The sequence below is a fragment of the Pristis pectinata genome, chromosome 25 (assembly GCF_009764475.1).
Source record: "Pristis pectinata isolate sPriPec2 chromosome 25, sPriPec2.1.pri, whole genome shotgun sequence".
Classification (NCBI taxonomy): Eukaryota; Metazoa; Chordata; class Chondrichthyes; order Rhinopristiformes; family Pristidae; genus Pristis; species Pristis pectinata.
This window is the reverse complement of record NC_067429.1, coordinates 17,942,694-18,164,688: the sequence shown is the minus strand read 5'-3', so window position 1 is coordinate 18,164,688 and position 221,995 is coordinate 17,942,694. Positions and strand designations below refer to the sequence as shown.

The window sequence follows — 221,995 nt, the reverse complement described above, 5'->3', positions numbered from 1 at the left end:
CTTTGACATCAGCAAAAACATTCTGAATGCAGTGATATATTAAATACAGAGTTAGAACTTAAGCTCACTGTGACTACACTGTAATCTTGAACTTAGAATAGTGATGCTTCAGTTCAGCTATTGTTGCACTTGTACTTTAGATTCCGTACAAAGTTTTCCAGAGTTAATCTATCATTTGTGCAATACTTAATCTTAAAGTAATGATAACCATATCACTACATCCCCCAGTTCCACTTCAGTTAAGTTTATTCTTTAAACTTATCGTGCTGACTGTGTGTCTGATCTACCTGCACGTAATTTCCTTGGGACAAACAAAGCTGCTGTCAGGGCATCCAACAGCTGTAGGAATACATGTTTGCACATGCAAAGGTTTCAGACTTGAGCATTGTACACTAATTACTTTAGTTAGGTGGCATACTTGCAAACAACATGCACTTCCTGCTAGCCACATTAGATGGTGGGCGAGGAAGCTATTTAAATTCTGAAAATTAGGTGCTGAACAATCATATTACTCAGCCAAAATATTAGATCCGAATTTAGGTCTTGACATTGCATATTGTTGCAGATAGAAAGATTTGTCAAGTGCCCTCCCAAATACAGACATGGCATTATAAATTCTTGTATGACTACTCCTTGGGATTAATTCCAGTTACTATTCAGCAAATTGCTCACTCAATCTGCATTTGTATTTTCCATTGTAAAGCAGACAATATCATGAGCAGCATAGATAGTGTACAAAAGTACCAAAGTGAAGAAAACACAACTAAATCGCTGATTGTGGGAAGAGTATTGGTGTAAGGGAAAGAGGAAGCAAGTATTAACCTGACTGCACTTATAATCTTATTATCACCAAAAATATTGAACCTAACCTTTTTTCAAACCCTAACTATAACACTTCAACCACCAGCCTTGATTGTAAAGCCCAGCTCAAAGCCTAAACCATTAACCCAAATGCCTTGCCCTAAGTCCCACCCCAATCCTTGCCCATGTCACAGAACATTGGGCAACTTCAAATGGCTGTGATGGAGAGGATGGGAACCACGGGAAAGGAGTGACTGGAGCAAGAAAAGTGGTGTCCTCCTCCTGAGGAGATTCTTGGAATATTTTATAACCAACTCTCTGTTTTGTCAAAGACAAAAACAAGACGTCATGGCTACACCCTTGATTATTGTCTGAGTGACAGACCACATGGATATCTGCATTACAAGTGTCATGACAGGTGACAATGTTTGCTGCATTGACAACTGCTTTATCTGTTGTGTTATTTCCATGAGCCTGGCCGCAGAACAACTGCAGAAATGTAAGTGCTATCGCAAAAGGACCAATGTTGAAAGTCTTGAGAACCCAGCAAAGAAAGCTCTTCCAAACATCCAAAGAGCAACTCCCATTGCAACCTGACAACTCTCTAACAACAAGGGCATGTGATGTCCACACTATCTAGATTGCCCTGAAGTCCACAGTAATTAGCACTTGTGAATTGTCTCTTTGGCTTCTCTCCCAGAAAAGACCGGGACTGGTTTGTTGAGAACAACCAGAGAGCCAGGAGCTAACTCTGCACAAATGCAAGGTGTTCTTGGATCAAAAATTCCACCATGTTTCAAGGGGAAAAAAAATCATCTCTAGAGGCACCACGATGCAGAGGTTCAACAAACAGCTCCTCACCTAAGGGAACAACCAATCTGTTAACCTAACATCAGTAGTAGCAAAAATGCTGAAATCTACAATAAAGGATATCAGAACAACTGAAAAGATAAAATACATTGAGCTGAATCAGCATGGACTTATGACAGGAAAATTATGTTTGACTAATCTTTTGGAGTTCTTTGTGGATGTGATTAGTAGAATAGATAAGGAAGGACTAGTAGATGTAGTGTATTTAGATATCAGAAACTTTCAATAAGATCCAACAATGGATGCATGTCAAAAAGGTTAGACAGGAGTCCATTGTTGGACCTTATTGAAAGTAAGGAGGTAAGGAATGGATCTTTCTCAGGCTGACAGACTGTGGTTATTGGAGTACAGCAGGGATTGGTGATTAACCTCCAGTCATTCAAATCTTTTGACTGCAGGGACCAAATGTGATATTTCCAAGTTTGCTGATCATTACAAAATTTAGTGAAATCAAGTAGGAAGGTGAATACAGAGTCTTCAAGGAGATATAGACAACTTAATTGAGTGAGTGAGAATGTTAATGTGGAATTAATGTGGAAAAATGTGAGGTGCATAAAACAGAAAAGCAGAGTTTTATTTAAAATATTAATTGATTAGGAAATTATGTTCAAAGCAACCTAATGGTAGAAGGTACATCACCTTCATCTCTTAATAATTTTAAGAAGAATGCAGGAAGCATCATCAAACACTAGACATGGCTTTTTGACTTTGTAAAAAAACTTTGACTTTAATAACCTCTTGACCAGATAATACCTACAATTTATCCCCACTGCAGTCCAGGCCTCACCCTTTTGTATGTTCCCTTACTCCTATCTTTCCCTCTTCCACCTTCTCTCCAACTTGTCTTCTCTCTTTCACAGTTCTGACTAAGGGTCTTCAGCCTTAACCCTTAACTCTATTTCTCTTTTCAGAGATGCTACTTGACCAACTCACTGTGACCAGCATCTTCTGTTGTTATTTCAGATTTCCACGATCAACAGTATTTCTTAAGATTCAGACTAGTTTATTGTCATATACAATGAAATTCCTTGCTCACATGAAGCTCGTAAACAGTATACATGGTATTAATAAGTAATAAATACAGCGACAAGCACAGCATAGCAGAATGGTGCAAAGAGTGTAGTGTAATCTGAAATGCTAAAGTGACAATAGCAGAATAACCATGAGAGGTAGAATAAAGAGTACAGGAATGAGGTGGCACCATTGGGAAGGGGATGTGAAAGGGGTGATTGGTTCAGAAGTCTGATAGCAGTGAGGAAGAAGCTGCCCTTAAATCTGGACTTTTAAGCTCCTGCATCTTCTCCCAGAAGGTAGAACAGAGAAAGGGAATGGCCAAGGTGTCAGGCATCCATTTACATTTTGCGTATCCTCAGCTCACCTTAAGCAATGATCCCTCTAATCCCTGTCCTGACATCCAACCACGAAAACCCAAATCATCCTAAAGACAACCTAACTCTAACCACTAGCCGTGCACCACATGGTATAAGCAGGGAAAGTCCAGGTGTCAATAGCCATGGGGAACTCTGCTGATATATATTGCCCACAGACATTCATTTCAGTAATTTCAGCTCAGCTCTGTTCTAATATTTACACATGGGAATAATCATATTTTTTCAAGATGTTGGCAAAATTTGCTACACCCTTCCATAAATGCAAATTCATATTTACACCGCTACCTTAAAAAAACTAGCCTATGTTCTAGATGCAAAAATAGGTTTTGCAGCCAAGTTCTCCGAGTTCAATCAGTCAGCATTGCCCAATAGCCCAAGATGTCAACAACAGCACCAGGAACAATTCGTGGGACGTTGACGACTCGACGCCATGACGCAGAGGGTGACGCTCCAGGACCGGGGAGCAGGGAGGCTGGCGATTGGCTGAGGCGCGGCCTGGTTGCTATGCGGATTGCAGGCTGGAGCCAGCAGCGGTCGCCGTGCTTTAATTTCAAATCGGTCCTGTTCAGGGTGGTCGGGGGCTGCGCGGCGGGATGAAGTTCGTTCGGTTCCTCATGAAGAACTCGGCCCTGTCCAACGTGCCCAAGCAGATCGACCATTTCTCCAAGTTCTCCCCCTCGCCGTTGTCCATTAAGCAGTTCTTGGACTTCGGTGAGTGAGTGAGCGAGGGGTCGGGTGCTTGCAGTCGGGCGCCCCCCTCCTCCCCTCTCTTCCTCTCTCCTCTCTCCCCCTCCCCCCTCCCCCTCCTCCCCTCCCCCTCCTCCCCTCCCCCCCTCCCCCCCTCCCCCTCCCCCCTCCCCCTCCCCCCCCTCCCCCCTCCCCCCCTCTCCTCCCCCTCTCTCCTCCCCCCTCCCCCCTCTCCTCCCCCTCCCCTCTCCTCCTCCTCCTCCCTCCCCCTCCTCCCTCCCCCTCCTCCCTCCCCCTCCTCTCCTCCCTCCCCTCCTCCCTCCCCTCTCCTTCCCTCCCTCCTCCCCTCTCCTTCCCTCCCTCCTCCCCTCTCCTCCCCTCCCTCCTCCCCCTCTCCTCCCCTCCCTCCTCCCCCTCTCCTCCCCTCCCTCCTCCCCCTCTCCTCCCTCCCTCCTCCCCCTCTCCTCCCTCCCTCCTCCCCCCTCTCTCCCCCCCCCTCTCTCCCCCCCCTCCCTCTCTTCCCCCCCTCTCTCCCCCCTCCCTCTCTTCCCCCCCCGCCCTCTCTCCCCCCCCTCCCTCTCTCCCCCCCTCCCTCTCTCCCCCCCTCCCTCTCTCCCCCCCCTCTCTCTCCCCCCCCTCTCTCCCCCCCTCCCCCTCCCCCCCTTCCTCCCCCTCCCCCCCTTCCTCCCCCTCCCCCCCTTCCTCCCCCTCCCCCCCTTCCTCCCCCTCCCCCCCTTCCTCCCCCCCCCCCCCCCTTCCTCCCCCCCCCTTCCTCCCCCCCTCGCTCGGGGGGAGGGTGGGGGTAGGTGACAGCACCCCTGGCGTTGTGCAGGCGGTGCACGGGAGGCCCTGCTCGGGGGTGTGGGGTGTGAGGGGAAATTATGTCCATGCACCACCGCATGCACGGTTGCATTGAAATGTATGCAAAGCCAACTCGACCTGCAGAGAGAAGTGGGAAGTTTGCAGGCCTTTGTGTCAGGGCGACAGTGAAGTGATGCCCTTCTCCCTTCATTACAGGCGCATTTCGTGTTATTGTTGTGAACTTCATGCATGGCCAAATGCCAAAAGGTGCATGTTTACGGAAGCTTGCTTGCTTGCTTGCTCTCTCTCTCTCTCTCTCTCTCTCGTGTGTCGTGTTCGGTTTCCAGTTAAGTTTGCCTTTGTGTTTCTTTTCAAATTTGACCCCGCTAGAAGAAGAAAATGCTGGAAACGCTCAGCAGGTCAGGTAGTATCCGTGCGAAAAGTCGATGACACCTCGACGTTAGCTCTGTTTCTCTTCCCACACTTGCTGCCAAACCTGCTGAGTGTTTCCAGCATTTTTTTAAATTTTTATCTCGCATTTCCAGAATATGCGTTTTTTTTGTATTCACTTATTATTCTTCACTTCTGTCTGCATCTATCATCGGTTGATAATCTGACATGCAAGAATCGGCTCTATTTCACGCGATTTTTGTAGAGGTTTCAATGTTAGAACCGCACGAATGGCTAAACCGTAACATACATTCGGAGTCACTTGCCCTCAAGAAGGGGGAACATTGCCTCAATATGTCAGTGCCGGCTGAAAAAGTGGTATTCTACGTCCCATTCGCGATCTATGGCCTTGCAAATTAGGACACTTCAGGTGATAGTGAAATGGCACTCGAGTGCTGACAATGCAGAGCTGCTAGCTTTTAACAATTGAGGTATCTTGCAAGAAATGGAGTCATTGCATCAGACTGCAGGAATTGAGCTGCAGTAGTTCCTTACAGTCCCGATTAGCCTGGAATTTTGCTGAAAATATGTACTGAAAAAGTAGCGCGTCTTGGTGCAGAAAGGTAGTAAATTCAGCTGCAAGTGAAATCGGGCTCCTGATTTCTGCTTATTTTATGCTCGTTCTTGTCTACAGGCCAATGTATTTTAGTAACATTTTCAGGATACTTCCTCATTTCCTTACTACGTAGAAGGAGGGCATCTATTCTATTTGGCTTGCTCTCCGAGCAATCTCATTCTCCCCCCTCATTCTCTTCTCCTCCCCCCCCCCACACACACCCCCACACACACACACACACTTTTCTGTAACCTATTCTCTCATACAACCCCAGGATTCTCCTAAAACTCACTTACACTAGGACAATTTACAGTAGCCTATTGACTTGCAACTACCAATGTTTGGGATGGGTGAAGAACCCAGGGCACCACTGTGAAATCTCAGATAGTCACAGGGAGAACATGCAAACTTCACACGACATACCGACGGTTAGTATTGAACCTGATTGTGTGGAACTGAGAGACAATGGACTAACACATATGGTTCCAGTTTGTCCACAGCTAGATCACCATTAGTTTTAGCATAACCAGTTATGGAAAATCTTTGCATTATATTAGGAACAGCAGCTAGTTTTATTGGCAACTTTTTCTATTTACTTGCACCTTTCCATTATCGGTTATCATGATCTTTATCATAAATTGGACACATCTTTCATTGCAACATCCCTAGAGCTCTCCTCCCCTACACCTTTAATCCTTCTGCCCTTCCCCCCTTATCTAGCAATAGTCAGTCTGCATGTCTAATGTTGTATTGAATGAGCAGAAACTTCTTCAACAAAGAATGAAAAGCCCTTGTCTTCAATCCCTACCACAAACTTCGTTCCCTGCTCATGGATTCCATTTGCTAGTAACTGAGACTAAGTATCACATAATTCACAATCTTGGTATCATGTACAATTCCAAAATAACTTCAGACCACATATCCCCACCTTTGCTAAGGCCATTTATTCTATGTATGTAGCATTGCCTAACTTCACACTTTGCCCCAGCTGATCTGTTAAAATCCTCAACCATGTATTTGTTACCTTTAGTCTTGATTATTCCAACACAGTACTGACTGAATTTCTAAATTCTAGTCTCTATAAATATGGTTATCCAAAACTCTACTTCCTGTCCTAGCTTTCAACAAATCCCATTCTGCAATCATACCCATGCTCATTGTCACCTATTAAAGCCACACTTCAGTTTTAATATTCTGCAACTTTTGCTTTCAAAGTCCTCTGTGACCTTGCTCTCCCCAATTTTGTAATTTCCTCCAGCTCTGAAATTGCATTTCTCCAGCTATATGTGGATCTTCAAATTTAATTATCTCAGCACTGTCAGTCTTGCTTTCAGCTTCCAGGGCCTTGGCTGTTCCATTTGTTTATACATCTCTCAGCTACTTCCCTTCTCTTTCCTTTAGATGTTTTGCAGAATCTGTTTCCATTGTGCTCTGATATGCCCTTTGTGGCTCAGCTTTAATTTTTGTTTGACCCCTATCTCGAGAATGCCTCAGAGATTTTCCTACTTTAAAGGTGCTACATAAATACAAATTGGTGTTATTTGTGTAAGCTCAACGGTCATACTTAACATGAATAGGGCAAACTGTAGTGATGAAGATACCGGAATCTTTAAGAAACAGTTGGATGTAAAATGGGGGAAATGTGATATTTCTGAATTGGTGCAGTAAGCTTTCTTGATTCAGTTAGGAAAGAAGACTATTCAGCCCATCATGCCTGTGATGGTTCCTTGAAGAAGCTATCCAATTCACCTCCTCCTCCTATTTCAACATAAGCCTTTTTTTTCTTTGATCATTTATCCATTTTCCTTTTGAAATTTTAAATGGTTATATCTCCAGTGCGATCAAAATGTTCAGTTAGGCTCCATTTGTATGATGAAAGATCTGATCATGTGAGATATCATGTTACAAAAGGTGTTCTTGATTTTCTGTGCAGTGGCACCACCTTCATCCTGTGGTATTGCTTATATTGATGTTGGGGCTTGCTTTGACAAAGTTAAAAAAAAATAAATAAATGACTATATGGATCATCTTGCATATAAACTGCAGCTGTGACATTGCATGGTGTAATTCTGTTCTAGCTAGCAAAACACTGGAGCAGTATCTAGAGATTTCCACTTTGATATAGTGGAATTCAAATTTATATCCCACTATAGTAAATGAGGAATTTAAATTTGGTTAACTACACAAATCTGGATGTGAAAAGCTAGTATTAGTATGATAATTAGTAAACCATTGGATGTTAACACACATCTATTTCAATTATGGCATTAGAGAAAATAATTTATTTGGCCTATGTGGGGCTCCAGGCCATCATTGTGGTTGACTTCACTGCACTTGATGGCATTTTAGAATGGACATTAAATGTTCTAGCGAATGGTAGCCATATCCTTTAAATAAATAGCCTTTCATTTTGAAAACAACCGTAGGGTAGGGTGCTTTCATGTTGCTTGAAACTGAAATATTTCTCATGAAAATAATGAACATGGCTGACGGGGAAAATTTGATCTGAAATATTAATAAGGTGTGGACAGAACTGATTTAGTAGACAAAATTTTAGTGATTAATATTATGATATTAACATACATCACTCAGTCTTTGTAATCCTGCCTCTGGTGATGAATTCATCAGTTTAGAACCTGGATTGTTGTTCCCTCAGGTTATGACTTAACCAGGCATTGTCTAGGACACTGCTAAATATTCTTCACAAGTCTGTTAGCCAATAATGTTTTTATGCATAGACTGTTGCAAGTGAGCCCATGTCATTGTTGGTTTGGTTAAAGTCATTGAAGACTGAACATTATCTGGGCCTTTTAATATTAATCAATTTACCCTTTGGTTAGGAGCTTCTGGACCTCCGCCTGGAGTTTAATCTGCTCAAACTATACTTAAGTTATGTGTCTATGCAAAACGGCTGGAATGAAAACCCATTGTTATAGCTTCACAGCATTTATCACTGGCCTGCAGAATCTATTCCAAGTGATTTGCATTTGTTCATTTGTGGAGTTAACCATCTCTGGGGTTATCAGGTTTGTCAAGGAACAATGTAACTTTTTCTGTGGTTACAGTAGCCACACTCTAAAACCATGTGACCTTGTGAATGTTTCCAGTTCTATCTCGTATTGCATATCTTTTGCCAAGAAGCAACAAAATGTAATAGAATGAAGTATGCAATCTTGTACATTTAGAAAATTCATTAAGGAAAATAACCCCCATCCAAGGAACCATTCTTAACTAATGCTTATTCCTTCCGTAGAGTACTTGGCGTCTTTTCAGTTCTTTCCATTAGTGACCAATTTACAGATGTTCACCCTGGGAATTGAGAAGATCTTGTGGAAATCCCATGTAGTTCTGATTCAGATACTGTATGTTGATAGTTTGAACAAGGTAAATTCAATACAGACTGAATGAACATAAAGGAGTACTCATCTGGAGCACATACCTGCCTCTTTGAAATCAAGGCTAGGATTTAACTTGCATGATTCCAAAATTCAAACCACTTGCTGATATTTCTATATGTGATAGCATGAAATCAGTTCCATGAAGGGACTAAAGCTGGAATAAAAATCTCTTCAGGCAGTAAAAAACAGCAAACACTGAGCACTTCCATGGTATTAAATATCATTGTCTCAAGACTGTTTGGGCATCAGATGAGGATGATGGTAATTTCACTGTGATGTTCCTCCTTGTCCTGCCTAGAATCACATACCTGGCATGTTACTTAAGACCTGGCATGTTACTTAAGACCTTCCAGCATTGTGGAATTGTATTGCAGTTTAATTCTCGCTGCTTTAAGGAGAGAAGAAAATTGAGTGGAAGGTATTGATACCTAGCATTTAAGTACAGTGTTGCATTCTTATTTACTTAGGCTCAACAAATGCCTGTGAGAAGACATCCTTTATGTTTCTGAGGCAAGAGCTGCCTGTGAGACTGTCTAATATTATGAAGGAAATCAACCTTCTCCCAGACCGGCTACTTGGCACACCTTCCGTTCAGTTAGTTCAAAGCTGGTGAGTAGCCACACAGAAGAAGTTCATGCACAACAAAGAATGGCCCCCTTCTGAATAAGTATGTGTCTCTTGTGTGTGGCTTCTTAAAAGTAGTACAATTTGAATGGAGTTTGAATAAAATTACGGTATGTTACTGGTATGTTTTCCATCCAGATTTTTAAAAAAATGTTGACTTTTGTGCACAAGAATATGACTAGTCATACTAGCCATCTGGTTAAATACATTTGCTAGTGATGCTTAAATTACACAGCTGGAGCTGTGTAAATTCTGCTGTGAACTTTATCCCACTTCGGTGCTCTGCCCCCCTCCTCCCCCCTGCAAGTCAGTGTGCACATGCCTTTCTGCTTATGTGGTGTTCTTGTTGATTGTAAAAGCCAGTTCAAAACAACTTTTTTAGTATATGATACAATACATGAAACGAATGTGTCTTTTTATCACTAAATAAGATCTAGATATAATTTAGAATTGCTTCAATAGATCTTGTTAAACACCTTCCCACAATTAAATATCCTACTTTGTTTCAGTACAGAAGTGGTACTAAGCAGCATTTTAAATAAAACAAGACCAAGCTAGAAATGTGTTCAGAGGGAACTCCAAAGCAGTGTGAGTTGTTTCCAGTCTCTGATCTCTATTGAAATTATTTTGAGGCAGTAGTCAAGAATACTTCTATAGAACCACGAGCATCTTTAGAATGTGATTGGCATTTGTCCTTTATAGGAGGCTTGGTTGTGAAATTTGAAATGGCATTAAAACCCTCCAAATAAATGGAACTCTGTCATATTCCTTATGAACATCTGTGCATTTCCTTTTGTACTTTTTGCTCTTGTATGTTTAGTATTTGCATCAAGTATTCTCATGACGTGTACTGCGCATAGAAGAATTTAAAATTCTACTTGAGCATCCATTATTACATCTGTGTATTATTTCCACATTTTGGGTGGGATGTTGAGTCATTCCAGATCATGTCAAACATAATATAAACATTTACTTGTTAGTTGTGTTGAGGGTGTCCAAAACTATTTTTGGCGATTGTTTAAAATTATTGAGAGGGATAAACTTGCATTTTCCTTTGGGTTGTATAGAGATATTGTGTTACAGAAGAACTTGCGAAAAAGACACTTTTTTTCTAAAGACCAAAATATCTCAACCCCTGTATTGGGAATATAGTCTCAGAAATGTTGTCTCTATTAAATTTGGCAATTTGCCACTTAAGAAATGTAGAACATGGTAGTTGCACTGCATTAGACATTGAGCATGTCCTATCTGCTATGCAAATGTGATCTGGAAATTTCCATTTTCAGTTTCTAGTGTATGCTGACCTCGCAGGTTATTTGCTAGAAAAGTGCCTTAATTAGATCAGCATGAACCAAAAGTGCATGCTCTTCGTGCTTGGACACTGTGCATTGTACACGTGTGGACATTGATCCTGACTGGGTTTAGTGTCCAGCCAATCAAGCAATAACATTCCACTCACCTCTATAGCCTTGCAGTTAGTCTGCATTTGCAAACCCAGTTAGTCTTGTATACATTCAGAAAACATTGGGAATTATTATTCATAGAGAATAACTGGTGTGTATATATTTTAAAAAAGATTTGTTGTAGGTGATTTAACCATTCAAGGAAGGTTGATTTTTAATTCTTATGGCTCAAAATCACAGTCGTTATTCTGGTAACAGAACCTAATACAACCAGGAATGTTTTCTCAGAAGGAACTCCCATGTTTGTTTTCCAAAAGACAAATGGTGGAATTGGACATAATTATAGTTATGCTAAAGGTGATCAAATGTTAATTTTATTTGCTGAGGTAAATATTAAAAATAATACCTTGGCTAATTATTCTTTGTACCCTTGCAGTTATTCTGCCTGAACTTTTCATCATTGATTTGCTTGTATTGGAGAAGATTGATTTTGCTAGGCACTGCAAGCTTCCACTGCTAGATCTAATCATTTGGCATTGAATCTCTTCACATTGAGCCCTTTGGGCTCTGAAACTGGCATGAATACTGATTTATTGCCAACACTTTAAAATAATTTATTTAAGTATGGCCAGTGTGCTGTTTTTCTAGAAAAAAAAATATGGTGATAAACTTCAGCATTTAGAAGACTTCTGCCTTTTTCTATCAAAGCATATGTGCTAAGAATTTATGAAACATTTGTCAAATTTGGAAAAAGACTGGACTTGATCCATCATCCAATTACCATCCAGCATTATGGCTGAAGTTACTCCTATTGACAGAGTTAAAGGGTTTGTAATGTTTTCAACAAATTGCCTGTGAATGTTTTAGTAAAAAAATTCACTGTTGTAGATGCATGGCCAACCTCCAATAAAATAGAACAGTTTAATTTCAAAATCAACTCTGTAATTGTGCTACAGAGATAGTGTGGACAGGTTTGTTCATTTTGATACTCCAATAAAAGTTAACCTATGGTCATGTGTAATCTTTCCCTTACGCCCTCTCCCCTGAACTTAACAACCAAAAGATCACAAATCAGTTTGAACTCTTGTATATCCTATTGAGATGATGGTCAAAATAGCAGTTGGCGCCCCTCAGGCAATGGATTTTCAGAGAATTGGATGTAAAACATTTCCTTTTTAGATCACATTTGGTAATCCATCTTAATTGTAACTAATAAATGCATGTGTGTTTTACAATCAATCAATGTTTTGTGTTGGAATCCATCAGAAAGGTCTGTCTTTATGTTGCAATTATTCTAATCATGTTTTTTTTCATTTAGGTATGTCCAAAGTCTCTTGGATATTCTTGAGTTTTATAATCGGAACCCTGACGATCACAGTGTTTTATCAGGGTGTGTTTTTTTTAAAATCCTCTAAGGCTTATGTTCATAGTTGTTGATTGCTTATCATTTTTTGTCAAAATATTCAGCTATTCACCCTTATCTAGTTAATTGGAGCCTTGTTTTATAAAGCTTTTGAATATTTGTGCACTTGGATTGTGAAACTAAAAGCTATAATTGTTAATTAGGTTCTTTAAAATTTGTGGCTGGAGATAACATTCTGAAATATGTAAAATGTGAATAGCAGGTGAAGTTAGTACTAGTTTTATTGGATAGTATTGAAACATAGTATATTAAAGACCCAAAATTCCTTTAACTAATGACTTGCTAATGAGATGGTGGTGTGTTGAAATGTGGATGTACAGTAAATTGTTAATTTTAGGAGTTCAGCTTTGAGCATTTTCACCACTTGAATGATTTACTGCAGTATGTTGCCACTTTTTCATCCTTACTGAATTTTAGTCCTACAATTATTCAACGTGCTGACTACATGTGTGATTTAGGGAACAAGATACTGCATAAAAATTCGGGCAACTATCTAGGTACACCACAGCCAACTAGTTTTATTGTTCTGCTAAAGCTGGCTTCCAAAGAATTGCTGCATATAATAAGGTCTAATCTGATGTAAAAGAACTGTGTTTAAGGGCATGGTTTTATATTTTATGTATATTCTTAGTTTCACAGATGCATTAATCACAATCAGGAATAGGCACAATGAAGTTGTTCCGACTATGGCCCAAGGTGTGATTGAGTACAAAGAATCATTTTGTGAAGACAGCATCACCAGTCAGAATGTGCAGTACTTTCTGGATCGATTCTACATGAGCCGTATTTCTATTCGAATGCTCATCAATCAACATAGTAAGTGTTATCAATTTCGAGAGGCCCTTGCTTTATAGAATTACTTTATGAAACACTGATTTGTAGTGGAACTGAACAGTTGGACATTCGTGAATTTATCTTGTTTGTCATATATGTTTTAACTGATCCTATTTGTGTCAGATAAATATGTATTTTCCTCTCTTCAGCATTAATTTTTGATGGCACAACAAATCCAGCTCACCCAAAGCATATAGGCAGTATTGATCCTGACTGTGAAGTTGTTGGTGTTGTTAGAGGTAAGTGATTTTCTTTTGCCCCAATTAGGGAATTTACTTTACTCTAAGAGTTGCAAATGACCACGTTGAGTGAAAGCCCACAAATGGGATCTCTATTTTTCTGTGTGTTTAAATTTCAGTGGAATGGTCTTGCAATAAAAAGGACTTGCATTAGTACATCTCCTTTAAGTTCCTTTCAAAATATTGCTAAGCACTTTCCAGGTATTTTTTTTTAAGAATAATATAGGAAATGCAATAGACAGCTTACTTGTGTAAGCTCCCATACACAGCAAAATGACATTAACTTGGGGATTTCTGGTTTTAAAATAGCTGATGAAGAGAAACATTGCCAGAACATCAGATTATTCTCCTACTCTCCATCAAAACTGTTTCTTTTTATTGTATGGTGAGGGTATCAACTAGTATGTTGATGGTCAGGTTTTGGTGTCAGGTTATGGCAGCCAATATGACAAAGTGAATGTTGGGTATGTGCCCTGCAGTAGCTCAATGGTTACAACCTTTGACAATGCATCCTATTTTTTGATATTTGTTGCTGTATTTTGCATACTGGAATTCAGTCTGAGTTTCCATTGGTTAAAGGTGCCCACGTATTCCCTATCTGGTTTGTATCCACTTCAAGGCTGACAGTATGTTATATGGGAAGATCTAGCCCAGATACAGATTCCATTGTGTTGGTGATGAGATCATTGTTGTGCTGCAACTTTCATTGTACTTCACTTTAAAGAACATGTTTGTTGGAATCTCACCCTTGGTGATTTTCTTCTTTCCAATTGCGGTGGATCAGTTATGACTGACTATGTCGCTGATCACCATGAAACAATGAAGGCTTCCCTTCTGATATTCAAATCTGGCACTGATACATAACTAAATTTGATATTTTGGAATGTGCAACTGTCAGCATTTGAATTTTGGATAATGGCATTTCTGTTAGTATTTGTCATCCTTGACCAAGCTGAACCTGAAGGCATTAGAATTCAGAAAAAATGAAAGATGATATTATTGAAACAAGTAATAGTCTGAGGGACCTCAATAGAGTAGGTGCTAAGAGGATGTTTGTCATCACAAAGAAGCTAGATTTTGTAGGCATAGCTTCAGAATAAGGCATTGCTTATTTAAGTTAAGGAGGAACTTCTCTCCAACTGTTATGAATCTTTGGAATCCTAGAGCCCATGGAGACTGAATCATTGAATATGTTCATAGCAAGGATAGATCGACTTTGGGTAAGTTAGGAGTTATGAGGAACAAACAGGAAAGTGGACCTGGGGCCAAGATCAGATCTGCCATGATACTGAATGACAGGGCAGGCTTGTGAGGCCTCGGAGCTTGCTCCTACACTTTGTGTTCTCAACTTGGCTGCCTGTACTAAACTATCTTTTAATAAGTAGGTATTGTAAATGTACAGACATTGAAAGTACAGTCATACTGGCTATCGCTGTCCTCAGATGGTTGTGTTTAGTGTATAAAACATATCATTCGCATTCAGTGGTTGTTACTTTGAGTCACATCAACTTTTTTAACATGACTGAGTTAAATCTCAGATTTTTCTGTTCTAACAAATCTGATTTAATTCAGTAAAGTAGAAGTGTCTTTTTCACTAAGTTGGTCAGTTCACCATTGACTACAGCCTAAAACTGGCAATCCTCCTGGAGGAAACTTCTTTTAAAAAAAACTGGAGGGATTCTTTGTGGTGATGCTCAGCACATTGTCAAAGGATGCTACATCACTTTGGCCACAAGCATCCCTTCTCATAAACTGAGAAGAAAACCCGGCAAGCAAGCAAGTTGTGTTTCTGGATTTAGACTGGTGAAAGTATTACATGGCATGAAGCCTTTTGGATGTTTCTGAGGTGTGCCATTTTAAAAGTTCAAAACTATTTAATAAACTTTAATGGATTTTTTGGCTTTTTCTCATTGTATTTTTTTCTTGAGGCTTTTTCAAATGTTCCTTTACGTTTAAATCTAAAAGAGAATGTCCTTTGTGCTTCAGATCTGTCATGGTGTTTTCCGACGAGTTGTAATTACCACAAGTTCCTAATCGTAAACTGACCTATAGGAAGAGCCTGTCATTGCACCACAGCATAGCAGCAACTCACTCACAGCTTTCAGCTTTCTGTGTTTGCATACTATACGGAAATCTGCATATTAATATCAATTAAATCAGATAATAGCAACATCCAGATTTATGCAAAAAAAAATTTACAGTTGTTGCTAGGCAAAATTCAGACTAATTTAATTAATATTTTTTTCTGAATTTTGTATTGCAGTTAGCACCAAGTTTTCTAAAAACAAATTCCTCATTTAGTACAACGAAAGTGATCACAGCAATGATTTAAATGGTTAAAAATGATTTTCCTTTCTCTTTCTATTACACAGTAGGGTTATTAACATCTGAACCTTCACCTGTGCTGATATTATAACAGTCAGTAAAAGTCGTGTAGATAGGGATTTTGTTGATTTAATCGGTGGCCTTCGTTTCAACATGCTTCCAGTTGGAAAGCACTTCTACTTGATGCTGCTTGTCTTTTTGTCTCCGTCGGGCCTGTAGTCAAAATGAGTATTCTAATGTGTTATTCATCTGTGGTGAAACTTCCATTTTGTGGTTTGCCACCAGTTATAAAGCACATGCATTTAACTAAAAGTGTAGAAGCTCTGCACAAAGCTAAATATTGGCAATTTCATTTTTCTGTAAAATAATTGTTATGACTTTAAAGCTTATTAATATTGGCTTGTATTGTTTGTAGATGCATATGAAACTGCCAAACTGCTTTGTGACCAATTTTATATGGACTCTCCGACACTGGAAAGTGGACCAACATAATGGTAAGGAATCATGAGTTATTTGACACCAGTTATTGGTGTTAAATTTATTGACCTTGTGGCATGTCAGGATTTTTTTCATGCAACTGTTCCTAAAAAAAAAATACATGCTCAGACTTCTTGAAATTAGTGTTTTGCTTATCCTGAGGTCTAATGCATAAATCAGTACTTCTCTCAACATTGCACAGATACAGAGTTATCCTATTTACACTTGCCATTTTTCCTCATCCCTACCCGTTGTTGATGCATGCCAATTGATTTTTTTGTGAGGCACTAATTGACTTTCTTGGAAAGGAAATTTGTAAATTGTAATTGTTATTCCAGCTGTGAGTGCTTCAGGACCAGTCCACATTGTTTATGTGCCATCACATCTCTACCACATGCTGTTTGAACTTTTCAGGTAAGAAACGAGGCTGTTGCATGAACAATTGAAATTACTATTGCAAAGCCTTTGTGTCTGATTATCTTTTGTATTTTAGCTCTTTTGAGAAAAAAACTGAACACTAAATTTCAGTAGAGGTGGTGCTCATTATGCATTGAGTGCAAAATACATTTGTTTCCTTATCGGGTGATCTTAAATTAAGGGTTTGACATTGTTGCCTATTTATCCAACTTTCCTCATCCACTTTGGTTTACACACAAGGAACAATGATAATCTGACATTAATTAACTGAGTAACTTAACAGTGCTGAACACTGTGATAAACACATGACACCTGGCAAACTTGTTTGCTCTCTGTAGTCTTCCAGTCACAAAATACTCCATTCTTGTGTGTGCAAAATAGTTTGTGGTACAATAGCTTGGAAACTCAGACATTTAATTAAATTCCTTTCATTGAAATTTAAACCACAGTAGGTAAGCAATGGCTATGTAATGGTGAGAGCCAAGATAGGATCTTGTACTGGATTGCTTCAAGAGCTAACAGACTTTCATTGACTTTTGTATCATGTGATTAATAAGTGGCAATAGAATACTGCACTGAAGATGTAACTTTCACTTGCAAAGTCAGCATAACTGGATTTGAGTTATAACTGCATTTTATTGCTGCAGTGGGAATTGTGTTGCTCATCAACTTTTGTTATACTAAGATTAATCCTGCATGTACAATAGTGAATAATCTATTCATTCTCAAGAAATACTGTTTTTCTGCATGTGCAATATTGTTACTATAAATTGTATTTTACATTTTGTAAATTTATGAAATAGTTTTTAAAAATTATTCTTCAGCTATAGTCCATCTTGTATCGTCAATAGGTTTTTAATAGTAACTACTTGGCATTGCTTTGGTGACTGTGCTGCACCTATTTGACAAATACATTCAGTGATATGCTGTCTTTTTATATTCAAGAATGCCATGAGAGCTACTGTGGAAATCACGAAATCTAGTCCTCGTCTTCCGCCCATTAAAGTAAGAATTTCACTGGGTGGAGAAGATGTCACAATTAAGGTGAAAGTATTTAAAGTCTTTTAACTTGATTTGTTTGTATGAGACAGTAAAGTATACAAATTTGATATTTCAACTTCTACTTCTAAACTATGTGCTAAGTCTTTTTTAAAAAAAGATAAATTTCCCTGAAGCTACACTCTTCTGATTCTGGAACCTTATTGCTTTCATAAATATGGAATTTTGATCACGTGTTAAGGTTTTGCAATATCATACAAAATAATTATTTTCCTTATTTTTTATTACATAGATGAGTGACAAAGGTGGTGGTGTCCCCTTGAGTAAGATAGACCGATTGTTCAGTACATGTACAGCACAGCTCCTACGCCACACTTGGGAAGTTCTGGAGGAGCACCACTGGTATGCATTTATTTACACACTGCCTTACCTAGATAATGTAGCAGGTAAAACATGTACTCTGATATATTTTAACTGCCATGAGTGAATCCTTCCGCTTATGATGTGGTTGTCTTATGCAATATTTTTTTTGCATATTAGGCTGGTTTGCTATGGGCTCCCTATTTCAAGACTTTATGCAAGTACTTTCAAGGGGACCTTCAACTCTATTCTATGGAGGGTTATGGAACAGATGCAGTCATTTACCTAAAGGTAAACGTCTACTCTTGGAAAATTGACTAAAGCATTCAGCTTTTTTCTATTATTTCAGAATGAAATGTAGCAAAACATTTTAAAATGGGGTTTGACGACAATTATTGTGGTTAAAAACCAGATCGGATAGGAAAAGATTTCTATTAATATAGCATATTTCAAAGGTTCTGGATGCTCCAAAGTACTTCACTAGGTGTACATATAGCATTATCCCACAAAAAGCAATGAGATGCTCAAATTATCTATTTTCACAATGTTGGTAATGAGTTGAATATTAGCCAGCAGAATTACTTATTTTCCTTCATATATGGTAACTATGGGATGCCTTGCATCTACCTAAGAGGGTAGTTTAGCTTCTGTGAGATAGCAGCTCCAGCAGTCCAGTTCTCCCTCAGTACTATACTGAGCTGTTAATCTGGATTATGTGCTCACAATCGCTGAAGTGGAGCTTGAAACTACAGCCTCTGGCTTAGATGCAAGTACAATATCTGAATCAAAGTGGCATTGATTGAAAGATATATAATAAAACTATTAATTGTTCAAAGACTTCACAAACACCATGTAATTATAGTCTTAAATATGAGTACTGCAAAATTTGATTTTTATCAATGGTGCTGTGGTCATGATGACAAATCTGCAAAATACTAATTTGTTGGTGTCATGTTTTTGACAGGGCAAATGAGAAAGTAATATTTGCCAGGAGACATGAGTCAATTTCAGAACTGTAGATTAGTCAGTAGCACTGTTTGACATGATGAAAAGAACAAAACAAGCTTTTGGAACCAAAAGGGGTGGCAGAAATAAATCCTCGGAAGTAAGGGCAATATTCTAAGTGTTGGAGAGAAGTAGCAAACTAAACAATTTGAGAGAAAGAAATTACAGATGATGGTAACAGAGTTAATATGCTTTTAAAGAATGTGGAGAAGGGTGGCATTTAGCAATGTACGGGGACGGGGGGAGTGGGGGTGTGCAAACTGGGATGCAATACTGATTCAGGTGAGAGGTTGAAGCATGGCCTTGAGAGCCGCACAGGAAGATGGTGTACAAAGATAACCAAGTTGATTGCAGAAATTGGGAATTCTTTGTGCATTAGTTGTGGATGGTGCTCAATTTAAGAATCCATATTGCTACTTAATTTAGTCTATGCTACGTTTGTGACTCTTCCTTAAGCTTTTGTGTTCAGTATGCAAACTGTCCTGCATTTCTCTGGAAAAATGACCCATGTCTCTTGACAGATATGGTTTTCACAGCTGAGTCTTGGTTTATAGCTATTTGGACACTGACCTAGCCAAGATGCTGTTCTGCTCAAAGTTAATATGATATGGATATGTGCTGCTAGAGTTAATAAGCCCTTAATCTGAGCATTTCTTTTACAATTGAAACATATTCCATAGAAAGTTGTCAGTTCTCTTTCTATACAGAGTTTAATTTCAGTAATTTAACTTGAATGCGTATCAATGTCATTTGATAATCTTCTGCCCTATGCAACATTCCTGAGGATGACCATCAAGAAAAACTTTGGTTAGGATTGTATGTTATATTTTAATTACAGTTTTTATTACTAAACTCATGAGTTGTGTAGATCTCAGCAGAAAATCACTCAGTTCAGTTTTCATTAACTATCTCATTAGATATATAGAACAGTAACAGGCCCTTCGGCCCACAATTTTATGCCAACATTTTATCCTGCTATCTAACCCTTCCCTCCCACATCACCCCCCCATCTCTCTATCATTCATGTGTCTATCTAAGAGTCTGTTAGATGGCCCCAAATGTGCCTGCCCCCACAACCTCTGCCGACGTGCGTTCCACACACCCACCACTGTGCTTTTTAAAAAAAAACTTACCCCTGACATCCCCCTTGTATCTTCCTCCAATCACCTTAAAATTATGTCCGCTTGTGTTAGCCACTGTAGCCCTGGGAAAAAGTCTGACTGTCCACTCGATCTATGCCTCTTATCATTTTGTACACCTCTATCAAGTCACCTCTCATCCTCCTCCTCTCCAAAGAGAAAAGCCCTAGCTCACTCATCCTATCCTCATAAGACATGCTCTCCAATCCAGGCAACATCCTGGTAAATCTCCTCTGCACCCTCTCTAAAGCTTCCATATCCTTCATATAATGAGGCAACCAGAATGGAACACAATGCTCCAAGTGTGGTCTAACCATAGATATATGTAAGTGTTATTTAGAAAATAATTTGCACACTATTTCTTAATCTATTGAAAGCTTGCTCGAGATTGTTTATTGGGGCAGATCTCTCTGTTGTCTATGCCCTGGATACCGCATTTTCTTCCATTGTTTTTGAGTTGTCCATGAGGCGAGCTTCATGATACTGGCAAGCAAGGGGTCCCTTCTGTCAAAGTGGCTTGCTCAAAATGACAAGAGCAGCAGTGAGACCCCAGCACAATGGTTGTGAAACCTTGCATTTGACATCACTCAATGTTAAAATTTGAAAAGTTAATAGAAACCTGTAGACTCTAAATTTAAATATTTTAATATTTAATAAGCAAGATTTTATCTGATTTTCATCCTGACATTGAAGTTCTTCCAGTTCATTTGATTGTGCCTGCATTTCCCTGCCTGAGCCAGATCAGTGAAGGTTTATGCTGTCCTGTTGTAGTGTGGATGTCGCCACTGCTTCTGCTTGGAATTACCAATCATGGACACAACTGCCGAGAGATCTGTTAAAGGTCTAGGGAACATTTCCCTTGGTACCGTAATAGCACTTCTGTCATCCCAGAAGAGGTTAGTTTGAAAAGTTAAATACATTAAAAAATCTGGAATTTTTGAGGTGTCTGAAATAATCTGATAAGACTTCAGAAGTTTGGGATTGAAGACTGATTTTGGGTTCTGAGCTGTTCTTTTTGTATTATGTTAACAATCTTTTCACAAGACATTGAACAATCAGAACTTACTTTCGGAAAGACCATAAGAATGTAACACAGGAGTGGAAATAAACCACTTGGCCCCTTGTGTCTGCTCTGCCATTCAGTAGGATCATGGCTCACCTTTTCCTCGGCACCACCTTCCCAACCTCATCCTTCATCCCTTGATTCTGTAAATATTTAAAAATCTGTCCCTATCTATCTTGAATATGCTCGGCAACTGAGCTTCCATGGTCCTCTTTGATTGTGATTTCTAAAAATTTACCACCCTTTAGGTGAAGAAATTTCAATGATTGATGTCTTGAATGTTTGAGTCCTTAATATAAGGCAGCGATCCTTGATTGTATATGTCGCAGCTAGGGGAAACATGAACTCTGGATCTACCCTGTCATGCCCTGTAAGAATTTTGTACTTTTTAATGAGATAATTTCTCATTCTTAATATGAGCCTAGCTTGCTCAATCTCTCTCCATTCAACATACCTGCCATCCCATGAATCAACTGGATGAACACTTCGTGCACATTCTTTTTGGAAAATATCCTTCCTTTGGTAGAGGCCAAACAAGGGTGTGATGCTATAGATGTTATCTCAACAGGGTACTGTGTAAATGGTGCAAGATGTTTTAATTCTTGGAATAAAACTGAGATGTAATAAAGGGCAGCTTACCTTTTGCTTCCCAATTCTTGCTGAACCTGGATACTAACTTTTAATGATTTTTGTCCAAGGGCATCCATGTCCCTCTGCACAGCAATGCCTTTCAGTCCATTGCTACTTAAAAAGTACTCTGCCTTTCTATTTTTCCAGCAAAGTGGATGACCTTGTGTGTCTCCAGACTACATTCAGATATGTTCCTTTACCCGTTCACTTAACAGTCTGTATTCCTCAAAGCTCCCCTGCATACTTTTTTGCAGATCCAGGGAATTTTATTGAATTCATTGGCCTCCATTTATTGTACTTGTAGCAAGACCAGGGTCGCCAAACTGGGAAAAGTCTGTACTAATTATTTCCATAGCACCCAGATCCTGAGTACTGAATTGGTATGGTGTTGGGTGAGGCATTCTGACAAAAATCTAATACATTCTTGTTGCTTGGATCTTGCATTCCAAATGATGAGCATCGTCTTCCTGCAGCCCAATAAACAAGTTCCAAAATAGAGTGAGGATTTACTTCTGTAATGTTTTTACTATGGCACCTTCTCTACAAAGAGCTAATCTTGTCAGGTCAAATGATTCCAACTCATTCTATTTATATTATGTTCAAGGAATATAATTGTCAGTCTAGTTAGTGTCAGTAACTAAATAACAGTTGACATACAGTTTACAGATAATAGGTGACCAGTGGCTGTACACTGATCTTTGAGCATTAAGTTAAGACTGGTGCCATTTTTAAAAACTCCAAACTCGGCAGACTGGGTGCATCCATGGAGAAAAACAGAATTTCTGTTTTGGTTCCATGGTTATTGGAACCAACTGTTCTGTCCAAAGGTCATTAACCTGAAATGTTAACTCTTGTTTGTCTCTAAAGATGCTGCCTACCCTGTTTATTTCCAGCATTTTCTGCTCTTTATTTCAGATTTCCAACACCTGAAGTATTATTCTTCCAGATTATTAATTACTGATATTTAGTTTGGATTGCAAGAAGTTTGGAAAGTCTTAAGGATTTGTTATGGCTAGTCAGTATTTGGTGGACTTGACCAGAGTCTTTAACACAAAATTCTGTGGAGAATAGATAGAGGTGCTTTGTTGGTTTTAGCTGGGAATAAACATGAGGAAAATGAGGGTTTAGGGAACCATTCTATCTCTAAGATAAGGAGCAAAGTCTTTTCAAATAACAAAAAAAAACTGATCTGCGTAGGATTGGGTCCCAGGTCTTCTGCAGACACTGACTCGGGGCTGGAACCACCTTGCTGACAGAAATTGAGTTGCCGTTTGGCCTTAATTTCTTTGCCTCGCCCCTTCCAAGCTGAAACTGTAAATGTGAACAGCATCTCCGAGCTGTTGTTGCACTACAGAGGTCAGTGAGGCTCTGTACTCGACAAGGTAAATTTTAGTTTTTCTTGAGATAGAGTAGCAGATGGTATATGCAAGGGAATTTGGAAGAGTTGCAGACTTCCCTATGGTGCAGCAACACATCAATTAAAAGCTCATTTGCAATGATAAAAAGAAAACCTTGCTGATAAGTTTGAGATATCTTTAGAGCAGCTATGACCTTGCATCCTGAAGCAATTGGTTTGTGGCAGACCAATGATGGCTGCTTTGGGACATGGACCAAACTTATTTGTGGCTACTGTGTTTTTTTTTTGTTTTTTTTTTACCTTTTACAGGCTTTGTATAGTTGGTAAGGCCAGTGTTTATTGCCTTCATTAAATTGCACTTGCCAAGATGTTTCAATTAATCGTCCGATACATTTATTCAAGGCAATTCGGATCTCCATCCTTATAGGAGATTACTATAACTGCTTCTATGGTATATTGATAGTGTCAGGCCATGTTTGGCTGATGTTCCTGCTATGGTTAAAGAGAGTTTATTTGTAGAAGCTTGTTTGAGGTTTGGAGTAGTGCAAGGGACTGATAGGGGAAAGGTGATTGTTGTGGTCACATTCTGTTAGATAAAGATTGTTGATAATTTAGTTGTGGTGACACAAGAGGTTCTGCAGATGCTGGAATCTGGAACAACACACACAAATGCTGGAGGAACTCAGGTCAGGTAGCATCTAAGGAGGGAAATAAACAGTCAACTGCATCTGGTGCAGCCTTTTCTATATCAGTGAGACCCGATGCAGATTGGGTGACCACTTCGTCAAGCACCTTCACTCTGTCCGCTGCAACACCCACTTCAATTCCATTTCCCATTTCCCATACTGACATGTCTATCCACGGCCTCCTCTACTGCCACTTTGGGGCCTGACACAGGTTGGAGGAGCAACACCTCGTATTCTGCATTGATAGTCTCTAACCTGACAGCATCAACATTGATTTAGAGTCATAGAACGCTGAGAGGTAATGTTGCAGCTCTATAAGACTCTGGTTAGACCACACTTGGAATATTGTGTTCAGTTCTGGTGGTCACATTATAGGAAGGGCATGGAAGCTTTGGAGTGGGTGCAGTGGAGATTTACAAGAATGTTACCTGGGTTGGAGAGCATGTCTTATGAGGAAAGGTTGAGCAAGTTAAGGGTTTTTGGAGTGACGGAGGATGAGAGAAGACTTGATAGAGTTATATAAGATTAAGAGGCATAGAGTGGACAGGCCAGCATTTTTTCCCAAGGTGGTAATGGCTAATACTGGAGGTCACCGGTTTAAGGTGTGTGGAGGAAGGTATAAAGGGGATGTCAGAGGTAAGTGTTTTTTTTACACTAAGAGTGGTGGGTGCATGGAACACACTGCAGGCAGAGTTGGGGGGAAGGTACATTAGGGACATTTGAGAGACTCTTAGATAGACACATGAATGATAGAAAAATTGAGGGCTATGTGGGAGGGAAGGGTTAGATAGATATCAGAGCAGGATAAAATGTCAGCATGACGTGGTGAGCCGAAGGGCCTGTACTGTGCTGTAATGTTCCCACGTATTCCCAGCTCCCTTTTGTTCTAAACCGCACACCCTAGAGCTCTACCATTCGCTGTGTAAGTCTTACCCTGGTTTGTCCTCCCCAAGTGTAACACCTCACACTTGTCTGCATTAAATTCCATCTGCCATTTTTCAGCCCATTTTCCTAGCTGGTCAAGATCACGCTGCAAGCTTTGATAGCCTTCCTCATTGTCCACTACACCCCCGATCGTGGTGTTATCTGCAAATTTGCTGATCCAGTTTACCACATCATCCAAATCATTAATATATGATAAACACAATGGACCCAGCGCCAATCCCTGTGGACCACCACTAGTCAGAGGCTTCCAGGCAGAGACAACCATCTACTACCACTCTCTGGCTTCTCCCACAAAGACAATGTTGAATCCAATTGGCTACTTTGTCCTGAATGACAAGCGACTTAACCTTCTGGACCAGCTTCCATGCGGGACTTTGTCAAAGGCCTTGCTAAAGTCCATGTAGACAATGTCCATGGCCTTTCCTTCATTAACTTTCTTGGTAACCTCCTCGAAAAACTCTATAAGATTGGTTAGACATGACCAACCATGCACAAAGCCATGTTGACTATCCCCAATCAAGTCCTGTCTATCCAAATACTTGTATATTCTGTCCCTTAGAATGCCTTCCAGTAACTTACCCACGACTGACATCAGAGTCACATCCGATTAATTTCCCAGCTTATTCTTGGAGCCTTTCTTGAATAACAGAACAACATTAGCTATCCTCCAGTCCCCCAACACCTCACCTGTGGCTAAGGATATTTTAAGTATCTCTGCCAGGGCCCCTGCAGTTTCTGTAATAGCCTCCCACAAGGTCCGGGTGACACCTTGTCAGGCCCTAGGGATTTATCCACCTTAATTTGCCTCAAGACAGCCAGCACCATCTCTTCCATAATCCGGACACGGTCCATGACTTCACTACTATTTTGCCTCAGTTTTATAGTCTCTGTGTCTGTCTCCAGACCAAATATGGATGCAAAAAAATTAATTTAAGGTCTTCCCCCCCATCTCTTTTGGCTCCATGCATAGATGACCATGCTGCTCTCAAGAGCACCAATTTTGTCCCTTACTACCCTTTTGCTCTTAATATAGCTATAGAAACCCTTGGGATTCTCTTGCACCTTGTCGTGCCAGAGCAACATCATGGCCTCTTTTTGCCCTCCTGATTTCTCTCGTGTTCTCTAACTTCCAGTAACCCTTCCTCTGTTTTCCCCTTACACCCCCTTGTTTTCCCACATCTCTTCCCCTCCCCTGCCCTCATGACCTGCCATCACCTCCTTCCTATTCCCCACCTCCTTCCCTTTATTCCATGGTCTACTGTCCTTTTCAGATTTCTCCTCCTTCAGCCCTTTGCCTTTTGCACCTATCACCTCCCAGCTTCTTGCATCATTCCCTTTTATCCCCTTCTCCCTCCCACCCCCCTACCTACCCCCCTCATCTGGACTCGCCTATCACCTGCCAGCTTGTGCTCCTCCCCCTACCTTTTTATTCTGGTTTTGGCCCCCTTCCTTTCCAGTCCTGTTGAAGGGTTTTGACCCGAAACGTCGACTGTTTATTTCCCTCCATGGATGCTGCCTGACCTGCTGAGTTCCTCCAGTCTTTTGTGTGAATTTAATGGCGATAGTTTTGCATTGAGATGTATTTAAGGTCAGTGATCTATTTGAAGAGAAGGGAAATAAAGATGCTTCGCACTCTGTCTTTAAAACTTTCACACTAAATTTAGGTCCTTAGGCCTTCAATCTTAAGGTTCGTTTTCACTGAAACCACCTTTTGTTGATAATTGGCTTTGTGTCATGCCACTTCTTGTGCCTGTGCACTTCCCACCCATATGGACAAAAGCCCCTCTGGTAGAGTATATATTGCAACTACTCCACAATGTCCATTTGTACCTCAAGTATCATGCATTGCATTCCTGATGCCAAGCAGTTTCACTCCCACTAACTTGCCTGATTTATCCTGTCATCTAGCATTTACTGCTTTAAAGCTCAAGAAAAATAGAACCATAGAACACTACAGCACAGGAAACAGGCCATTCGGCCCTTCTAGTCTGTGCTGAAACAGTATTCCACTAGTCCCATTTACCTGCACCCAAGTCCATAACCCTCCAGACCTCTCCCGTCCATGTATCTATCCAATTTATTCTTAGAACTCGAGTGAGCCCACATTTACTACGTCAGATGGCAGCCCGCTCCATACTCCCTCCACTCTGAGTGAAGAAGTTCCCCCTAAACTTTTCCCCTTTCACCCTAAAGCCGTGTCCTTTCGTACTTATCTCTCCTAATCTAGGTGGAAAGAGCCTACTTGCATTAACTCTGTCTATACCCCTCATAATTTTATAAACCTCTACCAAATCTCCCCTCATTCTTCTGCACTCCAAGGAATAAAGTCCTAACCTGTTCAATCTTTCCCTGTAATTCAACTCCTGAAGACCGGCAACATTGTAGTAAATCTCCTATGCACTCTTTCAATCTTACAAATATCCTTCCTATAGTTAGGTGACCAGAACTGCACACAATACTCCAAATTTGGCCTCACCAATGTCTCATACAACCTGACCATAACATCCCAACTCCTGTACTCAATACTTTGATTTAAGAATGTCAGGATGCCAAATGCCTTCTTTACAACCCTGTCTACTTGTGACGCCACTTTCAGGGAATTACGTATCTGAACTCCAGATCCCTTTGTTCCTCTGCACTCCTCAGTGACCTACCATTTACTGTGTATGTCCTACCTTGATTTGTCCTTCCAAAATGCAACACCTCACACTTGTCTGCATTAAATTCCATCTGATATTTTCTGGCCCATTCTTCCAGTTGGTTCAGATCCCTCTGCAAGCTTTGAAAGCCTTCCTCGCTGTCCACTACGCCTCCAGTCTTAGTATCATCAGCAAACTTGCTGATCCAATTTACCACATTATCATCTAGATCATTGATATATACAACAAACAACAATGGCCCCAGCACAGATCCCTGAGGCACACCACTAGTCACAGGACTCCAGTCTGAGAAACAATCATCCACTACCACTCTGTCTTCTCCCACACAGCCAATTTCGAATCCAGTTTACAACCTTTCCATGGATACCTAGTGTCTGAACCTTCTGAACTAAGCTCCCATGTGGGTCCTTGTCAAAGGCCTTACTAGAGTCCATGTAGGACAACATCCACAGCCTTTCCTTCATCTACTTTCTTGGTAACCTACTCAAAAAAAAAACTCTACAAGATTCATTAAACACAATCTACCATGCACAAAGCCATGCTGACTAGCCCTAATCAGCCCTTGGCTATCCAAATACTTGTAAATCCGATCTCTCAGAACACCTTCCAATAATTTACCCACACTGATATCAGGCTCACTGGCCTGTAATTACCTGGTTTACTTTTAGATCCTTTTGTAAACAATGGAACTACATGAGCTACCCCTCCAGTCTTCTGGCACCGCACCAATGGCTAAGGACACTTTAAATATATCTGCCAGGGCCCCTGCAATTTCTACACTAGTCTCTCTCAATGTCTGAGGGAAATATCTTATCAGGCCTGGGGATTTATCTACCTTTATTCACTGTAAGCAGCAAGCACCTCCTCCTCTTTAATCTCTATATGTTCCATGACACTATTGCCTGTTTCCCTTCCTTCCATATCCACGATGCCAGTTTCCTGAGTAAATACTGATGCAAAAAACTGTTTAAGATCTCCCCCATCTCCTGAGGCTCCACACATAGACGACCACTCTGATCTTCTAGGGGACCAATTTTGTCCCTTACTATCCTTTTATTCTCATATACTTATAGAAACCCTTCGGGTTTACCTAACATTATCTGCAAAAGCAACCTCATGTCTTTTTGCCTTCCTGATTTCCTTTTTTAGTATTTTCTTTCTTTCTTCTATATTCTTCAAGTACCATAGAACCATACAGCATAAAACAGGCCCTTCGGCCCACCATGTTTGTGCCGTCCGTTGTACCTCATTTGTTCCTAGTTGCCTATAGCTGCTATACACCTTTCTCTTTTTCTTAACCAGATTGCCAATATCCCTTGAAAACCAAGGTTCCCTATGCTTGTTAACTTTGCTTTAATCTTGGCAGGAACATGCAAACTCTGCGCACTCAAACTTTCGCCTTTGAAGGCCTTCCACTTACTGAGCACATCCTTGCCAGAAAACAACTTATCCCAATCCACTCTTCCTAGATCCTTTCTCATTTCCACAAAATTGGCCTTTCTCCAATTTAGAACCTCAACCCGAGGACCAGACCTGTCCTTATCCATGATTAACTTGAAACTAATGATATTATGGTCACTGGACCCAAATGCTCACCTACACATACTTCTGTCACCTGACCTGTCTGGTTCCCTAAAGGAGATCAAGTATTGCATTCTCTCTCGTTGGTACCTCTATATATTGATTTAGAAAACTTTCCTGAACACATTTGACAAATTCCAAGCCATCCAGCCCTTTCACAGTGTGGGAGTCCCAGTCACATGTGGAAAGTTAAAATCCCCTACTATTACAACTTTCTGTATCTTATATCGGTCTGCTATCTCACTACAGATTTGTTCCTCCAATTCCCTCTTGACTATTGGGTGGCCTATAATACAACCCTATTAGTGTGGCCACACCTTTCCTATTTCTCAGCTCCACCCATATGACCTCAGTAGACGAGCCCTCCGGCTGTCCTGTCGATGCACAGCTGTGATATTTTCCCTGACTAGTAATGCCACTCCTCTCCCTTTCCATCCCTCCCCCTCTATCACGTCTGAAACAACGGAACCCCGGAACATTAAGCTGCCAGTCCTGCTCTTCCTGCATCCAAGTCTCACTAATAGCAATAATGTCATAATTCCACATGCCAATCCATGCCCTAAACTCATCTGCCTTACCTACAATACTACTTGCATTGAAATCGATGCACCTGAGAACATTTCTATCACGTACAAACCTTTGATTTCTGTCGATACCTGCAGTCCTTGCATGACCTTTTTCCTCCTCCATCTCACTAGTCTGCTCTGACACTCTGGTTCCCCTCCCCCTGCAAAATCTAGTTTAAACCACCACCCCCCCCCCCCAGAGCAGCACTAGCAAACCTACTCTGCTTGCTTATAATCATGATTCCCTGCCAAAGGGAAACCACCAAGGCCAGTACATCATGATTTCTGTTGTGTTATCAAAATAGGGGTATTAGACTTTTGTAACAAAAAGAAAAATGCACAATTTTTTTCATTTCAGAGCTATTATCTCATTCAAATGTTTATTATATTTACATGCTCACTCTCAGTATTTGTTTTACAGGCTCTAACAAAAGACTCAGTAGAAAGGCTACCAGTATATAACAAATCTGCCTGGCGACACTACCAACATAATCATGAGGCTGACGATTGGTGTATACCTAGTAGTGATCCAAAGAACTTGGCTGTACACAAGATCCAGCATTGATGCACAAAGCCACCAGTTCAGTGATCTGAAAAAGAATAATGTAGTTCTATGCCCATTTGACATGACAGTCAAGCCACAGAATGTGATTTTTAGACACAGCATGGTTCTTTCAGTAGAATAGAGGGGATTTTTGAAGTATGATATCCTTAAGTGATCAACTTTGAGTTGACACTGTCCCTTTTTTCATAGAATGTTGCGACCCGTGTTGAGAGACTGCTTATGTAGGAAGAGGGGAGAAAGTTGGCACAATAAACAATGCATTCCAAGATTAACAAACCCAATTGCAAGGACTTCTGGTGCCATTAAAAATCTGGATTAATAAATAAGGAATGTGGTCATCTTAACAGTATTGCAGGAGAGACTGAACTTCCACTTAAAAACCACAGTCACATTTCAGATTCTTGTTCTAATACGCATTACAAAAAAGAAAAATCATATTTCAATCATCATGTTTTATGATACAAGTTCTCTATATGCTATTGGTCTAAATGACATTTCACAGGCCAGTAAAAATAGCTTTACCATATTAAGTTCTATATACGATTGCATTATTAAAGTCAACTTTTTTTTATTGTGTTGTATGGATTGTTGGTTCTGAAGCATGATCTTCAAAGGCTCTTGGCCTACATTGAGATGAGTTAGGAATAGATTCTGAAGCATAGGAACAAGTTTATGACATTCAGTCTGTCAAACTCGCTCTATTGTTTCTGTTAACAATACCAACATATTCATTCTAATTTATTTCTTTCATGTCTTTTTAATTTTACATAAATACTCATGCAGCAATGACACTTTGGCACATGATTCTCTGTCCTTCCAATTTCTTTTGTTTTGGGGGGGAGGGGTGGATTTACTTAGCTTTTCGTTACATTATTACACTTCCATGCTGTGCATTCTCCAGCAAGAAGACACCATCTTCCTTGTCAATTTCCTCCTCCATTTTGTTTTAAAGAGATGTCAGTTGAATGGCCTCAGCTGCCTTTCCCGGAAATACTACCAGTGTTTATTCTGCTTCCAGTACTGCCCCCACATCTCTCCATCGATAGGCTAGATCTAACGTGTTTATTTCCAAAACCAGGCAATCTTAACATGGGGAAAACCAAAAAGAATATTCATTATAATTAAAGTAGTAACTGCCTGCTTTTATATTCTGTCGTTTTATCAAGAAGATTCCCCCCACCCCCCTTCCCTACCTCCCCTCTCCCACCACTCTATTTCCACCTGCTGGGCAGGGATTTATGTTCTGGGTTATGCATCTGCAAGAAAGATCACTTAACACAATTGCATTAAACATGACAGTTTTCTATTTATCTATTTACCTGCTGTCTGGAAACCTTCTCTTTCTCGGCATAGTGTTAGTTGCAAACTTCTCTATCCTATATTCAAATTATTTTTAATATATTAGTAAAGTGCTACATGTTTATTTTTGTTTGTATATTAATTCTGTATGCACCTGTACATGTCCTTTATATAGAATGTGCCAAAGATCACATTGGTGTGGAAAGTGAATCATTGACCCTTCAAATTTTGAAAAGCATTTGCTGAGAGTGTTTTTGTTAATCTATCTTCTAAACTTTAAATGGTTAAGCATCAAGCTTGTTTGTGTCTCTTTTATAAACAAACTTTGACTTTGTAATACATGAGCACTAAACATTGTATGATTAGATGTGGTTCTGAATTCACAGTACTTTTGTCTATCTGTGTACATCGACATTGTAAATGGACTTGAAAGCAGAATTATGCTCAACATGATAAAATAAGAAGAACAATTGTTTTAACTTCTATTAAATCTTAAGATTGGTCAAATATGGTTCAAAAATGCACTATCAAAAATCAATTTTTAAATAAAATGGATAATTTTAAATGTATTTTGTTGTTTATTGGTTTGCAGGTACTTTTCATTCGCTCTAGGATTACATATGGAAAGATTTTGTAAGGCTTAAATTCAGTTTGTGTTTACCTTTTTGAGTGATAGTGACCGAAAAGCAACAGTGCAAAATATTTCAAATTGAATTTTCACCAACAAACTTTACTCCCCATCTGAATGGCACAGGTGCACAGTCAAATGTTGAATACTCAAGCTACTTCACTTTTCACATGCATGATATAAATGAAGCAGTAGCTCGCATAAATCCTGAGGCTTTCAACAAAATGACAAAGATTGCCTGTTGTAATCAAATACTAAATACCTTCTGCTGAAGGAGCTTCATCTTTCTCCCTTCCCATCCTCTTTTCCTGAATCTCCATTGCTCCTCTTAGATTGGCTCTTAAACCCTTTATTATCTGATTGATTTTAAAAACAAAACAAACTGCGCTCCAAACTTTGTGATCAAAAACTGATCCAGGGTCTAGAAACTCTCACCAGAAATTGATAATGCACTCCAAGTGCTGCAGAGCACTTCTGCAGGTACCACAATCATCACTCATTATGTTGTCAGTCCACAAAACAGGCCTGACTTGCTGCAAATCATAAAATGCAAACTGTATGAAATAGAATTGAATATTTTGTTCACCAATCTGTTCTTTACATCACCTATCACAATGTACAATCTTTGCTGCTTCATGTCAAGTAATAAAGACTGCTATGTAAGTTCAAAATGGCAAAGAAACTAACTTTGAATCATATTTCCTGCATGGGATTACAGGTCACCCCCGCCAACTGAGTTATGGCTGTTCGGGTAACTGAAACTTGCCCTTACAGAATTCAAAATCGCCACCCAAAGTCTGAGAAATGAAATAAAAAACTTTGCTCTCATGGTCAGGTAGTTTATATGTAGATGCAGTGTATGCAGTTTTGGTCTAATATTTATAATTTGTTGTTTTCTGTTATCAGCCTCTTTGAGACAAGACCTTAAGTCTCACTGTTGATTTTGGTGCATAATCCACACTTTGATGTACAACAAAAGCAACTAGCCTTGCTGATGTTGACAACAAATACACCAGATTGTCATAAAAAGACATTTAGTTCTCCAGTGCCATCAAGAGTGGAAAACTCCATCCTTCCTTGGTCAGGTTTATACATGACAGCCTATTCCAAATGCTTGACTCTGTTAAGGTCTAATACGCCACTCCGAATGTAGGTGGCTCACCACCATCTTCTCAAAGGGAAATCCAACATGGCCAATATATGCTAGACTTGTTAGTGATGCTAATATCTCAAAATGAATAAATGAAAATATTCAGTACTAAACTTTTCTTGATGAATCATTAGATCAAGATTCCTGTAAGAATTTGACACCATTTGAATTAATGAATCTGAGTTCTAGTGTTCTAGTCATCGTTTATCCTTCAACCAGTATCAACAAAACAGATTATATTGTCATTTATGGTACCACTAAGTCTTAGTGTGTCAAATTGTCTACTGCACTTGCCTGTATTTAAAATAAGGGTTCTGTTTCTGAAGTAATTAGTTGTGGAATGCTTTAATGTGCATTATAACTGCAAGTTGTTTTTCTTTAATCTACATGTGTGACCTATCAAAATCATCCAATTTGCCATTGATACTAAAATAAAAACAGCAATTGGGATGGAAGAAAATGAAGACTGCAGAAGGGTTTAATTTGGTAATACATTTATCATGGTTAAAACTTAATTTGTAATTTGAAACAAATTGCAGAACTATAAAGAGGTGGGCTGAGTTGGCAGTAACAGACCAGGAACGATGTTAACCCATGACAATAAGCATCTGCTAAGTGATATAGTAATTAAATTGAAGAACTTTGGCAATAACAATAGAATAATGTTTCTAGCACTTGTAATAGGGTATTGCAAAAACCTGTTCAGTCTGTTTTTGGAATACTTTATTCAATTTTTGAAACCATACCACAAGTTAAATTAACAAGAACGAGAAGAAACTATAAGTCCTAAGAATAACATGAATGCGAGTCCAGAGAAAAGATTTTAAAAAAGCACATGCTCTGCCAATATGGTTAAAAGTGATCACAAGATAAAATGTTAAACAGTAAAGATAAGCCCAGAATATTAGTTAAGATTAGCCAAAAAGTATGATCAAAGAGCATAGATTTAAGAACAAGGAAAAGGAATGAAGTCGGCCCTTCGAGCCTGTTTCTTTATTCCAATGGATTATGGATTTTGATTAAATGCTTATTAACCTTACACAGTCTTCTTGAGAGGTTCAGAAGTTCGCTACCCATTGCATAAAAATACTTAGTAATTTCACACTTAGCCTAGAACTAGTTTTATAATATATTCTCAAAGAAATAATTTTTCTGTCTACCTCGCTGAATTTCCTCATTTCATATCGATCACTGTTTGACATTCTGAACTCTGGACAATACACCCCAAGTTCATACAAATTCTTCTCAAATCATTCTGGTACAGTACTGAAAAGCAAATGCCAAATGTAATAACAACTCCTTCAATCAAATGTTTCAAACAGCTTGTAAGCAAAGTACTGTGGATGCCAGAATAGAAACACAATTCTGGAAGTATCTAGAAAAGTCAGAATATGGAGAGAGAAACAAAAGTAAATATTTCAGGATTGCTCGATCTTGACTTAAAATTGTTGGATGCATTGAAAGTTCAAACTAAATAGTTTTCAAGTTGAATAAAGAAATACGTTTTTTTCAAAATGAGGAATGTCATTGCCGTAGTTGGGTAGCTAAATCTTTCAATGTCACTGCAATGCTGGAATTGCAATGAGGTGAAGCCAGTTGTGCCTATTGTCATTGAGAATGATGGAATAATGGATGAATAAAGGACCTAGTGATAACTAGGAAGACAGAATAGAAGATCTTTGAATAATAAAACTAGAGTAGGAGAAGCAAATGAGATACCAAAACTTAGTAATTTATGATCTGAATTTTCCACTTTTAAAAAACATAGGTGTAAGCTAGCCATCAGGAATGATGACCATGCAGTAAATGAATCAACTTTATACAATTCTGAACTCACTGGATTGCACACCCTGGTGTATATTTTCTTTATTGATTTTCAATTTTACCATTTTTTTATTTTTCAGTGATCCTCCTTTTCAAGCAGCAATCTACTTATGCTGGTAAGTTTCTATAGATACTTAAGGTACTTCACCCAAATGGCTGGTAATGGATGTATTAAGTCTGAACGGTGAGTTTTAGTGGGACAATTAACAATGACGGGCATCACTGAGTTCCCACTGAAATGATTTTGAGGTAAATTCTCTGTTATCTGGCTTGTTGGCTTCTTGTTTTGCAAACACTGTAGAGAACTCCATGTATTGCTACAAATTTTGCAAGATATTAATTACATGGATCTGAATGGCAAATGAAAACCTCATAGCAATTCAAACAGAAAGCATTCTATCTTTGTCCAAGTGTTGCATAACATACTAGGCAGGCAATCTGCCAAGAAATTGTAAACCAATGTGCCGAGAACTGCAATGTTTGGATAAGAGATTAGTTCACATCAGTGTTTTCAGTGCAAATGGTCTAAAAAATAATGGCCTAGAAATTGTTGTGCGCCATTGTAAGAACATTATATGATTCAGATTCAGATTAGTTTATTGCCATATACACCAGAGTACAATGAAATTCCTTGCTCGCATATTGTATGTGGATTTGCTGGTGGATCTGTTGCTGTGAACCTCAATAATGCTGGAATGCCCAGATGAATGGTCTCGGCCAGAAACGAAAATTGTCCATTGCCTGACTTGCTGAGTTTCTCCTGCATTTTGTGTGTTGCTAGTAATCCCTAGGTGTTTTGGTAGTGAGCGATAATGGCGGGGGGGGGGGGGGGGGGGGGGGGGGGGTGGTTGTCACAGAACGTCACACACTAATTTCCCCAACAATTCTCCAAAAGGTGTGTTGTATGGGAAATTACATCACTTGATGCATGTTCGAAGCAGAAATCATGCCAGGTGCACAAATGCAACTCACAATGAGAAGAATCCAGTTGAATTTTGGAGAAACACAAAAGTCATCTTTTGTGACTTTTGGGAAGTGGTTATTATCACATTTCACAGAAGGAAAAATACAATTTCAGTCATGCAGCATTGAAATAAATAGCTCAGATTTCAAGACTACCCAGTCTACACCATTTATATAGTGGCTATTGTTACCTCACTTTTCCTAAATCTGAAAATAGCTAAGTTCTTCAGCTGGTGACTGTGTCTTATGATCAAAGTTGTATGAGCATTTCTTCTGTTCATTACTGGAGCTGCATTAACATATGTATGTGTGTCTATATATATATATATTGATATATATATATATATATATATGAAAGCTTCAGAATTTACGCTTCTAATTGTCTTTGTTTAATGGAGGTAACCTCCATACCTCCATTAAACAAAGGCAATTAGAAGCGTAAAGTTCTGAGGTTTTGCGTGCCATACCTCCTTATCTATCTGTACTGAAGTTAATATGATTATACTGACCAAATCCATTTTGGAGAAACCCACAAACTCCAACTTGCTGTTAAAACTAATTATATGTTCATAGTATATAACTAAATTACCAGATAGGATGAAATCCCACAATGAAAAGAAGCTTCAGGTTTATTTCTTTTCCCCATCATTTTACTAAGTATGTGCACACTTTAAGGATTCAGCTACCTGCTCCAGTAAAGATGGTGACACCCAGAGACATATTTAGTGAATTTAAGGATGAAATACAGGTGGAGTCACAATCTACCTCAGCGCAATGTAAAGGAGCCAGAGGAGAGGGTGAAATGCTTAAACTCTTACCTGCCTGACACCAGATTCCTGAAATCAGCACTTCACTCTGAGCTCCATCACAGGAAGCAATTTTCAAGGACAAAGATAAAGCTTCAAGTACATCCTCAGAGTTTCCTTGGGAAAAATACATTATCCCTACTGACTTGGGAATTCTTGGCCCAAGACTGTAGATTCTCCCTGTTGGTGGAACAGGACATACTATGAGATGATGGTGGAAGAGTCTGGGAGGTTGACTGAAAGATATTTATGCATATGAGAATGTCAGGTTGTTGCTTGATTGGTCTGTGAGATAACTTCCCTAATTGTGGCAGCTTTCTAAATTGTGAGGAGGACAGTTTGGTCATGTGGGTTTGATATGCCTTTGTCACATTTGAGATCTAAGTCAATGATTTTGTAGCATTGTGATATAACTGAGTGGGTTGCTTGACCATTTCAGATAGAATTCAACACATTACTGAGAACCTGGAGTCTTGTGTAGTCCAGGCCAGATAAGGACAACAAATATCCTTCTCTAAAAGAAGTTAATGAATCAAATAGGTTTTCAAGCACCCTGGTAGTTCTGTCTGTGGAAGAGTTTGCAGTTCCCACATCTTTAACCGCCTCAAACCCCACAAAACCGAAGTGGAAGCAAGTTTCCTTGATCCCAAGGGACTGCTGAAGAAGAGAAAGAGAGATATCATGATCACTATTGTTGATACTCACCTTTTATTCCAGATTTATTTAAGTAACTGATTTTAAATTCCCCAACTAGTGCAGTGGGCTTTCAACATGTATTTTCCAGATCATTTATCCAGGCCTCTAATTATCATCCAGGCAAGCTTAATCGTAGATAGTTCCAACACTGTTTTTCACCAGTTTAAAGAGGTGCTGTTTTTAAAACAACAAGAGCTTGCATTCATGCAGTGCTTTTTGCATGGTAAAACATCCCTAAAATGCTCATAAGAGTATTATCAAACAATATTTGACACTGATTTGCAAAAGGTGACTGATGGATCAGTGACCAAAATTTTTGCAGAGACTTAAGGAACTAAGAAGTGCTACCAGTGTTGGAATGATTAAAATTGATGATGCATAGCAGACCAGAATTGGAAGAGAGCAGAGATCCTAGAGCAGTTGTGGGAACTGTTAGAGAGATGGGGAAGTATCAAGGGCAGGAGTTATAGATTTGCTTTGATGAATGTACTTGGAGCAATTTAGGATAAGACTGTGGAGTTTTGGTGAGCTCAGATTTAATAATCTATCAGAAAGTTAATGTGTGAAAAACATTGTGGTTATGCAAAATATAATTTACTACTGTGATAGGATGAAGTGAGATCTAGGAATGAACTTGTATGAGTGAATGATCTTTGCACAGGATCACTATGCTCTCTCAGCTAACTCCATACTAATTATGCCATTCAGTCTTTCCTAGTTTCCACCCCATTACAGACATCCCCAATGTTGTCCCCACCCATTCCCCTTCTCTGCAACTTAAAGTGTGTTTCAGTTTCTAATTTTCCTCAGTCCTGATGAAAGATTGAACTGAAACTTTGATTCTGTTTCTCTTTCCACAGAAGCTGCTGAGGATTTCCAGCAATCTGCAGTTTTTCTGCTTTTTGATCTTTGCACTTGTTTGCCTTTGTTATATTTACTATACTTATTTGGAATCAGTACATCTAATTCATGACACTGTTACCACAATTATGGTTTTGTGAGGCTTCTTTTTTAAGATTAGTTGGCAAACAAACCAAGATTAACAGAATTAGTTCAGGATTTAAAGGAATTGCAGTCCTCCTTTACAATGAGTTTGTTTTTCTTTTGGTTTTGATGGGCCCAGAGACAGCCCAGACTGTTTTCAAAAGAGTAAATACTTCTGTGCAATTTGGAAGTAGGCCACTGTTGTGCAATATTTATACCTACAAAATAACTGTGGAGCCTGTCACACTGGACAACTGATCCTCCATTGATTGTCCAAATCATCTCCGTTGACTAGGAGCCAAAATATTAAAGAATGCTCATTAATTAGACCACACCAACTAGACATGCAACTGAAAAACAGCATGTAAGTGAAACTATTTGTACTCCTCACATCTGCAGTCCAATATCAACACAATATTGGATGTCCCAATTAAATCCTTGTTGCTTAAAGCAATATGTAAGTTTATCAGAGCAGAAGATCAAAGCTTTAATTCACCAATCAATGCCAAACTAGTATTGTGATTTAAATTTCTGACTGAGGGTGGCCCCTTTTCCCCAACGTGGTTTATCCCTGAGCATCTTCTTTCAGCCAAGAGCTTACGCCCAATGAATGGAACATAATATGAATTGTACTCATGGACTCATGAAAATTCCTAGTAGAGAAGGAACCCATTCGGCCCATCATATTCATACCAGCCAAAAATAGGATTACTTAGGCCGCTCCCACTTCCCAGTCCTTGGCCTATAGCCTTAGTCAGTTACAGCAAAGGGTTAAGGGTTATGGGGAGAAGGCAGGAGAATGGGGTTGAAAAAGAAAATCAGCCATGATTGAATGGCGGAGCAGACTTGATGGACCAAATGGCCTAATTCTGCTCCTATATATTATGGCCTAAGTACTCATCCCTTCCCCCTTTTGAATGTGATGGAGATTCTTGCCTTTAGCACCTTTTCAGGTAGTGAGTTCCAGATCCCCATTACTCTTTAATTGTTAAATAGTCGACTCCCCTCTAATTTTTCCACCAATTAACTTAAACTTAGCATTCTTGGTTATCAAACTTTCTACAATGGGGAATGGTCCATCCTATTTCCCCTGTCTAGGCCTCTCATAATTTTTTACACTTCAATTAAATCTCCCCTCAGCCTCCTTTGTTCCTACGAAAGCAATTCCAAAAATCTTCATAACCAGTTTTCCAACTGTCCTGTCACTTTAGGAAACTGAAGATGTGCACTTCAAGTTCACTGTGTTTCTATACAGTACTTGGTATCATAGCATTTATCATGCATTCACTTGTCTTGCCTACGCACCCCAGATTCATTACTTTTGTAGATTGTATTCCATTTGACATCTTTATGTTCACCTATAGAGCCTATTTATATCTTCCTGCTGTCTGGAACTTTTTCCTCATTGTCAACCATAGTTGTTCATTGTTTATTAAACTTTTCTCATTACACATTACCAGATCCAAAATAGCCTTTCCCCTGGTTTTGCTCTGGGAAGCTCTTCTAAGTGCACTCTATGAATTCATTCTCATGGATGCCGTATCCAATATGATTAGCCCAATCTACATGAAGATTGAAGTCACCTATTATTAACATGGTACCCTTCTTGCATCCACCCACCCCCCACCCCATTATTTATTGATTTATACTTTTTCCTGTGGTGTGGCCACTGTTTGAGGGCCTATGCATTACTTATATTTTCTTTCCCTTGCTGATTTTTTTTAACTTCACTCAAATGATCTCCACATCTTCTGAGCCAAGGTTGTCTGCAATGATTCTGATTATTTCACCTCTTACCAGCAGAGCCACTCACCTTTTCCTTCCTGCCTGTCCTTCCAAAAAGTCAAATGTTGCTGAATATTGAGTTCCCAGCTTTGTTCTCCTTATATCTCCATAATGGCTATCAGATCATTATCTTTGTTTGTGCTGTTGGTTTGTTTGTCTTGTTTCAGATGCTATGAACATTTTAACATTGAGCTCCTAAATGCAAACTTTGCTGAATTATACCTATCTACTGGGTCTATTGCATCTCAATTTGCTTCTTTCCACTGCTTTCATCATTTCCTTTCTTCTTACTGGGCTTTTTTTCATCTTTATTTCTCTCTCCTCTATCTCCTGTTCAGGTACCTGTCTCCCAACTGTACCAAGTCCTCCCCAACACCACCAGTGGACACACCAGCGAGGGCAGCAAGCTGTCAAAATGCAACCAAACAGTCCATTGACGGGATTTCAAGATCCACAATCTGAGTCTCGTCAACATTTGTATCATCCTCTACTTCTAGGGGGCGATTCATAGTGTGGTGGATGCTCATCCTGTACAGGGAATGGTGAGTGGGCACCCCGTGTGCTGAGTTCAGACAGAGAGCCGTGTCCAGGATGATCTGGCCAGTGTTAGGGTAGTTGAGATTCCCTACTGCCTTATTACTTTTGCACATATATTTGCTCTTCTATCTCTTTCTGACTATTCAGGGGCAATTTTACACTATCAGCACTATGACTGGTCATTTCCTATTCCTTACTTCATCAGCCTGGCCTCATCACAGGATCATAAGACAAGGGAGCGGAAGTGGGCCATTCGGCCCATCGAGTCTGCTCTATGAGCTGGAGGAAAAGAGAAAAAGGGAAAAAGGAAAAAGAAAATGAAATGGAAAAAAAACTATTCCTTTCTAGCCCCAATTTCCGGCCTTATCCCCATATCCCTTGATACCTTGACTAATTAGATACCTATCTATCTCCTCCTTAAACGCCTCCAATGATCGGGCCTCCACTGCTGTACGTGGCAAAGAATTCCATAAATTCACTACCTTCTGGCTAAAGAAATTTCTCCTCATCTCTGTTTTAAACCTGTACCCTCTAATTCTAAGATTGTGTCCTCTGGTCCTGGACTCACCCACCAAGGGAAACAGCTTAGCCACATTTACTCTGTCCAGTCCTTTCAACATTCTAAATGTTTCTATGAGGTCACCTCTCATTCTTCTGCACTCCAGTGAGTACAGTCCAAGAGCTGACAAACGCTCATCATATGTAAGCCCTTTCATTCTGGGAATCATCCTCGTAAATCTCTTCTGAAACCCTCACCAACATCAGCTACATCCTTCCTAAGATATGGAGGCCCAAAACTGCACACAGTATTCCAAATGAGGTCTCACCTAGTGCCCTGTAGAGCTCATCAATACTTCCCTACTTTTATACACTATACCTCTCGAAATGAAATGCCAACATAGCATTCGCTTTACCTTACTGCCGGAACCGACCTGGTGTTAACTTTAGGGTATCCTGCACGAGTAGCCCCAAGTCCCTTTGTACTTCTGTACTTTGAATTTTCTCCCCTTCTAGATAATAATATGCCTGTTTATTTCTTTTTCCAAAGTGTACAACGGCAACATTTCTCAACATTGAATCTCATCTGCCATTTCCGTGCCCATTCTCCTAACTATCTAGGTCTGCTCCTGCAACCTTCCTGTTCTTCAATACTCCCTACTCCTCCACCTATCTTGGTGTCGTCTGTAAACTTAGCCACAAAGCCATTTACTCCATCATCCAAATCGTTAATGTACAAAGTAAAAAGAAGTGGCCCCAACACTGACCCCTGCGGAACATTACTAGTAACCGGTAGCCAACCAGAACAAGATCCTTTTATTCCCACCCTTTGCTTTCTGCCAACCAGCCAATGCTCCACCCATTCTACTATCCTACCTGTAATTCCATGACCTCTCATCTTATTAATCAGCCTCTTGTGTGGCACCTTGTTGAAGGCCTTTTGAAAGTCTAAATACACAACATCCACAGCCTCTCCCTTATCCACCCTACCTGAGATTTCCTCAAAAAGCTCCAATAGGTTGGTCAGGCAGGATCTTCCCTTCACGAAACCATGCTGGCTTGGACCTATCTTGCCTTGCACCTCTAGGTATTCCATAACCTCATCCTTGAGGATCGATTCCAGTAACTTTCCCACCACCAATGTCAGACTAATAGGTCTGTAATTTCCTTTATGCTGCCTCCCACCTTTCTTATATAATGGAAATACATTTGCGACCCTCCAGTCCTCCGGAACCATGCTGGAGTCTATCAATTCCTGGAAAATTATCACCAGTTCCTCCGCAATCTCTAAAGCCACCTCCTTCAGAACCCAGGGATGCACTTCAACCAGTCCGGGAGACTTATCTGTCTTTAGTCCATTTAGCTTTCCTAGCATCTTCTCTCTAGTAATCTTAACTGAACTCAGTTCCATCCCTTGAGACCCCTGACTATCCAGTATATTGCTGATGTCCTCCACAGTGAAGACTGATGCAAAATACTCATTTAGTTCCTCTGCCATCTCTTTATCATCCATTAAAATCTCTCCTGCATCGTTTTCGATTGGTCCTATATCAACTCGTGTCTCTTACTCTTCATATATTTAAAAAAACTCTTCGTATCCTTTCAAATGTTATATGCCAACTTCCGTTCATAATTCATCTTTTCTTTCGTAATGACCTTCTTAGTTTCTTTCTGCAGGTTTTTAAAAGTTTCGCAGTCTTCTGTTTTCCCACTAATTCTTGCTTCCTTGTATGCCCTCCCTTTTGCTCTTATTTTAGCCTTAACCTCTCTCATTATCCACATTTGTGCCTTTTTTCCATTCAAAACCTTTTTTTCTTTTTCAATCTTTTTATTAATTTTCAAATTAATACAGATTATTACATATAACATTGGTAATTATACATGTAGTACAAAGAGATCGGGAGGACAATCATGACATGTATAGTCATAAAGAATAAAAAATATATTCTAGGCCCCATGGTTTCTTGGTAAATGAATATATTACAAAAAAAATTAAAACAAGAAAGAAAAAGATTTATTATATAAAACAAAACCCAAATCGAAAAAAAAATTGTACGTAATAAAACGAAACAAACTAAAAAAAAATTTCAAAAGAAAAAAAACTGGACTGATATTTCTCGATGAACAAAGAGCACTATTATGTCGTCAACTCCGCTCCTCTACATTCAAAGATTATTGAAAAGGGATCTATATCATATGGCACTATTGAATAAATGGACTCCAAACTTCCTCAAATTTAAGCGAAGAATCAACAGTGCCACTCCTAATTTTTTCTAAATTTAAATATGATGTAGTTTGAGAAAACAATTGAAAAGTGGTAAGACCTTTTTTCTTGGAATATACCTATCCTGCATTTTCCTTATTTTTTGTAGAAATTCTATCCATTTCTGCTCTGCCGTCCCTCCAGCTAGCTTACTCTTCCAATCAATTTGGGCCAGCTCCTCTCTCATGCCACTGTAATTTCCTTTGTTCCACTGAAATATCGATACACCAGTTACCAGCTTCTCCTTCTCAAATTTGAAACTGGATGCAATCATATTGTGATCACTAGTTCCTAATGGTTCCTTTACCTTTAGTTCCTTAATCACCTTTGGTTCGTTACAAAGCACCCAATCCAAAACAGCCAATTCCCTGGTGGGCTCATCAACAAGTTGCTCCAAAAAGCCGTTCCATAGACGTTCCACATCTCACTCTCCTGAGATCCACTGCCTTGCTGGATTTCCCAATCCACCTTCATGTTAAAATCCCCCATAATTATCTTAACGTTGTCTCTCTGACACGCTTTTTCTATTTCTAACTGTAATTTATAGTCCACATCCTGACTGTTGTTAGTGGGCCTATATTATAACTGCTATTATTTTCCTTTTACCCTTGCTATTTCTTAGCTCCACCCATAAGGATTCCACTTCTTCTGACCCAATGTCCTTCCTTTCTATTGATTTTGTATAATTACTAACCATCAGGGCCACACCACCCCCTCTGCCTACCCACCTATCCTTCCTATACACTGTGTACCCCTAGACATTCAGTTCCCAATCACATCCATCATAAAGCCATGACTCGGTGATTGCCACAATGTCGTATTTATTAATCTGTAGTTGTGTCACTAGGTCATCCACTTTGTTCCTAATGCTACGTGTATTTAAATATAGTACATTTAGGCCAGTATCTGCTACTGATTTTGTTGTACTTCTATTGTTCAGCAAATTATCCTGACTTTTCACCTGTCTGTCCTTCTTACCATCCTCACTGCACACTATCTTGGATTTGTTTCTATAAACCTCTTCCTCTATCCTAACATTCTGTATCCTAACATCCTGTTTTGTTGTACTTCTATTGTTCGGCAAATTATCATGACTTTTCACCTACCTGCCTGGCAGTAGTTTCTGAAGGGAAAGAGGCAGAATTAGAGGTGGAAGGTAGGTGCTTAAAAAACAAGCCTGGAAAGTAGAGGTGTGAGTTTGGACAGCAAAAGAAACAAAGGTTGGGAAAAAAAAATGTGCAGCAGTGTTTAGTTATACAAACAATAAAACTTAATATCATGGCCACAGAGTTTTCATATGTGATATCAGTGGGTGAAACAGGAGACAGTGTTGCAATTTTGGCTGTGGAAATAATGAGGGAGGATGAGGTGCTGGACAGGTTAGTTCCTTGGATTTGTTGTCACTGAGCCTGAGGTTGTTATTGTAGAACCATTTAACCAGATGTTATGTCTCACTCCTCTATGCTGACTCAGCACCACCTGTGATTTGGCCAACAATTCAATTAATCACCTTGGGAGGATTTTAGCCTGGGCCTTGTTGAGAGAAAACCCATCTAGCCTGTACAGGTGTGGTAATAGAGTGCAGAATGACAATGCTGCCAGAGCCTTGGGGATGCTGCTTTAAAATACTTTACAAATATTTAAATTCATTGCCTCTGACCTTTATCTGTGCAATTGATTCAGGACAGTTAATGCTAGGAAGCAGTCAACCTGCCCTCACTGCCTCTTCTTCTTAGGCTGTCCCTCAGGATGCAAGATGATTTACTTCCACTCAGATGGTTCTGAGACAGCTCGTAAGGTCAATGTGGAAACCACAAGACTTCCACAGATGGGGCAGTTAAGAGTTAGGGCATTGAAGGTGGGTAGATTATGAGATGGTGCATCCCTTCCACTGCCTATACAGAGCCAATCATGGGCTTGAGTTTCTCGACAACATACTGGATGTTCATTCACAATTGGAGTGATCATTAACCAAAGATTCCCAGGAATCACAGGGGATGTTGAATTTCTTCAAGGAAGTTTTGAGCACATCCTTGAATCTATTCCTTTGTTTTCCTGGTAGAGTCATAGAACAATATAGCATGGAAACAGGCCCTTCGGCCCAACTCATTCATACTGACCGAGATGCCCATCTAAGCTTGCCCATCTAGTCCCATTTGTCTGCAATTGGCCCATAATCTCTGATAATCTCTTTCCATAACAGAGCTCAGGGTGGAGAGTCTGTTTCGGAAGTCTGGTATCAGGCATGCAAATGACTTGCCTGCCAAGCATAGATGGCTGAGTTCAACTAGGGCCTCAATTCTGGGCACACTGACCTGGGAGATGAAGCTGATGTTGGTTCACTTGTCCTTCCTGAGGAGTTGGAAAGTTTGGCAGAGCAAGCTTTAGTGGTATTTTTCCAGTACCTTGACACACCTGCTTATGTAGTCCAGGTCTTAGAAGCATACAGGGGCAAGAATCACTGCTGCCCTGTGGACCATGAATTTTGTGCCAGATCTGAGGTTCTGATTTCCAGATACACTTTTCTTTTATCGACCAAAAGCTGTGCTGGCTCATTAAAGGCAATGCTGAATTTCATCATCTATATCTGCCTTCACCAAGAAGTGGCTCTTGAAATATGGGAAATTCTCCGTGTTTTCCAGGGTCTTGCCATGAACCTTTGTTGTTGGAGTGTAGTGTGGTGCATCAGGGGCAGGTAGAGGAGCTTTGTCTTGCAGGTGTTAAGCATAAGGTTCATTGGAGATCACTTGGAGATCAGCCTCTGATCACATGCATCATCTGTATGCTGCAGTTCGACTGCTAAGGTTGGGGTGACTATGATTCTGGAGTGCAGTCAACATAGGCTGATCAGCTTCCCATTAGTTCTGAAAATTGGTGTGGCTGGAGTGAGGGACCAGTGTAGCTGGGTGTGGACCAGGAGCTGAGGACTGGGAACATGGTTGGATGTACAGGTGGAACCAGGGTTTGTGGATTGCTGTGGTTAGGTCTTTGGCTGGATGAGGGATTGGGAACATGGTAAAGTGTGCAGCCAGAGCCCTGGATTGGGAATATGATTATGTGCACAGGCTGAACCAGGAACTGGGAATTTGGTTAGGTATCCAAGCAGATCCAGGGACCAGGAGCATGATGCGGGAAAATCAATAATGCCCTGAGGATTCTGGAGGTTCCTGAAATGAATAGGATTAAGTGTAAATTGAAACATGTTTGGGTGATTAGGGGTACGAGTGGAGCCAGGGATCAGGAACATAGTGAGGTGTGTGACCAGGTCAGGGATCAGGACTGGGAGACTGTGAACATGGTTAGGTGTCAGGACAGGATATGAGCAGGTTCTCAAATCAGCTGGCTTTTGGGGTGAAGTGTGTGTGCATGCATCCATTAACTCAAGTTAGATGTACTGTTTGTAGATCATTCTTGAGGACCCTGGTTTAAATACCTGCTCACACCTTGCCCACTGACCTTGTGCATGCCTCTGGTGGGTGGAATGACTGAGCCAACCCTGCAGGCTTCCACATTCACATTCAGCACTGGAGATTCCCAAGTGTTGCTGCCAGCTCGAAAGCCATCAAAGATAAGCAATAGTTTTTCCAAGACAAAATTGGGAAAAAATGAACTGGACAATGTCGGTCATTTGTGCATTTCCTGGTGTCTAGTTGTGTATTAGTGATGGGGGAAGCCTGGAACAGGTTGTTTTTCTCTGCTGGTGAAGGAATTTGAGCCACCTTAACATTGTAAAAATAAATTGCTTCTCATGGCTGGTTGCAAACAGCTTTTTGTCTAAATTAAAAATAGCTTCTACAGGTCCATTTTAAAAGGATATGGGAAATTGTTAAGCATACTTCTCCTATTTGCAGACACTCAATATTAGTAATAAAACCCACTGTTTAACTCTAAAGGTCATGCTCCTAATTGAAACAACTGTCATGTGTTTTGTCATAAAGCCAACATCAATGTAATAGCATCTGGGAGTAGAACACTCTTCCCTTTGCAAACAGCTTCACCCTCTCAGTGACCTTGACATAAGCTGCAGTTATTGTACAGTAAACAGACGAATCTCCAGCTTGTTTTTCAGAGCATGTTAGCCATGCTCTATTTTTAGTGCCCTACACTTCATTCATGATCTTAAATCAGATGTTAATTTTAACAATTGTTAAGATCAAATCAATTTATGAATGGAAAAAATACCAACATGTAAATCATTGCTAATGCATCACTGTTTGAAAAAAATAATATTCTTTGCAGATGCTATTTATAGATTGATAGGCAAGAGGCAATTGTAACTTGTTAGCATATGTTTCCAGTCGTGGCACGTGACCCAGGGATCAATGTTTAGCAGCTCTTGTTTGTAACATGTATTAGTTGCTTAGGTTCAAACTCCAAACACAAATATGAAGCAGCAAGCCAAAGACCTACAAGAAAACATAAGTTAAAATGGGTGAATGATTAAACTTTAACATTATAAGAAGGAAGGAAAAAAACACGAAATTTAATCCCAAAATAAATAAGGTTGGTTGAAGGATACCCAGGATCGCCAGACCAAGGCTCTCTCCATCATATTGAGTGCCTGAATGTTTCTTTGATAAATCATTGACCCATATTTGGACACAATACTCAAGCTGTAGTCTGAGTAGAGAATTTACCTTGTGCTTTCCAGTTTATAATCTTACATCATGGTTGCATAATTCAGTTTGCTTTGTTGAATGTTTCACTGTGATTGGATGAGGCACATTTTCCTCTTCTTTTTTGTACCTGAGAAAAGCAATTTCCAGATATAAGAAAAGAAAAATGGGATTGGAGCTCTCTGCCCCAAACTTTCTAACAGATATGGAATACCAGTCAGAGCTGATCCCCATGGTTGGCAGATTGGTGCCATCTTGCCTTTGGGATAACCCAACATATGCACCATTGCCTTTGTTTTAAAGGCACCTTCTGATTGCAGCATGTTTGTGACATGCTTATCCTTACTGCAGCCACAGGCTTACTCCTATTTATTTTGGGAATCTCCAGAAATCCCAGGCATTATTGTTTGGGCCACAGAGCTGCAATCCCATTTTTCTTATTTTTGGAAATTGTTTTCCTCAGGTACAGAAAAGGAAAATGTGTCTCATTCAATCACTGTGAAACGATCAACAAAGCCAATTGAATTATATATCATGATGAAAGATTAAAAGTGGGAGCACTCTGGGTAAACTTCTCCACTCAGACTACATCTTGAGTATTGTATCCATATATGGTCATTTAGATACCAAAGAAACATTCAAGCACTCAAAGTGATGGAGAGGACCTTGAGACTTGTTTCATGTATGAGGTATGGTTTAAATAGCTTAAGCTATACTGAATCTTAAAAGATGCCTCGGAGTTAATAAGCAGACAGCTGTATATAAAAGATAATTCTGAGAAAACTTTTGGAACAGAATAAGGACAATCTTTCTCTGTATCCTGAGAATACCTGAGCTGGAAAATGCTTAATACTGAATATGGGTCCTAAAAGGTTGATAAATATTCCATTAGCCTCTGCTAATAAAACAGTAAATGTTAGAAGCTCTCAGCAAATCTGGCAGCAGCCACCATCAGAGAAACAAGAGACGATGTTTCAGGTTGAAGACCTTGTTTTAGAACTGGTACCTCTGAGTCAGATCGGGATATTTAGTGGCCAGTTCTCCATCATCCCAAAGCCACACTGCCCTTTGGTCAAAATTACTTTTCTGCATGCCATCCTTGAAGAAACACATGTACTAGAGGAGACACTGATTTCAGCTGCAAGAAGTTTATGGATTCTTGGTGGTTGTCCTTTCTCCTGGTAAATGGTTAGCTGGAACATTGGGGCAAAGAATGGAGGCCAATCAAAGCATTCTTTGATCAACATTATTGTCACTGAAATATTTCAAATCAATCTTTTGTTCTCAAAACATTTTAATACTAAATCTGATGTAATTATATTTATTTTTTTTTGGCACATTTCTTTTGTAGAATAGCCAAAGCCATTATTTTGACTTTGTACAGCTTAAGAATCTCTTTGATTTTCAGACTGGGAAGCCATTTAGATCATCTTTTTGATGACATCAGTATATACAAGGAGATTAATGCCACCAATCACAATGACCTATCAATTAGCATCCACTGTGCAATGCATCTCATTACCCCACTTGGCATCTCTGGAGGCCACTAACAGGGTGGGTGGTGCAGACATTCGGGTGCAGGGCTTGTCACATCATAGAACAGAAGTGTCCACCCATCACTGCTCTGCTTTTCCCTCCTATATATTGGGCTCCCCCTTTTCCTATCTTTAATCCTGAAGAAGGGTCCCAACGTGAAATGTTGACCGCCTGCTTTTCTCCACGGATGCTGCCTGGCCTGCTGAGTTCCTCCAGTATCATCGTGTTTTTCATCTAGATTCCGGCATCTGCAGTCCTTTGTTTCTCTTTCCATAGAACAGAAGACATGGCTTGATAACTACAGAGGTCCAAATGCCAACTTTTTCACAAGATCTCCACCCATTTTAATAAAGTCTCAAAGATTTATTTGTTTATGGCAGTTTTTATTCATTATCCAGGTGTATAAAAACTAATTCTGAGAAAACTTTTGGAATAGTCTAAGGGTCGTCCTTCTCTGCAGCCTGAGAATACCTATGCTGGGCCTTGCAGTTCTGGTGCACCTAATTGGTGTGTGAGGTGGTTTAGGTAGAGGCAGGCTGATGAACTTTTCAGTCGTGGGCTCATTGCTACAAATTTCAAACAAGAGGTCTGATAGTGAAAGAGCATTATTTTATCATATTTGAAAATGTACCACATGGGACAGAGGTTGGATGTGAAAGAATGGGGTAAAGAGAGACCTGTGGATCTAGGATGAGTGACTGGGGTCAAGCCAGTAACTGACCTGAAGGGATGGGTTCTGAAAGAAAGATTGGTTAGGAAAGGATCTGACGGGAAAATTGATGGGGGATGGGGACGAGTGGAAAGTTGGTGTCAGGGTGGGTCTGAAAGAAAGGTTGGATTGGGGAAGGGGGACTGACAAAAATATTTGGTCTAATAGAGGGTTGAGTGGGCCATGTAACAAAAGTTCAAGGCTGGGGCCGGCAGTAGTTGGATTATGGATGGGGAGGAAGGGGAGGGGAGGATGGGTTTGGTTCCAGGGCACAGGGAGCTGGGTTGGGTTGATGCCATCAGTTTATCAGGGAAACAGTGCCCCACCTTTGTACATTCAAATGCCTCAGAAACACAATGGAAGTTCACTGTCTTTCATGGTGGAAATGAGCATTGTGAAACAAAGGAACACAGTTTCAATAGTAAATATGCTGCACCTCGATTGGTAATTGAGGTATTTGAAAATCCTAACAGTGTTATAACTCAATTCAATTAATAATTTTTCCTGTTAAAATATGTGATAGACTGTCAATTTCAACAGAAAGCACTTGAAATGGTTACATTGAACCAGAGATTAAACTTTCTTCATTTTATAAACCTATATAACATTTGATTAATTATGAAATTTGTAATTCAGTTGCTTAGTCATCATTGCAGCAGAATTATGATTAAAACTTTATGGCATGAAAAAACTCCTTTTGTAGCTGCATTACACCATCTGCTGGTTATCCTCATTCTTACTCCCCAATGTCTTTCCCCTTTGCCTTATTTTCAAGGCACATTGAAACAGAGTGATGTCTTTTGCAAATGTTGTGGATGTCATTAGAAACAAATGAAAATGTTTCTTTATTCCAGATTTGCAGCTGGAGGCATATGTACATTACTTCCTTTTTTATATGATGTCCTTAGTATGCATGGCCCATCATTCAGGGAAACCAATGTGGGTGTAATGGAGATGCAAACATTTACCTTTAAACTGCACTTTTTTAATCTAGAAACCAAAATATATTTACACAATTGGATGTCCAAATTACTCACCAAAGCCCAAAGCCTAAAACCTAACTAAGAGGTATTAAAAAGAGGTTGATTTCTTTGGACATTATAAGCAGAGAAACAGGCCCTCCATCCCACCAGAACCAGGCTAACCATCAAGCACCCATTCACACCAATCCTACACCACTTCCCATTTTATACCACTCCCTCTACACTGCACCCACCCTCCAGATTCTACCACTCACAGGGGCAAATTATAGTGGTCAATCATTCTAACAACCTGCACATCTTTGGGATGTGGGAAGAAACGTGAGCACCCAGAGGAAACCCACCCAGTCACAAGGAGGACATGCAAACACCACACAGACAGCACCAGAGGTCAGGATTGAAGAAGGGTCACTGGAGCTGTGAGGCAGTGGGTCTACCAGCTGTGCAACTGTGCAGCCCAGGTCAATGTAGTTGGGCCAGACAAGAAATTGTGGTGAATCTGTTCACAGGAAGTTTAAATTATAAACAGAGGAAAATATTTCATTCCACATACCATTTTCATTAAATTAATTTAAAGCTCATAAGTTGTGCTAGCCAGATCAATTGTTTGGAAGATTTGTGCATAGCAATGAACACTCTATGGTCAGCCACAACAAAGGTAGCATTCTGCCAATATTCCAGGGGAGGTCCAATTGCATCAAGGGATGCACAGAACTGCTGCTTGTATTTAGGGATCAGATTTAGGCTTTTAATGTATCATGTAGCTCTTTAAAAATGCATATGCTAGCCCATTATGTTTTGTCTTGCTCCATTTATATTTGGGGATTTACCATCTGTTGAATATCAATGGGGGGGGGGGGCCAAATCTATCTCTTTGGAGGGAACTGACCATATATTCCAAACATTTTTAGTTCCTTTTTTAATCCTTCATTTCATCCAATCAGAAACTTGGGATTCTCTTGAGAGCAAGAATCAGCATTGAATTAGGGCTTTTTTCCCCATTCTGGGATTATAACTCAAGAAATTAGATGCTGCTTTATTAAAAGCTCATAGCATCATGAAAGATTTATGATGCAGAAGGAGGCTATTCAACCCATTGTGTCTGTATAATTAATAAAGTTCTTCCAGCAGTTGGTCTGTGGCCCTCCAGGTCATTGTTCTTCCAGCAAACATCCAAGTACCTCTTCAATGAAATGAAGGTTTTGGCTTCTACCATCTTTCAAACAGTGAGTTCTAGATCCCTACCATTCTCATCCAGTAATACTGAAGTAGGAATAAAATAGATGTTAAATTGATTTTCTGTGGATAAAATGACTCTGCTTTGCTTCCAGATAGGTATTTGGCACCTTTAGTTTCCCAAGTTTTGACCCCATCCTTTCTAATGTTCTTCTGTTTATCATGAACTATGTGTTGTGAGCTTTTTGCTCTCTAATCCATGAAGCACAGTAAACAAAAAAAACAGTAAATAACAATGTGTAACTAAAAAGGTTTGAAAACACTAAATGTAGTTGGTCATCCTCAGAAGAACTCATCTTGAGTTTAACATCTGTACTAGAACTGATGTTTTTAAATACCGTTATAAGTATTGAAATGTGGCGTGTTTATTAGGCATGCCTCTTGCCCTACAGTTTGTTGGCAGAGAGGGCTGTGGCGATTATGAATCTTTTTTAACTGTGGCATTACCATTCCTCTGAAATATTTTTCTTCATGCAATATTCTTAGAAATGCAGGAGGCTTCCGAAGGGTTGCAAACTGACCTGTGGGGAGATGAAGTCCTCAGGGAGATCAGCTTGCACTGTCTGAGTTCAACACTTATAGAATCATAGAATCATATTCAACTGCAAAGTCAAACCTGGTTTAAGAAAATATCTGGTGGTAGTAAGGAGCTTAGAAAATCATCCCAAGTTGATTACTGGTAGAAACCCATTCTATTTGTGCACTATCAAAATACTTCATTATTATTGAAGGAAAAAATTACAGATGCTGGAAATCTAAAACAAAAACAGAAAATGCTGGAAACACTCAGCTGGTTAAACAACATCAATGAGGCGAGAAACAGAGTCAACATTTCATGTCAAGGACCCATTATCAGAGACGGAAAAGTAGGAAAACAAATGTGTTTAAGTTGCAGAGCAGGGGATAGGTTGAGAGAGCAGAGGGGTTGTCTGTGATAGAGTGCAGACCAAAGTTGTCAAGATAGCAATTAACTTTAAAAGCCTGCAGTTGGAGACAGAAAAGAAAAGAGAAAAAAACTGAAACATGGAGCTTCAGACAAATCTGTGGAGAGAGAGAAAAAAAAATTGAGTGGAAACTTGAAATTTTTAAATTTTAATTTATCAGATGGAAGATGAGGTGCTGTTCCTTGAGCTTACATTTCCTAAAGGCAGAGGTCAGAGTGGGAGTCGGGAGGAGAATCAAAGTGATAGGCAATCAGAAGCTCTAGGTTGCCTCAGTGGTCTGAACAGAGTTTTTCTGCAAAGCTGTCACCCAATCTGTAATTGGTTTTTCCGATATAGAGGAGACCACATTGTCAGCACTAAATGCAGTACACTAAATTAGAAATGTAAATGAATTGCTGCTTCACTTAGAAGAACTTTCAGGCGGTACAATGGCACAGCTAGTGGAGTTGTTGCCTTTCAGTTCTTGTAACCCAGGTTCAATCTTAATCTTTGATGCTGTCTGTGTGGAGTTTGCATGTGTAGATGGGTGGTAGAATTTGGGGAGAGGGGGAATTGATGGGAATATGGGGAAAATAAAATGGGTTTGGATAGGATTTGGGTAAAAAGGAGTACCTGGTAGTCAACATGGACTTGGTGAGCTGACAGGCCTGTTTCCACGTTGTATCTCCCTATGACTATGACTGTTTGGATCCCTGGATGGTGGGAAGAGAAGATGCATGAGGAGGGCTCTTAACTTGTAAGGTAGTAAAGAGCTCTACACATCATTCTACACACCTCTACTCAAAGATTCCTCCAGGAGAAACACATTCTCCTGATACATACTACTAATTTGAAATCCAGGTAGTGTCTATATCCACAAGGTTAACAAAAATGGAATCTCTGAAGTCAGCTTTGTCTCGAAAATATTTTTGTCATACAAAATGGTGGGAAATTTATAAATGTCTGGATCAAATAAGAATCTGAGCAAGGATGATCACATTTTTTCTTGACAATTGTTGAATGCAGAGACTGTGAAGGATGTTCACAATGAAATAAGGCATTAACGACCCAACCTATAAACTTAAACACTGCTAAATTAGTCATGAGCCTGTGCATTTCAACTTATCTCACTAATCTCCGGTTTTCATCTTCAGACCTGTCATTATGTTGTAATTTCTAATTGATAAATGTTTAAATTAGTAAGATTTCAGAGAAACATCTGACAAAGAAGACCAGAATAAAACTATTCCATCACCACAGTTTGTGAAAGGTGACCATAAGCAGCAAAGAGTCCCTACATGTGAAAACACATTCTTATAACAATGAGAGACAGGAAAAGTTGCATGTCCATTCAGCTTGTCCCACATATCTGCACTAGTTTAGCCATTATAAGATATCACTAGCCCACCCTATTGGAAACAATTTGTTCTCCTCGGGGACATGGGAAACACTAAATTCTGTAAGGTACTTCTCTGATTTCTTTAAATGATCAAAAATAATGCGCAAGATCATTCTGACTATCATCAATACACTTCACACCTTTCATTTGGGTGATTCAGTCCCAACCAGATTTGGATCCTAATCACTCTTGAAAGAATTTAACCAAGCATCCCTCACAATAAAGGCCTAATCAACCGCTTTAATGCTACTCGAATTAGAGAACCACCTTCTAATATCTAACTTGGGTCTAATTTTATGTAACTTAATACAGTAACACGATCTCTCATGGGTGGTTTCTGTAATCGATAGTGTTCAATCATTAATTCAAATTAATTGGACTGAAGATTTTTAGAATTGAATTGGAAAGTAACCATTCCACTTGTAAGAAAGGATTGAATGGCCTGCCAAATTACGTGATTTTGGAACAAAGGAATGGTAAATTTTCCTTTGAAAGATTTTCGGACACGGCCAATGAAGTAGATTACGGTTTGTTTTGAAGAATTGCAGAAACTCAATTCCAATTCACAAGTAAATTCAGCAACTATCTTTCAAAGTTAGATTAGATCAAAAGCAGAACATCTATTAGTTATATAATAATCATTCTAAAGAAACTTAGAAAGAAGCAGATGATGAACTGAATATACAGGCCCATTGTGAAGGAGTCAGCAAATAAATAGTTCTGTTGCCATAATCAGTATTTTTCAGGGAAAATCAAGTAGTCTGTACCTTGTGGAAGCAGTCACTTCCAATGGAGGTTCAAGGTTTTACCTGGTTAGGCTATTGCTTTGAATGTGAATAGAAAACATGTACTTACAGTACAGCTCATAACACCAAAGTCATATTAATCCTTATGAAAGTTGTACTGTTGTAATACTGCAAAGTTTTATCATTTTACAAGATATGGCTCTGTTGTAACTGCCTTGATTACCATGTAATTTCACATTTGTAGATTGCAGATTAGTCGTATTAAATCCACTGTGCTTTTGGACTAATCTTAATATTTTAGCTAATCCAAAATTTAAATGGTTTTGAACGCACACTGTACTTTGTTAGATCTGTTGACAGCACCATTCATCTATTTCATAGTCTTCTGTTACATTTAGAAAAGATAGAGAAAGTTATGTGCAACCTAATTTATTAACCCAAGAGACACAATGATTAGCAGGTGCTAATGACAGTGTATTATCTGAATAGTGATGTTCATGTTGCTTTGGACTGCAAATATGTATCAGTAACATATTGGAGGGTTTGTTTTAAAAGCACTTCAATATTAGAATGTTGATTTTAATGGTGCTTTGATGTTGGAATTTTTGTTCTAATTGCAATGTGAAATTGGAATATCTGCTTTAATTCTGGTTTATTAGAGGCAGTATCACTCTTGCATTATATACTGTTTATGCAAGCACAGAACACTAGCTGTTGTGGCTTGTGACCAAACTACATTATTGAAGCCCTGCTAGATTCCCTGCTGGTTCAGGAGATGGGTAGCTTTAGTACTTCTCTCTGATGATCAAACCTCATACTCTTGGGATTCAGTGCAGGAGCATGAATTAAATTTGGTTTGGTTTTATTTATTATTTTCATGACTTGCTGAGTATAGTAAAAATTCACAAAATTTTACAATGCTTTACTTGCAGGATTCCACTATTCATGATGTAGAAGATTTGGTATTTATTTACCGTTTTTCATTGCCATTGGTTCTATTCAAAGATCACAAGTACTTCTTGTTTGAACAGATAGACACATGAATGATAGAAAAATAAGGGGCTATGTGGGAGGGAAGGGTTAGCTAGATCTTAGAGCAGAATAAAATGTCGGCACAACATTGTGGGCCAAAGGGCCTGTACTGTGCTGTAGTGTTCTATGTTCTATTACTGACTGTAAAATCTTTCCACTTTGTGCTGTTTCTTTAATTTATTAATTCATCTCACTATAAAATCTATTGGTCCTTCATGATTCTAAAGTTGTCAGATACCCAAAGGTAAGAGTATTTTCAAAAAGTAGCCAAAAGCTAAATGATCAAACATCCTTTTTTATTCATTCATTTACAGGACACAGACATTCACCATTCCTAATTGCCCATGAACTAAAGATGCAGTTAGGAGTCAATCACATCGGTGGGTCTGGAGTCACATATACAGTAGGCAAAGTTGGTAGATGTCCTTCCCTGAAGGAGATTAATGAATTAGGTGAGTTTTTACAGCAATACTTTTATTCAATGGTTACTGATACTGAGTACAATTTTATTAAAATTTATGTTCCAGATTTGCTTACTCACTTGAATTTAAGTTTCCCATCTGCCATTGATTCAGCCATTTATCCCTGATCCAGCACTTTGTCCACTGGTCCAATAAGTTAACTAGAAGCCAATGTGCCCAGAGTGTCACTTGGTTAAATGTTCTGAGATTAAACAAAATAGGGTCAAATCTCCAGAAAAAGGTCAAACAAGCATTAGCTCTCAGCCTGTTCACTAGAGCAGGTCACTGGCAAACCATCCAATAACCCTTCAAGTAAGACCACTATTGCAGTGTAGGGTTGACACTATAGTTATTTAGAGCTGAGCAAGAGGAGTTCCAGCTTAGTAGTAGCAAATCTACGCCTTCAGAGATGATTAATGACAGAGGCTGGTCCATCCAGCTGTTATATCCTAGCCAACTCTTGTTCAGAAAGTACTTAAAAGATGGTGAGCATGTTTTTTGAACTTCTCCTAAAACTCCAAAGAATTTTGTTTGCTGATTCTGGCATTTCCTGATAATTAACCAAACATTTTTAAAATTTGGTACTTATACAATGCCCGTCCAAATTGTGTTGGAGGCTCTGTGCAATCATGACAATGAACTAAGTGCACTTTGTCTTGGATAGCATTGCACAAAAGTTGATTCATTCAGGAGTGAATTGCAGCTCTCCGAAGTCTTCCATATCTATTGTCCAACTTACACAGGAAGCCTGATGCTCTGCAAGACACTGGACAGCCGCCAAGCTATTTTAATAGAGCAAAAATGAACAATTCTGAGAAGGGAAGCGAGGGAAGTTGGCAAAACAAATGGGATGTATAAATTACAATAGATCTATTGACTTAATAATTATTGATAAAATGTAAAAAATATCCATTCCTTCACGACACTGCATGCTTTGCTACTCCCTTTCCTGTGAATAATAATGTATACTATTTCAGTTTGTGATTTTGATTCACCCAAATGTAATTCTTCGGATTTGAAATAATGCAAAAAAAAGTCCCTCTTGAACTTTTTTTTACTCAAACTATTGGATCATTGGCACATTTTCATTTAAAAATGACAGGGTTATCAGATGTAGACTTCCAGGCAATCTAACATCCCTGAAGCCCACAGAGTTGCTGGCAAAAGTTGTCATCCAAGAATCAATTATGATCTCGTTTGAGCCATTTAGTGAAATAACTCCCTCACAGAAAATGGCAGGCACGCTCACCTGATCAGAAAGCATCTTTAAAAAAAGGAAAAAAAGTAATATTTCAGATAAAACCCAAGTCACAGATGGACAGGAATTGATCCAGACTTTCATCCAGGCCTATCTGATCCAGAAAAAAAATGTTTACACACTTTTTATGATTAAAGGGCACTCACAAAAATTATGTAGTATTATACACTGAAGGAAATGCTCAATCTACTTCAGCTTTGACGTAGGTGGAATCAATAATTTAGGCAGTTTCGGCATTTCAAGCGTGTGAATTAGGAGAAGGTGAGAAATAGAGCTTCAGGGATGTTGAAGCAGTCTGGCAGTCTATACCTGTTAACTCAGTTAATTTTTACATAAAAAATATGAGTAATCCAATAATTTAAGTTAGACAATTTTAAATTAGTAATTGCAAGAGGAATTTTTTATTTGCATTATTTCAAATCCAAACAGAATTCAATCATTATGAGTTAAGGTTGAATTGAGATCACATACAGTTCCTTTGAGCTTTCTCCACCATTCAGTAAGGAAACAAGGTGCCAGAGGAAACTATAGAGGCGGGTACGATTACAACGTTTAAAAAACATTTGGGCAAGTACATGGATTGAAAAAGCCTAGAGGGATATGGGCCAAATGAGGCAAATGGGCCCAGCTCAGATTGACATTTTGGTTAGCATGGACAAGTTGGTCCAAAGAGCCTGTTACTATGCTGTATAACTCTATGACTCTAAGATCATGGCTGATCTATCTAATTAAATTGTCAAATGTAGGTCACTGTCATCTATGAGTCAAAAGGTTGTGAGTTCAAATCCCTGTCCAGAGGTAAGGTGAACGTTAAGATCTAGGCTGACACTCCAGCACTATACTAAAGGAGTGCTACACTGTTGGAGGTATTTGCTTTTGAATGTGATGTTAAACTGAGGCCCTGCCACAAGATGTAAAAAAAATCCAAAGTCAATATTTTGAGAAAGCGCAAGGGTGATATCCTTGGAAATATTTATCTTCATTCAGAATTACTAAAATAGAGTGGTTTGAAAACATTCATGCCTTGACGTCAGCCAGCCAAACCTCGATTGGGCTCTCAATATCTGGCTACCACTCCTCACCCCATCCAGAAGATGTAATAGGGCAATCCTTGAGCCCAGCCCTTAATCCCAGATCATATATTTTCCTTTCTGACTTTGGAGGTGAAATAATCCTCTGTTGCTGAAAATTGACTTCTACAAATGCGTAAGCTTATTGCATTGGAGTTTAATTGTTTTAGGAGATGTACAAAAAATCATTTTCTGATTTTTTTTTTCTGTTTCTCTCTTAATCCAATACATTTCCTCTATATTTTGTTTTCTGTATCTGGTTTGACATTGAATTAAACATTATAATTTGCAGTTCCTGTTTCATACAATGAATCTTGGTAACACTTCCTCAATGTGGTTGTTCCATGCGATGCAAAGTTACTTGCCCTTGTCACCCCCGATGTTCTGTAGAGGCCACCGTACGTTTTATCTCCCTAATTTACTCCAGTTAACTTGGTCCTCACTGTGGTTTCAGGTTGGAAACTGGTCTGTTTAGCTGGTTAGTTTGCCAATTCCTGAATTGGCCAGCTACAGCCCACCCACTCACCTGGTTGTGCTGTCAGGGGCTAGAATCTCCCAGTGCCCATATCAGCAAGTGACCCCTGCTTCTCAAGTGGTCCAAGTTTACCAGAATTTTCGGTACAAATGGACGGCTAGACAACAGGAGGTCTCTGTGTGAGCGAGCTGCCAGGGGCATGAGATCTCCTGCTCAGTGGGTGGATGGTATGGGGTGGGCCAAAGTGAATTTTGTGAACAAAGTTTACCGTATCATTGTTTTCCCAAAATACCAGCCAACAAGGCAGAGGAGCTCTGGACAAGTAGTTGAATGAAGACAGAAGCTGGCCCTAATATTTAAGAAAAATGTCCACATCCCCACATCCTCCCTGGAAAGCCAAGTGACATTTCTCAGCCGTGTCCTTTTCTTGTGTGGGGGTGGGGGGGGGGGGTGAGAGGAGTGGGTATGAGGCTGCTCCCCTCCCCCCAAAAGAAGGGCACAACCAACATCACCACGAACTTAAAGGTCACTCACTCCCTGTGGAATGAGAAAAGTTATGTTTTTGATGTGCACCAGGGCTGGTCACATGACCTCTCCCCACACTCTCGGAATCTACCACAGGTCATCCTGGTGACCTGATTCAGGAGTTCAGCAGGCCTGCCAGTGATCACTGAGCAACATACGTTGTGGCTTCCTCTTTATTTTCCTTTATTCTGTTTTGTTTTGCCCTTTAACTCCAGACATCCTCTTTAGCATTTTTAGTTTTAGAAGAAAACTTTATTAAACCATTGACAACTCTATTCCTTAAATAAAAATATAGTAGTGTTGCCCTCTGTGTCCAGAATGCACTCCAACCCTTATGGTGCCACCGGGCCTGGAAAACCTCGGTGAGTGTCTTGTGCTCCCTTCAAACCTGAAAGGCTCAGATGGACCTTCTCAACAGCACCATGCCTGCACCTGTGATTGGCTATCTTGGCCAGGTCCAGGAATAGACCAACAAGGTCCCCCAACTGATCTGTTCCCTCTGCATCTTATGCCCAAAAATCAGGAACATGGGGCTGAAATACAGCCAAAACTTGAGAAGCAGCTCTTTCAAATACTCCAAGAGGGGCTGCAGACTCACATATTCCATACAAATATAGAACATTTACTCCTCCAGGCTGCATAGATGACCTGGGAGTATGCAAACCTGCTCAAAATTCAGTTGCAGGGGGCAGCACTGTGCAACATTTTTGATTCCACGTCCCCAATGTAAGTGGGTGGATTCTGCTTAAAGCGACCTCCATTGGGAGCCTCCCTCACTGATGGTTAGCAGAATGAACCTCCATGGCATGTCCCAATGGCAGATGCAGGCAAAGAGAAGAGTGTTCAAGAGCTGCCTCTACAGGAAACTTTACTGTGCACTGTGGAATGGCACGCAGGGCATTTCTGAAAGGCGGATCAAGTTATGTGGGACCATCACCTCAGGAGGGTGTTGTGCCTGGGTCCAGTGAGCAATGTGACCAAGCAGGGATCAGCTCGGTTGGGATTGCTTCATGCTTGTGAGCCTATTTGACACCCCCAGTGGCAGAGCTGCTGGAGATTTGGCCATGAGCCCTGGTGTGGTGCGGCCCTCTACATCATCCAGTCCAAACCCAGGTCCACGTGTGTTGTCAGCCAGAGGCCCTGTCACCAGTGGGTGCACTCGGACTCAAGGTGACATTTTCCCAGACTTTGAAAAAGTCCCGGTAAAAGACAGACAACTCCTTCAGAGAGATGCGGCTAACAGTTGCCGAAGGGTGTTGCCTGTCTTCCTGAAGGCACTGTGGCCCAAGTAGAAAATATATGTTGCTGATACACACAATGCTCTACTTACAGGTATTTCTGCAATGTCCAAAGATGGAGAGTTCGAACCTGAGTACAGACATACACCAACGTCTAACCAACCACCTTAATCGGGAGACTCAGATCTGCAGCAAAGGCTCTGTGTTTCCTCCTGCTGTGGAAGAAATCCATGAGCTTGGTGGCAAGAGCAGAGGGTGAAATGAAAGTACCAACTGGTACCATAGCATGGAGGCCACCCGTTGGCCACCATAGTTCAGTCTGTACAGGAAACATTTGGAGCAGTGCTCTCCAGCACCATAACTGTGGGTTACTTTCACTTCCACTCTTGTAGTTTGCCTGCCAGTCTTCCTTGGCAGGACTCAGGTAGACTCTAAGTTAGAGGGGTGCATCTTGCCCCTCACAAATGATCTCTTGCAGGGTGCCTACTCGCTATTGACCTTCCAGCATTCTAGAAGATTCTTTGCCATTGATTCATGGAGGACACAGGGGAAGAATCCTACTGACATTTGCGAGGAGCACGTCATTGGCCTCAGCAAAGAGGGGGACCTCCAAGCCCAGCTCACATAGGGCCAAACCCATGCAATGGCTCCATGTAGATGGAATACAGTTGGCCAGATATGGGACATCCTTGACACACTCCACTGCCAAAGCAAAGGAGTACCATCAAAGATCAGTGCAAATGCAGGGTCTCGACCCAAAACGTCGACTGTCCACTTCCCTCCACAGATGCTGCCCGACCCGCTGAGTTCCTCCAACGCTTTTTGTCTTTCTCCGGATTCCAGCATCTGCAGAATCTGGTGTCTCCATCAAAGATCGGTTAAGTTCAGATACTTTGTGACAACAGACAGAAGTTGGACCTGGGCCACAAAATGTGTCCGAAAGTGCACAGGGTTCCAAACAGGGCCAAGTGATGGGCAGGGATCGGGTTGGACAGAGTTAGGGCACAACCCTAATCACTACAATTTAGCAACACTATGACCACTTTGATCAATATGCACTAAAATGGACTTTGTTTTTTTTGTTCTAATTGTGTTCTTTCTAGTATATGTTCTTTTGTGTATAATTTATGTTTAATTTATGTTTTTCATACGAATGCTGCTTATCTGATGCTATGTGCCTGTGATGCTGCTGCAAGTAGCTTTTCATTGTACTTGTGCATACAGGTACTTGTGCATGTGACCATAAACTCAATTTTTCACTTTTTTTTGATTCAATCCATTGGGTTTGTTGTAATTCTAGAAGGTAACACTTGGGGTCACTGTTACAGTTTACTGAGGCTATCAGCTACAAAGTATTTGCATTTCTGTATTATCTTCAGAGCACCATCTGTTGTATGTGTCGAAGTGAGAAAGATCACTGCACAGAACAGGTACTGGCTGAAACTGAAAAACACATGTCGAGAAAAGATCCCCAGGGAAGTTAGCAGCAGATTTTTGACAGCTTTAGCATGGATTATACTTGAGAGAATAAATAATTGTTGCCTAGGGAAAGTTAACAGTATCATTGGGATATTTATTGACATGATGCAGTGATGGGATTAGGATGTAAAATGGATGAATGTGGTAGGAGGGAATTGAAGGAAGCCAGCTGGGGAAGGATCACAGTAGCAGTGAAATGGAAAATATATATAACATAGGAAGATGGTGGCAGTGTTAAGAGAAATAGCAGAGGACTCCAACATGGTTATAGTTGCCTTTGGCATAAATGTGATGCTTGACAAAGACTAAAGGATGCATACAAGTCCACCACATCAATATTTCCAGTCATGGAGAAACTCTTGGAGCCTGTGGAATAAATTCGACATAAAACATTACAAGGAGCTATGTGAAAATTATGGAGCTCCCCTGGTATCCAAGCCATGTTTCTCCCTTGAGCAACATCGGCCAAGCAGCTTAGTTGATTATTCAGTCAGGAACACCGGGAAGTGCTTTGACTGGAAACCTCTTGTTATCTCCCACTTTGTTGGGAGCCAATATAGTTCTGTGTTTTGACAGCTTTTGAGGCCAAGGTTCATACTTGATCAAAGTTTTTACAAGTAGCAGTAAGTTCATAATTCATTAGTCAGTATTACACTTGAATTTGAAGATATGGGGCCGAATTGTGCTGATCCAGACCCTTCCACCCCACCCATCCCCTTCACAATCCCTGCCTGTGGCCCACCCCCTAACACAGGTACTAACCTGGCCCAGATGAAGAAGGACGATCTTACTTGCTTTCTGTATGCTGAATTCCAACTGCATGGACTGTATGCTTTCTGGGCCTGGGCAGTCTAAAGTGGCAGCCCATCCTCAAAACATCCTGACAGCCTTTGACAGCCAGAAGTACTGGGAATGAAGCTTCGTTGACTGTAAGTATTATCACTAGTGTAAATAGTTTCTGGATGGGTCTGACATTTATATGCTAAAACTGAAGTAAACAATAAAGATTTCTAATATTTCTACAAAAAATTAAAAACAAATAATTCATAACATTAAACTACAGCAAAATATTCTGCAAACAAGTAACTTAGCTTCCCTTTAGCCTCCCAATTATTTACTTCACAATCCTATTGAAACATCTTTTTTTGTTCTACCTGTGTTCTTTCTTGTAAAAATTGTGTATAATTTATGTTTAATTTATATCTTTCTTGTGAATGCTGCTTACCTGATGCTGTGTGCCTGTGATGATGCTGCAAGTAAGTTTTTCATTGCACCTGTGCATACATGTACTTGTGCATGTGACAATACACTCAACTTTGACTTTGATCTGAAAGGCTGTTTCCCAGAGTGGCAAATTTCAGCCAGAATTGGCCTTGCTAATGGGATCTGTATGATGTCCAATGCCAAGTGAACAGCCAGATTCTGCTCTCAGAATCTGTCAGAATTTGAAGTCCAGGGTCCATTTCACTTTCAATGGCCAAGCACCACCAGTTCAGAACCACCAGCCAAAGGCAGAACGATCCAGGCCAATAATAGTTAAGCTGCAAGAATGTTTGCCAACATATAGGCAGAGCAGCACACATGGGACTAAAATCTCATAACCTCAGAAGACAAATTACAGGGAATCTTAATAACATGAGCAATTTACCACGTCATTTTATTCATCTAGATCAGAAATGTTAGGTCAGCTAATAATTAAACTTTAATGCATGTTCTGTTTTGAATCCTTTGGTATGTTTTTGATTGCACAGGGATATATAAATGAAAAACAGGTCAACTGTGAAGGGAATAGTGCTAGGTTAGATTATATATTAAATACCATAAACTGTCAGAGCAAAAAGAATTACATTTTATTCTTCAAGCAACAAATTGGGTACAATGTGTGGAGCGATTCTGAAATGTTTGAGTAGGGGTACTTGCAAAGTGGTCAGCCGATCTGCATTTGACGCAGTGTGTTATGAATTGATCTGTATGAACGATATGCAAGTCAAGTTTTTCACTGTACCTCAGTACATGTGACAATATTAAATCAATTCCAAGAGACCACAATGTGACCTCCAAATGCAATACACTAGTTTTCCAACATTTTCTTTTATTTCAGGTTTCCAACAACTGCAGTGATTTTATCTCCGGTTTCCCCTCATTTATCCTCTGCCCTCCTTCATCTCCTTCTAGCTGCATCTCAGCACCCTCTCTCAACCAGCACCACCTCCTTTTGTGTTATTCAGTCTCTTTTGGACTTCACTCCATCATAGACAGTCACCTTGTTCCCTTCCTCTGTGCAACTTAAAACAGATTTGATTTCTAACTTTTCCTAGTTTTAATGAAAGGTCATGGATCTGAAATGTTCCCTCTGCTTCTCTCTCCACAGACCTGCTGGGTACTTCTCTTCTCAAGTTGCTATTGTTCTTATTATTAGTATGTTAAATGTGCAACCAGCTCATTGGTGATGAAGCAATGACAGCTTAGCTTTCAAATTCTTGAGCAGCAGAGATTCACAATATATCTTGATAGATGAAGTTGTCACTATGATCAATTTTCTTTGAGGTTGGGAGGTTTATTAACCATCAGTTCTCACCGTATAAACCCAATTGGTTTGGTCATAGTCCAGGCTGTGGGCTGCCTGGACTTACTAGTCTTTTCCTCTGTGATTTATTTTGTTCCGAAAAGCTAATGGTTTCCATACCTACCACAGCCACTCAAATCACAAAATATCATCTATCACAGCAAAACAGAATAATTACCTTGCAAAATACTAAAGCCTGTGAGATTTTATTGTGCTTCTTCAAACCATTAAGCTTTGTACCTGCTGGGAAGTGGTGCAGTTAACATAAAGCACGCCAAGCACATGAGCTACATGCTCCAGTTACCACATGTTGTTAAGGCAAACCAACACTGTAGAAAGGAATTATGATTAGTGGTTTGCAAATGATAGTGGATCATGATTGATGGAGTGGCAGGGTGAGCACAGCGATGAGTCTTTTGCTGAACAATAAGCAAAGAATCTGCAAAATCTTTCAAAGCAGAATTGATTTGTTTAACCAGAAGGCTGTTGTTGCTGTTTCAGGGACAGGAAAGTGATGACTCATTAATAAATAATGCATTATAGAACCTCAGCATGATAACACAACTTTACCCAACTTACTGTGGTAAATAAAAGTAACAAACATCACATATAATTGACAGATACCAGTTGTATTGAACTAATTTCTAAACTGAATAGAAGCTGCATAAAATAACTTAAAATTGATATCTTCAGAAAGCTTGCCTATATGGCCTTTATTTTGGAAGCATAGATTATACAGCACAGAAATAGGTCCTTTGGCCAACAAATCCACACCAACTATCAAGCACCCATTTACACCATCACACCAATCCCATTTTAGTCTCCTGGCATTCCTATCAACTCTACTCAGGTTCCACCATTCACCTATACACTGGGACAATTTACAATGGCAAATTAACCTACCTACCTGCACATTATTGGGATGTGGGAGAAAACCAGAGCATTTAGGAGAAACCCATGTGGTCACAGGGAGAACATGCAAACTCCACACAAACAGCACCAGAGGTCAGGATTGAACCCAGGTCACTGGAGCTGTGGGACAGCAGCTCAACCAGCTGCACCATTGTGCTTTGTTCAATGCAACTGTAAATCACATCCACCAATAGAGTTACATACAGTTTGTTTCTTAGTTGCTGTGGAAGCTAAACCATTTGAGTTTGAAGGCAAACATCAGTAAATGTTTTTTACTGTTCAATTAAGTGTAAGTTTATAATGCAAACAATGAAATGGCATTACAGCAGGTGCTGTGTGATGCAGGATGGCCTTCATTATGAAACAATACTGAATTGGATCATTTAAAGGGGTGAAGACTGGGCCATACAGCATGTGAAGGTTACAAGTTTAACCCACAGTCTATGCTGAGTTAGTTGGTCTCTGATAGGGCTACTTTACATGCTCAATAGCCGACCCATATAGCAAGCTTGGGAGGGTAAAGACAATTTGAGTTAATGCTCCTGATTGCAATTCGCAAGAGATACTATTAGTTAAGAGTGGATTAGAGTAAATTGTGATGGCCTCCATGTTGGGGATTACTCAACATTTACCACGCTGATTCCAGGAAATTTGACTTTTTCTTCTATTCTGGGCTTTGAGGCCTATTGTAATAGTTAATTTACTGCTTTATCCAATAACAACTAATGTTATAAATGGGCAATTGAACCTGGAGTTGTCTGGTCTGCAGACAAATGATGGCTTAATAAGATCTGTTCAATGAAGTTTTGCAAGTAAGATTTCTAACACTTATTTCTGTGTTTCAAGGAAAGCCATGAGTAAGCATTTTTACAAAAGCTGTTAATTTAAGAGAAAGGACATCTTCTTAAATAGAAAATCAAAAAGATGATGCTGTTAATCTAAACAAAACTAAAAATTCTGGAAGCACTCAGCAGGTCAGGCAATTCTCTAGAAAGAGAAACAGAGTTAACCTTTCATGTTAAAAACCCTTCCTCAGAACTATGAAGGAGAGAAAACAAGTCAGCTTTAAGTTGTAGGGAGGTTGAGGGAGAATGGATTAGAGAAAGAAAATATCTGAAAGAGCGAGACCAGGGTTGCCATGGGGATAAGCTGTAAATATTAAAGAGAAGCTATCCACTGAAATAAGCTGCTGAAGGAGAGGATGTAGTGGAGAATTAAAAGCACTTTGTTATCACAAGGAGCTGAAACGAAGTATCTTCTCCAAACTCACGGCATAAATTACTGAATACAAAGTTCACAACATCTGGGATATGGAAATAACATTGATTTTAAAATCCTACTAGAAAATTATAGTTTAGAAGACTTGTTTTATACTCATTTTTAATCATGGTGGATCAAATACTTGATGTCTTGCACAATTAATTGTATTCCTATATATTAACAACTATCAACATATGAATCATAGCAGAGCCCCACAGTTATTATATTTGCTACAAGGTCTTGCTGCTAAATAGACAAATAAATTAAAGAAAGTTAAAAATGATGCCTTACAGTGAGCTAAGCATTCTATAACCAACACACTGCATCAGCTTTACCAGTTAGGTTCATAAATGTAAACCAAATTACAAATGTTAAAATATTACAATAAAAATATCAAAGAATCGGATATTAGAAATACAAATACTACACATCAGTCTAGAAATTAGATTACTTAATGTGCCTAATGCTAATGTTCAATTGTTTTCCCTCCAAATGTCCAGAGGAGAACAGCCAAGATCCATTGACAATGTTGTGTATTCACTAAGGGACATCATCAATGTGTGGGGGCAACCCCAATGTGATCCACTGTCCTGACACAGTCCCATGCCATAAGTGACACCAAAAGCTACAAGACGATAGGTGAGACAGTGGACACAGTGTGAGGCACTGCAGTTAATGAAACAAAAAGGCTTGCAAACAATGATGAAGAGGGGACAATGATGGGGAAGATATTTTGACTGATGAAATATGAGCCTGTCAGTTGTTTCAATCGATTTGTTGACAATAGAATGGCAACTCATTGGGGATTTCAGCTGGATGAGCTCCTTGTTTCTTTTCGTGGCTGTTAAATGGAAGTTATAGTTGCATCTTTGAGCTAAAATTTATATAACTGTTGAAATGAATGTTGTATAATAATCATGTCATGAGGGATGTAAGTGATGCGGGGAAAATGCCAGGCCCACTCATGTGAATAACGCACAAAATACTGGGTCCAGTTTCATTATGGGTATAAATTCATTTACTTCTCTCTTCCCCAATTCTGATAAAGGATCCCAGACTTGAAATGTTAACTGTTTCTCCTTCCACAAATGCTGCCCGACCTGTTGAATTTTTGCAGTGTTTTCTGATTTTATTATCCTTAGAATTGATTGCCAGTATTACATAGTCCAGGTCCATTTGTTTTTATGCATGATTAGCGCATACTGGTTAGGAAGAAGGCAGCAGCATACATAAGGTGTAAGCAGCAAGGATCAGACAGGGCTCCTGAGGAATATAGAGTAGTAAGGATGGAACTTAAGAAGGGGCTGAGGAGAGCAAGAAGGGGACATGAAAAGGCTTTGGCGAGTAGGGTTAAGGAGAATCCCAAGGCTTTTTACTCATATGTGAAGAGCAGAAGGATGGCTAGAGTGAAGGTGGGTCCGATTAAAGACAAAGGTGGGAAGCTGTGCCTGGAAGCTGTGGAAGTGGGTGAGGTTCTCAATGAATACTTCTCTTCACTATTCACCAAGGAGAGGGGTCTTGATGACGCTGAGGACAGTGTTGGTAAGGGTAATGTTCTAGAGTGTGTAGATATCAAGAGAGAGGATGTATTGGAGCTGTTAGAAAATATTAGGACAGGTAAGTCCCCGGGTCCTGATGGAATGTTCCCCAGGCTGCTTCGTGAGGCGAGGGAGGAGATTGCTGAACCGTTGGCTAGGATCTTTGAGTCCTTGTTGTCAACGGGGATGGTACCGGAGGATTGGAGGGTGGCGAATGTTGTCCCCTTATTCAAAAAAGGGAGTAGGGATAGTCCAGGGAATTACAGATCAGTGAGCCTTACGTCTGTGGTGGGTAAGCTGCTAGAAAGGATTCTAAGAGATAGGATCTATGATCATTTAGAGAATCATGGACTGATTAGGGACAGCCAGCATGGATTTGTGAAGTGAAGATCTTGCCTCTCTAGCCTGATAGGGTTCTTTGAGGAGGTGACCAGGAAGATTGATGAAGGTAGTGCAGTAGATGTGGTCTACATGGATTTTAGTAAGGCATTTGACAAGGTTCCGCATGGTAGGCTTTTTCAGAAGGTCAGAGGCCAAGGGATCCAGGGAGGCTTGGCCGTGTGGACTCAGAATTGGCTTGCCTGCAGAAAGCAGAGGGTTGTGGTGGAGGGAGTGCATTCGGATTGGAGGGCTGTGACTAGTGGTGTCCCACAGGGATCGGTTCTGGGACCTCTATTTTTTGTGATATTTATTAATGACTTGGATGAGGGGGTGGAAGGGTGGGTTAGCAAGTTTGCAGATGACACAAAGATCGGTGGTGTTGTGGATAGTGTGGAGGGCTGTAGAAGCTTACAGAGGGATATTGATAGGATGCAGAGCTGGGCTGACAAGTGGCAGATGGATTTCAATCCAGAGAAGTGTGAGGTGGTACACTTTGGAAAGACAAACTCCAAGGTGGAGTACAAGGTAAATGGCAGGATTCTGAGCAATGTAGAGGAGCAGAGGGATCTGGGAGTTCATATCCACAGATCGCTAAAAGTTGCCACACAGGTGGATAGGGTAGTTAAGAAAGCTTATGGGATGTTAGCTTTCATAAGTCGTGGGATCGAGTTTAAGAGCAGCGAAGTAATGATGCAGCTTTACAAAACTCTGGTTAGACCACACTTAGAGTACTGTGTCCAGTTCTGATCATCTCATTATAGGGAGGATGTGGAGGCGTTGGAAAGGGTGCAGAGGAGATTTACCAGGATGCTGCCTGGATTAGATAGTATGGATTATGAGGAGAGACTAAAGGAGCTAGGGCTTTACTCATTGGAGAGAAGGAGGATGAGGGGAGACATGATAGAGGTATACAAAATATTAAGAAGAATAGATAGAGTGGACAGCCAGCGCCTCTTTCCCAGGGCACCAATGCTCAACACAAGAGGGCATGGCTTTAAGGTAATGGGTGGGAAGTTCAAGGGAGATATCAGAGGGAGGTTTTTCACCCAGAGAGTGGTTGGTGCATGGAATGCGCTGCCTGGGGGGGTGGTGGTGGAGGCTGATACGTTGGTCAAGTTCAAGAGATTGTTAGATAAGCATATGGAGGAATTTAAGTTAGAGGGATATGTGGGAGGAAAGGGTTAGGTGGTCTTGGGAGTGGTTTGAAGGTCGGCACAACATGGTGGGCCAAGGGCCTGTATTTTGCTGTATTGTTCTATGTTCTATACTAAATGGATGCTAATTCATCCAATTTTTAGGTTATTAGGTTTCTCATTGTGCAAGGGATGAAAGATTATGGTTGATTACGTATGGATTGAACTCAAAAACACAGAAACATTAAGAATGGGTAAAGGTATCCAGTCAAAATTCTTATTGTTCTGGAAGAACAAACAAACATAATATAAATAGTAAAAAAAAACAGAGATGCTAGTGCAAAGAAGTATGAATAATCCAATAATAAAAACATTCTGAACTTACTAGGACAAAACTAAAATAACTTGGCTGGGATTCATCTAACCAATGTCACGTAGACTTAGATACATGTCCATCCTCATGTTGTGCTTTACTAGACTGACAGTAGTCCAAGGTGTGAATTGTTCATGAAGCAATGACAATTGTACAATGGTCTCTGCTTCCTGACATAGGCTGTGTGATCCCTTTGTAAATTAAATGATGTTTTAATATTTTAGCATTCCTTTAGTTGTATTTAGGGAGAAAAATCAAGCGCATGTAACACCAGAAGAGGATATTTTCTTGGCTTTGTCACTTTATTTGATTTTATTTTATCTCTGTTCAGTCTGGAAGGAAAGGCCCTTTGACCTATCCAATTCTCATTGAGGGCCTTCTGTGACCTTGTCTCTGCAAATTCATTTTGTTTTCTAATCCACTTTAGCAACTCAGGAATAATTCCATAAAAACAAAAACAAGATGAAACATATGCCAATTGATAAGTGAAACAAGATATCTTAGGTTTTATATAACACTGAAACTTCAACAAATAAAATGTCATCAATAAAGTAATTCAATTTAACAAAACCACACCTGTACATTAAATCCATTTGCAAATAAACTCCTTGTTTTACAAAAGCAGTCACCATTATGTCATTTTTATTTAACCTTGGATAAACAGGTAGCTCAAAACACTTTTGAGTTTGAACTGTGGAATAAGTGAGTAATAAATTTTAAGTTAACTCCTTTGCTTTGCTAATTAAAATTCAGTGGTCAAATGTCCATCAGTGGTTAAAGCAACATTAACATCAAGATAACATTTGCTGACATAACATCAGTCGCAACCTATACCCGTAACATTTATCTTTTTGAGAAAGGATCAAATACATTTCTACACTCAAAATTTCAGCAAGTAGTTGAAATAGATTATGGTGTTTGTGTACACATAGCCAGGCTGTGAAATAACTGCTTTAAGATAGTAAGAGTGGGAGACAGTAATTTGTTAGATATCAAAGTCCATGCAGTCAATAGTTTGTGTTTTTTGTACAGGATGTTTAATCTGAGGGAACAATTTTCTGTCAGTTGAAGTTCATCTCTTTTACAACTTAAGAACCAAGCATTCAAAACTAACAACAGGCCAGAGTGAATTCCACTTGAACCAGCTGATAATTTGCAATTGCTTTGCTGCTTGTTTCCTTAAAGCCAATGTTTTTGCCAAAAGTTCCTAGATCCTGTTCATCTTAATCAGTATATTGCACCTTCTGTGTAAATATCAAAGCTGTAACTACATTTGCTCATCTTCCCAGTTACATATCACAATCTGTTTGGACCTTCACTAAATCTACGCAGCTCTCTTTAGATGTGAGAAACAATTCATTTTGTTCAAAGACTTGTGTAAAGGATTTTCACCAAGTACAAAGATTGTTCAGTGAATAAGACCATGTGCAAGTTGTTGGAATCTTTGAGGTGATGGGGTCAGTTGGAGATAGGGAATGAATGAGAAAGTAAGGCTGGATGTTTCCCAGAGGAGCGTAGGTTTGGGAAATAAGGAAAACAAGAACACATGAACACAAGAACATAATAGGAGCAGGAGCAGGCAACCAAGCCTGTCAAACCTGCCCCATCCTTTAATATAATCATGTTTAATCTATACTGGCCTCAAATCCTCTTCTGTACCAGTTCCCCATAACCCTTAGTTCCTTGATCTTTCAAATATTTATCTGTCTCCACCTTAAATATATCTAACAATCTGGCCTCTACCACCCTCTGGGGCAGAGAATTCCAGAGATTCACAACCCACCTCAGTTAAAAATGTTCAGCCCCTTATTTTGCACCTATCTCCCCTTGTTCAAGACACTCACAAAAGTGAACACAGCTCATTATCTACCCTGTCAAACCCCCTTACGATCTTATATGTTTGTATAAAAATCATCCCTCAATTTCCCAAACTCCAAGGAATACAGACCCAAACTGTCCAGCCTCTCTCGATAGGACAACTCTCTCAGTCAGGAATTAAAATTAACCTGGTGAATCTCCTTTGAACTGCCTCCTTGCTACTATATCCTTTTTAGGTAAGGGGAACAAAACTGTGCACAGTATTCCCGGTGTGGCCTCACCAACACCCTGTACAACTGTAACAAAATCTTCCTATTTTTAAACTCCAACCTCTTCACAATAAAGGCCTTCTTAACTACTTGTTGGACCTGCCTGCTAACTTTTTGTGATTCATGCACTAGAACATCTGGATCCTTCTGAACTTCAGTCATTTTGAATCTCTCTGTATTTAGATAACAATCTGCCTTTTGATTCCTCATCCCGTAGCTCATGACCTCGCACTTCCCCGTGTTAAACTCTATTTGCCAAGTTTTCACCTAATCCCTCGAACTATCTAATCCCACTGCAGAATTATAATGTCCTCATCACAATAGCCCTCCCACCTATTTTCGTATCATTGGCAAACTTGAAAATCTTTCATATCATTTCCTCCTCCTGGTCATTAATGTATATAGTAAACAATTGTGGGCCAAGAACCAATCCCTGAGGTACTTAACTACTTACATCCTTCCAACTTGAAAAGGATCCATTTTTTAGAGAAGAAAGAGTTTTGGATGACTTACTGGAAAAATTGATGATAATTGACTTCAATTTTCCTTTTCTTTGCTTCTTCTTGGAGAAGGAGAGTTTGGTCAATGGGGAAAAAAATCAGCCAAAGATTGGGGTGCTGGGCTGAGCATTTCTTTTATCCTGAGCAAAGGGAAGGTGAGGCCTACAGTTTATGAAAATGTCTGACAAGCTACAGGACTCAAAGAGGCCATGTTTTCCACAAGTCAATAACCCTGAGCTTTTGTGGTTCAATACACACACACACAATGCTGGAGGAACTCAGCAGGTCAGGCAGCATCTATGGAGGGAAATAAACAGTCAACATTTGTGGTTAATGCTTTCACTGACACAAAGTGGTGATCAGCTTTCAACAAAGTACTTCCTGCCAATGCATCAGTGTGCAGTAATTGATCACCTCTGCTTGTTCTGTGGAAGCACACACAAGTAAACAGTGTAATGATATAGGAGTGAGCAAAAGTGTAAGGTTCCGCTGAACGGATTTAATCAAAAGTAAGCTTTTTATCTAAGAAGTAAACAGCATTGATTTCAAACTCAAGTTGCATTATCACTATTAGCCAGTATAAGGGTTAAGACAATACTACTGTTTAAAAAAAATAAGAGGAAGAAGAAACGGCACTTTGTTTTGTTGCTTCTTAGTTGTCTTGCTTCTCACTGAACAGTAGTTCATTAAAATACAAATCTATTTCCAGGCTTCTTAGTTTGGCCATTAGGCAGTTCATTTCCACAGGCTAAAGTCAGCATGTTAAAAATAAATGTCAGGCAAAGCTCTGTATTTTGCTTACAGACGGGATAACATCTTTCCTTTTGTTGGAGCATTGTCGGAACACATTACAAACAACTGCTGGAGGAACCCAGTGGGTCAGGCAGCATTGGAGGCAGTGGGTTGGTTGACATTTTGGGTCGAGACCCTGCATCAGGACTGAACGTGCAGAGGGGAGAGAGCCAGTATAAAGAGGTGAGAGGGATGGGTGAGGCAGGAGCTGGCAGGTGATAGGGGAACCAGGTGAGGAGGGGGGTGATGGGCAGATGGAGCCAGGTGAGGAATGGGGAGGGGTGAAGTTGGCAGACCATGGTTGGTGGGTGACAGGGAAAGAGAGAGGAAAGATAAAGACATGAAGCCAGGTAGGGGAGGGGAGGGTGGAGGTAGAGACAGAGGCTGGAAGGTGATAAGTGGAGGCAAAAGAAGCTGCAGATGCTGGAATCTGATAGGTAAGGGAGGTGATAAATGGAACCAGATAAGGAAGGGATGATAGGCAGGTGGAAACAGTTCGGGAGGGGATAGGAGACCGACAAGGTGTGTTGGTGACAGGCAGATGGAACCAGGTGGGGGAGGGGAACAAAATTGGGCAACGGGGAGGTGTTGGGTAGGTGGAGGGGGGCAGTTGGGAGAACCTGGGTGAATCAGAAGGAGAGAGAAAGGAGCACTGGAGGTGCAGGTTACCTGAAACTGGAAAATTCAGTGTTCATACCATTGGGTTATAGACTACCCAGGTGAAAAAAAAGGTGTTTTTCTTCCACTTTGTGTTTGGCCTCACCTGGCAGTGGTGAAGGCTGTGGACAGGCAGGTCAGTATGGAAATGGTTAAGTAAAGGTATAATTTCTGGACTTTTATATTAATAATCAGTTCCATCACTAATAATGACATTTAATAATCTAATACATTTCATTTAATGCATTACCCTCATGGCATAAAATCAATAGTTCAAAATAGCAAAATTTCAGAAGAAATATAAACTTTTCTTATAATTTCAGTACAAATGTAGTTTCAAGATGGGTATCAATTCAAGTTACATGTAGGTTGGCAGCATTGTCAGTGGTAAGAAAGGAAGATCAACAAGTCCTTGCCAATTGCAGTGGAAGGCAGCTGTGCATCAGTTTGAAACCTGGGCTAGTGATCAACTTGTTACTAATAGCCATATAAGAGGAGCTATTGGTACAAAGGCTGCTTTCAAGCTGAAGAAAGGATCACCAAAGAGCAGCTGATTCACACAATGTGACATAAGAATATTCCTGTATGAACTGTGTAACCTTTCAAAATATTTTTGGCACTTGGGATGTTGACACAGTTGCTAAAACATGCTGTGACAGAATAAATCTTCCTGCCCTATTAAGCAAGTTAGATCTGGCTTGAGCTAGCAGGCTTGGCAATAAAAATATAAACACAAAAACAGTCCACTGGGAATGTTCTCTTCAAGATAACATTCTAAAACATGTCATATAGGACAATGCAGATGAAGAGATATAGGAAAAGCTTAATTGATTTGTTGGATGGAAAAGAGATAAAGATTCAAAATTTGTTTCCATAGCATTTAAACTCTGCAAAAATGCAAAGGGAGATAACAAGTTAGTGAACATGGAAGGTTACCAGAGAAAATTAATGGCAGCTCCATTGACTACAAATAACCTTTGGAATGATATGACATGGATTGATTTGTTGAATCAAATGAATGTTATGATCAGATACTTAGAAGGGGCAGGGGTCTCATCTCAAGTTGGACAAGAAATAATGTTTTATACATTGGTCAAGAAAATGCTCATCGATGATGACCTTAGAATTGGATGATATATAAGTTGGGATTGTTAGGTTATATTGGAAAAAATCTTTGACTTATTAGTACAGAAGGTGACTGAATTCCCCTAACAATTAACGTAGTTGGCAAGATTTGGTGGGCCCACTCCAAGGGTGGGACAATGTTCTCACAGATAATTATATTTGAAAAAATTCTCCAACAAGCATTCATATTAGACTAGAAGGGTGGGCAAAGAATGTGAGTTCAGTCAGAATCAAGAGGCTCAAGTGTGGTTAATCCACATAGTAAAGACCCTGAGAACTCCAGTTTGTAGAGGAATGGGGAGGGGAACCTTCACCTTTCCTATAAACATAGGAAAATGGTGGTGGAGGAAACAGAGAGAATGAAATAAAAGTTAGGGGAAACAAGGAGTGGATGACGGGACATCAGATGAGTGACCCCCATTCCAGGGTTAAAAGACTCCTTGAAGTGTTATGATTGTATTTTAAACAATGTTGTCTGTTTAACCTTTGAGAGAGAGTTGGAAGTGTTCATTTTTCTTGGACAATGATGCTAATTTTTTTTCTTTCCATTTGTAATTGTTTCCTCAGTTACCTGAGAGAAGAACAGCAACATGTTGCAATATACTTGATTTGTTTCCAAGCATGTGCTTTCTATCTTTCTGTGTCTACTTTTCTTTCTCTCTTCCGTGCCTCTTTAATGAGGATATTTATTTCAGAATCAGAATCAGGTTTATTATCACTGACATACTGTATGTCGTGAAATTTGTTGTTTTGTGGCAGCAGTACAGTGCAAGACATAAAAATTACTACAAGTTACCAAAAAATAAATAAATGAAATACTGATAAAGAGGTAGAGTTCATGGGTTCATGGACCGTTCAGAAATCTGATGGCAGAGAGGAAGGAGCTGTTCCTGAAACTTTGACTGTGGGTCTTAAGGCTCCTGTACCTTTTATCTCTGAACTGGTTTAAAGTGTATGGATGCTCTGCGTGTTTTCAAAATGTTGCATGAAACTCAGCAACTTTTGAGTTGCACGAGAAAGGCTTTTGGTGTTAAGTCTATGCTGAGGGAAATTTGAATTAATCCTACATACTGTTGAGAGTGAGAGCATGAGAGAGACAGAAAGCTGCTAGCAGTTTGTTAAGTAAAAGATAGTGTTTCTTTAAAAGGGTGTACAAATGTGAGAACTGTGTGAGGCTCCACCTGTCTGCAGAATTAGTCATAGAGTCATAAAGCGCATAGAAACAACATAGAAACAAGCCCTTCAACCCACCAGGCCTGTGCCAACTATCAAGCACCCATTATCACACTAATCCTACCCTTATCCATTCTAGTCTATGCACATCAACATCCTAACCCACCAACCCCCCACCCCAAGATTCTACCATTTATCAACACACTAAGGGCAATTTACAGTGGCCAATTAACCAACCAACTTAAATTTCTTTGGGATGTGGGAGGAAATGGGAGCGCTGAAGAGAAACCCGCGCGGGGAAAATGTGCAAACTCCACACAGACAGCACCCGAGGTCGGTAATGAACCAGTGTCGCTGGAGCGAGGCATCAGTTCTACTGGCTATGCCACTGTTCCATCCTGTTAGTCATAGTTATGCAGAAAGTTGTTAACCCTTTATAGTCTCTTTGTTGTTGGAAGTGTTCATTTCTCCTGTGCAAAGATATTAATCTTTTTTCTTTCCATTTGTAATTAAGTTTTCTCTGTACCTGAGAAAACTCAATGACTCCCGAAGAAAGAATAGCAACATGTTGTAACTTACTTGGCTTGTTTACAAGCATGTGCTCTCTGTCATTCTGTGTTTACCTTTCTTTCTATCTTTCATGCCACCTGAGTTAGAATGTTTATTTCCCTTATGTTAACAAAGATGTTAATAGTGGTTTTTGATGTCCTGTTTGATTTTGGATCCTTAAAGACACTAATTTAGATTGAAAAGGGATTTTGGGTCCTTAATAGAAATGTGCAATTTCTATCAGTCAAAAAGCAGTGTAAAAGCATGGGTTTAATGTAATTACGTTCATACTACGTAAATTGAAATGGTGCCAGAGCCTGAAGAGAGGTTAACACTTTCCACTGGCAGCTCTTTTGTTTAAATTGTTTAATTTTAAAAGTGAGAAATTAACCTCCTGGACTCTTAACCTGAACCACTCTGGATTCTGTTATTTTTAAATGGTTGACGATGGCTCTTAAACTGCAAGAGGTGTAGCAAGAAATCCAGCAGCTTCAAGGATTTAATCACTTGCACTATCATGACAATTCAGACTTAAGACTTTCCTGTCGGAGACTTGGAATTAATGTATTTCAGGGTTATTTGCTATTTTCTGCAACAAGGTAATCTAAATTTACCTTAAGTTTCAGGAAATGATCAAAGCTTGATTGCAGTTTAAAAAGAAAAGTGCCTCTGCTGCATATAAAGGAACAAAGTTTTAATTGTGGAAATAAAATGGAATTTTGACAAGACCTGTCAGTCCAACACTAAGTAGTTTATTCAGGAATGGGAAGAATAGGTCTCAGACATAGTCACTTAGCAACAGTATATAAATGGTTTATGTGGCTTAGAAGAGGAACCATCAAGGCACTGACACAAACCTAAGTGAGAAATTGATTTGAAGCACCTAAGTTAATCAAAATATATGCATATATTTAAAGCTAGGAGTTAAGAGGACTAATTTGAAAGAAGCACAGAAAAAAATGTTATGTCCAGTTTATGTCTGTTTGCATATTATTTATAACACAGTGGTCAGTTAATTCAAAATTTATGCTAACTGCAAAGAATGTGCTGAAACAGAATTATATTTAAACATGCAGGATGTGAAAGCCAAGGCACTAATTTAGATTGAAAAAAGGATGGTGATGATGTATTCAGCCATACAGATAGCCTGGTTCAAAACAACCATATTAAATCTACCAGGAATATGCTGACTAAGTATGGTACTTGAAACAAGTAGGGCCAGAACACTCATTATGAGATAAAATGAAAGAAGAGTTTAAATATCCAAAGGACTATGTTGCTGAAGTAAATTACATTTTTCACAGAATTCTGGATAATTAGTTTTAGGTTACCATTCAAGGAGCAGTTCAATCTGCAGAAGAGAGAATGGAGCAGGTAATAAATGAAACAATATATATTTTTAAAGGAGCGGGGTTAAGAAAGGTCTGGGAATTGGTAGTTAGCAGGTGAAGCGTAGATGCCTGTGAGTATCTTTACAGGATGCAACGTTCATTGAGGTTAAGGAGAAGTGGAAGCCAAATAGAGCAAAGAGTTTGATGAGGAACGCTCAGCATATGTGCAGAGTCAGATTATAAGATTGCATTTACGCAGGATGAAAATCTATTAGAGCTGATGGAAAGATATCAGAGTTACTGAATCAGATTCTGCAGTGCTGAGTGGCCTGGACACCATGATTATACAGCAGCAGTGCATAAAAATGGTTCAGGCTGGCTCAGTGACACAGACTACCGTGGAAGTCAGGTGCCAAATAAGTACCCTGACAAAAGGTAATGACCACCTCACCAGGCAGTTAGAGGGTTTAAGGGGAGTGTTTGTTAAGACAATCTCTCCAGTGTCACCAAAGATAAATAGGGCCAATATTAGTTCAGGATGTGCTTGGATTTCTGTGTGTCTAATCAATGTTATGAGGTGACTCTGTCAAAACTGGGAGCTCCTGAAACATTACCTTTCCATAGATACTGCCTGACCCACTGAGTGTTTCCGATATTTTCAGTTTTTATTGAAGATTTCTGCCATCTTCAGTTTTTTTTTGTTTTCACTTACTGATAGACCTTTCTATCAACTTTTCAATATAACCAATAATAACAAACGTGTACCACCAAATCCTATCCAACTCGATGATCTGTTGTCAATTATGTTAAATTAAAAGGAATCAAAATCTAGATTTCCACAACTTTAATTTGAAGCTATGAAATCATGGACTCCAAGTTCAAAAGCTTCAATGTGACCTTAAGTATTGGTCTGACAGATTAATCATGAAGTTCAGATGGTTAGTCAATTAGTAAAGCAAATGGTTTCTGGCTAATTCTTTTAAAAATACAACAAGATATAGAGGGCCATATTTTGCTGATGGCTGGTCGACGGTTCCGTACAGAAATGTGGCTAGCTGCAATATATTTGTGGGCGTGTTCCAGAATTTTGTGCCTGCGTTCTGCAGCATGGAGGTACAGAAGATGTGGCAGGGAAGGGATGGTGCATTGAACCTCCTACTTCAACCCTGGAGCCAGCTCGGAGTCATTTCCTCAATAAAAAGGACAGTGTTCAGTTCTCTTCATTTTAATTAATATTAATATTCTGACTAATTCACCAGTTGATTGTGTTTTAAAGGAAATATAATACATTTATTTTCTTAATTTTATTCAATAAGATTATACTTCCCCAATTATTTCCACTGTTTCTGAATGTCTCTGATCATTAGACGTATTTAGGGACAGTGGAGAAGCCTTTTGACTGCATGTGCTTGGGGCATGAGTTTCCATTGCCTCATTGTTTGTGGCCCACTCCATCCCTCAGAACAGCCACAGCAACAGCGTCTTGAAGTTGGTGGGAGCTGCATGTTGCAAAAGGCGATAGCAACTACATTGATTTCTTGGGAGGCAAAATGTGAAGCATGGGCTGAGTCAAGAATACCACAGTCCATTACTTTAAATCAGAAAAGCCCATGAACTACTTACTTTTTGGTATTCTGATCACTTTGACTTTTCCATGTTAAGTAAAGGATGAAACAATTAAACCATATTTGCAGATACCTTACAATGGGCATTGTGCACAATTTTGAAAGGTAAAAATTATTTACCACTAAAGATAAAATTTTATGACTGACCCAGAAATTATGGCTTCATATCAAGATTAATTCAGAATCTTACAGCTGTTCAAAGTGTTTGTATGATACTGTAGTTCAAACTAAACAGGGTATTAAAGTTATTATCATTGTCTTCAATACACTGAATCTTGAAACCAACAAGTTCTTTTGTTGGCATCCTTAAATTAGCAAAGCAGAGATAACTGCTTAATGGAATCACAGGATTTTGCTGCACAAAAGGAGGCAATTTGGCCCATTGAGTCTGTGCCAGCCTCAAGTAGATCAATCTTGTATATTCCTATTGCCCTACTCTTTCTCCATTGCCCTGTAGATCATTTTCTCTCAAACGTCAATGCAATTTCTTTTTGATTGATTCTGTTCCCACCATCCTTAAGACAGTGAATTCCAGATGATAGCCTCCCTCTCCATGTGGAAGTTTTTCCTCATGTCTTCCCTGAAATTTTTGCCCATCGCTCTAAATCTGTGTCCCCTGGTCCTCAAACAATCTGCTAATGGGAACTGTTTCCCACTACATACCATATCTATACTGGTCTTGCTCTTGTATACTACTAACAAATCTCTTCTCAACCTTTCTCACTCAAGTGAAATCAACACCAGTTTCTCCAGTTTACCTTTACAGCTGAAAGCCATCATGCCAGGAAACTTTTTCATAAACCTTTCTGCACCCTGTCTAGGACCTTCACAAGCCTTCTCAAACGTGAAATCTGATGAGGAATTGATGATAAAAGAAATAGATCTGCTGGCTGAACAATGAAATGAACCCAACTCAGAAAAGAGTTCTCCTTCAACCCTTTCCATCCCATTGTCTAAAACCCACAAAGAAACATTCTTTTTGGAGTGTTGGGGGTGAGTTGACAAAGGCAATGAAGTAATTCACAAGGTATGTTCACGTGTACATTTCTTAATTTGGATTCCAGAAATGTAATGGAAACATCTTTATGCAAACTTAATACCAGTGTTTTTCAGATTGTTTTAATAGTCATAAAATAAGTTAATATTTAACACTTAAAATGACACAATGGACAAAACACACATCCTTTGAGCTAGAGCATATTTGTTATTACCCATAGATTCTGCTCCAAGGAGCATAAAATCGACACCAGCTAAAACAGGCCCAAATTATTAAACTCAGTAATGGCCATAGCTACATGTTAGTATTCTGACTCCATTTATCACAGGCAGATAACATCCTGAACCCCTATGTTAATGAATCTTTTCAGGAATGATGTTTCTGTTATATTGATTAATATTTTTACTTATTATCTGAGCCAATACCCTGCATGAAGTGAGGTCACCAACCTTGCCATTACTTTCTATGTTAGCTCAGCATTAATGATTATTAACAGGTTGTAGATCTAGGCTGAAGCAAGTGATTTCGTTTCTGTGTAGGGACCTGAGGACTACTTATCTAGTATGTGTGCATCAGGAATAAAACACACAAGGACATCATTTTGCCAGACATACCACACCTTGTTTAACAGGTGTGGTAACACTTTGAAACAGAGTTTTTGAAGATGTGTAAATCATTCCTGTTAAAATGAACATTAGAATCAGTAGCTGTTATTGTCTGGGTTGTAACAGTAGTAGCTCCATTTGTGATAGTTCTAAACAATAATGGGGATATAAAGCAATAGTAACAATGTAATGAGCCAAATAATGTGCAGTGAACTATTTTGAGTGTCAAGTCCTCACATTATAAGGTGCTTATCCTTACTCAGCATAATAAATACTTTCACCAGCCACGGAGATCATCCATAATTTACAGATCCTTTGTAGTTTATTTATCAGAATTTATGCACATAACTGGCTTTCCCAATCTGAGAGTCCAATAATTTGTGTCAACTGCCAAACAATGTGATATTAAAATAACTCCAAGTCACAGGATAATTCCTTGAATGCGTTATTAACCAAGTACCCTAAAGTGTCTTTAATAAACTGAATATTTCTGTTCTAAGATGATTAGATTTGATAACCAATCTAAAGCTTAAGTTAATCTTTACCTGTGGTAAAGAAGCGAAAATTTCAAACAATTCATTCCAACAAACACCCTTCCTAAGTGCTTTGATCTATTCTTTGCTTTTTGGCAAACTCTAGCTTGTGACATTGGTGTGAAGGTGACTAATGTGATTGCATTTTCTTTCCGTGGTACATTCCTATCTTGGTTGTGGGAGGAGAGGGCAGTTGGATTATTTTGAATCATTTGTGCTTTTTCGCAGCTGTGTTAATATGATTCCACAGAATTGGGAAACTTTAAATAAAATCTGCATTTATGTTATTTGTAGTTCTGTGCAGATAAGCTATAATGATATCATATTTCCAAAAATGCATAGCAAGGATGGGGGACGGTGGCCACATGGAAGAGCAAACAAATGGTAGACAGGCCTTATTAACTTGCATTGTATAATTTACAAAAGCGGAGAGTCTTCATTAAAAATAAACCATTCCATCTTTCTTCTAAATCCCTGAAACAAAAATTAAAGCCACTTCCAAAATATTCTGCAATTGTCATTTGCAAGTTAGTATTTCAGGATGTTCAATAATTCACTTTAAATCAGAACTGTGATACTTGGCAAGACCAACCAAATGTTAGTGTTAGTGACTACATTTGCAACATGCAAAACATATCCACCCCAGCAATACTTCTTCCACCTGCAATGGGTTTTTACTTTTTAAAATGTAAGCTAGAAAATGGTTCTTTTTAAGGTCACATAACCGGTGCTATTATTACATCAGTGTGAACAATGTTCATCACTCCTAGATCTTTGGATAAATTTCAATCTTCAATCAACAAGCTCGTTTACAAGTCCTGAATATAGTGTGCAACTACATGCTCAGACTGAGAAGATAATAGGGTCTTCCCTGGTATTGTTACCACTTTAATCTCTCATGCACTCTCTGACATTTTATTACAAGAAGACATTACTCACACATGGCAAGTTATCAAGTGCATCCCATTACCTAGTCTCTTTACTTCAATCCCAATTCACATTTCACATTTACAGCATTCCATCCATACATTTATGCAATGTTCTTCTGCCATCACAGCACAATTGCTTGCAAACTCACTTCAGGACCCTGAACTCTTCATAACCTAGATTGTGGAAAAAAATAGGTTTGAGAAAACTGTGCATAAGCGCCTGTAATATTTCAAATGCAGGCATGATCAATCCCAAATTCACCCTTATCCTTCTGATTTAATTATTAGAAGATAATTTTCAACAGTTCTAAGATAAACAAAACATAGTTTATTTCAAAGATACTTACACATTCTTTCACCAAGTAAGCCCACAGATGCATTCAGTATTACTTTTACTAATGATGTAAAAATAATCAGGAAGATTTTATTCTTAAATGGTTACCATCCAATTTTTTAATGGATTATCTTGATGTAATATTCTTCCACTACATCTGATTCAGGATGAATTTGTTGATTAGTAAATGCAGAACGGTTTTCACAGTAAGCCACTGAGACCTAAAGATACATCTACCTGCATTGTGAAATATTACTTGTTTTTAAGACCAGAAGTTGCCATTACAGACCTGAACTGGCCATGTGTGAAGCTGAAGAACTTCACAAATCCCACAAACAGACCTGTCATGCAATGTCCAGTTAAATCCCTCCATTCCTTGCATTTCTTCCTGCTGCTTACATTTTAATCTCTGAAGAACAGGAGACAAATGTTCGATGCATTTTCACTCGTCATTCCACCTTTCTTAAGTCTTTTTCTGCAATTGTTCCTGTTCCTTTTTCTTTTGTTTCTCCTTCTGTTTTTCTAGCTTTTCCAGGGCTTTTCTTTCTTTTTCAACAGCTGTGTTCATATCTTTAATTTTCTTTTTGATAGTAGCACGATCCTGTGAATTGATGATCCCCAAAGCCTGTGCAGAGAAACAAAATAATCCTCAAAATAGTTTCTGGTACATTATGATCTTTTGAATTACTGCAGGCCTTTAAGTCCAGTAAAGCTGAGGACATACAGTAAAGCCAGTGATGAAATGAAGGCCCTGCAGCTAATCCTTCCATTACCATAACTCTTCATCACAGTATCTAAATGCATTTTAAAAGGCTCTAATCTCATTCAGAGTAGTGCCCCAGAGGAGAACTCCTCAATAGGACTAGCTAGAGGAATTAAAGTGCTTTTTTTTAGTGATTCTATAAATTCCTATTCCAAACATTTATCACTCTTTGCATAATAAGTTGTTATTTTGAATGTAATTCCTGGTTTTTTTTGCCTGCAGGCTTTCCTTGTTTGAATTAATTTAAAGTAATACTCCAATCTTACTCTGGAAATTCTATTCAATATTCTCGACTTCAGTAGGGTGCTTCCTTTAATTCCTTCAGCCCATGATAAAGGCTTTGACCTTTTCCAAACATTCTCATATCTCAGGCCTTTCAGACTTTGGATGAGAGCTGTGCACTCTTTCTGTTGCCAGTATGAGAGTATGTGAAGTTCAACACAATGAGATCAATTCCTCAAGTGGGCAACCCCAGTGAAGACAATGTTTGTAGCAAGCGCTAGCTTGCAAATAACACACTGAAATAACAGAATGGCTTTCAATAACCATTTGCTGAAGTGAATGGATGGAAACCTAGAGCTTGCTTTCCATAGATTAGAGGTAGAATCTGGGATGTGTGGGAAAATATAGTATGGGATTATTGTAGAATTAGTGTAAATGGGTGGTTGATGCTTGGCATAGACTTGGTGGGCCAAAGGGCCTGTTTTGGTGCTGTATCCCACTACCACTCAATTTGTACAATACAAGTGTCAGGCAACACTAACTTATAACAAAAGAGAATTATCATCTCCCCTAGATATTCAACTGGCAACATCCTGGGAAGTTACCATTGACTAGAAATTTAGATCCACCAGTCATATTAATAACTTGGCTATAAGAAGCTCATTATCAGTAGCAGCTGCCTTACTGCAAAGCCTTTCCAGTGTCTAAAAGGCACACGCCAGGGTTATGGTGGAATAATAAAGCAGCCTGCTGGACTGGTGCACAGTCCAATGGAGTAGCACAGTGACACAGCTACTGAAACTGCTGCCTCACAATTTCGGCAACACAGGTTCAATCCTGACCCCTGGTGCTGTCCGAGTGGAGTCTTCAAGATATCCATGTGACTACATGGGTTTCCTCCCACGTTCAAAAGATGATAAGGTCAATAAGACGATAAGGTTGATAAAGTCAATTTACAGTGGCCAGTTAACCTAATTTGAATTCAGTACTACCCCTTCAATCAATTCAGTCAACCCCTCATTTCAATACTGAGATACAATAAACAAATTTTACACATGAAATTGCAGTTACTTTTGGCCTCAATATTCTTAGGGAATGGGATTGCTTAGTGAGCTAGTGTAGGCTTGATGGGCTGAATGCCCTCCTTCTATGTCATATAGAAATAACTTACTTCACTACTAATGCATAGGATCAGCAGTGTGTGCTACCTGTGCAATACACTGCAGCAATTTACTAAGGCTTCTTCTACAGCATCTGCCAGATCTAGGACTAATACCCACATACAGGTGTACCATTACCTTCATGTTTTCCTCCTTCATTCACCATCCTGACTTATAAACAGTTCTTTCTTGGTGTTGGGTTGAAATCCACCAACAGGACTACGTTCACCACATGGACTCACCATCTCAAGGTCAGTGACAGGTAATTGCCAGTGTCATGAACATCCCACGGAGAATAAGAAAACTTTGAATTATCCTTAAATCCAGAAACTAGCTAAATACATATTGAGTCCAGAGCTATGTAATATTCACTGAGTAAAGAATGACTAAGGATTTTATTGGTGTCCCACTGCTTGGCAGAAGCCTGGAGTGGGATTGTTTACACAGTTATAAGAAAAATAGACAGAACCTATGTCACATGTATCTTAGCCCTTAGCAACTTCTGGCACAGGCTATCTTAGACATTTTCTTCCTCCATCAAACACAACAGATGGCAAGACCAATCATCTGAGAGAATGAAACCAAGAAGAGTCCTAAAAGGATGGATTTGGTGAGGCCTTCCGAAGGACGACACGTTTGTGGGTTCCTCTCTTCGAAATTCACCGTGGTTCTCATGCATTATTGAACAGTTTACACAAAGCAAGGTCTTGCCCTTGTTTACACTGTCAGAACAGAAAAGCCAATCAGATACACCCAGGTTTGGGGCTGGTTTTAGAGGTAAGGATTAAGGGGATAAGGAGATTTTTCCGCAATTACAAACTTCCTGCATATGAATTTAGTACCTTGTTAACAAGGGTAAACCTTCACCATTACACTCCAAGGCTTACCTTCAGTTTGCCTCCATCCAAGTGCAACAATTGTTCACCATCAATGTTACCAGCAGTGAATTCTGATACGTAGTGTTCCATGTTCAACCCAAGTAGCCAATGGCAGACTTGCTGTGTGGTCCAAGTTGAAACAAGGCAGTATGGCTGTCCTTCATCAAGGAGCTGGTGTATGAAATTCAGCTTAAATTAGAGCATCTTAAGTGACATTAGAATTATATTATACATCAATATCACTTAGAAATGGACTTTAAAAGCATATTGCAACAAATATTTCATTACTTCCTAATGAATTTTGTTTATGCAAGAAATATGTTTTGAAATTGAAGCAATTCTGAAATGCTGGTGAAATGCCTTTTTTTAACCAGTTTCACAGAAATATATAGCATTCATTGAGGAATATGACCGGATAAACAAATGTAGCCATCTCTGCAGGAAGAATGGCTAACCGTACTACATTTCTGTGAGGTAGGAACATCAGAAGTAGAAGCGGGAATAGGCCATTCAATTAGATCATGGCTGGTCTGTCATCTCAGCACTACATTCCTGTAATGACCCCATACCCCTTGATTCCCTTAATATCTGAAAATCTATCAAACTCTGTCATGAATATATTCAGAGATTGAGCCTTCACTCCCTTCTTAGATAGAGGATTCCAAAGATTCACTATGCCATGTGTGAAGAAGTTTTTTTTCATCTCAGTCCTGAATAGCTGATCCATTATTTTAAGACTCTTACCCTTAGTTCACCAGGAAAAACATCATCTCTGCATATACCCAATCAAGCACTGTAAAAATGGCTTATGTTTCAATGAGATCACCTGGCAACTTACTAAACACTACGGAGTATAGGCCCAATCTCCTTAACATCTACTCAGATGGCAAATCTGCATCCCAGGAATTGATCCGTTGAATCTTTGTTGCACTCCCTCTGTTGCAAGTGTATCCTTCTGGAGGTAGGGGGAACAAGTCTGTTGGGAGCAGCACACTGATACAGCTAGCAGAGCTGTTGCCACACAATTCCAATAACTGTGGTTCAGTCCTGATCTCCAGTCTTGTAAAGTTTGCAATTTTTCCCTGTAGCCATGTGGGTTTCCTCTGGATGCTCCGGTTTCCTCCCACATCACAATGATGTGCAGGTTAGTAGATTAATTGGCCACAATAAGTTATCCCCAGTGTGCATGCGAGTGGCAGAATCTAGGAGGAGTTGGTGGGAATGTGGGGAGAATAACTGAAAAGAGATTAGTGTAGAATTAGTGTAAATAGGTGCTTGATAATGTGGACTTGATGGGCTGAAGGTTCTGTTTCCCTGCTGTATGACCCTATTTCTCTATGATAGTATACCAGGTGTAGTCTATATAATTTCAGTAAGATGCCTCTACTCATGTCCTCAAATACCCTTGCAATTAAGGCCAATGTGCCATTAGCCTTCATCATCAGATGCTGCATTTGTTAACTTCCACTAATTTGTACAAGGACACCAATGTGCCTCTGAACACCTACACCTTCCAGTCTCTCACTGTTTACAAAATGCTCTGCTTCTCCAGACTTGTTTTTAACCAAATTAGGTGACCTCAGATTCTGCCACATTATATTCTGTGCATAATGTCTTTTTTTTCCATTCACTTAGTCTATTCATATCTCCACTGGAGCCTTTTCACATAAGGAATTGAAGATGAGACAGTATGGGGAAGATGTGCCAACAGATTGCAATTAAGTTGTATAAAAATGAAGAAAATTACATAGTTTAAGAAGCAAAACATTACTTTCCCAGCAATATGGCAGACAACCTGTTAGCCGGAGGTTCTTGTTAATGGTGTCAACTTAGCTTTCTCATAGGCTTTAAGCAACAACAGCCTTCCCAATTATGACATGCAAACCTTGCCATTAATCTCTGTATATCTGGAAGGCTGAAGAGATGACTTGAAAGGCTTCACATTAATCACACAGGTATCACAAGGCTTTCATGTTACATCATTCACTTAGTTAAACAAAAATTGTAAACATGTTTTATGTACACATTTCTAAAAAAAACAAATTGATATCAATATCACCCTATTTCCTGATGTCTCAGTGAAGAAATGTGGTCATCCATAATTGGCCCTGCTGGTCCCTGACCAGGGGAGCAGAAAAATCAGCCAGGACCCCTGTTCCTGAATACTAGTCCTGTTATATCCCTCCCTCTATTCCTCTCTAACACATACATAGACTGCAGATGGGGAGAGCTTTTAACTTAGTTTTAGTACCCTCATCTCACATTTGATAATTTTATCAATAGTCATTACTGGAGTCATGTTGGAAGAAGAGCCATGTGGCCACTGTTTCAGTAACTGTAACCAAGCCTAAATATTGCCCTCAGAAGGGGAGCCTATTGCTTTAATGTCTGCTGGAAGCTCACCAATGTCTATCCCAAGATAACAATGCAAGGTAAAAACAGGGCCTTGCTCAATTGGCCAGAATATTCATCAGTTATAATGAATCTTTGGCAGATAGCTGTGTCATGGTAGCTTAAGATTCATATAAAAGGGAACAAAAATATAAATGGAGTAGTAGGTCTCTTGCAGCTGAAAATAAACAATTCCATCAGGTGTGTAATAAATAGATGGATTTTCATTCTACAAACTATTAACCATGATTGCAAACTACAACAGCTTAGGGTCGCACCTCATTCTAGGTGGCCCTTGCTACTCTCAGCCTGAGTAGATGTTGATGTGCTTCTCTGTGCTAGGCTAAGAGAAAGGTCATCCATCCAAGGATAGTGGTCCTGATAATTTTCCAATGATCTCTGCTGGAACACACATTTTTGACTGTTAGCTGAAATCAGAATTAGTCTTAACTACAATGATGTTCTGCTGTTGAATGGCTGTCCACACTCAAGACTAAATTTCCCAATAGTTAACTTTTATGGTAAAAATAACACCAGTAGGAAACCTAAGGCTTGATTGGTTCAATGGTCCCTCAGAGCAGAGTTAGAGGGTGGAACCTAATGTAAATGAAGGGCAATGACAGCAAAAAAAAAGTCAGAATCAGGAGTATAAGAATGAAGTGATATACCAGTAACCATTGATATTACAAACACTTACTTCTTCAGAGGACAGAGACAATGTATGGGTGGTTGCAGCTCGTGAGACGGCAGTTGAGCTACCTAGAATTCTGGGGCTTCCACTTCGAGGGCTGGTGTCTTCACTCAGTGTTGACTCCTATGTGTACAGAGATGAATTTGAACGCTGTTTAATTCATAAGAATGGTTGCAGTAGAGGTTCAACTCCAATTTCATTATTGAGAGCAAATGAATACAAAGTATTATAAAATCATCTTGGATGTTATTGCATTGGTTTCTGTTACAACCAGCTCGATATTCATTTCTCGTAGAGTCACAGAGCACTAACAGAGGCCATTTGGCCCACCTGTCCATGCTGACCATCAAGTACCTATCTATACTAATCCCATTTACCAGTACTTGGTCTTCTATGCCTTGGTGATTCAAGTGCTTCTTTAGATAGTTCTTAAATATTGAGAGAGTACCTGTCTCTGCCATTCTCTCAGGCAGTGTGTTCCAGATTGCAACCACCCTCTGGGTGAAAATGTTCTTCCTCAGGTCCCTTCTAAATCATTTACTCCTTATCATAAATCTATATCTTCTAGTTGTAAATATGTCTGCTATGGGATAAACTTCTTAACTCCTGCCCTATCTATGTCCTTCATAATTTTGTATACCCCTGTCAAGCTTCCCCCCCCCCCCCCCACAACCTTTTCTGCTCCGAGGCAAGTGAACCTAGTCTATCCAATCTCTCCTTTTTCAATTGCAGTCAATGAGATTGAGTGTCATGTGATGCATATAGCAGGGTGACAGTCCTGTGAGTTTCTATGCTCAGAGCTTCACAATTATCAACATAGCAAGATGAACACAACAGTACAACTCTTGAGTACACATTACTTGACATCGATCAATTGATCACCTCAGAACAAGAAAAAAACTCCTTTACATTATCGTATAATTTATGGTTCAAAGATGGAACAAAGTTGCCATTTCGAATTACTTTTACTTCTAATATTGTTTGTTTGTCCTTGTCCCAGGAAAGCATTGTTTTCTTGTTGCAGATCTTCATATCACTGTCATCTTCCAGCACCCACCAAATTAGTTATTTGGGAGATTTGTAGAAGAATGTCATCAAACGAACCAGTTTTTGCAGCATAGAGTCACAGAGCACTAACAGAGGTTGAGGGAGGAGCAGTGGATGGAGGCATGAAATATATGCCTATTTACCTCGTCAGTTAATGTCATGGATAGTATTCAAAATAGGGCACCTTGTCTGGCCCCATAGAGATGACACACCACCACTGAAGACAGTAGCCTGGTCATTTTGGATCAATGAGATCTCATTGCTGGTTGCCCTAATGAGCCAGTATGGGTTTCACCAAATTGTTTAATACATTAATGTATTAACAGGACCAGGATCCCGAAAATTAAAACTGCAGCAAATGGCAGGCATGATCTAATTTATAACAGTGTGTGTTAATCTGAACAGGTAATGTGCTGTGCATGAAAGAGAAAAGAACAATGAAATGCATAACAATGAGAATGATGGCAAATAAACCAATAAAAAGTATAATATTTCACAGAGAAATATATATTAATTATACCTCAACACATATTATCTTACAATTTGTGTAAAAGGTTAGTAAGTTTTTTTTAAAAAGATCATATATCTTATTCTCTACTCCAACAATATATACTTCAGGTAATTAATGGAGAAATAGAGAAAGGAATAATGTGCAAATACAGAATATGAAGGCCTGGAAATAGTTAGGCAGATTTCCCCTTGAATGCTTGGTGGATGCCAGCAGTGGGAATCACTGTATTTGTCAGCTGATAGGCACCATGCTGTTGAAGGCAGGCAGCCAGAGGCATTGACTGCTGTGGACAGGACAGTTCAACAAAGGAGGACGAGGGACTTCCCTTTGCAACAAAAGACATGCAGGATGATTGCAGGTCCCGTTCACTGGAGGCATCCCTGACAGCAGGTCAGAGTGGAAAGGCCAATTAACTCCAATAAAGGCCTGCTTGTGTTTGACCACACCATTCCCCAAGCATGTCTTTACACCATAACACTGCAGCCGTGATGTCAAACATGGACTTAGTGCCTCTACTACATGTCCAGTGACCTCTCTGCACAAGCACGTTATATGTAAGGAGGGCCACATATAATTTACCACCACATACAATGGGTATACGAAGACGCCGATCACAATTAGCAATCAACTTAGAATAAAAAATAATGCATTTAGCACCTAAAAATTGATAACTCACCACAATATGTGATGAGATCTCAAGCCCAAAAACTTTAACGCTGATCTTGCCAAATTATATTTTGTCATGGTATTGACAAGAAAATGGCCACTGTGCATTAATGGTCTCTCAATATCCACTCAAATATTCTCCACGAGGTTAGAGTCTGGGCTGAGTGAAATCTTTATACTGTAATGATTGCAGATCGGCCTGAAGAACACTAAAGGAAACTGTATACCTACAATCCCAGTTTGCACGTTTTGCTGATTTTGACCAGTGTGGTGTGCAGGCTTACCGTACAAGCTTGCTCTGTCTCACTATTTCCATAAATATTGTTACTGCATAATACAAAACAGAACAATGCAGGGACATTTTCAACATCATGATAAACCTGGGACACTTGCCTGTTTGCACTTCCATTTTGTCTGTTGGAAACACCAACATGTCCTTTCTGGGGCTTTGTGCCTCTTTTGTTACCCACTCTGTGGATCTTCAAAAGCCACAGAAGATGGGCTGTTAGTTGCTCTCTGTGCAATTTTTATTCAAAGGCACATTTATTGAACTAATGTTGATTTCATGATCAGGCATTTCCCTGAAGTAATTTCATCGGTATAATGAATATGCTCGCCTCAATGAAGTTGTACTTTTTCAGATGCCATTGTAGCTCCTTGCCAATAGATCAGAGTCACTGGAATTAGTGATCTAAAAACTTATCTAGCTAGAATAACTTCAAGTTGCATATGACCCATTGCAACTTACTGTTGACAGTGAATAAAAGGTCATGGTCATTGCTTAATTGCATTGAACTGTTTGATCTATGTTCACAGTCAGAACTTTAAATATAATCTGCACATAACTGTGTTTAGGGCAAACTAGTTACATTTTTTGCTTTACTCACATCTTGCTAAATTGTTGCTCCGGTGAGCCTAAGTGTGAAACTGTCATGAGCTGAACCCCTGAGAAGTGTGCTGTAGCATCCAGTTTTTATGCCTGTTCTTTTGCTGCACTGTTTGAGATTACTCACACGCTTTCAAACCCGTTATTGTTTCCTGATAATGAACACCAAGAGCTCTCAATCTTCAAGTGGATTTGAACTGAGCTGCAAACAAGGAGCTGAATGACACATTTGGGATTTGATCGAATGGTATTTGTTGTGATTCAGCCCATCAAATACTGCCAGACCAATGTTTAGAAAGTCTAGAGCACCCTCAGGTTCCAGGGTCCTCTTGGACAGGAAAATCATGTGGTGTGCTCTGTAAGAATGTAACAATGACTAGAACACTCACTCTTCACCAGGATTTTGAAGACTAGCATGTATGTAGATTATATGTTCTGTCTTGCAAACAAGACATTACCTGAGGCCCAGTAACTTTTTTGGAGGCTAGGTTCAGGTTGGCTGGTGGCTACAGACCAAGTGTGCCCTGTGGAAGCTAAGGATGGCATTAGTATCCCGTAGTTTGGATATTGGGAGGAATCACAGGATTGGTCAGGAAATGGTAGATTCAATGATAAAGAGGAGGGGGAAGTCAGAGAACAGCAGATTCAATCTGGGAGAGTCAGAGATGAGCCCGTTCATTGAGGAGGATTGTGGGGATGAGGATATCAGATTAGATTGTGTTGTTGGAGGGTTAGAACTAAGCCTGGGAAATAATGGTGGGTTCAATGTAGTGCAGGGGGTGTGGAGGGGGCCTAAAGGATGAAAATTAGGTATATGATTTACTTACCTGGCAGATATCTGAATACAATACTCTGCTGGGAAGATCATATTGTCCTGGGAATGGCAAATGATGAGCAGTCCCGGGTCAGTTTGGTCCAAGTTCCCGACAATAACCAAATGGAGTGTTGTGTAGGGAATGCCCACACCAATTAGGTGCTGAGACTTTTGAAGGGAGTCTCTCAATCACGTTGCTATTGATAAGACTCTGGTCACTGTTGCAACATATCCTTTACACATGGACACACTTTGTGTGGAAGTATGCCATGGTCCTGTTGATCAAAAGGGTCTTGTGGTGTGTCTGCTTTGTAACAATGTAAAAATGACTAGAATACTCAGTCTTCACCAGGAGTTTAAAGTCTTGGTATGTATATACTGTAGATTAAGTGTTTTGTCTTGCAAATAAACCATTACTTTTTTGACTTATATCTACCATGCCTTAGTTCATGGAAGGTGTTGGTCTGAAGATCCTGTCATGTTTCTTGGCTGTATGCTCTCTTAGGGTGAGATGGGCACTTTTCCACATTACTCAGACCCTGCACAGTAAAACAGTCCAATAGCACAAGATGTTCAAGGCACAGCCCAGGGATCGCTCTAGATAACTGAGAAGAAAAGGAAATTTAAAAAAAAACATTCAATGTAGAAAGTATCCAAGGTGAAATCCGATCATTCTCTGCAGTTCTCTGTTCTGGTTAGAGAGAAGTTGCAGGATTAGCTGGTGATCGCTACATCGCAAACTTAACCTTTATACCAACACCACCTTGCAATGTCCCATAATGAGTCAAACATCCAGGGGTCACATTTGGCCAGATGCCTCCTACCAATCAGTAGCCCAGATATGCCAAAAAATCTCAGAGTTGCTTGCATCCACTGTAATGGAAGTTATCCATCAGTTCAAAGGTTGGGGACTTTCACCACACAGCAAAGGACCAGTTGAGCAGTGCACAGGGTGGTCAGAAGGTTGGAAGATAGGTGTTCGATGACCAAGGCATCCATCTTCCAACCCAAAAGGAAGTAAGTAGTAGAATCTCCTCCTGTAATTGCTAGTGGGAAGATCTGGCTCATTACTTCAATTTACTAAGGCTTAATTTAAATAGTTACACCCACCCAATGCTTGATAAACTGGATTTAGGTTGCCTAGCACAGTAGACTGCTTCCAATATGTAAGGCTTTTCAGCCAATTTACCAATTTGAATAAAATAATTCATCCAAAACTGGATTTTTCCCAATTGTGCAGCAAAAAACAGAAACCTTTCCAATACTAGAATCAAATTAATTCAACAAGGCTTTCTGCAAAGCTTTTAAAATGCTGTGTATTCCACAGAGGATGAAAAATCCACTGAAAAGAGTTGGTTAAAAGTGTTACTTGCAAACAATTGTTTAGATACAAATGGATGAGTTTCTTGGTTTACCCAGTTGCCAGTTTTAGGAATTGTTTCCCAAATTAGCTCAGTTTATTACTTCCAATTATTCTAAAATTTGATTGTGGCATTACTTGACAAAGATTTGCACAAATGTCACCTACATTGTCATGAGTAATGAAGTAATTGGGAGTGACTTTACAAACCCCCATTGCAGTGATTTTGGAGAATCATCCACCACTTCCCATTACATAATGCAGGTTTATTTGAATCTTTCAAATAAATTGGCGATGCATTGCCTGGAATAACTTGAGCAGTAGACACTGGAACTTCTAATATATACAGCCCAATGGGTGAGGTTCCCATGACTATTTCAATGAACAACATTATCATTATATCTCATCTAATCAAGATTTTGCAAACAACGCTCATGGCCAAGACCTTTCTTAGAAATGCTGAAAATAAGCTTTAGCACTATTACAGACAGAGGAATGGCAACCTTCAGGAACAATAGCTACAATGGCCTCCTCAATGTAGCATCCACCTTGGAAATTATGCAGCATCTCCTCCACCATTGAAAGGGTGGCAGTAATTACCTTGGGCATCCATTGGATGAAAATGGAGAGGAATAGGGCAAGGGATAGGCCAAGATCCCCGGAATGGCCTGGAGCTGAGCTGGTGAGACTATCACTAAAGGCAACGTCAAATATTTAATATAGCTCCAATTCTTGGAGACATGTTCTGGTTGAATAATTAGGTAATGGCTTTTAAAAGAGTTTTGAATGAACAGAGATTGCATTGTAAGTTTCACTTGTGCAATTGTAGACTTGTTCAAGACCTGGGAGGTACTTTGTCACATATGCCTCTGGTCCCGTCATTGGAATCTGACTGAATTTTTACAAATAAGCTTGAGCACAAAACCACAGGGTCTTTCCCCTGGGTCTGCCCAAAAAGAACCTGAATCACAGTTAGAAAACACTTGAATTTGTACAGTATATCACTTTTCATTACACTACAGTCTCCCAAAGTGCTTAATAGCCAATTAAATATTTTTGAAGTATAGTTACTGATGAAAACATCAAAAAAGGCCCCAAAACACGCGTATTAAATTTCAATAAAACGGTTTTTTGTGGCTAGAAGAAGCAGGATTGTAAATCTGGGTTCCACAGGGATACCTTAGGTTTCTTGGGCTCTTTAACATGGATCTATACTGATCATCAACCAGTCAGCCTTCCTCACCACCCCATCTGCTCTGACAGGGCAGGACATTGGTGTGTGGCATTTAAACACAGCTCAAAATTCAGGAACTCAGGCAACAGAGAAAAATGCATCTTTGTTGACTTGTGTCTCGAGGTTACTGATGATTTAAGTGGTTAATCTGTTCCCATAATCCTCTGTCTGTTGTTGAAAGCAGCCAATAATATTAAATGCCTTCTGTAATTTAGTGGGCAGAAAGCTTTTGTACAAATGTATTAAATGATTGTCTTCTAATTTGACAATCTTAATTTTTCTTAAAATGAATGAACAGCACTTCAACAGACAATTATTCTGAGGGCTAAATAAGGTGGTGATTATATAAGCTCTTGTTTCTAATTAAATTATGTTGCCTAATGCACAAATATTTATGAAAGCCAGAATGCAGCCTTGCTTTAAATTCCACCTGCAGGTTATTGCAATGCACAGTTTTATTGTACAACTTGTGTATCCCACATGCACAGCCTCTGCACCACTGTTAGTTCTCCATAAAATACTTGCTTCCTCCATTTCATTCCAAGTGTTGCAACAGATTTCTTGGCAAGTAGAAGGAAAAACACCTCTTGACTGTAATTGAATTTATTAAATTAGAAACAAATAATTTCAGCTTGATGCATCTATCTTTGTCAAAGTCAAAAATTGCATGATCTCTCTTTCTCTGTGATATATACGTGAGTAGCATTGAATAGATGTTGAGAACACTGATTAGGTGGGTTTTTTTCTGTATATTAACCTTTTCTTTCCTGAATCTTGTTCCAATAACCAGCCTTTATCTGATCAATTGATTGCTGGCTGTTGTGATTCCAAAGTTTTGGTGTTGTCCCTACAAAGAACAAGGATGCATGAACATTCTCATTCTCATTGCTGGTAGAAGCAAGCATGTTAGCTGCAAAAGATGTAACTCATTATGAAGGGTACTATGGATACTCTTTGCCCATTAATTGGTTAATTGCCCACTTCTATTCACAGCTGATGTATCAAAATTGTGGGGGTTTGAACTGACCAGATGGTTGTGGGATTGCTAATTCTTCTACCAATTATGTTAAATCTGTGTCCCCTGGTTCTTGACCCCTCTGTTTAGGGAAACAGCTCATTCCTTTTCACTCTGTGGTATCTCCAGCATATGCATCATATAGAATATTGGTTGCTAGCACTTTAGAATGGTAATATAACTAATTGCTATCTATATGTGGCAACAATATTTGATATAGAAGCTTTCAGAGAAGATGTTTGTGCAAAGCTGGATGGCAGGAAAACTGAGGGGTTCTCATGGGACGTGCGAGAGAAAAGTTCCTGGGGAAATAAGTGAGGGAATGGAATAGAAGGGATTGCTGTGAGAACTGGCATAGACTGGATGGGCTAAATGGTCTCCTATGTTGTAAGGAGATCTGAGTAAATTTTTGAAAAAGTTTTTAGATTGATTTCTTGTTGGTTTATCACTGAATACATTAATAGAGCAGGTCATTTAAAATGAAAAGCACTGAGAGTAATTGAAAGAACAGAATCCAGAAAATTACTGAATTTACAGACACTAAATGTGAATAACAATGCATTTAACCAAAGTTTACAGAACTGAGTTGCTGTGCTCACAGGCGAGTAGAGCAAGTTTAAATGCTGGATTACTTTTTGCAGTAAATGCAAGTGATATGAAATCCCATGAGGAGACCTGGGTCACTAAGTGTGTGCTGTTTGTTATTCGAGTACGGCAATCCTGCACAAAGAATCCCCACCCAGTCAAAATCGTGCTTCTGAGCTGCACATACTCTGTTTATGGTACTCAATAGATTCAAGTTTAATTATTCACTTCATATGCCTTGACACATCACTGACAGCTACAGACTGCCACACTGAACTATCTACCCACCAAGCTTTATTTCAATCCTTCGGCACAACTAGAAATGAAATTCAAAAATCTGAGGGAAAATTTCAAGCACTGAACTTTTATTGAATTCAATTCCCATTGTTAGTGGGATTGTGGTTGGGGGAGGCATTGTTGGAGAAACATGAAGCTAATCCACCTGGTGAGATACTGGTCCAAGCAGATTAACTGCCTGTTATATGTACTGTCTGGCTTTATATTTCATTGGTTCAAAGGAAAGTTAAATTATGCAGCATTTAAAAGGGTGGATGCCATGTTTGTGTCAAGTCCCTTTTCAAGAGGGTGAGGTTAAGCTGACTCCCAATGAGTCAAGATGGAGAACAAGATAATGAAGATAGAGCAGTAAAGACCATTGTTTGAATGTGATTTGTAAATACTGTACATTTGACACAACAGAGCTGATGACATCTGATCTCAGAACATCAAACTTCACTAGGTTTGTTCACCATCTCTGGGTTTTGGACTTCGAAACATCAAATGGCTTCTCTGACATCTTACTGCAAGAGTGAAAAATGCTTTTGAGGAGTCTCAACCATGGTGAAATATGTGACATCTTGCAGGACATCCTTTGGATGCTCTCTTCTGCTTTGTCTGTAGAGGTCAAGGTGACTGTGACTCTCAACTTTGTGTCCACAGGATCATTCCAGGCAACAGATCTTTCACACATCTCGCAATTTCCAGCTCCCTGCAGCATCAGCAAGGTCACAGCCTCTCTCCTACCAAAGAAATTCATCTTGATTTCAGTGCAGAGAAGGTGGCATCTTGGGCACTGGACATTGCCGGCATTGCTGGCTTCCCACCAGTGCCAGTAGCCATTGCCAGAGTTCCAACACTAATCCCAGACATTTTCAGCAGCAGATTCCACTCCTCGATGTACAGTTGGTTCTTGATCATGATAAGAATTTTTTGATGTTCAATGCCTTGTTTCCTGGCAGCATCCAGAAGTCCTTCACCCAGAGGGAGTCCACACTGCTGAACATTTTCAATGGCCAGTAGTTCCCAGAGGGATGGATCCTGGGGTGGTGGGGGGGGAGTGGGGGGGCGGGGGTGGGAGGCAAAGACTACCCTACCTTATTGACTCCTCGCACCACAACAGTGGAGCACTGATCCAACCAGATACATCAAAGCACAAGTATCATAATGGAAAACGCTAGTAGTCTCCTGAAGATGAGATTCTATTACCTGCATTAGAGCAGGTGGTACCTAGCAATATGCACCCTGCTGCATATGCCCAGTAGGTGCAGAGACTTCATCATGGTATGCTGTATGCCGCGCCACCTGCAGGCAGTGGTCGGTGCTGCAGCAAGAGCATCATGTGGACCCAGAGCCTGAGGCACGTGAGGCACAAGATGGAGGTTAGTAGAAGCAGGAGGATGAGGGAGGATACCAGGGGAGTCCTGGCTGAATATCAACAGCTTCCTCTCCCAAATGACAGGAAGAGAGAGGAGTTGCCTGCACAGTGTACAATGCAACTTGTCACAAAGAGATTATTTTCATAAAAAATGAAAAAAAACTGCAGATGCTGGAAATCTGAAACAAAACCAGAAGATGCTGTGAAAACTCAGCAGGTTTGCAGCCTTGATGAAGGCTGCAAACATTGACTATTTCTCTTTCTACAGATGCTGACTGACCTGCTGAGGTTTCCCAGTGTTTTCTTTTCTCCCCGTTTTCATTGTACCCAATGCAAATCAAGTGACCCTCGATATACTCAAATCCTTAACCATAAAGGAATACACCAATACAAGTGCTGTAATCAGCTGGGAATTCCCTCATGCCCTGTTCTAGAAGTCTTCACGGTTTGTAACACAAAAATGAATTCATTCCTCTTCCAATTATTGAAATGGCTTGTTACAATGTTCTTTTATTTCCTGCTGAATAGCAAGTTGCTAACACAGCTATGACCTTTGCACAAAACATACTTTCCTCTGAGCAGCTTCACCCCGTAGGTCAAAACATTGGTTGGGATGATAACACTTTTGGATGGCTGCTCAACATCATTGGTGGTCAGTCTGCACCATCAACAGTGCAGCTGAAAGTTGTGCACGTCATTATATATTGATTGGAATAATGTGCAGTGGGTAGAAAGATGCATTTAAGAGCTACAATTCCAAGCCAATGAATCCATACTCATTTAGCAATGAGAATTTGCTCATTAAAATCCAAGCAATTGCATAATTTTACCACCTCATGGTGCATGGGGCAGACTAATGATGCTACAGTGAAGAAGCACAACTTTTCACTCATAATAATTGGCTGTGCTTATAGAGTCGTGCTTTGTGCACACACAATATTTTGTGATTAATGGTGACACAAGACATAGCAGATGCTGTAATCAGGACCAAACCAAAACTGGTTGCAGAACTCTGGATCGGGTGCTGCCGGGCCTGCTGAGCACCTCCAGCAGTTTGTTTTCCACTTTCTGATTTCGACTCTCACACCTATTCCCGCTGTTTTTTTTAAGATCTTTATTAGTTACATCTACATTGAAACACACAGTGAAATACATCTTTTGCATATTGATTTTGGGGGGCAGCCCACAAGTGTCGCCACACTTCCAGCGCCAACATAGCATGCCCACAACTTCCTAACCCGTACATCTTTGGAATGTGGGAGGAAACCGGAGCACCCGGAGGAAACCCAAGCAGACACGGGGAGAACGTACAAACTCCTTGCAGACAGTGGCCAGATTTGAACCCGGGTCTCTGGCGTTGTAAAACATTATGCTAACCACTACGCTACTGTGCCTGCCTGTAAAGAGGGCTCTTAGAGAGAGAGAGCAACATGGAGCAGATATTTCATCTCATCACGCTGCTTGCTCATGTTTCTCAGCCTCTCCAAGGAGTCTCCCCAAAGATGTTGGCATGACTGGTATTGTACCAATAGAAGAAACAGGTGGGAAGAATCAGAAGACAGTAATCAACTTTGTATTGGATGTCGCACACAATCATTGTCAAAATAATGTGACAGTTATCATCAAGCAAATTTTTCACAATCATACACTTTGCTATCATTTTTAGTGGGAGAACTTTGCTCATTATCTTGTGACAATCAAGGATTTTCTGAAGCAAATTTACATCATGAACATGAGATGATTAACTTTCCAGTTGAGCCATGACAACGTAAGCATTGATACCAGCACCTGCCCCACCAACGTGAGTTATCCCAGCACCTTAACCTGAAGGAGCAAGCATCTGAATGTCACTAGTGCCTTGAGAATCACTTGTAACAAAGCAAAATCAAATCATAATAAATGAAAATTTACTTCTAAAGTTACACACACTCATGCCTTTCCCATGTAACCAATGTGGGAACCATGTAACCAACTGGTGCTTTGTCACAGTGTCTCCTGCCTAGCAGCAGTTTGGCTGCTGGAATGTTGCTCCCTTTTATTCTGACTCCACACAAACATCCTTTATAACACGTGAGAATCTCAAGCTCTAGATGTAGGCTTTGGACTGATGTCTACAGCCATTTGACTGAGCTATCTGGGACAGGAGACAGCAGAGCTATGTGGCGAGGTAAATCACTGTCCTTGTGAGGGAGGTTATTAGTATCCTAAACCTGTACATTGGACAGACTCCCAGGAACTGAATAGGCAATGCAACATAAACTGCTGTCATCCACTCCACACAATTGTAGTTTCAACCTCCAGATGTGGATCATACCCAGAACCATTGGGGTCAGGTCCTCCCTTCTTCACCCTCCTCAAACACAGCACTCTTTTCACAATCTCAACGGGATTTTGCTCACAATGGTGCACCTGTTGGGTGTGTGTGGGAGTAGGGTGGTGGGGGGTGCAGGTCTCTGTTCCTACAGCAAGGGCAAGTTCCTAGTGTGCCGTGCCTCTGCTTATAATGTAGTTGCACCACACATTGAAATGAAGGTGTCTCCTATTGATCAACTCAAATCAAATGTGTCACTTTGGAACAATATTAATGAATGTGTTTAAAGGCATTGGGCCAGACAACATCTTGGCTTTGGTACCAAAGACTTGTGCTCCAGTACCAGCCAATCTGTTGCAGTACAGTCACAGCACAGGCATCTGTCTGGCAATGTGGAAATTGCCCAAGTATGTCCTGTCCTGAAAAATCAGGACAAATCCAATCTGGCTAATTGCTACCCATGCAGTCTGCTGTTAGTCACCAGCAAAGTGATTGAAAACATTGTTGACAATGCTATCAAGCTGCATTTACCCAATAGCAGCCTGTTCACTGATGCCCAGTTTGGATTTTGTCAGGACCACCTAGCTATAGACCTTATCACAGCCTTGGTCCAAACTGGACCAAAGAGTTAAATTTCAGAGGTTTCAGTTATATCAGAGCTTCTACTTTCAGTCAGGGCAACAGTTGACTGATTGTGGCAGCCTTGATATAACTGAAAGTAAAAGGGAAAGCACTCCAGTGGTTAAAATCATACCTTACACAAAGGAAATTGGTTATGATTGTTGAAGGTCAATTATCCCCAAACCAGGACATCACTGCAGAAGGTTCATCAGGGCTGTTCCTAGGCCTAACCATCTTTAAATGATTCATTAATGAACTTCCTTCCACCATAAGATCAAAAATAGGGACGTTTGCTGATGATTGCACCATGTATAATTCCATTAGCAACTCCTCAGCAAATGTAGCGTGCTACATACAGCAATGCCTAGATAACATTTAGACATGGTTGATAAGTGACATGTAACATTTGTGCCACAAAAGTGCCAGACAATGAATATTTCCAACTGCAAAGAGTTTAACTACTTATTATTACAATTAACTACCTCCTAAACATTCATTCCCTCCATCACTGAAGCATTACCATTGCAGAGTCCCCTACAGTCATAATCCTGGGGGTCACCATTTTCCAAATACTGAAATGGTCCAGCCATAACACAGGTCAGTGGCTCAGCATGTTGTGGTAGGTGATTCACCTCCTGACATCCCAAAAATGTCCACAATCCACAAATCACAAGTCAGTAGTGATAGAATAATCTCTACTTGCCTGGATGAAAGCAGCTCAAACCACTCCCAAGAGGTTACATACCATCTAGGATAAAGCAGCCCGCTTAGTTGGTACCTCATCCGCCATCCTAAATATTCATTCCCTCCACCACTGAGATGCAAGGTATCTACAAAATGTACTGCAGTTACTGGCCTAGACTATTGCAACTCCTCTCAAACCCTCAACCTCTCCCACCAAGAAGGGCAAGAGCAGCACATAATAGGAATACCGCTCTCCAAGTCACACGCCACCCTGATTTGAAAACACATTGCCGCTGGGTCTACATCCTGGAACTTCCTATCCAATAGCACCATGGGAGTTCTTTCATCAGAAAGATTCAGCAGTTCAAGACAATGGCTCACCACCACCTTCTGAAGGGCAAATGGAGATGGACAATATATGCAGGTCTATCCCCAAAAAACTGGCAGATTCCTTATCACCTCTGGAGGAAAAGGCAGACCAAGCTGTTTTAGCCTAAGTGAAGGAAAAGAAGGGCATTGAATACCCATTTCATTATCCTACAGTAACAGTGCAGTCTTTTCAATAGTTTGTAGCTCACCTCCACATAACTTCTGAGGTCATGAAAATTCTTCCAGCAAAGCTCCATCGTGTGGAATGTCTCACGACATTGAAACGCCTATCCATTAAATCCCAGGAAAGCAGCATTACTGCTGTGTTGCCCTACATTTATTCTCACTCCTGCACCATCACTTGTCCTTTTATATTCTGATCCAACTGACTTTCCTTGTCTGTCATTATTCGTCATTGCCAGCTCAGTTCTCAGGCAATAGCTAAAAGGCATTGGCCTAGATCTTTCCAATCAGCCTTGTTCTGACATTAGCAGCTATTGTTTCTGCTATCATTAGAGTAATACTAATCGGTGCTAAGCAGGCTACCACCATGCAGAGCAGGATAACCTTAGGTCAGGAAGAAAAAATGTCAAATGCCTCGGGCTCCAAGAGCAATAGGCAGCTGCTTCTATGGCCACTGAGAAAATGAGTGACATTTGTAATTAATTTTAAATTTGGTCTCCCTGATTGATTGTGCTCACCTTTAATGTTTTTAAAATTGAACTAACACTATATTCTGAACAACACTGAATGTCAGAGAGGTCCAGCTTGCCAGCATATTAATGAAGCGTAATACATTGACATGATGCACTCTCTCATTAGCATGAAAGTTAAATACATCTGGCCAAATATCAATGAAGGGAAAATGCCAGAAGTGACAATGACTAGGAGAGGAGCACATCAGAGGCTAATTTTCCTCCCTTCTAAAATCATAGAGATCTTCTTCCCTTCTAAAATCATGAGGAGATACAGCATGGAAACAGGCCCTTCAACCCACCAAATCCATACTGACCATCAACCACCCATTAACACCAGTCCTACATTAATCTTTTTTTTAAACTCTACCCACATTCCCATCAACTCCTCATATTGTCCCACTCACCTACATACTTACAATGGCCAATCGTCCTACTTATCCACACGTCATTGGGATTGAACCTGGGTCTCTGGCACTGTGAGGTAACTGCTCTACTAGCTGGGCAACTGTGCCACCAACCTTGGAATGGATGGATGGGGAAGTCAAGTAAAACTTTGCCCAAAAAATGTTAGTAAATAGTCAACAATCTAACGCTTGTTCGGTAAGATAATAAATATAATGCTAAGATGGTGCTGTTAGATTGATTTTAATTATACTGCAACTAGTATGGAACCCAAATGTAAGGCAATCTATTTGAGAGACTTTCTTACTACTTGTCTCAATCCTAAATGCACTCAAATTTTAACCTTACACTAGAATGATCTGCAGTTTCCATATGAATGTGGTACAGTACTGGCCTACATCTAAAAATAAAACTGGCCCATTCCTTGTTCTCCAATCAGATGGAAAATCATAGAATCATAGAAAGTACAGCACAATACAGGCCCTTCGGCCCACAATGCTGTGCCGACCTTTAAGCCTCACCTAAAAAACTACCTAACCCCTTCCCCCCATATATCCCTCATTTTAAATTTCTCCATATGCTTATCCAGCAATCTCTTGAATTTGAATTTGAATCTCTTGAAATATAAAACAAAATAACAGAACTAGACAAATTTGAGTCTTATTCTCCATTAAATCTCAACAAGAACACTATGGAAACATAAATGAATCCCAGTTGAAAAAAAAATCATGAACAGTGAAAAAATTATAAGGAGGTGAAATGTATGATGATACTGATCATAGCTCTGAACTAACCAAATTGCATCCTTTTATTTGGTCAGACTATCAGTCATAATTTGACTGCTGGAACTGTCTTAACTGTTCCATCTCATACAATTACTCCTCATAAAGGACATGGCTGCAGCCAGCAGTTCCTGTAAAATGAGTAATCTGGTTCAAACCTGTAAAATGGCCTGTAACTCCCTTTAATGCCATAGGAGTGTTTGCTTTGATTATATCAAAAGAGAACACCAAATAGTTCAATAAACTTTAATGGATTTGTTTGCAGCAATCTTCCTCAAGCCTCCTAGTCTTGCAAGGTGATTAATTTGGACACAGATGTGAAGGTGGTTTCAGTTTGACGTAAGCAGCTTTTACAATATTAATCAAAGATTTTAGCATAGTTTCTCCTAGTCAGTACAACAACCTTAGCAGAAGAGCTGGTGTGAGCCATTTCTCTGGGATTTTCACTTAAGTTATGACGGCCAATTGGAAATACTCACAGAAATTCCAACCTAAGATTTTTCAGTTGCAAAAACAAAATATATCAGATGTTGAACATTTGAAATAAAATTGAAAATGTCATGAACATTTACCAGATCAGACAGCATTTGTCAAGAGAGAAACTAAGTTAGTGTTTTGGGTGGATAACATTCTTATTTGCAGGTTAGGTACACCAAATAGTTTAACTATGGTGTTAATTTTAAACTAAAAAAATGTGGATAAATTCAGTGCACAGAATTTTGCAGCACAGAAGCAGGCCATTCATCCTCAAAAAGTCTACATCAGGATCATTCTCCACTCCAGACTCTTCCCATCTTATTTCATTGCACTTGAATTGCATGTCTTTTTATTCCTTTTCCCATTCTGTACTGATCTCCCTTAAATCTAGGCCCAGAAAGGACCCAAAAATGTTTTGATTAAATATGGCTTGAATTTTCCAGAGAAGCATTTCCAAGTGGAATATCCATGGTTCCTTTCCAATATTGCCAGGAAATTTGGCATGCCTGCATGCTCTCAGAAGACCAAATCTCCTGAAAAGTATTTGTTGGGGAAATTATGACTTTATTTTAGTGTTGGACTCTGGTGAAGCACCAACTTTCCAGCAGTTACACCAAGAATTTTGTCTGCTAAATCATCACCAGATTAGACTTGGTACAGGTTACACATGGTGAGAAATGGCTCAGAGGAGAGAGGTTAGTGTTAGATAGTTCACCTTCTTTGAACTACTGAGTTAACTTAAATGCTTAACATGTGTTTAAGTGTTTTCTAGTGTAACTTTTGAATGCTTTTCAAAGTTGGAGACACTCACAAACATTCAAAACACTTAGACAGCTGGCTTAGCCTGGGGATGTGGCAGGACTTGTTCAGGCCATGTGATGTCTTTTAAAGACACAATGGTGTTGCCAACCAGTTTGTATATCAGCTTGAAGACTTGCACTAATTAAGTGCAGAGTCCGGGGAGGGGGGTGGAGTGATTCAGGCAGTGAGCATCAACAACTTGCCTCTCCAGGAAATTTGGGCATATATTTTCTTCATCGGACATGTTGATCAGAACAGATGGGCTGCTATAATCCCAGCAATAGCTGAGCCTGAATGTTAGTTGTTATGTTAGCTATTTCAGTTTAACAAAAACACTAAAAACTAAAAACCAAAGATCCAGATCTGGTGCTGTAACTACAAGCAAAGGAAAGTTCTCTTTCAAACAATGTCCTGCTCACCTCAAAGCATCTGTCATGCCCTCCCATTGATACAGAACCTTTCAAACCTCAAGACATACTGTCAATGCAGTTTCCTTTGAAATTCTAATGTAGGAAATGTAGCAGCCAATTTAAGCCAACGTACTGATCAACAATGATGAAATGATGATGAGTTATTGTTTTATTGATGCTGGTGGAGGAATAGTATCAGCATGGACTCTTGGCGAAAACTTAGATTTCCTTTTTCAATCTACCTGTAATGTCTTGTCATCTTTTACACTCAGCTGAGGGGGCAGTTAGACCTCAGTTATACTCTTCATCTGAAAGACAGGCAGTGCTGCACATCCTCACACTGAAATGGGAGTCTCGATGTCACTGGAGTGAGATTTCAACCCACAACCTCCTGACTCAGAGGTAGAGGCAAGGCTGACACAGAGTGGCAATGAGCTGCTGAAATTTTCCTGTGCCTTCACGGGATCAATGTCAGAAGCTGGAAGGGCAACTTCCCCCATTTATCTAAATGATTCTGTCTTCCAGTGTTGGGGACGGGGTCAATTCTGGGCATGAAGTCCCATCCTTTCCATAACTGTAGCTATGGAATTTGACTGGGGGAATTTCAAACTCTTCAGTTAGCTCAGAGGATATCAATTATGCAGTATTTTAAATAAACATGGGATAATATTTTTATTAAAAAATTGAAACAATGTATGTGAGCCAAATAAATTAGGCATCTTAATGTTTAACTATACATCAGAAAAACAAAAGAGCTGGTCATTGACTTCAGGAAAGGGGGCAGTGTACATGCACCTGTCTACATCAATGGTGCTGAGGTCGAGAGGGTTGAGAGCTTCAAGTTCCTGGGTGTGAACATCACCAACAGCCTGTCCTGGTCAAATCACGTAGATGCCACGGCCAAGAAAGCTCACCAGCGCCTCTACTTCCTCTGGAGGCTAAAGAAATTTGGTTTGTCCACTTTGACTCTCACCAACTTCTACCGATGCACCATAGAAAGCATCCTATCTGGATGTATCACGGCTTGGTATGGCAACTGCTCTGCCCAGGACCGCAAGAAGCTGCAGAGAGTTGTGGACACAGCCCAGCTCATCACGGACACCAGCCTCCCCTCCTTGGACTCTGTCTTTACCTCTTGTTGTTTAGGTGTAGCAACCAGCATAATCAAAGACCCCACCCACCCGGGACAGTCTCTCTTCTGTCCTCTTCCATCGGGTAGAAGATACAGGTGCCTGAGGGCATGTACCACCAGACTTAAGGACAGCTTCAACCCCACTGTGATAAGACTATTGAATGGTTCCCTTATACAATAAGATGGACTATGACCTCACGATCTACCTTGTTGTGACCTTGCACCTTATTGCACTGCACTTTCTCTGTAGCTGTGACACTTTACTTTGACTTGTTACTGTCTTTACCTGTACTGCATCAATGCACTTTGTACTAACTCAATGTAACTGCACTGTGTAATGAATTGACCTGTACAATCGGTTTCTAAGACAAGTTTTTCACTGTACCTCAGTACAAGTGACAATAATAAACCAATACCGATACCAATACCATCCCCAAGGAGGAAACTGTTAATTGCTTGTATGGGGAATGAGACAACAGTCTTACATAATTCAAAGGCTTTTCTTCAAAGGTTAGTGAGTACTACTTCTAAAAATGAGTAATCTACTGTTTTAATTTTTCCCTTATGTTCTTCCTCAGAGGCTGAAGACATTTGGCATATCCCCATTGACCCTCACCAATTTTTATTGATGCACCATAGAAAGCATCTGATCTGGATGCATCACGGCTTGGTATGGCAACTGGTCTGCCCGTGACCGCAAGAAACTGCAGAGAGTTGTGGACACCGCTCGGCACATCATGGAAACCTCTTCTCGCTGCCTTGGTAAAGTAGCCGACATAATCAGAGACTTCACCCACCCCTAACATTCTCTCTTCTACCCTCTCCTAACAGGCAGAAGATACGAAAGCCTGAAAGTACTTACCACCAGGGTCAAGGACAGTTTCTATCCTGCTGTTATAAGACTATTGAATGGTTCCCTAATACGATAAGATGGACTCTTGACCTCACAATCTATCTCATTATGACCTTGCACTTTATTGTCTAACTGCATTGCACTTTCTCTGTAGCTGTTGCACTTTATTCTGCATTCTGTTATTGTTTTACCTTGTACTACCTCAATACACTGTGTAATGAATTAATCTGCGTGAATGGTACGCAAGACAAGTTTTTCATTGTACTTCGGTAGATGTGACAATAATAAACCAATTCCAATTCCAATTCCTAGAAGGCAGTAGGGCCAACTGAGAGCTGCCAAGATGAAATCAATGCTATCCTCGTCACATTCCATTGCAGTTGTTCATTTGGGGGATGGGGAGAATACAGCGATGGTTCACAGAGCTCTCAGTGTGACTGACAGAGAACTGAAAACCTCTATCAAGTGCAGGAAGGAAAGGATCACATGGCTCTGTCAAAAGACAGTTTAAATGGTGAGCATTCTTCTTGCTTCACTGGTTTCAGAGCTGAGAGGAAATATGCTTCATTTAAAGAAAACCTTAAGTCTATAAAAGAGAGTCCTGAAGAAGTGCCAGCTTTCACATGAAGTCTGCTGCTTTGTGATCGGTTTAGCCAAGAACTGTCTGCACAATCTGCTAAATCATACCGAATCTGCCCCATATGCTCAGTTAGTTGGCCAGAGGTGACTGCCTAAATTATTCATGGTTGTAGTCTCAACTGAGGCAATAGCTCATCAACAATTGCATCAGGTTCTGCTTTCAGCTGCATTATAAGCCTAGGGCTGGTTTCAAGCTTGAGGCCCAAATATTGTGATAAAGACAAGCAGCATGGAAGATGCTCTCATTGAAGTCACAGAACACAGAACATACACTGCTGCTTTGTTTTTAATCTAGTTTTTGAACAAACCAGCCTAGAATTACAGCTGTGTTTCACTGTTTATTTCACAACTATGCACTTACCTAGAGTGAAATGTGAAAATAACCAGTTCTGGGGTTTTCATATTGATTCATTATTTTGCCTGGGCATTTCCCAGCATAGTTTGAAGTCTGACATGATTTCCCTATCAGTTGCACTCCAATGACTACTTCCCACGTAATGCTCATTTTTGGACTTTGCTTGGAAATTAAGTCATGTTGTATCAGGAAGTACCCATCACTGGTCAGTCCTGGAAGAACAATGCTTTCATTGCTCAGCATTGGACCAGGACCTCAATATGATAGGTCCCATTACTTACCTTCTATCCTTCAGGAACCACACTGCTATGGAACCAACCATCACCACCCCACCATCCATTCCCACACCTGACCTTCGGATTGGCCCTAAACTGCTGACTCTCTGATCCCTCCAATCACACGATCCCCCAAGCTTCTGATGATTCTTGTCCTCCCCTCCCCAATCGTCCCTGTCCCTGTCTTTGGCCCTGACTCCCTGTAACCACTCCAGGCCTTGACTCCTCAGTCATTCTCACCTTGTGAACTATCCTAGCTCCTTCTTCAGAATCATTCCGAGCCTCGACTCTTGGATTGCTTCTGGCCTTAACTCCAAAAGTACCCTGGACCTCTCCCTTCATTCAGTTTCATATGGCATGTTTTCCTTTGTGCGAGCAAAGAACATAATGCTGAAATGATCATGGGTGTACTAAGTACTGACCATTTAGCATGTATCTAATGGGACATGAAAATTTCTAGACTATACACTCTGTGGTGTATTGATGTATGTAGTATATAGATAAGTCATGCGATTATAGGACGTAATGATGCCATCTTACATCATAAGCAACACGTCTCAGTTGGGCCTTGCTGTTAATTCCTAGGAACGGGCACCTTCTTGATTTAAAGTTCTTATTTCAGAATCAGAGAATCAGGTTTATTATCACTGACATAGTCGTGAAATGTGTTGTTTTGCGGCAGCAGTACAGTGCAAGATAGAAAAATTACTATAAGTTACAAAATAAATAAATAGTGCAAAAGAGGAATAATGAGGTAGTGTTCATGGGTTCATGGACCATTCAGAAATCTGATGGCGGAGGGGAAGAAGCTGTTCCTGAAATGTTGAGTGTGGGTCTTCAGGCTCCTGTACCTCCCCCCCCGATGGTAGTAACGTGAAGAGGGCATGTCCTGGATGGCGAGGGTCCTTAATGATGGATGCCGCCTTCTTGAGGCACAGCCTCTTGATGTTCTATAATTATCGTGGTTCACTGAACTTAACGACATTACCAGCATAGTCCAAACCAAAATACGTTTTAACCGACCTTGAGGGTGGTCTTCAGTTCTGACAGGATTGGCACTGGCAGGAAGAGATGAAGATAAAAATTTTCTTTGCCCCTCCAAAGCATTACTAATTAATGATGTTCACAGTGAGACTCCAACAAAACTCTGAGGTTGCTTAATAAAGCAGAAGAAACAGAAGAACAGTCCAGGCTCAGGGAGTGCAGTTTCATGGGTACCAGCAGGTCAGCTAGGAGAAAGAGAGAGAGGGAGCAGCAATCACTTCTGAAGCTGCATCAACCACATTTAAAATAAATGTTAAAGCAAAGCAGACAATATTAGCCTGAAAGTTAGGGGATATGCAGTGAACTGAATACACACAGGAGGCTTGAGAACTGCACCACTGTCTTGATGGCAATTGAAAGAAAAAAGGTGGCAGTTCAAGACATGCAATCTTCACAGGCACCCCGGAGAAGTACAGTGACATTTGTGAATCACTCACCTCCTTTATCGAACAGATGAAAGTTTTATTCATGGCCAATTATATTCTTCAGGTGGAAGACCATATCAGGAATGCACAAGCATTTAATGTTGCAGTGAGGGAATGAAAGGAAGCAATTTTACTCAGAGAAATTGGTTCCAAAGCTTATCACATATTCACCATGTTATAACATAAATGCTGCCACCAGCCATATTATAGTTCAGGGTCTTTGCATCATTGTGCAAACACTTCTTGCACAAATAGAAAAGGCAGCACTTTGAGGTGAAGAACTTTCATCAGTTCACATTACAATGACCTGTTTTTCTTTGTTATGGATGCCAATTCTAGAAATGGTAGCTTCTAAGATGCAAAAATGGGCAATTATAGAACAGCATATTGTGCATCAAAGCAAAGCGTGATTGTTGATGCTCTGTCTAGGTTACATCATGAAGTTTCAGATTTAGTCAGTGAAAGCAAGATTTTCAAGCTGCAAGTTGTAGATGAAGATTTCCCAATCACTGCCACTGTTATTACTCAGCCAACAGCATGGTGTACTCTCAACAGTGTCCATGAACACATTCTGAAAGTATGGACCAGCCTGGTAAAGGCGTGGAGCCATTCCACAATAGGAGGTTTGAACTGTCAGCAGGTCAAGGTTGTCTGATATTGGGATATTTATTTGTTAGCCCAGGTGTTCTCAGAAGACGGGTCCTGGATGAACTGTATGAAGAAGATGGTGGCATTGTCAATGTAAGTCTGTTGCTGGGAGCATTGCAGATTGGTCACGTGTTGATAAGGATTTGGAAAAAGTAAAGTCAATGTGCACAATCTGCCAGAAGTGTATTACAATATCACCCGAGACTCCAGCAGCAGCATGAAAGTGGCTGACACATCCATTCCAACAAATCCATGTTGATTTTTCTCAAAAAGGAGCAATTCCCATGCTTTCATTGACACACACATGACGTAGTGTAGCAGCCAGCAAGGTAGTGTAGTGGTTAGCGTGACGCTATTACAGCACAAGTGACCCAGGTTCAATTCTGCCACTGTCCGTAAGGAGTCTGTATGTTCTCCCCGTTGTCTGCGTGGGTTTCCTCTGGGTGCTCTAGTTTCCTCCGGGTGCTCTAGTTTCCTCCCACATTCCAAAGACATATGAGTTAGGAGTTGTGGGCATGCTACATTGGCACCGGAAGAGTGGCGACACTTGCTGGCTGCCCCCAGCGTATTCTCAGTAACACAGAAAGATGCATTTCACTGTGTGTTTCGATGTACATGTGACTAATAAATAAATGAATAAGATGTGTTGATGTCAGACATGCAAGTACTCACACAGATCATAATATTGAAGAGTTGAGGTGGATCATTGCAATACATGAAGAATTAGTGTCTAACAATGGACCAGAATTGACTTCACATTTACTTGAGAGTTTTATGGAAAGTAATGACATCGGGTGTTCAGTTATTCCCCTGCGTCACCCTGCTTCAAATGGGGCTGCTGAGAGATCTGTACATTTCTAAAGGGAATCCTTGAAGAAGTAAACAGTCCAAAATTCTTCTAGGTTCATGATGATTCATCAGTTGTCTAACTTCTTACTTAAATACTCCACCAAACCAGACTCTACTGCAGGTTTTACCTGTGAAATTCTGTAAATGCATCACTGCCTTTATATGTATACACAAGAGAGACTGCAGATGCTGGAAATCTGGAGCAACACACACACAAAATGCTGGAGGAACTCAGCAGGTCGGGCAGCATCTATGGAGGGAAATGAACAGTCGATGTTTCAGGCCGACGACTTTCACTAGTCCTGATCTCGGCCCAAAATGTCGACTGTTCATTACCCTCCACAGATGCTGCCTGACCTGCTGAGTTCCTCCAGCGTTTTGTGTGTGTTACTGCCTTTATATATGATTGATCTTAGTACTGGCTAATTCAGAGGGGAGATAGAAATGCAGCAATGAATGCAAAAGACAGTGACAAAAGGCAAATAAAGTTAATTCTGACTAAGCCAGTAGGCAAGTATGAGACTCAACAATGGAAGTTTGATCAATTAGTCAATGTTTTTAGTCTGAAGAAGTGTATGGTACATATTTCAAATTAATTCAGAGGTATCCGTGCTGAAAAAAGAGATACATCTGAAGAGACTGAAGTGATATGAGATGATAAAACTATTCCTGTTGTTGACATATAATCAAAACTGAGTTAAGCTAAGATGTTGCAAGTACTAATGTTCAAGGAATGATTGCAATATCAGAGAAAACTACACAGCAGAGTAAGTAAGACAATAGACTAAATCTGTAATAGCTGGATATACATGTGAAAAGTGTTTACAGACATATTCTCAGAGAGGGAAGACAGTACAGTGTATTTAAGTATAATATGTAAATAAGTCATGTGGGTGGAGAACATAATGCTGTCATCATGAATATTTATGGTGTTAGTGTAACAGCATCTTCTCTCATTCAGTCACTAAGATACTGGAGGACAGACTAGCAATTTAAACATAAGTACACCAATAATGAAAGAATTTACATTGTGCAAAGCAGTATTTCTAACAATGGCTTTCTCTACAAAACACAATAATCACTGGAAATTTCTTCATTGAAATATTGCAGGTCACAGACAGCAATTGGTCTTATTATAGCTTTCTTAAAATGGTACCAACCAATATTACATATGTTACAGCAGTCACCTCATGTTGGTGTGCCTGGGGGTTAGTCCCTAACGAAATACACAACATGGGCTTGAAGCTCCTACTACGCTATGGATAGTATTGCAATTAGAATTTAGCAGCATTCCCAGCAGAGTCAAAATTCCACTTTATAAGTTAGCATTCCACACAATAAAACATTTTTAAAAAGATGCATCCAGGCTCACAGTAAAAACAGCACTAAAACCTTTTCTTTCTTGCTCCAAATTTAAAATTGTTCCTCTGTAGTCCAGCAAGCTGTCATCTGTTCCAAAACTAAGCCTAAAGAAGAATAAACTTCCTTTCCAAAGTAACAAGATTGTTCCTGCTAACATTGCAAAAGTTTACCCTTATATTCTGTTATTACAGCCAAATCTTTGCTGCAAATCCTCTGTGGGTGTTGTGTTTTACCAGTACAGGGTTTTTTTTACATGATTGAATTTATCTGGCAGAGAAATCGATTTTCTATATGGAACTCATAGTAGTTGTGGGTTGTATGCCCCAGGATGCAGTGAATCAAAGTTGTTGCCATCCTCTATGGCTCAGGAAGATTATTCTGTAGGTAACCACGCCACACACCTCAGCAGCATTTCAGCTTGAACTTCTTAGAAGCTGCTCAGATCAAACACATTCTTGAAAATTCTTTGGAATTTCTTTGGAATTCCCTTCTGCAGAGATTTGTGGTGGCTGGGCCATTAAATATTTTCATTAAGGTGGTGAACAGGGAAGCCAAGATCAGATCAGTCACACTCTTATTGAATGGTGAAGCTGGCTTGGTGGTCATCTGCTGTTATTTCTCATGGTCTTGAAGGCATGGAGATGAATTTAATCCAGAAGGATGAGCAAGGGGCTTAGTGAGAGGGAAATACACTCTCTGACCTGGACTGAGCTTGACCAATGCTTAGAGGGTCTTCTGGGAGGCTTATGGAAGGTTCAGTGGTAGAGAAGAAGGGGAAGAAGTCCAGAAAATGGGGTTCTCTGACCAATTTTGTAGCCTTTCTTGAGAATCACCACCAAGGCAATGGTTTACACTTATCTCTAGGATGTCGTCTCTCTGCAGAGTTGCTGTAGACCTAATTCTGCTCATTGCAAGGCAGCCTCCTTCCACAGACTCTGGTTAAATACCAGTGGAGTTCCCCTGAATCCTGATAATATTTAAGCTTGAGCATCATTCCTACATCACCCCATTAACTCCAGCTGCCTTACCAGGAGAAAGCAGAAAGGGTAACAAAACTGTTTAGTTTCAACTCCATTCCTACTTTCCAGGGAGAATGAAATTCCTCCTGTGACCTATCTTGAAGAATAAAATAGCAGACTGACATGAAGGTTGGTATATCAATAAAGGGAATTTGAAAAATACCTAGAAATTGATCAGCTGCCCTGAAGCTGCATGCAAGAAAAGTTTGAAGACCCCTGATGAGGTGGCAGATGGAAAATTTATTTTAATGCATTCACTCCACCATAGGTGGCCTTGTCTTCAGCTGTCGTGCCCCGAAGGTTTGGAATTCCCTGCTTAACTTGACTGACTACCATCCCACCTTTAAGATGCTCCTTAAAATCTCTTCATCCTGTCTTGTGTGGCTGGCACTTCACTTCATAAAGCTCCTGTTAAGCACTTCGTGGGAGGGAAGGGGATGCCTTTGCTGTATAAATGGAAGTTATTATTGTTAGTCATAGCATTCTCTTTTAAAAAATAAAACACAGGCATCTTCCTCTCCCTTTGGGATATTTAAAGTATTTGAAGAAGGACAACTTAAATCAGCCCTTGCTTAAAATATAAAAAGAACCTGCTCAGCATAATTTACCACTAATGGGAGCATTTAACTGAGATTTTTAAAAAATCAAAAGAATGCTAATGCCTCATAGAAATAATATTGGGTTGGCACAGTTGCACCATTAGATGTTATAATTTTATATAATTTGCACATATCATTCATATAGTTTTATATTGTATTAATTAAAATTGGTATTTTGTTTATGCATTGCAAATAAATTAGATGAACTTAATAGAAGGGTGGGAAATTTGTCTGAGTTTTATAATGCAGAAATGCAAAAACTGTAAGGATGTAAGATGAGTTTGAAGTTTCATTTATTCACAAGGAATAAATAATAATGTAATTTTAAATTTAAAAATAAATCTGGTTTATATTTCAAAAGAATGATCAGATATTTATATTACAAAAAGAAAGGATTCACCTTGGTTAAAGATCTGCATATTGAAATACTGTTAATTCAACTGTCCAAAAATAACCATGCGTAGTAGTTTGAATGAGAAGTCGGGCACTTTGGGAATTGTTGACAGTGCCAAGGCTGTTCAAAGCAACGCATGGCCGCATACACTGTTTTCAGTCAGACCTTGGGAAATATTAAATCAGAACTACCTATTGTAACGGGCATTGTTAATAGATGGGCTGGAGACTTATTTGAGTTTTATATTGCAGAATGTAAGGTCTGGATGATGAGTTTGAAGTTTCTTTTTAATATACAATCAAATAATATGCATAGAGAAAAAAGGACTGCAAATGCTGGAACCTAGATGAAAAAAACAAGATGCTGGAGGAACTCAGCAGGTCAGACAGCATCTGTGGAGAAATGCTGATGGTCAACGTTTCGGGTCAGGACCCTTCTTTAGGACTGATGTTGGGAAAAGGGGAATCCCAATATATAGGGGGAGAAACAGAGCAGTGATAGGTGGACAAAAGAAGGGAGGCAGGGTGGGCACAGGGTGGTGATAGGTAGATGCAGGTAAGAGATAGTGATAGGCAGGCGTGGGGGAGGAGGGGAAAGCAGATCCACCGGGGGATGGGTCAAAGGTATGGAGGCAGGTGGCCTGGGGGGAGGGCAGGGGAAAATAGGTGAAATAGGCGAGGAGAAATAGGAGATAGGCTAGGAAAGGGAAGAAAAGAAGTATGGTGGGGGGGGGGGGTTGGTTTACTTAAAGTGGGAGAATTTGATACTCATGCTGTTACACTGCAAGGTCCCAAGACAGAAGATGAGGTGCTGTTCTTCCAGTTTGCGCTTGGAATTCTCCTGGCAGTGGAGGAGGCTGAGGACTGACATATCTGTGGTAGTGCGGGAGGGGGAGTTGAAGTGACTGGCAACACAGAGATGCAGATCATGGTTACGGACAAGATGCAGGTGCTCTATGAAGTGGTCACCTAGTCTGCGTTTGGTCTTGCCAGTGTAGAGGAGACCACACTTGGAGAACCGAATGCAATGGATGATGTTAAGGGAGGCACAGGTCTCACCTATCACCACCCTGTGCCCACCCTGCCTCCCCTCTTTTGTCCACCCCTCACTGCTCTGTTTTGCCCCCTATATATTGGGATTCCCCTTTTCCTATCTTCAGTCCCGAAGAAGGGTCCTGACCCAAAACGTTGACTGTTTTTCTCCACAGATGCTGCCTGGCCTGCTGAGTTCCTCCAGCATCTTGTTGTTTTATCAAATAATATGCATTCCATGCTTTTCACAGACACAAAATGAGGAGGGCACAGTGGAGCATGAGATAAAGGAGTGCTTGTTTAGTATTAAAGGCCTATTATTGAACAAGGTCACCACAGTATCACCTTCCTTGCAATGCATCAATTATCTTTTAGTCCATCATCACCTGGATTAACAATATAGTTTTCATAGTTCAACCCAAGTCCCTATTTGTTAAGCATCAGAGCTATTTAAAAAAAAACACAATGTTTAGCTGCTTAATCTTACCACACATTAAATGCAGAGTCACCAAGGTAACATACTTCAGTTGTGAAATTAGCCTAGTGAAGTTAACAGACATTTCTGTGATGTATTTTGAGGACAGTATTAATACACTTAAAATAAATGCATGCAAGCAAGTGAATCACTCAACTGGTAATATCATCAACGTTAACTCTGAGGCTTCCAATGTTCTCCACTCAATGCTTCTGATACTACCTGGCACAGCCTGATCATTGGGCTACCCTGATTTCACCTCATTATCTTCAGATTCATTCTTTCCTACTTCTCACTTTCCTTTTCTTAGTGGGATGTCTTCCTGTATTGTTTTATCATGCTGGAGTTAAAACTGGACATCATGACATCTATTTTAGGAGCATAAAATAGTGCAAAGAAAGCCTGTTTCAGGGATTAGCAGACATGGATGGGGCCTCACAGCGGCTGACCCTTAAAGTTATTTTGGAAGCAGTCAGAGTGATCCACCAAGTTCCATTACAATCCCAAGGACCTGCAATCCTTCCTTTGTATCCTCCCCTTCATAGTCTCAATCACCTCCAGTGAGACACTGCACTTGGTCGATGTTTCTTATCTTATTGTATCTTATCTTATTGTTAATAAGGCCTAATTTTGAACAGAGGTCAGGCTTTAAGTGGAGCAGACACAATTGAGAGGCTTGGGCCTACTCAGACCCAACAGAGTTTCTACTCAATTAGACTTATAGTAAGTCTGGTTATCTTTCTAACCTTTATCATGCTTTCTTGTTTGCCTAAATTGGTTCTGACCCTTTTTTTCACCCTTGCAGGACATAGAAAACAGAATCACTGAGTAATCATCATGGATAAACCAGTCATCAGTCAGGAGGCACAGCTATCGACCTGCCTTCATGCTCTAGGAGCACAGAAAGATACACTGCTTCAGGCCTCGAGACAGGAACTAACATTGTTCAGCTCTCTAAGTCACTCGGCTCTATGGCTCATTTGCTGGAATCATCTAAAATAGAAGCAAGCATTCTCAATCCATCTTGAAAACAGAAAAAAGGTTTCTTGTGTTATTAAATTTTAACTCATTGAGTTCTATGCTCTCCTTAATGGGGTTTGGCAATCTTCGAATTCCGATGGATAAACATCCAGTCCTAACCCTCTCACGTCAAATGCAAGCCTTCTTATCCAGAGCCTACACATCCTTCCTTCCTCCTCTTCCTCCAACACATTACTATTTCCATTGTAGCATATATTCCTTTACAGCAGTTGATGTCCAATGGATATGAATTTGTTTCATGGTATAAACAATGCAATCATAAAATTGAACGTTTACAGCACAGAAGGAGGCACACTGATTATCTGCAAGAGCAATCCAGGCAGTTTCATTCCCCAGCTCCTTCTCCACAGCAAATGTACTTTTTCTTCCTCAGGTATCTCTCCTGCTCCCTTCTGAGAGAGATGATTGCACCTGCTTCCAGCACCTATTCAGGCTGTAAACTTCAGTTCATGACGACTTGCTGCAAGAAAAGCAAACTTCCTCATCAGTCCCTGATTCTTTTGTCAATTATTTCAAATCTACATCAGCTGGTCTTCAGCATTTCCAATACAGAGAGGTTAATGCAGTTTGCATTAACGTTAATGTAGTTTCAGGCCTGTAATTTTAAGAAGTGACAGCTTTTCCATGACCCATGAACTGCCTCTTACTCTTGCTCTCATCTAGAAAATTTCCTCCACAAGAAGCCAGTTGGGACATGTCCAATAAACGTCAGCTCAATGCAGGGCCCTTCCACATATAGCTGGCATTATGTGGTGAGACTGGAACGGGTCCAAGCCATTGTACTACTTCCTTAGCCAGCTGAGCTATGGCTCCAAGTTTACTGACTGTGCCAAAATTGTCACAGAGATTTGATCTTTGTGAATGTTTTTGCATGTGCAAAAGATCATATAATAAGGTTTAAGACACTGAACTGGAGACCAAAGTGGATATGTTAGGAGCAGAGGTGTCCAACGTTTCCATGTCTTGTGGGAAGGTTAAGTAATTCTGCCCTTTTAAACAAGCCTGGAAAAAGTGGCTCACTTTCAAAATAGCTACAACTCAATGGCATGAACATTGAATTCTCCAATTTCAGGTAACCTGCTCGCCCTCTGTTCTCTTTCTCTCTCCACCTTCACCCACTCCACCCCCTTCCCCAGCCCCCAATCACCCCTCCTCAACCCACTCCATTTGCCTGTCACAAACATACTCCTCCCACTGGGCCCCCTCCCCCTACTGTTCCCATCTGCTCATCCCACCTCCCTTATTTGGTTCTATGCTTCACCTTCCTTTCCTATCAGATTCCATCATCTCCAGCCCTTTGTTGCCTCCACCTATCGTCTTCCAGCCTCTGTCACTTTTCCACTTTTCCCTCCTCCATCTGCCAATCAACCCTGGATCCACCAGTCACTTGCCATCTCTTTCTCCAACCCTTCCCCTCCACCTTTTTGTACTGGCTATCCCCCCTCCTTCAGTCCAGATGAAGGGTCTTAACCTGAAATGTCAACTGTTCACTTCCCTTCACTGTCAAGTATTTATCCAGTTCCTATTTGAGAGTTATTATTGAATTTGCTTCAACCTCCCTTTTTCATGCAGTGGATTCTAGATCACAAATGGATTGCATTGAAAGAACATTTTTCATGCTCTGACTGTGTCAATCAATTCTTTATTCTCTGCTTACTGACACTTCTCTCACTGGAAACAGTTGATGATTTTGAACACTCCTGTCGTTCACCTTCCCTGCTTCTCCAGTCCCTCCAAAACTGACCTCCTTCGTCCCTAAAGCTTTGGCATCCTTCTTAAAGTATAGTACCCAAAATGGAGCAAAGGCCCAGCCAGGTGTCGAATTCAATTTACTAAACATATCAAGGATGACTAAGCAGTACTTATAACAATGTACCCGTGATAATTCAATAAAGTCGATTTGTAATGTCTCAAATGGTCCCCCAGGGAGGAGATTCCTTCCTCTTTCACACTTAATTGACTTGCCCGGGTTTATTTTTTGGCAAGTCACACACCTCGCAGCTTTGTTTCTAGCTACCTCTTCCATATTTGGATTCCACCATGTTTTAAGCAAAACCATACACATTCTCACAGGAACTTAACAAGTCTGACATAACCTTCTTTGTTTTTGTACCCTTTTCTTTTAACTGCCTTCTGCTTGAAGACCCCAGGTTTAAAAAAAAATATCTGGGTCATTCCCAGTAACTTCTGATGTGGTTCACTTTGTGAATTGATTAATCAATTGGGTCTTAAGTTAATACAAAAACAGAAAATGCTGGAAACACTCAACAAGTCGGGCAGCATCTGTTGACAGCGAAACCGAGTTATCATTTCTAGTTGAGGTTACTTCAATGAAACTGGGCAAGTGGGAAAACAAGTTAGTTTCAAGTTGCAGGGTGGGTGGAGGAGAGTTGGATAGGACAAAGAGAATATATCTGTTAGGGTGAGGCAGGATTACCGTAGAGAAACACAATTCATGGAGCTGTCTGGTTGATTAATGAGAGAGAAAGAGAGATGACAGAGGGACAACATTATAGCAGAATTAGTCGGTTCTGATACAGACAGGAAAACAGGTCCACTGCACTTTCCCCAGACAGAAGATCAGTTACTTTTCCCTAAACTTACATTGGACCTCATTGTGCAGGAGGATGCAGACAGATGGGTCAGAGTGGGTGTGGGATGGAGAATTAAAGAAATAGACAACTGTGTTGCCCTGCAGAGGGGCTCTGCAAAGTGGTTACCCAATCTGCATCTGGTCTACATTGATGGGAGATTACATCATGATCACCAAATGCAATACACTTAAGCCAAGCCAAATAGGAACATCAGTGGATGGGCTACTGCTTATACAGTTTTATCATTTACATTGGCGAGGAACTACTTTACAGTAATGCAATATTCTATAGAGTTTTCTTTTTAGGAAATATGGCACGTTCTTGAATATAGTTCCAGTGATTTATCCTTAGAAACACAAGGGGTAATTTTCACTCTGGTGGCTTGAGAGGGGAACTAACAGAGGGGATTTCCCCACCATTGTAGAATCTGTTCCTTCAGTGCTATAGCATGGGTTGGAATGGAACTGATTGTCTGAAATAGTGTTTCTTGCCAAAATCCAATATGCCATTTTAAACAGTATTTTAATACCCTACACATATCTTCAGTGAACTTGCACAAGTTTAAAGATTTGGCTTAAACAAAAGAATGATATGGATCAATGTACTCACCTGCACTCAAGAAAATAGTCAAGAATGTTAACATTTTCATTGGCTTTTATTAATCTTTCAAAATAAGTAATTTTAGCATATTCAACCAACAGTGCGGGGCCTCCATGTCACACTGTTACTAACAGTGGTTTAGACATTTGTAATTGATTGTTTGAAATTCTAGCATTTTAAATAGATTCTAAAGAAATTATATGTTCGTCTGTACAAAGGATCCCAGAACTGTGATGATTGCTTCAGCTACTTTAAATAGTTGATCTCTGTTATGAGCACCATTTTAAGTCTTGCTGTGAAGAAATTCCTCTGGCAATTTTTAAACTTTTGGCATTCTCAATATCAGAAACCACTTAATACTGAAACCTTTCCAGGTTTGTAAAACAGTTCTGATGCAAAGTCATAAATATCTGTAAAGCAAAATGCTCAGTCTGAGGTTGGTAGAAATCAGGTTCACATTTTTACTGTATTCCTCAAGAGCTGTGGGTGTTGTTGGCAAGGCCGCAATTATTGTCCAAATCTAATTGCCCTTGAGGAGGTGGTGAAGTGGTGCCTTATTGTTCCTACAGCTATTGTAGGCGCCTACACATTCTGTGTAGTGAAGGTACTTCCAGAGTGCTAGTAAACAGGGATTTCCAGATTTTAATCCAGCACTGATAATGGAGCAGTGATATTGGTTTATTATTGTCACTTGTACCGAGGTACAGTGAAAAACCTGTCTTGCATACCCTTCATACAGATCAATTCATTACACAGTGCATTGAGGTAGTACAAGGGAAAACAATAACAGCTTGCAAAATAAAGTGTAACAGTTACAGAGAAGGTGCAGTGCAGGCAGACAATAAGGTGCAAGGTCATAACAAGGTAGATTGTGAGGAGGTCAAGAGTCCATCTTATCGTACTAGGGCACCGTTCAAAGCGGGATAGAAGCTATCCTTGAGCCTGGTGGTACGTGCTTTCAGGCTTTTGTATCTTATGCCTGATGGGAGGGGGGAGAAGAGAGAATGACTGGGGGGGATAGGGTCTTTGATTATGTTGGCTGCTTTACCAAGGCAGCGAGAAGTGTAGACAGAGTCCATGGAGGGGATGCTGGTTTCAGCAGGGGGATGAATCTGCTGTTTGGCACAGGAATGGGATTGGTGGAAGGGACATTACTGAAGCTTTCTAGCTGAAGACCTATAACCTTTCCCATTCTCTGAAACCAGGTACCAGCAGGTAAAGACAGCACATGGCTTCAGTAGGATATACGTCCCCAGCAGGATGGGGTGTGACTCTGAGTGCAACTGGGCTTGGCATCCTCATCACTGGTCCAGGGTTTAGGCAGTACTGTTAAAGAAAGCTCAGTAAATTCCCAAACTATGTAGTTACAAGGTGCACCAGTGTTAAAGTGAGTGAATAGGGTGGCAATCATATGGAGACTTTGTTCCTCAGAGGTCAAGCTATCTGTACAATATTATGAAAAGGCTGCTAATATTGGGTACAGCAAAAGCAATGGAATCAGACAACAGCCCAGTTATAGTGGTGAATACCTGTACTCCTGAACTAGCTGCACCGCTATCCAAGGTGTGCTAGTACATGAAGTACACTGGCATCTACCCTACTATGTGGAAAATTGTCAGTGTTGTGTCCTACCCTGAAAAATCCAGTCCACTCTCAATCATCAGTAAAATCATGAAGATGTGTATGTGCCAATTGACAGTGCTTTTATTTGGCACTTCCTTGCCAATTAAATGTTCACTGACACCCATTTGGGTTTTGCTAGTGTCACTCATTTCCTGACCTCATCACAACCTGAGTCCAAACATGGACCAAGCTGTTGAATTCCAGAGGTGACTCCCTTTGACAAAGGAGCATTTCACCATGTGTGGCATCAAGGAATCTTGGCAAAACTGAAGTCAATGGGCATCAAGGAAAGGAAGTCCTGAGGTTGGAGTTGTACCGCATGCAAAGGAAGGTGGTTGTGGACATCGGAGGTCAATCATCCTAGGCCCATGAGATCACTGCAGGAGTTCCTCAGGCTGCTGTCCCAAGCCTAAATATCTTCAGTTATTTTCTCCATGATTTTCCATCCATCATGAGGTCAGAAGTGGAGTTGTTTACTGATGAGCGCGCAATGTTTAGTTCCATTCACAACTCCGGATCAAACAAAGCATTACATGTCTGCATGCTACAAGACCTAAATTACACTCAGCTATGGGCTGATGAGTGGCAAGTAATACATATATCATAAAAGTGCCAGGCAATGATGGTGTCCAACAAGGGGAAAGTAACCACCAAACCTAGACATTCAATACATTACTATCACTTAGTTCCCCACCACAACACATGGGGGAAGGGGCATAGACTCTCTATTCTATGCACGAGTCACACTACTGGGAGTGATGTTATGCACATCAAAATGACACAAAGCTTTCCCCAGTTATAATGAAGAAAGACTCAAACTCGATATCTACTTTTACGTTCATACTTGAATAAAATTACCAAATATGTCATCATTAATTGGTGCTGAAAGTGATACCATGCAGTTGAAAATCTTTGTTTCTGAATTTCTGTAACAATTAAATACCACATATTTATAATTTACAAAATGTTGTGCTGTGTTTCACTTGTTTCTTCCTATGGCTACCTCACAGTTAATAGCCCTTTCACCTCCTGAATCTAACCACAAACTTTCAGCACCAAAGCATTATAGCAAGAATATTAGATTCACCTTTGGTAGTTTTAAGGGAGGGACATCCTTTTGTAGAACGCTCAATAAATTTTGCATTTTGATCTGCCTGTAAACCTTTTGATAATTTCCAAACCAATTTTTAACAAAGACTGACAACAGCCCTACCTGGGAAGCAGACTTTTTCGGGGAAAGTCCATGGGAGGACATTCTTGGAGAGCAGGTTGGTGACATTGTACCACTGGAGGAGGTTGACCCTTTGCTGCTGTCTGTGAACCATGAGAAAGGCACAAACTGTGGCACTGCAGCCTTGGCAGAAGCCAGAATACTGATTGGGCTATCAAAAGACTCCCTACAAACAGGAAGAGGTGAGAGTCAGAACAAGGAGCATATTGAAAGCATAATCAATGACACAGAGGAGACTTTACAAATCAACTTAGAAAATTAGAAAAGGCTGATCAACCAATTCCAAATTCTGGATGAAGATAATTAGATTTATGGTGCAGTGGGATATGGACAGATAACTTAAGCTGCAGGTGTCCACAATATCCAAACCTTTTTTTTATTTTAAGGGCTGTAGAAATGGGAAGCTCTCTCTCCATAATGCTGTGAGTACCAGGGCAATCAGAGTTTTCAACTTTCTGAAAGAAAAAGATCAAAGACCTGATGCAACAGCCTACATTTTTCTGAAGAATATTGGCATTCCGTAACTCTGTAAACGTTTGGGGTTCTCACATAGTGTGCACAAAAGGCAGAACTTCTGAGTTTTCTCATAGATGGTCATCACCGTCACGCTCATTGGTCTCTGATGTAAAGACCAGCAGTGGAAAGCCAGCGCCCTACTGACACTGTGTCAGGTTGGACCTTGTGCAGATTCAACAATTCCATTCATTATAATGGAGAAAGACGGCCAATTGAGTGAGAGGTAAGTTTCAAGCATTATACAGATGCTTGGTTTAACTAAGTTAATTTAAATGCATTTAATTGTGTTTTTTTTGTATTTTTAATTTTATTTACTAGTGTTTGTAAATGCTTTCATATTTGTTAAATATTATTATTAAATTTTAAAATTTAAAATTAAAAAAAAATTTATTTACAGCGTGGTAACAGTCCCCTCCAGCCCAACGAGTCTGCACCACCCATTTTAAACCCCCAAATTAACTTACCCATACGTCTTTAGAATGTGGGAGGAAACCGGAGAACCCGGAGGAAACCAACGCAGACACGGGAGAACGCACAAACTCCTTACAGACAGCGACGGGGAATCGAACCCCGATCGCTGGTGCTGTAATAGCGTCATGCTAACCACTACGCTACCATACCGCCCCTAAATTAAATTATTTTTAATTTTTTAATAGCTATACTCATTTGAGAATGGATATTCACAAAGATTCAAGCTGTTTGACATACAGTTCAGCCTGAAGGCATGGCTTCATCAACTATTAAAGCATTTCTGTGGGATTTATAACATGAAGTCCCTGCACTGCACAAGGCATGCCACTCAGGTTGGAGTTTGCTTCATTCATAAGATTTACTGGGTTTAATGGTTAGAAAAGTGGTGATCTTAGTCAGTAAATTTTTCTTAGGCACTTCCAAGACATTAACTTTTTTTGCTCAGTCCAAAGATTGATTGTATAGAAGTTTCAAGCATTTTCTTATTTTATTAAGAATTGCCAGCAAGCCATGGTATTTTGCTTTAGTACATAAGCTTTTAATGGGCAAAGTTATTAAAGGAAAATTGGGCGGCACGGTAGCCTAGTGGTTAGCACAACGCTATTACAGCGCCAGCGATTGGGGTTCGATTCCCGTCGCTGTCTGTAAGGAGTTTGTACGTTTTCCCGTGTCTGCGTGGGTTTCCTCCGGGTGCTCCGGTTTCCTCCCACATTGCAAAGAAGTATGGGTAGGTTAATTTGGGTTTAAAATGGGCGGCGCGGACTTGTTGGGCTGGAAGGGCCTGTTACCACGCTGTAAATAAATTTTTTTTTAAAATTTAAAGAAAGGAGCAAAAGTGAAGCAAATGGATTTGATGTACAGACCAGATAGGATCTAATTGAATGGCAGAGCAGGTATGAGAATGGCCTCTTCCCAGTCCTAACATTGCTGGGTTACTATGTTATTGCCAGGGACGAAAGGCAAGGATGGAATCAGGGATAGTTTACAGCAATGAGGCATTTATTGAGTGGGTGGAATTTGAGGGCATAAGACTTCAAAAATAAATATCAAAAGTTGATCAAAGCTGAAGTAGTTGTGGGAAACTCAACACAGTGTCAGAGTTCTGGTTGCAGAAATGCCAGCCCAGACACAATACATTAATGCAAAAACAGAAATCTTCTAAAATACTCCAGTGTTCATCTCCCCAGGCCATGCATTTTTCATTCAGAGAAAAAAAAACTGTTATATTATAACATCCTTCTCTGTCCTGGGCCCTCTGTCAATCCAAAATTAGACAGAGAATTAAATTGTTAGTGTAACTATCTTAAACCATCACATTTTAGCTATAATTGTCTTTAAGGGCAATTCAAAACAAGTCTTAGAACTGAGTCCCATTAAAATTCTCCCACTGAAATATTTTCTGATCTCTTTTAGATGCTATTCAATCTGATTTGCATTTCAAACCTTTTGCGTGCTTTAACATGTTGAGCTAGAAATGAATACTGGCCGCTGGCAAAAGCAAATGCTTTAATGTGTTCATTTTAAATGTAGGTGCTGGTGTCAATGTTAGTGTAGGTTATTGGCAAAAAGCATAAAGGGGGGGCAGTTGATGGATATGTGTAACAGAATAAGTTGCAGAGTACAGGGAAATAAAGAGAGATGTCGTAGAACTAATGGGATTGCTCTAGGGAGCTGGAACACACCCATTGGGCCAAATGGCCTCCTTATAGTTGAGATAAGTATACACTTCTCTGCCATTTTTACAGAGGTGTAACCTATTTCATGTAAACACTTAATCGCATTTCTTCTTAAAGCCACTTATCTCAATTGATTTGATTGATTGACAACCACAAATAACAAAGAAAGGACGATTCCATCTTAGAAGGGTGAAAAATGAGCAGTTTAAATTATTGATTGGTATATATAGAACCATAGAACCATACTGCACAACACAGGCCCTTCGGCCCACCATGTTGTGCCGCCCTTCAAACCACACCTAAGACTATCTAACCCCTTCCTCCCACATATCCCTCTAACTTAAATTCCTCCATATGCTTATCTAACAGCCTCTTGAACTTGTCCAAAGTATCAGCCTCCACCACCACCCCAGACAGCGCATTCCATGCACCAACCACTGTCTGGGTGAAAAACCTCCCTCTGATATCTCCCTTGAACTTCCCACCCAATACCTTAAAGCCATGCCCTCTTGTTTTGAGCATTGGTGCCCTGGGAAAGAGGCGCTCGCTGGCCACTCTATTTATTCCTCTCAATATCTTGTATACCTCTATCATGTCTCCCCTCATCCTCCTTCTCTCCAATGAGAACAGCCCTAGCTCCTTTAGTCTCTCCTCATAATCCATACTCTCTAATCCAGGCAGCATCCTGGTAAATCTCCTCTGCACCCTTTCCAACGCCTCCACATCCTTCCTATAATGAGGCAACCAGAACTGGACACAGTACTCTAAGTGTGGCCTAACCAGAGTTTTGTAAAGCTGCATCATCACTTTGTGGCTCCTAACTCGATCCCCCAACTTATGAAAGCTAACATCCCATAAGCTTTCTTAACTACCCTATCCACCTGCGAGGCAACTTTCAGTGATCTGTGGATATGAACCCCCAGATCCCTCTGCTCCTCTACACTTCCCAGAATCCTGCCAATTACCTTGTACTCTGCCTTGGAGTTTGTCCTTCCAAAGTGTACTACCTCACAGTTCTCTGGATTGAACTCCATCAGCCACTTGTCAGCCCAGCTCTGTGTCCTATCAATAACCCTCTGCAAGCTTCGACAGCCCTCCACACTATCCACAACACCACCGATCTTTGTGTCATCTACAAACTTGCTAACCCAGCCTTCCACCCCCTCATCTAAGTCGTTAATAAATATCACAAAAAGTAAAGGTCCCAGAACCGATCCCTGTGGGACACCACTAGTCACAGCCCTCCAATCCGAATGCAATCCCTCCACCACAGCCCTCTGCTTTCTACAGGCAAGCCAATTTTGAATCCACACGGCCAAGCTTCCCCGGATCCCTTGGCCTCTGACCTGTACTGATATTTCTTCTCTTTCATAGAATGCTACTAAGTAACTTAGTTTCAATACACTTTCCAAGCCAATAGGATCCATTAATTTTTCTGAAGAACATTTTATTTGATGAATTATACACTAATTTTGTTAATTCTGTATAATAATAATAACCTGCAGCTAACTTGATACCATATTACTTTAATATCCACAGTTATAAACATTCACCTTTCTCTTCCCTTACTGTAAAATGAAAAGAAAATTGGAACAACTCTGATACCTGTACCCAGAAATAGTGAGGTTCAAGGCCTTTTGTGCTCTGGAACATTGGGCTTTTGATATTTATAAAGCTGGAGAGTTGCCACATGGAATAAGTACACTTTAAAACACTACTGATTCCATCTTAATATTGACAGAAACTTTCACTGGATGTTTCCCAATCCAAACCCTTATCTTTTGTGTAACCATCAAGTGCATTCACGGATTTAGTTGCCAAATGAATGACAGTGGGATACAATTTCGCTAAGAAGATTTCAAGCATTTATCTTTGTTAAACTCTGACCATTGGTTCAGTGGAGAAATTCAAAGGATTTCTACACAGAACATGCTGAGGGAGAGGTGAGTGGGGCAAACAGCCAGTTCACATACTGGTCATAGAGAAAATGGTGGTGAAGGTAGGAGGACATTTCCTGGTCCAACAAAATTAAACATGGAAGTACCTTTGTTCTCTTCTTAACCCAGCTTTCAAAGATCCTGATTGAGCCACTCAAATGGGTGGTGCCTGCACTGTGCAATTCAACCCACATCAATCTGGAGCAGTACAACCAGCGGATATGTACACCGGCAGGCTGCACTAGAAGTAGATGGGAATGCCACTCAACTATTCAAAGGCAAATCTGAGCATTGCTTCAGGCGGGCTTGGGGCATCAAAAGCTGGGGAAGACCCCAGTCTTCGGGTGTCAGCACCTTTTTCTGAGATGAGGAATGGATAGAAGAAAAACCATACAACCAGGATCATTCTGATTGGAGAACCTTACCTACAATAACATCAACCCACAATCAGACAGATGACAAAAGGTCACTGCACAATGATAGAAATATGTACAATTAATTATATGATTTTTCTGAAATCCAGATCCTTTGGCTAAGAGGATTTGTTTTAGGATCCCCTGGTAACCTAGCAGAAGTCTTCAGGTCCAAGTGATCTGCAGAACCTGGATCTCTGCCAGTGCAGGCATCTCCTGGGCAGTCTTGGACTGGATTTGAAGTAAGAATTAAGGTTGCAGTTCCTGGATGGGGTCTACTAGCTGCTACTCGACAGCCCATTTTGCCTAGCCCAAGTTCAGCGCTAGTTTAAGAACACAAAAAAAAACTAACAGAAGCAGAAACAGGCCGTACAGCTTCCTGGCCTTCCTCTGCCACCCAATAAGATCACAGTTGAACTGAGTTTGGCCTCTGTTTCCCAGAATCCTTGACTCCCCTAATGCCCAAAACCCTTTCTCACCCTTAAGTACTTCTTTTTCTGCCTTTATGCTCAAAGCAGTTATTATGTGATCCACTCCACCCTCGAACAGGGACGTCACAATTGAGCAGAGTGCAGTAGCAGTGACTCAGCTTCCACAGCTCTTAGGGATAGAGAAATCCAAACATTCTCAAACCTCTGAGAGAAGAAATTTTCCTCATCTGTCTTAAATGAGTGATTCCTTATTCTAAAACTAGACCTTTAGATAGCCAAGCAGTCTGCCCAGCTGTTTCCAATGAGAGGATTCTTAAATACATAAATTAGTGTCCATTGCTAGCTGTTCAGCTCCAGGTTCATGTGGAGTGAGCATACGTAGTATGGTACTACCCGTCTGAGTGGCCCAACCAGTGCTCCCTGAAAGATTGCTGAAAATTAGGTCAAGAAGAGAGCAAATGTACCTCCAGGCTGATTTTTGCCTGAACAGAAGAAATTCTCCTACCTTCGATAAACCCCATTACACTGCTAGAACATTTGGATCGCTTGGTTACGTGAATTCAAGAGTGACAGTGTGGAAGTGGAGCTGTAATGCAGTGGGTTTCTTGCCCTCACTGTATTTGTGTATTTAAATGCTCAAGCAGAAAGATTCCAGCCCACTCTGCCGAAAACACAACGTACTCAAACCTTTGCTTGTCCAGGCCCTCATAAAGCCAGAGTACATATCAAGTATCTTTTGTTCATAATATCACAGGCAAAATTCCTTATCCAGCTTAAAACATACCTTATTTATGAGTAAGACTCCACCAAAGAAATATTTGATAAGTACCTCTATTTCTGCCTTTATGGTCAAAGCGATTATTATATGGTCCACTCCACCCTCGAAGAGGGACGTCACCGTTGAGCAGAGTGCAGTAGCAAACAGCAGAACAACATTTCCCTTACACACCTTGGAAGCAAGAATTGGTTTTCCAGCCCTCCAGCATTGGCCTGGGGTCAGTGTAGACTGAAAGTCAGACTCTTTGACTTTGGTAGAAGCAGTTTAGAGAATTATCATACCAGTGCTAATTTTTTGTTCATTTTCTGTTCATTTTGTTCACTTCTGTTATTCGTTATTTAACAGGTTGGCAGGAAGGCTAAGTGACAGTCAAGGATCATCCTGTCAGGTAAAGCAGAGCACACTGATTTTCCAGTTGGGGCATAGTAAAGATGGACATGTAATTGACGAAGGGATGACATCATTGAAAGGATAGTGTCATTGGTGCTAGAAGTTAATATGGTGAAGTCCATTAGAATACATCAGCAGAGAGTTAGTAACCTCATGCAACAACCTTGAGTCACACTTTAAATTCGAAAACCCTTCAATTATGTGAGAAGGTGTGGCAGTTCGCCGAATAACAGCTTGATTTTACCTGCTGCCAGTAGACAGTCTGTTGGCTGCCTTCTCTGCTTTTCTTCCTTTAGTGGATGAGGATCTTCGTAGCTGTACCCTGTAATGGTGCAGGTATGTATTACAAAACCTAGTCATTTGAATTCCTCAAGGTCAGTAGTAGTAAGAATCCAGCACATCAGTTTGAGTGAGTTTGTTTCTCTAAGTTATAAACCGATTGAATGAGTGGACTCAGTAGCCGAAGAACAAGTTTCCTTGCTGTATGACTTTATACATACACTAATGTATTGTAAATGTACTTAATGATTATGGGGGGACATGACCCCTTTTGGCTCCCAGCCTCTCCCTCCCCTGTCCCCACACACCCCACCTCCAACTCATACTTCTGTTACCAGGTCATGACAACTTACTTTTCTCTCTTGTAGTCTTATTGGCCAATAACCATAGAACCATAGAACCATAGAAAACTACAGCACAGAAAAACAGGCCATTTGGCCCTTCTAGTCTGTGCCGAAACATTATTCTGTTAGTCCCATTTACCTGCCCCCAGCCCATACCCCTCCAGACCTCTCTCGTCCATGTATCTATCCAATTTACTCTTAAAAGTTAAGAGCAAGCCCACATGTACCACATCAGATGGCAGCCCATTCCACACTCCCACCACTCTTTGAGTGAAGAAGTTCCCTCTAATGTTCCCCCTAAACATTTCCCCTTTCACCCTAAAGCCATGTCCTCTCGTACTTATCTCTCCTAATCTAGGTGGAAAGAGCCTACTTGCATTAACTCTGTCTATGCCCCTCATCATTTTATAAACCTCTATCATATCTCCCCTCATTCTTCTCTGCTCCAAGGAATAAAGTCCTAACATGCTCAATCTTTCCCTGTAACTCAACTCCTGAAGACCCAGCAACATTCTTGTAAATCTCCTCTGCCCTCTTTCAATCTTACTGACATCCTTCCTGTAGTTCGGTGACCAGAACTGCACACAATATTCTAAATTTGGTCTCACCAATGACTTATACAACCTCACCAAAACATTCTAACTCCTATATTCAATACTTTGATTTATAAATGCCAGGATGCCAAAAGCCTTTTTTACAACCCTGTCTACCTGTGACTCTACTTTCTACTTAAACCTTTGGTGTCCAATATTCCTACCAATGATTTCATCCTTTATTAACTCCATTAGAAATATGAGTGATTATGAATACATCTCTTTCTTCATATAACTGAAGTCTACAGAAGCATTCTAGTAAATCCCTTCTGTAGCCTCTAAGGCCTTGACATCCTTTCCAAGGTGCAGTTTCCAGACTTGAACTTAACAGTATAGATTAAGCCTAGCCATACTTTTAGAAAGGCTTAGTATAACCTTATTCTCTTAGTAAGATGTGACATAAATAAGAAAGCCACATGGCATTACGAGCAATTTTCTCAACCCAAAATATACATTTCGTGAAGACTGGCCTAAATGTATGTTGAAATCTATAAAATTACCTTTTTCTAAATATCTGGTTAATAATTTTATTTTAGTCTCAGATAATCAGAATCACTGTCACTGATACTTTACTCTGTTCTGATGTTAATGATGTTAACTATGGAGGTATTTAAATTTTTGGTCTTTCACTTTAACCTGATCAACATTTTACCCTCATGCTGACTATTCTTCTGTCTATAATTTGGTTCTCTGTTTTCCATTTAATCATTTATGGCCTGCAGCTATCTGCTCTGCTTTTGCATCTTCACTAGGGCTGTGCTTTATTTCTTTTCAACTTTCATTTATTCGGGTCAAAAGGGGAAGACTTTTAATGAGAAATCTCATTTTAGATTTTATTTTAATTTGTTCTATATTATTTTGCATAACCTCAGAAATGATCCCACTGCATTTCTGAAGCAGCTAATGAGCCACTTAACCAATATGAGTGTTAATGATTCTTCAGTGGAGATAAGCATCACAGAAGTTTTCATCACAAAACACTGCAGGGGATTCCCTATTTTATCTGCTTTGGGACTAAGTGTATATAAACACAGAGCTGAAGTTTGTCTTGGTTGTACTGTGAAACAAATCTGGACTGTTCCATACTACATCGAATTTTAACCACTATAACTTTAGTATGGTTGGCATTTTCTACTTCAAGCAAGAATTCTAATATTTTAAGTTGCTTAATTCATTTTCAACTAAAGCAATAAAGCTGATTTTTTTTCTCTCTCTCTATCTCATTCACTTCATTGTCATTAATAGCATTTTTACTTATGTAGCAAAAGTATCCAAAAAGTATTTGCCTGGGAATCAGATCATGTAGCAATCAATCTTTATTTGCCAGGTAATTCAATTTCAATGAAAAATAAATTATGAATTTCCACATCAAGGGCTTTCCACATGATTACAAAGTCTGGGATTTTTATTCCAGGTTCTTTGTGCATCTGCTGTCCAATGCATGAGTGACCCAGGCAGGCGCAGGTGACATCCAGTGGCATGCAGTGCATTCTCATTGGAGAGGTTCTCACAGTCTGCGGATCATTTGCCTATGATACCTGCCTTCAGATCACTGCAAGGGAGTCTCCCTGAGCAGATCCCAGCTAGACCCTGGGGGTCTGACTTGAGAACCTCCTTTAAGTTATTTGTTTAATGGTTTCCCTTTGGGCTCCCAGCTCACCTCTGCTCCCATGGCACCGGCCCGCTCTTCCTCAGCTCCCAACACTGCCAGTTCTAATTCCCCCATTCACTGATCACCCAATCCTCCATTCACCAATTACCCAATTCTGCCCCACCCTCACTGACCAATCGGCTGACCAGATCCCTCACACACTAACCAAAGGACACCCACATTTGGCAATCGCAGTCAGGTTGCTAGCAGTTGGCTCACAGCCTGACACCCCCTTTTGATTCATATCTCTTCCCTGCCACCAGGTTTCTTTCCCCATGGCACCACCTAGCCTTGCCCCTCACCTAATCCTCCCCGCCGCAATGTGGCCATGTCTATGGATATCTGATTTCCTTTATACATTTTACACAGGTACAATGTACAAAGGGAAGACCTTACACTATGTTAGGCTGATTCAGTAATGCCTGCCATCTTATTCCACAGTGTCACTAAATTTGCAAGCAGTCATCCCAAGACAAAACCATCCTCCATTTACTATAGTCTTTAGGTGATGAAGAGATTCGAGATTTTTATATCGTGCCATTCACTTCACAAAATTGAAATGTTACAGAACTAACTACTGTATCTGAAGTATAGTCACATTTATACATTGAGAAAATACAGCTGTCAATTTGTGCCTAGCAAGGTCCAACAAGCAGTCAAGAAATAATGAACTGGTAATTTACATTGCTTTATGGATAAGTATTTCACAGGAGAATGTGGTTATTGTTGCCAACAAAAATACAGGATGAGAGAACATGGTTTTATTGTCATACCCTGAGTGACTGTGTACACTGTTCATGGAACCAAATAATATCCTTGGTTCTTTGTGCTTACCAAATGCTGCAAGATCATCAGACTGTGATAAGTGACAGAAAAATTAATGAACAAAATGTAACTTCCAGGCAAGCAGGCCACAGCACAATTTTTCTTTGACTATTTCAATGATTAAATGCCAAGCAAACCAACAAGCTAAATTAGGGTGGTTTTTATGGCTTTGTCAGTAATAAGAAGAGTCATAAACATCCTCTTTGTTCAATACTCCATACAATAACACTAATATAACAAATATTATTTATGGTGCTCTCACTATTGTAATACACTGTTCAATATAAGTTGCCTTTTTATGGCTCCCACAGACAGGATAACAGTAAAGATCTAAAGTGGTTCCTTCAACACAGAATATATAATTGCAAGAAAAAATAGAGGCTGCAATTTACCACGGTATGGAATAAACCAATTCTCTCAATGATTCATGTCTTTTTCTTGAAATAGCTGTTACACATTAAAATTTGGACAGATTGTGGAGTTAAAATTCGTTGCAGCCTGTGGTCCATAACCAATGGAGAGGTCAACTAAGAAGCTCAGGGTTAACAAAATTTTGGTTGTTGGACCACATCAACACTACTTGTGCCTGACATGCTTCACTGGTTGGTAAGTCCTCCTGGAGAGGTGGACAAATAATATGGGGAGGGGATGGTAATCTGCATTTCTATTCCTCCTGCTTCCTCAGATTTAGTTAAAGTCTTGGATACAGAGCCTGAACTGAGTCCTTAATGTACTCATTTTCGAAGTAAAAGATAAAAATGGGATCATTTCTAACCTTATTATAGAGATACATTATAGATTCATGCAGCATGGAAATAGGCCCTTTGGCCCAACTGGTCCATGCCGACCAAGATTCCCACCTAAGCTAGTCTCGTTTGCCCGTGATTGGCCCATATCCTTCTAGACTTTTCCTATCCATGTACCTGTCCAAGTACCTTTTAAATGTTGATAACGTACCTGCCTCAACCACTTCCTCTGGCAGTTCATTCTATATACAGACCATTCTCTGGGTGAAAAATTTGCCCCTTGGGTACGTTATGTAGCATGGATGGGTTGTGTTCTTACTAAGTTACCAGAACCATTTTTTTTTAGCTGGTCTTTTCTTGAAACTCTTCTGCATCTGGCCACAAAAAGTGGTATCCAACAAAGGTGGTATCTAACAACTACAGTCTCTATAAATTCCTTCTCTTTGTTAATGCGTTAACTGTGAATGAAATTCTATCACATGATTATACTGTAATTTTATAAGGTAAAGTAACTTACATACAATTTAAACAGGTATAACCAGAGTCTTGGCACAAACTGTGCTACTGAACAGGGAAGCTGAGGCTGCACAGTTCTCTCACAATAATCCAGTGCCACTCCTTCTGAACAGCAGCTATTCTTGTTCCACAAGACCAACAACTTGCATTGAAATCCTACCTTTAAAACAAAGTTGTTCATAACAATTCTTCACAAACAAAATTAAAAGCATTTGGGCAGTAAACCAGGATGGAACAAAGTGTGGTGTGGGGGATTGAAAAATTGGAGATAATAGTTGTTGGGGAGACCTTTGAAAGTGGGGAGAAAAACAATGAGGAGTTTCAACGGGATTATTTGTTCAAAGTGAAAGTTGTCTATGAAACATTCATGAAAAAGTAATAACCAATTTCAAGTAAATACCACCTAATTTATGACTCTATGGCATAAGTTAACAATTGTCTTTGCATCTTTTTCAAACAAAATGACTCAGGCTGACCGAAGTATAAAGGACTGCTAACAGTGGAGAAATATGAGTAATGTGTTTATGGTCTATGATAGTGGTATAGTTTGGAAACTATTTGAAGATAAGAGGCTTTATTTTTGACTCTGATTCATAATGTAAAAACAGATGATATGGTTCACAGAACCAATCACCAGGTTTGCCAAATGATAGATATTTGTCATTAACATACTTGGAACTTTGTACAAAAAAAAAGCAAGAACATCAAACAAAAGTTAAAATTATTCTTACAGAGTTTACTATTTATCTGTGGTATTTTATTATAGAAAAGCATTTCTTAAAACCGAAATAAATGGCTGATAAAATGGAGCTTAAAGAATGTAATTTTCCAAGAAGTTGACTACGATCTGATTCAAATGGAGAATTTTAGCTGCAACAGCTTTTGATGGACAATTAATTAAATTGGAAACTAAATATTCTTTGCCTTGGGTGGTAAAATAAAATGGGCAATAATGAGTCTACGGTGCATTTTACAATCCACTGAAGCCGTGAGAGGAAAGCTGACAGAGTGCAAAGTGGGCTGTCCTGTCATTTTCTTGTGAATTTCACCCCCTTTATACTTTTGCAGACCTCTTGTTAGCTTTCTGTTCTTCCTAATTAGAAATCACTTTCACCTCAGGTCATGAGCAATCCAGAAACTTGAGCTAACAGTCCAGAGATATGAGTTCAATTCTCTCCACATCAGTAGTGAATTTAAATTCATGCTGCTAACACAAGTGAATCAATGCCAGTGTCCTCTCCTAAGCCAATATCCCCAACACTGAGTGTCTAATTATACCCAGTCACCTTCATTAGGTAGGACATACCATTTAGATGTCCCACACCAGACTCCTAAAAGAGATGATATATTTCAAACTCTGTCATTGGAAGACATTACCAGGAGAACAAGGAAAAGATTCAAGGACGTGTTCAAGGTTCCCTGAAGAAATGGAACAACCACACTGGCTGTTGAGAATCCCTTGATGATGACTGTTCAAAGTGGTGACAGAGCAATGAGAACCTAGAATCTAAGCATTGGCGGCACACAGAATATCTGAAGGAGTGTACCACCTTACAAACTACCCACTCTATCAGGTACCTCCTGCTCCACTTGTGGAAGAGTCTGCAGTTCCTACATTGGCCCCATCAATTTCCCAACTTCAATGGACAGTAAAACACACTATAGACACGAGGCAAAGAATAGTTAGTTTTTAGTTCAGTTAATTGCCCATCAAAACCCACAAGAACAGAGTCGAAGTAGTCATCTTTGAACCTGAGGAACGCTCAAGAAGAACAAATTGATTAAATAAGTTCTCAACTTAAAAATCTAGTATTAATTATCGTGACCATTAAAACTACTAAGTTATTGTTTAAAAAAATATCTAATTCACAAAAGGAATCTGTCTAGACTTTATGTGACTCCAGACCCACAACATCGCTGTTGACTCTTGAATGCATTCTGCAATGTTCTACCATGGCACTCAGTTCATGGGATATTAGAAAGAGGTCACATATGTTAATTTTGTCAGTGATGCCTATACTCTATGAATAATAAAAAAGGGCATGGTAAAAAATGAGACTCCAAGCATTGTCTTAAAAAATGATATTGAACAATTTAGTGAGATGGATGTTGTCTTTCCTGTTTGTCACTTAAATTGTATATTGCAGAATTAAAATCTGAAAATTTAGTCTTTTTGTAAACTACTTTCTGGTGGGTAATATGAAAAAGATTATTAATTTTATTATAAAAATAGCCACACTTACCCAAGGTCCAAAAATTTCCGTCTTGCCTTTCTGTCCAGCCCAGCTATGGGACTTGCTGGTTCTGCTGGACTTGTTTCCTTGCTCCCTTCTGAACCTAAGGTACAAATAAGCAAGTAAAACATTAGGGCACTGTCACTACATTGAGAGTTCATTGTTAGTATGCCATTCCCCACCACTGCCCAAGTTCTTTCTATCTACTTCTTGCTTCAATAGCCATGAATATCTAACGACCTTGTGAGATTGTGAGCACTTTATGGTTTCTGATTTAAGTCAATCCAACTATAAATTACTATAAAGCCCATGTCATGCTACAATTAATCATTTGGGATAATATATCAAAATGGTACATCCAAGCTAGACAGCACAGATAATAATTATTTTTGGCCTTTTTTATATTCTTAATTAATGGTGAGACACTGCAATGTTTATAATTAATGATGTGTGCAGTTACTATCTCATCTTTACTCATTATATCTCAATTTCAAACACAGAAGCATTGTCAAAGATTTGGTTGCAGTTGGTCATTCACTGATTTTCAAATTTATTTTTTCTTTATAACCTGAGAAGGAATGAGTTTCAAAAGTTGATGAGATTAATTAAAAAGATATGTTGATCCTCCCAGAAGACCAGAAAGACAAACATAAGCTAGTTCTGATGAACAAAATCATTGACCTGAAATGAATTAACTCTGTTTCTCTCTCCACAGATGCCGCCTGATCTGCTGAGTGTTTCCAGCATTTTTGTTTTTTTATCCAGATTTCCAGCATCTGCAGCTTTTTGCTTTGCACAGACAAATATATGGTTGACTTTAAAATGGTGAATGCTAGGAGAAGCCTCCAACAGAATGTTCAGTCATAACCACAAAGCTGAACTTTCCAGGAAAGGGACAACATCGGTTGTCAGCAAAGATAGCTTCTTCAACAAAAACAGGTATGCCATGTGCTTGGAAGTACACATTCAGTTTGAAATACTATTATTAGAAAATGTGACTGTCAACTTTGATGGTTATTCAAAATTGCAGTTAGTGACTGTTGTACTATTAATGTCCCAGAACAATAAAAAAATACATTTTGTAGTGTGTTATTTGTGATCTTCACCACAGAAGTTGCACTTTTTATTCTGATTTATAGGGCATATTGTGGGTATTGTTTAACACTGTGCACTTGTGTATTCAGTAGGCTAGATGAAGATGTTAACAGCATCAGTATTATAAAATCACTTTTCACATTTGGATGTATCAACTAGACAAAACATTTTCCTAGTTCTTGTTGCACACTTCACGTTTTGTTACAGTTGTAGAAATAGACAATGATTGAACTGGAATGTAAAGTTTGTAACCTAATTACTAACCACTGAACTATCCAGAAGAGTTTGAAATTAATTACATTAATTAAATCTTATGTACAAGCAATGTTAAAGGTTATCATGATTCAGACCCAGCCTATCTATAAACACTGCCAGAGAAGTTGTACTAAGGGAAAGACTTCCATAGTGACCTCAAAGATATTATAATAGCGACCACCTACAAGAAAGGAGGAAAATCCAATTGCAGCAACTATGGAGGACTCTCCCTGTCATCTGCCACAGGAAGAGAATATTCCTTCCTGCCTCCACCTAAAGAATGAAAGGCTGCTCCCAAATCACAGTGTGGATTTTGACCAGCTAGAGGCACAATGGACATGGTCTTCACTGCATGTAAAGTTCGAGGGAAATGCAGGTAGCCCCACTAGATATAGCCTGTTTGACCTCACACACGCCCTGATTCCATCAATTGAGAGGGGCTGTGGAAATCCTTCTCCGTCTCTGAAAAAGTGTAACATCCTCATTGCCTCATGGGAATCCCTGGCCCATGACTGCTCAAAATGGAGATGGAGAATATGGGATGGCACTGCGACCGTTGAGTCCATGTGTCAGGAGGACACAGAAGCCCAGTGTAAACAGTAAAGAAGTGAATTACCTCCCAAACACCCCATGAAGCACCTCCTCCCCACCCATGACATGCTCTGAGGGTCACACATTGGCCTCATCAACCACCTCACAACCTGGAACGCTGGAAGCAAAGATCATCCTCAATTCCCAGATTGCTGCAAAGTTTTACCTTTGTGAATGATTACCCAGAATGAGACTAAAGCTTAGCTCTCATTCAAATCTCTCATGTTTTCATTCAGCTGGGATCTCACAGGTGAACTAGAAAGGCCCAAAATTTTGATTCAGCACAATCCTATTTAAACAACATCTGAAGCTGAAACCAGTTCAACAGTAGCATACTCTGGTCAACTAAAGGTCTCTGTACTGCTTTTGTTGCTAACTACAGACAGTGAACTCTATATGTACCATAATTCTCTCCATTTTAATTTGAGGCTAATCTACAGTGGGTTTAGCTGAGAAGTCTGGATGACTCCTAATATTTATTTCAATGAAACCAACTCCCTTAGCTTGAAAAGAGCGTACATTTAGCACTGTTGAATATAAATTAAATTATACCCAAGTATGTTGTCTAAAACCTAACTATCAAAAGGCACAGTAATTGGCTTGAATAAAAGTTGTGATTTGGGTTTACAAATTGAAAAAATAATGCTAGTTTGGCAATGTGAATTCTATTATTGTCTCTTCCCTGACTCAGGGTTTGATTGAAATGTTGATCTTGTGGGGCAGTCCCGTCATCCAAACGACCATTTCCATGTGTACTGATGGACAGGGAATGTCAGAAGGCTATTCCACTTTGGGGAGGCCACAGTGTCAACAGATTCTGTCCTCACTCTCCAGCCACTCACACACAGCTCCCGAAAGGAATCATTGAAAAGCAAAAAACAGTAAATGTCACAGAGTTACAGAAGGATACAGTGTGGAAGCAGACCCTTTGACCCATCTAGTCCGCACCAACCATCAAGCACCTATTTTACACCAATCCTACATGAATCTCATTTTTTATTCTCCCCTCATTCAACTCCCTCCAGATTCTACCACTCACCTACACACTAGGGGCAATTTACAGTGGCCACTTAACTTACTAACAGACACGTCTTTCGGATGTGAGAGGAAACCAAAGTACCCAGAGGAAACCCACACAGTCACAAGGAGAATGTACAAACTGCACACAGACAGGACCCAAGGTTGTGATGGAACCTGGGTCACTGGTGCTGTGAGGCAGCAGATCCACTAGCTGCACCATTGTTTTGCTTGATGCTGAAATCTGAAATAAAACCAGCAAGTGTTGAAAATATACAGCAGATCAGGCAGCATCAGTGGAGAGAGAAACAGAATAAGCATTTCAGATAAACGACTCTTCATCAGAACTGGAAAATTGAGAAAATAAGTGTCTTTTAAGTTGCAGAGATGATGACGTGTGGAGAGATCAGAAGGGTGGTCTGTGATAGGGTAGAGACCAAACCTGTCCAGTTGATACAATCATTCTGGAGCCATTGAATTAAGTCCAAGGCCAGGCCAGGGAAGTCTGGAGAGGACAGGCCAGTTTGCAGAGTAAGGCAGGGAATGTGCTGCTGAGTGGAGAGGTCAGTGTAATGGATGGGGAGGTGAGGGAGAAAGGATACAGCTAGTTGCTAAGGATCACTGGTTGGGGCAGCAGTAGTTGACCGTGAACTGTGATCTAGAGTTGGGAAGTAGGATGGTCAAGACAGGGGTTATGCCCAGTGGTTGGAAGGTTGAAGTTGGTGACTAGGGAATCAGAATCAGAATCAGGTTTATTATCACTGACATATGTCATGACATTTGTTGTTTTGTGGCAGCAGTACAGTTCAAGACATAAAGACATAAAAATTACCATAAGTTAAAAAAATAAATAAATAGTGCAAAAGAGGAATAATAAGGTAGTGTTCATGGGTTCATGGACTGTTCAGAAATCTGATGGTGGAGGGAAAGAAGCTGTTCCTGAAGCATTGAGTGCAGGTCTTCAGGCTCCTGTACCTTCACCCTGATGGTTGTAATGTGAAGAGGGCATGTCCCACGGTGGTGAGGGGCCTTAATGATGGATGCGGCCTTCTTGAGGCGCTGCCTCTTGAAGATGTCCTCGATGGCAGGGAGGGTTGTGCTGTGATGGAGCTGGCTGAGTGTACAGCCCTCTGCAGCCTCTTTCAATCCTGCAAATTGGAGCCTCCATACCAGGCGGTGATGCAACCAGTCAGAATGTGCTCCACTATACGTCTGTAGAAATTTGTAAGAGTCTTTGGTGATGTACCAAATCTCCTCAAACTCCTAATGAAGTAGAGCCACTGGCGTGCCTTCTTCGTGATTGCATTGATGTGTTGGGCCCAAGATAGATCCTCTTACATGTTGACGCCCTGGAACTTGAACCTGCTCACCCTTTCCACTGCTGACGCCTCAATGAGGTCAGACATAAGGAGGTCAGGTCAGTTTGGGTGGTAGATTGGTAATAAGGGAAAGGTTTGATGAGCGCAGTAAGGTTAGGGGTGGTTGAGGTCATTATCCTTCAGGACTGGTCAGTTCTGATATAAAGTCATCCACCTTAACTCAGTTTTACTCACTCCACAGATGACACCTGATTTGCCGGGCATTTTCAGCATACTCTTGTTTCAGATTTCCAGCAACAACAGTGTTCTGCCTCTCACAGTTCCAGCATGTTCTTTTGTTTTATTTTTCTCTCTCTAACTTCCATCATTCATCTACTAATGAAGCAGCTCCAAAAATACAATCTCAACCGGTCAATCTCAGTCTCTAGTAAGTGAAAATCAAAAAAAACTGCAGATTATGGAAATCTGAAATAAAATCAGAAAATGTTAGAAACACTCATCATTTTCTGGCCTTGGTCTCCACTTTATCACAAATATTTCCTCTGTTCCCTACACCTCTCTTCCTCTCTGCAACTTAAAACACACCTGGTTTCTCATTTTTCCAATTCTGATGAAGGGCCTTAGAACTGAAACCTTACCTTTACTTCTCAATCCACAGTTGCTTACTGACCTTCTGAGTATCTCCAGCACTTTCTGTTTTTACCCCAAAAGGAATCACTGAGTTGTACTGGAGAGTGTGAGCCCTGGTGGTTTAACTCTACCTGGAGGCACCAAGGCTAATTGTAACATTCCTCTGCTCTCACAGCTGATCAGCTAACTCACAGTGACTTAATCCAGAGCCATACAGAGCATATTATGGAGTTGTGTTCTGGGCCTGTTTGCAAAGACCACGATTTATTTTTTATTTGTTATTTTCTCCCTTACTCCCGGATGGATTTCCAATGCTATCCAAAGGAAACTCTGCAATTGAACAGTCATAAATTTCACTGCAAAACCTTTGTCCTGACCCAAGGCATGGGGGAATAATTTGTCTTTGATAGTTAACGATAAACTACTGTAATAGTATTAGTGTCTGGTCTACCCACCTCTGAACACCTGGATCCAATGAAAACAAATCCAGTTAACTGGTGCAACAGGTGATCAATACTCTCCCGTATATTTAACACTGGCGGCTAAAGATGAATTTCTCCCACTGGTCCCATACCTTTTCGTTCTGTCTGTTGTAATTATTATCGAACAAACAATTGTAGCAGGTTGAAGTAGTGTGAGCAGATACTCATTTTCCCAGAAACTGGATCTTGAAGCTCAATATTACTATGCACCAAACAATCCAATTTCTGAAAGGAAATTGGATTTACAAAAACTTGAAGCCTTTGGTACTTACCAAGTATTTTTTTTCCATATAGACCAAACATTTCTTCACAGACTAAACCTAATACGTCCACCATCCTTGACCATTCCAAATGGGCCTGTAGCTGCCAGCAAAGCCAAGTTGAATCTTAGGACAGAAAAGCTGCTGGCACATTTTTGATCTTGAAATTTTATCAACCAATCAGCTTTCCTTGAGGCTTTGAGGCTTTTGCTGAATATGGGAGTTGGTAGCTAAACCAGAGAAAACTAAAAAACAAAATGGTCATTGGTGCCCAGCTACCATACCCATGCATTGCAGCCATGTAAGCACAGAGGAATTATTGGGCCAGTCTCTGCAATGCAAAACTATTTTCCAAGTCTCATTGGTGTGGTTTAGATGATATTCTAATATGCAGCAAGAAACTCGAGAGAAAAGCACTTCAATGTTTATGTTCCACTTATAACACATGATAAGATTTATAGATACTGGTACAATTCAAACAAAAGTACTGCAGTTATCTCCCTGCACTGTGGGTATCTGGATCTCTCAGCTACCTGATGAGAAGTGAGATGAGCCAGTTCGCTGGTGAATGGGAGCCATTCAAGGCTGAGATGGTTTATTCAGTTTACAAGCAAATAACATACTCTCTTTTGAGTTTCTTAAATATTTATAGGCATAAAGGAGTCCATTTTAAAAATGTTTATGTTGAAGGGGCCATCTTAAAGTACCTCTCTCTCCAGACAGGGGAGAGCAGTCTGCTGTGTATTACTTTTCATCGATTTTATTGTGAGATGTAATAGAGATAGGTGCTGCCACCCAAAGGCTTTATGGGGAAGGAGCATAGTCTAGGACTGGACTGCCACTGGACTAAGAAGGGCTGGGCCCTGCATAACAGTCTCTCTAATGTTTTACAGGTGCATTGTTTCTGGAGGAAACAAGAGTGGCATTAATGCCTTGTCAGAGAATACGGTGGATATAAAGAAAGGCATGTTCCATTTGCATTTGAGAAACAAACGACCGCAGATGCTGGAATCTAAATGAAAAACACAATGATGCTGGAGGAACTCAGCAAGCCAGGCAGCATCCGTGGAGGAAAGCAGGCATTAAAAAACATTTTGGGTCAGGACCTGCCTGGCCTGCTGAGTTCCTCCAGCATTATCGTGTTTTTCATTCCATTTGCATTTACTGTACATATTATGAATAAAAAATAGTTTTTGGAAAAAAATTATGGAGTTAGGTACAAAACCATTGTCGCACCTCCCCTTTCAGGTTCCTAATAGATTAAAAGTGCCTCCAAAAGTCTTCTTTTCACTGCAGAGACTTGCCAAAGAGTTCACATACAGGCTTCTTGTTTCATGGCAGGTGGCTGACCTTTGCAGCTTCTAACAAAGCTGCTCTAAATGTAGACACTAGGGGGCAGGTCTGAGTACTTTAGCCTGTCCTTCTGCCCCTGCCATGGACAACCCTTGCGAAGAAAATGGGATCGAAAGAGTGAACCTCCATTCAAGTCCTCCGTGGTTCTGCATTTAGGTGCAATATTCTAGACCGCCTCTATAATGGTTACAGCAAATTTTGCTTGTATTGGTTGCTTGATGTTTTGCACAAACCCGAGTCCAGAAATAAAGAAAAATGATCTCACTAGAGGATAAATAATTACAAAATAGAGTAACAGCACCTTCACTATGCTTTTCTGTTTTCCTCTCCCTCCTCGTGTGAACTGGAGAGGTGTCAGAGCTGTGGCAGGATTTGGAAGGGGAACTTGTAGGCGTTAGGCCCAGAGCTTCCTGGGAGGAAGCATTAGCCAGAGTCTGGTAACGTGCCATCGCCATTGATGCTTGCTCTTCTTCTTCAAATGTCCTCCTCACAATGTTGACATCAAAAGAGAAGGAGGCAGCCCGCTGGGAGGGAGATGCTGAAGAGATGACGGATTCTGAGGACGGAGAGGAGCCTCGGAGAGAGGAATGTAAGGGAGATCTCATATTGTGCAGTGGGCTTCCGTAGCTATCTGAGACCTGAAATTATCAAAGGCAAAGCAGAATAGATTTGTAAGAAAATTGTAATCATATTGGCCAACATAATAAGATTAAGTTCTGATACTGCTTGATATCTATTTAATGATTCCATCTACAATGCACCTCATTATCTTAATTTTTCTATTGCTTTGGTTGACAATTTTTTTCCCATTGCCCTCTCTACTGAAGATGTTGACCCCAATGAGATGCAATACCCTCTCACCCAAACGCCCATTATAGAGTCATAGAGTTATACAGCATGGAAACAGGCCCTTTGGCCCATCTCATCCATGCTGACCAAGATGTCGATCTGTGCTAGTCCCATTTGCCTTTGCTTGGCCCATATCCCTCTAAAACTTTTCTATCCATGTGTGTGTCCAAATATCTTTAAACGTTGTAATTGTACCCGCCTCTACAGCTTCCTCTGTCAGCTCATTCCATATACTCACCACCCTCTGTGCAAAAAAACTTGCCCTTCAGCTCTCTTTCAAATCCTTCCCCTCACCTTAAGTCTATGCCCTTTAATTTTAGACTCCCCTACCATGGGAAAAAGTCTGTGACTATCCACCTTATCTACACCCCTCATGATTTTATTTACTGTATCTCCATATTGTCACCCCCTCAGCTTCCTACGCTCCAGGGAAAAGAGTCTCAGCCTCTCCAATCTCTCCTAATAACTCGAGCCCTCCAGTCCTGGTAACATTCTTATGAATCTTTTCTACACCCTTTCTTCACATATTCCTCACGATTTAAACATAAGTAACGAAAACAAGGAGAATATTTGATCATGAGGCAGCACAGTAGTGAGGCATTAGTGCTACCATCACACAGCTCCAATGACCAAGGTTCAATCCTGACATTGGGTGCTGTTTGTGGGGAGTTTGCATATTTCCCCCATAACATTATGTGTTTCCTCTGGATGCTCCAGTTTCCTCCCACATCCCAAAGTTGGTAGGATAACTGGCTACTATAATGTAGGCGAGTGGTAAGAAAATCAGGGTAGTTGATGGGCATGAGAAAGAGAACTGATTACAAGGAAATAAATAGGGAAAATGGCACTGATGGGAATGCTCTGAGAGCTAGCATGGGCACAATGGGCTGAATCGCCTCCTGCTATGTCCTAAGGAAATATGAGAAATAATCTAAGAAATAGAAGGCATCATGGGTGCCAGAGCAGTGCTCACCTGATATCCATACATATGGCTTTCCAAAGGTTATAAGAATCATAGAGTCATACAGCACTGAAACAGGCCCTTCAGCCCAACTTGTCCATGCTGACCAAGATGCACCATCCAAGCTAGTCCCATTGCCAGCGTTTGGCCCATAACCTTCCAAACTTTCCTATCCATGTACCTATCCAACTGTCTTTTAAAAGTTGTTATTGTACCTGCCTCAACCACTTCCTCTGGCAACTCATTCCACATACATACCACCCTTTCTGTAAAAAGGTTGCCCCTCAAGTTCCTATTAAATCTTTCCCCTTTCACCTTAAACCTATACCTCCTAGTTTTTGATTCTCCAATTCTGGGAAAAAGACTGTGCACAATCATCCTATCTATGCACCTCATGATTTTTATACACCTCTATGAGACCACCTCTCCATTTCCTACACTCCAAGGAATAAAGTCCTAGCCTGTCCAACCTTTCCCTATGACCCAGTCCCTTAAGTCCTGGCAATATCCTTGTAAAGCTTTTCTGCACTCTTTCAAGTTTAATAACATCTTTCCTATCACAGAATGACCAAAGCTGAACACAATACTCCAAGTGCAGCCTCACCAATGTCCTGTACAATTGCACCATGCCCTCCCAACTTTTATATTCAGGGCCCTGACTGATGAAGGCCAGCATGCCAAAAACCTTCTTCACCACCCTGTCTACATGTGACTCTGCTTTCAGGGAACCATGTACTTGAACTCCAAGGTCCCTCTGTTCTACAACACTCCCAGGGCCCTACCATTCACTGTGAAAGTCCTCCCTTGATTTGACTTTCCTAAATGCACCTCGCACCTATCTGTTCATCAGACAGAAACAGAAAATAATTACTAATTCAACACACAAAATGCTGGCTCCAACCACAAGCCAAGGTCTCTGAGACCAATTAAAGTGACTTGCCATTGGTTGTCTGAGATTAACGAATTACACAGATTAGAATTGAACCTGTGATCTACCAGATGCTGAGCTCAACCACACATTGTTTTCACCAAATGACCCATGTTGGGTGAGGGTGTGGGTGGGTGTCCAACAGTCAAAGCTACGACTTACCTTTCTTTCCAGGCTGTCATCACCTTCCGTGGAGCTTATGCTGTCTCTTAGCCGAGATCTAGAAGGTCGCTGTCGTCTTGCTTTAACAGACAGTTGGGCTCGAGCTTTCTGCAAGCTACTATCAAGCCTTTCAGTCTCTGGTATCACCTCATTAAAATCTGCAGCAATATTAAATATATTAATGCCAGTAAGAACTGTATTAATCATAATAAGAGCATGTAAAATTGACCATGAGGAATTAAGCTAAACTCATTTTTTGGAGTGGATAAGATAATATGAAATTTATAACTAGAATTGAACCAAAATGCTGCTGTAAAGCACAGATTATTCATTTTTAATTTGAGTGTCAGGAGGTATCATACTTTAGTTGCTATGGGACAGGAATGGTAAGTTAGAGATAATGGGGTAGGAATTTGTCCTTGGTTACTTGCAATATGACAGTTGTTGTGCAGTGTACTCCAGTTCTGGAATTCAACTGCAAGGGCTCTAATGAAAGTCTCAGATGTGGAGGAAAATGCACAGCTATACCATTTTTGTTCAATTATTTCTATTCCTGCAAGTTCAAAACACACTATGGCATAATTAATTCTACACTTCTGATAATATGAGGATTAGCAGAGAAAAAGTAACCATCGATACAGAGGGATCTTAGGGTGCAGGTCCATAGCTTCCTGAGAGTGGGAACATCAGTGGATAGGGTGGTAGAGAAGTCACAATGCATATTTGCCTTCATTGGTTGGGGCATTGAGTATAAAGGTAAAGAAGTCATGCTGCAGCTGTGTACACCTTTGGTTTGGCTACATTTGAAGTATTGTGTGCCATTTTGGTTGCCACACCATAGGAAGGTTATGGAGGCTTTGGAGAAGAGGTTCACCAGGATGTTGCTTGGATTGGAGTGTATTAGCTGTCAAGAGAGGTTGGTCAAACTTGGATTGTTTCCTCTGAAGCATCAGAGGCTGAGGGACGCGCTGATAAAATTATGAGAGGCATTGACAGGGTAGGTGGTCAGGGTCTTTTTGCCTGGGTGGAAGTGTCAAATGTCAACAATGTGGTGGTATTTTATCTCTGAAAAGGCCCAGAAAACCATTCCATTCATGGGCATTGAAGATGGACAATAAACTCCAGCCTTGCCAACCATCCCTGGAAAGTCCTTAAAGCATCTCAAATCGAGTCGAGTTGATTAAAGTGATCTTGTTGGTGTTGCCTGCATCTCCAGAACAAACAAATAAACATTTCCAATCCAATGTTATTCAGTTTTCATTAGGTCATCCCCAGTCTGATTAAAGAGACTCACTGTTGTTTGGTCACAGGATTGCTGGAAACCCCATAGAGGATTTCAAACCACCGAAAATTCCTGTGAAAAAGCCCCTTAAATGTATTTGGGGAAACACAATGTATTCCAAGAAAAGCTAAAAGGCTCTTACAATAAGTAAGGTGTATTAAAAAGTGGTATCTGGTATAAACTATTGGCCTTATAGTTCTCTGTGGCTTTTAAGTGTGTTTTAATGTGGTTACAATCAAAAAACAGACAAAAGCTGAAGCCAAGAAAGAATAAAATGTTTCATACAGATAAAACTGTCAGGCTAAGTGGAAGAGGGTTATTACTGGTAATGGATGACATCACAGATATTCAAAGGATGAAAAAAGCAATTTATGTTCAAACTGAGCATGGGAGAGAGAGAGAAAGCTCCAGAATAAAAATTGATGACTGCTACTAGTCACTAGCTCAAGGTCAAGAGTGCACCTGTTCACATCGATTAAACACAGAGCCAAGCATGGCTGTGATCACTCACAGCACAACTAGTGGATGACACTCACTGGCTCAGCAGAGAATGCAGTGTCAACCTGGGTACAATCCTGCATTAAAACTGACAGCTGTGCAAACTAGGACCAGACCACACAGGTACCTGATTTATATGTGATTCCTGACCCACAGCAATGTGGTGGTATTTCAACTTTGAAATGGCCTAGCAATTAAAGTCTCTACATTGTCATATCAATGCTTTGCTCACTGTTTTCCGGCTGCATTTTTCAATGGCCAGCACCATGGTAAACGTATTAGTGATATACACTTCACTATTCACAGACTTTTTGTTCAAATCAGTTCTGGGCTGTATGCTATGATCACAGGTCCTTTGGTCAGGTTGCATCTCGCGGCATGTCAGTAAGTCAGACCAGACCATCGTGTGAGGAAGGTGGGGTTCGAGACCCAGGAGGGAGCACCATGTCCCCACCTTTCTCCCACTTCCATGGCTGCCATTCCTGCCACTATACAGGGGCAGTCATTGGGAGAGTTCATTAATCTCTGGCTGACTTCCCAATGGTCAGAAAGGGTCAAATGTGAGCTCTCCAAGCAGCTTCAGTGCTTTTTTGTGGATTTTTTTCCTCAGTTTCACAAATCTTTGCAGATCTGAGTAGGCAAAGGAAGGTGAAACCCAATAAATAAGGAAAATATAAACACAAAAAACTAATCTTCCAAAGTAAAGAATGAAATTCTCTGAATTCTTCCACAAGCAGTGTAACTTAAGAAATAGAACCAGGAATAGCAATACAACCCTTTGTGTTTATTGCATCCTTTATTAAGGTCATAGCTGATCCTATGCTTCAAGTCCTCTTTCCTGCCTAATCTTCAACTCCTCTGAACTCAAAATGTCCAAAAATCCAGGGCTCAGCTTTTAAGATATTGACTGCATATCCACAATGAGGTAGAGAATTCTATGGAATTATAATTCTCCAATTAAAGAAATTGTAGTGTTGCATATAAATTATGCAGTATTTATTGAATGTGTATAATTGATAGTTGTTTTCCTCCAAGCCAGTAGGGGTCACGGTGCTTTTTGGGGCTTACCTTATGTCATTCTTCTGATCTTTGGCAGATACCGTTTTGGTTGATCGCTGGGAGCAGCTATACTAACAGATTTGCACTCACCACAAGCTTGAAGAAAATATTGAGCTTCCTAAAGGATCAAATTTCTGTCTCTACCTTCTTTGCATGGTAAGATATAACAGAAATATCCCCTCCGTTGTGTCCCTAAATTTCCGTCCTCTTATCACAGGATGATGTCGCCTGGTTCAAGACTCCAGGGAACAAGCTCCAAGTCAGAGTCTTGCCTCTCTTGTCACCAAGGTCTACTCCAATCTGGGCCAATCTGACTCAATCTCTCCTCTGGGTACTATCCCTTATCCTACCAATCATAGTAATCCTGAGTAAACATCCATTGGCAAATTTGTATTGTTTTAATGTTTAAAATTCAATGTAAAGCAATGGATATTTTCAAATCAGTGATGAGATTCTGGTTAGATCAAACACACATTCTCCATTAGCGATGAGGATGGCGAAAATGATTTCAAGCACATAAAAATATCTGTTATAAATCTGCATTTTAACTACAAAAGCCTAGAAATTAGATTACAGCTCTGTTTGTTTCAGCATAATCTGAGTGCACAAGTACTTTTCTACTTTTCTATTTATTTACCTTTTGGAGCATTGCTAAAGAAATTAGACAGCTAATTGCAGCCACCAGTCATTGGTCAGTCCAGAGACAGTTCTTCACTGAAGACTGCCAGACTGGACCCTACTAAACTAAGATTCATATTTACCTTTCATCCCTTGAGCAGCCACCCATTGTCGTACTTAAACCCACATTCACTAATCTTCCCTCCAACCTTCCGATTGTATTCCTGCCCTCTAAATTGCCCCATCAACTTTCTGATCAGCCCAAGTCTCCAGTGAAGCAATCCCCTGAGCATCTCCCGGAAAGAGACCTTAATCTCCACCCCATCTGTACTTTGAGTGGTAATCTCATCAATAACAATCTTCCCAGCCCTGATGCAGATCAACAATTGCTGGCAGATCTTTGTGAAAGTGTGTAATACCTATTCAATAGCAACCAAGCCTGATGCTTGCAATCATATGCCTGAGGTTTGATCATCTAGTGAACCCATTCGGGTGCAGAATAATTTCTATTGACAATACTGTATCAGCCAATGAGTTGAATGTGGGCAGGATCAATAAGTCATAGAGTTACTAACCCAAAAACAGGCACCTCAGTGCAGCATGTTCCACACTGGCCATCAGGCACCCATTTATACCAGTTCTATTTCATGCTCCCCACACTCCCATCAACTGATCCCAGATTCTACCACTCACCTACACATCAGGTGCAATTTACAGTGGGAGGAAACAGGAGCACCCAGAGGAATCCCGTGCAGTCGCAGGGAAAACATGAAACTCCACACTGGAGGTCAGGGTTGAACCTAGGTTGTTGGAGCTGTGAGATGGATGTACGATCGACATATTGCATTCATTCTATTGTGCGGTAGGCAGAGTCAATTTACATGATAAACAGATTTTGTTTAAAGAGTGGAGGAAACAAAAACTAACACAACTTTTCCCCAGAGGAGCAGGGTAATATCTCCAGAAAACTGCAGTGAATGGAGGATTATTATATTCTTCAGATGTGCAATTATTTGGGAAAATGTTGAAACTGTCTATATTGGCAGGTAAAATTTAAAAAAAAGAAACATTGTCTAAATGGTCAGGGATTGGAGAGCTCTGAGATGCAGAGCAATCTGGTTGTCCCAGTGCATGGTTCACAGAAGCCAATGCTACCATAGGTGGACTTGAATGCAGAGCTGAGGTTGCAAACAGACCAGCCATGGTCTCATTAAATAGTAGAGTTGGCTAGGAGGCTGTGTGGCCCACTGCTTCACCTAATCTGGAGGTCCGCATGTTTGTATAAAATCAATCTGTCACTTACAGCAGTGTGGTCCCCAAGTTTGATTGATATGGTAATTACCCAATCACCTTCATCCTTATTGACTCATTTCATCACCAGATGCAGCCATTTATAATAAGGAGACCACTGTTCGCTTGTTGGTATATGATAACAATCTGAATTGAAACTAAACTATTAATGGATTCTGGCATTTGCATCTTCAATAAAGTAACTAAAATTATCAGGATCTTGTTATGTATGGTTAAAATAAAATGTAAACCTCAGGAGGTATTGGTAATATCAATCTGGCTGTCCTCCACAAAAAGCTGTGCTTTACTGGGTTAATGACTGTAATTAATTTTGGACTGACTGATGGATCTCCACCTTCTAAGAACACAAGACCAATTTTCTATTAATTCTTTCACTACAAAGCAATTCTGTTCTCCTCTGGGCTTGCTGAGGTACATATATGACATGCTGTCAAAATATTTTTTAGAACAGCAAACATGACAGAGCAGAAAATATTTCAATAAAACAACCGATTAAATACAGCTCAGCTTTAAAAGAGGTTTAGGTAGACTAACTGCCTTTACTAGTTGACATCTAATACAGCAGATTACCTAAATTCAAGGGTGGTTTGAAGTAAAGCTGCACAACAGCTTATCATTCAGTTATTATTATAATCTGAGACTGTCGTTACTTGATTACAGGTCACAAGTCAATGATTAATGAGTAGTCCATGAGGCTAAAAGGTTAAAGACTGGCTTCAATCACTGCTTTTTCAAAAAATATATACTCTCATGTAACAGCTTGCTTCCATTAGAAGTAATGGGTACACTTTGGCCTGAAGAAGAACAATATGTGCTTGCAGTTCCTGAGATGAGCAGTTATAGGAAATTCACTGCACCTCTTTGTAGATAAAATGACTCAAAAGTGCTAACACGCATACAATGTTTAGAGAAGGGCAAAGGTACAAAACTGGCAAGTGAGCTTGACAGTGAAGGAAATAAATGAGACCCCCAGCTTTGGCTCCTGAAAAGTAGGTCATACTCAAAAAATTTATTGGAATGGTTGAACAACACAAGTGTTACTGGAGCAAAGCCTCCTGATCTCATATATATTCACTTTAAAAATATATCCAGTGAAATCTAAAACAGGATTTCTACAGGGAAAGAGTATTGGTTTGAATATTAAACAAAGAGTAATCATAACTAGCATTGTTAAAAGCAGGATATTGGTTACAGTGGACTTCTGTAGAAATCTAACTTTTGCCCTGGACTTAAAAATTCCATTGAGAAGAAGGATCTAGAGGGATTTATGTTGCAGAAATATTTGTGATAAATGGTGTTTAATGATAAATGAAATAAATGATGGAAACACAGAGAATGGAAATCTATGGCCCTTGGTGTAACTCTGGGAAGCCTGGTTAGTTGATTCCCGTGGGTCTTTTTAATAATAGGTGTTCCGTTCATTACAAATAAGAGAGGAAGTGGCACAAGTGACAGGGCTAGAAATTCCCATGTCTTTGGCGGTTACAAGCACCAAGCAACACATCAACCTGCTCAGTGGTGGTGGTGGATTCCCAGTGATGATTGAGGCCAGGTATGTAAACTTTAAGAAAAGGAGGATCTTTTCAATAATTGACTAAACATAGCATTTTCACAAAGAGGTTCATGTGAGACATGAGTGGCAATCAATTGTGAAATACATTGGTGGACTGTGAAACTGAATTGCAGTTCTCTGCCCGCTGGGTAAGCAGCAATAATGTCAATCACCCACCCCTATTTGACATTATTGCTGCAAAACTGGCATGTGCATGTCAACCAGGAAAACACACTTAACAGGAGGGAGGCAGCCACTCCAGTTCCAAGCTAAAATGACAGTGCTTATTTAACCCTCTGTCAGGGAGACTAGCACAGAAGGCAGACAAACTCTGATAGGCTAGATTTTCCAGATGTTCTAGCTATAAATTTCAGCCTTTATGGGAGTGCCCCAACTCTTCCCACCACAGCTGCTTCCTCCAGATGTTCACCTCCAAAGCTTTGATGTCCAATCATCTGTCAGAGATATGTGGTCTCCACTCCCATTAGTGACCTACCACTCCCAACCATTACTTGGAATAGAGTTCCCACTGAGAACCACTGTCCTCAGCTCCCCCTGAGACATAGCTGTTGTGATCTCATAGTTTTCATGTGGCTCTTGAAATTGTTCTCCACCTCTATCCATAATCAATCAGGGAATCACAACATTTACAGTCACAACTCCTTGCCCAGTTTGTGCTTGAGGAAATGGTCCTGTACAGCCATGGAGGGAACCAGTGCAAGTCCCCCGCACAATGCCACTTTAGTGCTAATTTCTAGAATAAAATTTGCATACTATATGAAATTAAATCTTGTAAGCCAACTTCAAAGAATTACTTCAAACAGGAATTTTAACATTTGTAGCTACTGTATAGCAAGATGTATAACTGTCAGGTAGGTCATTGTTTCTCTGATCGGTAATCACTCTGAAACCCTTTCTGATTTTTGACACCAGAAGTTCACATTGACTACTTTATCTAGTACATTCTGAAATCCATGTTCTTTGCCAGACGATGCCAGTTTTGCTCAGTCAAGTTTTTCCAGAAGTCATTGCTGTCATAAATAGAAAATATTTTGGAGTGCCCATGGAGATAATTTATTTAACTAAACAACCAAATGATGTGCTGCCTTCAGGATTTTGTGATGTTTGGATAAGCCGAGCTAATGAATAGTTCTTTGATCTTGATGTAAAGGAAGAAAAGTTTGGTTTGTGAATGAGTCCTGCTGGTGATGGATTGCAGTTTACAAGGTTCTGTATCACCTCTGGGTGCAGTAGTATTTTCAGTGACTTACTCATGTGCCCTCCCACCAAGGTTCAGAGGATCCCCTTGACTGTTTTATCTTTCATGTGAGATGCCGCAGTGAATTCAAGCAGCTTACTTGAAAGTATCTCGAATAGGCCTTGTAACCCCTCAAGCCTGCTCCATCATTCAGTAAAATTGTGGCTGATCCTTGATATCAATTCCACTTCCTTGTATACTTGCCCTCTCTCTTGATTCCCCCAGAGTGTAAAATCTGCCAGTCTAAGCCCTAAGTAAGACCTGAGCATCCCTCTCAGGTGGGGAGTTCCACAGCCCTCATTGCTCCCCTTCTCAGCCCTAAAAGGCTGACCCCCTTTTTGCAAGATTCTGCTCCTAGTTCAAGACTTTCTAGCCAGAGGACACCTCTGTGCATCCTGTCAGAATCTCTCAGAATCTAAGGCTTCAACGGAATCACCTCAAGTTCTTCTCAACCCCTGAGGGAATAAGCCCATCCTATTCAATCAAGTACAAACTGGGGAATTGAACTTGAGACCGCTGAGATATGCTTGAATACTCACTGGATAAGTTCACTGAGCCATCGAGAGATTCCAGTGCTACTTTTTAAAGCTGAGCTACTGCTGTTGCTACATAGTGTAATTTCCACCTGAGTATAGCCATCAATCTCTTTGTGGCTGATATCCCAGATGAAATATTCATAACATGGCTGATCAGTCCTTGATAAAAACAAGCCTTGACAATGCCCAGTTTCCTGAATCAAATGACAACTATATTTGTTGAATAAAATATACTAAGGATTAGATCCAAAAGAACCCACATTCAAAGGCATGCATGGCTTTCAGCTGGATAAATGCAAATTAATAGAATTTGATAATAAATAAGCCATGCTCAATTTACCTCTCAAGCAGTTTTGTTTATAAAGCAAGAACTTTGCATCATTCTGCTGTAAATACAGGGTGACACTTACTTGAAGAGATGCAGTGACATACTGTATATAAATAACTTGAGTGATTTATACACAGTAAATATTTAACTGATTGGTAAGTTTGCAGGCAACATAAAATTGGGGAAGTTATAGACAGCGAAGAAGGTTGTCTAAGGACACAGTGGGGCATAGATCAGTTGGACAGAGTGATGGGAGATGGAATTTAATCCAAGCAAGTGTGTGACAATGCATGTTGGGAAGTCAGATTCTGGTAGGACATCTAGAGTAAATGGCAGAGACCATAGGAGCTTTGATCTACTGAGAAAACTTGGGTGCAAATCCATTGCTCCCAGAAAGTGGTGACACAGATGGATCGGGTAGTGAAAAAGGTATTCAGCACAGGTCAAGGCATTGAGTATAAAAGTTAGGACATCATGTTGCAGTTGTACAAAACACTGGTTAAACCACACTTAGAATATTGGGTGCAGTTCTGGTCACACACTGCAGGAAGGACATGGTAACAATAGAGAATGTGCAGAAGAGATTCACCAAGGTGTTGCCTGGAATGTAAGGCTGTAATTATAAGGAGAGATTGGATAGGCTGGGTTTATTCTTACTGGAACGTAGGAGGCTGAGGGGTGACCTTGTAGAGGTTTATAAAATTGTGAGGCAAATGGATGGGATAGACGGTCAGAGTCTCTTCCCCAGGGGAGAGGAAAGTTAAAGGAAATCTGAGGGGAAAGTTTTTCCACACAGAGGGTGACAAATATCTGGAATAAGCTGCCAGCAGAGATGGTGAAGACAGATGCAATTATGTTTAAAAGGCATTTGGACAGGTACGTGGATAGGAAAGACAAAGAAGGATCAAACCTAATGCAGGCAAATGGGTCAAAAGGACTCGTTTTTGTGCTGGGGAAGAAGTAGGCTCAAATTGCCCTTGTTCCAGCATTCATAAAGATCATGGCTAGTCTTCTACCTCAGTTCCATTCCCCTGCTTTATCCCCTTAACTTTGATTCTCTTAACATTCAGAAATCTGTGTTTTCAATGAACACAAAGATGGAGCCTCCACTGTCCTCCAGAGCAGAGAATTCCAAAGATTCACCACCTTCTAAGTGAAGAAATTTCTCCTCATCTCAGACCTGAATGGCCTACCCTTTATTCTGAGGATGTGACTCCTCAGCCGGAGGTAACATCCTCCCTGCATCCACCTAAATTAAATCACAGCAGAGATGAGCCATTATGGTTGAAAGATCTTGAGCATAAATGAGAGTTGATGTACAGGATCAGGAAGGTTAATCAACAGCCTTAGGAGAAATTCTGCTGCATTCTGAACAGCATGATGACAACTTCATGAGGGTGTTGCCATCCTTTTGAAGAAGGGAGTAAAACAGTTCCAGCTCAGTGGAAACCCATCAGCCACAGGAATATGAGAACCAGACAGAAAGGGAATGACAGCAACATTTTCCTGATTTAGAACCATGATCCAACAACTAACAGTGATGAAGAAGCAAAAGAGAAATTCTACCTCATACTATAAGTCCAGTTATATGGAGTAGCATTCCATGGCTTAACTGTCATCATGGGGAGCTTGAATGTCAAGATCATTAAGAACTACATTAACATGAACAGAGCAATGGTAAGATCTGGGTTTGGCACAATGAATGAAATGGCAGAGAAGCTTGTTGTTCAGTTTAGTATGAATGACCTAGTCATTTATGGAAGGTTATTCCAATATTGTGAAATTCACAAGTTTACATGGTGTTCTCAAGCTGGTAGAGATGGGACCACTTTGACCAAATGATTATCAATGGCAAATGGTCGTTCTCACTCACAGATGTAGAAGAGATGTTGCCATTGATTAAGCTAAAATAGAGCAGTGTGGGTCCACCAAAAAAAGGGATATGGACGTAATGACATTGTCATGATAAAGTCCACTGATATAGGGAAAGCCTGCAATTAAAGAATAAGTTATTGCACCCGCAAATCTAGATGGAGAGGAGGGGAATGTAAATGAGGACATCACTAAGAAATGGGACAAAGTGGACTAATGTTTAGAGTCCAGATAGAAGCAAAGACAGGAGTGGAAGCTGGGCTCTGTGGCATTTCAGTATATGGAATACCCTGGAAACCAGACAAATCCTGAAGAAAAAAGGTTCTCGACACAAAACCCCGGAGGATGAAAGACTAATACCATGAGAAGAACACTAAAGTACATTGGGACGTCAAATGACTTTCAAGAGCAGACAAACAGCACTCTATTGATAACCTGGCAACACACGCTGAAGAATGCTGCTGCCTGTGACAAACAAGAAGATCATGTCAATAAGATGACGCAGCTTATCAGTGGCAAACGTCAACATGTCTACTCATCAGAGACAAACAAGGTCATCGACTGATAACAGTGAAAAAGAGGAAATGCACAGGACAGAGCGCTTCAAATAATTCCCGGAGAGGAAGCCATCTAAAAAGGAAGCGAATGTTCGGCACAGCTTTGTAGGCCGAAGGGCCTGAATTGTGCTGTAGGTTTTTTTCTGTGTTTCTGTCTGGGAGGTCTAATAAAGGTAAGACATAAATTATGAACTGTAGGGCCTGAGGGAGTTTTGAGGGACAGAGGGATCTTGGTGTACAAGTACATAGAACTATAGCTCTAACCCCAGGTAGATAAGGTTGCAAAGAAGGCATATGGCATGCTGGCCTTCATTAGCTGAGGCATAGAATGTAAGAACATGCAGGTCATGGTACAACCTATAATAACTTTGGTTCAGCCATATCTGGAGTATTATGTGCAGTTCTGGTCACCACGCTATAAGAAGGTCATGATTACACTGGAGGGGGCAGAGGAGATTTACCAGGATGTCGCCAGGGCTAGAATGTTTCAGTTATGAGGGGTTGTAATAAATGTACACAAAATTATAAGGGGCATAGATAAAGCGGACTGTGAGAAGCATGTCCCCGTAACCGAGACATCTGGAATGAAAGGTTTAAGGTAAAGAGTAAGAGGTTAGAGGAGATCTGAGGACATTTTGTTTTGCACATTGAGGGTGGGTGCATTGCCTGAGAAGGTGGTGCAGGCAGATACTCTTACAATATTTAACATGTATCTGGATCATCACCTGAATCACCAAGGCAGGGAAGCCTGTGGGCCAAGTGCTGATAAACGGGATTAGTGTAGATGGGTACTTGATGGTCAGCATGGACATGGTGGGCCGAAGGGCCTATTTCTGTACTCTATGATTCAATCATCTTGATATCAAGACAGGCCCTCCAACAAAGAAAAAGATTATCCAATGCATCAGATCCATGAACAAAGGGAAAGCTCCTGGTAATAATAATTTGAATATAGAGTTGGAAGCTTTTATTCTGACCCTTCTATTCACATCGGTCTCAGAAATAGAAAAAGTACCAGATGTTCAGACCAACATGGTTAAAGGGAAGGTACTTAAGAAAACAGCACTTAATGCTCCTAACAACTTGTATGGTATTGGACTTTTATCTTTGCCCAGCAAGGCATTCTGTAAGATCACAGTACAGTGCTCTGCTCTGCACAGTTCTGCTCTGCCCTTGACTGCAAGAAACTGCAGAGAGTTGCGGACACAGCTCAGCACATCATGGAAACCAGATTCCCCTCCATGGACTCTGTCTACATTTCTCAATGCCTCAGTAAAGCAGCCAGCATGATCAAAGACCCCACCCACCCCGGACATTCTCTCTTCTCCCCCCTCCCATCAGGCAGAAGATACAAAAGCCTGAAAGCATGTACCACCAGGCTCAAAGACAGCTTCTATCCCGCTGTTATAAGACTATTGAATGGTTCCCTCATACGATAAGATAGACTCTTGACCTCACAATCTACCTCGTTGTGAGCTTGCACCTTATTGTCTACCTGCACTGCACTTTTCTCTGTACTATAATACTTTATTCTGCATTCTGTTATTGTTATACCTTGTACTACCTCAATGCACTGTTGTAATGAATTGACCTGTATAGACAGTATGCAAGACAAGTTTTTCACCGTATCTCAGTACTTGTGACAATAATAAACCAATATAATTTACCAATTTAATCTAATTTAATTTTATCAATGTATACCAAAGGCATTTTGATAGCTTTCTCAGTAAAGAGCAAACCAGTTTTCAGAAAAGGTATGGATACACAGACCCAAGTTTTACTCAACAGAACATAATGGAACATTACTCATAATGGCAAATGGAAGCTTGCCATAAACTTCACAGAATTTGAGCAGGGTTTTGACAGCATCCACTGGGTCAGCCTGTGGCACATTCTGCAGGCATGGAGAATCGCTATATCTATCAACAACATTATCAGAAACTTCTGCTGCAACTTTTTGTCAGTATTGATCACAGAGAGCTTAGTTTTAAGGTCAAAACAGGAGTGTATCAGGGTGTGTCTTACCTACAACTCTCTTCAACATTACAAAAGACAAACAGCTGGAGGAACTCAGCAGGCCAGGCAGCATCTGTGGAGGGAAAGGACCAATGCAGGGTCTCGACCCGACATATCAACAATTCCTTTCCCTCCACAGATGCTGCCTGGCCTGTTGAATTCCTCCAGCAGTTTATTCTTTGCTCAGGGTTCCAGCGTCTGCAGTCACTGACAATCGACACAGAAGACCTTGCACTCTACCGTTGCCACAAAACAACAAACTTTGTGACGTATGTCAGTGATAATAAACCTGATTTTGATTCTTGTGTCTCCTTTTCAACATTGCCATTGGTTGGATAATGCAATGCACAATCGAAGACATGTCTAGAGGCATCAGATGGACACCCTTCCCATCTCTTGAAGATCTTGACTTTGCAGGAGTGCCTGCTCTCCTTTCACATAACTGACAGCACATAGAAGACAAAGCAACCTGACTGAGGTCGGGTCCCACCACCGCACAACAGGCACCACCGGTTGTCTCACCCATTCCAGCAGGGAGGTGCAGCAGGACTGTATGTGTTTAGACCCAAAAGATGGTGAATAGCTGCTATCCTGCTATTGGGTGCCAGTAGAGACAGAAGGACAGACGAGTGATGAAAACGTCCTGCTGCAGCCACACCTTTTTAACTATGGTCAACACCTACTCTGGTCTTTTGATATCCATTCATTCCATGGAGGCAGACCAGGACAACACCGTCTGTGGCCTTCAGCAGCTTATATCTTACTACAGGGATCCTCTCAAAATACAGTCTGACAATGGATCCCACTTTTCAGGACAGAAGGTACAAGAATGGGCATCTGACAATGATGTGCGTTGGCTGTTACACATTCCCTACTACCCCTAATTGAAAGAATGAATGGACTGCTCAAACAGTAGATTGAGTTTCTCACACCTATCCACACCTTCAAGAGGTGGCTGTCTGTTTTACCACAAGCTCTGTGTAATCTGAACAATGGCCTCCTGCTGAGTGGATCACCGATACAGAAGTTGACCAATTCTAATAGCCTCAGACCTCTCCCCACTCTCACTCCAGCTTCAGCTTCCAAAATGTGTAGGGGTGGGAAGGTATGGGTACATTACCCAAGCAACCTTCCGCCAATGGCTGAAATCCTTGCGGATGGACAAGGTAACACATTTGGGGTTTTAATACAAGGATAATCAGTGCTGGTTTGTTTAGATTTGATTTGTTAAAGAGACTTTTGGATAGGTACATGGAGCTTAGAAAAATAGAGCGCTATGGGTAAGCCTAGTAATTTCTAAGGTAGGGACATGTTCGACACAGTTTTGTGGGCCGAAGGGCCTGAATTGTGCTGTAGGTTTTCTATGTTTCTAAAACCTACACAGAGCGAATAAGAGACTTTACTGAAAATAAGAGCAGACTTTATCTTGAGTGGAAGTTGATTTCATTACAGGAATAGCTAAAGGAGGATGCTTGATGACTGGGAGAATCAAACTGCTCAAAAACAATATGCCATTGAGCTGTGGAAGGTGAGTTAGAAACCTCAGGACTGGTGAATGCTTAAAACACTTGCTAGAATTGGTTAGAGATGGAAGAATTTTGTTGCTGCTCTAAACGCAAGTGTTGCAATAGGTAGCAAGTAAGTAGGTAGGTGATCAGAATGTGGCCCTGGGCTTGGGAGGATTGCAGGGATGGGAGGCAGGAGAGTTGGTGGCAACAATAGCGGCCGGCAATGATGTGGTGGTGGAGGGGAATGGAGGTCAGGGTGTGGTCAAAACAATTAGGAGAAAGCATAGTATTTTCTTGAATGGGGTTAGATTAGAATAGCATTAGAAGAACCTAATTGTCCCAGGCATCACCAACAATGTTCCCTCCTTTGACAATGAGGTCCAAGTTTTCCTGCAATTCTACAAAAGGAGCATTCCAAGGGAATGGCATCACTTGTGCACATCTGACAAGATTTCCATTTCATCATGCAAGATTGGCTCATGACTGGAAAGCGCCTGGTCAAATTTCCAGAGCAACAAGAGTAGTTGTTATTGTTTCACCTCTGAAAAAAAAACATTCTCATGCTACTGACTATTTGCCTTCTCGTTCAAATTAAGCTCTTTCTTTTATAGATTTTATTTCTAACTGGCATCTAAATGGTGGATGCTTGAGCATATTCACAGGCAATTTACTGCAATGTGGTTTTGTTGTTGGAAACAATGGAAAATCAATTACATGTAGTTCTGATACTAAAGTCTTTCTCAAGCAGCTCTCAAATTACCTAAATGGTGGAATAGGCCCCACCTTCTTTGGATAAATGAAGACAATATTGATGGCATCCAAGAAAATTGCTTTATGAAAGTCACCAATCTAGAACTATTTTAGATCTTGTGCTGCATTTTGAGTTGGTAGATGGATGGAAAATACACATCAATATCCAAAGGGTCCAAAAATGGCTTTTAAAGTACCCAAGAGGGATGGATAAAAGATCTCAGCAGCATTAATCTACTGCAGTGGGAAAATTTAGCTGTCTATTTCCTGAATTGACTTTCTTCTTAGACTGTTCCTTCATTATGCCTGGCTAGTCCACTCAGATGTAGCAGGTATACCACCAGTAGCAGATTTTATGAAGTCACGCATTTCCCTTGCCTCTGTTTCTTAGGCTGTCTTCTCTTCCTATTGTTCATTTAGTCACACCATAATAGTCACTGTGCCACAGTATAATGGCGAACTTTTTGGCATTGATTATTCTTTGGTTGTAATCAGAATTCCAGGTTGAAGTTGCACCCAAAATTGCACTAATTTTGAGGAGTGTTTCTCTAATTTTGTTTCTCATTTATGTATTTTTGAATACAATATCGGCAATGAATGACTGTAATTGGGCAGTATTTAAAAATAATTTTTAACAAGCAAAGTTTAAATTAAAAAAAATCTGTGATATGTAGAAGCGTGATAACTTGCCCTGGTGGGATTAAGGCAGCTGACAATAGTCATAAGGAGATGCAGCACAGAAAAAGGCCCTTCAGCCCACTAAGTCCATTCTGACCATCAACCACCCATTTACACTAATTGAACATTAATTTCATCAACTCCCCCCAGATTCTACATTCACCTACCCACAATTTACAGTGGCCAACAACTTACTGACCTACACATCTTTGGGATGTGGAAGGAAACCAGACCACCCGGAGGCGACCCAAGTATTCACAGGGAGAAAATGCAAACTCCACACAGGCAACACCTAAGGTCAGGACTGAAGCCGGTGCTGTGAGGCAGCAGCTTTACTAGCCGTGCCACTGTGACACCCTGGGCTTATCACATTAAAAAAACATTTTTAATCATGGTGTCAATCTACTACCTACTAATCATTGAAAATCACCTAAAATAGAGAATTATTTAACTTCTGTGTTATAGTAGTGCAATATCGAAAAATTAAAAAGCTTTTGAAAATATGCCTTCTATCATCCTTTGCTTAAAAATTGGGCATTTAAGAGTGAAAAGTGATTACTAGGAATGACGTCTAAGTTGAGTAAAAATGTTTGCGCACTTCATATTGAGAGCTGGTGATTAAAAACAAGTAATTTTAAAGGGAAATTTAATCTTATTTTTAGAAAAGAAAGGCATATGTTGCATCCATAATGTACTTCTGGGACACCAAAATAATAATGACCCATAATTTTACTGCAGGTTCACATAACCTTTCCTCATTGTTTAGGTTTTGATTTGGAACTGAAAAAGATAATTTTCTGATTTTCATTTTCAGAAACCCTTTTTCCTCAGCTCCCTGCTGAAACAGGAATCTCTTTACTTCTGGGTGATAAGTGGAAACAGATAAGAAAAAAGGAAAATGGGCAGACAAAGCCGTGTGCGGGGGGAGGGGGGAATAGGAGAAGAAACCCTGATGGGTGGTTGTGGGGGTGATGGGCAAATGGAACCTGGAACCAGGTGAGGAGGGGAGGTGGGGATAACAAATCTAGGTAGTCGGGGGGGGGGGGGTGGGGTAAGAGTGAGGGGGGGGAAGGTGGGGGGAAATGGAAAAGGTGAACGAAGGGAGAGGGATCACTAAGGAGTGGGAAGTGAAAGAAACACAGAGGTTGTGGGTTACCTGAAATTGGAAAATTCAATATTCATACCATTGGGTTGTAGGCTACCCAAGTGGAATATGAGGTGTTGTTCCCCCACTCCTACTGGTCCACCTAGGTTTTCTCTCTCTTTGTTCGCCTTTATTTCCCTCCTCTCCCCACCTCCGTTATCTCCGCATCACCTTCCAGCCTCTGTCACTACCTTCCCCCTCCCCTCCCCCCCCCCCATCTGGTTCCATCTACCCTTTTTGTTCTCATCTATTTCCACCTACTACAGAGTTTTAAGTCTCTGTCTCAAAACTGCCCCCTCCCCTACCTGGCGCCATCTGCCCATCATCCCCCACCTCACCTGAAACGTTGAACATCCCTTTGCTTCCCCAGATCCTTCTCGACCTGCTGAGTTCCTCCAGCGGTTTATTTTTTTGCATCTGTTTACTTCTCTTTGTGACACCTGAACTAGGTCAACATATATATATATATATTCCATTCTATAACCTTTATAATGCTGACAGCAACAGGGGAATCTCTGTGTCCCAGAGCAAACTAATTTTCTTTTTTTTTAAGTCTACTTCTTCCCCCCTAAAAAATCAATGTGATATAGGCTCATGTTTTTATTTCCCTGTGTGAATGTATTTAGAACTGGAATAATTCAGAACTCTATTATTCTTATACAAAATGATGTTTTTTTGGGGGGAAAAGGTATTTTGTTGTTTATATATTTGTGGGGATAAATGTACTTCATCCTTTATATTTAATTAAGGGTTTTGTGGAGCTGGAACCTTGCAGTGGTTATTATTATGACTATGATTTAAATTAATTTTAATATTATTATTATTAGTTATTATTATCATGATGCAAAGAATGTGTTGCCGTAATTTACCCAATCACATTTAGTTATCATTCAATACTGGGAAGAGTTCAGATGAAAATATTATCTTTGAAGCATCAATTGACACATTAGGTTTTCAAAGGAATAATCATTAGTTCCAATCTGTCCGCAAGTTGGAGGAAATTTGCCCAATAACTACTGAAAAGACAGTCATATGGTCTTGAGTGGGTGTGACAACATTGGAGCTATTGTTTAACCTTTCACACTGGCTTTATTAATCAACATATCCTACAGCTCAGGTCTCTGTTGTAATTTACTCTTTAGAAATCATTAAAGCCTTGCCACTTTCATTTTAAGCTCTTGACTGAATTGTTAGAAGCAGCAGCAATAAATAAGCGTTGTACATATTGAAAATGCTCACAAGCCAATGACATTCACACACATGATCCTGCTCAGTTGCACAAACCTTGGCAGAGTGGTGGAGGTTAGCAATGGAAGAGCCCCAGATCTGGGCCACTTGTAGACAATTATCATCAATAACTGTTGACTGTATCAACCTACATATCAAAGTGATGGATGGATATTGTTCTCCCCATTCCTGACACACAATTACAAATCCTTTGGTAATGTCACAAAGTCAAACCAATATAACTAATTTTCCCCTTCCTCCCTCCATCAGCAATTATTAATTAAACCTGCATGTTATGCACCTATATTAACAGACTGGAAAGTATGTGCTGCTTTTTCCCTTCCCTCTACAGTGGCTGAGCATTACACCAATATATTTATGCATACCTATACTAATCTGCTAGATATCAGATTTATCATATATATAGACTCTGCAATTCACCATGAATAAAACATGATGACCTTTGTAGTTCAGGTCACATGGTACGAGAGTGCTTCCGATTAAATCGTGGATTTAATTTGAGAGTTTGCCATTCATCACTGTCAATCATATCATCCATCCTTTATGGGTGGTATACATTGCACTGTGTAACGTATACCAGAGTACATTTACATGAATAAAAACATCAGGGAGTTCTGAAGCCTAAGAAATGTGAACTTTGATATTGTGGCATGTAATTCACTTGAACCTCTTAATTTTTAGCTGTGAACATATGTATTTTACTGTAACTATCGGCATAACAACCAACACATCATCACGTATTTCCATCCATTTCTGAAAGAAAAAGCCAATGTCGAAAGTTACTTCATCCCTGATCATTTTTATATTATTTTCCTGAAAATAAATGAATTGAGATACTTTATTTCTAACTTTCTCATTATTTTGGATCGCCAATGAACTATTAAGTTGTTTAAATGTTTTTGAGACTGTCATTTGTTGCTAGATTCTTACCATTTGAATTAAATCCCATTCCAGAGACTAGAACACCAAACTCTGGACTGACAACTGAAGGATTGCTATATTGTCAGAGATGCCGTCTTTTGTGTAGGATGCTTAAACTGAGGGCCCTACCTGTTCTCTCAAATGGAGGTAAAAGATTCTTGAAGAAGGGTAGAGAAGATAACCCTACTGTCCTGAATAAAAGTTATCCTTCAGTCTATGTGGCAAGTACATTAACAGGTCATTACTGGATTCCTGTTTGTGGAAGTTTGCTGTCCTCATATTGACTGCCACAATTCCTGTGCAAAAATAATGACTTCAATTCAGGAGCACTTAATAATCTGCAAAGTGATCAAAGATGGTGTGAGAAGGGATATAGAAATGCAAGTCTTTCCTTCTCCTTCCTTTATGTTTTTGATCTAACATTTTGGGTGCTCACTGTGCATCAATATTCAGTGTAGGCAGGCAGCTGTATTTCTGTGGTTGGTATTCCATTTACAGTCTGTCAAACAAGGTCTTAGTAATGGGTTCTTGGCTTGACCCTGATAGAAGGAAATCCATCAGCTGGCAGACTCAATACTTCATCTACTGACCAATAAATGGAAACATTTACACATGGCCATTAATATACAGCTATAAAATATAAAAAAATTATTTGCCACCCACCTATCTGAATATTGATGCTGTTGATGACAGCTGTAGGCGGTAAATCAAATGCATCTTAAAGCAAGGATAACTTGCAAATTACAGTCTGCAATTAATTTTCTTATATTAATTTCACTTGCCTTTGGTGACTGTTTTTAGTTTTAGCACTGTTCTATTTCAGTTTAGCTATTTCACCCTGGGAATTAAATTATCAAATTTTGATTTCAGCATTATTTAATGTGCCTTTCTGTTCCTCGTCGTGTAATGGAAAAACTATAACTAAAAATAGATAATTGTTGTTTAAATCCTGGTTTACAGTTGTTCAGGATTCCTGCACCAACACACTTAAAATGCTAATGTCTATTCTGACACAACGGTTCTTCAAACCAGCAATATTTATTTTCTCGGTTGTCAGGTGGCTCAGCAGTGGAAATGCCTCAGAATGCTAGCAATTATTGTCCATCGTAAATTGGCCCTGAATTGAGGAACCAGTTAAGAGTCAGCCATGTTATTGGGTCTGGAGTCACACATAGACCAGATGAGATAAGAACACCAATTTCTTTTATGAAACTCCTGACTTATTTAACGACTTGTATTTAAATTCATTAGTTTGCATGGTGAGATTCAAATACATGTCTTTGGATCAATGGTCCATTATCTGGATTGTTAGTCCAGTAACATAACCACTGTACCACCATTCCTTACCCCATTCCATTATCTGCTACCTGGCTCAACCCACTGACCATCCTCCTCCAACATAGAATGCATTGATGCATAGATTCCTCCTTGGAGTACTGCTGCCAATCCTGCCTGGTCAAACAGTACAGTCTTGGCAGCAGGATAATGGAAAGGATCAGAGGGACACAAATCTGAGCTCAGCAAAAATAGATTTTCAAAAAGCAAAGGAATGGCAGATGCTAGAAATCTGAAATAAAAACTAAATATGGGAGACACTCAGCAAGTCAGGCAGCATCTGTGGAGGGAGAAAGAGACTTAATGTTTCATGTTGATGATGCTACATCATAAAGTTCTGACAAAGGATCATTAACCTGAAATATTAGCCTTGTTTTTCTTTCCAAAAATGGATTTCTACTATTTTAAACCATAAATGAATGCAAAAGTTAAACTTGAACCTGCTAGTAGAGCTGCAGTCTTGCAGTATCAGAGACCTGGGTTTAATCCTGGCCTCGGATACTGTCTGTGTGGAGTTTGCACATTCCCCCTGTAATTATCTGGGTTCTCCAGTTTCCTCCCACATGCCAAAGACAGGTGGGTTGGTAGGTTAATTGGCTACTGAATTTCCCTGGGGGACAGGTAGAATCTTGGGGGAGAGGGGGAGAGGTTGTTGAGAAGAATGTGGGGAGAATAAAAAGTGGGATTGATGTGTAGACTAAGTGTAAATGGATAGTTGATGGTTGACACATTCTTGGTGAGGTGCCTGGTTCCATGCTGTATCTCTCCATGAAAACCAGAATGATCTGTTCACAAGGTTAAAACAAAAACATGATGGTGAAAGTTTGCTAGAATAGAACTTAACAAATATAACAGAAATTATTATAAATAGTTTTTCTTTTAATTAATTCATTGGCAATGCCCATCCCCGATTGCCCTTGAGAAGGTGGTGGTGAGCTACCTTGAACCATTAGATTCCTGCTGGTGAAGGTACTCTCACAGAGCTGTTCTGGCAAGAAGTTCCCAGATTTAGACACAGAGATAATGAAGGACCAGAAATATATTTCCATGTCAGGTTGGTGTGTGACTTCAAAGGAAACTTGCAGTTGGTGGTTTTCCATACATCAACTTTGTCCTTCTTGCTTGTAGAGGTCGCTTGTTTGGGAGTTGCCACAGAAGTAACCTGGACAAGTAATGGCAGTGCATCTTGCAGTAAACACTGCAGCCACCGTGCACCAGCGTTGGAGGTTGATGGTGTACCATTCAAGTGACCTGCTTTGTCTTGGATACTGTCTAGTTCTGTGAGATTGATGATGCTGTATTCAAGTGGGTAAGTGGAACGTGTTCTGTTCTTGACTTCTTGTGACTTATGCCTTGTAGATAGACGAAAGGTCTTGAGGTGTCAGGAGAAGAGTCACTCACTGCAGGATACCCAGCCTCTGATCTTTTCTTGCGGTCACAGTATTTCTGTGTTGGTCTGTTTGAGTTTCTGGTGAATAGTTACCCCCAAGATATTGATGGTGGGAGAATCAGCTAAGATAATGCCATTGAATGTCAGTGCTCAGTGGTCAGACTCTGTGTTGTTGAATATGATAATTGCCTGACATGCTTGCGATGTAAATATTACCTGCCACTGATCAGCCCATGTTTGAGTGTTGTCTAGGTCTTGCTGCATGCAAGCATAGAGTGTTTCATTTGCTGAGGATTTGTGAATGGAATTGTGATTGTGAAATATTCAGAAAATATGTCCACTTCTTGCTTTATGATGCAAGGAAGGTCATTGATGAGGCTACTGAAGATCGTAGGGCTGAGGACAATGCTCTGAGGAACTCCTGGAGTGATGTTCTATGATTAGGATAATTGACCTCTGACAGTCACAACCATCTTCTGTTATGCAAGGAATGATTCCAACCACTGGAGTAGTTGCCTTTGATCCCACTGACTTTGGTTTTACCTGGGCACCTTTATGCCACACTTGGTCAAATATTGCCTTGATGTCAAGGCGATCACTCTTGCCTCAGCTCTGGAATTCATTACAGCATTGGTAACAATTGACCACCATACAATCCTTGTTTGGACCGAGGTTATGATGAGGTCTGGAACTGAATAGTCCTGGTGAAACCTGGACTGGGCATCAGTGAGCAGATTGTTGGTGATTAAGTGCTGTTTGAAAGCACTGTTGATGACATCTTCCATCATTTTGACAGTGCATTGATTGGGCAGTAATTAGCCAGACTGAATTTGTCCTACTTCTTGTGAATAGGACATCCTTGGGCAATTTTCCTTATTGTGAGGTAGATGCCAGTGTTGTAACAGTACTGGTACAGCTTGGTTAAATGCACAGCTAGTTCTGGAAAGCTGGGATGTTGTCTGGTCTGGCCTTTGCTGTACCCAGTGTCACTTCTTGATACTGAATGAACTAAATCAAACTGGCTGAAGGCTGGCTTCTATGATGGTGAGGACTTTGGGCAGAAGCTGAAATGGATCTTCTTATGAACATGCTTGCAAATGTTTCAGTGTTCTCTTTAGCACTTATGTGCTGGGCCCTGCCATTATTGAGGGTGGAGAAGTTCTTGAAGAACCCTCCTCGCATTAGCTGGTTAATTGTCCACCATGTTCACAACAAGAACTGGCAGCACTGTAGACCTTCATCCTGATCTATTGGTTGTGTCATTGCTTAGCTCTATCTATTGCATACTGTTTTGTTATTTAACACACATGAAGTCCTGTATTGTAGCTGCACTCAGCTGGCACCTCCTACTTTTTAAATATGCCTTGTGTTACTCCCTATACGTCCTTCTGCGCTTCTCATTGGACCAGTCTCAATTTCCTTGGCTTGATGGTAGTGGGAGAGTGAGGGAGATGTCAGGCCATGAGGTTGCAGATTGCAGTAATGTACATTTTTTTCTGCTGCTGCTAATGATCCACAGTATCTCATGGGTATTCAGTTTTCAAGATGCATTCCGAGATGATTCCATTTGGTAGGTTCGTAACGCCACTGAACACAGTGGCGAGGGTCTTTGGTAGGAAGACAGGTCTTCGTTTCCAATAACGACTGTGCAGTAGTCACTTTTACCAACACTGCAACATTTAAGTGGCATCTAACACTCTGTTAATTTGGTTTGACCAATTTATTTTTATATTTAGAAACACAAATTTCATTATATATCTAAGTTGTAGCAGTGTCAGCAGCAGTTACAGAAGCACAGTGACCGATCTGATTTTTGTTTGCATCTCAATAGCTTAGCAGCAATATCAGTCATTGCTACAGCAGTCAAAAGCATGGCTCATTCTTCACAAAAATATTTGACACAGATGACAAAAGCCCTGTTGGCCTGCATGAGAATACTAATGGAGTGAAAGAGAGAGTAGATACTGGAGCTGTTTCAGCAAGGGTAGCATTAGCAATGTACAGCAGGTAATGACAGAGATCTTGACATCAAGTATTTGCAGCAACAAAAGTCTTAGCCAGAGACTCAGGTGGAGTAGCAGCAGCATAAGGATGAGACTGAATGGAGGGAATATGTTAGGTGATAGACTAGCAGAATCTTTTAAAATTCATTTTTGACTTGAGTTCTTTGAAGAATGTTTCCATTTGCATCTCATCATCTCCACACTGAGAAGGCACCATCCTAATAGTGTCTTCCAAGGTCAGTACAGAAAGATATGAAACAAGCCTTGAAGCAGTGTTCAATCTGTCCTTACTCTACCACAATAGACAAACTAAGTTCAGGGACTCTTTGTATTGAGAAAGGCAATAGGTAAATCTTAGGTTCAATGTGACTGCACTTTTGTGTCTTTTAAAGCCTACACTTTGTTCCAAATCATTTCCAAAATTAGTGCACTTTTGATTATTATGTATTTGATTCCATGTCACAGCAAAACATATCTTATCCAAACTTGAAATGGGAGCTGAGAAAATGGAGTTAAATCACCTGCTAAACCAATACTTTATCTCGTGCTAATGTCCAATCTGCAAAAAAAATCAGGGAATTAGAAAAACCACAGTCAAAAAATTGTTAAGATGATTTTCACCCTGAATCACGTGTAAAATCTTACCTGCAGGGATCAGAGCTGCCACATCATTCTACTGTCAATCGTCAACAAAGTGATGGATGTTATTGCTGCCAAAAGCACCGAGTGGCACTTATTCTCCAATAATCAGCTCGCAGTTTGGGCGTTGCCAGGACTACCTGCCTACACAACTCATTACAGCCTTTGTCCAGACATGGACCGAGGAGCTAAGCCTAGAAGCAAAGTGAGAGCAACTGCCCTCAACATCAAAGCAGCAGCAAATGACTTCAAGAAGCCCTGGTAAAACTGAAGACAGTAATCATCAAGAGGAAGATATTCCAGTGGTTGGGATTATAACCTGCACATGGAAAGATGGCTGTGGATTTCAGAGGTCAATCATCCCAGCCCAAGGACATTACCACAGGGTACTCGCCTGGGCACAATCGTATTCAGCTGCTTCATCAACAATCTTCCTTCCGCCTTGAGGTCAGGGAATGTTTGCCGATGATTGCACTATGTTCAATTCAATTTGCAGATCCTTGGAAAATGTATAAGGCCCATGCCTGCATGCAGCAAAACCAAGACATTCAGACATAGGCTGATAAATGGCAAGTGACAATTGATCCACAAAAGTCCCAGGTGCCCTGCCTGATCTAGCCTTTCATTGACTTTAGGTGAAACCCTCTAATCATTTTCCATCAGCCTCTTTCGCGATACTGGTATTGAATGACTTTGCCCAAACATTTAGGTATAAGAAAATGCACTGAATCCAGCATTTTCATAGAAAATGATTGAATCAGTGTCAATTAGTCTATTTCCTATTTGCTCTATCTGGTTTTTATTCAGTTTCTGATTATGGATATTATATTGGTTAATCATTAGAGACTTATTACCTCTGCCCAAAAATTTCTTGAAGAAATGCAACATATTCACTTACACTTGGGAATGTCTGGTCCATGACCACTCAAGGTGCAGAAGGAGGATTTGGAATTGAGAACCTCAAGGCCTTGAGAACTCAGTAGCATAGTATTGTAGTTGGTAGGGCTGCTGCCTTAGAGTTCCAGTGAGCTGGGTTCAATTCTGACATCCATGCTATCTGTATGGAACTTGCATCTTCCCTCCGTGACCTCATGTTCTTCCCACATTGAAAAGGCATACTGGTCAGTAGATTAATTAGCCACTGTAAATGACCCCAAGTGTAGATGGGTGGTAGAAGTTCAAGCTGGCATGGATGGACATTGAAAGAGAATAAACTGAAAGGAATTATGTGGGGAAATGGAATTGACAGGATTGCTCTGAGATCCAGCATAAGCCCTATGGGATGAATGGTTTTCTCTATGTCATATGAGAATAAGCATCAGGAGCACACTGAAGCCCTGCATAAGTTCAGAAGGAGTCCACCACTTCACTGTCTACCTGTCCACACCTCCTCCCTCCCCACCTCACACCTCCCTATTCCTGACAGGCTCCTTCTGTCCCTCTGTGAAAATTTCTGCTCTTCCCACATTGGCCTCATTAGTTACCTCATAGCCCCCTAACCAAGATGGAAGCAACTCATCCTCAATCCCAAGCGACTCTGAGAAGATGACTTCTCATCCACTCTCCACTTTTCATCTTTGATGATCCATGTTTGACAGTTTACTGATATTCCTCATGAAGTCTCCTATGTTTTCTTGTGGAAGGAATATTAATGTATGTAAGTATTAAAGTTACAAAGATAGCAATTTCTGTTGCCCGTGATTTTTCCGATCTTTTTCATTTAATTGACCCAATGTTTAATTAACTAATTCAAATGTAAGCAATAGAACTAAATAGTGATGTTGAGAGAGAAATTTGGTAGGCTATGAAAAGGACCTTTTTACAAATGTTGATCCAGTACTGGAAAGGCTGATTATCTTCCATCTGTGATAATCCGAGCAGCCCTATGTCCGGCAAGATGTTGCAGCCAAATTAACCACTGTATTCCTGGCCTTTGGAACAATGGGATCAGAACTAAAATCACTTTCAGGAACCCTCTGAAAGTAAGATGATAGCAAAGGTTTTCAATGACCACATACTCCAAGTTGCCTGTAAGAGTCTTATTGATGCCATGATATGAGTATAATGTGAACATTTAAACTTTAAATGAACAGAGTGCTGGCTCCCAAACATGTGCCATACCAGCAGAGTTAATTTCGTAAAGCATATTTATAAAGCCCTGATGTTCTCATGAACTCAAGAGGATATCTTCATATTGGGATACAAATCTACTGACATCCATGAGATATGTTTGAAGTAGTGAGAATATGTGAGTAATCTCAATGTATGATTTGTCACAGCGAGATACTCAGTCTCCAATGAGTCATTCACTCATCCTTGTGCATAAAACACCTATGTTCACAAACACAATCTGATTTATGGTTTTTCAACTCCTAATCAGCCATTTATTGTTACTACTTGAAAAAAATTAGACTGCAGTATTTTTCAATGCAAAATGTCATCAGGTCTGATAATTAGATCACAAGAACACAATTTTTTCAGAACGAGTGTGTCATCTCTGAAACAAAACCACTGAGAAAAAGTGACAAATCTAAAAACCTCTCAATGATTCATTTCATCATATACTTATGTTGAAAAAAATTACCTTCTGATCTTGCAACATTAACCTTATTACTTGGTTCACGTATCAGAGCCACAATGAAAAGTGCAGGCATACACACAAAATTCACTGCTAACTTCTCATCAGCTTCATTTTGCAATTGGGTTTGCATCCTGTCCTAAGACCAACATTAAGCAAACCCAGCACACTTGTAATTAATTTGGCAGCCAATACACTTAGAGACCAGATTAGTAACAAGATTGTTACCAACTTTTTTAGCATGAGAAAAGACCGAAACAAGGATGAATTTCTCCCCTGCAGGTTCTCCCCCAAAATCATTCAGCTAAAAAAAACATTAGATTGGTGGAAAGAAGAGGTCTCCCTGCCTATATCAATTCATTTTGCTTATTTTCTTGAGGAAAGCTATCATGAGTCAGATTTATCGCACTCATTTTCTTAATGCTTGTGTTTTTTTAACTTTTGGTCATGAATTTCCACAAGATCATTCACAAGGTCATACACCATGCCCCCAATTAATATGCTAATGATTCACATGGCTGTAACACTGGAGTTCCTGAACTGGTCATGGTTAGACATTTGTATGAACAATATCATTTCTTTTGGAAGATGGGAAAACGGTCTCTCATTTTATTGCCTTTCTCTCTGTCATTCCCTTACAAAGCTGAGCTCCTTGTGCAATGTCAACTGTGACTCACAGGATCGTATCTTGCCCCTTTAGCCAGAGGATGTTGGGTCCAATTCCCATTCTTGGTTCTTAAACACAAAAATCCTCTTGGAGTATTGCACTGTTGGAGATGCCGTTTCTTGGATACAACAGTTTTGTCTGCATTCTCAGTTGGACTTAAAAATACTTCAAACAAAAGCTGGTGAGTTATCCCTTTGTATCCTAGTCAATATCAATCCCTAGTTCAACATTACCAAAACAGATTACCTGTTTTTTCCCCCACATTGTTGTCTATGGCAGCTTACTGAATCATTATAACCTTCATTGTTCACTCACAGAAAAACAAGGAAAATATACGTGAATTAAAGGCCGCCACACTTCCTGCATTACAACAGTGACTACACCTGATACGTACTTCATTGACTGTGTAGTGCTTTTGGATGCCATGAAAGAAACATGAATGGAACTATATAAATCTAAGACAGTATCCTTCAACATGCACCCAAAACATCCCACTTGAGTACAATGCCTCACAATAATCCAGAAAAGGAATTTTAAAAAATAAATCCACCTACTATTTGATGTATAAATCAAATTTAAAAAATCATTTTGTGCACCCTTTGAAATATTTGTACCCATTTGCAACACATATCCCACCATTGGGAAATTGGATTGGGAATGTTTTGTTGGGATTTACCCAAGGGAGGGTGGTATTTCTCTATTGTATTTCACAGAGACAATGATGTTATCAATGTGCTCAGGGTGCATTTCTGACTTACAGACATAAGCTGGATCAATAAGTCGTAAACTACGACCTTTGCTGTTCACTCATAATGAAGCAAAGAGCATGTCAAGCAGTAACTGGGGAACCAGATATGAATTTAAGGCTTGCCATTGGGACATCACTTCTATAAGCTCTGATTCCAGCACATTGATTGACATGTGTGGTCCTTACATGGACATGATATCTGACATTGGATGAATCCCAACAGGAAGTACCCAAGAATTTCCCAATAGGTGGGATTCCAACTACAGACCAAGGCCTGGTCAGGCTGCTTCAGAATATGGGCATCCGCCATATTCTCTCCCCAGCCCCAAATTTCCCACTCGTCTCTTGGTTTCCCACACAACCCCATGATGTTCACCTTCCCTGTGATTTTCCATCTCTTTCCCTATTCCCCCACCTCACGGTTTTCCACCCTTGTCCTATGGCCTAGTATTTTCCCTCACTTCTATGGCAGCCTATGTGGTGAGAACATTTAACACCCCAACTCGCTTCCTAGCAGGCAACATGTGAACGAGAAGGCAGCTGGGAGCTGAAGCACCTGCTGGTCTCTATGAATGCACAACTTGACTTCCAGCACAAGTGATGGGAGAAAACCATGAGAGCAATTTCTTAAAGCGAGGATGTCCCAATTCAGCAATATTTTTGGTGACAACCGCTTTGTCTTTAGGACAAAACATAAACGTTAAACACACCAGAAATCCACTTTCTAGACTATTATGGTGCCTGACTGAGCTACTATGTGGATTAATAATCAAGGTAAACAAAACTAAATTATATTGTCAATTAAAGTACAATTGTGTTTATCTCTGTAAATTGGGACTACTTAAATTGATCAGACTGTCTCTGCTGCTTATATTGTTTTGTCATTGAAACTTGAAGCTAAAGTGAATTTGTTAAGTACATCAAACTTACAAACAACAGGCACTTAAATATAAATTTCATGTTTGGCTTATGTTATAATATGTGTTCATGACTGTAAGAAATACTAAATGTGTCTATGTTCATATATAGAGTTTTTATAAACCTTTTATAATCCTGATACTTGTATCATGATTTGTGGCAGTTACTTTGAATGGCTCTTGAAGTACTGAGCAACTTGTATCATTTTTAAAGATATTTTGCATAATTGTTTCAGGTATATTACAAAACACTGGGACACAAAAATAATCATTTAGGAATCTACTCAGCAGCGTTGTTTCTGTAGTTGGTTAATAAGATATGTTCACGAGATAAAATACTATCACAAACAAGCGTATATTTTTGTCAAATGCTCTACTTAATAAAAACCTCACAAAACCCAAAGACAATCTGTTCATTTTTATATTAATGTGCATGTGTGGTCTGAGGGGAATTTTTATGAAATTCATTTGGAATAAAATTAGCATTAACTAAGCTTACCAAGCAGAAATGGAACCTCTATGAAAACTCAAGGGTCGATAGGAAAATGGGTTAGGGGAGTGAAAAGAATAAATCATTATATTGGTTTAGAGAGCGATTGAATTGCATTCTTCCATTAATATAGTTTGGTGTTGACGGACGCATCTGATTTGCAATTCCTTTGGTTAGAAAATACTAAATGATGTCGGTAATAATATTGATGATTTAATTTCAAGGAACTAAGCAGTAAACCATTTATTTCTGCTGGAAACACTGGCAAATATTTTCCAGGATAACTTCATTGCCCAGATTTTCTCAAACCAACTGATTTATAAAGGAAAGAATAAGTGAAAGTCGAGTTTATTGTCATATGCACAAGTACATGTACGTACAGGTGCAATGAAAAACTTACTTGCAGCAAAAATAAAGATAAAATAAAGATAAAAATAAAGATCAGAACCACTTGATTGCACATTTCAGCATATTCCAATGATGCACAAGCTAATGCTTTTATGCAGATGACCATGGAGAAAAATAACATGGGCTTCTGATAATGATTACTAACAGTATCAACGCATTTAGATGTCTCCCCACATAGCACAATATGGTGATCAGAACAATATACAATACTCCATCTGTGTCCTAACTAATGTTTCGTACAACTTGGGCTTGACTTCTGTTGCTCTTCACCAAAGAATATTCTCCAAATTATTATGTATTGACAACATCTTCCTAACAGCCAAGAATTCTCTTCCTCATTATCAATCACACTGGTGTCATTGGCAAATTTTTCAGTTGTTGTCCCTTTTTTTAAGTCAAAGTCATTAATATAAATATGAAAAGCTTAATAGTGAGCCCTGAAGAAATCCACTGCAAACTGCCCTCCACTCACTAAAAAGAATTGCTAAATTCTACATAGGATAAAATAAATGGACCTCTTCCATATTTCTTGTTTCTTCCTTAAAAAATTCAACCAATTAAGTCAAACACAACTTTCCCTAAATAAATCCATATCTGATTATCTGAAAGTCTCTGAATGCTGATTTATGCTGTCTCTCACAGTTTTTTTCCCAGGAACCTGCCCAGCACTGATACCAGAGTTACTTAGCTGAGCCACTTCTCCTCTTTTAAACAATGGTACGTTAACTATCATCCAGTCTCCCAGTACCACCCCATATCCAAAGAGGATTGAAAAATTAGAGCCAGCTTTATTTTCTCCCTTGCTTTTTTTAAGGGCAGGATACATACTAACTAGGCATGCTGATCTATCCACATTTAAAGATGCTGCACCACTTAACATGTCCTCTTTTGCTTCGCTTAACTTTTTCAATACTTCACATTCTTTCCTTTCAACATCAATGCTTTGATCACTTCCCTCCTGTATGCAAAGTAATCATCCAGCACAATGCAGATATCTTCTGCCTTCACAATCTGGCTACTGATTTGGTCTTTAATAGGACCAAAAATTTCCTTTGTTATCCTCTTTCCAATTATCCAGTTTACGAAAGATTAAGGTTTTCCTTGATTTTACCTGCTAACAGTTTCCATGCCCTCTTCTTGCCAATCTAACTTCTTTTATAATTTCATCCCTGCATTTTCTGCACTCCTCCAGGCTAACTACACTGCAAGTGTGGCATAGTGCACAGCTAGTAGTGCTTTTGCCTCCCAGCTGCAGCAACCCCAGTTGACCTCTGGTGCTGCCTGCACTGAGTTTACACATTCTCCCTGTGATTGCATGGGTTTCCTCTGGGTGCTTCAGTTTCCTCCCACATCCTAAAGATGAGTGGGTTGATAAATTAATTAGCTATTTTAAATTGTGCCTAATGTTTAGATGAGAGATAGAATCTAGAGGGAGTTGATGGGAATGTAAGGAGAATAAAATGGGATAAGTTTAGGATAAATGTAGATGGGTGCTTGATGGTTGGCATAGACTTGGCAGGGCAAAGGGCCTGTTTCTGTATTGGATGACTCCATAAGGACATAAGAAAATAGGAGCAGGTTCCTTGGACCCTAAACCCTGCCCTGCCATTCAATATGATCATAGTTGATCTGCCCAAGCCTTGTCTACTCTTCTGTGCCAGTTCCCTACAGCTCTCAAATTCCTGATTTTTCAAAAATTTATCTACCTCCTTTTTAAACATCCCCAGTGAACTAGCCTCCACAACCCTGTGGGTAGAAAATTTCAGGGATTCACCACCTACGGTTTTCATGTCATAAGTTCAGTTTTGGCCGTATTTTACCCAGCATGTTTCTCAACATCCATGTGTGTCTAGATCTGGGAGATTCCCTTTTCTTTCTATTGGAAACATATTCGGCCTGAACCCCCACCATCTCCTCCATGAATGCCTCTCAGTGCTCTTGCACTGATTGATCTTATAGGAGCTATTTCCAGACCAGCTTTGTTAGATTATATTACATTATATTTCCAGACCATAAGGCGTAAAGCTGGCCTTATGCCAATTTAAAACTCTTACTTCTTATCTATCTCCATTCTTTCCCATAACTACGTTAAACTGCTAATTGAAAATTTTAACTTAAATGCATTTCAAGATTTTTTCACTTTCCACATATTTTAATTTTACTCTGCTAGTATCCCAATTAACATCTGAGTGGTTGAAATCCCTGGCTATTATCACATCACTGGCAAGGAATGATTTTTTTGTACTTCTCAGAAGCTAGCTTCCATGTTTGCTCTTCTGTCTCCCTTTCTGGGTTGTTTGGGAGCCAATAGTACACCCCATCCAACTCCCCCCACCCCTGCCACCCCCTCAATGTGGTTGTCCCTTTTCGGTTCCTCAGTTCCACTGATAATGAAAAATTAATATTGATTTAGCAATTAATGTAATTTGTTCCATCAACGTTTTGGCACCTCAGAAATATGCAGTATCCTCAGCAATAGCATAATTGGCAAGATTTGTGAAATAGAAACTCCAGCTGAAGAATTTCACAGTAACTGAAGCGATTGTGGTTATTGTAGGTTTTAAAAATTTGGCTGACTTACTTACAGAGGGATAATCCAATTCATTGACTTGTGCCACAGCCTGGTCTTTGCAGAATAAGGCATACAATTTACAATGATAACATAGTGATAAAATCACTATGCAATTAAAGTGAGGTGCAAAATCAATTGTGGAACATGATCAGCAATTTCTATTGACCATAAAGCATCACCAGTGACCTCTCAGATCTGAGGACCATGTCTTTCACAGGGTTTCTTTTCTATGGGTCTTGAAATTATAAAAAAATTCAATCCTGGATTCATAGCCATTTGGCAGACAGAACATATGGTGGTTGAAGGCAGAATTAGACTATGATTTCTGTGAAAATATATTTGTCCTTTATCTGCAATCAGGCAAGACAAGTTTCTCCAAAGATGTAGCTTTTCTGACAAGTCTCTGCCAGGTGGCTTTGTTCTGGGCTACTGTCCTCAAAGCTCAATTAAAGGCTTAACAATAATGAGTTGAGCTTTCTGTCGTTCCCCTACAGACTTCAGCCCTCTGTCCCAGATGTGGTAAACAATCTAGTTAATTGTTTGACAACAATTCACCTCTCAGAAATAGAGGTTATATATGCAACTCACATGATTTTTCTGTCCACTATAATGTATTGCTACCACTCAGGACATGCTGAATCATCCGTGAAACTCTTGCTGAGGAGCACTATCTCATAAATGGAAAGTTTAATGAATGTTGCATCGTCTCTATTTTGCTGTTAGATGTTTCCAATAAATTTAATAAATCTCTATGTAATCAGATTTAACCAGAACATAATCACTGCACCAACATTTCTGCACTTTTCTCCATTGATCTGAAAGCTGAACATTGGAACATTAATAGGGTTTGAGTCTCAGAGCTTTAGATCCAATCCTCACGTCTGGCATTAGATTTCAAGTAAAACAAGTATCCTATTACAATTCCATTTGGATCTGAAGGCATTTCAGTTGGTTCACTGATCAGAAGATTACCAATCATACTTTCAAGTCCATCATTTAGGTCAGTAGCAAAGATGGTGACACAAGAAAGACTGCGGATGCTGGAAATCTGGAGCAACACACAAAAAACGCTGAGGAACTCAAGAGGCCAGGCAATTTCCATGGAGGGAAATGAACAGTTGATGTTTCAGGCTGAGACCCTTCATCAGGACTTGAAAGAAAGAGGGCAGGAGCCAGAATAAAAGGGTGGAGGGAGGGGGAGAAGCACAAGCTGGTGGGTGATAGGTGAATCCTGGTAAGAGGGGGAAGGTAGGTAGGTGGGGGATGGGGGGAAGTGGGAATGATGTGAGAAGCTGGGAGGAGATAGGTAGAAGAGGCAAAGGGCTGAAGAAGATGGAATCTGATAGGAGAGGACAGTGGACCATGGAATAAAGGGAAGGATGTGGGGAACCAGAGGGAGGCAGGTGTGGGTGATGGGCAGGTCGTGAGGGCAGGGGAGGGGAAAGAGAAGGGCTAATGGGGCCAGAAGGATAAGGGAAAACAAAGAGGAGGGGGGGATCTGAGGGGAGTGATTACCAGAATTTAGAGAAATCGCTGTTGCTGCCATTAGGTTGGAGACTACCAAGGCGGAATATGAGGTGTTGTTCCTCTAATCTGTGTCTAGCCTCAATTTAGCAGTATAGGAGGCCATGGACAGACATGCTGATGTGGGAATGGGAAGTGGAATTAAAAGGGCTGGCAAAGATGGTGATATCCTGGCATTTAATTATCACAAAAGACATTGTTTTCTAACACAATGGACTTAATTTTAACTTCCAAAAACAGATGAGTTGGGGCCATGTTAGAGGTTAACATTCAACAAATTTAGAACAGGAGCTGAACCCAGCTCGAACGTAACCACTTCTGATTTAACCAAGGGAGGGTGAGGGATGGGCAGTAAATCCATCTGCAGGAAGCAGGTTTGTCATTTAAAAGTCATACATGTCCTCCCCAGCTTACAAACACCTGAGTTATGAACAGTCCATACACACAAACAAGCATTTGGTAGACCGGCGGGATGGATTTGCTGGCTGATGTGGGGCTGCAGGCATCTTCTGCCGTCTGGGAGCTTGGTTCACAGCCACATTTCCGACTTGTGAACTGTCCGGATTATGAACAGTTCACAGGAATGAAACTCTGCCATAACCTGGGGAGGACTTGTAATGTGATTCACAGCCTTCTTTTGAATGAACTTTCCATTTTTATCTACAAGTGGGCTGGTTTCGCAGTACTAGAGCAGCCCAGCATCAAGAGGAGATGAGAAGGTCTAGGTCTAAATGGTGAGAGTTTTCACAGAACCACTTGTGGTCCAGGAGGAGCAGAGCTATATATCTAGGCCTCACAAGATCACCAGTAATTTCCTATCCAATAATCCAAACACCCTGCACGTCATTTGCCATCACATTGTAGCCACCATCAGTTCTTTCCTGCACAGTCAGGACTATTCCCAATTTGTGTTCCTGAACTCTCCTTCCTGAGCAGAACACCCTCACAAGATTGGTACCTCAGTCCCCACCATGACCTTTCCCACCACACTGATGTACATTCAATAGGCTGCAGACTTGTGAAAAAGACCTCCTATGCAAAGGACCTATTGACGATCAATCAATGTGGGAAAACTAAATGAAAAAGAGTAAATTTAAATCACAGCAGTAACAGGTAACATATTCATTTATGTTCCCAGACTTCATCACAACCACAAACCCCAACGTCCACTCCCCAAGCTCCAAAGAAGACTTGTCACTTGGCCAAGTTCATGACCAACATGATATTAGAAATGGTAGGCATTGTTATCATGTGGATACTGGCCAAATACTGATATCAAGTATTATTAAACCTAACAGTATGTACCAGAGCAATATCTCATAATAAACTACAAATCACTTTCTAAATTAGAGCCAATGAACTAAACAAAACTCTTCCTCCTGTTTTCATGCAAACTAATTCCAGCCTATTGATCTCTACAAAACACTTCTGAAATTTCTAATTCTGTGCAGCTAGTGTCAAGCTTTGGCAGACTGGTTACAAAACAGCTTGAAAGCCTTTCCAAGTGTTTTTCAATCAAGTTTAGAAAAAAATAAAACTAAAAAAAACTCTCACTTTAACTTTAATGACATTCACCAAACCTCAATTGATGCAATTTGCAGTTACATCTGACTATGAGATAATATTGATGAACATGATACCAAAAACATGTCCTCTCACTTTGAAATCTCTACAAATAATTTATTCTGTTACTTGAACTGAGTTGCTTACCTATTTATTTCTAACTGATGGTCAAAAGGATTTCAATATTATGTAATATTATACCATAAATTTCAAGTATTTTGATTTTTGACCAGGATGCAATCAGAACCATAAGCAATGTATTTTGAATCTTACATTTTAAGATTGCTCAGAAATAGATTTTCTCCCCCATCATCAAAACATGTGGTTCAACAGAGAATGTTGCATTTATTGCTTATCATCAGCTTCTATTTCTTGAGTTGTTGGAGTCTATTTGGTAGAGGATGGTTTCTTGCTCTAAACTTCACTGGTTCCATGACTCACAGAGCTAGTGATTTTTTTCAAGCACCCCAAATACTCTTTATCTTATATTTTCATCTCTATGTCTAACTTAATGATGCCTGTACCATTCAAGCATTTAGATCAATGTGGTAGGCACCACTGATTTTCTTCCTGTCTGATTTTGCATTTATTCCCACATTCATGAGATCAATGTGTTTAGGCATTGGAATAGAAAATTCTACCATCTAACCCTGATGTGAGTGGTCTTGCTGCCCCATAACATAGCCATATTATGTAGCAGCTACAATGTACCTCCCTATAAAATCTTCTCAAAATCTTGTAGTCTGCCAAAAAGATTTTCAGAAGATTTTCTACAAAGTACTTTATTGATATCGATCATCCTATTATCTTCATTCACAGAGTACTCAATAGCTGAAAATCACATTAATGGTACTTCCCAGCATCAAAACTGCCAAAATGTTTGCTGTGTTACGTAATTTGATTTGTTAAATACACTACTTGCCACTGGGTTGGTTGCTATAGCAAATGTTCTCTCTAATCTCTCCATGATAAAATTGGCTTCAATGATTTCTTCATAGATCCTAACTTGAGGGTTAATTTTGAGATATTTATGGCTCAGCAAGATACAAAGTTACATAATGGAAATTGAAATTATAAAACTAGACAGGCAAACCTTGAGATTGATATCAACCGTAGTAATGCCTTTCTGGTTCAAGAATTCTTGATTGCTGCTTCATAACAGCATTGTCAGATTCTTTCTGCTCTGCAAGTGAATCTGCATTAGTTAGTTCCTCAGACTAATATATGCTATGACCTTTTGCGTTTTAACAAGCAATATAATTATCCTACGTGCTTCATCTAATTGTCACTTGTTCACCAAGCAAGAAGCATTACATTCGGGAGCTGTCCAAGTTTTAACCCAAGTTTCAAAGTTTCCAAAGTTTCTCCTGTGTAACTGTACCTAAAGCACTGGAAGGTTCACATTTTTCACATAAGTAAATGAAATAGCTGATTCACAATGTGGAATATTAATCAAATAATTCTGGCTCCACTTGGAAACTCTTTGCAACTAAAATGTAGGAAGTTCTATTTTACCCTATATATTGTTTATGGTATCTGGCCATCTACAGTGAAGTGCTGATAATCCACTACCCAATTGTTAGGAGATTCTAATGGTTCAACATCTGACTCACCAGGTGCCGACCTGTGTTCCCTTTAACACCTTGTGGCCCCATTTGCTGCATTCCTTTAAACCCACCGGGGCCCCAGTTCCTACGATCCACTGAAATTCACCTGATTCTATTTCTCAGGCATTTAGACAAGTAGTTGAATAGGAAGGGCATGGAATGATATTGTCCTAATGCAGGCAAATGGGATCAGTGTAGATGGGCAAAAACGTCAGCGGGATTGGGGAATCAAGAAATAAAGGGCATAGGTTTAAGATGAGAGGGGAGAGATTTAATAGGAACCAGAGGAGCAACTTTTTTTATACACAGACAGTGGTACGTATATGGAATGAGCTGCCAGAGGAAGTGGTTGAGGCAGATACAATAACAACTTTTAAAAGAAGGATGGACAGGTACATGGATAGGAGGTTTAGAAGGTTACGGGCCAATAGGTTACGGGTAAATAGGACTAGCTTGGATGGACATCTTGGTTGGCATGGACCAGTTGGGCCAAAAGGCCTGTTTCCGTGCTGTATGACTCTATGACCAGCAAATCCCATTTATACTATTCCTATACTATTCCCATTTGATACTCTTGACATTCCGATCAACTCCCCAACAGATTCTACCACTCACCTTCACACTGCAGGTGGTATACAATGGCCAATTAATCTACCAACCCGTACATCTTTGGAGTGGGTGAGTGAAACAGATCACTCAGAGGAAACCCACACAGTCACAGCTAGAACTTGCAGATTCCAAACAGACAACGCAGAAAGTCGGGATCAAACCCAGGTCACCGGAATTGTGAGGCATCAGTTCTATTCGCCGCATCATTGTGTTGCCCCCTCAACATTATTACTCTTCATCATTGTTATGCTGCTTATGTTAAACTTGGAGAGCTTTCATGGAATATTTAGCTTGCTACAATTTACCACACGTGTAAATATGACACAAAGTAAGCAATTTAGATCAATTTTGAACACCTTTTTTAAAAAATGTCAATAACTTTCTCAGCTACAAGGAGTACAACAGCTTCTATGGACTCACCATTAACTGAAGCCCTACATCTCTGGCACCAATCTCATACATTTCCACTGCAATATTTTCATGTCCCTCTCATCCTTTCCAAAAACTGGTGCCCAGATCTGGGCTTCACAATGAACCTGGGGGTCAACTAATGACCTTTAGCACACAAGATACTGGAAAGAATGCAGAAAAGATTTACAAGGATGTTGCCAGGACTCGAGGGACTGGGTTATAGGGAGAGGTTGGACAGGCTAGGAATTTTTTCCTTCAAGCGTATGAGACTGAGAGGTGAGCTTATGGAAATGTATAAAATAAATGAGGGCATAGGTAGGGTGAATGCACCCACTCTTTCTCCTATTTAGTTTTCCCAAGAACTGGAGAGCAAACATTTAAAATTTAGTAGGAACTTGAGGGACAACATTTTTACACAGAGGGTGGTCCATATATGGAATGAGTTGCCAGAGGAAGTGGTTGAGGCAGGTACAATAACAACATTTAAAAGTCAGTTGGACAGGTGCATGATAAGAAAGTTGTAGAAGGATATGGGCCAAGCGCGGGCAAATTGGACTGGTTTGGATGGGCATTTAGTCAGCGTGGACCAGTTAGGCCAAAGAGCCTGTTTCCATGCTGTATGACTCGATGACTGTGAATTGTAATCACAGTAGTCTCTCACCATTTTGTACTCAGGAAGATGAGGACCACAGTGGCCTTGTTCTGCAGAGGCATGCATCATAATATATAGAGGTCAATTCAAAAATTTCTAGTGATTAAATCTAGCTTCAGAAGCACATGGAGTACTGTGAGTAGGGATTGCTGACCTCAGTACTGTGAATACAGAGTGCTGACCTCCTCACCCAATTCTCCAACTGACATGCCTTCAATCTAAGACTCTGGAATTTACCTACACACAATTTTATCTCTACTTTTATTTATCATTCAAACTACTTTCATTTTGATGGATTAATATATATTACAGATAAAATATATCGGATTTACTTTCTCTGGTAAATTGCTTGTCTTAGTTCTGGACTTCAGGTGACATTATTAGTTATGAAAGAGAACTTCTGTCTCATTAATCATAAATAATAAACTACAATCTTGCTTCTGCCTCTTTTTCACAGTCTATTGTGTGGGTTGCAATTATTTTCTCAAAATAAAAAATTGGGCTGAATTGTTAGACATAAAAAGTATGATACCTTTCCACTTTGAGGATCCCAGGTTAATTTTAAGCTTTTGCAGACAAGATGTGACTGTAATTATGGGCTGACTTATGCCAGTGTTGAAACAAAAGTAAGTCCAAGACTTCCACATGCACACTAAAAAAAAAGAGGTCCAGGACTGTGCACTACTGCCATATTCTGAAGGCTGAATCCATCAGTTTGCATCTTCACTGGAGTCCTTATGAAACCCAATAGTTGGGCTCCACCTTGCTGGGAATCCCAAGGCTTACACTGGAAAATTGCCTCTTGAATCCTGTGGCGTTGGACTTCTCCCAGTAAAAGCAGGGTAATTTCTCCAGAAAAATGTAGTGAGTGGGAGATGGTTACACATAAATTATGCTCATTAAATCAGTCCCAGTCACTTACATCAGTGTAGACATCGAGCTGGATCGATAAGAGAATTACCCAACCACCTGCACTCTGCCTGGCAGTAATGTTACCATTGAATGATATCAACATCACTTCAGAGACATTTTGTGGCATGTCTTTAATACTTCCAGGGAATCCTCCATTTTAGAAATTGACAACATTGTCTGGCGATTTGAAGAATGAGAAGTGATCTCTTGAAATACATAAAACTATTAAAACAGTTTAAATTGATACATTTTGAAAGGTTGAATCCCCAAGCTGCAGAGTCTGAATGGTGGGGAGAAATTGGTGGGCCAGTAGAAATGTAGCATCAGTCACAAGTGCTAAATACAGAGGAGGTTATCAAGCTTCAATATATTTTAATATTTGCAGGTAGTGTTATTGCGTGTGGCTAATGCTGGCAACCAAAGCAGAATCCTCCGACAAGGTTTGGTGTACCATAGGTTCACAGTGAGAGACCAGTGAAAGAGAATTTTCCTCACTCAAAAGTTGTAAATCATTGGAATTCTCTATCCTGGAAAACTGTGGATAGTGAGATATTGAGTCAATTCAAAAGTGAGGTTAATAGACTCTTGGATTCCTCGAAGGAATCGAAAGGTTTGGGCACAGAGCAGAAATCTTCCCATGATGCATAACAGTGATTTTCAATCTTTTGCTTCGGAAGTCTTTCTTCCACAATTCCACAGAAAACCTAATGTCACAAAAGTACATGTGCCTGGACAGGTGTTCAGTGTGCTCACACTAATGTGCAAAGTACCTGCAAGGAGGGCAGGTGATCCAGGATCTAAACTGAAATCATAGAAGGAGAATGCAAGCCTGGAAAAAGTCCTGGGGCACTGGAGGAAGCTCAGCTACACAAAAACACATTGCTGTGACAGGTTGGTGGTCTGGGTCAATTGAATGAGTGAATTTGGGGATTCCAGAACAATAGTGAAAGGGAAAGGTTGAAAGGGGAGCTCACAGTAATGTGCCAAGACCTTGGCCTAGACTAACTGAGACTAAATGTAATGTATTTTTGACAGACCCCTTGAAACTTTCTCACAGACACCTCCAATCTCATGGGACCATGTGTACCAAAGCCCTGATATAGGTATTGGTATTGGTTTATTATTGTCACTTGAACCGAGGCACAGTGAAAAACTTGCCTTGCATACTGATCATACAGATCAATTCATAGATGTGCAGCCAGGATCTTCTTTACTATGACATAAAGAGAGGACATTCAGCCCATCAGGTCCATACTCACTCCCAATATAGCCATTCCATTCGTCACGGACACCAGCTTCCCCTCCTTGGACTCTGTCTTTACCTCTTGCTGCTTTGGCGAAGCAGCCAGCATAATCAAAGACCCCACCCACCCGGGTCATTCTCCCTTCTCTCCTCTCCCATCTGTAGGAGATACAGGAGCCTGAGTGCAGATACCACCAGGCTTAAGGATAGCTTCTATCCCACTGTGATAAGACTATTGAACAGTTCCCTTACATGATGAGATGGTCTCTGACCTCATAATCTACATTGTTGTGACCTTGCACCTTATTGCACTGCACTTTCTCTGTAGCTGTGACACTTTACTCTGTACTGTTATTGTTTTTACCTGTACTACCTCAATGCACTCTGTATTAACTCAGCATAACTGCACTGTGTAATGAATTGATCTGTACGATCGGTATGCAAGGCAAGTTTTTCACTGTACCTCAGTACAAGTGACAATAATAAACCAATACCAATACCTTTCCTACTGTTGTTTCCCTGCAACTCTGCAACATATTCCTCATGTGCCCTCTTCCCTTTGATTCTTTGCCACTTAACTACACTAGGGGTAATTTACAGTGGCCAGTTAACCTACCAGCATGTCTTTGGGGTGTGGGGGTACTGGGATGTAAACATATACAGTCACAAGAAGAATATGCAAACTCCATACAGAAGCACCCAAGGTCAGGATTGAACCCAGGTTGCTGGAACTGTGAGGCAAATGTGCCACCGCTTACTGAGTGACTGAGCGGATGAGGGGGCGTTTAGCATCCTCCTGCTCCTACATCAGTGAGCTGCACCTCAGTAATTGGTATTTAACATGTGATTAATTCAAAAGTTGTTTTGTTGCTTCCATTGGCACTTCAGATTATTTCAGCAATGAGAATAAACCAAATGAATATGTCAGCATGCCTGTTTTGGTCCACTGTAATAAACCACTGTTATTCAAACCATAAAACTACAAAACTGCAAATAAAAATACAAACTTCAGTTTTTTATTTAAAAGTGAAAATGCTTTCATGGCTCTAAGTGTGGCAGCTTTAAAGCTGAAGTCCCCAATAGACCAGTAATTAATCTTTTAATGTCTCACTGCACAACTTTGAGTGCATTTTCTACTTCCTTTCAGAAGAAGCTCTTTTCATCCAAGATGTTCTTCAGAGCCTATTGATTTTTGTTTTGCCTTCTTCCCCATTTTCACTTTGTCAAATGAGGTGTTTGAAATCCACAGTGCAATTTTACCAGTCAGAGTAAGATTATTCCTGATCCACCCACTCCCATGCTTTCATGTTAATAAAATCTTCCCATAAGCCTGTCCATCTCTCTGAATGCCATTAATGTAAAAAAATAATTGGAATTATGCCTTCTCCTTCCATTAAAATAATAATTGCATATTATGAAAAACTCTCTCACACACCTGAGCCCACTGCAGTGTCCAGATCATCAATGCACAGGACTATATACCAGAAAAAGTGGGAAGAGGAGGGGACCATACAGCCCTTTAGCCTGTTCCATATAGAATTTTAAATAGTCCCACTTTCCTCATGTCCACCTTCTGTCCCCTTCCTCATAACCGTTGATTCCCTTACTGATTAGAAATCTATCCATGTCAGCCTTAAATCTACCAAAAGACTCGGCCCCTTCAGTTTTCTGTGGCAAAGAGTTCCAAAGGTTCATAATCTTCTGAGAGAAGAATTCTTCCTCGTCTCAATGGTTAGTCCATTATTCCGAGATTATGCCCTTTGGTCCTGCACTCTCCCATGAGAGAAAAATCCTTTCAGCATTTACTCAGTCAAGACCTTCAGAATTTTATGTATCAGTAAGATTTCCTTTTGTCCTTCAAAACTCCAAAGAGTACTGTTCCACCTGCTTAATCTTTCCTCACAGAACAACCCCTCCATTCCCAGGATCACTCGAGAACCAACTCCAATGAAATAAATAATTGAGACTGAAGTACAATATAAAACAATGAGAGCCTGCTGTACTGAGCTTTAAATTATTAATTAGCCTTATGAAAATGTCAGTCCTGGATACCCCTGGATGCTTAAACTTTAGTGAACGAATTGGAAGCAGGTGTTTACAGAAAAGCAAAAAATACAGATGCTGGAAATCCAAAATAAAAACAGAAAATGCTGGAAAAACTCAGAAGATCCGGTAGCATCAATGGAGAGAGAAAGGGAAATGAAGAAAGGGCATCAATCTGAAATGTTAACTGTTTCTTTCTCCACAGATGCTGCCTAGCCTGTTGAGTACATACAGCATTTTCTATCTTTATAATTGTTCATAGAAACAGTGCAGCAATTATTGATTAACCAGTGGCTGCATTGAATTAAATTTGAATTGGTGTCTGAAATCCCTTGCGTGCATTCAAAGTAATAAAGTTTGTTGTAATTAAACTCCCTGCTGCTAGCTTTCTTTTAAACCACTACAGGATGCTACCAGTTCCTATCCCCGGGTTAAGTCAGATGCAGCACACATAGACTACACACATAGACCATAGCAGCACAAGACCACTATCATCCCGGCACCGAAGAACAGCAAGGTAACATGCCTCAATGACTACCGACCAGTGGCTCTGACATCCACCATCATGAAGTGCTTTGAGAGGGTGGTCATGGCACATATCAACTCCAGCCTCCCAGACAATCTTGACCCACTGCAACTCGCCTATCGCCAAAACAGGTATACAGTGGATGCCATCTCACCGGCCCTACACTCAGCTCTGGAGCATCTGGACAGTAAAGACACCTACGTCAGACTATTGTTTATTGACTACAGCTCTGCCTTCAATACAATAATCCCAAGCAAGCTTGTCACCAGACTCTGAGATCTGGGACTCAACACCTCCCTCTCTAACTAGATCCTTGACTTTCTAACCAACAGACTGCAATCAGCGAGGATAGGCAGCAATACCTCCAGCACGATTATTCTCAACACTGGTGCCCCACAAGGCTGCGTCCTCAGCTCTCTACTCTACTCCCTATACACTCAGGACTGTGTGGCCAGATTCTGCTCTAACTCCATCTACAAGTTTGCAGATGATACCACTGTTGTAGGCCGTATCTCAAACAGCGATGAGTTGGAGTACAGGAAGGAGATAGAGAGCTTAGTTGAATGGTGTCATGACAACAACCTTTCCCTCAATGTCAACAAAACAAAAGAGCTGGTCATTGACTTCAGGAAAGGGGGCGGTGTACATGCACCTGTCTACATCAATGGTGCTGAGGTCGAGAGGGTTGAGAGCTTCAAGTTCCTGGGAGTGAACATCACCAACAGGCTGTCCTGTCAAATCACGTAGATGCCACGGCCATGAAAGCTCACCAGCGCTTCTACTTCTTCAGGAGGCTAAAGAAATTCGGTTTGTCCCCTTTGACTCTCACCAACTTTTACTGATGCACCATAGAAAGCTTCCTATCTGGATGTATCATGGCTTGGTACGGCAACTGCTCTGCCCAGGACCGCAAGAAACTGCAGAGAGTTGTGGACACAGCCCAGCACATCATGGATACCAGCCTCCCCTCCTTGGACTCTGTCTTTACCTCTCATTGTCTTGGTGAAGCAGCCAGCATAATCAAAGACCCCACCCACCCGGGTCATTCTCTCTTCTCTCTTCTTCCATCGAGTAGAAGATACAGGAGCCTGAGGGCACGTGCCACCAGACTTAAGGACAGCTTCTACCCCATTGTGATAAGACTATTGAACGGTTCCTTTTTACAATGAGATGGACTATGACCTCACGATCTACCTTGTTGTGACCTTGCACCTTATTGCCCTGCATTTTCTCTGTAGCTGTGACACTTTACTCTGTACTGTTATTGTTTTTACCTGTACTGCATCAATGGACTCTGTACTAACTCAATGTAACTGCACTGTGTAATGAATTGACCTGTACGATCGGTATGCAAGACAAGCTTTTCACTGTACCTCGGTACAAGTGACAATAATAAACCAATACCACTACCAATACCATAAATATTCCTTATCATACGTGGACCAATCTCACAGCACAATGGAATACTAAAGTGTGCCATGGCCCCTCAAGCCTGCTCCATCATTCAATAAGATTACAATGGATTCTAACCATGCAATTTGTTTATCCCTTGATTCCCGTCAATCTCAGCCTTTAATTTACCCAACAGCTGAATATCTACAGAAGTAGAGAATTCCAGAGACTAATAACCTTCTGAGAAATGACATTTCTCCTTACTTCATTTGGAAAAGGAGACCCCCTTATCCTGCACCTAGATCCCATAATTCTGCATTCTGCAGCCTGAGAGGAAGACCTTCTCAGCTTTCACCCTTTCAAGCCCTCTCAGGGACTACAATTTCTGCACAGAATCTTCCCATGCCGGAATGAAATGAAAATAAAGAAGAGATGTGATTACAATTAATTTCACATGGATTGAGAGGAAAGTTGGGAGATGGGTCCTAATGTACTGCCGCATGAGCACAACCAAAACACACTGACTGGCAGACCACACAACAACCCTTTAGTGTGCCTCCCCGCCACCCCCTTCGCCCTCCCCTAGTGTCAATGAATTTCCAAGAAACTTAAGTTGACTGCTCACAATGCAATCACCCAATATTGGGAAAACCGACTGCAAATCAGCTGATTGCTTTGTTTAACATCTTTTATTATCCTGCAGATATAACCCTCAGCTTCTAGTTGCTTTCCATTTTAATTTGTTGCCCCACTCTCACTCTGCTTTTTGCATACTGTTTTCTTCCAATTAATCACTCTTACCTGCCGCCTTGTCACAGCCCTCCTCTTCTCCTCCTTCTTCCCCTCCCCACCCATTTCTTTCTGTCTCTACACTGGATCAAAATTATTTTCCAAGACTGGTCATCAACCTAATAATGTTAACCCTTTCTCTCTCATTCTTTCACTACATTCTATCTGACCTGCTCCGCTTCATTTGCTTTCACTTCAGGTTTCCAATGCTTACATGTTTTGCTTAATTTTCCAAAATTTTGTCTCTCAATATTTCAGGGATGTATCCCAAAACCTTCTGGATTCCAATGAATAGAAACAAGTCTCAATAACTCTGCTCTTGTAATCGGAGCCTCTCTCCTCGAAGTATCATTTTGTTTGTCTTTCAAAACTCTCAAACACATCAAATGTAACTCTTGACAGCAGAGTTCAACCAAGTAATTTATTTAATGTATATCTGAAATCCCATGCCTTCTATACTGGCTAATATTCGGTTCACTTTTTTAATTAACAATTTCACACTGATTGAATTTTTTCAGCCAAAAGTCAATAATTATAAACTTTTGGATTTCTCTCTTTCAATGACCGCACTATCAAGAAGTGAGCATATTTTCTGCTTCCTTTTCCAATATTTATTACCATACATTCATTCTTTATAAGAATCTAAATGGTTTTGTTGTTTTATCCCTGTGCACTTATCAACAGACCACTGATCTTGCTGGCATAACATAGAAAAATAAATTGCAGGAAATGGTAACAAATGCAGACCATAAGTAGCAAAAAGCACAATGAGGAAATTCTGTATTTCTTCCGAACTTACATGCAGACCAAGTCACAACATGAAACACCTTCAATTCCTGTGGCACAACAAAGATCTGTCAAATGGATTTTTGGTTAAAGAAAGTGTGACCTAAATCGTAGGCTCAGATATTTACTGGGGCATGATTTTAAAGTGAATAAATTCTGGTCAGGATACCAGGATGTCTGTGTGTCTCTGAAGTCACAGAGTCAGAGTACTACAGCACAGATACAGGCCCTTTGGTCCATCTAGTCCATGCCGATCTGATCTTCTGCCTAGTCCCATCTACCTGCACCCAGACCATGTCCCTCCAAACCCCTCCCATCCATGTACCTATCCAAACTTCTCTTAAATATTACAATTTAACCCACATCTACCACTTCCACCGGCAGCTCGTTCCACACTCGCACCGCTCTCTGAGTGAAGAAGTTCCCCCTCAGATTCCTTTTAAATATTTCACCTTTCACCCTAAACCTATGACCTCTAGTTCTAGTCTCACCCAACTTGAGGGGAAAAAGCCTGCATACATTAACCGTATCTATACCCCTCATAATTTTGTATACCTCTATAAGATCTCTCCTTATTCTCCTGTGCTCCAGGGAATAAAGTCCTAACCAATTCAACCTTTCCCTATAACTCAGGTCCTCAAGTCCTGCCAACATCTTTGTAAATTTTCTCTGCATTCTTTCAAGATTTTTGGTATCTTTCCTGTAGGCAGGTGACCAGAACTGCACACAATGCTCTAAATTCTGCATCACCAACATCTTGTACAACTTCAACATAACATTCCAACTCCTGTACTCAGTGCCCTGATTTATGAAGGCCATTGTTCTATGGACCTGTATTCCCAACTCCTTTTGTACTACTGCACATCTCAGAGCCCTACCATTCACTGTGTAAGTCTTACCCAGGTTTGTCCTCCCAAAGTGTAACACCTCACACTTGTCTGCATTAAATTCATCTGCCATTTTTCAGCCTATTTTCCTGGCTGGTCAAGATCACGCTGCAAGCTTTGATAGACTTCCTCGCTATTCACTAACCCCCATCTTGGTGTCATCCGCAAACTTGTTGATCCAGTTTACCACATTATCATTTAAATCATTAATATAGTAGATAAACAACAATGGAACCAGCACTGATCCCTGCAGCACACCACTAGTCAAAGGCCTCCAGTCAGAGAGACAACCATCTACTACCACTCTCTGGCTTCTCCATTCTAAGCCAATGTTGAATCCAATTGGTTACTTCGTCCTGAATGCCAATTAACTTAACCTTCTGGACCAGCATCCATGTGGGACTTTGTCAAAGGCCTTGCTAAAGTCCATGTAGGCAACATCCACCACATTTCCTTCATTAACTTTCTTGGTAACCTCCTCGAAAAACTCTATAAGACATGACCTACCGCGCACGGAGCCATGTTAACTATCCCTAACCAGGCCCTGTCTATCTAAATACTTATATATCCTGTTCTTTAGAATACCTTCCAATAACTTACCCATGACTAATGGTTTATAATGACTTACCGGCCTATAATTTCCTGGCTTATTCTTATAGTCTTTCTTGAACAATGGAACAACATTAGCCATCCTCCAGTCCTCCGGTACCCTACCCATGGCTAAGGACATTTTAAATATCTCTACCCTAGCCTCCCACAATGTCCAAGGGGGACACCTTGTCAGGGCCTGGGGATTTATCCACCTTAATTTGCCTCAAGACAGCCAGCACCTCCTCTTTCATAATCCAGATATGGTCCATGACCTCACTACTCTTTTGCCTCAGTTCTATAGTCTCTCTGTCTGTCTCCAGAGTAAAAATTTCACTTAAGATCTTCCCCATCTCTTACGGCTTCATGCATAGATGACCACACTGATCTTCAAGAGGATGAATTTTGACCCTTGCTACCCTTTTGCTTTTAATATAGCTAGAGAAACCCCTGGGATTCTCTTTCACCCTGTCTGCCAAAGCAACCTCATGTTCTTTTTTTGCCCTCCTGATTTCTCTCTTAAGTGTTCTCTTGCATTTCTTATATGCCTCAAGCACCTCGTTTGATCCCAACTGCCTGTACCTGACACGTGCCACCTTCTCATTCTTTACCAGGTCCTCAATATCCATCGAAAACCAAGGTTCCCTAAACCTGTTAGCCTTGCCTTTTATTTCATACAGTTTCTGTACTCTTAATACTTCACATTTGAAAGTCTCCCACTTACCAAGCATCTCTTTGCCAGAAAACAGCCTATCCCAATCCATGCCTGCCAGAACTCTTCTGATGCCATCAAGATTGGCCTTACTCCAATTTAGAATCTCAACCCGAGGACCAGTCCTATCCTTCTCTGTGATCAGTGAAGTTTTAGCTCTATAAATAAATGGGGCTTTTTCTAAACAGGTTCCCAGCCCAGAATCCACGATGATAGGCATGGCTCCCTTGCAGCAGCCCTACATCAGGTGGAATTCAAGCTCCACGGGTTAGAGGTCACAAGAGCTGGATGGCCGTGTGGTTTGGAGGTTGCAGTTTGTTGAGATGTGGAGGATAAGAGGTGAGAAGTTAGGGTGGGGTCTCTCAAATGCAGGGCATTTCAACTGCAGAGGTATTGCAATCATAAAGTAGTCTGATCAGGAAGAGCAGTTGCACTGATCATATAGAAGTTCAATCACAGGGAGTGGGAGTTGAACCAATTGTGGTGGTATTCATATCACAGGGCAAGCTTTAATCATGATGGCGTGGTCCAATGTGACAATTGACCAATCGTGGGGAGACCAATTGTGGGGTGAAGAGCTTCTCTATGTGCCAGAGTGAATCATTCCCCTTCTGTTGCTTCACAGACAGTGGTGGAAGTGCACCTACCTCTTCCATACTGGAGTCATTCTCTTCCTTTGGCTGTTGGCTCCCTGAGGCCTGGGAAACCCAGACATCCAGTACAGGAACTGGAAGCATTAAATTCTGAAGTGTGAGGCTTCCTTGAAATATTGACACTAGTCACCTGTCTTCTGGGAGCACTTGCACTCACCAAGCCACATATCCGCTATACTGCAATTAGTCCAGAAGTGGACATATTGGCCCAAACTTATAGGGTTTGGGGATTAAATCTGGAAATTTACACTTTCTGTTCATTGACTTTATTCATCACATTCCATCCAATCACACACATACACGTACATACACACATGTACATACATACATGCACATGCACATGAACACACACAAACATACACCACACAAACACATCACACACATTTGTATATGTGTACACAATCACAGAGACATGTCCACACATATGACACAAATACGCATACACACACACATTCATGTATGTGCACGCGCACACACACACACACACACACACACACACACACACACATTCATTAGAGCTGCCTCACACGTATGTGAACACCTGACCCTGGAAATTGTCATCACAGAACAATTAGCACAGATACAGTTAAGGGGAAGCTGGACATGCATATGTAGGAAAGGGAAAGAGCGTGTTGTGATTGTAGGATTAGATGAAGCAGACGGAAGGAGGTTTAAATGGAATATAAATATGTTCTGAACACATTAGAACAAATGTTTTTTTTTCCTATGCAATTCTATGCAATATCATAAACCATATTAAACCGCCCTTATTCCAAAATTGTTATTTCAGTTATGTCTGAAATCTAAATTCTGACAGCTGTGCACTCCCTTTCAGCAGCAGAGAGCACCAGCTGTAACTATAGCAACTCTTGCTGTCACTGGATTCCCTCTCCATAAATAACTGAATAAATTGACTGCTTCTTTCCTTCACAGTGCACTCAGTGAACCAAACTAAAACTGAATAATGCAATCCTTTCCTTCACACTGAACCAGATCACCAGCACATGTACATTTCCTCCAAAACTGGTAAGTGAATGGTTTCAAATGCAGTATTGTGAAATATTCTGGACTCTGTGTAACCACGTTCTGTCACGTGAAAGAAAGAATCATAGAGTCAAAGAGAGAGACAATGCGAAAATTCCTTTACCAGGGTAGGATCAGTATAAATATAAGTACCGAGATCAGCCTACATATTTTTACACTAATCCTAGCCCCTCCCATTTTATTCTCTCCACATTCCAAAGACTAAAGGAGAAACTACATCCCAGTGTTGCAACAAAAAGGTGGAAATAATGAATGCTGGAAAGAAAAGCTTCAGCCACAAATAAATAAAAGGCATATCTACAGTTAATACTTGAAAGGTTTTCCTCAAACTACTTTGGAATAGACTGCCAGATGCAAACACCCTGATGAAGTTGTTTATGATCCAGCTGGATGCTACAGTAAGTGAGTACTTTAAGGCATTTAGTGGGATGCCTTTATTACCATAATTTGAATGCTACTTAAAAATAAATGTGTTGAACATCTTACCGATATATAAAGATGTAACCTTCCAAAGCTTCTTGCTCTTTTGATCAGGAAGTATCTCTAGTCTTCCACCAGTCAGTGAACCTTTGATCCTGGATGGCTGAGTTAATTATATTCTGGAGAGAGTCGCCCTGGACTTCATCATGGAGTTGGGTTACATCGGAGGAGCAGCAGGGGAGGGGTTTGGTGTGGGGTGGGTGAGGAGTGACAGTGAGAAGCTTTGCTGCAGCCAGTTTTGCAGTATGATCTTGTAGTTTGCCCTCATCACTACTTGCACAGACCCCAAATGAACAAGAGATTTCTGTGTATCTAAGAGTGCAGAGTTCCTCACATCTCATATATGATACAGACACAAGGAACCATGAGAGAAGAGAAGGTCACATTACTTGCAAATCTTCTTTGTATCCAGTCAATTATGAGCATTGAATGACAGCAAGACAAGAGACCAGGGTCACAATAGGAGACAAGAACAAACACTAAGGGCACATCCCCAAATCATTTTCTAGTTTTTCCTTTCCAGAGCCCATGACAGATTAACCAGCGGCAGATGGGAGGTCAAAGCAAGTATTTGTTATTCAATGCACCTTCCAAACTGTGATTTCTCTCCAACACAAATCATTTAATTTACATTACAATGGGGCAGATTTTCCACAGCCACAAAGTTGCTGGCCACTCTAGGCAGATCACATCGCTTTTTCCGATGTGGTCCTCCACTGGGATGCCAGCTCCCAGCTCATTGGTGAGGACCGGGGCAGATTTGAATTTATTTAAGGGAAGATCGCCGGTAAAGAGGAGAGGTGTCGAGGTGAGACAAGCTGGGGAAGGATGATGGGCAGAAGGATCCAGGTGGAGGAGGGGGACAGGGGTTTGAGGGTAATACAAAGGCTACAAGTGTTGGAATGTGATGTAAGCAAGGTGATAATGGGAACCACTGGGGGGGGAGAGATGAAGGGCAGATGGAACCAGATGGGGGAGAGGATCTAGTGAGTGAATTATGTGTGTAGTAGGTGAATGGAACCAGGAGGGGAAGGGAGATGAAAATGAGTGATGGGAGGTTGGAAGGGGGAATAGGAGAGGGGACAAAAATGGGAAAACCAGAGTCAGATCAGAAGGAAAGAGATAGGAAAACAGGAGGTGAGGGTTACCTGAAATTGGAACATTCACTGTTCATACAACTCGTTGTGGACTACCCAGGCAGAATACAAGCTGTTGTTCTGCTAGTTTGCATTGGGCCTCATCCTGCGAATGGAGAAGGCCAAGGATGGACAGGTCAGTGTGGGAATGAGAAGGAGAGTTGAAATGGATGCAACTGGGAGCCTGGGATAGCCTCTGCTTCTAGCATCTGCAATCTCTTGTGTCTCCTTATAACTAATTTAGTTGGGCAGTGGCTAAAAACTAGTATGCTCTTTTACACTGGCAAAATATTAATTGTAATAAAAAATAGAACATCTAATGATACCAAAAAAGTGTACAGAATACATTTTAACTAATTCACCATTACATTATCTGAAAATAAAATAAGTATTATTTTAATAGGTTCTCATGAAGTTCAATTTAATCATTGTCTACACACTGAATCAGAGACATCTAATTATATGTGTCAGTATTTATGGCACCCATCAATTCACTTAATTTCATTCAAAAAATAAAACGAAACTGAAGTAACTGGAAGGAGTGCTGTTCATTAATAGGAATTTCATCCTGGAGGAAATCATAATGATTTGCCCTCAGGCCATCTTGACAAGCCATGATGTTAGCTCATTCTGACATTTCTCCCACTTCTTTTCAGTGATGAACAAAATGAAAACATACTGGCCCAGGATTCACAGCACTGTAAGACTCTGCTGTTAAAATAAAAGGGGAGAAGAAATTCCAAAGCAGGCAGTGAAAAACAAGAGAAAAATGAGAATGATAAAAAAAGTCAGGAGAAAAAGCAAAATAAAAAAGGTGAAAAGAAGCATAAATTGATTCAGCTAATAGGCAACGTGATCAAGGCAGATTGATTCTACCTGTCTTTATTTTGATGAGTGCCTTTCATGTCCAGGTTGGAGCTTTGGTCTGTTATGTAAAAACAATGGAATGTGGACTTCTCTGCCAAAGCAGCCTGGACATCCAATAGACTGGATCAGTTTTTCCATTCTTTGTTTCTCTAACATGTCGTTAGACATGGAGAAACAAAGCACGGATACAAACCTGAAAGGAATCAACTGCAGGAAAATGGGGGGGAGGGGGGTAGTGGGGTGTGAAAGGCAATCATACCCTTATGGCTCCATCAAATATCAAAGTCAACAAAATTCTCATGAAGTTGCTCAGAGGTTGTACAATTGGTTTCCCTCTTGGGGAAACCAATATGTGGAAGTTGGAGATATTTATGATACTGGAAAGAGGTTCATAAGAATTTTTCAGAATGATACTAAATTGTTTTCATTGATTGGGAAACAGATTAATAAAATTTCCTTACTAATACCAAGTAAATGAAATTAATGGATTCCCCTCATTTAGGACACTTGTAAATGAATCTCCACATTCAATACAAGGGAACAGCTCTTCTATTGCAACTTCCTGTTAATTAAGATATCTGCTTTAACACTATGGATTTTCATAGCAAATTTGAAGAAATATATTAAAAGAACTTACTCATAGTACTGTGCGCAATTCTGTAAAATCAAATCAAAACATTGGAAAAGGTGCAAATAAGATTCACAAGCATGATATCAAAACTGAAAGACTGCAACTGTGGTTCTTTTATGTAGTAAAGAGAAGGCTGAGAGGTGACCTGATAAAAGTCTTTAACCATAAAATGGTTCGATATAGCAGACATAGAGAAATTTCTAATTACAGAAGACCAACACCATGGGCTATAGGTATCAGATAATCACAAATAAATCCAGTGGAGAATTCAAGAGACACCTTTTCAGTCAGAGAGAGGACAGGATGTGGTAGTCATTAGCCAAGGTTTGCAGAAGGAAAATCTACAATCAGAAGAGAGAGGAAGGAACAGGAACATATGTACTCTAGAACCAAAACTCTGGATGCTGGAAATCTGAAATAAAAACAGAAATTGCAGGAGATACTCAGCAAGTCAGACAGTATCTGTTGAGACAGAAAGAAAGTTAACATTTCAGGTTGATGAGTTTTCATCAGGAGTTTAAGGGTATGTTGATGGGATAAAATGAGGTAAGATGGTAAAAGACTTGGAAATACCAGAAAAGGCCACTTAGGTCCAATACCATATTTCTGTATTATACATCTCAGATGCTGCAACACACTTCCAGATTGTACTTCCAAATCTTCCAAAATGTACTACCACTCACATTAATAATTGCTTAGAGTAATTATTTAAATCTAAGCAATATCATATGCATTTAGAGAGAAACCCAGAACATAAAGGCCCCACTTATTATTCGTTGACTTAAGCCATTTGAGTTTAATTTGACATACACTTAACTTACAACCCCTGTATATAGCAACCTATACTCAGAAACCATAGAGTTTCAGATCAAAATCAAAATAAAATAACTGCAGCTCTTATAACCCTTTGGAACACATTACAAAAAATAAGAATCTAGCCTCAGTTACCCACAGCATGCTTTGAATTTCTCCACTTGTACAGACACTCTGCAGCTGTACCTACAATTCCCTATTTTATTGTATTTCACAGAGGTTTCCGCATTTCTTGTGCCCATTCACCACAATCAGTAAGTGCAGAATTTGTAACTCTCTGTCCAGGTTCTAAAAGGTAATTCCTTTCCCGTTTTTCACATGCTTACTTTTCAAATACTTATCCACTTCCATTTGATGGACAGTCTCTGTCTAAATAGATGTGTTGAAGCGTTCCTTGTGCACCCTCGTACTTTCTGAAAATCTAACTTCCTCCTTCATTCTTTTCATTATCTGCCCTTATTATTGATTTGCCAAATGGTCAGTATTTGCTGTCTGTAATTGCACAGATCAATAACTATGCTGTATATTGTGCTTGTGTTTCCAAAGTTATTGTAGAAAAGGTTGGAGGGCTCAGACATGACCTCGTTCTGTTATGTTTTATACAAAAGAAAATCCTGTGCTCTGTAAAAATTGATTCCCAAAAGGTTTTCAATTTTTGGATAATATTAAGGACTGCAGAAGGAACTGGAGCCAACAATAAGCCTTGGCACCCTCCACTGATAGCTAGCCATGCTGTTAATCACTTTTTTTGAACTCTGTGATATGTGGGCAAAAATATAAACTGAGAGCATAGCCAGCTGCCATTTTGAATCTCTTCACTAAAAGTGATTGCTAAAGGAACCATGGCCCTAGATTAAAGTTTCTTCAACTACACAGATGCCTGATGGAAATCTTTGCTGGGAGCATTTGAAATATGTGTAGGTGAATTTAGGTATTTTTGTATCATCATGTTACAAGGCTAATTTCCATTACTTAATCCTCAGAGAAAGTAAATTATTAAATGTAAGTAATTACTGAATAAAGCAATTAAATTGGTAACATTATAACATTCAGTTAACAAATTAATTTAATTTCATTATTTAGTTGCATAGAGTGAATAAGTTATAAATTATCAAAGCAATTAGATAATTATAGTATTGTTTATGATTAGTAATAAACTGAGCTTTAATTCAAGAAGGGGAAAAGCATCTCTGAACAATTAACGTAGTTTGAAATAACTAAAACTGGAATGCACAACTTGGTAAATAAAACGAAAAACTTTATTAAATTGATATTCATCTTCATTATATCAATAATAATGAACTGACTGAGTAACTGAAGTGCAGAATGAAGGATAACAGTGTGTAATTGGTTGTACATATTTACAGACACTTCCACATGGATGAGGATGATATGAAATGTTTCAAAAAGTTGGGATCAAGGAAGACAACAGGGAAGAATTAAGGGATAAGAAGAAAGTATAAGGAGCAAGGAGTACAGTTGAGGTACAAACATAAAAGTGAGCTTGAGCAAGTAAATAACAATGGTTGCTGAAATAAAAATCACTGCATGACAAGGAGGAAACCTGAACTTCAGCTAATACATCATGAAGCAAAAATTGAATGGAAATCTTGGAAGGGAGGCATAGACTTCACAGGAAAACAATTCCCAGGATCAGAAATTTGTGGAGGTAAATTTTCAAAATTCAGAGTAAGAATTTTACTTAGATAAAGTTTGTATGAAATTGTGTCCTGAATATAAACTTTGCATGTGCATTTGCTGAATATTATTCTTGCCTTACCCATTTAATTGTTACTGTCGAACTTTGTGTTGATGACAATCCTTACAACTGTTTCCAACCTAAGCAGCTGAAAGAAATCTGCTGACAAATCAACCACCGCAAAGTTGTAAAAGAGGCTTCATATAATTTCCTTCATGCTTGCTAGTGACAGGAGTGTGATCCAGACAATTCGTCACTTGAAGTCTAATAAACAGGAAATGTACGCTTGACATGATTTTCAATATATTGCAAGTAGATTCTCCATAGCTGCACAAATGTATATGATTCACAGCTGGCATTTCTGAAGGGTTCTCTCAACCTCCTACTGTATCTTTGACCACAGATCATGAGAAATGCAGTAAATGTCCATTCAGATCAAATTTATATGAGGTTTCATCCAATTCCTCACCAAGTTTATGCTGAGACATTCTACTCCTTGATATTTTCTTAATGCTGGAGCAAGATAAAATTGTGTGTCACCTCACCTAGTGAACCTCACAAGCTACTTCAAAAACACAGTGAGATCAGAAATTAATTGATCTTCAAAATATGGTTGATGAACTCTGTGATGCATTACAGACATTCTAGTTTCTATGTTGTTACTTTCAATTGTAGAAGTGATTTCATATATTTCAAATGACCGCCTTTACTTCTATCCAGTTACTTACCAAATGTAGGATTATGCTTGAAGTATAACATAGAATTATTACCATTCAAAATCAGTGATTAAAAAGATTAAATGCTGGAAATACTCAGCAGGTCATGCAGCATCTGTGGAGAAAGAAGCAGAGTTAATGTTTCAGGCTAAAGACTGATCATTAAACTGAGGAAAGGTCATCAACCTGAAACTTTAACTCTGTTTCTCTCTCCACAGCTGCTTCATGACTTGCTGAGAGTTTCCAGCATTTTCTCCGTTTATCTCAGGTACCAGCATTTGAACTTTTGATTTTCAGTCAAAATTTGCAGTTGTTTGGCTGTTAAAGTTTTAATGTTTACAAAATAGTTTTCATTGTTAAGAGATAACCTATTAAAGATGTTCTTGTTGACCTTCATTGAGAAGACATACACATCTTCAGAACAGCACTCAGTTTCAGCCCTACCAACTTTGTGCACTTCTGCTCCATAGGTTTAAGTACTTACACTTTGATTAGGTAGAAACAAGAGATGAGAAAGTTTTGTCTTCTTCCCCAGTTTTGATTAGACAATCTAGCTGTGAAACTATCTATCAATATTGAAAGGAGGGTTATAGCACACCAGTAGGTAGAAATCAGATTGCAGCTATTTTTGGTGTGTTGATATATGCTTTTGTTTTGTACCTATGCCCAGTTACGCCACAAAAATTTGCAAAATTGGCCTTTATCCAGAGCCAAGCAGCATTAGTGTGGTTTAGACATAGAAGCAAGTGCTAACATGCAACCTACATGATTCCCAGTGAGATCCTGACCAGTCTAGCTCAGCTCCCAACATTGTGGTGTGCAGAAATCAGGCCAGGACATGAGCCCTTAAAGACACATTCCCCATGGCAACAATGCAAACCTTGGCCCCCATGGAGAAAACAGTGACTGCACAGAGAAGGAAGCAGCACCCCATTCACTCAGAGAGACGCACAAGTTCAGGTCAAAGAGATACATGCCAGGAGGCTGTTCTGTGTGGCAAAGTGATCAGGAAACCCACCATGTGAAGAGCCCAGACGGAGGTGGCTTTAGTAGTCTTCTCCAGCAGTGAGAACCTCTGCACAATGGAGTGAAGTGGAAAGAAATGTAATGTCCTCACAAGATGAGTCAGGGTGACCTATACACCACTGTTTACACCAGCAGAGTGGAGATACTTACTGGAAAATGAATTTATTCAGAGCTCTGGGTTTTTTTATATGAGGTTCCAAAGCAAGATGTGATGGTATTTTATGCATCCTCCAAGCTCCCTGGCCTGATTATTTGTATTCTGGGGTTATCATGGGAAGAGGTTCACTTAATCAACTCTGGGGAATTTTATTTTGCTTAGTAATTTTGAAAGTTGTCTCTCTGTGGGGAGTCTCTTATATCTGATATAACACTTTTGAACAATGCCCATCTCTTCCACTAATCTGGGAGATAAGGCTGCAGACACTGAACAAAATCTTCCTCCTGCTCTTGTTCCTCCTGATTCTGCCATCCTGTGGTCCTCATGCTGTAGGTCTCCTTGTCTCTTTTCCTCAGGCACTGGTTGTTTGTTTTCAGTTGGCAAAGTTACACAAACAGGCAAATAACAATGAAGTAGCTACTCATGATTTGCATGTATTACAATGTGCCCAAAGAGTGAGACGGACAACAATAGGGGACCTGAGGTATTTTCTACTATGATCTTGGTACTTGATAGGTAGTTGTATGCAGTTGGAGAACAGATAGGTGTGAGGACCGAGAGAGGTAGAGTGTTCACCTTGTCCCCAACCTCCAGCTTGTTGGGTAATACCAGTCTCTAAAAATGTCTGGCTGTGGGTATCCTTCAGGATGAAGGAGTCATGTGTACTTCCTGGAAACACATCACTCACCACGAGAGACTTCTTCCTGCGATCCATAATAATTTGCACATCGAGGAAGTGAAAAACATTAATCAGGAATTCCAGTTTATTAATGGAGCCTTTATGGACTCAGGAGTGCAGACAATGGCTCCCTGGAATCACATGAAGCCAGCAAAGCTGGACCATCCCAGCCCCAAGATACCACTTGTTCCTCACTGAAATGAATGTGGATGAAGTGATTTCTCTGTGAAAACAATACCTCTTTGATGCAGCTCTGAGGAGCAAAAGGTTTTGTGACAAGGAAGTTAGGAATCAAATTGACTTTGACTTTTGACCTCAAAAGTTGTGGGGAGGTTATGGATAGCCTCATGTTACAGGAAGATATTGCAGAACAATGGTAGGTGGAACTTAATTCTGATGTGTACATTTTGGGAGGTCTCATGAGAGTAGGATATCTACCATGAAGGTAAGGGCCCTAGCGAGTACGGAGGAACAAAGGGACATGGTGTAGAGGCTCATAGATTCCTGAAGGTGGCAGCAGCAGTAGGTGGAGTGGTAAAGGAAGGCATACAGAATGCTAGACTTCATTAGCCGGGGCACAGTATATAAGAATAGGGAAGCTATGGTACAGCTATATACCATTGAGGCCACATCTTGAATAATGTGTGCAGTTTTGGTTGCCTCATTATAGAAAGCATGTGATTGCTCTGGAAAGGGTGCAGAAGGGTGAGAGTCACCAGCATGTTGCCTTGGATGGAATGTCTCAGTTACGATGAGAGACGGGATCAACTGGGTTAATTTTCTTTGGAGCATAGAAGACTGGGGGGTGGGGTGAATCCTGTTGGAGGTATATGAAATTACGAGGGGGACAGTAGACAGTGGCAAACTTTACAGCAGAGGTGTCTATCCACAGAGGGGATATGTTTAAGGTGAGGAGTAAGAGGTTTAGAGGAGAAAAATGGAAAACTCTTTTTCACCCAGAGGGTGTTTGGAGTTTGGAGTGCGCTGCCTGAGAGAGTGGTGGAGGCAGGGACTTTTACTACTTTTAATAAGTATCTAGATGATAACTTGAATCAACAAGACCTAAAATACTACAAAATACTAATGTTGGTAAATGGGATTAGTTTAGATGAGTACTTGATGGTCAGAATGGACAGGGTGGGCCAAAGGGCCTGTTCCTGTATTGTATGAGTCTATGACTCCAAAGAGAGTGTGTGGCTGAAGAGTCTTCCCTCAGAATATCACATATCTCAGTGATGACAGTCTTGGAAACCCCAACCTGAGAATGCATTGTTCATCAGAGAGGCCTAAGTGAGATGTGGCATCACTGAAGGCTTTCTGTAAGTGGACTTTTCACGGATGGGCATGTCTTTGCCTCCAATCCCAAGGTCCCAAACACACCCTGAGTGGTCAGACACGGTTATGTCAATGCCTCTGGGAATGAAATGCTGCCAACAATGTCGGTAGTGAAACACCACTGCAGCCAAATGGTGGAGAAACCACTCTCTATCAGTTGCAGCATACACCATGGACTTTGGAAAGTGATTATACAGCATACAATGCCTTCTGAAGGTGCCCAAGTAGGTCTCCTGATGTCAGCAGGATGTACCTTTAAATAGAGAAAAAAGCAAGAAACTAACGCGACGTGTGCCTTGTTCAAATGAGAATTCCACAATAGTCTTATGGAAGTTTCAGCTCCAATTTATGTTGGTGGGGGGGGGGGGGGCAGAAGCAAGCAATAGGAAAATAATGATGTCATTTGTCATGTACCTGATGATGGAAAAGTGTACAGGGCGCTAACAGGAGAAGCACACACAAGTGACTTGTCCAGTTTTGTCTCTGGCACAAGTTCGTGTAGAAATACCAGCACTATCTACTCCAGGTAGTCAAATTTGGATCGTGTAGTGCCTATGAAATGGATGCTACATAATACAACTTCCTGGCTAAAGTTCCTAACTTTTAATAATCAGAGTGAGCAATCTATGAAGTGAATTGGAATACAGTATGTACTCATTGTCATTTTACGGTATTCAATTTTTCTGGGTAGTTTGTCCCCTGCCCCAATCCCATTTTCCATCAGCCAACACTCCAGAGAAAATGTTTGTGCTTTAATTGTTCTTTTACTTCGTTTCTAGTTGATTCGAGGGCCTGAACTCTGTAGAGTTCAGAAAATGTGTTTGAGTCGAGAGATGGTATTGATCCTGAAACTGTAACATGCTACTTGGTCACTGCATGGATTTACAATAACTGCATTGTTCATGCAGCCAACAGAACAAGTTTCAGTAGTGTCCAAGACCTAAGGCTTCAGTGAACAAAAATGTGCTATCCAGGGTCAAAGCCACATGTGGGAGTGCCATTGGCGAGGCACAAGAGCCTCTGTCATGAGCCTAGTGTGGGGCTCAGATCTGTTCATATCGGGAATGAGACATTGGGCCAGTGGGGGCTGGAAACTGAGATCAGGATTGGGGCCTGGGCATGGGTTAACAATCAAACAATGGGATTGGGGTAGGTGATCAGTTGAGAGGAGGGGGTTGGCTTGTCGGGTCTGTCATCAACTGAAGAGCTGCAGTGGGGAGATGGTCACAGATTCAGGACCTGAAATCAGATAAGAGGTTGTGAGGTGGGAGAGATCAGAATTGGGCTTGAGTGGGATTTAGTTGCCAGTAATCAGCACTGGGACTTGGAGCTAGAGGATGGAGGTTCTGGCCTCCGCTGGAGATGTCAAGGAATCAGCAGAAAATCTGTGGGTTGGAAAAGGAGATAGGCCAATCACGGAGGTGGAGGGAAGCAGGGCTTAAGTTCTTGGAGGAGATTGGTGGCTAGAAGTTGGTCAGGGTATAGGCCATTTGGTATTGTTACATGGTTGGGTCGTGAGACACAGGTTGGTTGTGAGGTCAGTTGAGATTGGTGGGTGAGGATTCTTTGGCCATGATTGAAGGGGTGAAGCAGAGTGAAGGATAAAATGTAAGTAAAAGAATTTATCTCAGCACGATCCCAGTCCAGCACTGCACTCCAAAGACATTTTTGTCCCCGGAGAGCCCAATTATGGTCACTCCTATGGCACTGCAAAGACAAAGGGAGACAAGAAGCAAAGATATCACTGAGAGAATATCAGAATGGAACAATGGAGATAAAGGAAGTGAGGTAGGATGGGTGAAACAAAGTGAGTTGTTTGTGAGAGACAAAGGTTTCAGAGAAGTAGGAAGAGAAATGATCAGATGTTCACACTCACACAGACACCACAAGGGTTCAGGCAGAGTGCCTAGTGGAAAGTAAAACCAGACAAGGGTGAGCTGTTAGCACCCATCAGGTGTCAGGGTAATTGTCCATAACTAGCTGCCTAGAAGTCTGGATGTGAATGAATGGAGCTTCTGGAGGAAAAGGCAGTGGGGAGGTGATTGTAGGATGGGACGACCCAAGGAATATCGGTCAGTAGAGTGAGTAGGAGTGGAAGGGTGTTGGCTGGCTTAGCTTCCAGCTGTCTCACTGTGCGTGAATGTAGATGAAGAGAAAAGATGAAGCAGTTGGATTTACTCTTCTGAAAGAAGGGATCAACACAGCTCTTCCAAAAAGGACATTGTTTCCCTGAGACCATTAAAAGTCAATTTCATGGTCTCTGCCTGTAGAGGGATGGTTGGCTCCTCTCATGAAGGAGTCAATCCCTTGACATCAATGAAGCTGTCTGTGCAGGGATAAGTACCACCCCTGGTCAATATTCACTCAACCACTTAACACGTGAGTAAGGTACTTAACAAGATCCCACATGGAAGGCTGGTCCAAATGGTTAGAGCCCATGGGATCCAAGGCAAGTTGGCAAATTGGATCCAACATTGCCTTGGTAACAGGAGACAGAGGATGATGGTGGAGGATTACTTTTGTGATTGGAAGCCTGTAATATATATATATATATATATAGTGAGTTCGATGTGAATATAGGTGTGATTAGTAAGTTTGCAGATGACATAAAAACTGGTAGTTTTGTTGATAGTGAAGAGAATAGTTGTTGGCTCAGGATGATATTTATCACTCAGCAACATGGACAAGGCAATAGTAAATGGAATTAATCTTGATAAGTGCAGTTAGTAAAATCTAATAGGGGCAGGACATACACAAGGAATGGTAGGTCCCTAGGGAGTATTGAGGAAGAGGGGGACCTCCATGTACAAGTCCTAGAATCCCTGAACATAGATCGGTTGATGAAGAAGGCATACGGGATGCTTGCCTTCATTAGCCAGGGCATAGAATATAAGAACAATGAGGTCTTGGTACAACTAAAATCAATGGTTAGGCCACAGCTGGAAAATCAAGTGCGGTTCAGGTCGCCACAACATTAGAAGGACATGATTGCAATGGAGAGAGTGCAGAGGAGACTCACCAAGATTAATCAGTTGTGGGTAGGCTGGATCTATTTTCCTTGGAGCAGAGGATGTTAAGGAATGACCTGATAGATGTATACAAAATTATGAGGGGCATAGATAAGGTAGATAGTAGGAAATTTTTCCCTGTGGCAAAGATGTCTAAGACCAGAGGGCCACAAGATCAGTGTGGATAGAAGACTGGTTGGACAACAGGGAATAGAAAGTGGGCACAAATGTTTCCTTTTCCCTAGTTAGCATAATGTAACAGGTGGTGTGCAGGGTTGAGTGCTGGTCCTCAACTTATTACAATTTATATGAATGACTAGAATGAAGACAGTGGAGGTATGGTTGCTAAATTTGTTGTTGAAAGAAAGATATCTGGGAAAGTAAGTTGTGAAGACATAAGGCAACAAAGCAATTTAGACCAGTTAAATGAGTGGGAAAGGGTCTTGCATATAGAGTACAATGTGGGGAAAAAGTGTAATCCTCATATGAGCAGGATAAATATCTAAATTGTGAGAGATCGCAAAGCTCTGAGATGCAGAGGGAACTGGAGTCCCAGTGCGTGATTCACTAAAAGCTAGCATATACAGTAGGTACTGCAGTAATTAGGAAAGTAAATAGAATATTAATGTACTTTGCAAGGAGAATTGAATACAAAAGGATGTAATCCTTCAGTTATTTAGGACATTGGTGAGAAAACATCAGGAGTACAGAATTTGGTACTGTTCTCCTTGTTCAAGAAAGGATGTAATGTTTTAGAAGCAGCTCAGAGAAGATTTATTGGACTGAAAAGTGAAATGGACAGGTTATCATATGAGGAAAGGTTAGATTGGCCAGGCTTTTACTTGCTGAGTTTAGAAGAGTGAGGGAGGGGGGTGTAGATTTGATTGAAACGTAAGATCCTGAGGGATTTTGACAGGGTGGTTGTGTAGAGAATATTTCCTCTTGTGGGAGAAGCTAGAACAAGGGGTCACTTTTTATAAATAAGAGGTCACCTGTTTAAGAGATAAGGTGAAATTCTTTTTCAGAGGGTCATGAATCTTTGAAACTCTCTTCCTCAGAGGGTAGTAGAGGCAGTGTCTTTGAAGATTTTCAGAGCAGAGATAATAGATTCTTGATAAGCAAGAAGGGTGAAAGGTTACTGGAAATACATGGGGATGTGGAGCTGAGATTACTGGATGGTGGAGCAGCTCAAGGGGCTGAGTGGTCCATTCCTGCTCCTAATTCATATGTTTGTTTGATGCTGGGACTTCAGCGGTTCAGAGGCATATATGTGGGAGCAAATGAACCTTCAGTCACATTGCAAACTGTCTCAAAATATCCTTTAAATTGACAATATTTCTCCATTTTTATCCTTCCACATTAGAGCTTACACAACAGCAACTTAAAAGAAGTATCATAAACCAAGAGGTGAACTCAGGTCCCTGAATATGCTCTTCTTTTTTATACTGATGAAAATTTGGAACTTAATTTGAAAACCAAAGTGTTCAGAGTCTTTATTTTATTAACTACACCATGATAAAATGGCCAACTGGGGGAAATGCAATTAACTTTTTGTAGCTGAGTTTGCATTTCAATAGAGCCATGGCATTTTGTTATTTTCAGAGAAAATCTGGAAGAAAACTGTGCTTGCAGTGGAGTTTCACAAATTGAAAATGGATGGAACATTTGCATGGATTTGTATTTGCATATCTTTGATAAAAACTGTTCTAGATTCCAAAGCTTATGTAGTAATACTGCTCTTATCTATCAAAATATAAACTACAGGATATTCTCCTGGCTGCTAAACTCAGACCAGCATTTGTTCTGTGCCAGAATATATTTCATTGTGTTGACCAATACAGTATTTGCAAACTGTTATGGTGGATTTTAAGCCAGCTGATAAATATGCAAAACAATAATGGCATTTGTTTTTTTGGTTTTCCGAACTCTGAGGCAGAAAGGGCATCATGAGGAAGTGGCTGTACAGTAATTACAGTGCACGAATAAGTTGCAAGGTAGGTAATAAGCAATGTTCTTAAAGCAATAAGTAATTAGTTTTTCTATTGGAAAGACTTCAGTTACCGATACATTAAGCTAATATTCTGGAACTAGCCAAATTCAATTTAGTTTGGTTTTGATGGGTGTAATCTCACGTTCACTAAACAGAAAATCGTTCCATCTGGGTCACAGGGCCACATATAAATGAATGTGATCTTTTCAACATAGAATCCACTTAAAGGGGCATGGCAGTTGTTTAAGAGAGTATAACAAACTATGTTTTTGAAGGGCTACAGACCACATAGAGAGCGAACAGACCAATCTGTTCAATAAACAATAGGGCTGATTAATTTTACAACCATTAATTAATTTCCTTCATTAAAGCATATTCCTCTTCCTTCCAGCAATATACACAATGTTTATTATAATATACCCATATATACAATTGGAAGACAGAACCAGAACTAAAATATTCTGTTAATTGATTTATCTTATGATGTGACTTTGCTGATACATGTACATACACATCCCATTAACTATGTCATGGCTGCCATTGAGAGACTTTCATTTCATTAATGATTTAAGAACCTTTGTAGCAATCAAGTTAACAGAAGTATTGTAGCAAAGGCTATTTCATAATAATCAACATTCTGTTTCAACTAAAAGATTCTCAGATGGGTTGGGAAGGTGACTATATAATCTCTATTCCTAATAAAGTTCCTTTCCATATTCATCAACACAGAGCACAAATTCATTAGCACCAACTGCTTAGAATGAAGTTGTAACCATAACTCTGAACACATTTACAAATGTAAGGAGCTACTTCTCATAAACTATTCCTCGTTATTCTGTCATGTCTGATCTCCTCCTTCAAGTAAACATTTGCAAGAAATTGTTTTTAAAATAAAACAAAAGAAAAGCCCAGTCATAAATGACTATTTTAGGATTACCCTGAATTGTTAATAATTGCTTGTTTTTTACTGTCTTATATTGAAACTGATTTAATTATTGATTGGATAAGAGCAAATTGACATCAGCTGGTCAGGATGCAAGAGCAGAAACAAGCTTCCGAGTCAGAATTTGGCCTGCTGAGCTTTCAATAAATGGTTAAAGACTCAGTTAAAAAATACCTTAAGCAGCTACTTACCAAAAACCTCATCTGCATCACCTGCTTTTGTTGTAGACATGTTGCAGCTGGGACTGTGGATAAGAAAAGCAGGCCATCAGATAGTGGGTTTATTTTTGGCCTAACACACAGGGCCAACTAAAATAATCAGTACAACTCTACTCCAGTGGAGCGATAAAGCCTTGCATGCAGCTCTGAGCTGCTGTCGGGAGTGGAAGGGACAGGATGCAGGGGGGATGGTGAGGGGGAGGGTGGGGAGGAGAATGAACAGCCCACAATAATTAATCAGAACTTACCTGTGGAAGGTTCACGGCATGTTAATCACAGCATCTCCCAACAACTGTACTCTGTTGGTTAGTAGGGCTCTTAACGATTCCCCTCCAGCAAGATTCCTTCCATCAGCAAGATGCAGGGGATGTTTGCAATTCATTCGGGCAAGATCACCTCAGCCAGCTTGATTAAAACAGAGATTCGTGCCTCGATACATCCAGAATGGGATGGGTCCAGGGTCCAGATGGGAGGAGGTCTGTAACTGCCCAGAAGAGCCTGCTCCTTCGTTGTGATAAGTCATTAACAAACAATGCTGCTCCCTGACTGTCACATTATGAATGCAGTGGTCCCTCGTGTGCCACTAAGAGTCATTCAGTTTTTGGTGATGCATTATTTTGTCGCTGCATGGGGAAAAACGATACAGGACCCTAATCTATAGAAGTCAGTACTGCAGAAGCTTGTTCTTTTCTCCCCAAAGAGAATCACAGTATTATTAGGTGACGATTAGGAAGGAAGGTTTCAGCCTGTTCCACACCGCACATGATGTTTTCAGAGTCAAATTTAAAAAGAAGCAGGTATTCCTGCGATGCTGACAGACACACTGCTACATGTTTGATGCCTGCCTTTTCGGAATGGCAACTTGTTCATACTGTAGATCATAATTGCAATTGGATGCTTCACTGCTCCTGGATTCCAGGCAAATTCAGTTTAACCCTTCCCACCCTGCTTCAGAGTATCTTGCTCAATACAAAAAAACATCATATGTTTTTCAAACCCTGATTTGTCATGCTGAGTAACAACTGGGGAATTATTATACCAATAATTAATGATTCAAAGCACTTAGTTTCTCAAAGAAACATTTACAAATAATCATTATTAAGTTTCACATTCTTTTTTAATTACATGTTCAGGACCAGATTTTTGGAAAACAAATAGAATTTGCTAACCATTTGTTTACTGGTAACAACCCATCAATAGTTTGTGAACATTATAAGATGCCTGAGGCAATGGTACATAATTAACAATCACTGTTCAGGTTGAAGAGCCTCGCCCTTTCCAGCTTTGTCGCTCCTGTCCGTTGCCAATTCTCCATCCTCTCTCCATCAGATTTAATAACTCCTTCCAGTATGGACATCTAATGAAGCTGTTCACGCACATTGCTTGAAAGGGAGCTTGTTTCCAAAGAATGTTAGATGCATTAGTCACCATTTCCAGAATATTGTAATGCTGAAATATTAGATGGATAAAGTTCAATTTTCATCATTGTGCTGTGTGTTTGTATACAATTGAGATAAGGTTTATTGATCCTTTTTTGGTTGAACCTAGTGCTCCTTTGAACAAATGGGTGTGCAGACAGTGCAATGGATGGGATTCCTGACCCATAATATCCTATTGCTAGGGTTTGCAAGGTCAGGATCCATGACTGTAATTTCCAAACTGGTGAGCGTCTGATTGTGGCCATGCCCCTGAAAGGGCTTAACACATGCCAGAGAAGGACAACACAGCTGTCTCTAAGAGGAACAGTGAGAAACTGAAACTTTGCCATATTTGTGAGCACCCTGTGGCGACTCACCGTCTAGTCGGGCGAACCGGCTCGGCAGTCGGGTCGCGCGGTGTCGGAGCGACGAGGCCCAAGATGGCGGCGGGCCTCGTCTTTCCGAGCGACGGGGAGAACCCGCGCGCGGGAAAGTCCTGATGACGTAGGACTTACGTCATTGCCGGTTTTTTGGGCGGGAGTTTCTCTCCCTTAAAGGGCCCGCACAAGGCGGGAAAATAAACCAGTTCTGTTTGGCAATCCTCCGAGTCGAGTCTTGTTTTATTCCGCGGTAGCAACCGCTACATTGGTGACCCCGACGGTCCAAACGGCTTTTGGACCCGCGAAATGGACGACAGCGCAGCAGCCAACGCAGTGGCCCTCAAACCGGCCCATTTGGATCTGCAACAGCCTGTCGAGGTTGCCACGCCACGACGCAGAGGCCGCCCCCCTAAGCGGCAGCTGGCACAGCCCACGGACCTTGGGGACTGTCTTGCCGGTTCTGGGGGGGGTTGTGTGGCGACTCACCGTCTAGTCGGGCGAACCGGCTCGGCAGTCGGGTCGCGCGGCGTCGGAGCGACGAGGCCCAAGATGGCGGCGGGCCTCGTCTTTCCGAGCGACGGGGAGAACCCGCGCGCGGGAAAGTCCTGATGACGTAGGACTTACGTCATTGCCGGTTTTTTGGGCGGGAGTTTCTCTCCCTTAAAGGGCCCGCACAAGGCGGGAAAATAAACCAGTTCTGTTTGGCAATCCTCCGAGTCGGGTCTTGTTTTATTCCGCGGTAGCAACCGCTACAACCCACTAGTTGTGAATGATTAAGAGTTAGGAGGTGAGCCCATAGTTTTGTGGATAAATGCTTGATAAATCAATTCTCCACTCCCCAGTCCACCTTGGGCTCCTGTCTGACCACTCTCCCTCTCCTCTTTATACTGGCTATCTCCCCTCTTTCTCTCAGTCCTGGTGCAAGGTTTCAACCCAGAAAGTCAACAATTCCTTTCACCCCCACGGATGCTGGTCAACCTGCTGAGTTCCTCCAGCAGTTTGTTTGTTGCTCCAAATAGACTCACAATTTGATTTCCAGGGCTGGAGCTGTGACCACACAGCATGTGCCTTTTAAGCACTATGCAATTGATTTCAAATGTAAAATTGCACACAAAATCCAATTTCAGCCTATGGTGCTCACAGTGCATAATGTCTTACACTGGCTGCTTCCTTATGGATGGTAAACCAACACACAAAGCATGAAGTGTGTGAATGAATGGCATCAGTCCACATGCAATACTTAACTTCTGGCTCCACTGTGAAAATGAAACACAGATATTTAATTAATATGTTTTGACGACCGCACAGGCGAAAGCAGGTCTGAACAAATGAGAAACCCCTGCACCTGCACTATTTAAAGGGGTAATCAATTGCTTGTTGACTTTTTGCAGATTGAATTGGAGCTGGGCTCACCTCATTCCATTGGGCAAAAATGAAAAGTCACACAATGAGTCTAGGTGAGCATGGAGCTCAGCTTTGCCTTTTATCATTGGGTTTAATGCACAGTTGAGTTGAGATGCCTGGGGCCACCGCCATAACCTATTGAAGGAAGGCACAAAGGCCAAGACATCTGGTTGAAAGGAGGAAGGCTGGTGGGCTCTGGTTAAGAGACTCTGCTCCAAAGATTACATGCAAATTAGAGAAGGAGTCAGCTACTCATCCCATCAAACCTTCAATAAGATCAAGCCTGATCTGATTGTAGCTTCATCTCCATATCACTGTCTATTCCCAATCACCTTTCACCCTCTTGCTTATCAAGAATTTAACTACCACCCCCTTAAAAATATTCAGGTCTCTGCTTCCATTACCCTTTGAGGAAAAGGTTCCAATGATTCACGACAGTCCTCGAAAAATATTTTTGCTTCATTTCTGTCTTAAATAGGCAATTCCTTATTTTTAAATAGTGAACTCTAATTCTAAATTCTCCCACAGAAGGAAGCATCAAGATTTCTTAAGATTTCTCAGTGAGGGGTTCTCCACATCGACCCTGTCAAGATTTCCCAGAAATCTTAATCCTGTCAAGAAATCTTGACAGGATTGATATAGAGAAACCCTCACTCTTCTAAGCTCCAGCAGATACAAGTCTAGCCTGGATAAACTTTCCTCATAAGATAACCTGTATTTTCCAGGTATTAGTTTAGTAAACCTCTTTTGGGCTGCTTAGCATATTTGATTAAATAAGGACACCAATAGTGTATCCGGTGCTCCAAATCTGGTCTCACTAATGCCCTATACTGTATATCTGAATCCTAACCTCCCTACCTTTGTATTCAATTCCTTTTACAATAAATTACAACAATTTGTTAGCTTTCCTAACTACTTGCTTCATCTGAATATTAGTCTTTTGTGAATCGTACACTAGGATATTCAAATCTCTCTCCATCTTAGACCTCTGCAATTCCCCAACAATTAGATAATATTTTTATCTTTTTTTATTTTCCAAGCCAAAATGGATAATGTCCCACTTTCCCATGTGATATGCCATTTGCTAGATCATTGTTCACTCACTTAACCCACCTATATTCCTTTTTAGCCTCCTTATGTCTTCATTACAATTTACTTTCTCACCTCTCTTTGTGTTATTAGCAAACTTAACATCCATACCATTTGTGCCTTCATCCCAGTCATTTATATAAAATGTGAAAAGTTCAGACTTCAGCACCAATCCATTTGGCAGACCGCCCTTTACCTTTTGCCAAACAGGAAATAAAGAACCTATCTATGCCTTCTTTCTATTTCCTATTTACATTCTATTCTACTTCTATCTGTTTCCTATAGCAATCCAATCTTCTATCCATGCCAGTGAGCTTTGATTTTCCGCGATAACTTTTGACGTGGCACCTTATCAAATGCCTTCTGGAAATCTAACTATAGTACCTTTACTGGCTCTCCTTTATCTACTGCACATGATAGTTCTTCAAAGAACGTCAACATATTGGTCAAATGTGACCTCCCTTTCACAAAACGGTGTTGTCTTTTTTTGATTCGCTTGAATTTTTTGAAGTTCTCTCCTTTAACGTCTTTAATAAAAGCTTCTAACATTTTCCCTCTGACAAATATTAAGTTAATTGACCTTCAGCTACCTGCTTTCTGTCTCCCTCTGTCTTTTATTAAAGAGTTCCATTTTCTATTTCCCAATCTTCCAATCTTGTTGAATTTTGGAAAATTAAAATCAACGCATCAGTCATCTCACAAGCCACTTCTTTAAAGACCACGAAATCCTTCAGGACCTGTCAGCCTGCAGCTCCAACAATTTACTGAGCACCACTTCCCTGATATTGGTAATTTTCCTGAGCTCATCCCAATTTTTGGAATGTTATTTGCATCCTCTATAAGGAATATTGATGTAAACTATCCGTTTAATTCATCTGCCATCTCATTGTTTTCCACTATTAATTGTCCGGACTCACTTCTGATAGGACCAGTGCTCATTTAGTTAATTCTTTTTTATAATATCAGTGAAAAGCCTTACTAACTGCTGTTGTATTTCTGGCCAGCTTTATCTCAGGCTTTAATTTTTCCTGCCTTATTAATATTATAGTCATGTTTTGTCTTGCCTTATATTCTGTCCAACCTAGAAACTT

At 40.3% G+C, this 221,995-nt stretch overlaps 2 protein-coding genes and 1 long non-coding RNA gene across 4 annotated transcripts; 2 read left to right on the top strand and 1 right to left on the bottom strand.

Annotated features, from left to right (window-relative positions):
* Positions 1 to 3,516: 3,516 nt before the first annotated feature.
* Positions 3,517 to 32,116, top strand: LOC127582968 (pyruvate dehydrogenase (acetyl-transferring) kinase isozyme 2, mitochondrial-like). The gene is given in 13 exon segments (XM_052038628.1): positions 3,517 to 3,773; positions 9,422 to 9,563; positions 12,300 to 12,371; positions 13,036 to 13,220; positions 13,388 to 13,477; positions 16,218 to 16,279; positions 16,281 to 16,296; positions 16,618 to 16,692; positions 17,640 to 17,740; positions 17,988 to 18,036; positions 18,039 to 18,097; positions 18,236 to 18,346; positions 30,109 to 32,116. Coding segments are annotated over 13 exon segments (1,224 nt in total). The 5' UTR covers positions 3,517 to 3,655; the 3' UTR covers positions 30,253 to 32,116.
* A 50,489-nt stretch (positions 32,117 to 82,605) lies between these two features.
* samd14 (sterile alpha motif domain containing 14) lies at positions 82,606 to 217,444 on the bottom strand. The gene is made up of 10 exons (XM_052038950.1): positions 216,862 to 217,444; positions 216,587 to 216,639; positions 150,092 to 150,249; positions 147,493 to 147,829; positions 140,199 to 140,292; positions 133,246 to 133,323; positions 126,372 to 126,555; positions 90,880 to 90,996; positions 87,801 to 87,962; positions 82,606 to 85,393 (listed from the first exon to the last, which is right to left on the bottom strand). Exons 2-10 carry the CDS (start codon positions 216,624 to 216,626, stop codon positions 85,232 to 85,234), a joined length of 1,332 nt encoding a protein of 443 aa, XP_051894910.1. The 5' UTR covers positions 216,627 to 216,639; positions 216,862 to 217,444; the 3' UTR covers positions 82,606 to 85,231.
* On the top strand, positions 160,862 to 179,896 carry LOC127583152 (uncharacterized). 2 transcript variants are annotated; one of them, XR_007958217.1, is made up of 4 exons: positions 160,862 to 161,135; positions 171,691 to 171,871; positions 174,607 to 178,020; positions 178,157 to 179,896. It is a non-coding gene; the product is annotated as an uncharacterized LOC127583152 (long non-coding RNA). The 2 variants fall into 2 exon arrangements; XR_007958218.1 differs by lacking the exon at positions 178,157 to 179,896 and adding an exon at positions 169,261 to 169,374.
* Positions 217,445 to 221,995: the final 4,551 nt, after the last annotated feature.

Bases quoted from the DNA above. Each gene is read 5' to 3' on its own strand.
- samd14 (XM_052038950.1), bottom strand. From the start codon at position 216,626: ATGTCTACAACAAAAGCAGGTGATGCAGATGAGGTTTTTG. The intron at 150,250-216,586 runs GTAAGTAGCTGC...ATATTGCTGCAG, and splicing joins TGATGCAGATGAGGTTTTTG to ATTTTAATGAGGTGATACCA. The intron at 126,556-133,245 runs GTAAAATCAAGC...TCCTGTTTGTAG, and splicing joins AGACTGTCTACTGGCAGCAG to GGAGTCTTTTGATAGCCCAA.